This window comes from Vanellus vanellus, assembly GCF_965231255.1.
Source record: "Vanellus vanellus genome assembly, chromosome: 14".
Taxonomy (NCBI): domain Eukaryota; kingdom Metazoa; phylum Chordata; class Aves; order Charadriiformes; family Charadriidae; genus Vanellus; species Vanellus vanellus.
Window position 1 is genome coordinate 12,455,257 of NC_138919.1, and position 205,572 is coordinate 12,660,828.

The window sequence follows — 205,572 nt, forward strand, 5'->3', positions numbered from 1 at the left end:
TGGGTGTGGAGAGTGCTTGGGTCTCCTCCTGAGAAAGGCTGGCTTCCCAGCGAGCGGGCACTGCCCTCTCCGCTCCCTTACCGGGAACGGAGGCTGGCAGCGTGTCGCCAAGCACAGGGATGGACGGACCCTCTGCCATGCCGGAGCAGGCCAGGGCAGCGGGGATGAGCAGCAGGTACCACCGGTAGACGGTACAGCGGTGTGGGACTGGCACCAAGTGGTGGAAGAGCCGGTGCTGGAGCTGGGGCTCCCTCCTGCACACCAGCACGGAGAGGCATTTCCAGCGGGTGAGATATTCATGTGCTTCCCACAGGAATAAAAACTCATTTTCTTGTCCAGGAATGCTTGATGAGGAGACATGGCACCACTGAGGGACCCCTACGAGGGCTCCCTGGAGCCCCCCGGAGTGCCTGGGGGTGCCCAGCTGCTGCCCTTTGGAGGAAGGGGCAGGATAAAGTCCGTGCAGGGAGGTTGGTCGGGTATTTGAATTAACGCAGTTCCTCCTCGTTTCCTCCTCCTCCCCTCACCCAGGCTCAGCCCCGCTTCCAGAGCAGGACAGGAGGTGGGTGGCAGCCCTGGTGCAGGCATGGCAGGGGCAAGGGACACCACGGGGTGCCCGCTCTCGGTCATCAGAGATCCCGGCCCCAGCACCTCACTGCCATGCTCCAGCCACGGAGCAGGTTCAGGATTATTTCTCTTACCCCGCTGAGCCGAGGAGATGATTCCTCCGAAGAGGGGCAGAGCCGGCACTCCCCGGCCTTGGCACCGCCTCGCAGCCGGCTCAGCCCTGGGTCCAGCCCCGCTGTCGCCGGGGCGGCTGGGCTGGGTGGCCGCTGCTCCTTGTCCTCCTACCGATGCGGCTGGCCAGGTCCTTTGGCCTCTCTTGCATTTGTAAGGCAACACTTATAAGCTCCCCCCTGCCAAAAAGCTGGAGAAGGTGGGGCGAAGGGTGGCCTGCACCAGCCCGGGGCTCCTGGCGTGGACAATCGGACAACAAGCGGTCGAACAAGTTCTTCCTCTGAACGCCCCGGCGTCGTGTGGCAAAGCACAGACCGAAACAGCCGCCCTGTCCCTCGGTTTCACAACCGCCGCCGGCTTCACCCCTTTGTCGACATGTTGAACGGCGGCTGGAACCTGCCCGTACCTCACCTGTGGCCTGAAGCCATGCCTGAAGTGCCCCTGGCTGCTCTCCTGCAGCGCTGGCACCGCCGGGCACCTACTGCCCAGGTGTGTGAAAGAGCGGAGAGGGAATGGCGTCACAAGTGCCGTGGTGATGGAGACGCAGCGATTTCTCCTGCGGGGCAGTATTCGGGAGGCCAAGCCCTGCCTCGTGTCCCCGCTACACCCGGTCCTGCAGCTCGGGCTCTGCCTGGAGCGGGGCTGTGGGCTTGTGCGCTTACGAAAAGGTTGGGCCGTAAATAAGCAGTTTCCCGGTGGCAGATAAAGTCCCACAGCTGGCGGGTTATATCCCGAGACATCAGCAGCCTCCAGCAGAAGAGCCAAAGATGATACAGGACCATGTTCTATGGCAGTGGTGGCAGCGCTGGCCCGGGACCAGGGACTTGCAGCACCCTGGCAGAGCCTTTTCTGTGCTTTATAAAGCCCCCAGACCCCACTAAATTCCTTGGGAGCTTCTGCCTTGCAAGGATGCAGGGCACTGACGATCAGAAGATCAGTGCTACCTTACCTCTTTAAGAGGCAACGTGTCTTGGCTCTTGCCAAGTTTTTATTGGCATGCTTAACCTTCAACTAGGAAAAGAAAAATAGAGTTTGGTACGCCAGCCTTGAGAAGTTGCTAACCCCGCTCCAACACCTCTTACTTTCTCTTTCACAGCTCTGATATTGCTGTTTCTTTTCATCCCAAGACACTTCCCACCTCGGGGCCCGCGGCGGGTGGTCAGCACCGGCGGTACAGCCAGGGCTATAAGCTACAGACGCTCAGTCTCACTCGGGGTTCAGCCACACGTGCAGGAGAGCATTGTGTCTTTGCCTCCGAAACGCGTGCGGATATGGGGTAGAACTCTGCAGGCATCTGTCGTGCCCGTCAGTAAGGAAAGGAAAGGAGGGATACGCTCCAGGGGAGATTCCCGGAGCTGGATGCAGATGCCCAGTTAAAGCTCCTCTCGTGGTTCCCAGAGCCGGGGATGAGGCTGGGCATTAAGAAAAATGCAGTGGACGCGGTTGCTCTGATTTCACATCCTAACTCTGCCCCGGCCCAGTGGAAATTTTGCCCGTTTTGTGAATTCAGCTCACAGCCCAGTCTCCCTCGGTTCCTGGCACAGGCGGCAGCGCTTTCCTCGCCAGAGATTGTGAGGAAGGAACATCCGTGGCATTGAAATGAAGGCGCTGAAGCCAGCCCTTTATCAATGGTCCCGGGAGAGACACAGCCCACGTGGGTCTCGAGTAACCCGTTGGGACTGTATCGGTCTAAATGCCGCCTCGACGGGATTTTTTTTAAAGCATTCCCAGGTCCATCCACCTCCTAAAGACACCACCGCTCGCCGGGGCTGAAACGCAGCCCAGCAGCAGCCCCGAACCCACGCACCAACCGCAGCTCCCCGACTCGAGGTAGAAGCTGAAAGGGAACTTACTGCGCTCAGCTGGGTCTCATTCTGTTCCCTGCGCCGGGCACCACCAAGCCTCTGCCAACTGACAGGCAGCTTAAATATTGCCAGAGAATCGGGATTTGCCAGCGGAGCTGTTAACGGTGTCACAAGGAATGAGAAGGAATATTTATAGTCAAAGTTAAACTAATTGCCCAAAGTTACTCTTTCGGTCTCCCGTGGCTCTGGTGAGAAGTGTATTATTTTCACTATCAGGGCTCACGGGTCAAACTCCACAGAGTGCCATTCTCTTAAGCAATCTGCGCAGCTAGAGAAGGGACGAGTAACAATAAAAAAATATCCGCGCTGATGTCCTCTCAAACTGACAGCCCGCGACACAGGGGGGAGCTGACAGCTAGTTCTGTCTCTAAGTGTAAGTCTAAGCCTTAAAAAAGCAGAGTTCATCCATGGGCTGGGGTTCGTAACCTCATTTCTGAGCCTGTAGGTTAATCCCAGAATCAGGTTCCCTTCTGGGACCAGGCTGGAGATTTTGGCTTCAGCATCATCTGTCTGAAAAACCTGATAAACACAGCCAAATAACACACAGAGAATGATGAAGAGGGACCTTCCGGCACAGCGAGAGACCGTGGAAGGAGACAGCTCATACATCTCCGAAATCGGGGTGCAGCTCTACGGAGAAGCACCGTGTCTCTTGCTGGGCAGGTAACCCGCTGACTGGGAGGGCAGATGGAGGATGGGCACTGTCCTCACGCAAGTCTAACTCACGTCCCGACAGTGGGGTTATCGACCCAAATTTTACGGTGTGTGATCCCATAAGGGCATGTTTTACTGGCGAGTCCTCAGCTCTTCTGCGACGCCTGGGTGAAAGTGTCACCCAGAGCAGGGCAGCCCCCGGGGAACGCCGGTCCCCCGTCGCCGGCCGGGCGTGAGCAGCGTCTCTTAGTGCAGGTGCTGCTCCTGTCTCTCTCGCTTATCATTTAACCTTGCAATTAACTGCACTGCTTTCACCAAAGGTTTTGTGAAACTTACCCCTTCTCTGACCATCTCAGCTGGTAGAATCAGAAGTTCAGCTCTCACCTTGACTTTTGAGTTTTCTAGATCGACAATGGAGGCGAGGTTAAAAAAAGAAAAAGGCACCCCAAAGTCTAAGAAACCAGAAAGCAAAGTAGGGAAAAACTAGTATCTGTATTTTATCTCATTGTTTCACACTCAGCTCATAATTCTTATGGGCGTTAACTAAAAGTCTTTGAGTCTTGCAACTGGAGATGCTTTAATTTGGTCTGATAGAATTTGGAAAACCCAGATTTTCCTAAATTGTGTTGGAACAATGCAGATCCTTGAGGGCTTCCAATTCAGCATCCAGGTGCCTTGTGCCACCTCCCATTCTATGTCACTTTTTCCCGACTTCCAGCCCTTCCAGTCTGAAGCTGAGACTTCTGTTAGTCTCTTCAGCATCTTTCACGGCACCTGGAAAATAATTACGGATCGTGCCCCTTCAAACCATTATCAAGATAGTTAGAGGGAGGGTTCATATGTGGTTCCAGTTTGGCTTGGAGATGCCAGCCTGGTACTATTTTATCCCAGCCAGTCCACCAAGAGGAGCTGTGATCTTGTCCTCACCGTGACTTTACTACAGCTGCTCATTTTCTTTTTGATGATTTTTTTCCCCCGTTTCTTGCAGGAAAGAGTCAAAATCCTTAAATAATCGGAAGTTTGGAATGTAACCTGGGATTGTCACGGCCACTGTTTCCCTGTGTCTGTCAGAGGATGGAAGCGGCACCCCGTGGAGCCGGGGCCACGCCACGGCTGCGTTCCCCGCACTGACCCCCGGCTGCTGCCTGAGTTATTATTTCCTTTTCCAAGGACAGGCTTTCCTGCGAAGACGATCCCATGATCGAGGCTGACGCAGGCATTCTGTTAAGCCTGGGCTGTACACGGCTAAGAGGAGAGCATCCAGCCAGTGCGCTGATCCGGGGGAAAAATTACCTAACGTTTGCAGTAATCAAGAAACTGCAAAACAAGAAGTATGTGCGGTGGATGATGCCAACTGTCGTTATGTACCGTGCTGCAAAGGAAGCTCTGGATCATCATTTCTGTGGTGGTTTACGGACTGCAGCCCGGGCTGCCCTGGGCTGCACAGCGGGAGGTCTGACAGCCACGCCGGGCAGCTCGGCATCCCCGGGGCTGCAGAAGAGCCGGGCTCGATCGACCAGGGAGGCTAAAGAAACATCAGGAGGGGTTCGAGCGCTTTAAAAGCATGTGCCCAGCGAGAGACTTCTACCCATAACATTTTCGTTAACTGTGTTGAGAGCTGTTGTACAGTTGCCGGTGCTGTGGCCTCCAGGGAGGAGCCGGCGATCGAGCAGGCTGCTGTAAACAAGCTAAACTGCAACCAGGAAATCTGATACGAAGCCGGTCCCTATCTATCTGCTGTTAGTGTAAAGGGAGATAAATTGCTCCGGGGACGTAAACTCAACCTCAGCCGAGAATTCCTTTTCAGAGGGAAACAATTCACTGGCTCATACGCTCGCTAAATGTTTTCTTCTGAAGGCTGGAGAAAAAATCCATACTATTTTAAGAATTTGCTGCTGATAGCCATCACACTGGCCTGACTGCTGGTACGAAAGCAGGTCTTTTCACAATTATGCAGTTATTTACCCCGTACCAGCCCAAACCCAGCAAGGTCAGATCCTGACTCGCTCTCCTGTAGGTGTAAGGGGCTGATATTACGAAGTGCAGTCGCAGAAGTGCCAGGTGCAGAATTCCTCAAACCTTCACTGGCAGCTGTTGTAAGAAGCAATTTTTGGAGGAACACAGCGGTACATGCAGTCAGGAGGCAGAAGGCAGTAGCTTTATTTTAGGAATAGCACATAGGCATTGGGTAGAGACTGAATTGTGAATATAGATAGTCCCATTATCAAATAATATAACCATATGTCAGAAGTTCTGGTTCTTTGAAAATATTCACATAAAAATACCAAAGGGATTGGAGTTCTAACTATTTTGGAAAGTTACAACATGTAGCAAAATCTATGTACAGCATTTTCACATTTGTAATGACAGTTTCAAAAGAACCTCCAGTGGTTTAAATATTGAATATGTTTTTAGAAAAAAAAAAAATTAATCAAGTGAATGCAGTGTGCAACATCCAAAACGGAACGAGAAGCCGAGTGAGCATTGCCCTGTCACCGCCGTCGGGGCGGAGGAGAGGCAGAGACAGACGGGGCTGGACCTCTGGGGACACAACGCTGGAAACTACCTGGCACTTAAAGCTGTATAAACTGAGAACACTTGTGAAAATATACTTCACTTTCTACAGCAGGGTTTAAAAAAATACTGAAAACCGAAGGTTTGATGGTCATAAGGTCTCCCATAAGTAATGCACCGGTTGGTGATTCTGTACTTGAGCAGAGGCTGCAGTAGGAGCTCTTGCTCTGGCAATAGACGGGAGGAAGGTTACCTACGCTACGGCTTGCTGGAGCGCTTCCATGGGGCGGGATGTTGGAGCGTGTCGGGTTTGAAAGGCAACGGATGCATTTTGCACAGAGTAATGCCTCACAATATTAACGCACTGTAGGTTTGCTGCCGTAAAGCTCTCGGGGCACTGTGTGGCCCAGAGGGGCGTGCACTGACCACGGGATGCTGCTAGCCCTTTTGTCAGGGGATGGCTCAGAGGGAATTAAGTCATCTAAGTAACAATCGGACATTGTTGAAAGATGGACGTGGCTGCTTCTAGAGTTCCCTGGCTATATTCAGAGTGAACGACTGGTCAAATCATAGAGTAAAGGGACTCTCAGGGCTCCATCCCTTGGGAGAGAATAGAGGAGGACATTTCTCTCAGGTCTCTGCCGTACCTCAGAGGCGGTACTCAGGGCCACAGAGGACTCCCACTCATTTCCAGGCTACCAGGGGTTCTCTACTTTCCGAGGAGGCACCAAAATGTCTCCTGGCGAGTTCAAATAAGTCTAGTGCTGATGGTGTTAAACTCTTGGGAAGATTGCAAGACCAGTCACTCTCTGCCACACCTTTAAGCAAAGCTGACGGCCGGGGAGGACTCTGGGCTTTCCTTACTCTCCAGCGCAGCTGGGTGGAACCAGACTGGATCCGTATTTGGGACCACACGGACGAACCAGAAGGGTTCTGCAAGATCGTATTGCTTTCCACTGCCACTGGCCAGCGATGGCAGGGGATTAAAGCCTCCGGGCCATCTCCGGCGATCTCCACTCTGCTGTTACAGTCTGTTCAGGTGGAGCTCCAGCCCCACGGTGCAGCTCAAGGGCAGAAGGACTTGGAGAGGGATTTGAGAGGAGCTCAGCAGCATTGCTTCTCAGGGTCCTGGGGGAGCAGGCGCTGCTGGCAGCCCTCATTCCCCCGCGCTCCCTTCCCCGCCTGACCTGCTCTGGCTCCCCAGGGAGCCCGTGGCTGGGCTCTAACCCCGGCCCCGAGGCTGGCGGGGGCGAGCTGTATCCTGCGAGGGCTGACTGCTTGCACAGCCATGCTCAGGCACTGGCCATGGGGATGTGGGGAAGGTCTCCAGCGACTGCTGGCGCCAGTTACACGTGTTCTGGAAACAAGGGAGAGTGGGGTTTTACCCAGATGTGTCTGAAATCCTTGACTCAGTAGCACACTAGAAATGGAGGATGCTAAGAAAGCTGTTGCCAAGACCAGCACAGTGTTTACCTTCTTGTCCCTGTGCCTCACCCTCGCATCCATCCACCATCACCTGTGATGCCTTTTCAGTGTCCAAACTTCCCCGACCCCTCGGTCCATGGTTCTGCTTGGTGGTAGCAGGTGACAGCAGCGTATTTACAACCAAACTCAACAGGAGCAAATTGCACTTTGTTGGCAAAAAATTGTTGCAGGCCCGTCACCAGGCAAGGGGGGAGGTCATCCTGGGGCTGCGCTGGCTCTCGCCGACCTGCACGTCGCTGAGTGCCCGCTGCAGGGAAAGAGCAAAGAGCAGGAGCTGAGCATCAGGCAAGGGCAGCTGGTGTGGACGGGGAGGATGTTTCAATGGCACTGGCCACTACAGACATATTTCTCCCCCGGCTTCCCGTAGGACAAGCCCAGACAGTCAGTGCATCTGCTTGGTGGTGCTCCCACCCAGACTTTGTTAACCAGGCATGTCAGACCGTGACAACATCTGCTTTACTTTCCATTGGGTTGGTGCTTGGACCATTAACCCTCACCTCAGCCTCCCACACCAGCCAGCCAACTCGCACGTTAGAAAAATTGCACTTTACAGGCACACACGCTCACAAAAAGCTCGTCTCGTTCCCACAGCTTCGTGTAAGTAAAACGCTTCACCGACATCTAACAGGAAACCTCTTGCTGGTCACCTTTGAAAAGTGCAACTCACCTCAAACTTGCTCATGAATTCTGCAAAAATGCCAAAGAAAGCTTCAGAAGTTGTCATTTTCGAGTCTTCCCCGAAGAAGGACAACACCTTGCTGAATTCTTCCATGGCCTTGTGCTGCAGGTCATCCAGGGATCGCATGGCAGGCTGGGCGCTCTCCAGGAAGGACTGAGAGAAATGGCTTAAGGGAAAACAGCCGCACTGTGGGTCTGGTACAGATCACAATCACTTCTGCTTATCAAACGGCTGGGGTTCATCTCAGGTCTAAGAAAGGACCTGCTGCTAATGCAGCCACATGCGAGGGGAGCCCACTGGCACGCTTGGCTGTCCCTAACAGCACTTCTCTGGAAGAAAAGACAGCTCAGAAAGCTTTCTGGCCTTGTGGCACTGGGTTCCTGCCACACAGAGGCATGTGAACCGGTGGTCACCACAAAAGCTGTTCCCCATTCTGGCTAAGAGTGAGTGGAGGGTGGAGGTTTCCACCACTCACCAAGTGCTGAGATGGTTCTTTCTCACCAGCCGGACACAGCCCTGCTGCTTACCAAGGAGGCATAAAGACAGCTGAATGGTTTTACTCGAGGGCAGTAAGTCACATTGATGTTTTTCCCCTTTTACAGAAGGATACAGTCATCACAATTGCAAATCTGTCCTCTGCAGTAGCTGGCATGTTGTGACAGGCCATCTGTATGTCACTGACGGTGGTGTGGAGGTCCTTTAGGTCAGCCGTTAGTGTTCTCTGATTCACTACATGAGAAGAGAGGAGTCAACAGTGTTAGGAGACTTAGGTCTGGCTTGCTTCCTGCAGCAAAGTGAGGGCAACGAACGTGGGCCATCGGTCGGGGTGGTTCAGGCTGTCTGTCTACATGGCTCTGCACAACCTGTCTGCGTTGTCCAAGGCGTGGTGGACAACTAGACCTTCCTGCTGGGCTCCAGTAGGTTGCCGGCAGCCATTGCTGGGTGCTCAGGCCCAGAGATGCCAAGAACCTCAAAAGGAGCCTGGAACACGCCAAGCGCAAGGAGCACGTGGGACTCAGCGGGATGAGGACAGTGATGGATACACAGGTACTCGACTTGGGAGGGGGACGGAAGGAGCATACAGGAGGGTGGGACGAGGGGTAATATCCAGGCTGCCTTCCGTGGCATCTCATGGTAGCACCAGCTTTCGGGAGAGTGATGAGCAGTTCAGACCCTTTGCTGTTTTGGGTGGCCAAGCCTCAGCTTTTCTACAGGCAAGGGAGAAGGTGAACTGCAGCATGTGAGGAGAGCTTGGGCCACGTGCTGCAGCTGTGTCGCTCTGTGGCCCGAATGGGAGCGAAGCTGGGCAGCCCTGGATGGCACATGGTCTGAAATTGGGTATCAAGTGGTAGGAGTTTGGGCAGCAGGGAGTCTTCAGTGACAGAAGCGTTATTTAACAGTTAGGCCAGATATAAAATCCAGGTAGGAAAGCTACAGGTACAGACCTTCATCAAGTGGAAGTTTACAACTCCAGGCCTGAATTTTCTTCTTTATTTATCCACTGCAGCACTAATTCCCAAGGGAATTGCGCACAAACAACAGGGGATGGTGTGCAAGGAGAACGCAGCCCATGCTTTGCATGCCGCAAGCCTGTTGTGACACCACCAACACAAATGGATGGATGATAACCCCAACATCTATGTGACTTTCTTTTATTGCAACCAACGAAGCTGTACGATCCCCAGTCAGCATGACTGTGACTGGACTGTGAACTCATAACACGAAGGGTGCTGTACACTCTGTACCACACGCGATTGGAAGCAGTAATAATGCTGGCAGCCATGCCGGGGAGGCTGCGCACCAGCGATGAAAGGAGGCAGAGGCTGGGTGGAGCAGACCAGCTCCTAACACTTCCCTCTACTTTGCCTCGTTTGCACTTCCAAGATTCCTCTGAACTTGGGAACCACTTTTTCAAGTCAGACGGAAGGTGCGGGTCAGGGATAGATGGGACCCCCTGTGTCACCATGCACATCCCTTCCTAGTCCCATCCTCTCACTCAGGACCATTCCTCACTTGTTTGTGCTGCCATCCTGCTCGTACCAATGCTGCGCAGCTCATGACTGATTCCAGACCCGTACAAAACCAAGAGACAGTGCAAGGAGACAAGGAGCTTGCAGATGCTTTTGTTCGTTTACCTTTGGCAGCGAGCGGCACTGTAGGAAGATCCTTGGCAAAGCCCAGGAGCTCTGGGAAATGTTGGCTAAGTGATTTGGCAAGAATGTGCAGGAAGGTGGATTTCCCATCAACAGTCTTGGTTGTGTTCAGCTACGGCAAAGCAAAACAAGGCGATTCTGATGCAGAGGAAACCAGTTTTCGCCAAGCACCCAAATACACAGGGGCTCCTCTGTTCTCGGCTCACTCTGCATTCACGTGCGTGGCAATTCCCAGCCATGCTATGTGGATTAATGTTTAAATAGGACATTTAATGTTTACACAGCATGTTACGCCCAGATTAGTGGCATTGAGATGCTAAGCAATGCCTCCCTCCCGCAGGGCAGGGCTGTCACCCCGTCCCCCACCCCTCAGGAGTCCCACAGCGACCCACATGGGATAAGAGACCTTCATTTTCTCCCACCCCACAGCCAGAAGGTCTGGGGCTCAGGTCTTCCTTCAAGCACCAGGCCATCGTTAGGGCCTCTCTGAAGTCAACCCTGCACATCGATCCCTGCTCAACCACCGGTCTCCCTCTGGGAGCCACTGCACCCAGCAGCCTTGTATGAGGCCAGGGACGATAAACCAGGCACTTGGGGCTCCTGGCATTGGTGCCTCCTGCACCAAACAAGCATGCTTCGTCTTACCTCAGTGAGAAAGTTGATTTTAAAGCCTGTTGTTTTGCCGGTCTTGGGCTGCCCGTTGTTCAGATAGTTTCCCATCGCCAGCACAAACTGCAGAGGGAAACCTCAGTGAATGCCTGGCCGGTGACCTACAGCGTCCCATCTCCCATCTCCTCTCATACCCATTTTTGGGTCACAGAGACCTACCAAGGATGTGATAGGAGCAGAGGTAAAAAGCCTCCCTCTGTCTAAAGGACAGTGGGAAAGCACCCTTTTTTGTGTCAGGTCACTTCTGCTAAGGGGCCCCATACATGTGTTTATAGAGCATCGTTAATAAAACCTTATCAGTTCATTCAGCGGGATAGATTAAGTGGATGAATACACGTTAAAGGCAGAATTGGTACAGTTGGTTCTGTACACACTGCTCATCCTATCACCCACGCAGGGCTGGCACAGCACACTGGGAGTGGGAGGGCTGCTAATGTGCCCATCGGCATGGCAGCCCCAAGGGACAGGGCCGTGGGTCCAGAGGGGCAGGCTGTTCTCTTCTCCGAGCTGCTCCCATACGAAGCCTGCACTGAACCCTAACAGCAAAGCCCATGTTTCACCTACAGGAACTGGTCCTCATCCACCGCCTCTCCCGTGTCTTCAGCAGGAGCTAGGAAACACACCCCGATTGTCATCTGCAGACCCAAACTTCCAAAGCCCTTATAAAAGCTCACATTTCGATGTTTCCCCATGTGGTTTATGTGGATGCTGCCCAGGAGCCCCCTTTCTTCTGCAGCCGTCAAGAAGGTCTGTGCTGCCAGAGAGCTGCAGGGATCCCACGGCACCACTAGCTCCGGCTTGGCTCCTTTGCCACTTCCAGACTGCCGATGCAGGTGCCCAAGCTTTGGTAACGTTTAAGGGGGGATTTTGTCTTGAGTTATAGCCTCAGGCTTTAGGTGTGCACAATTGTTATTTATCAGTTGTTTTTCCTTGCAGGACCAGGGCTAAGTCTGGAGGTCCACTCTAAGATCTCCTACCTGCAGGGCCAGGACTCTCCTGCTGACTGGCAAGTGCTAAGCTCTCCTCTTCCCAAAGCCTTTTGTGGCTGTTATGTGCAGATCTTTAAGGGGATATTTTAAAGGGAAAGCAGTGATCCAGCCGAGTCAGCTTTCCCCTTCAGAATGCTCCAATTCCTTGTGCCGCAGCTTTGCAGCCCTGGAGGCACAGCAGGACCCCAGACTGGGCTCACCGGAGTCCTGATGTCCCTCCTGGGGCCTGGCGAGGAGCGGGGACCTCAGGACTGCCTGGATTTCAGCCTGGGAGACTCTGAATTTCTGTTCACCGGCTGTTAATGTGCAACCAGCCATTGCCCCCCAAGGACTTAATGAGGTGTTGGGGGGTTACTGGCCAGGAGCCACTAAGGAAGTTCATCTCTCATCTGGAAATGCCTTTTGTCACATCGTGTCCTCATTTATCCCACCTGCTTTTCTTTTAAAAGCAAACCTGAATGAATTATCATTAATTTGGGGCAGCTCATCTCAGCACAGTCAAAGAGCAGCTGCAGTGGGATTCGTTCTCTCCTGCATGTGCAGTGCCCCTCTGCCAGGCACAGCCTGTCCCCGGGACCCCAAAAGCACCTCCCCAGAGGTACAGGCAGCGTGCGGGACCCCTGCCTGCATGTCACCAGGGCTGGCACAAGCCCAAGGCCGTGCACAGGGACCAGCCTCCAGCGCTACCCGCATGCGGGGGGACACACAGTGACCACCTGGACAAACCCCACATACTTCAGCCCCACTGCAGCCAGAGGACAACCTCGGTGGGCTCTGCTCTGTTACTGGCTGGGTTTCTGGCACCTGCAGCCCTGGTGGGTGCACGGCCGCCTGCGTTCTGCGCTCCTGCATCCTCCCGAGGCCACCATCTCCACAAGCCGGTGATACCAGCGGGAGCTGCCAGGGGATGGAGCCGGGACCCGGAGGGACGCGGAGGGACCCGGGGCACGGCCGTGGGGCTGGGGCTGCACTCCGGCTGCCTGCGAGCTGCCTGCGAGCTGCCTGCGAGCCCTCCCGTGGACGCTGGGGGCCCCCGGTGGCTGTTACCAGAAGTAAGGACTGTTCTGACCTCCAAGATCTTAGCCAGCTTCTTGCTGCTTTTCAGCTCTAGAGAGGCCTTGCAGATGCACTCGTAGCTAGCTTTGATCTCCTCTGTCTTCTCCTGCAGAGTGGTCTTAAAATGCAGGCTGCGCAGGCGGATCTTGTATTCCGGTACTGACAACATCTGAGAGCAAAGGAAAGAGAAAATTACTGTCACCGTTAGCTATAATCCCTCCTATATGGTGTTTTTCCTGGCAGATTCCCCTGTACGTGAAAGCAGCGTGCGCTTGCTTCGCACAGGCGACACCGCAGAGCAGCTCGCAGAGCACGGCCACTTTGCTGCCACAGGATGCGGAGTTTTCATCCCAATATCTACACGTGACTTTGCCAACAGAAAGTAAGCCTGAGTCGTGAAAAGTCACTCTTACCGTGGACTAAGCATCGCGATATGCTTCGGCTCTAAACCAGCCGCTTTGGGAGCTACCAGATGCCTCAGGCATCAACCTGAGCGTCACTCCCTGGCAGTCCCTGTGACCAGTGCCACCAGCTCATCCCATCCCACAGCATGCACAAGGAGCAGACCAGCGTCCTGCTGACTGCTTCCTTTCTGCTCTGTGTTCTCCTCCCCTCCGGCTGCCAGTGGAACACTGCACATGCAGACCTCCTCGCTCCCGCAGCGCATCCCTGCCCACAGGTACCTGCAGCACAAACTGGTCGGGCTCGCTCAGCTTGCAGGGGTTCTCCTTGTAGCTCTGGAAGCGCTGGACTTCCTCCCCGTCCGGGGCGTACAGCAAGAGCTGCTTGATGTGGGAAGGTTCCAGGCGGTCCGTCTCCATCGTCATGAGGATCTGGCGCAGCTCGATATGCGAGAGCTTGAGGTGGGCTATCAGGATGGCTGGGGGGGAAGAGAGGTGCGTCATTTGGGAGGGGGAGGAGGACCGGACCCCGGGGGGAAGGCTGTGCCAGGGACAGTCACTGCCTGGCAGGACCAGGAGGCTCAGCTCAATCTCTCCACGGTGTGAGAGTGGCGTGGACTCCTCCCTGTGCCCGCAGTGGCACAGCATCAGCCCTGGGGAGAGGAAGGGCTTTCTGCTCTCCGAGGCCCTGCAGAGGCTGCTCGGGAACCCCAAGGAGTCACTCTCATCCTGCAGCCCCCCCCCAGGGTACTGCATCATTGTGCATGTACATCACCAACACATCAGGCTGGGCTGCACTGGAAACCACCCCCAGCACCTCCTCCTCCTCTCCCATGTCCCCTGTGGCCAGGAGACCAGGGGCTCGCAGGGTCCCATCAAGCCCTCCCACCCTCCTTCTTACCAGAAATATGTCCTGGAAGAATGGCACCGACCCTTCCCCAGCGGGTGGCCCCGCACACCCTCGCTGCCCCGCAGGGCCATGCAAGCTCTTCCCCTCTCCCTCCCCAGGCCAATGAGTCACATCCCATCTCCATCCTTTCCTGTAAAGCCGCTTCTTCCCCCTGCCAGGACTGAGCCCAGCACTGAGGGGCTCTGGGCTGCGGGAACAGCCCAGACCAGCAGAGCTGTGCTGGGATTGAGCTCATGGGATCGTGGTCATGAAGCCTCCTTCCCTTTACCTTTCCAGTTCTCTACATCCCCGGTCCCATCTCTGGGCCCGTTTTGGGGGTACGTTCACTGTGATGTTTACTTACACGTGTTGTAGGCCTTTTTGTGGGACAAAATTTCAACCACGTCTTTCTTTTTAAAGTTTTCAGGCATAAGAGTTGGCTCTGGAAGAGAAACTGAAAGATTTAATCACGGGTAAGGACAGGCTCAGCCGGCTCCAGCAGGAAAAAAACTGTCCTGAAAACAGTGAAACCATGAATGAAAGAGAGCAGAACTGATGCTTTGCACACAGCAATGGCTCCGGGAATCCTTGAATTCTGCGATTCAAAGATCTCCTCAATGGAGGACTCAGTTGGAGCTGAAAAAGGTAAAACGAGAGGTGAAACACACAGAAAATCCCAGACTGCCCAGAAACATCCCTAAAAAAGATCGTCCCTGAGAAGCATCCCTTTTCAGCCCACTTCCACTGCCAGTCCCACCTGTACCTGCCTGCTCTAGCTTAGCTCTGCCCACGCTGCCAGCGTGCATCGTGTCCCCTGCAGGACAGCTCAGACATCCCGCTGGCATTTATACTTTTCCCAGTGTAAATGAGGCAGCCCCGCTGCCCCGCGCCTCCCTTCGGGCAGGCCGCCGGGGCGCAGGAGGGCACTGCTGTCACCCCACCCCCCGAATATCTCCCACTGCGCAGGGCGGCCACACCGGCCACCGCCGCTCAGCGCTCCCAGCCTGGAGCCGCTCTCTGGGTTTGCAGCACCCAGACAGCCCGGTGGGTGGGAGAGCCTGGTCGGTGGCTCTGCAGGAGACCCCGACTCAAGAGCAACGGGAACGCTGCACTGGCAGGTAGCTACGGACCCCGTACATAGGTTTTGGGGAGAACTAATTTATTATATACATTGCTTGTAACGCTCTCCATGGATAAAGAAATGTTTTCACAGCTTTTTCAGGGCTGAGTTCTCAAAGCAACAGAGCTGCAATCCTAATTTGCAGCCGTTACCGCTGCTGCAGCACAACTCGGTGTCCGTGCATGCCGACGGCCCAGCTGACTGTCCGTACTGCACAGACCGTAACAAGCAGAGGCTGTGCACAAACCGTTATACTACGTGGCGCAGGTTTGAGCTTCTGCTGTGTTGCAAACCAGGCCCCTCGTGGCACTGGAGAGCGGTGCTGGCACGCCGGCATTCCCCGCGGCATGGGGACGGCCGGGCAGGCGCTATGAGAGCCGGGAAGCAGCACTGAGCGCTACGGGGAGCAAAACCCTCCGGCGGAGTTTCGCTGCCCCAATCGACTGAAATGCGGAGAGAAAACAGATAACGGCAGCGAAGAAAATTAAGGGAGGCGGTGAAACAATTTCCACCTTAATGATCCGCTGTGCCGCCAGCCACGAAATCCTGAGTATGAATGAAGTCTGTGCCACAGGCGATGCTAGGACCAGGCACTGCCTTGCTGCCCACCAACTCCCTGTTCCTCCCAGTGCCCCAGTCTCCAACCAGTACCAGGACCTGCTCTGCGGCTCAGGTACTTACTCGTAGGCTTCTGCGTCCCAAAGTGCAGCTCCAGGTCGAGGTATTTGACCATATCACTCAACTTGTCGTAATCTGAGTCTTCCCCGAGCTGCAGGAGAAGGAAGAGTCAGGAGCCGTGCTGGCACAGGGGACAGCCCAACACTGCCCGTCTGCCCTGGGCCACCTTCCCTCTGCCCCACGCTAAGCTCTGCATCCCTAGAAGAAACCAGGACAGGTTGATGGCACTGTCCTGTAACTGCAGATTCAGCCACCATAAACCCTGTGCAGAAACCAGAGCCTGGTCAACCGTTCACCTCTGTGGAGGCAGTTTCTACACAAGTCACTAAGTCTATCTCATGGGAGCCCTTCCCATTTCAGAAGAAAGGAAGAAACACAGAGATTCACCCCATCAGCACTTCCTTGCACCCTGCAGCTGGCGGCACTGCCCCACAGACTCATTTAGCTTCTGACACAGCTGGAATCCCACAGAGCACTACTGCTCTTCACCTGCTACTTGGGCACAATTGCTTTACTGAAGGACAAAGTGGCAATTCCAGAAACTTCAGGATTTTTTTTGCATCCAAAAGAATCACTGTGAAGAAGCAGCTTGTTCTCCTGAGTGCCAGGGAGAGGGACCTGCAAGATTTCAGGTGCTTGCTGCGAATGGATGCCTGTGGAGTGGGAAGATGATCCCACAGCTTCCCTCTAGCTACTCAGGGCATGAAGAATATGGCACATCTGCACACATTCGTCACCATGAGAGACACGGAGGCTGGAGGCTTCTCCCTACAGGGACTCGAATCCACCTCCAGAGTTCTACATCACTTCAAGTCCATGATGCCAAAGGATTATCACATCTAGTCTCACTCCTCACCTCTGCTTTCTCCCTCTGGTGTCTTCCTCTACCTCGGTGCTCTCCCCATCACTCTGCTTTCAACCATCCTCACGGTTTCCCACTGATAAAAACTCCTACAGCTGCAGAATGCATGTGAAGGCAGCTCCTGACTACACCAACCCACACAGAGCAGGAAAGCAAGCACTTCCCAGGACACTGTGGTCAAAACCAACATTTCAGATGCTTTCCAGAGCCTCTTCCCATCCCAGCTGTTTTGGTCCAAACAATTAAAAGGATGAAAAGAAATATAAGACTTCCTGTAACATGGCTTCTTCAGAGTTCGTTCCCTTGGCCAAGGTATTGAATGTGTGGCCCGTCAAGGTTAGGACGCGATGCTCCGGGCAGGGGACATCCCTCCCAGCACTCTGGGCAGGGAGGAGGGCAGTGCCCACGGATGCTCCCACCAACCCGCACAGCCTCAGCACAGGCAACTGCTCCCCAGACCGTGGTCGGACCCTCTCCCCCCGCCCTGCTCCCTGCTCCCTGCTCCCTGCTCCTGGCCCATACCTGCCCCCAGATGGTCCCTTCCGAGTTCTCCACCTGCTCCCACCGCAGCCTCTTGACGCTCATGTGGTTGGATTCACTCCTGCGGTGCAGCAGCCCCCGGTGCAGGGGGGGCGCGCAGGGCACCGGGGGGGGTGGCGGCGGGGGCGGGGGGGGCGGGATGGGGTGCAGGTGGCTGACGAGGGATTTGGGGGCAGGCGACGTGCTGGCCTTGGTGGCCTCTGCCTTGGTGGGGATGGTCTGGGGGTCGTGGAACTGCAGGGGAGGCGGGGGCGGTGGGGGGCTGAGCGGTGGGGGTGGGATGTGGTCTGAGAGCGTGGAGTAGGTCAGGGAGCTGCCCTCATCACTGCTGCTGATGTACTCGCTGCTGCTGACGTCGTTGGTGACGTAGCTGCCCTGGTCATCGTGGAAACTCATCTGGGTGAGGGAGAGAGGAGACGCTGAAGGTGGCACCTCATCCTCTGCCCACCCAGCCCTTGGGGGTGTCCTGCCCTGAGCGGGGCAGCACTTGCCCCCCTCCACCTCCCCCAGGACATGTCCCCAGGGGCTCTGTACCCTTCCCAGTGCAGTGCAGGCTGCATGATGGATGCTCCATGGCCAGGACAGACAAAGACAATGCACCGAGCCACCCCAGCACCATGCTCACCTCCTCGTAGTCATTCTCGGGGGTGAGAAAATCATCCACGATGGTGACCCGGTGTCCCAGCTGCTCACTGAGGGCATCCAGGAATCGGTCAGTGTCGCGGCTGCGCGGGGGCCTGGAGAAAGTGAAGAGCTTCTTCCGTCGTGACAGAGGGCTGAGTGGGTAGTCCCGGTGCTTGGGGGATGGGGCTGGGCTGCTGTCGAGGCTGACGTAGGGGTTGGACTCGGTGCTGCTCGGGGAGGCCACGCTGCTGTGCAGGCGGTAGTAGCACGGCTGGGAGGCCAGAGGATCGCTTGGCCACGAGATCGCCATTCCCGGCTTGCGAGCACCTGCAGGACACAGCGCTACTGAGGGGGTCCTGCAGCAGGCGCTCCCTGGAGCCCCCCACCCACGGGCTGTGACAAGTCCCAGCACTGCGCTGAATGTGACGTGAGATAACGGTGCAGCCTGCGGAGAAGAGAGCTCTCCAGGGCAGTGCCCTGCGCTGCACAGCAGTGCGCTGGGATCCCATGGGATTTGCCATCCCGCACACTGCATTGCCCTCCTGCAGACACAGCTTTGCTGGAGCCATCGCTGGGCTCACGCATGGCACTGCCACTGCTTCGTTATGAAATGGCACCAAGAAAAATATGTCTTCTCCTCCGCCTGCCTGGCCATCGCCATCCACCATCGCCTGAGGTCCCCCCCAAAACTGCCTCTCTCACGCCGCGGGAACCCGGACACTACCTGCAGCACGTGCCAGCTCTGGGGCCGGAGGCGATGCTTTGTGCAGGGCAGGGTTACCCATCTTGCCAGCAAAGCTGCCGATCAGGCGGTTTTCTAATTCTGCATAGACAGCCGACATCTGAAAAAAAAGGCAAAGAGCTGTTGTCGATGCCCAAATGGAGACGGGCCTCGTGGAGAACCCAGAGACCTGCGATGTCTGGGGGACAGGACAGCCACTACGGACCCGCCAGTCCCCGGTCTCTTACTCTTTAAAGGAGTGCTTCACCCCAACCCAGGGCTGCTCTGCCTTTTCTGAAGCTCCCCCCAGCCTCTCACTCACAAGGCTGCAGGAAGATGCTGACAGGCACCAGCCTTATTAAAGCTGACTAATTGCGCAGGTAAGTGATCTGAGAGACGAGCTGTGGGGCAGGGATGTTGTCAGCCCCCAGCGAGTATTTACATGCAGACACATCCTTCCCCTGGTCCCTTTTTTCTGCTTTCCTGCGTTAACATGAAAGGACTCAAACTGTCGACCCTCCCTGTGAACGCAACGGTCCCACACAGATCAGCAAAGCGCTTCCCAGAGGTGTCCCCCCCACCAGCCCCATGAGGTCGCACCATTTTGGGGTTGGGTGTCTCCGGGAGGGATGTGCCATCGCCAGCCTGTCTCTCTCCAGGGATCAGGCGAACTGGGACCTCCACGGTGTCGCTCTGGCCTGCCGGGGAAAGAACAGACAAACCAGTCAGGACCCCGTCCCTCTGCCTCTGCCCCCTCCGGGGCTCCCGGTGGTCCTGACCCATCAAGGTCCCTCCCCATCTCCTGCTGGCACCCAGAGCCATCCTCCCTGCCCAGGCATGCAGCGAAGCACCGGGAGGTGCCAGGTCTGGGGGTCCCGGGAGACCGATGCCGGGCAGCGTGGGGCTGCGTGTGAAACAGGGAGCATCCTACTGCGGGCTTCCCCGGGTGGCAGCAGAAGTCACCCAGCAGGGAAGCATGATGTGTGCTGGAAAACAAGCACAGCTGAGACAAAACCCTCCTATGCCTTGCCTTTTACCTCTCCATATTCAATTTCTTTCTCTATAAAATGAGGATATTCTTTGTATCTCAGTCTACCCAGCTGGTAGATTTGAAAGCTGCCTGTAAATCCTCAGCACCAGAGCAGTGCTGCGATAGCAGCGTGGTTAGTGCGTTCCTCCCTAGTGCCGCGCACAGGGGGACAGTGCCAAGCGAGGAGTTTCCATCACCATATTTAAGGGGAAGAGACATTATCCAGGGCACATGCGGGAGTTGGCGCTACGTTGAGACCTCTCCAGATATTGAGACACTGCGGTGCCATGGGTGTTTCTTTTTTCTTGGTTTCTTTTCCTTCAGCCTCCCTGGTAGGTGCTGGACACCAGGACAGTCAGGGTCACTACTGTGACAGTCGAGGTCGTGATTTCCAAAATCTGTTCTTTTCAGTTGCAGACGCCTGGGCAGCGCTGTCTGTCTGCTCCCCAGCAGTGTCCCCTGAGACGGGGCTCCGCAGGGGACACGAGGAGGGAGGGAGGTCTGGATCCTTGCGAAGGCACACGGGAGCTCGCTTGGAGTGAGGTTGATTTGACCAGCTCCAAATGAAACCCCGTTTTTCCAGTTACATCCACGGAGAGCTTCTGCACAAAGGTTAATGGTTGGAGTCTGGCTGAGCTCCAAGATGTATCCAGACTCCTGATTTATCTCCAAGGGTGTGTGAAGGGCTGCCGGGAGGAAACAGTCTGCAGTCCCTGCCTTTCCTGAGCTGCTGGAGGGCAGGTCGAGGGGATTCCCGTTCCTATTCAGCCACACTATTTCTACCCAGGCTGAGTACTAGGGCAGGCAGGCAGAGCTTCAGAGAGCCCAGTGGAGCAGCTCTGCTCACACCAGTCCAAACCTGTGTGCTCAGAGCCAAGAATTTAATGGCAACAAAGAAAGAAGAGCCCAGGATGGACACAGCTGGCTGTAATGAGAAAGGGCTCTGGAGTGGGGCTTTCATTGGGAGCAGGAGGTGCGTGCGTGGCTCCCCGTGCATCACTTCCCACTGCAGGACTGAGGAATGTCGTCTGCTTTTTATAGATAAATGCTTTGTGCGGAGAGGTGAACTAGGAGCACCCAGGGCAGGATGCACCGCTTGGGTAGGGTTAGCAGGACAGGTCACGGGCTGCTCCGCTCTTTCCGCGGGGCAGCTGAGGACAAGGCTGCTCCCCTGCATCTGGCAAGCATCTGCCCGGGCGAGCAGCTTCCCTCCAGCGTACGCAGCTGTCGGCCACTCTCCGTGCTGTAATCACAACCAGAAATGCTCCTCGGAGGCAGGTTAGAGGATCTTCCCCAGGGAAACGTCTCGGAGTCGACTGCTCCAGCAGCAGCCCTCCCTGACAGCTGAGGACCACCGTGATCCCGGTGAGGGGCGGCAGGAGGAAGGCGTGCAGCTGGAGTGCTGGTGGAGCGTGGCTGGTCGTGGTGGGGAGGTCGTGGTCAGAATCCGTAAGCACAGGTCAAGTGCTCTTCGCAATCAGCTAAGGGAGACGGAGCAGTAGGCAGGATGCCTTGTCCTGCCGTCTGGGAGCGGAGGGCAAAGACCCGGAGGACTGAAAACACAACCAGCAACCTGGGGTGCTGCTGGGAGAGAGGGTTGGAGATCTGGGGGCTGTGCAAGGCCCTGCAGCAGTACCAGGGTGGGATTTTCAGAGGAATGGGGACATATGTGGCTTCTCTCTGAAAAGAGGGAGGGTTTGTGCTGGGAGTGTAGTTCATCTAGAGTCTCAAATTGGCACTGAACCGTGATCTCCTTCTTATTATGGATTCCACAAATGCTGTTTTCCCTGCGAATTTGATAGTGTCCAAGAAAGGTCACAGCGAAGCGAGGAACTGTGCACCCCAGAATGGAGGGGTCAGACCAGCAGCATCGGTTCCCATCTGAGCAATGGAAGTATTTGGAAACAACACTCAGCCTCAGCCCAAGTGGCCTCTTACTGGAATTGCTGCTTATTTCAACTGCTGCCGAAAACATGGATTTCCAGTCAAAGCCTCTGTGCTAGCTCTATGCCGACCTGCATCTTTTCCCACCATTCATGCTCAGGAATGTGTCAGGATTTTAGCTTGGGCAGAGCAGAAGTACAGTACGGGCGCCGGGACGCAGCCCCCTCCTCCCCGCAGCGGGAACCCCTGCACAGTCCCCAGTCACCCACCTGCGGCACCCCCTTCCTCGGGGCGGGGGGTTCGCAGGCTTCCCCGGCACAAGGAGGCCCCTCGAACGGAGCTGCGGTAGCGGTCCTCTGCTTCTGGCTCAGCTGCGGCGGAAAACACCCTTCGTAAGGCATGGACGGTGCGTGTCAGACCCCGCAGCTCCCCCGTTCCTCCTCGCCGTGACATGGGGCTCCCCCAAGCCCATCGGACTCGCAGCAGCTCCCCGAGACATGCACTGGACTGTGACCCCGTGCACAGCCTGTCCCCCCAGGTGGCTGCTCACCCCATCTTCACACCGGGCCCGGGGAGCAGAGCAGGTTACGAACGCTCCTGCCAGCACAGGGCAGGGGGATGGATGCCCAAAGACAGGGCATGCGGTGGCTTTTTCCAGCAGGACTGGCATCCACCAGCTTATGGCGCATGCGAAACTCCAGCCCTGAGCTAGGCTGGTCCAGTGGGACCCAGCTAACTCCTTCCTGCTCTCAAGGGACAAGATGGGAGTGGGAGCCAGCACCAAAATGCTGCCTGGAAGAACCACACTGTATAATGGATTGGTCTATGTGCAGTTCAGGGCGACAGTTCAGAGAGGCTCAGACTTACAGCAGGATGAAGATACCGGAGCATCAGTCCCCGTGGTATCCGACAGACCGATGCTCAGATACACACAAACATCAGAGATCGCCACTGAGTTGGGAAGAAGCCCAGATGAAGGACTGACCCAAATTCAGACATCTCTGGCCGTCACGCTTCCACGCATGGACACACACATAATGCAGCAGAACAACCAGAACTTCACATGGTCAGAGGTCGCCCCTTTCATCTGAGAAGCTGAAAGGAGCCGGGGACCAGCCTGTGGAACAACAGTCTGAAACAGCCTGGTCCCGGGAGATTTACTCCTGTGCTTTCCCCCTCTGCCAGTGGCTGGGGATACTGCCTTGTATGCCTGAAATACAGCTGCAAACTGCAAATATATCAGCTTCCCTCTAAGATCTTCTAAAGTTTCTAATTTTAGGGTCTGAGTTCTTGGGAATATACGACACATTAGGTACGTTGGGCCATGGTTGCGCGCACACAAAAGCAGTGGTAATTGAGAGCGCAAATTAGGCGAGCAAATACCCAACAGGTTTCCCTGCACAGCAAGGGAGTATTTGCACCGGGACTTGGAGCTGTTTCTCCCTGCGAGGGGAAAGGCTGTGCCAAAGTAACTATGTTCCTCCAAAAATCTCTCTTCGGGCAACACCTCTTTTTACCTACGTTGAGTCTAAAATAAACACACCAACACAACGTAAATAGCTTAGAAGAATCTGAAAGCAATTATGAAGCCCGAATCCAGAGATCAGACATTTCACTCCAAATTTGCTCTCACTTTTCTGCTGTCCAACTGCAAAGCCCCAGGTGTTACCACAGCCCCAGGTGACGGCGAGGGGAGAGGGGGACCAGGGAGGAGGAGAATCGCCGACTGCCTTCCGAGTCTGTTTGGGGGAGCAGCGCTCCTGGGCAGGCGCTTCACTGCCGGGGCAGCCGCGCTCCCCACCTCCTCTAACCACGGGTACCTGCGCGCTTCTGGCTGCTGGGGACATCCCGAGGGACACTGCCATCGCCGCTTATTTTGCCTCTCTGATGTGACCGCTACCCCTAAACCAGCTATTTCCTTTCGGGACTTCCTAACCTCTAACGACCCAAGCCGCTTCCAAAAGGTTTTGCTCCCAGAGACAACCTCTGCTACCGAGCCAGGCGCCATCCCTCCTCTCAGTGCAGAATTTCCTTCCAAAACTACATTGCTCAATGGTGCAGAAAAGGTGCCTGATGTTTACAGATCAACCTCATCGGTAACAGGAGCTGGAAACTCCTCTGTGCTGCTCTACATCCCGCACAGCCGTCACCTCCGTGCGGGCAGCGTGTGGGCAGGAGCCAGGCAGGGCACAGTCACAGCCGCTGTCCCCGGCGAGAGCTGGCTGCGCCCTCGCTGCCCCAGCCTGCTCCCAGGGCGACGGACCGACGTCCCCGGGGTCCTGGTGGGACACGACCTGTCCGTGCCATAGCACAGGGGCTTTCCTCTCACCTGCCAAGGACTTGTAACCAAGAAACCTGGCAATCTTTTGCTGGCAGTGCTCCTGCTCTTCATACGTCAGCAGCTGGTAGATAAACTGCCAAATGACTTGCTTGGCCGGTGTGTCCAGCACCGGGTACACATCCACAATGAGAGTGTCAATGTTCCTGCAAAATCGGAAAGAGAGGGCTGGGCAGTGAGCGCGTCCCTACGGCACAGCCCCACCGCGCCGTTTCCCGGGGCTCCGGCACTTCCTGGGGCTCCGGCGCTTCCCAGCCTGCCTCCAGCTGGCTCTCAGCTGCCAAGCTGGCCGCTGAGCCTTTGGCACAATGGCACAAACAGATCATTTCAGAGCAGAGGTGCCAGGCTGCGAGCAAGGGACCGAGCCCTTTGGGAAGTAGAGTTGCGCAGCTGATGCTAATGGGGAGAGCAAATTCCCAGGGAGCAGCAGCACCCGACAGCCGGGTGTAAAACCTGGTTTGTGAGTCAGGCAGGGTGGGGGGGTAGCGAGAGGGGCGGAGGAGCACCGGAAAGCAGAGAGGAACCCTGGAAAGACCTGAATTTTAGCCAGCAGCAGGTAAACAGGCTCAGGGAGAAATGCACTGGAGAGGGAAGCTGGGCTGGCAGCCTCGCTGGGCTGAAGGCTCGGTCTCATTTTGGCTCTGTGGTGCGTAGAGGTGGTGAAAGGGCTGTTGAGAATAGCAGGGCTGAGCACCCGATTCCGTGAGGAGGATAAAGCAGTCTGGGGGAGGAGGGCTGTCCTGGCTCAGGGAGCTAAAGACAGGCTGCTGTCCTACAGAGACACTGAGGCAGAGATGATGGGTTAAAGCTCACTGTAACTATTCCACCCTTAATGTAGAAGTAATAGTAAGAACTCCTTATAAAGAGTTGGAAGGAGATTGCATATTAGGAACAAATCTGTTGCCTTGAGGTTAACTGAATGGACCATCACTGCCTTCCAAGGAGGAGGGACCAGGCATGCAGGGGAGAGCTGAAGGGTGAAGAGGCTCAGATCCTGCACGGATTTCATTAATGAAGTGTCTTGGGGGTGGTCCTCAGAGGTCGGCAGAGAAGTGGCAGGAGCCTGCCAGAAGTCACCTGCTAAGCTTCCCCCTAGTTTTGGGCTAACTTGCCTTTTCTGTGGAGCTGGACACAGCTCTCTGCTGTCAGAAGCCTATTTCCCATCCAGGAAAATTAGAGTACTGTGGAGGAGCTGCCGAGGCAGGTGGCTGCTCTGCCCTGTGCGGGCACTGCTCCTCCCAGTTGGTGGCCAGGGCCAGCTGGCTTGTCACGTACAAACTGGCTGGAGGGCCGAAGCCCAGAACAGGAGTGTCCTGACACAGTCTCCCGTGTTTGCTGCTGGGAAACGCTGGTATCCGCATGCTGCGGTGGAAAACAACATAAACTTCATGTTTGGGGATTTCCCTCCTTGTCAGAGCAGTTAGATGTGGCGGCTGCTTGTCTGGGGCAGGCATGCAATTGGGTGATGAGGAATTATTGTTAAACGGAGCAGTGGCCTCTGCATCGAGCCATCTGGGGCAGCTGGAGGCAAAATGAGCTGGTCAGAGGGGAGGACAGGCATGCCGGTGCCCTCGCTGAGCTTTGCTCCCCCAGTGGGCAGCAGCGACAGTCCCCAGTCCAATGCCACTGGAAGACCAAGCAACGTGGGCAGCCCTGCACTGGGAGGGGAACCTGAGGACTCGGATTCACGGCACTTGGATTCCCGTCCTTGTGCCGCTGAGTAAGAGCAAATCGCCCGCTAGGATTGAGTCTGCATTTCCCAGTTGCAGACCCCGAGGACTGGATCTGCTCCCACAGCCGCCGCTCCTCGGGCCGAAACGCCCAACTGGGGAATTCCGTAGAAGCAGTGCAGCCTCAGGAGAGCACCCAGCAATGATTTCTGCTTCGCCGGGGCAGTGTTAGTGATCACAGGGCCTCAAGAGGGTTGACTCAGCTGGTGCCAAGGGGGTTTATGTAGCTGTGCCTCCCCCAGCGCCTGCAGGCAGGGAGGCAGCCCGGCATCCCTGCGGGCAGGGGGATGCTGCGGGGTGCTGCAGCCGTCAGCCCGAGCTGTGGTGCACACAGCTTTGTACTCGGTAGCTTCTTTTCTCTCTTACCATCGGTAACCTAAATACAGGGCTTTCCCGCATTTCCTTCTCAAATCTAGGATTTGGATCCTCTGATCCTTTCAGTCTTTACACCAGCAGGCTGCTGGAGCCTGCCCGGTGCATCCACAGCCCGTGTGGGACCTGGGCTCCCGAGGAGCAGCTGCGGGAAGAGGCAGCGAGCATCTCCCAGCACCCAGAGGGATGGCTTATTCACCATGGTGAGGAAAGGTTAAAGATCAAGGGCAGAAAACAAAGTCGTTATTGAAAGTCTTGAGTCTTCCAGGGGATTGGTTTTGACCCTTGCAGCAGGGTGGGGAGGATGCGCTCCACCGCAGGACGAGGGTTCTGCCAGCCACAGCCGTTCCTCTGCTGCCGCCAAGGGAGTGCTGCAGCCAAGATACTGAGAAGATAAGGATGAAAACGGTGAGGTTTACTGAAAGAGACGCAACAGGATCTGCAGCCGTCAGGGACAGCCAGACAGCAAGAGAACCCACACTGTGGGGCACCAAGGTCGCTTCATGAGGGATTAAGGGGTGACCGAATTAACCTCAAAAGCTAAAGGGTCTGCCCTGTTCTTGGGCAGGACACCCGGTCAGAGATGGGCTTCTGCCCTGCAGACGTGCCCAGGGAATTTATGCGGCTGGGGAAACCAGAGAACACGATCACAGCAGAGCTCAGTGCTGACAGCCTCAGAGCCAAGGTCCACCTCCTGCTTGGAGACTGACTCTGCCATGGGCATTGCTACCAGGCCAGGTACCAGCATTAGAGGAACGGAGCCGCTAACAAGTTACCGATGTTGGAAGAAGCCTTCCAGCGCTTTGCAGATGGTATAGCGCTCAGGTGGAGTCAGCAGGTGCTCCAGCTGCTGGTTGAAGGTCCTTCCTTGAATCTTGATGCTAGAGGGGAGTATCTCTGCGACCCACTGCAGGGAGGTGAGGGCAGAGGAGGTGCTCGGGGAGTCAGCAGAGTCAGAGTCTGCAAGGCGCAGGTAGAAAGAAAAAAAGAAAATTCAACAGACAAAGGGTCTTAACCATGAGTTAAAAGGTTTGTTCCGAAACTAGGGGTCAGTCCTGGGGACAGCCAGGGCAGCTGCACCCACAAAACGGGTGCTCCATAGAAACACAAATCCCGATGTGCTGATACAGACACTGTTACCCCAGCAAAAACAGATTTCGGTCACTGGAAGGCAGCATGGTGACAAGGTGAAATGGCTCATCTGGAGCTGTGGCTGCCCCTGTCTTATTTCCATGCTCTGGACCAGCTGCTCTGGAGCTCGTGGCTGTTCCAGTAGGTCCGTGAACCTGCTGGAGACGAGCAGGGTTGTTTCGACTGGGATCTATCTCTTCAACCACGCTGCTTCCGTGCTTTCTGTGAACACATGCAGGTGGTATTCCTTCTCTGGCTCTATAAAGCCTCTGCTCAAGTTTCAAAGCACTTTATGATAATCATAGACTTCAAAAGCAGCATCAGTCAAGGGTTACCCATGAGTGGACTGAGGCATGGAAGGTCATTCGCGTTGCCACGCTCATCTGCACTGGTCCCTGTGCTGCCTCCACAGTGAGTGCAGGGCAATAAGCACAGCTGGGAGAAGGACCCGATTGAAACTGTGGGATGCCCTTATCCACGTAGGAATATGACCGAGGTAGTGGGAGCAAAAATTTCCATCTTTTCTTGGTTTCTTTTGTGGGGCAGCAAAGCAGTTTGAGTGCCACGGGCTCTGTACTGTGAAGTAGCTAGGTGCTCAGTTTTGTTTCTAGCACACGTGCAAACAAGTTGGTATCGCAGGGCTCCTGTGAAGCTCAGGAGGGGCTGATGCTGCTCTGGAGGGAAGAGCCAGTCCCTAATTCCTGGGCCTATGCACCCCAGAGCAGCACCCCAATAACGCACCGACCCTCCTGCCTTTGCACAGCGCCGGAAAAGCAGCAGCGACCGTGCTCTGCCCTGGGCTGCGGTCCTGCCCTCCGCTGAAACTGCGCTGACACCCACCCGCATTGCCCGATATACCCTCATCTCCCGCTGACTCGCTCACCAGCAGCACGCTAAATTATTCATAACAGCAGCAGTTATCCTGAACAGCACAGTCCGCACACAACCGTGGGATTTGCACAGCGACCATGGATGCACGGAGTTGGATTACTGCGGTCAAGTACATGGCACAGACTGCACGTAAAGGACGTTGGCAAGGGCTGTCAAGGACAATCATGCAGTAGGATGAACCCTTCTGGAGAGCAGCCAAGCCTGAGATTAAGCCCGAGCCCAGAAATCGGGCAGCCACGTGCTGCGGTGGGAGGAGCAGCCCTCCGGGCAGCGCGCTAAACCTGCTGAGCCTACGGGAGGTGTTTGACAATTCCCTCCTGCGCAGGGTATTCAGGAGCCGACACGGGGTTCCCGCCGCTCCGGGCCCTCTCCTCCCCGCGCTCTTACCGTTGCAGAAGTTGACGATCCCCTCTTCCACCACCAAGGTGGGCATCGCCCCGCTGCCCTGCAGCATCGACACCACCTTGTCATGGGAGCAGTTCCTGCAAGGCACAGGAGAGCCCGGGTCAGCGCTGCCGGCTCCCTGCCTATACAGGCAGCGGCTCGCGGGAGAGCAGCGGCAGAATGGAGTTTGCGGCCGCCTTCGTTTCTCTTGCAAATAGCCCCATCTTGCTGCTCAGAGCCAGGCAGTGTTGGGTCCCGCTGCGGTTCCCCTGGACTCTCTGCTTGGTTTGAGCTGCGCTGGGCGGAAAGGGAGAGCTGCTCCCCCAAGGGAGAGCGTGAATCGCACGCTGTGGCTGGGCTCTCCGCTCTACCTGCAGTAAGGAATAACCGCAGGGCATGCCCGCGAGCACCCTGCGGAGCTGTTACGGCAAACGGAGCAGCCAGCGTTACTTTAAGCCACGCTCAGACCCAGAAGATGAACTTTCAATTGAAGGGATACGGCGCTGCGGGTCTCTCCTTGCCTGTCCTAATTCTGCATGAAAAGAAAATGCAAGGTGGATGTGAAATGCAATTTTGTAGGCAAAAAAAAAAAAAAATAAAAATCCTGAAGTGTCCTTGGAGAAGGGTACAGGCCGGCCTGGGACAATGCCCGACAAAATGCGGGCTCAGAGGACAGTCTTCATCTCGGTTTCCTCTATTTTCTGGCAATGCTGTATCAGCCAACAGTTTGCTGGATCAGCTGAAATGTGAGAGCCCGAGCACTGACAGAAGCAGCATCAGATGTTTAACCTTTAAATATTCATCCCTTTCTCTTATCGTGTAGCCTCTTCTAACCCTTTGCTCTTGCTTTTTCGTGTGGAAAGACCAACTCGAGGAAATGCAGGCTGCTGCCACTGCCCGGCGAGGTGCACACTCAGCTCTGGTTTGATTGCTCTCGTTGGGCGCAAATAACGTACAGAAGAATTAACTTCTGGGTAGAAATGCGATTGCCAATGTGGTTTTAAGCTTAGGATCCCACTGTGGGAAGGATTCGTGGGCTGGCTGGTGCTCCAAAGCAGAGCCCCAAGTGTTTAACTTATACAACTTAACTCAAAGTGGCTGGAATCGGGGTCTGCGGGTGGGCTGCAGTCAGGACCCCGGTTACAGCACGTCATGCATTATACATGGCTATTTGCACAGAGAAAGGAGGCGCAGGGATGGAGCTGAAATACCACGCTTGGAGCCAGTTTTTGTAAAAGAATAGTAAAAGAGATGTCTGTATGGGGCAAAACCCCTCGTGCACCTCAGTAGAGAGCTCTCAAGTCCAACCAGCTCTCGATTCTGTTGCACAAGAGTGAACGAGTGAACACACGTGTGCTTGGCCACCTACCACCCCCTAGGACCCTTTTTAAAGAGCTTCTTACCTCATGTCCAGACCATTGAGGAATAGGATCCGGTCTCCAGCTTTGAGAGCGGCCTTCTCAGCTGGGCTCCCTAAATGCACAGGGAAGAGGGGCTTTAGCTGGCGGACCCCTGCTGACAGGGATGGGGTCCCAGCAGTGCCCAGGGACACCCCCCAGGGCAGGGGATCCGCTGTAGCTGGATTATATGGGTGGGCTGGAGCTGTTCACAGGGCACAGTGATGCCGGCACCCAGCTCGCATTGGAAAGGCAGGTGCGATTTTGGGCTGTTCACTGAACACAGGCAATTTCCACCTTTCAAAACAGGGAGTGCACGAAGCCAAGCTAAATTGTGCCAAAGACGCTAGTTATTCAACTCGGGGAAACTGCATCACTGAGCCCTGTAAAAGTGCCTTTTGCTATCTTGTAGCAAACAGCAGGCACTTAAAATTTTGAGTTCAGACCAGAGATAAGTACGTGTCTTTGAATCTTGTGGCTGGAGGTTTTCTTACCTGGCAGAACAGACTCGATCCACACCGGGGCATGGCCACGTAGCGTGAAGCCAAAGCTTCTGTTGCCTTTATAAACTCGCACAGTTCTGCAGGTGAAAAAAAGCAAATGTGAAATCAGAGCTCGATATTTGGGTTCTTGTCTCCTTTCCCAGCCCCTCCAAAGCCCCGTTAGCCCGGGTGTCTCTTGGGTGCCCAAGCCCTCGATGCTCCCTGTTTCTCCGCAAGGTCCCTTTGATACTGAAGCATCTTTCAGATGGGAGCCCCCGGACATGCCCTGCCCACAGGGAGAGGGGATGAAGGGAAGGTGTCGGGGGGGAGTTGGTGGCCCCGGATTGCCACAGTGCAGCTGCCTGTCCTGCCGGCACCGACTCTGCATTAAATGCTGAATTCATAAATCCACTGCCCAGTCCTTCAAATCCATTTTGTTTTTAAAGTGGAACATGGGATATAGTTTATATATTACACAGAATAAGAGAAACAACGTCTTTTAGGGAGCGAAGATCTCATAGGTTGATGAGAGAAATTAAATTCCAGTGGAAGGAGCATTAGGAAATTTCCCTGCTGGGAGGCTGGCTGGAGCTGGGAGTGGTTCCCCGCAGAGAGCTGGGGGAAGGCAACATCACCAAGATCATTTACAACCACAGATGCTGTTGTAGGGACCAAACCTATGCTGGCAGGGAGGGAGACTGTGCTGGAATTGGATTTTGCACAAGCCATACCAAAAATTATCCTGGCGGGAAGGTGTGCTGCAGCTGAATACCCTGGAGATGCCAGCCGGAGGCAGCGGAATAGCTCAGGACATGCCTGTGGCAGCTCAGTCCTTCCCGGGAGGATTCCCCGGCTGGGCTGGCCGACCAAATCCTGCTCTCTTGTTCATGAGACGGGGCTGGGAGCGGAGCAGGAGCCACCGCCAGCATGGTAGGGCTCCTCAGGCCTCCAGGGCTGCTGAGGTCTGGCCATATGGGCAGCGGGAAATGGGTTAATCCCCCGTGCACGAGGGATTGTCCGTCCGCCCTCCCACGGCCTCACGCTCAGACACCCTCCGGGGCAGGGCAGGGTGACACAGACTGCTCTGTCCCCAGGCACCCTGCATGGCGCTGGCACGGCTGGGTACCCTGCATCCTGCTGACACAGCCAAGCACCCTGCAGCCCACCCGGCACAAGTACCGACATCCCCTTGTAGCCTACGAGTGCCATCTCAGCTCCTCACACGGCTCGTCCCAGCCAGCCCTGCAACAGCGAGGGGGCAGAAAAGGTGGCCCAGAGCTGGGACACAGGATGCAAACATGCCCAGCCTTCAAGAGGGAGAGGTCTTTGTTCATAGAATCACTTAGTTTGGAAAAGACCTTTAAGATCATCAAGTCCATCCTCATCCCAGAAGAATTTCCCCCACTCTGCAGGCCAAAGACTTTCCTACTGCCTCTCCCCTTTCCCTGGCATCCCTCCCCCATGCTGCCATCCATGCAAAATCAGACGCTGCCCCGGTGAACTCCAGGGCGCCCCGGAGAGGTGTTACCTGCGGGCGGCCCCCGAGGCCACATTGCTGGTGATGAGCGAAGTGGTTTTCCGCAGGCTCTTGCTGGTCTCCTCGTGGCTGCGGGGCACGGAGCTGGCACGGGTGGAGACGAGGAGCCGCTCCTGGTGGTCCTCGCTCCGGCTGCGCCGCAGCCGGTTGCTGTGCTGCTCGCTCTTGGAGCGGCAGAGTTTGCTGATCAGGCTCTGCGACACCACCTCGTCAAACCGCTGCCGGTGCTTCTTGGGGATGAAAATCCTGGAAAAATGAGACAAGGGAGGGCAGTGAGGAGTGGGGCCGGGGCAGCCATAGCCCAGAGCTCCAGATCCAACCGTACCTGGGAAAGGAAAGGTCAGAGCAGTCCAAGCCCCTCGTGCACTCTTGGCCTCAGTCCTCCCCGGAGCTGCAAATGCTGGGGCTGGGGATGCCATGGACACCGGATGCATCTACTGCCCCGTCCCTTGCATGGGTCCATCGGGGCGAGGAGGTCAGACCCCTGCACAGTGATTCAAACAGCTCGTGCTTCCTCCTTGCGTCTCCCGTCCCGGATCCCTTTAGCTGCCGGTCCCAGTATGCCGATGACGAGGTTCAGCTCAAGTCCCAGATTAATTGCCTCCCCCCATGCCAACAGCCAGGGAACCGGCCGGGCAGGGGAGGACCCCTTCCCCTGCGGTGCCCGTCCCGTTGTGATGCTGCTCCTCACTGTGTGGTACCCACAGCCAGGGGTGCCAACGTGCAAGTGCCCCCTGTGTTGCAGGTGCCAAACCACCTCCTCCAGACTCACTTCTTCCCCAGCACATTCTGGGATGCCCAAAATGTTGCTCCCCATCTCCTGCCCCAGCCTCTCTGCTGGGAGCACTGGACTCCACTCTGCTGGGCTCCAGCCTTGGCTATTGCCATCCTCCAGCTCCTGCCATGGCCTCGCACCTCTTGGGACACAGTGGTGCTGCAGGGACGAGGATGGGCACAGTGACACTGCAGGCAAGGGGACACCACTGGCAACTTGCTCTGTTTCAGGTCACCTCCCCTCTGCTCTGTAGGAGCTGCTCTGCCAGCAGCCAAGTGGCCTTTGTGCCCCCCACAAGGATTCCCCCGGGACCCTCGGGGGATGCACAGCAAGCGCAAAGCAGGACCTGGGAGGAAGCGAGGAGGGTGCCTCTGCAGCGCTCCCACCCCGGCCGGGGTGTTCAGCCCTGTAACATGGGGAAACACTTTTCCTTTTGCCACCGCAACAGTGAGACTGACTCCCCGCTCACCTACTCCTGCCCTCCCATTTGCACATTTAGGGGCTTCTGGAGGAGCTGTTATCTCTGTGTGTTTCTATAGCAACTCCTCCCTGCACCCATACCCGGCTGCCTGCCGCAGCTGCATTTGCTCGTTAGACAATACTGTCTTGTGAGGTTCATTAGTGCTCTTCACCTTGTGGCGCGTGAGAACACGCTCCCTACATTAACACAAACTCCGACACTTGCAGCGGCGGAAGGATGCGGGCACCACTTCCAAACCGCCTGGGAAGAACATCTCCTGGGGGGGCACTAACGGGGCCAAACTCGGAGCTGGTGTCAGAGGACCCAGAGCAACTTGCTGCCAGGGGCTGCACCTTCCTGCCGCCAGCTGCCATGGCTGTGATGATGGTCGGCTGCTAACGAAGCGTGGCTGGAGAGGCTGGGGCTGACAGGGGGCTCCCATGAGTCTCCCCCATCCCTCGGGCAGCTTTGCCAAAGGAACTTGAAAGCCCGGGTGAAGCCAGAGGAGAAGGAAAGGGAGGCTTCAAATCCCAAATCTACCAGGACCAGGATATCTCTATTTCCTCCCAAGAAAAGGCAGAACTCAAAGTAAGAGCTGATGCTCACGCTAAGTAGGAGCAGACAGATCGCAAGCCATCCCCAGGCTGACATGTGCTCACGCAAAGCATTTGGTGATAATTTAAAATAAGTAACACATTGGTATAATTCACAGTCAATTTGTGATTAAGCAGCAACTAGAAAAGAGTGAAATCACGCTAATAAATAGTTCACACAGCTGTAAGCAGGGTCCTGCGGGAATGCAGCCCCGTGGCAGGGGAGGACATGGCACAACAGCGGCGATTCCCGGCAGGACCCCACACCTCTGCCCTGGGACAAGTCCGGGTTCCTTGCAGGCAAAACGAGCACGTTCCCATTTAAGTTGGCCAAATTAAATTGGCCCCGCTTGTTCCAGCAGGGCTGTCCCAGTTTGCGCTGACTGCTACTTTGCCTGCGGGCTGACAAACATCAGGGCTGAAGAACAAAGTACGGGTAGCTCAATACCCGGGCACAAGGACAGCCTTTAAGGGTCTCACCGTGAATTAACCCAGTGCTAGAAGTAAAACGGTGTCTTAGCAAGGAGAGGAGCTAAGGGACCGGTAAAAATAATCCTATTAAAGCATGCAAAATAGTTTCTTCCTGCAAAACCCATCGAGAGAATTTGGAGCGTGGCCTCGGGGAGGCCGGGGTGCCCCGAGCACCCCAACACCCTGCAGTTCAGTGGGTGCTGGCCTCCGAACTGCGTGTGCTCAGGTCTGGTCCTTAACGGGGGACCCGCCAAAGGCAGCGCGTGGGGTGTCATTAGGCAGCGTTGATGCCTCAGCGTGTCCTCTGCTCCGGCGCGATGCTGCCCATGCAGCATTGCACTGACACCGGCACAGGGTGGATGGTGCCCGGTGCTTAGCAGGAACCTGCAGCCATTTCTGCGGCGCCCTGCTGTCCCACGGGGACAAGCCCGGCTTTGCCTGTTGGCGGGGAGCACGGATGCTCCCACCCTGTTTGAAGAAGTCAGCCCGGGACTGGGGACAGACCCCCTGTCCCAGCAGCCCCACAGGCTGCGCCTGTCCGTGGGAGGGCTTGGGAACCACGCAGCGCTGACCTCGTGCCTTCAGCTTCCTCTTCTTCCTCCTCGCATGCTCCAGGTCAGCCCTGACTGTTCCCTGTTAGAGAGGGGACGGGAAAGGTGTCCCCAGCCCTGGGCACTGCAGCCCTGCGCCCGCTCCCCAGCCCCGATGCACCAACCCTCCTCTGCAGCGGTGTCAGCACACGCTCTTTGGGAGGGCTCACAAAAAAATGCAAATTCAGGGCGTTTTCCAGGCCGGGAGAGGCCCCAGAGGCTGCAAGCTGCTTCGCCTTCACTCCTTCTCCGAAGCAGCCTGGCCAGGGCAGCAGCACGCTGCTGGGGGTGGGAAACCGCCCGGCAGGAGCCCGTCTGCCAGCGCACCCGTCCCCAGCCGCTCGGCTCGGCTCGGCTCTGGGGCTCACTTCGGCAGAAGATGTTTAGCACATCTCGGTCTTTGACACGCTCACAATTTTTAAACCTCCCAGGCGGGTCCTTGCAGCTCACCTCCGGACAGACAGGGGCATTTCTGCAGCCTGCGCTCGCTGAGAGCTGCCTCCCTCGCCAGCCCGGCGCCGTGGAGAACCACCTTTCACAAGGGCACATATGAGCTCGCCTGGATGGCCCTACCCCGAGCTGGATGCTGAGACTCACCAGTGCAGGATGTGTCCCCTCGAGCGGGGCAGCGGCGGTGGCTCCAGCCCCAGCGGGAGCAGCTGAAAGCGGCCCCAACTTTGCTCAGAGCTCATGCTCTGCCAGGGCCGGGAACAAGGGGTCCCCAGTCCCCGCTCCATCACAGCCCCTGCGCCACGCAGCACCCCCCAAACCCCTGTCCTCACCGCCCATCCCTTTGGTGGTCTATAGTCATGGAGACAAAGCAAACCCAGATGTGCTCCTCCTGCCTCTCCCCAGCCCCTCACCCCCAATTTTTCATCTGAGCTCTGCTCAACTACCCCCAACAGCTCGTGCCGCTGCTGCGGTGGGCGCAGGTTGGTGGCAGGGCAGCACCGGTGCCGGGAGGCAGGGTCCCCGCGGCTCAGAGAGGCAGGAGAGACGTCGCGGGGATGCTCCCAGCACATCCAACAGCATGCACACCGCGCGAAGGAGCGGAGCAGAGAGACGTACCGAAAATGCCGAGAGAAACTCCGGTCCTTTCCCATTTGTCAGGGTGCGGTGGGAACAAAAGGGAGACGCTTCAGATCCTCATGCAGCTGAGTCTCAGCCTCGGCTCACGCCCACGACGCGGCCGGATCCAACAACCAAACCGCACGCCAGCCGGTGCCCCCCTGCCACTTGGCACCCCCGCAGTGTGCGGGGACCGCGGCCAGATGGGCCGGCTCGCCGGCAACCTCTACCTGGGCTGAGTTCCTGCCTCCCTTCGCCCTTGCCTCCCCGCCACGCTCTCAGTCCCGGGCAGAGGTTTACCATCTACCCAGTGCCTCTTTTTTTATCAATTGGGCTTTAGCGCCTGCTCTGCCCTCCCTGCTCTGGCTCTGCCCCGGCTCGCAGCGACGAAGCCTCTCGCTTTCCCTAAAAACTGCAGTCGCTGTAATTTCCAGCTGGAACAATCTCGTAACAGAAAGGAGGGCACGGCTCCGCGCCGAACTCCAGGGGGATGCCTCCCTGGTGCTAATTAGTTGACTTCTAAAGTGCTTCTGTTTAAATTACATGCCGCTGTAATGGGTGAGAAACCTTAAAGGCAAACGGCATCGGCGACGGGTGCGCGGCTGCTGGGAGCGCAGGTGGAGCCACCCGGGCTGGACCAGGACCAGGACCAGAGACATGGGCCCAAACCTCCCCCCATCCTGCAGAGCATCATTTACCCCCAGGGTAACACAGCAGTGCTTTGCATCAGGGATAGGAGATTAAAAAAAAAAAAAAAATCTTTAATTTAAATAATGCCATCTTTAAGCACAGCACTCGCGTTTGATGAAGAGGATGTGAAGCTTTCCAGAGCTGCCAACATCAGATACAATCTCCAGCTAGCAAAGGAAGGAAAAATGAAAAATGTATGGTTTAGCCCCAAAACAACTAGCAAACACGGGACCTTGAGTCTGTCGGTTGTGAAGAAAGACATGTCCCAGGGTGGATAAAAACACTGAGCAACCCTTGGATTATGTCTGAACTGTGCTGTGCAAACAGCTTACCCATCTGGAAAAGCATTTCTGCCCCGACAGCGTGCCGCAATGCTAAAATTCGCACGCTTTCGGGAGAGAAAACTCTTGTACGACTTTACCAATAAAAGAGGGCTTCTGCTTATGAACCTGTACAGATTTTTCTCAAACTTAATCTACCTGCGTGCACAGGTAGGAGTGTCAGCAGCCCTGCGCTGGCTTCAGCCCGGCAGCACCAGCAGCCAAGGGGGGACACGGCACCTCCAAACCCCAGTGTGTGAGCAGGACTCGCTCCAGCCCGGCAGAGAGCATGGACCTGTGATTTTCACAGGCGCTGTTATCCTGTTATCCCCAGTAATGGGAGGCTCTGTAATCACTCATCTGGCTGCAGATGTTTTGCAGATGTGACCGCTGTTATCATTAAATAGGAATGAAGGCACTTTTCCACCGGAGAGCGCAGATGTGGTGGGATGCAGTGGCCGTGCACCAGGACTGGGAGCCCTTTGCAGCCCTTCCCAGGCCACCCCACTTGACCCTGGGACAGCCCAAAACGCCCCAGCCCCGCACAGCAGCTCCTGGTGCGGGTCACCCTCCCATGACCCACCCCCGCACCAGCTCCAGTAACGACGGATGCGTTATCTGCTGATAAGAGCCTCCCCAGAGCAGTGCCACCCCCTGTGCCCGGCTGGGGGTCACCTTCCCCATCAGCGGCCGAGTGCCAGGGCCTCAGGATGCTCTCACCTCTCCTGAACCCAATGACAGCTGCTGGGGACACGGAGACCTTCAAAGAAACTCCCAGAAAGGCTTTCTCTGCAGCCTCCATCCTGCCCGGCATCGCCCGGTGGGTATCGGGGGTGGCAGCCAGGTCGATGGGTGCAAACGGCTGCTCGTTGCAGCCCCGGCCTCGCAGACAGACCCCTAGACCCCCCAGACCCTCTGTGGCACCCATGGGACCCTGCCTGCCGCTGCGCCAGGGAGACGCGGGGCCACCAGCAGCTCCCGCGCACCCCGTGCCCCACACCAGCACCCCACACCAGCCCTGAGGGCTTGTGTCACCTCCTGCTTTTCAGAGCCACAGAGAGCAGTCACCTCAGCCAAGGTGCCCCCCCCCCCCCCCGCTTTCTGCTGGGAACACCAGGACAAACATAGCATTCTGTGCTTTCTTTAAGATACTGGAAAGCACTCGGACTTGGGGAAGTAACCACTTCCCAAAATAAAAGTTACCAATCAGCGGTAGTGTGCAATCGGGCCAGACCAATATAATCTGCATTATAGCTGTAGTTCGATTTGTCAAAAGAAATTAATCTCCTAACAGGAGATTTTGCAGCGAGGCATTTTGGTCATGACCTATTTGAACTCAGCCGATAATAAAGGAACTCCGCTCCCAATTGTTTTCACCGCTGGCATGTTGGTTTGTTTTTTTTTTCATGCTGCCCTAATTCCCTTTTTTTGGGCAGTTGACCATATGTCCGGCTACCAGATTAGGGATTTTTTAAAACGGAAGCAAACGAGAGCTGCTTTTCCTCCATTATCGTCCTGCCGCCCACGGGGTTTCGCAGCGGGTCCGCCCGGAGCGCGGGCGGGAGGACAGTGTCTGTGTGCCGGTTTGAAGTGCTGCATCAGGCAGCAGCGGCAGCGATGCGGGTTCGGGGGGGTCACCGGTGCCGCAAACTGCATGGGGACCCGAGCGAGCCAGAGAGCTCCCCCCAACCTTGGAGGAGCGGGTACACGGGGGCGGGTGGCCGGGAGGACAAGCAGAGAAGCGGCACAATCTATAATATATAAATCCTGACGGCTAAAATGAAATTTCTTATCCAGGGACAGTCACAGATGGCTGGAGTATTTTAATACGGGAACATGCCAAGCGATTTTATTGCCATGAAAAACAAGCTGAGACAAATAGATTGTGTTTGGAGCATTATTAAAATGAACTCGGTGGAATTTCTCCCGTAATAAGGGAACCCCTGATGGGCAGCGATTTTATCTTTGTCAGGGATCAAAAGCGGCTGCAATCAGAGCGGCGCTCGCCTCGGCCCAGCCACCACGGGCCAGCGGCTTCGCCTGCGTGCCCGGGTATTCCCCCAGGAGCAGAGGCTGGTCGGGAAGCAAACAGACCACAACCAAAGCAGCAAAGTAACAAACTACCCCTGACTATTCTCCCTGCAGCAGGGTGAAGCACAACATGATTTAGAGGAGGTCCACGGCAACATATAGCAGTCTAAACAGCCCAAGAGTTATCATCTAATGAATTAATGCGGCCAGGGTGAGAGGCTGGATGTGCTCCGGAGCGCACACGCATCCTACTATTTAAATCCAGGTTAATGGGACGATGTCCATGTAAGCATCAACGCCAGTGTTTTCTGCACCAGCGTTTGTAACGCTGCAGGTCAGCGGGGAGGAAGGGATCTGCGTTGCCATCGCTCCCCAATTCTACTGCAAACAGATGTTTCAAAGCTAAACGCCACTGCCGGGAGCTGGTGCAACGCTGGCACGGGCACCGCCGGTGCTGCCGGCAGCACTGGGGGAACACACGGTGCAAAGGGAGACAGCAACCAGCACGGCAAGTGCTAAACCCCTGTGCAACGCAGGTGAGGATCCCCCCCTGTGCCGCTCGGCTCGGAGGGCAACTTTGGCCCCCGGAGTCCGGGGAAAAGCCGGCGGCCACTGCGACGGCGCTGCAGAGCACCTGGGTGCAGAGCCGGCAGCGTTCCTCTGCTGGAATCGCAGCTCTGCCCTGGTTTGAAAACAGCTCAGAAATAAGAGCAGTGCCGAGAGGCGCTCGCCCCTGGGACCCCGACCTGCCCAAAATAACCCGTTCCCCTCCCCACACCGGTGCGAGGTGTGCACAGCCCCTGCACACACGCTCGGTACAGCCGCGGCCGTGGGGAGCAGAGGAGTTAAACCCCGCGGCTCCCCCGGGACTAGACCTGGGCTTTGGCGTTAGCAGGTGATGGAGTAACACAAAATAAAGAGATTTCCCTCTCCCCGGCAGCGCTGCGGTGCGCACGGAGTCCCTGACAAAAGCAGCTCCGATGCAATACAGATGCTAAGAGTTAATTAACTTTTAGCACATCTCATTTTTGTGGTGCCGGGGGTTGCTAGATTCACGAATTAAGCTGCTTTAAACCCATTCCCCTCCCAGCCCCCTCAGCTCCCAGGAAAGGTCCGTTCGTTACTCACCCGAGACAGCTCATCTTTCCCCCTCACTGCCGTATTTCATCATTCTTGAGCAGAACTACAATTGTGCACTTTACTACACACACCAGCCATATGGGCAGGGGATGGGAGCGGGGAGGAACTGGTGCAGCACGTGCGTTATCCCTGCTATCCACAACCAAACGGATGAAGAAAATGTCAGCAAATTAAAATCTGCAGGAGCTTAATTCTGGGCAAATGGGATGAAATCCATTTGAGTTAAAAAGAAAAAAAAAAAAAAACAACAACAACAAACCAACACACCAACATTGGAAAAAGCCCAGCCTGAGGACAGACGGGAGGAGAAGAGGTGTCTGCAGCCCCGGGTTGATCTGTGGTGCTGAGTCGGGGGGGGGGGTTCTTGGGTTACGCTGCACCGCGGCACCTTGCAGGGAGCACGTTAAACCCCGGGGGGAGCCCGGGGAGGGGACAGGCAGGGGAGGGAGGACAGCCGGCAGCAGCAACGGCCCGAAAATAAATACAGCTGGTGCAGAGGGAAGATCCAATCAGGCCAGTGTGAGGGTCAGCGGCAGACAGGGACATACTGGCCGCCTGGCTCTGCGTGGCAGGGACCACGCGGTCACCCATGGTGGGACACCACCACGCACCCCGCATCAGGGCTATGGCCAGCCTGCCAGGACCTGGGGCTGCCGGCAAGGTGAGCGTTGGGGACCCTCATCTTCCTCACCCCAGCATCGCCCTCGGCATCCCTCCCCTCAAGGTGTGGGGGTGTGCAGGAGTGCCCCCCGCATCTCAAGTGGAAACAGCCCCCGGGGACAGGGGAGTGGGATACAGCCTCGCAGGGATGCCCAGGCTGACTGATGGGTACCTGTGTGGTCCCGAGCCCATCCTCGCATGGCTCCACATGCCCGCGGGGGTGGTCCTGCAGGATAAGCCCCGGGATGCTCGCTGGGTCAGCTCAGATGGGGTCCACTCACCCAAACTGCACCAACACCCCCCTGCTGCCCGGGGTGGCTGCTCCACACCATGAGGAGGGTGAGACAGCCACACCAGCACCCCATCCCCTCAACCAGCACCGGAGCCGGAACCCCTCCTTTCATGAATCCCCCGCACGGCCCTTCCCCAGCCCCGAGGTGCCAGTCGGGGCGCAGACCCCAGACCCCTCCTCAGCCAGCGACGGACTGAACCAGCTCGAGCCGTGCAGAAATCATCCCTGTGAATTCACAGCACCCCTTAAATCCAGAGCACCCGGGAGCCACTCACCACCTTTCAGTGAGTTATTAAAAGCTCTTGCTCGGTAGCAAACCCATCGGATGGGAGACCCCCAGGATAAGCACCTCGTATCCCACACAGCAGCCGACAGGGAGCTGCCCCCACCTCCCCAGCACCCCCGCAGCTGGGAAACCTGCTCTCCAAAGCACTTTTTTTTATTATTATTATTTTCTTGACTTCATTTCATTAAGATTAGATGGTAAATCTTTTCCCTAAGCTAAATATTTCATTTCCATTAAACCGAGATTAGCTGCCTGATTTACGGCGCCTCTTGCCCCCGCCCCAGTGTTAACCTTTCACGTGGGGGCACAGGGCGGCCGCAGGTTTGGCTCCATTTTTGGGGGGCTGTGACACAGCACTGCCCCGCAGCATCACGGGGCTGTGCACGGGGCAAGCTCTGCACTGCGGGGGGGGGGGGGGGGGGTAGGGACACGGTGGCACCAGGTCCAGCCACAGTGTCCTCCACTGGGATGGGGACACCCTGGGGGGAACATGCTGTGCCCCCTGCAGAGGGCCTTGGGTCCAGAGGAGAATTTAGACACTTTTTCAAGTCCCCTCTGGAGGGAAAAATATCCCCTCTAATTCCCCAGGGATGAAGACAAAGGGAGTCTCTGGAGCATTTCGAGGCCTCTTTTTGGGGAAAAGATTTTTCCTGAATTGTGGGGGTTTTTTGATTGGGACTAGTTTGGGGTGATGGCTCAGGCAGGACTCGGTGCCGTCCATCCCTCGGTGCCCCCAATCCCAGCCGTTTGCCTGTTGGGTTCTCCCAGGACGTTCAGGGGGGACAGGACCACTGCCACGGGGGCAGGACAGCCTGGATGTGGGCACCCAGACAAGGCAGCTGCTGGGAAGGTGACGGTCCCCTCCGCACCGGGGGGTCTGTGGGGGTCTGTGCCCGTCCCCACTCCAGTATGGGGGGCCCTGGGTGGCCCCCGTGCAGCCGTGGCAGAGCTGGGGGATGCTGCGTGGCAAGGACCACCGACCCGCTCTCCCCATCCTCCCCACCGCCGGATTGCAGCAGCGTGGCGGGGACCCTGGCACGGGGACGTTGTTATGGTAACTGTAATATCTTGCAATTCCACTGATTAAAGCAGAAATTGGAAAGCCGGGCCCGGAGCGTGGCCAGATGGAGACCTGATTCCCTAATGGCCATCGTCTCAGCCTGGCCGTAATCCCCACCACGTGTCCATGCACCAACACTGGCACCGTCCCACAGCGCTGCAAGAAGAGCAGCGGACCGGCTGCACCGGCTGCACGCCCATGGCACCGACGCTCTGCTGGGGACACAAGAGGTGTCGGGGACCCCAAGCCCAAGTGGAGCGTTGCCAGAGCATCCCGGGATGAGTGACCACAGCCCCGGCACCCCGGGATGCTGCGGGCAGTGCCGGCCTGGAGGCAGCCCATGGATGTGACAGAGACCCCCCCCACAGCCGCCCCTGCTGCTGGAGCTGCTGGCAGCCCTGGCCAACCCCTCACCCGCCCCCAGCTCTCGCCTTGCAGAGCTCGGTTTGTTTTCTGGCCAGGCTCTTAGAGAATCGCCAGCCGTTCTGCAGCTAATCCCATCTCCCTTCAAAGCGACGGCCAGAAATGGAGCCCATGTCCTGTGCTGCAGGCGGAAGCGGTGGCTCCATGGGGCTGGTGACCACTGCAGGGACAGGGACAGCCAGCAGTTGGTGCAGTGCTGGCCGCCGGGCAGCCGCATGTCCCCCCATCCCGCACCAAGCAGGACAGCCGCACAGGGATGCCGTGCTGAGACACCACCAAGCTCTGCTCGGCTGCCCCATGGAAAGGGGGTCTGGCTGTGCCGGCATCTTCCCTGCGGGAACCTCCTGAGCCGTGCCTGCACCGCTCAGCCCTGCATCACTGCTGGGTTGATGGATGCCCCAGCGCAGCAGCGTGGAGGTTGGTGACACCCTGTACCTGATGTTGTCAATCAGATGCTGGTGGGGCTCCTGGGTGAGGACCATGCAGAGGGCGTAGGCCAAGTATTCCACCTTCCGCTCTGCCGCATACTGCTTCAGGACGGTGAACACCTTCTCCTTGACCTCTGGCTGGTCACCGAGGATGTCATCCACCTGCAGCACAGGAGACAGGAAAGAAGAGGGAAGGGGCATTGAGCAGCAGAGCAGTTAACCATGCGTATGGAGGGACCGACGGCGCACAAAACAAGTCCATCTCATTGCAGCACCTGGTCAGCCAAGGAGGAGGGAACCCACACGGGAAGGAAAGCAAAACTTCAGTCATCAGCCCATCACACAGCACTGCTGAGGCCTCACACATGTCCCTGGTACCGCTGTTGTGCCTGTTATAAACATTACACTGGAAACAGGGGTGTGACAGCAAACCCTGAAACTCTGCTGGGTCACAAGTGTCCCCGCAGGAGAGGCTATGGCATGGCTGGGTGAGGAGCTGGTGCATCAGTCCGGAGTCTACCCAGCAGAGGACACCACGACGGGCTTTTGGAGATATTTAAGCCTCTAATCATGCCCTGATCCTACAGGGCAGCACTGTCCTGCCATTAATTCCAGGAGGCTGCAGGGAAGGAGGGAAAGAGAGCACAAAGGTGAGCACCAGCCCTGGAAATGGCATTGGCAGCTCCCAGCTGCTGTTCTGTCCTTTCCACCTGTGCAGCCATGACAGGCAGAGTAATTAGCTAATTACCATCCTGCCATTGCATGAGACCCTCCTTATTAGCCTCTCCCCAGGCCAGGGGGCTGTCCCTTGCCCTGGGGTTCTGCTGAGCAGTGGGTGCTGCTGCCTTGTCCCCATCCGGGCTGGGTGCAGCAAGTACACGTGGGATGCAGAAAATTCCTTGTGACCACCCTGCAGTCCCTGCGCGCGTTGGGTTTTCCTGCAAGGTGACGGTTTTGTGCTGACAGTAGGTTTAACTGCTTCCTTCCAGCTCTGCGAGCGCAGGGGGAAGCAGCAGCCAGCAGAGCCCCTCGTCCGTCCCTGGGGCGCGTGGGGTGGGTGCAGGGCTGTGTCTGTGCATCCCTGCGGCGGCACTGCGTGGGAGCTGGCAGGCATCGCCCGGCTAAGCCCCTGGAGGAAGGGGAAGAGCTGTTTCCTCTGGGTGCTCGTCTCACTCGGCAGCTTCCCGGGGAGGGCTGTCGCCAGCGCTGTGACCCCCAGCACAGCCCTCCAGGCGCTGCTGGGTTTGCGCAGCCGCCATGCGAGCGCTGCGGGGGCTCCCGGCAGCAGCAGTGCTTCAAGGTTACCGAATCTGGGGCAGCCAAGGCAGCTGCGTCCCCTGGGCAGTCTCGCATGCTTTTCAGTCCCGAGGTCCAGCACGGGAAGGACAAAAGACCGTGGTGTTCCTGGTGGGCTGAATCCCGGGATGCTGCTGTTATTTTCACCTGGCCTGGGAGCCAACAGCCTGGAGGGTGGGAATGCAGGGTGCTGCCACCCCTCGTGTCGGTGAGGTCCCCAGCATGTCCCTGAGCATGCGGGGAACAAGTGGAGATATTGACCTGGAACTGAGACCCTGAGCACCTTCAGTGATGCCCCCAGGCTGCTCAGCTCGCTCAGCCCAGCTCCAGCCCTGGCCCCACTGCCACCGGTCTGTCTGCCAGGCGAGCACCATGGGGCTCTGCCAAAAGAATGAAGGTGGGAAAAGCCTCTGTACCTCAGGCTTGTGAGCCACCTGCGGGCAGCACAGGCACAAAATGTGAGCCACCAGCACCGTTCAATCTTCCAGCCTTGCAGTGGGTGGGCAGGAGTGCCTGGGCGCTTGCAGCACCAGCACCAGCAGCACCTACCAGAGCCGAGCTCCTAGGTAAACAACGGGGTAAAGCAACTCACTGGGTTTTATTTTTTTCTGCATCATATAAAAAAATGAAGCTACTTAAAGCATAGAATCATAGAATGGCTTAGGTTGGGAAGGACCTTGAAGATCAAGTTCCAACCCCCCTGCCATGGGCAGGGACACCTCCCACCAGCCCAGGTTGCCCAAGGCCACATCCAGCCTGGCCTTGAACACCTCCAGGGATGGGGCCTCAACAACCTCTCTGGGCAACCTGTGCCAGTGCCTCACCACCCTCAGAGTGAAAAACTTCTTCCTAATGCCATTAACTCCCTCTAGAGAGGTGTTTGCCAGCCAAGCTGTGCTCCTTTGCCCAGGAGCCAGCGGCATGCTGCCCTGCAAACCTGCTTCTGCCCAGGCTGGCCAGGGCTGCCGTGGGTGGCTTTGTTGGGCGGGGAAGGGAGGTGGCAGAGGTGCTGTTGCGGGGTGCTCACAGCATCATGACCATCTTGCTCACTTCAAAAGTGCTCTCCTGTGATCATCCAGAAAACGTTTGCATCGTTTAATGCGACTTCACGAGATAGAGGCAGCATGGAAAAACCTCTCATCCTCTTGTTAATCTCCTGTAATCAGCAGGTATCTGTTTCACATGCGATGCTCTGCCTTATGAATCCAAACCTCAGTGCATATTTGTGAATCTTTAATGTAGAAGCTGACTGAGGGGATTCGGCTGATAGCCACGAATCTCTTTATGAAGGTCTTGTTCCTTTATTAGCTCAGGATCAAAAAAACCACAAGCCTGGTTATTTTCATAACAGTATTTTAAAAGGCTATTTTGAAATGGAAATTAGAAAGATTAAAAAAACAACCATGATCAAATTTATAATTAGCATGAGGCGATGTGTTTGGTAAACTACCCACTAGGCAGCCTTCAGGAACACAATGAAGATGTAATCACATCAGTATTTTCCCTTTGCAGTGAAATAGGAACTAAAATGTCTATGGGATGACATGCTCAAACCTTGAAGGGATGCCCAGGCATGCAGGAGGGAGGGATCTGCCCCAGTGGGTTTCCACACACTCTTGTAGTGAGAACGAATAAGTACTTGGGGTCATCCCTCAGAGGATCTCCAAGCTCTTTGCAGCATCCATCTATTCTCCCGGTAATTACCAGACCCTTTTCTCGGGCACTGAAGCCCCCAGTCCGCACCCCAGCTCTGTGACCAAGCCAGGAGCATCCCCCCATCCTAGAGCACCGCAAAGGCTGAACGCGGCATTTTCCAAACCGCTCGGTGCAGGAGGTGCCCAGACCCCCGCATACGCGTCCCGTGCCATGGCCTTACCTTTTTGCTGAATTCCTGTGCTTTCTGCTTCCTCTCCTGGCGCACGGCATCAGCGCTGGGGACGGGGTCCCGTGTGCCAGCCCCATGCTGCGGCCGCAGCAGCCCCAGCCGCAGGGACCGCCCGTGGCAGGACCCCACCAGGGCGGCCGCTGCCTCTTGCAGCATCACCGGCATCCCGTTGACTTCCAGCACGTAATCCCCAGGCTCGATCCCGCAGGCAGCAGCAGGCGAGTCCGGGCTGACGCTGGCCACTTGCGGGGGGCTGCCGTTCGCCAGCTCGAAGCCGAAGCATCCCCGGGGACCGGGAGGGATGTTGGCGTGCTGCAGGCGGGAGACCACCCCGATGCTGGGGGGCACGTTGCTGCAGCGCCTGGCCAGCCCAAGCAGTGCCTCGCAGCTCAGGGAGGAGACGGGCTGCCCCTCGATCTCCAGCACTTCATCGCCCGGCCGCAGCCCCGCCACCGCTGCGCTGCTGCCCTCCTGCACCCAGAGGATGTAGCACGGACCGGTCCCGCTTATCTTGAACCCAAAGGATTCAGGCCAGCCCTGGTTGGTCGCTGGCATGGCTGCAACTGGAAAAGAAGGGGGGAAAAATAGGAGTTGTGGTGCATTTTCCATCCTTAACGATAGCTCTGTAGATACTACATGGATCCTATTGGGCGTGGGGGATCTAGTCTCTCCTGCGCTCGACCACCGTGGGAAGAGATGCCCCAAGAGCGACACTTTTCCTCTATATTTCCATGAAAAATAGCTTTTATTCTTCTATCATCAGGCTGCTGGCAGTGCCAGCACCATTAGCAGTGAGGAAGCTGCTTTGGCTGGAAAGGTAAGGGCTACACTTGCCACCTGGACCGTGGCCTCGCATAGCCCTTGTCTCGCCCATCAGTGGCACCTACCTACCCCCTCGCTCCCCCCCCCCCTCAGGGAGGTGCATTTAGGCACCTGCTTGTATTTATTTGTCTAGCAAAATTATTCTTTCATTTCCCTGGCTTGTGACGTTAAGGAACAGATCATCCAATGACTTAAGACAGCCTTATTTTAACTAACTCTTCTCAATACTCAGTATTTTAGCACTGTGCAACTGCAAAATTACTGCAAATTCATTAGAATTTGCCAGATCCTCTCAGCTCTCCTGGGAGTACTTCTTTGTGCCCTCCTTGTCCTGTGTATAGTATTAACCAGATCACAGCATCCTGAAATACAAAGATGAGGATTTTCAAAAGGACTTGTTTGTAGTTCATTCGAAGGGTTAGGACCAGCTCCATGGATGCTCAAGGAGAAATCGGGCACATCAGCCCTAAACATCTGCAGAAGTCATCTTTGCCCAAGGTAAACCAAACCAGCTGATCTCTGCAGCTCACTCGGATGCCCTTTCGACGCCGCTGATGTGTAAGTGCCCGCATTGTCTGCTGTCATCTGCTAAATTAATTCGCACATAGATTTTCTCTTCATTTGATCTTATCTGTCTGTGAAGATGCTCTTTACTCCCATGTTTATTCCACCTGTGCTACTTAACACACATTAACCATTTACAAAAATGAAACGCAGACTATGTTACCCGGACAAATTATCTTACAGAGACTACAAGGACTCAGAATGGCTCAAAAAAAAAAACATCCTCACGAATGCACCGTGAGTTTTGTGATCTTCAGATCAAAAAGTCTCAAGCACAGGCACACAGGCACAGATGGTGCGTGTCTGCAAGCGGCTGCTCCCCCCCCCAACCTGGGCAGCCCAGAGGGTCCCAGTTCACTCCAGTCCATGCTCCTGCCAGCTCAGCAAAGGCATCCCTTCACACCTCCACCTCACCGCTGTCGGAGTGGCTTGGTTCTGATCTGAACGACCAAAAGACGTTTCTCCTGCTCCTTTGAGACCTGGGAAATCTTGGTCAAAATTCAGTAGCACTGCAAACATTCTTTAATACCCTATTATAGGCCAGGGAGATGAAAGGAACTCCTCTCATGTCCATTTTCAGCACAGATAATACGGACCAGCTTGCTCTGAGAGCAGAATCGTGAGGATGGGCAGGGAACATGGCATTACCGCAGAAATCTGTATTAATAACCTGAGCCTGCCCTGCGGCTGCAAACAGCTACTCAAGGCTGTATTACAGAGGACACCACAAGTGCCGCCTTCATAAGGAAATATTAAAAAGGACCGAGCGATATGCTGTCACGAACATTCTAAGTGTAATAATCTTGTCCTCCTTTGTACAGCAGTGCTGATTAAAATAGTACATAAAAATCAGGGATTTTTACTATTGTTATTATATAAAGAGGAAACCAAGCTGTTGCCCATGTTAACGGGTACGGATGTCAAGGACCGGAGGGGAACTGTAGAGGGTGAAGCACGGGGACAAGTCTGGCAAGAGCAGGATGAAATCCATCGCCAAGCAAACACCAGGGCACCCCTGGGGCTGCGGAGCAGAGGCTTTGAAGGCTCCAGCAAGAGCACAGTAAGCACCAGAAAGCCCCAGCACCGCCACTCTGGGCTGAGCTCGATGGCAAAGCTGGGCAGAGCAGCGACCATCACCTTGCTGCAGGGAGCTGCGTCACCCCCTTCCACCTCTACACCCTACAGCTCGAGCACTTACAGAAGTCTGCAGCCATCCAAGCGAGCCCGGCGGGCTCTCACAGGGGGCAGGTTTGTCCCGCTATGGGGTCGAAGCTTTCTCGGTTCTCCTCCATCACCACTGGAAGCGCGTCCCACCTGTCCGCAGGGCTCCTGGGGGCATCTCCCCTGTTCCCACGTCCTTACCGCAGCCCCTGGGGCACTGGGGGCACAGCTCTCGCCTGTAACACCGGTCCAGGGATGGCTGAAACAGCTTCTGTGCCGTGGTGCTGGGGCAGAGCCAGGGCAGCCCCTCTGGCAGGGGGTGGCTGCACCTTCCCGGGCTTCTTACTTGAGCCCTGCACCTTTCCAGCCGCTCTGAGTCAGTGCCAGGCAAGCAGAAAGGTCTCTCTTGCCATTTCCTTCCCTAATTAACTGTATTTCCATCGCACAGAGAAGCACGGACAGACTAATTGCCGTGCTGGTCCTGGCTGAGTCTGGTGCTGACCTGAGCCCACAGATCTGAGGGGAATTAGGAGCTGGAAGGAGGTAAAACAGATTAGCGCCCGTGGAGGGAAATCCCTTATCCCCACAGGCAAAAGCGAAGAGGTGGCTCTTCGCAAAGCAGCAGAGACACAGCGTATTGTCGCTGCTCCCAAACACCAGCTGGGTGCGCTGGCCCCACCACCAGCGATTTGGGTGGGAAACCACAGATTTTGGGAGTACGCATCTGCCAAACAATGCGTGGTTTGCTGCAGAGATTTAGGGACCCGGACCAACTTCTGCAGGGCTCGCCAGGAGAGCTCTCTCCATCCAGGCTGCTCCGTGCCGGGGAGCGGGGGTCCTCGCAGCGGCTGAGAGCGTTTTGTAGCAGAGACCCCCACGCTGGCACCAACTGTTCATTAAGCTGCTATTTCTGATTTTCTCCTCTGCTTTCTCAGCACTTAGAGATCCCAGGGCTTAGCACGCTAAGAGGTTTTAGGGTATTACACGTCCTGCTGCGGCACCAGCAGGAGGGCCTGTCTGCATCCCATCATGGACCACAGAGCAATCCGGTCTTCCCTTGGCACCGGCGCGGGCTGAGCTGTTGGCAGCGTTGGGCTGGGTGGGAAACAACCCCCCCAGAAAACCTGGGAGACTTGACATAGGATTGGGTAAAGCCTTATGGAGAGCCGCAGGAACCAGCTCTGCCCAAGCTTCACTGCACGATGCAGTGAAAGTTCTTCCTCTTGCTCATGCCCTTCATGTTCATACATGTCATCGCTGCAAGGGGTTTGAGACCCCCTCCTCCTCCTCCTGTCCTCTCCAGCTCTGGTGTTGGTGATGCTCTGCTAGAGACGGGACATGGCTCCTTTCTCACAGGTTCTGCGCAAGCACAAATCTCCTCCTCAGCACCTGAGATCCACGGGTGCATGTTGGGGGGAGCGTGCACTGCCCTCCCGTGTTGACACAGAAACACACACGGCTTCCTAGAAAACACCAGGGGATCTTCTTTGCTATTACTCCCCAAACAGGCAGGCAAAAAACCTGCAATGGGTATTTTGTTGTTGTTGTTGTTCCAGCAAGTGAAACAATTGCTTCTTTTCCCTCCATTTTTAAGTGACTTGAGTACTTTAAAACACTGACAGTGAATTTTAATCCCTGCAAGAAATTAGTTACGGGATTCCAAGCCAATGAAAAGATTGTTTCCTTGAAGATCTTCTGCAAGATTTTGATCAGACAACACTTTTCACTCATTTGCACAGCACTTGGATTGAATCAGTTTCATTTCTCTCAGACTCAACCTCCTATTAAAGTATTTGCTGGCTGGTTTGTCCTTGAGCACAGCCTATAAGGTCACCGAGGGTGGATGGAGCTCCATGCCGGTGCTGCTGCCGGGCCCCGCTCCGTGGCACTGGCTGCAGCTCCCGCCGGTAGCCCCGGCAGCTCCACGCTGTGCACAGGGCACAAACCCTGCCTGTCTGCCCGCAGACAAATAAACAACCTTGCACCCATGCTGCCTCCAGCCCTCCATCCCAGGGCCCCTTTGTTACGGTTTGAGAAACCCACAACAATTTATTGTCGTTTAGACAATTATTCTATCACCCAATGACCCCTCTCCACCCGGGAAGGGGAATTGGGGAAAAACAAACCAACCCAAGGGTTGAAATATAAAGAGATTTAATAGAATAAGACTAGATAATTAACATTAATAACACTAAAGAACCAATTTTGAACATGATACCAATCTAAAATATACAAGGATTATACTCAGCCCATTCTATCAGTAGAAGCTGTGCACTCCCAGCTGGAGACAGCAAATGTCAGACACTGGGAGCTCTATGACTTCAGGAGGAAGGGAAGGGCTCAGGGGTCCAGCACTGGGGCAAGAAGTTCTCAGGATCACAGCCACCAAGGGAGAGAGAGAACTTCACAGCAAACTTTCTAAATTATATTGAGCGTGACGTTCATGGTATGAAATAATCCTGTTGGCCAGCTTGGGTCAAGTGCACAGGTCTTGCTTAGTCCTCCTCATCCCTGCACCTGGCTAACTCAAAAACGCTGAGACTTTGAAACCCACATACCATAGCTGGTTATAAAGAAAATACTTTCACAAATTCAGTCACTAGAGTCTTCTAAACGTGCAGTTTTCCTAAGCATTAGAAGATAAATTAGTCCTGTTTCGCCCAAATCAGGACACACTTCTGTGCTGCCAAACTTGCCAGGTTACATCCAATGTCCCAAACAAACCTACAGCTGTATCTGGAGCAGTCCAGAAATTTTGCTGTATCAGTAGGAAGGGAAAAAATGGCTTTTTCACAACATCCTCTATGAGGAGCAAAGTGCCTCAGGCTGCACTCTAGGATAGCTGTGCCCTGGCAATATTTTGGCTGCATTTCTCTCTCTCGGGTTCTGGTTTGGTGCACTGTGGACCAAGAACCTACCAGGGGAAAAAAAAATCCTCTTCCTGAAACCCAACCTCATCTCCTGCCGCCGTGCCTCCTGACCAAGCCAATTAATTTCCTCTCCCTGTCGAAGCAGCCCAAACATCCCTCCACAGGCTTACCTGTCGTGCCTGAGATCCAGCCACCAGCAGACTGGGACCCAGAGCTGGCAAAATCATCACCGCAGCTTTGAAGCTTTTGGATCAGTTACCCGGTGGCAGCAACCGGCTGAGTTTCTATGGCAAATTCTACCCAGGCACCGTAACCCAATCAGCCGCTCATTAGCGGTGCTCTGGAGAGCACGGACTGTGCCGGCTGCGGGGACGGTTTCAGTTGACAGCCACCGCGTAAGGAACCAGCACAGGGCATTTATCTCCTGCAGCTTTAGCCCACCTCAGCCCGGTCCTAGATGAGATTCCCTAGATGAGATTCGGGAACTTGAGCAAACTCACCCCAACTTCTTACGGCACGTGGGACATGATGGTGTGAGAGGTGGCTCCTATTAAAAGGGAATATAACGCTCAGAGCTGTGGTAGATGACAAAATTATTTTTGCTTTAGAGGAGATTTCACTGAAGGCAACAAATCTGAAGAAGTTTTTGCAGATTCCAAAGAAATGACACGGGACATGCCAGGCCAGCTGGCAGTGCCACACACAACCTCTGCAAATAGAAGAAAAAGCACATCAACTGCACTCAACTCAGAGGGTAACAAGCTGCCCAGGACCGTAAGAACTCTACACATATCTCCGGGATTTTATAAAAACGATTTCACTTTTATTTCTACTGCTTTAACCTCCGTGTTCTGCTGCGGAGGGAGGAAGGCGGCCAGAACGAACGGGTCTCCCCAACAGCCTCAGCGCCTTCAGGAGGCACCGGCTGATTTCTGGCTCGGTTCGGAGCCGCCTCCCGGTGTGTGGCCCAGCGGCGGCCCCGTCCCGACACCGCCGACCCGCTCCCCTCGGCCTGGGGAAGGGCCTCCTCCCCGGAGCCGCTGGGCCCGGCCCGGCCCGGGAGGGTGCCGGACACCGGCTGGAGAGGCGCCATCCTTAGAAACGGACCTTCTGAACGGACCTGGGGCAGAGCGAGTCAGCCCGCTGCTCCCCCGGTCTCCGGCAGCGGCCGCCGGGCGAGAGACGCCCCCGCTTCCGGCTGCCACAGGCCCTTCCGCCGCCGCAGATCGCCGAGCGGCGGGGGGGTTCGGCGGTCGATTAGCCGGCCTGCGGGCAGGGGCGGCGGTGAGCCGGTGAGGGCAGCCTTGTCCCCGCTGCTGTCCCCCGGGGCTAGCGCCCTCCCGCCCGGTGTTCCTCGGGGCTGGGAACCGGCGCCCTCGCCGCCCCTGCAGGCCCCGGCTGTGTCCCCAGGGCACCCGGGGGCTCGGAGGCCGCAGGCCCGGCGTCGTCCCGGGCCTCCGCCGGTGCCCGGGGTGGGGCAGGCCGCGGGCGGCGCGGGGCCCCGAGGCCTGGCAGGCACGCAGGTTTTACGTCCCCGGTCGCTAAGCTGCCCTGTCGCCGGGTCCTGGCCTGTACAGAAATACAGAAAACATTGAAATACATGCTCTGTTGCCGTGGAGGGGATCGCGGGTGCCGGCTGGACTGAGCCTGCAGGCTGAGGGGAGACCTTACAGCTCCTCCAACTACCTGGAAGGAGGTTGTAGCGAGGTGGGGGTCAGTCTCTTCTCCCAAGTAACAGGCGATAGGATGAGAGGAAACGGCCTCAAGTTGTGCCAGGGGAGGTTTAGGATGGGTATTTGGAAAAATGTCTTCACTGGAAGGGTTATCAAACATGGGAACAGGCTGCCCAGGGAAGCGGTTGAGTCACCATCCTGGGGGGGGGGGGTGTTTTAAAGATGGGTAGACTGTGCTTAGGGACATGGTTTAGTGTTGGTTTTGCCAGTGTTAGGTTAATGGTCGGACTCGATGATCTTAAAGGTCCTTTCCAACCTAGACAATTCTATGATTCCTATGTTTTAGTGGTGCACTAAGTGGCGTGAAGCATGGCTAGGCCCAGGCACTGCTGCAGAGAGCTGGCACCGAGGGGCACTAATAAGCTGCTTCTGTTGCATTGCAGGGCTCAGGATGGACTTTCTGACACTCTTCTTGATTTATTTGTGTTTTGTTGTCACTACTATTGCTCTACTCTGCATCTGCTCGGGAAGGAAGGAGAGTTTCCTCACAAGAAGTGTGAACGGTGCAAGCCAGGTAAAGAGTTGAGCATTTAGAGCGATGATCAGCCCCTGTTCTGGTGATCTGCCCTAGTTCATTGTGCTAAAATTAGTGCAACTGCTGATTTTCTCCTCCATAAAAAACGCTAGTATACATGGTTAGAGTCATTATATGGTATATTTCATCCTATTTTGACAATTGCTCTTGAGTAAGTGCTAATTGGGATTGAAAATTGAAATATGCTTCATTTCAGCTGATGAAATCCTGCCCAAGCAGGTAATAAAAAAACATTTGCATCTTACAGGTTCTGTTCCTGCACATGCCAGTCTGGCCAGCTGCAGTCACCACAGGGTAGTAGTAAGGATGGAGCTTCTCGCAATGCTAAAAGTACATAGATCAGTGGCACTGCAACATGTCAGCTTTGAGAAATTAAATAATAATGAGGCCCCAAGTATTTGCTATTTTATGGTATTTGCTGCTGTCATTAAGAGGAAAAAGATGGGGGGAGGTTTGAGGATTAAAATAGGGGGAGAATTGTAACTGGTAGCAAATATTTTAGGGGAAGGTCTTTAATGTGAGTCTGTAATAATGGTGCAGGCTGTTGCTTCCTAAGAAAGAGTGAGGAATGAAGAGCTTTAAAAGAGGATTAAGAATTGGTATTTTATTGTAAAAACAGAGAATGAATTGGAAAGGCGCTAGCTTATTTTTCTGTCTATTTGGCTGTGTCTGAATGAAGAAAAAGGTGAAAGGGAAAGGATAAGAGAATTATTTAAATTGTAAATAATATTTAATGCTGTTTACACAAGTCTAAACAGACTGATTTTTATTACTGGTATTATACTTCCTTTTTATTTTGCTTTATAGACACATAAATCACTGTGCAGAGAAATTTAGTATTTTCCCACATTCCTGAACAGCTGCTTCTATGAAACATGTGTAACAATCAGCAATTAAAATACGTCTGTGATGTAAAGTCACTGTCTGGAGAAATGTAATCGATACTTGTATGCATGAAATAAATATAGGTAATACTAAATAGTTTCTCTAGACACTGTATTTTAAATTCATTTCTGACTGTAATTAATGAAGCATATAAGCCTGAAGGTTTGAAATTGTTTGACTGCAGTCCTGTAAGATCTTTTAAAGTATTCGTTGTGAGCAGCATGAGATAATTAACTTGCACAGGGCACAGCTGTTTCTAGCTGTGTGGCAAGTCAGCTTCCACCCCCAGTCTGTTTTCCTTGCTGCCAACGGTTCAGTTGTGTGAGATGGTTGTATTCATTGTACAGGTCTTCTCATTCTCTCCTACTTTCGTCATCAGTTCAAGCACAAATTGTATTTGTAAGAGCTTTTTGCTTTGGTGTAAGGAATGGCTGAAGTACAGGGGATTGCTGTAGTGTATGTAGGGGAATAAAGGATGTTGAATGTAATGTTAGACTGTACTAACACACAGGTGATTTAAATTTGAATTTTGCAGTTGCATGCAGGTTGCTTTTCTGTCTAGTTGTCTAATGTGTTTCCTATTGCAGTACACAGTCTATCTTAAAAAAGACTTGTCACTTGAACTGCTGATATGAGGCATACCAGTTAAAAGAAAAATATTTAACATCTTCTCAACTCTACATATGCTTTTTGCCTTCTGGTCTTTCACATCTGAGACAAGAAGCTCTCGCTGCATATTTTCTTTCCATGTCAGCTAGAAATAGGCTCAGCTGCTCTAATTCCTCCACCGCTGATGGAGCAGCGTGTTGCTATAGAGATCTGTCATCTTCTGAACAGCAGAGTCAAACAATTCTGCAGTCACAGACTATTGCTGAGGACTTATCTGAATGAAGACAGGCGGTTTTCTTCTTCATTGTATCTAGCTGCTTTTGAAATGGCAATTAGATAGACATGGAGTTACCAGACTGGATCATAGCTGTAGTTGAAGAAACTGGGGGGGGGGGGGGGTGTTGGTTTGTTTTTTGGTTGGTTTGTTGTTTTTTTTTTTCTTTTTGTGAAGGATAGCAGGCTTTATCCCTTTGCTTATCTTTGCTTGCATCTGTCAGATGTCCTGATGAAGCATATTGTAGTTCGGAAATTGCTCAGTTCTATCCCCTGCTTAACCAGTTACCCAGTCTATAACCCGATATAAGCTTCTTATAACTTTCACACATTAACCCAGATACATTTGTTTGTGCCTATTGGGATCCCAAGAATATGGAACCTCAGTCCCATTTTGAAAACCCCAGCAACATGCCTGCCTATATTCTTAGGAGCTCAAATGCCCCTGAAAATGAGCTTCCTCCCCAGTGATATAGCTACAATGATATATAACTGAGGGATTAGGCGACTTATGGTTTTGTTTGAACATTCCACAAGGCAGAAGCGATGTGCAATTCAGATAACACAATGTTTTCATTTGCTTCAGGTATTGTCATTTGTAATCCCCACACAGCTCCAGAGAGTGACACAGAGGGCACTTCACAGGCTCTTCCACACAAGGTATTGCACTTTTGGTTTAGCTTTTGAGATTATTTTTTACTAGTATTTATGGCCACTATTGGTGACTTCCTGCCACAATCAGACCTTTCAGTATTATCCTAGATACCCTCTCTTCGTTAGGGGTGCTTGTCGAGGATTATGCATTCCCATTAAGGTTTGCCACACTGCTGTCTTTCTGTTCCTTGCTTATTGTTGAGAGGATGGTACCCTGAAATATTTGAACATATTGACAAATAAAGATAATATGGCTCAGTAGTTTCCAGTGTAACAGATGTTGGTCACAATGGTGGAGGCTGCATCCACAAGAGAATTACAGCAGACTCTCTGGCAGCTGCCGAATGAGTTTAGGCAGAGCTAGCGATGCCCGTCCTCTCCCTCAAATCCCATTAGTCTTAGTCCAGCAGCTTGGATGTCCAGGTGGCTCAAGGGGAAGCTGCACAGCTGCCAATGTGCAGCCTGCTGTATTAAGGTGAATTTTGTAGTTTCCTGTAAACTTTGGTGCTTTAGGATCTGCTTCAAGAATGATTTAAATACCTTTCCTCTGGGGGAAGCAACTCCAATATGACAGACACATCAGGGGCGTAACATCTACAGCTGTTGAATGTGTGCTGCAGTTGTTTTGTTGCCTGCTGTGCAGATTCTCTCCTGTTAAGTTAACACATCCCAAGAGAGAGTGGTTACACTGTCAATTATGCAGTCAGCAACAGAGCAATTATCTGATGAGCTGGGGTAGCTGTCATTGCTAGGTTATGCTGTGCGCTGGAGGCACTTTGATCCTCCACGCACACCATTTGACTGCGTCACCTCATTCAAGCAAGAGATTTTTCAGTTCATGCAAAAGTCCAGCGAGGCACAGCACTGGAGGGTATCTTCCTGCAGCTGAGAGGAGACTCTGCAGGATCCTGCTGGATTGCACACGGAAATGGTGTAGGAGACAGCAGTAGAGGAGAACTTGTCTGCAAAGGACTTCCCGCTATAGTAAAATAAACATTAGTTACTTAAAACTCATAATAAAAGTTAAGCAAACTGATGCCTAATGCAGAGAACTGTAATACGTGAACATTGCTCTCCTAATGCATGGCTTTTCTGAGCATCTGTTTGCCAGGCTGCTGAAAGTTGTTGCTCACTATGATGCATCCCAAAAAAAACCTGCATACCAAACATTTTTGCAGCTTGCTTCAAAGAAGCTGTAGGTCTGCTGACAGGTTGGAACTAGTGTTCGCCATCGCTAACTTCCTGCCACACTTATTTTGTAACAGCTGCTTCTATTATTACAGTCTTTTTAAGATTACCTTTTATAGGTGTTTTCTTTGCTTTCAGAGCAGCACACAGCAAATGTCTTCTGGCAGAATGTTTTGTGGCCTATTGCTGTGGCATATTTTGTCAGCACCAAGGGTGCTGTTGGAAAAAAAATCCCAAGGACATGACAATAACGGAAGTGAATTTAGCTGGCATATTTAAAGGATTGTATGTGAGAAGAAGAGAAGGAGAAGCCACTGGATGGAGAAAACGCTATTAATATGCCATCCATGCTGGCCTGAAAACCTAAAAGAGGTGTCTTCTTGCATTTGGAAAGTCTTTGCTGATCACCTCTGAGTGTACTTGACCTGTTAATCGGGATGCTGAGTATTAAATAGACTGTCCCCTTTCTGTTACAGAAGCTGTTTGTTTGTTGTCCTGCACATAGCCTTGCAGGCTGCAGTGTATGGGGAATACACATGGGAAGTGTTTGTTTACTGCTGGGAGCTGCAGTTCCACCTCCTCCTCCTGCTGCTGCCTTACCTGCTGCTGGCTGGGAACATGGGCTGCTTCATTCTCTGCTCCCGGGCCAATCCTGGTAAGCTCGTGCTGATTGTGAGCTGTAGCTGTTTGAAAACGGAACCTAAAAAATGTTAAAAACACCATTACTTTTAAAATTTTTCTTGTTTCTTTCACAGGTATAATAACAAAATCAAATCATGCATCATTGGTTAAGATTTATGCATACGATGGTGTATTATTTCAGAAAGGCATCGTCTGTCCTACGTGCAACAAGGAGAAGCCAGCCAGATCAAAACATTGCAGTAAGAATCTTAACTTCCTTGATAAGAGAAATGGTAATACTTTCCCAAATTAATTCTCCATCAAAAACTGCCGTTCACACTACCTCTGTTCTGTTATCTGGCTCGATGCACACAGGATTGTGTTTGTCTTACTGGGGTCCCAGATCACAGCTGCTCTTTGCCCATCCATAAAACTGTTTTGCTGCTATTTCTTCTCACAGAAATTACCAGTTCCAAGAGTGTCATTTTGGGTCAGGAACAGGCAAGCTTTTAAGCATCTAGAAGTTAAATGAAAAATTATCACCTTTCGAGACCTGAGTTCAGGATTTTGTGTTTCTCTTGCAGAATTTGCTGTTATCATCTAATATAAAGCAGGAATCTACAATCTCTACCTTTCATATGCTTTGCTAGGCAGTATTGTCAGAGAAACAAAAGTCTTTGAGCTGCAGTCTTGGTGAAAGAGAAAGGAAATGAGATACAAGTCTTTGTTTTTAGTATTTTTTTTTATGATATGCAATTGAAATTAATGTATTTGCTTAAAAAGCTGTCAGCTAAATCATGACCATAATTCTCAGATTTTTTTTTCTGATTAAAATCTATCCTAAACTGTGTAGAAATCAAACTGATTACTTAAAAAACAAATAACTGTCTTGTCACTTGCTTCTCATCAGGTTTCTGCAATATGTGTGTACATCGTTTTGATCACCACTGTGTGTGGGTCAACAACTGCATCGGTGCCTTCAATGCAAAGCATTTCTTCCTTTACCTTTTCACACTGACTGCCATGGCTGCAACCATTGCAATCATCACAGCAGCATTTCTCATCCAAGTGGTGCTGCTGTCAAATATGATGCATGGCAGTTACATTGATGACCAAGGACAAGAACGTGCTGTTGAGATTCTCTTCCTCATTCAGGTAAGTTTATGCTGTCTGGGTTAATAGCCTATAAAAAGCTTTATCTTGGTTTTTGCTTTCAGGAATCTTTTAAGTCCACCTGTTCTCACAGGCAGAATGTGGACAGACTGCAGTTTTTTACCAGCTTACAGGCCTAATTAAGTTTAGAAAACTGCCATTGCAGAATACTTTTAAAATACGGGATTTTTCTCATAGCACTTCATTCACCTCTCCCATTCTTCGTATTTCTGTCTCCAGAGTGCTTTCATTCAGATCTAATTCATAAAGAATGACTTTATGTTCCAATGACCATCTAGCAGTAATGTTTAGGAAACAGTTAACAATCCTTGAGATACTTTCATGGAGATGTTAAAGCAGGACCCTACTACCCTAGAATTTAGATACTTCAATATTTTTTCTCACATACAAGCAAAGGGTGACTTTGAGTCTCTCCAGCACTTGAGTCATTTGCGTTTCAATCCCCTCAACCCTTTCTGTAGTATGGCAGTGAGGTGATGATAATTAGCAAATGCTTTATCTTTTCCTCATCCTAGACAACACGTGTTTCGGCCTTGGACCCTTAGAAAGGGATCTTGTTCAGGGAACATTTGCTCGTGTTTGAGCGGTACCATTACCGCTCCCCAGTATTGGAATTTAACTCAGAAAAATGCTGCTTAAACTGTATCGTGTCAGCAAAACCTGATGTTGGACCAGGTTGTAGCCTCTTCATTTGGCAGTTTGTTTTCAGGTGATCTGCATTAATGATTTTTTTAGTTAAAAAAAACAACAAAAAACAAACAAGCAGAACTCCAATATGATATACAAACATTCAGAGATAGATGGGTGTAGAAAATACACGTGCATATCAGCAAGGCTTGTGAGGAAATACATTTCTGGAAATCTCTATGCTGTACTCAGAGATTCACTCAGGAATGGCCGTCACAGAGCCAGATAGGCGATAGGGCTGTGACGTTATCTCTGGGGCTGCACGGTTGCGTGTGCGTATGGATGTGCATTTCAGCTGGTGTGCTGCAGTGGTCACACGCTTCCACGTGATTTAATGCTCCAACTTTTCAACTCAGTTATTATTTTCTTTCTTTGCAGCACCTTTTCTTGACTTTTCCTAGGATTGTCTTCATGCTTGGTTTTGTTATTCTTCTCACACTCGTACTGGGCGCATACTGCTGCTTCAATCTATACTTGGCCTCAACCAACCAAACTTCTAATGAATGGTATAAATCCAGAAGATACGGATGTTCCCACCATCTAACATCGCAGCCTCATGACAGACGAGTTGTCTACAAAAACATTTATTCTAAAGGAGTCTGGATGAATTTAAAGGAAATCTTTAAGCCTCCTACAGTGTTGGAAAGAAAGAAGAAAACATGAAGATACTGCTTTCTATATGTGCTTTTTTAACTTTTTGTAAGACTTTATTTCGGCACTGTGCTTTGATGCCCCAAACAACTTTTGTAAAAAGATTAGTTATTTCAATTAAATAATTGGAAACTGTGTTTTCATAAAGCCAACAAGTCTTCAAAAAACTAAAGTTCTTCCAAGTTTATTTGTAACACTACTCATACCAGTTGTGACAGTTGCCTGTTAGTCTTTTCAGACACAACCGCAGTATTGAAGCAAGCTGTACTAGAGATGGGTTCAGCTAAGGAACACATACACAAGGAACTCTTTTTTGGATCATTACTGTTTGTGTGCTGCATTATAGCACTGTAAAATAGGTAAACTGAATTCCATTGGTACATCTTAAGTAGGTCTTCCTGCAGGAGACTTTACAAAAGTAGAGCAATGTCACACATGTGGAAGCGGTAAACATCTGAATACACATATTTGTCAACTATTCAATTTTTTTTTTCCTCTGCAGGAAAATAGTAACTTCCAGCTGGCTGTATTCAGTGGTGAGTTACTATTTGCAGCAGTATCCTGATTAACAATGTCTCGGTAGAGCACTACTGAAGATACTTCACTGGGTGAGAGCTCTGAGGTTAAGCTTAGTCCTCTTCTTTCCTTGATAGAGGGACCAGTAGTGAATTTGCTGGTATGGAGACACAAGTTTGGTCCATCTTACTGAAGTGAATTTTGTCTTTGTGTATGCACTTGCAAGGGAAAAGCTAACGAAGAGCTGCTGTGAACTTTGAGGAAGCTTCCATCTTTCTGTGAGTACCTTTGTTTCACAAATGATTAACCTGTTACTGTTAAAAGGATGTAGAATAGGTTGAATGTAATTAGGTGAAAAAAAAAAAACATGATTACTGGCAGAATCTCAGCCTGCAGAAACCATGTTCTGCTGCAAATTTGTACTAGTATGGAGCACTTTAATTTAAGGAAGGAAACTACAAGTGCTACTCCTTCTTACCTGATAAGTTTTTTTTTTGCTACCTAGTTTCAGCTCTTTCAAAATAAGATGCCATTTCAGCCTTAGAGTCATGAAAATGGTGAACTTTGGGACAAAATTTCAGCATCCTGAAACAGATATCAGAAATTTGATATTGAGCTCTGGCCACTCAGGTCCTAGCAGATTACATACTTAATCCTCTGGCATTTCTCATCTTTATTCCATTGTTTGATATATCTGTTCACAGCGAGAGGCTCAACCGTGTCTTAGGCATTTCTTTGTATTTTGGGCATTTTGCAGCAGGGGAAGTTAGAGTTACTGGGGCTGTTTCTAGGGCTGCTCATCTGCAATCACTGAACAAGCCAATTCAAAAGCTCGGCCATGACATGGTCTCCTACTTCTGTACAGGGATTCTATAGGTGAACACTGAAAGGCACTTCATCAGTGTCCCTCAAGAAAACCCTCTACCTTAATGGTGGAAGACAAAAGTAAACTTACAGCTATGTGAGCAACCTGAAATCCCTCTAACTAGGGATCACTTGAAAGTTTCCAAAGCATAGAGGTACTGACTGCTTTTAGAGGCTTCTACTTGTTTCGGGAAAAAGAGTGTGTTTGTGCTTAAGAAACCCTCATTGCTGGGTGAGTCAGTGTTAAGTGGCCCTGTTCTCTTTCCAGAAATTCTTCTGTTTTAGTGATAACAGAGCAGAAATTAGAAAAATATATAAGAACTTTAAATAATTTTATTTTTAAAAATGTATTTATTTACATGCCAAATCTGTACAATATACAATTAAAAATACATATGTGGTTTAAAAAAAAATCATATACAATATGGCTTTACACACCAACAGACTAGCTCTCAGAGTAGCCTGTCTGGCATTGCAAGGGTACAATGATGCATTCTTTCATAAACCAGTACATAAGGCTACTTGTCCAGGATATAAAATAAAGAAAAATACTGCAGTACCATGCCTTAGGAGGACTAAAGTAGTGAGGTTAAAGGCATGAAAGTTTTTGAGTGGTGGTGAATGCACACCAGAACTCCTTAGGTTTGGTTTTCTTGATTGGTTTTAAATGCATATGATTAAGTAGTCTCTTATGAGACCCTACATATTTGCTTCACTTTCTGAATCTTTTTAAACACCAGAACACTACTGTCCTGTGGTCAGAGGTAAATGCTTTGCAAGGGATCGTCCTTTATTTGAGGCATCTGTATAAAATACTGAGACTGTCAAATACGGCACGTCTGTCACTTCCACAGTATAACCATGCAGAGGTTTTTAACTACTGTTATTTCCATTTTAAATAGAAAACATCTCGGGGTAGTACCATCCTGTTAAACCACTTACCTATAGAAGCATTCTCTCCCTTGCTCTCTGAACAATTATAATGGCAAAATTAGGACTGATCAAATTCCCCAAACTGGAGAAAAATAGTGAGCTTTACATTGACATCTGTCACTAGCTGCATGCTATTCATTATACAATCACAGTCTGGACTTCCACCTCCCCCTCCTGGGAGGCAATCACAAACTCTCCTGCATGTTCCATTATTTCAATGTCCTCAGATGCCACCATCGTCACCGTTGCTTCTTCAGTCTCGATGCTACCCTCCGTAGTCAGCACTGCTCCTTCTCCAATTGCGGAAGCCAGCGTCATAGCGACCTGCTCCGTGAGGCTTTCAGGGGTTGCGATGGTGATCGTGTCCGCAGCATCTGTGGTTACTTCAGAGTTTTCTGCCACGGTGACGTTCTGTACAATGATCTGGTGACCAGAGTTTGCTTGATTTACTATTTGTTGCACAACCTTCATAATGTGGCTGTCAACCTACATGAAGAGAAATGAGGCCATGTTATTTCTCAGTGTATTGTATGCTGTTAGAAGTACAGTTAAGTATCATCACCATAAACAGTGCCTGATGACCAGCAGGACAATACAACAAGCAGCATTTAATTCCAATTTTCTCCAGCTTTTCCCTGAAGTTCTCATCACCCCAAGAGCAGACTCCTAGAACATGTCACACTTCTTGTCACTGAAGATGTTTCACTAGCAGAGTACTTCATACAGAAAGTCAAACTACTGTGTATAGAAAAAATCTTAACAATAAATGCCCAGACGTTTAAACTGAGTGAATGCAATTCAAGAGCCTAGCCAGCCTCTGACTTTGCAGCAACCGTTATTTCGAGCATTCAGGAATGCCTCAAGAGGATCATTTCCCCACGGCTGAAGTGTTGTACAATTCTCCACAGCCAGCAGCTATGCTCTCGTGTACAAAGCCATGCAAGTCTCTCGCCGCCATCACTGAGATGATCTGGGGTTAACAGAGCTCGGCCAAACCCAGTATTATGTTTTTATACAGAAAGGTCTGCAAAACTACAGAGGTAGGTAAATTAATTATTTGGAGTTGGGCTTATTTAGCATGACTTTCAGACACTAAAAGTGATTCATTTCATCTACAGCAAGTCCCCAAAGTAACAGTTTATGCGGCTGCTTTACCTCATGTCTTGTTCCCTCTATTATTTCAGTAGCTTCGCTGGTCTCCATGTCTTCAGTAGCAGTCTTGAAAGACAAAATATGATTCCCTTTTTAGATTATTACAAAAAAAATCTTTTATTACCAAGATATAAGACACTAAGATCTTGTACAAAAGTCTTTCTGTTCCCTCCACGATGCAGTAGCTACTCTAAAAACAACAACTCCTTGAAATTCCCTCCAAATCCCATTATCGAGAGCTACTTAAAAGTAATGCAACGTGCTCACAAATAACTGAAAGAGAACATCCTCTCTCAGCAGGACTCGGCCAACTGGCAAATTTTTCTCCTATTGGAGAAGAACTATGGCAGCACTAAAGGGACTCAATAAATGAACTTTGTTATTCTGCACAGATGAGTACTGGCTCTTTGTCACGAAGCGGGAGAAAGCAAAATGCATAATTCATTGCTTTTGGCAGCCACAGCCAGTTAAATACAACAGAGATTATTTCGGACAAAATAAGCTCAATAGAAATAGGAGAAAAGAGTAGGTAAAAGCTGAGGGAAAGCTGAAGCAAGTTTGCGAGGACATAAAATCTGGTATGGTCAGAAGTTCTCAGTCTCAGCTTTCTGATGAACTACTGTCAGTCTTCCATGCATTCTCATTTTCCTGCCTATGTTACATGCAGGACTTCAGAAGGGTAGTGAAGTAGGCTCCCGGTGCTTTCCTTATGAACATGATTCATCCTGCTTATTCCTAGAGTCATGCAGGCAGGGGTAGCACTGGCTAGAACCTGTTTTAACTTCTCCCAAGAGCCTAGATGAGGAACATGCACAACTGCAGTTTTTACTGACAAAATATCATGCTAAGTTCAGAATGAGAGGGCTTTTACCCCAGTTCATACCTCAATGATGTATTCCTGAGTGTCCGCCACCACTGAAGAAAACTCTACCAAAACAGTGTGAGGATCTTCAGAAATGACTGTTGCAGCTAAGTTGTCAGCTGACTGACTTTCCTCAGACACCATCACTTCTTCCACCTCTTTCAAAGCAAGGAGGCAGCCACCTGAATGGTATTCCAAAAATGCCAGGAAAACATTTTTCTTATATAACCATCTCAAATACAGGTACCTGAAATACTATGCAGCACATACGAGACCCCTTTAAAAGGATGCCACTGACAAGCGACCAGCAGTCAGACAACAGGCTCTCATCCCACCAAGACCTGCGTGCCACCAGGCGACAGAACTGAGCCCCACACAGAGCAACCGTCCATTATAGTTTCAAAAAAAAATGTCAATGTAATTTCAAAAAATACACAACTAAATTCATATGCGTAGAACCGTACAGGATTTCAAAAGCTGTATGCGAACAACATACAGTAAGACTTTTGGTATATTTAAGTCGTATATCTTTTCTGCTTATGCATTACACTTCGGTATCTACCTAGAAAACTTTTTTCTCCTCCAGTAAACTTGTATTGTCCTTTATAATCTCAGTATGTTACCATCACTACCTGAAGAAGTCGGAAAATCCATGCTTAGGAGCTAAAGAGCAGCATGTTCCGTGCAACTAATCTGATCAAACAAGACCAGCTGTGAGAACTTACTCCACTTAAGACATTTTCCTCACAGAATATCCACACTTCGGGTTTTTACAGGATTTCCTAAACCCCCAAAATTAGTACAAAGTTAATGCCAGAAAAAAACAACTGGTAAGTTAACCATAACAACGTAAGTTTTACAGTCTTCTCACCTCTTCCCCAACACAGAAATCAAGCTCTCTCTGGCATTACTTTGCAAAAATGTTAATTTTCTCCCTCTTTGTGAATAGCCTTGGAACAGAACCACTTCACAGTTTGGGGTAGACTCTTGTACAGTATAGGGTCTGTCTTCCCCACTTAGTGCAGTGGCGACGTTGCAGAGACCACTTAAGCCAGTGTTTTGAGCAGAGTCAACAGCACTCCTGCAGTTAGATTCTTAATGCAAATTATATTTTGGTTCTCTTGGTCTTTATTTAGAAGATCTAGATTTTATGTTAGAATTGGTTTATGGCTGTTTGTTCAGCATCATTTTTGGTCAGAAAGAGCACAATAGAAATACTTGTTAAAGTAGATTAAAAAAAAAAACGTAATTGTCTCAGTTGCATCTGAAGGAGACACAAGACAAACAAATGGCTTTGGACAAAGGTCGTTAGATCCACTCTGAAAAATCATTACCATTCAGCCAAAAATCAGCTTGTCCAAACCAAATCTTAGAACACCACCCCTCAGAATGCAGACAAGCTTTGCCACCTCACCTTTGGTTTTTAAGTGCCTGTTGAGAGTGCCATGCTCTGCAAACCCTCGGCCACATTTGTAACACTTAAAAGGCTTTTCCCCCGTGTGATGGCGGATGTGGCGGACTAGTGAGCCCTTCTCCCGAAAGCCTCGACTGCAGTACTGACAGACGTAAGGCTTATCCTCTAAATGCGTACGGAAATGAACTTGCTGCGCATTCTGTACAAAGAGAGAAGCAAGAGAAGGGCATGACAAAGGGAATGACAAACTCAAGCAAGCAGTAGTTTAGCTTCCAGGGTAAAAGTCAACATCTTTGAGGACGACTTCTCATGTAAGACACAATAAAGACTTGTTTGTATTATTATTGTGTAACTTTTTCCACACACGAAGGAACAGTTTCTTCACAAATGTGAAGGTTTTATTAAGACTGTGCCTCTTTTCCCCACTGAAACAAAAGCTCCTTTTGGAGCTTCTGCTCTTACAAAAGGCAGGCAAACTGGCATTTGCTCTTTTCAGGAGCAAAGCCTCCTAACTTCTCCCAAACTCTGGCTCTGGAAAAGCAAATCTCAAGGCAAGCGTGTTGTGAGGGAGGCACACCTTTGTCTTGTACCGCTTGCCACACTTAGGACAGGAATACGGCCGCTCATCGGAATGCACTCTTCGATGCCCCTTCACATGTGCAATGGTCTTGTAGAGCTTGCCACACTCTCCACAGCGGAAACGCCGTTCATTTACATGCACTTCTTGATGCTTTTTTAGCAGATAGCCCTTTGTGAACTCTTTGCCGCACTCCTCACACTTAAAAGGCTTGTAATCTAGAGAGACAGAGGGGGAACGCACGGTTGATACAGGACAACCAGCAGGAGCAAGTATCTAGTACATGCTGTAACAAAAGTCTTCCAAAAAAATTAACCCAGAGAAGGAGGGAAATTATATATTCAACTGCATGTATGGGCTTTGTCTCATTTCTAAGTTAATTCTGCTCAAATATTGGTGCCTTTCAAGCAGCAGTTCCAGCCTATCAGCCTGTTCTGATCTTGCTAACCTTTTTATTGGCCTTGTCACAAAATTTTAGTTTCAAGGATGTAGTGCAGGCCCTGAAACATGGAATTTATTTTTTTTTTTATTTATTTTACCCTCTGTTCTAGAGCTCAACCAAAATCAACTTTTTCATATTTCTGTGTTAAGCATGAATTTATTTTGTGTAGCTCATGGCCATATAAAGGCAAGGAATCTGAAAGAAAGCAAGCTGTACTATGCTTAAGATCATAGTAAGACACAGTGCATTTCAGACAGCAGCATAAGCAGAACTTTACCTAAATGACCTTTGATGTGCGTTTCAAGAGAAGTAGCTTCACTGAAGGCTTCATTACAGTGAGGGCAAATGTAACTTTTGTACCCATTTGTTCTTTCTGCATCTGTCTATCAGAAAGAAAATGGTAAAACATAAATATTTGTATACTACTGTGTACAATAAGTATTGCTAGCCAAATTCCCAATTAAATGCTCCAGGTTTGACAAGAAAGAGATTTATGCTATTAACAGGAGAGACAGAGCATGCATGCACACTAACACTATACTTAAAAGCATTCGTGAAAAATCTAACTATAAAAATTGGCGCAAAGACCCAGGCACACGGAGAGATGCGCTGAGAATAACGTGCAGGGTGGTGAGGCTAACAGTGCTGTCCACAACCAAGTACAGGCAAGAAAGATTAAAAAAATTAATGTATTTACGAAGTACAAACATACAGACTCCGCTTGTTCTACTTCAACACACTGTTCCCCACACGGCTCCTCTTCCGCTTCCACCACTTCATTTTCTAGTTCTTCTGTAGCAGCTACAGCAGCCTCATCTGGCTTTTGCATTTCCTCCATAGCGACTCTCTCTATCACAATACCCGAATTCCTCATGGCCTGCCTCAGCAGATTCTCACTGTTCACTTCCCCCTCGCACGGCACCTCCTCAGGATGCGACTGCTGAAGAAATAAAAAGTCTGGTAATTGGTACAGCAAATAACACAGCTAGCTCTTTCTTTTACAGCAACGTTGCTATGACAGTCATTCTTTTTTCTAGGGTGTCTAATGCTGCGATACAGGGTTGAAAGAGCAACAAGGGAATTGTCTTGGACTGTGGAGGAAGATGAAGCGAACTCTGTAGTCTGAAAACATAAAGTCCAAGGGATGATGAGCCTTTGCTCCTACCAAAGTCTTGTAGTAGGTAATGGTCAACAAAAACACCCTCTCACCTTCTGTATCACCCAATACCTATGGTGAACCCTACACATCCCCCTGTATGCTATACTCATGCTGCTAAGCTCAGCAGCAGCAGATGGCCAGAAAAGGTCAGAGCAGAGCTTGCATTCTATGTTCTCAAATGACAAAGCAGCTAATTAACCATTTACTTCCACAACAGATTTATTTTCAGCACCTAAGAAAGTTTTGTTTATGAGGTGAAATACTTCAAAATACTTCTTTGCATAAAACACATGAAGAGTATTTAAGAGAAATGACACTCACATCTTGGTCCAAGGATTTCGCATCTACAACAGGAAGTTCCTGCATTTGTACGTGGACTTCATGAAGAACATTGCCTTTTGCATCTGTCACGAGGTGAATGACAGGCGGGTTCTCGATGGATTCACTCGCTATTGATGAAACAGGGTCTGTGTTTGAACTACAGGATCCTTCAAGAAAAGCAGCACAAAGAATCACTTGGTGTACCGCCACCCCTCATCAATTTGCTGTATGTGTATTAGAATACAAGGTACCTTTTAAAGCCATCTTTGTACCAGATTCTCAAACATTCTTCACAGCCAACACCTGGCTACATGCGTTTCAGGTTAATAGTTTAGCTCTATATATTACTTTTTCATGTATAAAATTTATGAACCGAATACCACAGAATTAACTTTTTTCATAACTGAGAAAGAATTTATAGTTCGAGGGCCAGGAGCACGCTCAGTTTTATCAGACACAAAGCAGGTACTGACAGCATCACTGACCTGTTGGTAAATCATCTTTATTGACTACTATTTCTTTGTTCATATTGAAGCGAATTTTTTCGGTGCAAGGTGTCAGAGATTTCAGGTGCCGAGTCAAAGCTCCCGATTCCCGGAAGCTTTTCCCACATTTCTTGCATTTATAAGGTCTTTCATCTGGAAATTACAAGAATCAAAACAATAGTATTAAACTAACCATGGCCAGTATTAGTTCTGTGCAACAGACTGCTAGAAGAATGCTTTCAAGCTGTCTACAGCGAGCAGTCTGTGCTTATCCCAGGACCTTGCATTGCCTCCCAGCACCTCAAACATTGGGGAGCCCCGCAGTCTCAGCAGATGGAGAGCAGCAACAAATTCCACTGGAAGCTACGCTGGATAACCACACACAGTGCGCTCCAGCAACAAGGAAGTCTTATTTTGGAGAGCTGTCTTACCAGTGTGACGTCGATGATGTCGAATCAGAGACCCTTTTGTCCTGAAGGAAGTTCCACAGAGTTTACATTCATAGTCCTTTCTGCTGCTGTGAGTGATCATGTGAGCTTTGAGGATGCTTGCCTACGGGAAGAACTTTACTTTAAAAAATGTTCCAAATGGTTAAGGATTTTACATTTCAACTGTAAAATACCACAATTAGAACTTTCCTTTTGAAAATGCAGCATGCAGCATAGAAGCACATTGTTACCGAGTCTGGAGATATCGTAGTTAAGAGCTAGCCTAAAAAACTCACTAGTCCAAACAGTGCAGAAGTGATACTCACTGTTTTAAATGTCTTCTGGCATAATTCACATACATATCGCCCTTCTTTGTTAACCAGCAGCTTAACCTTTATCAGTTCTGTGGAAATATCCTGGTCCTGATCGTCAGGGTTGCCTTGCTCTCCAGTGACTTCCCCATCAACGTGACCATTTGGGTTTTCAAAAACGTGGTCTCCTGCAACGATGACTTCTTTGATGTGCCCGCTACCTGGGAAAAGGATACAAACATAGTTATGTTCTTTACAGAAGAGAGCTTAACACAACTAGGGCAATTTACTGTTTCGGCATTTAATGCAGCGGGACGGACAAAGAGTTACTTTAAACCTGGAACGTGGGTCTTTGCAAAGTTCTCATTATTGCAGCATAAATATTAAAATGGACATTTCTGGCATAGAGCTTTAAATCTAGTTTGTATTAATGCAGAGAGAATTGCAAAGCTGGCCTAGGGATCTCCCTCTCACACCTTTGGGGTAACGCTCAGTCCCAAGTCCCAGTGCTCAGTAACCCCAAGGTGTCACGTACCTAACTGCAACGCAAATCAAACAGAAGAGGACACAGGACAAGTAAACTATTCCTAACCCAGCAGGGGTATAAAGGCAAGCGTCTCGAAGCTCACCTACTATAGCGGATGCGTTGCTGATTTCCTCTGCTATTGAAGATGCTTCCACAACTATATGAGCAACAGTTATCGACTCCTCGACAGAAGGAACGACCTGCTGTAACAGATAACATTTTAGCAGAAAGGTTTTATTACCTTTAAAAACAGTGTATTCTGTTCTCTCCCCTCCAACCCAACAGACCGTTGCATCCTAATTATTTTGAGCCACAGCTTGAGGAGAAGCCTGCTGTCACCTTTTGTACTTCTTGGTTGAGGAGACCTGCTGATGCAGCAGCAAGAGCTTCTGGAGCTCGCTGGCAGACCTTTTGTAACTTGTGCTGCACAAATTCTTCCAAGGAGGTGAACTCCGACTGGCAGCGGCCACACTTATGCACGTCATCTTCATCTAGGATTTAAAATTCAGCCATGGGTTTAGGAAAACACGGCACTCATTAACGAGCAGCGTTTATACCGAAAACTTTTGTTCTGCTCGTCCCGGTGAACTACGCCAGGAGAGAAGGGACCCGGGGCGGGGGCTGCCGAAGGGTATTTTGGCTCCTGCCATGAGGGGGGTTCAGGGGCGGAGCGGGGCGATCACCCCTGGGCCGGGCCCCGGAGGGGCACGGAGACCCCCGCTGACAGAACCGGCACAGCCAAGCCCCCCCCCACCCCCACCCTGCGCCGAGCACCGCAGCGGCCGGTTACACCGCGCCCCCAGGCCCCGCTTTCCCCTCGGCTCCGGCCGGGGCCCTGTGGCGGCGGCGGCACCGCCCGCCCCGCGCCTGGTACCTTCCTCGCTGAAGGGCGCCGGGAGGCTGAGGAAGGCGGCGGGGCCGGTGGGCGGCGCGGCGGGGCCGGAGCCCGCGGCCGCCACCCCCTCCCGCTCCTCGGCCGCGGCTGCCGTAAGCCCCGCCGGCCCCGCGCTCGTTGCCATCGCGGCCTCCATGTCGCAACGAGCCGCACCACCAAGATGGCGGCTTTACGGCCGTGTCGTCATAACAACGGGCCGCGTGCCGCGGGACCGGGCACTGCAGGGACTCGGCGGGTAACGCGGCGGCCGCGCGGAGGTTCCGGGGCCCAAGCGCGGCCCGGGCGCCGTTAGACAGAGCTGGTGCCCGGTCCCCGCGCCCCCCAGTGACCTCTGACCTCCGTGCCCAGATAGACCGGAGCCTAACGAGTTACCTAAGAAGCCCCCGGGGCAGCTGGATGGCCCAATGGGTCGCGGAGTGCCTGGGGTGATCGCGTCCTTCTGGCCAATAGCAGCGCGCGGGGGGCGGGCGGTGACGCGGGTCACCAATGAGAGCGGAGCGAGCCGGCCGCCGCCGGTGGCGCCGGGCGGAAGGGCGGGCGAAGGCGCCGGGCGGCGGCTCCGCCCACCCCGCCGGGAGCCACCGCCCAATGGGGGCGCGGGCCGGGCGCAGCGCGGCCAATGGGGGCGGTGGGGGGGCGGGCACGCGGCTGAGGCGCGGCGGAGATGGCGGCCATGACGGGCGGCGGGCCGCGGCGGTGCCGGCGGCTTGAGGCTGAGGCGGCCCGCGCCCTGCTGGGCACCGCCGACACGCTGCTCTTTGACTGCGACGGCGTGCTGTGGCGGGGAGAAGCGGCGGTGGGCGGCGCGGCGGCGGCGCTGGGCCGGCTGGCGGCGGCGGGCAAGCGCCTGTGCTACGTGACCAACAACAGCAGCCGGACGCGCGCGGCCTACACCGAGAAGCTGCGGCGGCTGGGCTTCCCGCCCGCCGAGACCCGCCACGTCTTCGGCTCGGCCTACTGTGCCGCCCGCTACCTCCGCCAAGCCCTACCGCCCGGCGCCGCCGCCTACGTGCTGGGCAGCCCCGCGCTCGCCGCCGAGCTGGAGGCCGTTGGCATCCCGCACCTGGGGCCCGGCCCCGCCGCTCTGCCCGGCCCCGCGCCCGCCGACTGGGCCCAGGCGCCGCTCGACCCCGCCGTCCGCGCCGTCTTGGTCGGTTTCGACGAGCACTTCAGTTACGCCAAGCTGTGCCAGGCCCTGCGCTACCTCCTGCGCGGCGGCCCCGACTGCCTCCTCGTCGGCACCAACCGCGACCACCGCCTCCCGCTCGAGGGCGGCACCGCCATCCCCGGTGCGCGGGGCGGGGGGGATGCAGGGCCGGGGAGCGTGCGGGCACCTCGCCTGCCGCCCGCTGGGAGCGGGGGAGAATCCTTGTTGATCCTTTACTCGGGGAATAGCGGTTTCTTTTAGATCTCAATGTGAGACGGTAGTCCAGTCTCCTGGCAGGTTTTATGCACCGCCTCTCTTGGGACTAACTTGTTCTTCTGCTTGTCCTGTCTGTAAAGCTGAGACATAGTGTTTCCAAAGCACTGTGCAGTTTTGTACCAGCTCGTGTGGATGTCAGGATTCTTCTGCAGCCTCTAATCAATATTTTCTATTATTTCCCTAGGGACTGGCTGCCTGGTAAAAGCAGTGGAGACGGCAGCCCAACGTGAGGCGTTCATCATAGGAAAGCCCAACCGGTACATGTTTGATTGCGTGGCGAGCGAGTTCGACATCGATCCCGCTCGTACCATCATGGTGGGAGACCGGCTGGACACAGACATCCTCATGGGCAATAGCTGCGGCCTCACCACCCTGCTGACGCTTACTGGGGTCACCACACTTGATGAAGTGAAGAGCCACCAGGAGAGCGACTGTCCTTCCAGGCAGAGCCTGGTTCCTGATTACTATGTTGATAGCATAGCCGACCTTCTCCCTGCACTGGGGGATTAATATAGCAAAATGCTTGCAGCCTCTGCAGCGGTATCCTGAGGAGGTCCCCTATTAATCACCTTGTGACAGTAATGTACTCACTAGGGTACCACCTGGAGTTAGCAACCCTTAGCTTTTTAACCTTTCTGTCCTCAATATGATTTGTTTACATCTCGGTCTTTTAATGCACTTTGAAACAAAGAGGGCGTTATGGTGTCACCCACGTCTTGTGGGCTTTGGGCTTTTTTTTAAATTATAAGCAACACCTCTATTCAAGTGTTTGTGATAAACAATGTCACATTGTCCTCTAGACTGAGTTGAGGAAAGCAGAGCTGGTTGATCTGAGGAAAAGAACCCCACATCTTACGGTGTGTCCTCGCCTGCACGGGCCGTGGCTCAGTCTGGTTTATTCAGGGAAAATACTCTTGGAGTGTGAAGTAACTTAGCGGCTGTGTTTGGAAATGCTTGCAGTGGTTGGCGCAATTAGCGTTTGCCCTTAGGTTGATTTTTTTTTTTTTTTTTTTTTTTTTTTTTTTTGCGGATTGGTCCTGTTTAGCAGTGCAGCCCACTGCAAGCGCAACGTCAGGTCTCCTTTATTTGACCGTTGCAAATTGCACTTGTGATGCAGATTAGGATGATTCCACTCACAGAAGACAAACGGTGTCTTCTGTATACTGTATTTGTCCAAGTGTTGGATGTATGTGTAAAGTACATGTACATACAAGAACTACCCCGATCCTAAATATATATCAGAATATATTTAAAATATAAATTTAAGTATAGTATATGATAATATATCTTGTTTCCCAGAAGGGAGGATAAGAGGAATGTACTTCACTGATCACAGTAGATTTAAGTCTCCTGAGCTTTTGCATTTGATGATGCAGAAAGTCTGTAACCACATAGGATGTTCTTCACTACTGCTGCTTCCCAGAAATAACTGGATTAGTACAGAGTTAGTTCTTGTACTTCCCTCAGTGTCAAAACAGCTGCTTGCCTTGGCTTTAGCTGCAGAATCTGAATTAATGCTCAGTCCACGGGGGATGGATGTACACGGTACAGCTTTCCACCAAAATAAGCCTGTGAGTGCACTGGCTGTGTGTGATGATGGCACGTGCTTCCTTTAAATATCTGAGGTTAGTATCTTCCACGTGTGTCTGGCGTGGGGGCCTGGCACCAGTTGCTTGTCTGAAGAGGAGTGCTTGCTTGCTCAGGTGATGATTACATTTTGATCTGTAGGTGGGTTTGGGTGATGCACGGCTCAGGCTCCCGGGTAGATTTTTATGCTGGCTGAATCGAAGGCCACAGTTGAAAGCTTTTGCATTACAGAATTAAGTGAAAAAATTATATATGCAAATAACATGCTTTTATTCCATAGATTCCACTATCAGAAGATAAACTTAAACACTAGCCTTCCTTCATCTCCCACTGTTCAGCTGAACAGCTCTAGAAGTGTGTCAATGCCATTTTCTTCCACTTGGACGCTTGAAACGAGTTTACTTGCCACCTTGTTTGTACAGCAATAACCATGCAGTTCGTATTGTCTTTCAGTGTTACCAGAATATTCGCTGATCTTGTAAAAGGGTGTTTCTTTGTAACTGGGGGTTGTGCAAGGAAGCACGGATCTCTTCCCTGTTCCTGTCTCCAGCTAGAAGGCTTACACAGTCATGGAGAAACACTTACAGATAGAACTTTCACATTATCTGGGTAAGGTGGAAATGGACGTTATGGGTTTACTGCAAGTAGGCTCCAAAAATGGTGTGTTCTTTGATTGAGTTCCTGTATCTGGTGCTTATAATTTCAAAATATGTCAAGGAAAGTAGTAAATGCCAGGAGAGGCCTTCAGCCTCTTCCAAGCAGCGCACTGTCCCTGCCGAGCACTGTTCACTGTACAAGGGAACCATTACCTCGATTCACGTGTGCTGAAATGTACCGGTGATGGTGTCAATCGTGCTTCAAAACTCTGTATCAACTTCCAAACGGTTTTTAAGCCTCTACTTGAATCTACATTAAACTTAGAAACCTGCTTTCCCCTGGCTTTGTCTTATTTTGCAGTCTTTTCCCTGTGAGCTTTGGTGCGGCTGTACTGTGTGGAAATCCTGGGAGTTAGGGATGCAGTTTGTGTGTATCGTCTTTACTCCTTACATGCAGTATCAGGGAAAGGAATCCAAGCTCTGGAGTGTATTTCTTTGATTCCCAAACCTGTGCTGGGCCCTTAGTGTGGGCTGGGATTTGCTCCTTTGAGTAAGAGTGCAGTGCAGAGCAGAATGCTTTCCCCTTCGCAATAATCCTTTCACAAACAATGTTTTATAGAGAGTTTTGCTTTGTTCCTGTGCCGTAGATTAGGCAGGGCATAAATTTGTTAAAGAAGATAAACCATCTGCTGTGTGGCCGTTAAAATCTCTAGGGGGAGAACACCCCATCTGTGTTTTTCAAATTTCTTGTGCTATGCTGGGCTGCAGCAGAAGCCAGCTAGCAGGCTGCGCTGCGGGGAGCGCTGCCTGATCTCTGTAACGCCTCGGTTTGCAGAAGCGGAACTGGGGGTTTGACTGTCCCAACACCGTTCCTGTTCTCGTCAGAGCCACAGCACGGGACGCTGCAATCTTGTGTTCTCAGTTTTTCTGTTTTAGAGGGGTGACCGTGATGGTTGGTTGACTCTCACTGGCCATAGCGTTCAGGTGTGTATTTGTCCAGAGTTTGAGTTCATGTCCCACAGAAGCAGCGTGCTAGAATGAGATGGTGATCTTCTGCTGAAACAGCTCATTTTTAACTTACAGAAAGAAAGAGGGTGAGCGGGGAGAGGGGTTGCTAGTGCTTTGTAGACAAGAAACTCCAGGATGAGCTGCTCTCTTGGTTGAGTTTGATTGGTCTAGGCCATGTTTGATAGAAAAATGTCTAAAAGCTGTATTTTTCCTTGACAGATACCACGTGAAGGAATTCTGTTGAGTTTTTCCTTGCCTCCATTCAGTCAGTTACATCTGGCTGGCAGATCTCAAAACCGCAAAGCTCTCACGGGGGCTCCTGTACTACTCAGGAAAACCATAGTCTGGCGACCTGGGATCTCTGTTTTCCGTGGAGTGTTTCTCATCACAGGACATGGGTGTTTGCACAAGTGCAGCTCAGGTTGTGGCGATGACTTTGTAGCAGAGATCCTTTTCCCTGGGGTCTGGATGAAGCGAGGGCCGTAGGTGGAACACAAGCGCGTCTGTGCAGCCAAGGCTCGCAGGGCAGCAGTCTGCAGGATAAACAGTTGGCTTCAGCCCACGGAGCTCCGGCAGCACAAAGTTCATGTTGAAATGTAGAAATAACTGATGACAAGGGCAGGCTGCCACTTTTCTCTATTCATTGTATTTCTTAATGAGACTTACCCGGTCCCGCTCTTAGGGCCTGCCAGCAGGGAGGGCTGACACAAAGCCCCCGATTGTCCTCTACCTGTCCCCCTCCAGCCGGCTCGCAAGGTGAGCAGGAAGAGCGGTTTTATGCACTGACAGCATCGCTCGGCAGCCCTGGCTTTTACCCCCCCCTTTCCCTTCTCCTCTCCCCAGGTGGCAGCTCTAAGGTTTCACCCTCCCCGTAGGTCTGAGTTGAGGAGCTCCTGGCTGGGCAGCCCTTTGGCTGCAAGGGACACATATTTACGTTTTGGGGAGGCACGCTTAGGTTTCCCAGGTGCGCCTGGAGTCGGGGATCATGCACAGTCTGAGTGCTGTCAGGCGGCAGAGCTGCAGGAGCGAGGTCCTCGTCTGAAGTGGAGGATGGAGGGTAGGAACGGCACCGGCAATGCTGTCCCCGCAGTGAGTATCCCCAGTCCCCCAGCTGTCACAGAGAGAGTCCCTGCTCTGTGCTTGCTTGATTCCTCTTTTGAAGGGGCTGAGCTCCTGCCGTTCCTGTGGATCCTGGTAAGATTTTGTTGATCCCCAGCCTCAGCACCCCGCGGTTCAGCTCCTTATAAGGCAGCTGACTATCAGCTGGATTTTCTTGTAAGTGCCCGGACTTACACGGCATAAACCGATTGTGTAACAAGGCAGGGCAGCACGGTCAGGTCAGAAATGCCAAAGAGCCCTGGCTTCCACGCTGCAGAGCCGCTTGGGATGCGTGAGCACACGTGAACTGCAGCCTGCCGAGGGACAGGAGTCACTGGATTTCTTTATTTGCACCTTTCTCACCCGAGGGAATTTCGTTAGCTATTGAAAAACTTCCTGTTGCTGTAGGGCTTGGGCTTTATTGCATTTGAATTGATAAGATTTCAGCTAAGCACAGTTTTAACTGTGTTAAGACCTGCTGTTTTTCTAGTGGAATATATCTGGAAGTTACGTATTACCAAAAAAGATCAGTAACTGACCCAGAGGCTTGAAGAGCCTGGGCGGCTGTAGCAAATCTAGCCATGGGCATTTATTGAATTTCTCTATGTGCTTCAGAAGATTGAGAAACAGATTATTTTTTTAAGTGTGGTTGAAACTCTGTTATTGAAAGCACATTCTTTCTGCTTTGTAAAAATGATTTTTATGCACCATTAAGTTAAATTGAATTGTTTCAATATGAGAATTAAAGTGAATTTTAACCGAGCCGCTAGAAGTGCCGCATGACTGCCAAGCCCTTTTGCTTCAAGTAACATCTTGGTCTGCGTGGAGAACAACTTACCAAGAAAGTAAAATACAACCAAATACCCGGAGAGGCAAGGAAGCAGGATCACAGTGCACGGGGCCCGTTTCAAATTCTGATGGTTCTCCTGGGGATTTCTTCTATAAACCAAAATTAATTTAATTTGCTGCTAAAGTGCAGCAGCAGCCCCTGTTTGTGGAAAGCTTCCCGCGCCAGCCCTTCCTTGGCGGGCGTGCGGTGTTTGCACACTTCCCTGGCCGCAGTAGGAAAGTGCTCGGCTCTGGGAGTGCTGGTTACTGGGATGTCGGATCTGAAACTCCATCGCTGTGGGATAAAAGCGACATTATTCGGGGGCTGCTGCGATGTTCTGGCAGTTCTGCGTTCAAACCCCAGCAGTTTACAGTGATTTTTCGTGAGCGGGAAGTGCATTTTATGGTGAAGAATAACCAGCAGAAGGGTTAACTTTAACTCCTGTCCCTTCCTTCTTTTGCCTTGGCTCCCAGGACAGGAGGCTCCCAGCACACTTCACAGCTCCATCCAGGACGTTCTGGATCATCTTGTCCGTTGCCTTGTTCTTTGCAGCTGTTGGCATCAGCGTTGTGGGGGTTCTCAGCTTCTCCCCTAGCTCTGCCCAGGTAAGGGATCCCGATCCAGGCATGAAACCTCTTCCTGCCCACAGCCCTGAATCGTGTCGGAAGCACTTGCCAGGAGGGGGGAAATTAAAGGAACTTCAGTGCATCGTTTGTAAATATAGCCACAAGCTGGTATTTTGCTAAGCAGGCGCGTTCCAACGTGTGGCTGTGGCCTCCGAGACGAAGGGGGAGCATGTCTGCTGCACCGGCTGCCAGCGAGCTGCGCTGGCGCGGGAGGCAGATCCCGGCCTCCCCCCGTGCACGGCTGCGGCAGAGGCCGGCGAGTCCCCCGGTCCTGTCCTCCAGCAGCACCCAGGCAGGGTGGGTGCCTTCGGCGTGAGGGGCACCAGCACCTCTCCCTGAGCCCTGCGTGACGGGGAGCAGTCCACTTCCCAGATCTGCTCCCCTCCCTGGGGTCAGAGTTTGCTTCTCTCCATTGCTAAATAAGTCAGAGAAGCAACAGGGACCAGCGAAGGGTCCGGGTGGGGATGTCGGAGGGGAGATGCTGTGGACGAGCACTGAACAACTGATGGTTGGTGCCGCCCTCCTCCTCTTGGTGCCCAGGCTGGCTCGCAGTTCGTCCGCCTAACGCTCCAGGGCCAGCAAGACCCGCTGAGGAACCAGACGGCCTTGGTGGACAAGTCCAGGAGCACTGTGACCTACTACATAACCTCACAGAGTAACCACACCGCCGTGGTGCTGTATGACAGCAGGAACGTAAGTGCGTGGGGATAATCACCCGCCTCGCCGGCGTGGGTGCGAGCAGGCTGCTGGGAGAAGAGCTGCTGGGGTGGGAGCAGGAGGTGCCTTTCTCTGCACCTTTAGTTAGGAAAGATAACACAGGGCAAAAGGAGGAACATTCGTTTTTTTGGCTCTAAAGACAGCTGCGGGTGTGTGCCGCTGCCTGCTGTAACAGGGCATGATCTGTCTTGCAGGGCTACGTGTGCTACAAGCCGGCGGAGCAGCACGCGTGCTACCTGAGGAGGATGGACGCCTGGGACCTCCAGACCCTACAGACATCTCTCAACGCGTCTGAGCAAAGAGTAAGTAGCTGCTGTGACTGTTCCCCGGGGTGGTTGAGTGGACAGAGGTGATGAATTGGGCTTTGAACGGGGTCCCGGCTCGCTGACGGCCCTTTCCTGCATGGGTTTGTGTTCGCAGCGCTGACTTTTGCACATCAGCATCCCAAGTGTGGCTCAGTGAGGGCACGGGCTCTCCCAGCCGGGGGGCAGCAGCGGCAGCCCCCTCTTCTATCAGATTCTGCTCGGGGAAGGGCTGGGTTGGTGTCTCGCGTAGGAGCAGAGCTCTGCCTTGCAGCGCTGGGCTCGGCGCGTGCGAGCTCTGAGCGGCAACTCCCGGTTTTACTGATATCTTACCTTGTGAGAACCAGCAGAGTTGCAGGCTGGGGCAGGGGGATACCTCCCACAGAGGTGAATAGGAGGGCTCTCGCAGGACCCGCTCCCACTGGATTCTGTTACCTGCTCAAAATTCTGGGGAACAAAAAACAAAGGGGGTTTGTTAGCAATTCACAGGGGAAAATGTTGGAGTAAATCATGTATACGGACCCTCTGAAGAAAATGTTAATGGATGCATGGGCAGGGGGCAGATTCTGTTTCAAGAAGACAGAAGGCCCCATTTTTTTTGCCCCCACCATCTGCTCTCCGTTTCCTTGGGGGCTCCTGAGGGCTCCTTGTCCCTCGGCTGCCGCTCCCACCCAGCTGGAAAGCGATGGGCAGCGTTTAACCCAGAGCAGTGTAGGAACACAGCACCCATAAGAGCAGGCTACCGAATGGGATGCAAGGATCTGCCCTGCTCTGAGGCTCATTAATGGAAGTAAATGAGTCGGTGGCGCTGGGGTGGCCAGCAGCCCAGTCGGTCGTCGAACAGGACCCAGCATCGAAGCGCCTCAGCTCAGCCTTGTCCTGTCCCAGCCACCACGGGGCTGAAGGATGCTGGTTTGCATCACACCTGATGCTGGAGGCTCTGCCACTGTGCATGGAGAGGGGACAGGACTGCCATGGGTCACTGCGGCTCTGATGCAGCCAAAGCCCGGGGGTGGCAGCGGTGCTGGGCAGGCAGGATGGGTCAGACTGAAGCTCCTCTGCCAGCAAGCTGTTGGCTGTTGACGCTTGGCACAACGGGGTGTTATAGCTCCAGGCCTGGGGACAAAACAGCCCAGTGAGGGGCTCAGGAGGAACTGCGTCCCCTGGTTCCCAAGCTGCAGGGCCAGCGAGGGGCTGCGGGCCATCCCTGCTCCAGCCTTGCCCCTGGGAAGCTGCTCCGGCCACAGCGAGCATCCAGGCAACCTGGTGGGATGGGACAGCCATCGGGAGAAACCTGTCCTTACTGCTGGGGTAGAGACTGCTCCTTGGGTGCCTTGAGAGCGAGAGGTCTGTGGGGCTGGAGGGCGGCACCAGGAGGGGTAAAGTGCCTCAGGAGGAATTAACAGGGATGTTTCTTTCAGGCTGATCAGCTGCTACATCAGAATAACCAGACCAAGTACTACCGGGAGTTCCTGGGCATTCTGGCAGGGGAACAGGTGGACCCCAAAAGCCTGGGGGAGGCTGTCCAAGCCCTGTGCGAGCAGTCATCCATCTTCTGGGTCAGGAGAGGGGAGGGTAAGTTGTACATGTCCCTCTGCAGAAGAGGGAAGCACGATTGTTTCTAGTACATCTAAGACATCACCTAAGAGGAGCAGGCTCTGCTTCACAAAAGCTGATGCATGGCCCAGGATGGGCTGCCAAGGCCCGGGACAGGTGACCTCTAGTTCAAGATCAAACCATTGTTCCGCAATCACCCAGCGCTGGCTCATACTGGCTCGTACGCACACCCTGCAGGGAACTGCGGTGACGGCTGGGAAAGGCTCCGCACCCCCTTCCCTGGGCAGCACAGCCTGATTGCACGGCACAACCACAACACAGAGCAGTCTCCTGCGATGCTGTTGGCTTAATACTTGTCACCTTCATCTTCACCAAAAGCAGCCTGCCGAGCTCTCATTCTGTTCTGTCTTACTCCAGCTTTAATAAGAAAGGTCATTCCCTGAGGCTTTCCGCTTGTTTGGCTCCCCAGGGACTCGTATCTGCAGGACTGCAAAGCATTCCTCTCACCCTGCTTCTGTCCTTGCTCATTCGGCAGGTCCGGGGAAGCAGCGGCTGATCTACCTTTGTATTGACATCTGTTTTCCAAGCAACATTTGTGTGTCTATCTGCTTTTATTACCTCCCCGAGTAAGTCCGGGAGCCGTGGATGTCCTCTCACTGCCCTACATACTTGAACTGGATTCCTGAAAAGCCTCTGATTTCAACAAGGAAGGTAACATCTACACTATCCCCCCAAAAGCTTCCTGCTGATTTCATGCTGAGGTTCAGGAGAGTTTAGAAAAATAACAGGACTCTGCTCAGCACTGTCAGTACAGACACTTTTATTTGCAGCTGTGCTCCAGGGCTGCATCTTGTACGTAGGTATTAGGAGATCCAGGCCTAGAGGAATCCCGTGGAGTAGCTAGTGTTTTATGGCTACATGCCCTGTTCAGCACAAGGTTATTAAATTTGTTGGGGGTGGTTGGCTTTATAGGAGTGCAGCTCTCCAAGTCTGTGAAACACACTTTGAATAAAGGGATTGCAAAACAAGAAAACAGCTGCCTCTCCTCTCTTTGCTCAGCTTATTCCATCATTTAGAAAGGCTGTTTTGTTTGGGTTTTTTTTTCCACTTTGGGGTACAAGAACATGACAAAGCTGTCAGCAGCCGATGCCACAGAGATTCCTCCAGCTGAACCATACCCAGCTCCCCTCGGTGGGATGGTGCCTCCCTCTCCCATTCCCTTTTGTCCAAGCGGCCTCCTTTAGAAGCCACACACGTTTCGGTAATGATCCACTCGGACCTGAAGCCTGGTCTCACTCCAAGCAGATGCAGCTGCTTCTGCCAGAGAACAAGCCCTCTCCATCAGAGGACAGGGTGGTTACAAGTGCATGTCTCGGGCTCCGGAGAGGGTCCTTGCCCCCATAAGACAAGGGAAAACAAGCAGAAGTCCTTTCCTTCCCACATGTGACCATTATCCCAACACGCTGTCATTGAAAGCAAGGCAGACGACTGCTTTCTGGTGGCCGCTGTATTCCCTCTTGATCTCTCCTGTCTCCACACACCAAAGTCTGGCCAAGTTATCAGAGGAGGCTGGAACAGAAAGTGAAGAAATATATTTCATTACCCTTTAAACTTTTATTTCATTATTATAAGAAAGACTTTCCTCTTGCTTCATTCAACACCATTATTAGGGCTGTTGATGACAGGTAAGGGAGCTGTGCAGAGCAAGAATTTTAGTGCGTTTCTGTATGTTATGTGAGGTTTTAATTATTTCAGAGAGAAGTTACTGTGGAAATTACGTGTGTTTTGAAGGGACTATCATGCTGCGTACTGCAAGCAGCACTGCTACCAGGCGAAATAAACTGCACACAGGAAGATAATCTCTCCAGTTTAAATAGATGCCCTGTTGCAGCACAGGCAAAATGCTTAAGGGAGTTAGTAGACTGCGCTGCAGGCACGAGGCTGGGTGCCTCTCCTCACATACACTGGGTTTGGTAATGGCCCAGTTAGAGAAACCACTAAGTCCTGTTGCTAGTGCAGGGCTTTGCTGCTGGGGTCTGGCATAGCCCAAATCAAGCGGTGGGCCAAGGGCAGGAGTGCAGCAGTGCCTCACCTGTGACGATGTACTGGGAGTCCCCGGAGAACGCACAGTCCCACATCCAGCCCCGAGACGTTTCCCCTGGGTTATTGCTCTTAATGCTCAGCTCTGTCATCAGAGAGAAGTTTGAAGTTCTCCAGATCTTACATGTCTGATCTGCAGAACATGTAGCCAAGAGCCTGCAAGGAAGAGACACGTGGGGGCAACCTTATTAGTCACACTGTATGCCTAAGGGCTTCTCGTTAATGTGGGCCTGGAACAGCAATCAACTGTAGAGCTGCGTTCATTGTAACCAGATTTCTTTACACCTATATCATCTGCCTTACAAGATTCAAGTTGAAGAGACTTGGTGAAGGAGTACACCAAGCTCATCACTTTGCTCCCAGAGATCAGCAATTCAATCCCAGCTGTAAGAAGAGCTCGTGGCTGCAAAGCTTGCTGAAATCACAGAGCATGAGGCTGGGATGCCAGACAGCAACCCAGTCCCAGTGTGTCTGGTGCCTCCTGTCCTGCTCCTCCCTCAGGAACCTGCATGGTCCCATGTAGAACCAGCATCAGCCAACAGCTGGAGGTACAGCTGGTCTCTGCCTCCCCGGAAAGGTAGGTGAGGGGCTGGCACGCACTCACGTGGAGTCAGGGCTGAACTTGCACTGAAGGGCGTAGCGGTTGTGTGCTGGGATCTTGGTCTTGGGGATCAGCTGGGTCACCTCCTCTCCGATGCCACCTGTGAGGTTCCACACGTAGCAATTTCCCTGCAGCAAGACAGGGGGATGTGTGGCCGGGGTGATCACCCACCCAAAAGCAGCCCAGACTTTCCATGTCTGACCACAGCACAGCAAAGCAGGTGCGTGCAAATCATCTGCCTCTGCCCATGGGAGGCACAAGCCAGCAGCTGCCGGAGCACTGTAAATCCCATCCCGCGTTTGAGGCCATCAGAACTCACCGAGCTGTTGACAGCTGCCATGTAACTGGCATCGGGGTCAATGTGAACTGAATTCACAGAAACTTCAGGCTCTGGAATTAGCTGCTCATTGTGGTCTGTCTTCAAGTCCCAGATGTGAATGGCACCACTCTGATCGCCCACAATTAGCTCTGCCTGCAAGAAAACAGCAGCCTTGTCTGAGGAGAGCCCCACAGGCAGCATCCCCAGACCAATGCCAGATTGTGCCCATGTAGCACCACGTGGAGCCTTGCTCTGGTTTTAATCACCAGGGTCCTGTTCTGCCTAATTATTCCCCAGCCCAGGGCTGTTTCAGAGCTCCAGCAGCCTGCTGACTGCCCCTGTACGCTGAGAGCAAACACTGTACTAATCTCACGTTACACTCTGCAAAAAGGCTGTTTACCTTTACAGAAGTGTTTGCTAATTTTATAAACCCCAGAGCAGACAGCGGCTGCCTGATTTCCAGAACCGTTGCACAGCTACAGCTCCAAACAACATCCACAGATGCCAAATGATTTTCAGCACGTCTGAGAAGTGGGCATTAAGATGCAAGTTGGCCAGTGAACAACTGAAGCACTCAAGAGTGTACAGATACCTGAAAACCACAAGCCTAAATGGGTTTTTCTCTCTCTCCCCTTCTCAGGGGAAGGACAAGAGCCAGCTGAAGGGCAGGAGTTCTGGCTCCAATCCTATGCTCAGACCAGAAGATAGTGCTGGCGGCTCTCCACTAAAACCAGGGCTTTTATCGACAGTCTTGCGCTGTCCATAATTTTAGCAGAATCCCTAGAGGAGATCAGGTCATCGGGCAGAGCTAATCCTGTACCTGTGATCAAAGGCTTGTTTCTGAGGAAGACAATCATCGGTCGATATATTTAGCTGACGGCACAGTGCAGAAGCATCTTCTGGATGCCTCAATCCTTAGCCCCCTCTTAGCAGGTGTAAGTGCAATTGCTGAAGCTGTCACGGCTTTACCCAGGCTATGAGAAATCTCTCTCAGATAACTGGATCAGCATTGCTGCAGCAGAGGATTGCAGAGCGATGAAGCTATCTGAATAAATACTGCCACCTTTGGACTAATTTACTGGGTTCTGTTCACAAACCAACACTTCTGCAATTCAGCAGCATCTTGGTTAGTGATTATTTCACAGGTAAGATGTATGTGCAACAGTATTTTTTTTAACGTAATACATTCTCAAAGCACCAGCACTACAGGAGCATCAGGAGCATTTGGGTAAAGTCTGGTCCAAATAATTGATCTAAAATCTGGTCTGAAATGCTGGACTTGCAAAATCAAATGCACAAAGAAACATTTCTATTACTCAGCTTTTTAAAAGGTTTGCACTGCCATGTCTGCAATCGAACCCTGCAGCACTGTGTATACAAAATGGACCAGACGGGTTATTAACACTGCAATGATACGTATTGATTTTCACCGCCATCCCCTCTAATGCACAATGCTCCCTTTCAGCCTCATTTCCCGAGCCCCAGACATCCCTCTGTTTATCAACAGCTTCTGAACCAACTAGTGAATCTCAAGCAAATCTGACAGAAGTCCTGAAGGTAAAAGGGGCCGCAAGTGCCCGGATGCTTCTTCTCGGCAGCGGTGCCACCCTCGAGCTTCCCAGCCCGCCCTGCACCACCAGTTCCACTCACGTCACATCCCCTTGGTTATGTTCTTGGGACAGAGATGGCCCCACAGGAGTGTCCCCTCCTATAGGACAAGAGGCTCAGAGCAGCCACTACACTCTCTCTTTGCAACAGTCCCCAGGCAATTAGCACAAATGAGCTCAGCGGACACAGCCCCAGGGCTGCAGCACGGACGCCTGCCGCAGGCACAACACAAACCTCCAGTACTTGCTCTCTCCCAGTGCTGCTGCTTGAGGTTTGCTCCACTGCGCAAAGCAACATTGGATTTCCCCAGACAGACAGAGGGACTGAGTGTCTATCATGCCAGCTCCCGTGTTGTGTGGGCTGTGTTCCCACACTGACCCAAAGCTCCCAGTAGCAGCAGCTCAGCGAAGGAGCAGGCAAATGGGGAGCCTGGCTGCAGGAAGTCAACTGCTGCCTGTCCAACAATGCTACTGAGAGCTCACAGGTCTGTGCCACCAGGAAAGGCACCCTCCAGATTTTTTGCCATGTCCGCCAGTAAAAAGCTCTGCTCAGGTTTACCCGGAGGAGCCATGGCAAAGCATGAGCTGGGAAATCACGGAGGAGCTGGTGCTCACCTGGTTGGGGTGCAGGCAGACACAGTTAATAGGGGCGTTCACCTGGAAAATCCGTTGACACTGGAGGTTACGAGACCTGCAACAAAATGATGAGAAAGGAGCGTGTTTAAGAGTGTGCAATCAGCTCCACCGCCTCTGGGGCATTGCTAGAGGGGGGAACAACTGCCACCTCTACCCACCTCAGGTCCCAGATCCTGGCCATGCAGTCCTCCCCACCCGTGTACATCCACCGCCCGTCCTCGTGGAAGCCCACGGAGGTGATGTTCTTGCTGACGCCATCGTAGTTAATGACGGGGTTGGGGTTGTTGGAGTTGAGGTCATACATGCGGATGTGCTGGTAGCCTGCAGCAACGACCGGGCAGGGGATGACCACCGTCCCCCTGCCCGGTGCCGGTGCCCGGGGCAGCGGGGCGCCAGGCGGGCTCACCTGCAGCAGCGATCATGCTGCGGTCCGGTGTGATCTCCAGCGCGTTCACCTGCTGCAGGTGCCCGTTAAGGTCGGTAAGAAGCAGCAGCCGGGACCCCACCGGTGAGACCGGGTGCTCCCAACCGCGGGGGGGTGACACCGATCTAACGGTGTCGGTGGGAGCGGCCCAACCCGGCCCCGGCCCGGGGCTGCGGTGAAGGATACGGAGTCCTGGTGCTGGACGGTGCGGGTGCAGATGCCGCTGTGCGCCTGCCAGAACCGCACCGTGTGGTCGTAGCCGGCCGTGGCCAGGATAACGGGGTCGCTGCCCACCGTGCCCTGCGCGGCGTTCATGGTCCCGCCGCCGGGGCCCGCTCAGGACCCCCCCGCCTCCCCGGCCACCCGGTCCCGGCCCACGCAGCGTCGCCGCACCCCGCCCACGCTCGGCCCCGCGCTCACGCGTGGGCCCACGCCTGCGCCCCCGTCCGCTCCTACCACGGCGCGGGGGCGCTCGTAATCCGCCCCCCCCCCCGGTACCGGCAACCGCGGCCGGCGCAGGGGGCACGGCTCGCTCTGCGCATGCGCCACGCTGCCGAGGCTGCTAGCTGCGCATGCGCGTGGCGCCCCGCCTCAGCGCGCAGCCTCTCGGGGGCGTCGTCAGCGGGAGGGCGCATGCGCAGGAACGCGGCGGCGGGCGATACTACGTGCGGGGTGCGGGTGGGGGGTGTGAGGCGAGACCACAGGGCACGGAGGGGGGGGGGCGGGAGCCCGTTCCCAGTGGCGCCGCCAGGGAGCGCAGCGCCGAGCGCGGCTGTGCAGCGCCGAGCACCGCGGGGCGGGGCGGACAACGGACACGCATCGGGCACATGTGGCAGGCACCAGGCACACACCGGGCACACACCGGGCAGCGAGCGCACACTGGGCACGGCCGACCCTGTGAGCAGGTGGCGCCCCGGGGCAAGGAGGCCGGTGGCTCCGCGCTGTGCCAGTGTTCCCCGCCGTGCGTGTGTCGCACCGGGGCGTGTGGCACGGTCCCCGCCCTGCTGGTGCCGCCCCGCTGTGTACGGCGGGTGGCGGGGGCCGGAGCATCCCTCCTCGTTCGGCTTCGGCCTCGGCCCCGCACCACACCGCACCACACCGCCGCAGCGCCCGCGGCACCGGCGCCGCCGGGCCCTTTAAGAGCGGAGCGGCAGCGGCGGCGGCGGTCTGTGCCTGCGCCCGCGCCCGCTCCCGGCGGTGCCCGCGGCGGCTCCGCACCTGCCGGTAAGGGCCGGGAGAGCCGGGGATGCTCGGGGCCGCAGAGGGGATCAGGGATGCAGGGATGCCCGGGGGGATGCAGGGATGCCCGGTGCCGCAGTGGCGACCAGTGCCGCAGGGATGCCCAGCGGAACCTGCAGGGTGCCGTGGGATGCGGGGATGCCGGAAGGGTACCCGTGGCGGGGGGGGACGTGGGGTGCCCCGGGCCTGCGGGTGGTGCCCGGCAGCGCAGTGGGCTGGGTGCGGTGCAGAACGCCACCCCCCCCCCTCCCCCCTCGGTCCCCGAGGGCTGCCCCGTGTGTGCCCCATCGTCCTAGGATGGGGACAGGGGCCACCTCTGCCCGGGGGCCGGGGGAGCAGCCCCCTCCTGCTGCCGTGGGGGCTGTAGCCCCGAGGGGGGGCGGGGGGAGGGTCTGCAGCCTCCCCACGCAGGAGCCCCTGGCTGTGGGGCTGCAGTGCTGTGGGCCCTGGTGAGGGGCAGCTCATCCCGTGGGTGAGACCCAGGGTCGGTGCAAGGGACAGGGACAGTCTCGGCTGGGCTGACTGAGGAAGGGTCTGGAAGTGTGTGAACGTGCGTGTGAGCGTGCATATAAGTGTGCACGGAGCAGCGTCACTCTTACCACGGCCGCACTGTCATGCGCACCAACGGGAGCGAGGGTTTGGCATGGCAACAGCTGGGGAACGCTGGAGTGGGGCGGTGGGCAGCCGGGCGGCATCCAAACCCTGCGGCAGCACCCAAAACCCTCGCTACTGGCCCATGTGCTGCGGTCAGCAGCCACGACCCTGGAGGCAGCCAGTGCACTCTGCTCTGTCCTCCCCACAGCCCTGCTCTCTCCAGGCTCAGCTTTGGATCTGCTTCCATTTTCCTCTCCTCCAGGCTTGGGAAGGTAAGTGGGGAGCTGGGCTGGTTTCGGGGAGCTGGGCTGGTTTCGGGGAGCTGGGAGCAAAATCCACGTGGGCTTCATGGAGGCAGCGGAGGGGCACAAGGGTCCAGCCCGCTCCTCACATGGCGGCTGCCAAGAGGGTTGAGCCAGGCTGGCCGGTTGCAAGGAGCTATGGGCTCTTCCGAGCTTTTGAGGGACTGTGCCAGCCCTGTCCCCAAAAGGTTGACAGCGGAAGATGTCATGTTAATAAATACAGTGGGAGCTAGCGGCGAGGTGCTGGGCTAGAGCGGTGGCATCAATCAGCTGAGCCCTCACTGCGAAGGAATCTGCCGTTGGCACAGGGGCACAGAATCGCTGCTGCCCCTCGTCACCCCTTGGTGCTGTGCCCCACTGCCGGTGTGTGCCCATCCTGCCTGGGCTGTGCCAGGGAGGCTCAAACCCTGGAAACCTATTCTCTATTTAAATTAGATAACATATATTAAAAACGCCAAATCTTGGCGAGCTGACAGCGTCTGTCTAAATATTTATCCCTGTCCCGATCAGGCGCTGTGTTCCCATGACAGCGTGATTAGCACTTTGCATATTTGTGGCCTTTCTGGGTGCTGGGCTCCCCGTGTCTGCCTGCCCCGTGCCTGGGGGCTGTGGAGCTCCCCTCTCTTCCCGTGCACCCGGCAGAGGTGAGCCGCGGGCTGGCAGCTGTCCCCAGCCTGGCACATCCCTACTGGGCTCTGCTGAAGCTGCCAGGAGCATCCAGGTCTGGGAAACACAGCGGGGACAGGCAGGGCAGGGAGCGGGTGTTGCATTTGTCCCCTACAGCACAGGAGGTGCAGTGCCAAGCACGAGGCATGTTTTTCATGCAGGAACATGAGAGCAGGGGACAGCAAGGGCACAACCTGCCCCAAAACCAGGCTCCTGCTCTGCCTCCTGTGCACGAGCACTGGGGGACTGGGTACCCACGGGTACCAGGTGATGGGGATGGAGCAGGGATGCTCCAGCTCCCTCCCGCACGGGGCTGCCCTGCTCCGCAATGTGTCCTTGCTGGGGCCTCGTGCTTCTGGGGACAGCACGTCCCGTGCTGGCTCTGCAGGACATGCCAGGGGTCCTGGCCGTCATGCCCGCCCTGTGCCCCGTGGCAGCATGCGGGAGGAGCGTGTCGGGAGGGATTAGGGCTCTGTCTAGAAAAAGGGCTAATTCAGAGCCGGAGGCGCGGGGCAGCTCAGCGCGGCTCTCCCCTGGTGCCACTGCTCTGGCAACACAAACAAAACCTTCACAATCAGCTGAGCCGCTTGTGCACCAGCAGCAGCCAAAATCTGCTTTTCAGTTCCCAAAACTGGCAACGCTGAATTTAACCCTAAACTTCAGCTTGTTTGGGTGGCACCTCACCAAAAGGGCTGGTGGCAGCTGCCCCAGTGCTCGCAGTAGCTGCCAGGCTGGGGGGCTGCCTGGGGGTGTTGATGGGCTGCCCCATCCCTGCCTTCCCACACACACCAGAATTGGCAAAAAGGGAGAAAAAAGGGCAGAAATTATGCTAGCGCTTCTTGCGTGAGACTTCCAGGAGGATTTGTGCTGCCTCCTGCCTGTTGTGCTGCAGAGACCACAGGAGATGTGCTGCCCACAGCAGGGTGGCTCTGGGCGCCTGGGGTGGGAGCAGGCACCACTGCTGGTCCCTTGTCACCTGGGAGCCGTGCTGTGGGCGAGGAAGAGCCCCGAGGGGGCTGCAGGAGCAGGGGACACAGGGTATGCTTGGCGTTCCCCCTCTGCGGTGCTTTCCCAGGGGGTTGTGTTGGGGCTGCAGAGGTCAGTGACTCCCCGGGGCTCACAGGAGCGGTGCCCCCGGTCACGGCAGCACCCCTGGTGGTGTTGCTCAACGAGGTCTGGCCCGGCTGAGCATGTCCTGCTGCAGCCATGGGTGCGGGTCTCAGTGTCGGGGCTGGTCACGTGCCAATGGGTACAAATCTCTGCACAGTCTCTTGAGCTGTGACCATGGCAGGTACTGGGGAAGGGGCTCCTGCTGCCTCCTGCCCTGCGGAGACTGCCTTAGGTTTGGGCTCACTTTCACCCGGTAGATCCCCATCTCAGAGATTCTCAAAATTGGATTAGGAAAAAAAAAGATTCAAGATTCTGTATTAATTTTATTAATCTTAATGGTGACAGCTCTTTGACACGAGCGCTTCCCTGCACCCCGCGTGGCCTGTCCTGTGTGTCTCCTGAGGGATCAAACATGGGTTTAACCAGACCAGCCTCCCCCTGCGCAGTGCGGTGCTGTGTCTCACAGCACCCAGCAGCGGCAGCACAGGCAATCCTGCCCTCACCCCTCTCCCCCTCTGCGGGGAAAGCGGCAGCTCCTCTCACTGGGCTCATATCCCGGGCAGCCAGACCCCGCTGGGCTCCTGCCCCGCTCCGAGGTTGTTTTCCAGCAGGCAAAGCAGCTCATGCCCCTTCCCCTCTGTGGTGCCGGGTGGGATTTGCCTCCCCAGGTAGATGCTGTGTGTGGTGTGTGCCTGTCCCTGCGGGTGCCGGGGGCTCCAGGCTGCTGCCCTCACGCCAGCAGTGCCCATGCCGATGCCCATCCTTGGAGCAGCCCAGTGTGCCCAGGCGGCCCCTGGTCACCTCTCCTCTGTCCACAGGGGTGTTGCCTCCCGTGCCTGGCCGGGCCCTGGCTGCACTGTGCCCGTCCCGTGATGCCACCGCACCCAGCCGCCCTGTGACACAGCCCTCCTCTCAGAGGTGACACGGCAGCTCGAGGGGATCCCCCTGTGGGGACCTGCCCTGCAGCCACCACCTTGTTTGCTCGTGCGCTGGCAGAGCCCAAGGAGGCTGCGCCCTTGCAGGCAGAGGCAAAGGCAGGTCCGGCCACCGTGCTGGGGCGCATGAGGTACGAGGGACATGGGGTGCATGAGGGGCATGTCCCTGATGGGGGACGAGGGTGGCAGGAGGGGTCTCCTCCATGTCCCCTTATCTCTGAGTCTTGTGCTGCCCTAGTCAGGGGAGCAGGGCACGATACGTGGGGCTGCACGGGGTCACCTGTGCTCAGGGTCCCTTGGGGTGCTGCCACGCGGCCAGACCCCTGTGTGTGCCCCGCAGAGATGGCCTTCCAGCGCAGCCACAGGCTGAACCTGCTGCGCCTCGTCGTTCTGCTTCTTGTGGCCTTGGCCGGCATCAAATTCCTCTTCCGCGACAGGTGAGGCGACAGCAAAACCCCGGGTGTGGGTGGGGGCCCCAGTGGGGTCAGGGTCTGCGGGGACCCCTTGGGTCATGTCCACATGGGGGCCTGATGCTGCGGGGTAGCCTGTGCCCCCGTGTCCCGTGGCACCCCCAGCCCTGCTCCTCTCCCTGCAGCTTTACCCTGGAGCTGCCCAAGCACGTCAGCAAGGACAGCGGGTTCTGGGGGGACGTGGGTGACACCATGCAGGACACCGGTCCCCAGAGCCAGGCTGTGAAGCTCCCCGTGGCAAAGATAACGGCCCTGAGGGAAGAGCATGGGCAGCAGGTCCCCAGGGATGTCAGCACCACCGAGATGAGGCTGGTCCACCTGGACCTCAAGGGAGCTGCGCCCAGGGTCTCCTACCTGGAGCAGGTGAGGATGCCCAGGGACTGGTGGAAGGTACTGGGGAGGGACCTGCCGAGGGGGCAGAAGCAGAGCAAGGCTCGACCTGCCGTCTGTCCCCGCCGTGCCCCAGGAACTGTGCCATCCCCACCGGCTGAGCCCACCCTGCCTGCCCCACAGGTGTTCCCCCTCCTGTCCCGGCTGGGAGCCAACGGCATCCTCATCGAGTACGAGGACATGTTCCCCTTCAAGGGGGAGCTGGAAATCCTCAAGTCCCCATACGCTTACAGGTGAGCCGGGGCTGCATGCTGAGCTGGCCGGGGGCTGCCGACTCGGTGCGGCCCTGGTAAGTCCTGGTGGGCCGGATGCTGGGTGTGATCCGCCTGGACCCGTGGCCATGATAACCATGGTCGGAGCGCCGGGCTGTGCCGCCAGCAGACCAGCTTCCTGCCCTGCTGGGTCAATATTTATGTCCCCGTAGTAAAGTCCACACAGGGATGGGGTGGCCAGGGCTACACGGGCAGGGTGCTGGAGGAGAAGGAGGAGGGAGTGCCCTCACACTCTGCCCCGGCATCCCCTGGTGAGCCTGTCCCTGCCCTCCCAGTGAGGAGGACATCGAGCGGATCCAGCAGCTGGCGGAGCTCAACAAGCTGGAGGTGGTTCCCCTGGTGCAGACCTTTGGGCACGTGGAGGTAGGGGGTCCCAGTCCTGCTCCTCATCCCACATCCCTTTGGCCCGTGACCTGGAAAGCCCCCCTGATGTCTCCTCCCACGCAGTTCATCCTCAAGCACGAGAAGTACCAGCACCTGCGGGAGGTCGAGCGCTTCCCCAACAGCTTCAACCCCCACGTCCCCGAAACCCTGGCCCTGCTCAAGACCATCTTGTCACAGGTGATCGAGAAGCACAGGCGCTCCACCTGGATCCACATCGGCGCAGATGAGGTGGACAATGGCCCATGCAGGGACCCCAGCCCTCACCCCAAGCACCGAGTGTGCTCCCAGGGGTGCTGAGCATGCTCCTTCCCCCCCCCCCCATCCAGGTCTTCCATCTCGGGGAGGGGATGGACTCCAAGAACTGGATGAGCCGCAACAAGGGCGACATGGGGACCATGTACCTGAAGCACATCAAGGAGGTGCTGGGCTTCATTGCCACACAGTACAGGGGGCTGCGGGCGCTCATGTGGGATGACATGCTGAGGAAGATCAGCGTAGGAGCCCTGCGGGGTGAGAGGATGGGGACGGCAGCGGTGGCATCTGAGGCCACCCTGGCAGGGGTCGTGCCCTGTGCCCAGCAGGAGCCCATGCCTGGCCCTGTGAGGACACGCGTCTTGGGGGAGCATGAGGAACCCCAGGCAGCCTATTGCCACTGGCACCAGTGCCCACATCCCCATCCCTGTTCCTCCCACAGAGTCCGGGATAGCGAAGCACGTCTCGCCCATGGTGTGGTTCTACGCACCCGACTTCGAGGCTGAGCAGATCGGTAAGGTGGCGTGCCAGGCTCCTGGGGCTCACGGGGGGGACACCCCCCACCGGGCCCCCCACAGACCCCATGGATGGTGGCACTGGTGGCTCACGCCTGTCCCATTGCAGGGCCGTTCCTCGCCAAGTACGCAGAGAGTGGCTTCGAAGCAGTGTGGTTCGCCAGCGCCTTCAAGGGCACCACAGGACCGGCGCAGACCTGGCCTCCCCTGAGCTACCACCTGAAAAACCACCTGAGCTGGCTGAAGGTGATGCAGGCCCTGCCGCGGCTGGCCCCGCTGCGCTTCCAGGGCATCGTCCTCACCGGCTGGCAGAGGTGAGGGGTGGTGGGAGCCCCCACCCTCCCCGGCGCCCGCACAGCCCCGCTGGCGGTGGCACGGGAGGCGATGGCATGGCTGGCCCCGCTCCACAGGTACGATCACTACTCGGTGCTGTGCGAGCTGCTGCCCGTCGGCATCCCCTCCCTGGCCATCTGCCTGCAGACCCTGGTGAACGGTGAGCCACCCCCGTCCTGCCGGCACCGGACCAGCCGTCATGGCCGGGCTCATCCCCCATCTCCCTAACCCACAGACAGCCACTGCCTGCAGGACCCTGTCCTGCGGGCCGGGAAGGATGCTGGGAGGGGGGTGGGAGGCAGGGGAAGGACAGCTTCAGCTCCCCCAGTCTCGGGGGCGCGGTGAAGCCAGGGGTGAGCACTTGACAATGGGGTGGCCCCGGCCTTTCTGCCCCCTCCTCGCCCTCCGCAGGGGGCTTCACGGATGAGACGAAGAAGAAGGTCCTGGACACACTGGGGTTCCAGAGCATGCAGCTGGAGCAGAGCACTTGGTGCGTAGCATTGCCGCCCCGGTTACGTCAGGAGGGTTGCACTGGAGGGGAGCAGGGGGTTGCTTACCGAAATGCCCCGGTCCCAGACCCATCTGGGGCAAGGACAGGCGCCCTCCAGCCATGCAGGGTGCTGGGATTCCCCCAACCCAGAGCCCTGGCACAACCAGTGCACCCCATGTGTTGGATTCTCACCTCCTCCTCCCTTTCCCCAGCGAGGGCAGGGGAGCATTCCCCGGTGCGGAGATCTACCACATGGTCGAGCAGGTTAATGGCCACCTGAAGGAGAGCATCCTTAAAGCCCTGGAGGAGGAGAGGTAACGGGTGGCGGGAGTCAGTGGGGTTGGCTGGCTCTGACCACGGGGCTGGAGCACAAGTATTTTTGCAGGGGAGGGGACCTGCCCGGCGTGCAACTCCCCATCCCTGGGCGGCCCCCACACTCCCCTCATGCCTCCCCAGCGCCATCAAGGGCTGGTTCAGCCCCTATCACCGGAAGCGCCAGTTTGGGAACCCCCGCAACATGGAGAGCTTCGGCAGCAAGGTGCTGAAGTACGTGGTGCTGGGGGCCGGGAGCCCACCCGGGTGCCTGCATGGGACTGGGAGGGGTCCTGGGCTCAGCTCTGGGGTCCCTCAAAGGAGGGAGCTGGACCCCCCACTCTCCTCCTGCCAGGCTCCATGAGGACTGGGAGAGCTTTGTCCGTGACCTGCGAGCCCACCTGGAGAGGGTCTACTTCCCCGACACGGTGGAGGAGTGGATGGAGGAGAATGTCAACCCCTACCTGGACCAGCTGCGGGACCTGGTGCGGGACTACCGGGCCATCATCCGCCTCAATGCCAGGCCCAAGAACACATAGGGGCCATGGCTCCCCCGGCTCTCACTGCCCCCCCAGGGTGGGTTTCGGGTGCCACTGTTGCGTGTCTGTGTGCTGCTGGCTGCGTCGCTGACGTTGGTTTGTACTGTACAGAGAGCTCCTGCACATCCCACTTCCACAATAAAGTATTTTCGTAGATGCTGCTGAGTGCTGGAGGGGGATGCAGCTCTGCCCCCACCGTGCAGGCGATGGGGAGCTGGGATGGGCACAGGGGGCTGAGGTCTGTGCTGCAGACAGCTTCTGGACCCCTTGCTCCTGCTCTGCTGGCCCTGGAGGCTTTGGCAGCTGCAGGGCAGAGCTGTGACAGAGAGCAGGGGGAGGGCAGCCCACAGGATGCCCGTGTGCCTCATGCTGGCCTCGGGGGTGGCCATGCCCTCCCTGCAGGACGGGATCAAGCCCAGTGTGGGTGCTGGGTGCTGCGGACCACTGGGCAAGGTGGGGCAGTGCATGGGGGGTGTGGGCACAGGGGCCCTGCCAGGCTCCCCCCAGCACCCTCCCCAACCCCGTGGCCGCTTTCAGCAGCGGCCGCCGGCACGAGCCCCTGATCGCTGGGAGGGGGGTGAGCGTAGCACTCGCTTCCTGCGCAGAGCTGAGCCATCCTCCAAACGCTGCTTTCATCTCTTCCTTCCTCTCCTTTAATCCAGCGCCTGGGGCCCCGCGCGCTCCCAGGCTCGTCCAGCCTCCCAGGCAGGGGCCTCCGCCACGCTCCCATCGGAAAGGCAGCTGTGGTGGTGGCAAGCAGGGGGACCCTGGTGCAGGGGGACCCTGGTGCAGGGTGAGCCCCCCTGCTGCAGGTTGTCCCTCCGGCTCCTGCAAGCAAGAGTTTCGGTGTGCCTGCTCCTCCACGGTGCCCATCCCTGCAGCGGGGGGAGGCAAAGCCAAACCTCTCCCCATTCGGGGCGGCAGTTTCGGCTCGGCATGCTCAGGGCAGCGACACGGACATTTCACTGCACATTTTTCTGCTCTGCAAAGAACCAACCCGACTTGGCAAGAGCCCGGAGGGAGCCACAGAAATGCGAGGCGGTCTGGAGCTCCTGCAAAAGCCGGGCTCAGGCAGGGGAGGAGGGACGGGACAGGAGCTGTGCACCACACTCAGCCTCACACAGCCCTGCTGCCCTATGTCCTTGCTTGGTCACAAAGGTCCCGGTGCCCTGTAAGGCCATTGGGGCAGGGGCTGCCCCATCCAGTGTCTGCGCTTGATCCATGGGCGCTGGCGCTGGGTGCAGGAGCCCGTCAGGAGAGAGCTGTGGGGCACAAAGAGACCTTTGTTGAGGAACTTAATTTGTTATCAAGTGGTGGCAGATGTGAGGGAAGCCCCCGACCTGTCTGGGCCCCCCGGCGCATGCAGAGTCCCAGCCCCAGCCCCCAGCCCAGGGAGACCCACACCAGCTCAGGCCCCCCATGCAGCCGCCTGCAGCCAGGCTGCGGGATTAGAGGGCAGATTAGACGGCGTTTCTCACTGGCAACCCAAATGTCCTGGATTGGAAAGTGGGGGTGGGGAGACGAGACAGACCCCGCTGTCCCTGACGGGGGGGTCAGCCTGGAGCTGAGGGTCTGCGGAGGGAGTCGGGGGCTGCAGAGGACATCCTTGGGCTCCAGCTCAGGGGGTATGGGCCAGCACAGGGTGGGCAGGGGGCATCAGGGAGGAGCTTTGTTCATGTTTGTCTAGAGTTTGCTTGTTTCCATCTTTCTCTCTGCCACAGGCACTCAACTGGGTCTGCAGCCCCCTGTCCCCATGCACTGCACCCACCGGTCCCTGTGCAGCTGCCTGCCTCGCTGCTCTGCAGTGACCAGCGCTGTAGGGGCCAGCTGGGTACCAGCCTATTGGACCAATGCGCCCCAACGTCAGTTTGCCGGAGCTGGGACCTCAGCAAGGCTTTTAGACAGTAACTTGTCTGGGAGAGCAGAAATTTGGGAATGATTTTGTGTGGGTGGTGGCCGTGCTCTGCATTGACTGGGCACTGTTAGCACATTAACGCCTTGTCCGTCGCTGGCCCCATTTCCTATCTGGTTCATCAGCATCCTCAGCACAACCAGGCACCCTGTGCACCTTTAACGTCTCAGTCATTTAAGCCATAAAAAAGTGGAAGGGGACGAATGTCACTGGCCATTGTGTCTACAAAAGTGGAAAATTAGGCAGTAATAATGGCTTTATTTAAAGAAATTGAAAAGCCGCTCCAGCCTGGTTCCCATTATCAGCCACCACAGGCTGACGATCGGTGACTGCAACGGCCGTGCAACGCGGCGGGACGGGGACCGGTGAAGGGCACCCCGGAGCTGGGCTGGAGAGGACGGGGTGCCCCGGGGCTGGGTCTGCTCGGCCCGCCAGCCCCCGACCGCGGCTCCTCTCTCCCGGGGGGGCACTGCCGCCCCCGGTGTCCGCCCCCCGAGCAACAAGAGGACCCGAGCAGCCGGGGCCGCTGAGACCCGCCAGCTCATCACACGCCAGGGCTGCGCGACAGCGGCGGCTCCCACCGGGGCGTCCCCCGGGCCCCGGCACCATCCCCCGCGCCGGGGAGGGGGATCCCCCCTGCTCCGCCCGCAGGCACCGGGGCGGCCCCCGCCCCCTCTTCCTCCTCCTCCTTCTCCTCCTGCCCCTGCGCTGCCGCTGCGCCCCCTCCTCCCGGAACTCCCCCCCCCTCTCCCGCCCCCCGCTGCCCCCCCGCGCTCCCGGTGCGGGCCCCCCCGCCCCGCCGCGCCCCGCCCCGCCCCGGGCGCCCGCCGCCGCCGCCGCCCCCGCCTCCGGAGCGGGCTGGGCGGGGGGGCCCGCACCGAGCCGAGCCGTGCCGTGCCGTGCCGTGCCGTGCCTCCCGCCCCTCGCCGCGCCGCGCCGCGCCGCGGAGGATGCTCGGGCCGTGAGCCCGCAGCCGGCAGCCCCGGCGCCGCGGAGCCATGGGCAAGGACCAGGAGCTGGTGCAGGCGGTGAAGGCGGAGGACATCGCGGCCGTGCAGAAGCTGCTGCAGAGGCCCAAGCCCGGCAAAGCCAGTGAGTGCCGCGGCGGCGGCGGCGGGGCCGGGCCGGGCCGGGGGCACCGGGCTGGGGAAGGGGGCGGGGGGGGGGGGGGGCGCGGACACCGGCATCGCAGCAGCGGGCGCGGCGGCTCGGGGCCCGCATCCCGCCCGTTGCTCCTGTGGCCCGGCCGGGATGCCGCCCTGCGCCCTGCACGGCCCCGGAGCATCCCCGGCCCATTCCCGGTGCGGCGCGGCGAGGCGCGGCGCGGGCGGGGGCCGTAGATGTGCCGGGAACCCCCCCCGCCCCCCGTCGGCACCCCGGGCGGGGAGGCAGCCCGGCAGAGGGGGACTGGCGGCAGCGGAGCATCCCCCGGGCGCTTCGTGGGTGCTCGGCGCTGCACAGGATCTCCCCGCCGGTCCCGGTGCAACCAGGGGCACGGCCGGGCACCGGCCCGGCTGCCCTTGCCCGGTGCCCGGGAGCAGCTCCCGAGCCCCCGTGGAGCCGGGCCGGTGCACCCGGGGGGCTTGGGCTGGGCATGGGCAGGGGGCTGCGGCCGGGCAGGCAGGGCAGAGCTGGGGGCATCTGCGTGTGCGTGAGTGTGTGTGTGGAATGTGTGTGCACGGACCGTGCGTGTGTGCACCGCAGCTGCCGGTGCTTGCACACGTTTGCATGTGTCTGTGCGTGTGTACGTGCATGCTTGGGTGTGCATGTGTGTCTGTGTTTGGGTGCGTGGCTGTGTTTGTGTATCGGTGTGTACCCTGGCATATGTGTGTTTGGATGTGGCTGTGTTGGTGTTTTCTCCGTGTGGGGGTGTTTGGATGTGGCTCCATGGGTATCTCCCTGTGTGCATCTCTGCGGCTGGGTTTGCACGTCTCCGTGTGTGCATCCGAGTGTGCGTGCCCAGGCGCGAGGCTGCGGGGGTGTACGTGTGTCTGTACGTATGTATCTGTGTGTGTACGTGTGTGTAGCTCCATGAGTATCTGCTCTCTGTACGATATAACTGCTCTGTTGAGGCGTTCCATCCAGGACTGAATTATTCATGGTGCTGATGCAGCCGCAGGTTTCAGGCCTGGCGCGCAGGGCCGACCCGGGGGGCTGGGGACCATCCCTGGGCACAGGTGGGGACCATGGGGAGCACTCGTGTGGCATCAGGTCACTGGGCACACAGCCCCTTTGCTGATGCACCCCGTCTCCCTCCCCCCGGCGCCCAGCGCTCCCTGAACATGGGCACCTCCATGTCCCTGGAGCCACGCAGGGCTGGTGTGGTGTCCCCCGTCCCTAGCTGTGCAGGGGTGTTCCTGGCCGAGCAGGGCCAGTGTGGCATCCCCTGTGTGCTGGCGCTGAGCGGGGCTGGCATGGCATCCCCCATGTCCCTGCTATAGTGCAGGGGTGGTGCGGCATCCACCATGTCCCCGCTGCCCAGCAGGGCCAGCGTGCGGTCCCTTGTGCTGTGCAGGGCTGGCGTGGTGTCCCCCATGTCCTGGTGCCATGGAGGGCCGGTGTAGTGTCCCCCATGTCCTGGTGCCATCATTGCTGTCACGGCTGAGGGCCTGTACGGGGAGAGAAGAGGGTCCAGCTCAGAGCCCCCTTCATCCCAACCTGCTCCAGGTGCTGCTGCTTCCGTGGCCTCTCAGAGCAGTGTGCAGGGACTGGGATGCCACCTCCTGGCCTGTGCCAAATGCTGTCCCTCTTACACCCCTCGCCAATCCCCGCTGGCCCCAGTGCACAGCTGGTGTTGCTGTGGCAACGGCCAGCGGTGCCGGAGTGCCACCACCTCCTCCCGCATCCCTCTCCTTCCCAGCCCTGCTCTGCTGCATCTCCCGCCCCGGCCGCTTTCCCGCTGCAGAGCCCCTCCAGCTGCCGGGCACCGCCGGGTGGGATGGCCGCGGCAGCCGGCAGTGCTCCCAGTGCCGGGCTTGCGAGCGAGGGACAAGAGACACCCAGCGAGGCCAAGCCTGGCCAGCCTGGGGTTGGGGAGATTCCCGCTGGGGGCCTGGATGCTTGCCCCGTGCCCTCGCTGGGCGGCACATCTCCAGCTCTGCCGAACCCACCAGTGCTGGTGCCGGGATGCTCTGGTGCCACGTCCCCATGGGACCTGACTCTCCTGCCCGGTGGCAGGGCTATGCGTGCGGCGGCGGGTGCCGTGCTCCTGGCCTGGGGTGCATGAGCACCTCTTGCAGCGGGGCTGGAGGAGCAGTGCACAGCACAGGGTGGGAGAGCACTGAACAGTGGCTGTCCCTGTGCCACGGTGTCCCCACGTCCCCAGTCCCCTCCGCGTGCCTGTCCCACGCGTGCCTCCGGTGCTCCCCGCGCCGCACAGCACCAGGAAGATTTGTAACTTAGCTCTGTTATCTGGATAATATCCTATTCATGTGGGGTTTAATAAATGAGATTTCAAAAATCCCTGCGTGAATTAACACGGGTTGCTATGGCGACGTGGGGCCCAATTTAGCGTGTGGAGTACGAGTTTGTGGGGCCCGGGCCGGCCGCAGCGCGCACCGCGCTCGCTTCCCGGGCATCCATAATTGATAAGGTTGTCTGAAAGTTACGCAAATCAGATGCAGGGATTTGGCAGCAAACTGTTTCCCTCCCTGTCCCCTCCTCCCCGGTGCTACCTCGAAGAATTGTAGTGACTTGGCGTTTTCCCCTCGGCTCCCCGGCTTGGGCACCGTGGGACGGGATGGGGCCCCGGGGAGCACCCCCACCAGCATCCATGCCGGCTGCACCGTCCCCGTCCCGCTCACCCGCGGCTTTGGGCAACAGGAGATGGGGCTGTGCTGTGCCACGCAGGGGAGCCACGGTTCCTCGGCTGTCATGTGTTGGAGCGAGCGGTCTCTTTCACTGAGGCCAGTGCCACTGGTGGCTTGTCCGCTTTGGAAATGGCTTCTGTATGGCACCCGCCTGTGCAGCGGGAGGGACCTGGAGCTGAGGGCTGGGCCCCTCTGCTCCGGCTTCTCCTCCTGCTGGGCTGTGCGGCTTTGCAAAGCACTTCCGTGAGTGGCAGCTTTGTGTGGGAAAAATGTCCTGGCACGTGGTCCCACAGTGCCAGGGCAAGCAGCCGGGATGGTCAGGGGCCGGCTGCAGCTCGGCCAAGCGGGTGACAGCCGGGGCTGTGTCCCATGGGGCTGTGTTGCCCACCCTGTGCCTGGCCCTCAGTGCTATCCTGGTGTCCCAAGGCTGCTGTTGCGGCTCATGTCCTTGTGTGCCGCTGGAGCTCTGGGTTCCTCGCTCCGGGACGCCCGGGTCGGGTGAGCCACGCTGCCTGGCTGGGCTCGGGAGCTGGGCATGGAGCCCGGCACCCCCTGCACCCTGCTATGCCGGGGTGACGCAGCCCAGCCTGGCCCCACTGCCCGGGGGTGCGGGTGCCGAGGCACGGGCAGCTCTTGGGGTGCCCCTGCCCTGGGCAGGAAAGCCCTGTTCCCGTGTTGCCACCGGCACTGGGCTCTGCGTCCTGCCCTGTGTGTCGCTGGCAGCAGCCCCGGCGTTTCGGGGCTTAATCCCAGCCATCCCTGGCCCTACTGCCATGTGCAGGGAGCGGGTCCTGCCCTGCCCGGGGAGGAACCCCAGCCCCATTGGCACCATTGGTGCTGCCCTGGCCCCACGGCTGCCTCTGGCCACGCTGCTCCCGGCTCCGGGCCATGCGGGGTGGGCAGAACCCGCTACGGGTGAAAAAGCCAAGACAGGAGCCAGGCAGCTCCGTGGAGGAGCACGCGTGGTGCAGGCAGTGTGGGCAGCAGGGGAAGGACCCCAAAGCTCAGCGAGCACCCCCGGGATCATCACGCTCCGGGGTGCTGCCATCCCGTGGGGACCCATCCCAGGATGCAAGTGGAGCTGCAGCAGCCGTGTGGGATTGCTGCTCTGCCGGTGCTCCAGGATGTGGGGGCAGCGGGAGGCAGGAGCCAGACCCTGTGGGGACACGGGATCCCCAGGCAGGGTCTCACTGGCTGCCTCCTGCCCTCCAGTGCGTCCTCCTGCGCGGTGGCCAGTTAATTCTGGTTTGTTTTTTTTTTTTTTTTGCCTGCATTTGATTGCATTAATAATCTCCTCTGATAACAGTATTTAATAAAACCAGGCTAATATGGCGCAGTTAGGAAATGTCTTTGACATTTTACAATTCAATTTCCATGCAGTAAAAGGCAGGGCAGCTGCAAATCCAATTGTGGTGCAGTGCCCAGGGCGCGCGTGGCTGGCAGCCGCCGGAGCTGCCCGGTTCCCCCCGGCCCTCCAGTAACGCAGGAAACTTCCCCGGGTGGCAGATGCCCCTAATGGCTCCCGCTGCCCCTCCCCGGCCACGGGCTCCGGGGGAGCCCCCTCCTCACTCCAGGGGAAGCCCAGGCAGGGGGGGAGCAGACGGTGCTTGCTGGGATGCCAGAGCCCCCAGGTGCTACCGGTCTCTGGAGCCATCGGTGCCAGGCAAGACATCTGGAGCAGGAAGAAGGGGCCATGGGGTTGGATCCTGTGGCAGCTTGGCCAAGTTGGGGGCCTGCAAAAGATTGCTGGCCCCCTGCGCATCCCCGTCCCGGGGCAGGATGCTGCTCCCGCGTCCCTCCTGATCCCCTCGGCACAGATTAAGCGGCGAAATGCCAAGGGGGTGGGCTGGGGCACGCAAAGCGATGCTGGCACCGGGTGAAGTTGGTGCATCCCTGCCACGTCCCAGGATGGCAGTCGGGGCTGAGCAGCTCCTGCCGCTGCTGCGCTTAACGGTGTGTCAGCAAGTCCCTTAAAAACTTCTTGGGGTTTCTAGCCCGCGTGTGAAACCTCGCTCCCAGCAGGACTTGGCAGGCGGGCGCAGGCTGGCGTGTGCCAAGTTTCCTTCCAGTGGGGGATTATTACTCAGCCCGGGGTGACATCTCGTTATTTTACATTTTCTTGCTTCTCTCTCTCCGGCTGGGCTGGAGTTGCGGGTGCAAACCCCCCCCTGCCGCCCCAGTGCAGCTCCCGCTTTGGGGCTGGCCGCAGGGTCCCTGCCTGCTGGGGGATGCTGCAGAAGACCCGGTGCTGTTGGCCACTGCCACCAAGGAGCAGCGGGGCTGTCCGCCGGTGGCTCCGCTCCCAGCTCAAGGCTCCCTTGCTGTCCTGGATTTTCTCGCGGCAGTCCCAAATTCACCTGGCTTGACACCAATTAGCCCTTTGCCAGTGGCAGGCAGCCCCTCATGCCCGAGGCTCTCCCAGGCCACCAGCTCTGCCTGATTCCCGCATGAGGACCTTGCTGCCGGGTGTCACGGTGCTACTCGATGCCCATGCACCGTGGTGGGGTGATGCTCCCAGGGGGTGGCCGGGGATGCGGCAGGACCAGGCTGCACCCAAGGGTGACAGTGCCATGGATGCTTGGGGTGCTGGTGGTGCGGCAGGGCTGGGTGCTGTGAGCACCCCAATCCCCCCTCCGTAGCTGCCTCCTTCCCTGCCAGCCCAGCACCATTCCCATTAGCCAGGCTGGCTCCTCTCCCCTGAGCTCCCTTTAACCCTTCCCTCCCCTTTCCAGGTGCGGGGAAAGGCTGCGATCAGCTCCCTCGCTGGATTGGTGCGCCTGGGTGTCCCCCAGCCCCTTCCCGCTCCCCTTGTGCCAACAGGGCCCTATTGGTGACTGCTTGGCCCCGTGGTGGTGATGCCTGTGGATGGCGGATGCGTGGTGCTGTGCCAGAACCCTGGTGGGTGCCAAAGTGCTGGTGGGTCCTTGGTGAACATTGGCCCCAGGCACACGGCCGGTGGGAGCTGCGGTGTTGCTGACGGGGTGAGCGGTGGAAGGGACCGCGTGGCTCTGAGGCGATGCTCGGTGCTGTGCTTGAACGTGTTTGCCATGGCGCTCTCCATCCTGGTGCGGGAGCGGTGTGTGCCGGGTGCTGGGTACTGCTGGCCACCCCGAAGAGCCGGCGCTGGTGATCCTCTGGCTGAACGCTGGCCATGAACCCGCTGCGCACTGCCCTTGCCAGCCGGCAGCTAAAGGTGCCTTTCGCAAGTGTCCAGACTCTGTTAGGAGAGCGTCGGAGAACTAATTTGTTGGTATTTAATGGCTGATGCTGTTACTGCCCAGCCAGGCTCCCGCGGGTGAGGGAAAGGCGTTGGGAAGCAAAACCCGCTCGGGAGCGCCCAGGCTCGTGCTGGCCTGTGTGGATGCTGCTGCTCTGTCGCCACGTTGTGCCCTGGCTGCGGCTGAGCGTGCCGTGGGTACAGATCATGCCGGGCTGGTCAGCGAGCTGGCGTGCAGCGCCGATGTCCGCCTCCACCTTGGGTTGCCAATCCGTCCCGCAGTTGGGGCACGTGGGACTCACCCTCCCTGCGCTCGCTCCCTGGAGGGACGGGGACCAGCACAGCCTGTCCGGTGTAGGAGCGATCCTGCCGGCGGGCTGGCTCTTCATGCCGGGCTGAGAGGGATCTTTAAGCTGTAATGAAATGTTAATAGTATTTTCCAACTCAATATGGGAGTAGAAAATGAGGTGTTTAACACTGGGCTCCGCAGCGACAGGAGCAATCAGCCTGAGAAATGGGAAGCCGGGGACGCAGCGCCGACCTCGGCATGGCCTGACAGCCCCGTGCTGCCGGGCCTGATCCGGTGATAGATGGGTGCTGGTGCCTGGTGTGAGCCATCGGGCCAGGGAAGCAGGGTGCCGGGGTGGTGTGGGAGAGCGGCTGATGGGGCAATGCTGAATCTGCCTGGGTCTCCTTGGGTCTCGCCAGCAAGGTCACCACCGGCCACCTGGCTAGAGCTGAGCAGATCGAGGTGTTTGCGGGGCTGGGGTGCCCTGGGGTGCAGGAGGCCGATGGGACCCCGTCTCTGTGTCCTGCCATGGCAGTATCAGCTGGAGACAGAGTAGGTTGGAGCTGGTGCCCAAGCAGCTGCCACGGGCACAGCCTGGGCACTGGTTCTCCGAGCACCGTGCCTGCCGGTGGCCTGGCTGCTCTGCACCAGCACTGCTCTGCCAGCCTGCGTGTGTGCCCCTGTGCACGCGTGTGCATCTGTGTACGTGTGTGTGCGCGCATCTGTGTGCGTGCAACTGCTTCTGTGCATCCGTGTGTGTTGCGTGCCCCTGTGCATCCATGTGCACGCGTGTGTCCATGTGCATCTGCCCTGTGCATCCGTCTGGCCGCTTCGGCAGTGCCTCCTCCCCGGCCTGGCGTGGGGCTCGGCACTGGGGACGGCTCGTCAGCGGCAGTGGCGGCAGCTGCTGCCTGATCCCTTCCAGATGTGGCTGCTGGAAGCCCGGCTCCGCGCCGCCTCCTCGCCGAGGGCCCCGTAGGTTTTTGGTCCGTGGCTGCTGGAGCCGTTGGAGCAGACAAAGCAGCCGCCTGCCCGGCTCCTGCATTGCAGCTGGGCTGTTTACGGCGCGCTCTTCGCGGCTGTGCAGCTCCGCAGCAGCTATTCTCCCGGCTGTCTCCGCTCCGGCGTGTGCGGATCCTGGGGCTGTCTCTGTCTAAGCCCTGGCTCCCGGCAGGGATGGGGCAGGTGGTCCCACACTGCCACCGCCAGCCCCCCTAAACCCCAGTGCCCACGGTGCTGGTGACACTGGGGACACCGGGATGGGTCCTGCGAGCCCTGCCCTTCCCCTGCAGCGCTGCCAAGCCTTCGGGAGCAGTGTGACGCCTCTGGCCGGGCTCCCGTTCAGTCGCACGGCATCGCCTGGTTGCACATCACAGCTCTACCCATCCGCCCCGGCAGTGACCACAGCATCCCTGAGCTGCCAGCCCGGACACCCGCGGAACTGCCCATCGCCGCACCTGACCTGCCCATGGGCACGGCCGGGAAAGCCGCTGCGGTGCGGAGGGTATGTGAGTGGGCACGGCGCACCGGCACGTACAGGAATGCTGGGGGAAGGTGAACCAGGTTGTTGTGTGGACAAGGACAAATGATGGCACTAAAGGCACCGTGTTCAAAATAGATCCCAGGGCCTGGTTTAGCTGCGTACGGTGTGGGAGCTTAGAGCCCAGCGCTGCTGCAGTGCCTATTGCCCTGTTATTTATCTGAGCTGTCTGTGTGCTCACACGTGCACACACGCACACACTCTGTGTATGCCAGGGAGCTCCCTGCCACTTCCCGGCAATGTCTGGACTGTGGTGGGGTTCGTGGGAGGCCAGATGATAGCGACTTTGTTAGTTATAGAATCATAGAATGGTTTGGGTTGGAAGGGACCTTAAAGATCACCGAGTCCCAACCCCCCTGCCATGGGCAGGGACACCTCCCACCAGCCCCGTCCAGCCTGGCCTTTAACACCTCCAGGGATGGGGCAACCACAGCTTCTCTGGGCAACCTGGGCCAGTGCCTCACCACCCTCAAAGTGAAGAATTTCTTCCTGATATCTAATCTAAATCTACCCTCTTTCAGTTTAAAACCATTACCCATTGTCCTACCACTATACGCCCTTGTAAAATGATTAGTTAATGATGCTTTAAGATACGCAAAACTACTGGTTGCTCCCTGCAGGGCAGCGTGGCTGTGATCGGTCCTCCCAGGGCTCCCCAGCTCCATGGAGCAGGCGAAGATGGGGAAGAGATGGGGAGGACAGGGATGGGGCTGGACAGGACAGGATCATCTCTGCTCCGGGGTGGAGGTGAACGGTGCTAGCATCTGCCCCCTCTCTGCTCCCATGTCCTGGGCAGCCTCTGCTCGAGCACTGAGGATGCGCGGTGCTGGCTTTGCTGGGATGCAGACAGACAGGCAGACACAGGCTGATGGTGGCCTCAAGCAGCTGCATCCCGTCCCCCACCGCGGCAGCCTCGCCGTGCCTGCGGTGACTCCTTCCAGCCAGGCTGATTATTGAAAATTACCTGTTTGCTGCCGCCCCGGCACGGGGAGAGCAGGCTGTCAATTAAGGCTCCATGGAAGCAGCACCAACACGCATTTCCGCGGAGACGAGGGTGGGCGTACGGCTGGCACCGGGGCCGGCAGCGACGAGCACAACGGGGCTGGTGTGGTGCTTGGTGCTGGTCCTGCTGAGCGCAGCACTTTGTGTCCCACCTGTGGGGCCGGAGCCGACGTGTCGCTGTGCTGCCTGCTCCCCTGCCCATCCCTGCTGCCGGCTTCCCCGCATCCCTGGTCGCACGGGGCCAAGTCACTGGCAGCCTTCACGCAGCAAAGCAGCACAGGACTGTGTGTTTTTCAGGGGTCAGCGGGTTTGCAGGCAGCCTGGAGCAGGCAGGAGGTTGCCGAGACTTTGCGGGCAGCGACTCTGCACTGGGAGGGAGCATCTGCAGAGCTGGGGCTGAGTCCCAAATTGGGGCTGGGGGAGGCCTTGCAGTGCTGGGGGGACTGGGGCTGCTCAGGGGGAACCCAGCTGATGCAGCGCCAGCGGTGAACGGCTCGGCCGGGCTCCAGGGCACCACGTGGCAAAGGTCAGGTGAGGATACGGCTCGGTGATGCAGGGAGAGTGGGGATGCTCACGGTAGCCGCTGGTGAGCACCGCTGCCCTGGCATGGCGCTGGTGGGCACCGTGGGGTGCTGGGTCACCTGGCTGGCCCCAGCCCCAGGTTTTCAGCGGGTCAGCTCTACCTTAGGTGCACCAGCATCCCCCATCCCTGCCTGCCCAACAGCCTGCAGGGTCAGCCCTTCGTCTTCCTTTGGGATCAGAGAGTTTCCTGTTTTTTTTTTTTTTTTTTTTTTTTTTTTTTTAACAAAAATCACTGAGGAGTCCCCACTGCCTCTTGAAAGCTGCATTTGAGTTGCTTCATCCTGGCCCCAGGGGACAGCCCTGCGCTGCTGCAGCACCGTGACTCAGGCTGTCACGGCCTATTGATTTTGAAGTGCGGATTTCTCCGCTCCCTGGGGAAGGCTCCATGTGCGGGTCCATGCGAGGGCTGGGTGTCCGGAGCACCGGCAGGTGCGCTGGGCACAAGGCCAGCATCTCCCCAAAGTCCCCCGGGATCTGGGGAATGGCTTGTGCTGGGCATTGAGGCACCCAGCTGTGGGTGTCCAGATGTCATGGGGTGTTCAGATGTGATGGGAATGGGTCTCCAGATGTGATAGGCAGTTGTTATTCAGCTGTGATGGGTGATGTGGTGTCCAGCTGTGGAGGGCACTGGGGCATCCAGCTGTGATGGGCAGTTATTATTCAGCTGTGATGGGATGTTATCCAGCTGTGATGTGGTGTCTGGCTGCGGTAGGAACTGGGGTATCCAGTTGTGGTGGGCAGTGGATATCCAGCTGTGGTGGGCACTGGGGTGAGCAGTGTGTGTCCAACCGTGATAGGCAGTTGTTGTCCAGCTGTGATGGGTGTCCAGCTGTGATGGGCACTGGGGTATCCGGCTGTGGTGGGCATTGGGCTGCAATGGCTCTGGCCCATCCCTGCCACCTCATTGCCCCAGGCAATCCCTTCCCACGCAGTCAGAAGCCTGCAAGTGTCCCGGTGCATTATTTATACAGTCAAAATCGATCAGCAGATGATAACGGCTTCATTAGCATCTGAACATCGCACCGGCCTCGGCGCTTGACACGACCTTGGCTGCAGGAGTACAAGCCTTTTACTGTCTGCCAGTGGCGAGGACTGGCTCCCCGGCGTCCCCATCGTCAGTGAACCCAGCCAGGGCTGCTCCAGCCACCTCCGTGGGGTCCCCACAGCGGCACGTGCATGTGGCCACACACTGTGCCCACACACATGCCCCCATGGGGACCCCACAGCAGGGACCCCCATTCTTGCTGCGAGGAATAAGACCATTCATGCCAGGGCTCCTCGTGCAGCAAGCGCTTGCAGCGCTTGTTGTTTGCGTGGCGCTCGTCAGCAAGGATATAATTAAGAGCAGCTATTTTGGATGCTTCCTTTATCCGGCAGCTCATGGCGATGCCGCTGCAGGGTCCTCCCCCTGCTCCGAAATAGGCGCTTGGCTTTGCCTTGAATGTCTTCCCTGTGGGTATTCAGTGTCATCCTGCTTGTGGTGTCCCGGAGGTCCCTGTTGTGCCTGGGGGAGGACACACAGTGGTCCTGCTGCCCGTGTGGGCTGGGGAGGGGGTAAAGTGGTGGGGCTGGTGGGGCTGGAGGGGAGGGGGACCACTGCAGTAGGGTGATGGAAGAGATGGGGAGGAAGATTTGGGGGGGTTGCCCCGGCTTGTTCACCGCTGCTGCTGAGCTTGGGGGGGGCTTGGGGGGGGGGCAGCGACGGCTTTCCCCTCATTAAGTAGATGTTGATTTAGCGGAGGCTGGAGCCATCTGCTCGGAGCAGCCGCCCGCTCCCTGCGAGCTGGCGCGGCGCTGCCGGGGGGAGCTGGGCGAGGATGTGCTTTGTCAGCGGGGGCTTGGCCGGGAGCCCCCGCACCCCAGCCGGGCATCGATCGCTGCTGGCGCTGCGCTGGCTGCAGATGCAGGGGGCTGGCGCACGAGCATGCTAATGGGCACTGTGTGGCCCCGCTGCTGGGAAGGGAGAGGAGTCCCACCACATCGGGCGGTGGCCTTGGACATGGGTGCAGGGGAGGGGAGGGGCTGGAGCAACCAGGCATGGGGTTCACCTCGTGGCATGCACCGGGGTGCCCAGAGCGGTGGTTGGGCATGGGGGTCTCCATGCAGCATGCACTGGGGTCTCCATGCGGCATGCACTGGGGTGCCTGGAGTGGTGGTTGGGCATGGGGGCCTCCATGTGGCATGCACCTGGGTGCCCTGAGCAGCAGCCAGGCATGGCATAGGGATGCAGGGTGATGCGTGGCTGGACCCTGGGGTCATGCAGAGCATCTCCCCCATGCACACCCAGCCCTGCATGTGCACTGAGGAGTCCCACCACATCGGGCCGTGGACACGGGTGCAGGGGAGGGGCTGGAGCAAGCAGGCATCGGGGTCACCTCGTGGCATGCACCGGGGTGCCCGGAGCAGTGGTTGGGCATGGGGGTCTCCATGCAACATGCACTGGGGCGCCCGGAGCAGCACCCAGGCGCATGGTGGCTGCATCACCCTGCACCCCCCCTGCGTGGGGGTGCAGGGTGATGCGTGGCTGGACCCTGGGGTCGTGCAGAGCTGCTCCGCTGTGCGCACCCAGCCCTGCACGTGCAGCCGGCTCGTGCGTCGCCTGCTGTCACTGTGCCTGTCGGGCCATCGCTGCTGTGGGGCGGCCGGCGCAAGCCGGCGCGTGGCGGGGGAAGGACGGGGCCAGCGAGGAGCTCGCCGCCCTCGCTGCACGCAGAGTGCTGGGCTGAATTCAAGCGTGCATTTAGCTACCGTGAGCTCTGCGTTTAAGTAAAGGCATTTCTGGGAGTAGTGGCTGGGCTGAGCTCCCCGCGGCGGTGTTTACTCGCAGCAGACGCTGTTTATAGTCGGTGTCTATGGCAGACGGCTGTGGCTCCCGGTGCGCGCAGGAGCCGCGCGAGCTGGAGCCGGAGCTGGTGGTGCTGGGCCTCGCTGGATCCTGCAGTGCAGCTTGTCCCCCTTCCCTGGGGCCAGCGATGTGGTCCTGTCTGACCCTGCTCTGCATCATCAGGCCCCTCAGGATGCTCATGGGGCCGTGGCGCGTGCCGTGGGGCTGGGATGCAAGGGGAGCAGGGCCCAGAGAGCCGCATGCTGCCACGTGGCACGACCTTCACCTGAGCAGCCCATGGGGAGCAAAGAGGGGACACTGGGGTGTCCCAAGGATATTGGTGGAGCTCGGGTGGTCTGAGTAAGGGCCCCAGCGCCAGGGGTACCACCATCCCTCTGTGCTGCAACATCTGCTGGATGGCCCCGGCATCTGCCTCTGTGCGGGCAGGGCAGGACAGGATGATGCTTGTGGGTGCTTGGTGCTTTCTGTCACCCCTCCGGTGATCCCGGCAGGGAGGACAGCCAGGGACGTGCTCGGTGCATGCTGGCAGCATGGCCGTGTAGGAGCCCTGCTCTCCTCCCCGCCGTGCCCGTCTCCTTTTGTGGCTGGTATTTTTAATTGGCAGTGCTCTCAGCTCCCTTTCCTCTCTCCCTTGTTAATGGAGTTTTCCTTGTGCTTCCCAGCCATTAACGAGCTCTTCCATGTCTCCCTGCCCCCAGACAGGCTGCTGGTCCCACAGTGGGGCTGAGACGACCCCAGGCTGCAGATCGGCAGAGCGCCGGGGTGTCCGTGCTGCTCCCCCTGCCCCGGGAACGGCGAGTACCCAGTCGTGGCAGGGCGCTGCCCAGGGTCCGGTTGGGCTCCAGGCTCTGGCTGCGGCGCTGCGCCCTCAGCACGGCTCCATCGTGCCCCATGCCAGGCTGTCAATGCCGTGCCAGACAAGCACGCCACTTCATTATAGGAGGCGCTTAATTGCTGGGCTGTGGGACCATGGCGTGAGGGTTTTGCTCATGGCCCCTCGGGAGCTTTGGTGATGCTGGCTGGCATGGCAGCCGCTGCCCTCCCTGCCCTGCCCACTGCCAGTGCAAAGCCACTGTCCCTCCAGGGTGCCGGTGCCAACACAGACATGGGGTTGGTTCTTTGCGGTGCCACGCTGGCTCCCACCATCTGTGGCCTTGGCCTGGCCCTGCAGGGGTGCCAGCCGCCGCGCTGCCATCCGTGCCACCATCCACACCTCGCCATGCTGCTGGACACTCCAGAAGGATGTGGGACCACCCAGCTACTGCTCAGGGGACCCCATCAGACCAATGCTGCACCTAAAGACCTTTTCCCAGAAGTGCTTGAAGCCATGCCGGGGCCTGAGCTTGCCGCAGCCCATACCGGGCACCAGCAGGCTTGCGACCAGTGCCAGGGCTTTAACGAAAGTCAAACCGCTGCGCGGCTGGAAGTCACTGACTAAGCACTTGGCACAAGCATTGATGGAAGTGCTAAACAGATTTTGGCAGCCGCAGCCTCTCCTGCAGGTGCAGGGAGGGGAGATTCGCCACTACAGTGTGTTTGGCTGATGCTGGTTTGGCCGGTGCGGGGGGCTGCCGGTGCATACCCAGGGATTGGCATCGCGGGGTGCAACAGTGATGCTGTCAGTGTCACCACTGCACCCCGCAGTGCCGATCCTTGGGCATTGCCCCATCCCAGCCCCTTGCTGGGAGCAACCCGTGGGAAAGGCCAGGCACTGCAGACCCACTGACATCCGTCCGTCCGTCTGCGAGGACCGGTTAGCCGGAGCGGGGCCCGTCTCGGGGCCGGAGGTTGGAGCCAGTGCTGGGCACGGTGCCGCTCCTGCGCCCACTGGCTCCTTTTGTCCGCTGGCCATTTGCATCCCTGGGGGGCGGCTCGGCCCCCTTCTCCTGGGAGCTGCTTCTTGGCGCTGGGCGGCAGCGGAAGCGGTCCTGGGCTCCTCTCCACCGGCACTGAATGGCACCTTTGTTGGGGAGCCTGGCGGCAGCTCGGGGCTGGCGGGGACCTGCTCGGCCCCGTCCGCTGTGCTCAGCCCTGGTGCCGGGGGGCTCTGCCCACCAGCAATGTCCAGTCCTTCCTGGGGGAGCATGAGGATGCTGCTGCAGGGATGGGAGGGGGGGGGCTGTTTCCCAGGTCTGGCCACCCCGATGGGGAGTTGCTACTGGGGCGGTTTGTTAATGTGTTAAACGAATGGCACGGGCTGCCAGGGCAAGGGAGGCTGCCCCGCCACGTGAGCCTTGGGCTGGTGGCGTTTTGTTTGCTGGAAGGAGGGCAAGCAGGGCTGGCTGCAGGGACCCTGCGGTGACCCTGTCCCTCCCCACACTCAGGGGACCTCATGGTGCCCCCATCCCTCCCTGCGCCCAGGGGACTCCATGGTACCCTGTCCCTCTCTGCACCCTGGCGACCCCGCAGTGGCCCCTCTTGTCCCACAGCCACCCCATGGCACTGCGTGCCAGGAGAGGCTGGGGACGTGGTGGACGGGGGACAATCGTCATGGCTGTTCAGAAGGCATCCTCCAGCGCTCTTGCCCATTGGCACTGGGCTGCGTTATCGTTAGCAAATGTCCTGCGGCTTGTGCTGTTGGGTGGCTGATGGAGCGCGGGAGGGAGCCGGTGCTCTGGCAGCCTGGGAGCCTCTGCGTTTGCAGGGAGAAACCTCTGCCACTGCCCCAGCTGCTCCTGGGACCATCCGCCACGTGTGGCCCAGGCAGGGGGTGGCTCAGCCCAGCACGGCTCCCCGGGCTTGTGGGTCAGGGCTGGGCACAGCCGCCCTTCCCGCTGCTGGTGCCCCCTGTGCCCCGTTTGCTGACGCAGCCCTTTGTGCCAAATAATTGGCTATCGCACTGGGGGGCTGACAGAGGAGACATGGCACATGGGGAGCATCCCTCTGACCCCACGTCTCCATTCCCTGCCTGAAGTCACCCCTTCCAGTCGGCTTCTCCCAGCGAGCGCTTATCCCTGGTGTACTTGTCCCCGGCACGGTTCCTGCCGAGCTGCCGGGGTGAGGATGGCCGCCTGTCCTCCCTGCCGGGCTGGGCAGCCTTTATTGAATTATTTCCCGTAGGATCAGGGCCACGCTGGTGCCAGCTTGCTGTGGTGGGCACAGGGGCTGCTGCGTGGGTCCCCTGCTTGGGTCCCCAGCCCAGGGCTCTGCCATGCTGCAGCCACCCTCCTCTTCCTCCTCCTCCTGCTCCAGCTCCCCGCTGTGCGCTGCGAGGAAAGAGCAGGCTCACTGGAAAGCCTGAGTGGCATTTTTCGGTTAAATCTTATGTAAATCTGGCTTCGTCCTTTTTCGTGGTGCTAATTGGATTGCCCCGAGATGTTTTATTTTCCCACGCAGGCAGGTGTGGGGTGGGAGTGAGGCAGTGCTGGGTGGGGGGGCTGCAGGGACAAGGGACATGCTGGGGCCCCGGGGGAGTGTGCCGCGCTCAGCGCTCTGCCGAAGCAGCCAGGTCCGGCAGCTCAGTGTGGTGCTGGGCTCCACGGGGCCATGCCGGAACCCCGGCGAGGCAAAGGAACTGGGGAGGGAACCCCAGGGAAACCCACCGCAGCCCAGGTGGATGGACACCCTGGTGCCAGGAGAGACCCTCGGGCTCTGATGGCATCAGCAGGGTCCCCTCCATCCCAAGCCCTCCTGCCTGCAGCTACCCACAGGCTTGGGCAGCCCCGCGTGGTGCTGTGCTGCACCCAAGCCTGGGCTGCAGAGCTGCAGGGAACCAAAACCTTGGTGGGGAGGGAAACCTGGAGCTGTCACCTCCCCAGTGTGCCCCAGGTCCCTGTCCTGGCCACCTCCCGCGCCACTCTAATGCGCTGTCCCCTTCCCTCCCTCCCAGAGCTCCTCGGATCAGCAAAAAGAGTCAACGTCAACTTCCAAGACACCGACGGGTGAGTGGGAGCCCTGCGCCTGGGCGTGCGCGCGGTGGGGTGCGTGGGCAAGGGTGTGCGTGCCGTGGGGTGCCACGAGCCGGGGTGCACGTGCTGTGGGGAGCAGGGGGAGCACGTGCCCGGGGATCAGTGCAGTGAGCAGGAATGTCATGCATCTCTGTGGGCACGTCGGCTGTGCAGCGATGCAGTCATGCAGCCGGGGTCTGGATGGGCATTAGCCAGCGCGGTTGAGCCCTGCCTGCGCCCCTGAGCCGGTGGGGTTGCCGCTGTGGGCATCAGAGGTGGGAGGTGAGGTCTGAAAGGCAGAGGAAGAGCTGTCCCCCACGTCTCACCGGCCTCCTCCCTGCTGTTGCCACGGGCTTGGGGCTCTGCAGGTGCTGTGCAGGGAGCAGCCCCACAGGGCACCGAGCGGGCGAGCCGTGACCCCACCGGGCTGTGCCACTGGGGCGCCGCTTCGCAGCCGGCATCCAACAGGCGGGGAGGAGCAGGGAAGGGGGCCGCAGGCTCACTACCCGTTAATCACGCTAATGAGGCTGCCGGCACAGGAAGGCAGCCGGAGCCCCGAGGAGGAGGGGGGGCTGCGGTGGGAGCAGGGAGTGATGCTTGCAGGGATGGGCAGCAGCCATCCCCTGTGCCCCCCCGGCTCCCCCTGCCCTGCGGGGCAGCAGGACATGGGGCTCCGCGATGCTGGTTGGTCTCTGGGGACAGCTCTGCTGTGGCTGTGGAAATGGCACGTGAGTGGAAGGGTTGGATGGGGTGAGGAACGAGAGGGCACACCCTGGGGATGCACAGCCGCAGCAGTCTGCGTCCCTCCTCATCCTCACCCCCGAGCAGGGCCCCAGTACCGGGACGGTGGCAGCGGGCATCCCCTGGTACCCGCCGACACATCGGGTCCAGCAGCCTGCGCCTGTGCACGTGTGTGCCTGCACGGGTGCATGCAAGCGTGCGGATGTGCAGCTGAGTGCATGTGCATGCAAGCGTGCCTGTGTGCGCGAGCGTGCGTGCACGGCGGTGGGAGCGTGTGGGTATACTGGCCAGCGGTGGGGCGGGTGCGTGGCACTGCCTGCGCAGGGCAGGGGCTGGAGGATGCGATGTGGGCAGGGTGAGGGGCTGCATCACCCCACGGACCACCTCAGGCAGTGGCTGCCGGAGCCGGCAGGTCACCAGAGGGCTGTGCGTTGCAGCAGGGCTGGGACAGCAGTTGAAAACTGCAGGCTGGGCCCCTGCTCATGCCCTGCCTGGGGCTACTGGCCAGCTTGGCCCGTGCAGGAGCAGCCCTGCAGCAGAGGAGCCACCTCCAGCCTCCAGCGCTGCTCCTGGAAAGGATCATCCCCCAGGAACGCGCAGGTCAGACCCAGGCTGCAGCCAATGTGTGCTCCGTTCTGCTGCTGGCGTGCTGTGACAGCTCAGCCAGCCTCAGTGCCGTGCCTCAGTTTCCCCATCTCTGCTGTGCTTGCTGTTTCCCGGGCTGGTGGGCGCCATGGGCAAGCACCATGCTGGTGTTCCCGCGCTTGCCTGGGGGACGGTGTCCCGTGTGATGTGTGGCCTTTGAAGCTGGCTGGGCCATGCCGGGGGAAGCCCCTGAGGCAGCCCTGGGGGGGGGCTGCGATTTGCACCATCTTGAGCGGATTTGAGCAGGGCGCTGGAGCGGAAAATGTTGACATTTCCCAGGCAGACGTTGGGGATCGGCCTCCTGCGCGAGCTGTCTGCTCGCATCGCCGCTCCCTGCCAGGGGATTGCATGCGGCAGCTCCGTGGGGAGCATGGTGGCCGAAGCGTGGTCCCCAGCGGGCACATGTCCCCCTCCTCAGCTTGGGGTCCTGGTGATGGGGGGCAGACGGGATCGCGATCCCACTGCCCACTTCTCAGGCACCAGGTAGCCGCGGGGTCCAGCAGGTCCCACTGGGGTCCGCAGTCCATTTTTGAGCATCAGTGACTCTGGGGTGGCCCCAGAGATGGGATGGAGACGCTGAGTGTGACTGGGGCCCGGAACGGCAGGGTGACAGGCACAAGCGCAGCTGCGGGGAGGATGCTGCCGCCAGGAGCAGCAAGTAGGTCAGCTCCTGGCCTCCTTCCCAGCAACGAGCCTCCCAGTTTGGCCGGTCACGGGTGCTGCAAAAGCAAAGTGGGGTACGGTGCCAGGGGTTTTCCCCACCCCACGGCAAAGCCAACACCCAACGGGGGCATCACTGCCATCTGGCAGCCTGGACCCCCCGCGCCGGTGCCCGTGGTCGTGCTGCCCGGGGCCAGGCTGGGGGAAATGGGTCAGCAGGGAGGATGGCTGCCTGGCACCCCCCACCCTTGCTGGGACCTTCCCCTCCATGCCTCCCCCCTGCCCATCACCTCCAGCCCCATGGGGTCTCAGTAACCCAAGGGAGTGTTTCACCTGTGTCCATCTTGCTCCAGCATCCCCAGATCAGACCCACCAGCCCCTGCTCCCAGCGTGGTGGCATCCCCAGCCCTACATCCCACCGTATGGGCTGGGGGGGGGGGAGGGGGGAGGGGAGGTCTGTCCTGTGGCTGCAGCACCCCAGGAAAGCTAAATAAAGTGATGGGCTGGAGAGAAACCCCCCATCTGCCCTGGCACATCCCACCCTCTGGCCCTTGGTGCACACCAGGACATGGCCGGCTCCTGGCTTGGCTCATGGCTTGGCCACGGCTGGTCCCGGTGGCAACTTTCTCTGGGTGCCCATGGAGGCAGAGGTGGGTTTGCCCAGGGAGCTGGGGGACATGTGCACATGGGGGGCTGCGGGAGGCAGAGCAGGCGCCCTGGGGTGCTGTGGTTGGTACGGGTTCAAGACCACGCTGCTGGGCAGGGGATGGTGGGGCTGCAGAGGGGACAGGGACATAGGACCCCTGACACCACAGCCGGTCCCCAGGTTCTCAGCTCTGCACCATGCGGCGCTCAACGGCAACACGGAGCTCATCTCGCTGCTGCTGGAGGCACAGGCTGCGGTGGACATCAAGGACAACAAAGGTGAGTCCTGGGGTCCTGGCCACAGCCCCCCACCCTTCTGCAGGCTGCCGGGGGGCTGACGGCATGCCTGTCCTGCCCACCCGCAGGTATGCGGCCCCTGCACTACGCGGCTTGGCAAGGCAAGAAGGAGCCCATGAAAATGGTACTGAAAGCAGGTTCCTCTGTGAACATCCCATCAGACGAGGGGCAGATCCCCCTGCACCTGGCAGCACAGCACGGGCACTACGACGTGGTACGGTGGGGCCAGCGGCGGGGCACAGCGGTGGCGGGGGAGGGGGGCTGTGCCACCCTCCTTGCCCTCATTGAGCTGGGGGTCTCGCTCCTCTGCAGTCGGAGATGCTCCTGCAGCACCAGTCCAACCCCTGCATCATGGACAATTCAGGCAAGACACCCCTGGACCTGGCGTGCGAGTTTGGCCGGGTCGGGGTAAGTCCTTGCAGTGCTGGGACCCCCGAGAGGAAGACTGGGAGGGGACGGGGGCACGGTGAGGTCCCTGGGGTGCTGGAGCAGCCGGGGGGGGGGCACAGGGCAGCCCCTGGGAGGGATGGCAGTGGGGGATCTCGGGCTACTGGAGGAAGGTAGAGCAGGGAGGGGAGGCGGGGGCCGGGGGGGCGCAGCCCCGGCAGGCGGCTGAGCCGCCCTTGCAGCCCTGCTCCGTCTGTGTTTGCTGAGCCAGGTGGTCCAACTGCTCCTGAACAGCAACATGTGCGCGGCGCTGCTGGAGCCCAAGCCGGGGGACGCCACCGACCCCAACGGCACCAGCCCCCTGCACCTCGCTGCCAAGAACGGCCACATCGACATCATCCGGTGGGTGCCGGGGGCAGGGAGGGCAGTGCCGGTTCTCCCCCTGCTTCCCGGTCTCTCTGACCCCGCTGTTTGCCCGCAGGCTCCTGCTGCAGGCTGGCATCGACATCAACCGGCAAACCAAGGCGGGCACGGCGCTGCACGAGGCGGCCCTCTGCGGCAAGACGGATGTGGTGCGGCTGCTGCTGGATGTAAGCCCCCCCCCGACACCCCTGGATACCTCCAGCCCAGGGAAGGGCTGTGGGAAGGGAGAGACCCCACGGCCAGGGGTGCGGAGCAGCATGTGCCCATCTCCAGGGGAATGGGGGTGAGGGTCCCGAGGAGGACCCACCAAGGCAGCGAGCTGTGTCCTCCAGCCGCTGGTCTCGGGGTGGCCTGGGGGGGGCCCTGGGGGGGTGGCGGGGTGAGAGGCAGCCTCCTCCCGAGCCCTCTCCCTGCTGTTGCAGAGCGGGATCAACGCCCACGTCAGGAACACCTACAACCAGACAGCTCTGGACATTGTCAACCAGTTCACCACCAGCCAGGCCAGCAAGGAGATCAAGCAGATGCTGCGGGGTAAGGGGGGGCTGGTGGGGGGCACGGGGCGGCTGCACTGGAGCTGGGGGAGATGCCAGGCTGGGGGTGACAGCCCCCACGGCAGGGCTGGGCAGCCGGCGACGTTCCCGATCTGTCCCCGCAGACGCCTCCGCCGCTCTGCAGGTCCGGGCCGTCAAGGACTATTGCAACAACTACGACCTGACCAGCCTCAACGTGAAAGCCGGTGACGTCATCACTGTGAGTGTGGCTTGGACAGGGGGTCTGGGGGGGCGAGGTGGCGCCCCGATGGCGGCGCTGGCCCCTGACCCGGCCCCTGCCCGCAGGTGCTGGAGCAGCACGCGGACGGGCGCTGGAAGGGCTGCATTCACGACAACCGGACCGGCAACGACCGCGTGGGCTACTTCCCCTCCAGCCTCGTGGAGGCCATAAGCAAACGAACAGGCAAATAATCCCCCCCCCGCCCCAACCTCCGCCCTCAGGGCTGCTCCCAAACTCGCTGCCCCAGGGATCCCCATTTTGGTCTGGCGGTGCCCGGGGTGTCGGGGGTGCAGATGGTGAAGCCAAGCCGGGGCGATGCCCCCTTTGTGCACGTGGGGTCAGTGTCCCTGTTGTGTGCATGGGGATGGTGCCTTTGAGCATGTGACCCCCTGTAGGGTCAGTGTCCCCTTTGTGCATGTAGGGTCAGTGTCCCCATCGAGCGTGCGGGGTCACTGCACCCATCAACTATGCGGGGTCGGTGTCCCCATCGAGTGTGTGGGGTTGGTGTCCCCATCGTGCATGTGGGGTCGGTGCCTCGTGAAGTGCATGGGGATGGTGTCCCCATCGTGCATGTGGGGCTAGTGTCCCCATCAAGTGTGTGGGGTCAGTGTCCCCATTGTGCCGGTGGGGTCGGTCCTGGCAGCCCTGGGGTGCTCATGGGGCAGCCCCGGTGCCAGGCTGGTGTTGGACTGGAGGAGGCATTTGTGGCACTGGGAGGTCGATGCATGGGGCTGTTACTGCAGTTTGGGGGTGATGGCACAGCGATGGGGCCAGGGGACCTCCTGTTCAGGGTCTGAGTAGGAGGGCTGGGGACCGGTGCCAGGGGCCTGGCACTGCCCCACGCGGTCCCTTTCCCTGGCCATGGGCAGGCTCAGGGATCAGACCCTGCTCCCCTGCCTTGCAGCCGCCTGTGCCTATCCCATTCCCATCCCTATAGGCTCCCGGTGGGGTGCACGTTCCCCCGGCATGGCCTGTAACCCTGTGCGCTGCCAGGAGCAGTGTGATGGGGCCTCTGCGGGCAGCGTTGAAAGGCCCCGCACTGACCGGCTTGTTCCCTCCCCGGCAGCCGCATGCTGCCCAAGCTCTGTGTCATCTTGGGGGCAGCCACATCCGTGGGGCGCGGGCAAGGAATGGCAGCACTCGAATGAGATCCCAAGGGAGCAGCGGCATGAGTGCCTGCTGGCTGCCCGGCACTGCCGCACCGGCTGTGGAGGCTGCGGAGGTGCCATGTGCTGGATAGGCAGGGGCAGAGCCGCTGTCCGCGTGTTGGTCGTGTGCCGGTAGCGCAGGGATGAGGTCCGTGGCTCCCGGGATGCAGCTGGCTCCGCGGCGAGGTTTGCCGGGGTGTGGGTTTTCATTGCCATCCCATCAGCTGCAGCCCTGGGCGCCGTGCAGCGGGGCGGCAGCATGGGGCGCAGGCGGTGGTCGCACCGGCTCTTGGCCGGCTAGGCACGGGGGTGCTGGCACTGCAGCCCCCAGCCCAGCCCTGCCGGCAGCCTGCCTCCTCCCAGGATGCTCTCACGGGGAGCAGGACCCCCGGCAGCCTGGCTGTGGGTGCCCCACAGCACCGGGAACCCCACGGTGACGTTCCTGCCTCAAGCATGGGGCTGTGCTGGTGTCTGTGCCCCACCGGGGAGCTGTGGCGGGTCTGCGGGATGTTGCCCGCACACCGTACCCTGCCACCGGGCCGGGCTGTGCGCTGAGCTCCCATTGCTGCTTCTTGGCTCAGCTCCGCTTCGGTTGGGTCTCGGTTTTGGCTTCTCCACGTTCCTTTGGTTGCTTTTTTTGTTTGTTGCTTTTTTTTTTCTTTTTTTTCTTTGCCTTTTTTTTTTCTTTTTTTTTCTTTTTTTTTTTTTTTTTTTGGTGGCGCTGAGCGTGTCTCTATTATTTTGATTCTTTTCATTTTGTCTCTTGTTATGTTTTATTATCAGGTTCATGGGAGACTGTAACAATCCCCCAACAGTACCAAAAGATCCCGCTCCCGGCTTACGGGGCTGCTGTGCTAAACGGTGACGCCTCGTCCCATCCGTTCCATTCCCTGCCTCCACCTCCACCTCCACCACCACATTCCCATCAGACTCTTTTCAGTTCCTTTGGCTATCACAGGCTCTCCCCTAGCAGTGCCGACGAGCCGCGTTACGGACAAGGTAGTTCACCGCTCGCTTCGTGCTCTCGATGGATTTCTTTCTTTTCCTTTAAAGTGTGTATCGAGTCTTTTCTTTCTGCTCGGCCTCTCTCCCCCTTGCCGTGGTGTGTTTGCACGCGGGCGCGTGCAGGCGTGTGCGAGCGCGTGCGTGTGTGTGCATGCAGGCGGGCGCGTGCGGCTGCTGCGTGCATGTGCGCGTGTGTGCATGCAGGCGTGTGCATGCATGTGTGTGTGCATGCATGCAGTGCGTGCAGGTGCGTGCACACATGCATGCCGTCGGCCCCCTGCCCTGCACGCCCTCCCCAACGCTGCTCTAGCGCTGCGTGGCCCGTGGCTCCGCTGCCGGCACATCCCACCCTCACCACCCCGGCGTTCCCGGCTGCGGGGCAGGGCTGGATGCAGCGCCATGCTGCTGGCTCTCCGCGATCTGCCCATGGTCCCTGCTTTCCTGCCCACCCTCTCCGGGTGCGTGGGGACCCCCCAAAACCACTCTCCAAGCTCTGTGCCGGGGGAGGGCTGGGCAGCGCGGTGCCCGGCCAGGAGCTGTGAGAGGTGAATTTTGGGTGTGGGGACCCTCTGCCCGCTGCAGCCTCCCCGCAGGGGGTTCAACACCCAGTGAGTTGCTCTAACTGTGTTGGGACTGTGCTCAGAGCGGGAAGGGGCTGTGGTGCCGGGTGTGCTTTCATGGGGGATGCTCTCGGGACTGACTCAGTGCAGGCGGTGCCCAGCTGCACCATGGGGACCGTCCCTGTGGCATGGCCAGGTGATGGATGCTGCAGGTCCATGTATCGGGAGTGCCTGGAGAGCAGATATTTGGGGGGGGGACGGGTTGCAGGGGTGCAGCCCAGGCTGTGCCTGCAGGGGCTACCACCGGCTGTCTCGGGGCTGGGGGTCTTTGCACGTGCCCTGGTGGCAGTGGCACAGCAGGTTGTGTTGGGAGAGCGCCGGGGCAGCCACACTTGCAGCTTGACATTGCCCATCTGCCAGTGTTGGGGACAAGGGGGCAAAACTTTTCCCAGGGCTTTCTCTCCCCGCTGGGTCGCACAGAGCCTTGCCCCTGCCTGGGCAGCGCAGGCTCCTCTCGGTGTGACCACGGCACGTGCGGTGCGAGGACGTCCCGTCCTGATTGCGGCGTGGCCATTTGTTCCCCCTTGTGCTCCTTCAGTGAATTTATCACCTTGCACCATCCACCCCCTGCTACCGTCCGGCCACTAACGGGGCGAGCAGCTTAATGAACGGAAACGTCCTGGGCAGCGGTGGGGTGGCGATGCCCCGTACCTGGTGGCTGGCAGTGGGGCTGGGCTGAGCCGGGGGGCTCCTCGGTGGCTGGTGGCGGGGCTGCGGTGGTGCCGGGTGTGGGGCCTCGTGGGGCCATTGTCCATCTCCTTCTGATGCTGTTTTAAACCCTGGGCTCGCCACAAGGATCAGGGGAGCTCAGCCCCTCGCTGCGGGTCCTGTCCAGCTCTGGGTGTCCGTGGCCGGCCCCGGTGTGAGCAGGACCTGGTGGGGGCAGCCGGCAGGGTGAGCTGGTGGAGGAGTGGTGTTTTAGGGGTGACCCTGGAGCCGTGCCCTGCCGGGAGGGCCAGATCCTCTTGCCTGCTGCTGTGTCACCAGTGTGTTGCTGGCTGCCATAGGGCACCCTGGGGAGCACAGGGGGTTCAGCCTGGCCCCACATGGCCCCTGTGTCCTCCCCCAGGTGGGTGCAGGCATCCGCAGGGGCATGCCAGCACCGTCTTGGCCAGGGGACAGTGGGGTGGGGACCCTGCTCCCCACTGCCCAAGTTTGCCCAGCTCACTTTGCTCCCCCACACTGGGTCATGTCCGCGTCCTGCCCCCCACAGGGATGACATGGTTCCCGTCCCCTGCCCAGGCTGGGCTGGGGCGCTGGGACATCCTGCCGTGGGTCTATCCCTGGCCGGTGGCAGCGAGGGGGAGCCCTGCAGGACAGGGTCCCAGGGCTGGTCACTGTCACCAGCTGCTCGGACGGGGAAAGGTTCCCGGGACAGCGCTGGCATCCCTGGGCACGGCTGTGGCCAGGAACTCCACACCTTTGCTACGGGGTTTTCCTTGTGTATGGCAGCGACGGGCCGCGTGTCGCTTAACCCCGTGCCACACCGCTGTGAGCCTGAGCGCACAGAGCCACGCATGCCTGATGGCTGCTCTCTCTGCTCTGCCACCAAGGGTCCCGCGGGGCTGACATGAGCCCATCCCACCTCTCGCCGTCGCAGGGTGGATCAGCCACGCCGGCTCCTGCAGAGGAGATCTGGGTGCTGCGGAAACCCTTTGCAGGTACAGTGGGCACGCACTCCTGGGACCCTCCCTGTCCCTGGGAGGGGCACGCACTGGGACGTGGCAGTGGCTTTGGCAGGGCATAGCCACACCACGGTGTCTGCCTGCTCTGCCATGGGGCTCGGTGCCCTGACAGCATCTCCTCTCCCTGCGCAGGTGGTGACCGCAGCAGCCTGGGCAGCACGGGCAGCGTGGCGTCTGCCCGCAGCTCGGGAAGCGGGCAGAGCGCAGGCAGTGGGGCGCATGCCCTGCACGCTGGCTCTGAAGGCGTCAAGGTAAGATGGGACCTGAGGTGGCCATGCTGGCCTGCGGTGTCACTCTGCTCCAGTCCTGGCACTGGCGCTTGCCCCGGGGCAGGCATTTGCTGCCTTGGCAGCTGCCCGTGGTCCCTGCTGGGACTGATGCTCGCCCGGGTGCTGTGAAGTCCTACCGGCACGCAGTGTGCCTCCGGCTGCAGCTGTCACCAATGGTGGCCACCAGCGTGTCCCCTCCCGGCTGGCCCCTGGTTGCTGGCTGGGCATGCCCATGGCACAAATCCCACCAGGCTGCAGGGCTGCTGGCGTGGGCAGGGTCCGGCCGAGGCTGCACGCCGTGTCTCTGCTGCCACTTGGAGGGTGCCTCTGCACTTGCGCACTGCACTGCACCGCTGCGCTGCACATTGCGCACTGCCACCGGCACGATGCCCACTGCAGCTCGGCGCTGCACGGAGCCGTCTGCCTGCTGCTTGCAGCACGCTGCCCGCTGCGCACGCCCGCCTGCACATTGCACACTGCAGATTACACACTGCCTTCTGCTGCCGGCGCCTTGCCCGCTGCGCACTCCACGCTGCTGCCTGCACGTTACGCACTGCACAGCGCCGCCGGCACATTGCCCGCTGCGCCCTGACGCCTGCATGTTGCCAGGCGCTTTGTGTGCTGCCCACGGCAGCCCGGGGTGTCCCGTCCCCGGGCTAAGTCACCCGTCAGCCCACCTCCCCTGGCATCCTGCCTGCGTTACGCCGGAGCAGCCTGGGCACCGGGGTCCGCATGCCCCTGAGCCGAGCACCGTGCTGACGGCCGTGGGGGGCTCTGCTTTGCGGGTGGCGGGGGGGAGCTCCTGCAGTCCATGCTGGCACCTGGGGCCGGCATGCGTCAGGCTGGATTCGGGGTGCCGCGGCGCCGCGGGCTCCCGCCGCCTGCGAAGCACCATCTGTGCTGCTCCTGCTCTCCCCATCGCAGCCCCAATCTGCTGCACCCCTCCCTGCCCACCCTCGCCCAGGCTGGTGGCGGGGCGGCCGCCGCAGCACCCGCAGCACCCGCAAGCACGCGCCCACCGTCCCCCGCCGCCCGCTCGCCTCACTCCTGCCTGCTCTCCCCCCCTTTCTGGGGTGTTTTTCAGCTGCTGGCAACCGTCCTTTCCCAGAAGGCTTCTGCGCAAGAGACTGCCGTGGGCGATGGGCCGGCCAAGGCGCAGGACATCCCCGCAGGTGCGTGCCGCCGGCCGCCCGGCTGCCGGGAGCAGGAGGAGCCCTGGCCCTGCCGCGGGCGTGCCGTGGATCCAGGGATTTGTCTTTTTTTTTATTGCCACGGCACCCGTCGCCAGAAGAAATACGTGTGGGTAAAAAATGACTCTCTCGCCTTTCGGCTGCTGCCAGGCCTTCTCCTGCCTCGGTTAGTGGGGGCCCCATGGGGGGACGGGGTGGGGGTGGGGGGGGGCGTGGGCGAGCGGGGGGCGGCAGCGCTCCTCCCCGGCCCCTTCCCTTCCCTGGCCCCCCGCCAGCCCTGCCGGAGCCCGAGCTGGGGTGTCGTCGTCGTCCCCCCCCGCTCCGTCACCGCTACCGTCGTCCGGGGGGCTGTGGGCGGGCATGGCCATGCCGCGGGGGTGCGCACGCCGCGGGGGAGGCACATGCTTTTTTGGGGGCCGGGGGGGGGGAGACGGGAGATGCACACGCGAGGAGGATGCACACGTGGGGGATGAACGTGCCGGGGGATGCCCAAGCTGCGGAGATGCACACGCAGAGGGGGGGAGATTGAAAACTGGGAAGGGGGGAGATGCGCACACAGAGGGGGGATGCACTCGTTGCCTGAGACGGGAGGGGGGGAAGAGGATGCACATGCTGGAGAGATGCACACGCAAGTGGGATGCAGACATGAGGGAGCTGCACACGGCAGAGGGATGCACATGTGAGGAGGAAACCCACGCAAGTGGGATGCAGATGCCAGAAGGATGCACATGCAAGGAGGATGCACACACACACACGGGGGGGGGGGTAATGCACGCACACAGAGGAAGGGGGTTACACACACACACAGCGGGGGGGAGGGGGATGCACACACATGGAGGATGCAGTTACCAGCCGAGGGGAAGAGGCTGCTCTTGCTGGTCCTGATCAGAAATATGAGGCAGAAATTTCTGGGTAGCCCTTGTCTCCCCCAGGGCTGGCAAAGGCACCAGCAGGAGGGTGGGTGCAGCAGGGCTGCCTGGGTGGCTCTGTGGGGGTCCCGGGGGATGAGGCAGCTTGTGCCAGCCTGCCTTCTCCAGCCTGCCCCTCGCTGCAGGTCACAGCGGGTGGACGAGCCCCGTCCCGGGTTGGTGGCATGGCCGGAGAAGCAGGGACCGAAGTGGCAGTGGGACCCTTCTGGCCACTGCCCGGGGGGAGGTGGGCAGCTAGGGAAATCCACTCTGGAGGGGTCCGGCTGGGTCCCTCTGCTCAGGGCTGCACTGGGTGGAGGGCACTGCAGCACCCCGGCCCCCAGCTGGGCTGGGGTCTCACCTGGCCCTGGGTGGGTGGGCAAAAGCAACAGCACGGGCTGCCCAGGGTGAGCCACCGTGGCACCAGGGAGCCAGCCATGTGTGCCATGGCACAGGGGGCTGGGTTCCCTGCAGAGCCCCGTGCCCATGCAGCTGGCCTCGCCAGGATTCAGCGGTAGGGGCTGCGACCCATCCGGCAGTGCCTGGGCACGGTGCCCTGCACCACCCCTGCGCATCCCAGGGGAGCAGGGTCCCAGGGCAGCCCTGTGCTGCTGTGCTGAGGTGGCTGTCGGTCACCCATGCCTGCCCTGGCCCTGCTAGCCCGTGGCCCCTGGCTGTGCCATCTCACCCAGGGCAGGGGCTCAGCTCCCCGCTTTGCCTGGCTGGAGCCTGGGGGTGTGTGGCCCTGACCCCGCTGACCACTGCCTCTCTGGCAGGTTCGTCACGGTCGCAGAGCGTGGCCAGCTCCCCGTATGCCCCCCAGCCCCCGGCTGAGCCCCAGCTGAAGAAGATGGAGCCGCTGTCGGAGGGGAAGGTGAGTGGGAAGCGCTGGGGTGGCGTGGGGAGCCCCGCAGTGGAACACGGTGAGGGGCACGGGCACAGCCACATGCACCCATAGCCGCAGGCGCTTTGGCAGCCCTGTGATGTGACCACCAAGGCTGGCATGGCTGTGGGTGCTGGCCATGATGGCAGTGCCTGTGGGCTGTTGTGCCACGCCATGAGTCATTCCTGCGGCTGCTGGCCCCTCCCAAATCCCAACTCCCTGGCACCAGCCCCCTGCACGCCCCCAGAGGACAGACATGTGCCTGGGGTACCCCAAGCCATGGGGCCGTGCAGCCCCGCCACGGTGCCAGCTCCCAGCTGGGGGCTCCTGCCAGCGTGTGGATGGGTGTGGGGACAGCCCTGGAGGACACGGGCAGGGTGGCGGGTCCCCATCTGCCAGGCTGCCCCGAGCTGTGCTGTCCCTTGCCCCAGAGCTCGGAGGCCGTGTACCAGTGGCTCTGCAAGTTCCAGCTGCAGCTCTATGCACCCAACTTCATCAACGCCGGCTACGACATCACCACCATTAGCCGGATGACGCCAGAGGTGAGGCTGGTGCCACAGGGAAGGGGGCACAGCTAGTGTGGGGTAGCGCTGACCCTCCCTTCTCTGCTCCAGGACCTCACGGCCATCGGCGTCACCAAGCCGGGGCACAGGAAGAAGATCGCGTCCGAGATCAACAACCTCAATATCCCTGAATGGCTGCCAGAGTACAAGCCGGTAAGGGCTGCGTGGGGCTGGGGATGCTGAAGCCACATCCAGGGTGGCAACTAGTTCCCTCCACCCTGTCCCCTCCAGGGAGGGGGTGGCACAGGGGGACGAGAGTGGGAGCTGGCTAACTGCTCCCAGATGATACCCACATCCTGCAGTCAGGAAGCTGCGTGCGTCCCTCCTGACAGCTCAGGGACCGTCGGGCTGGTGGCAGCTGTCACCACATGGATGGGACACCACGTGTGTCCCCCAAACATGTCTCCTGCCCCATCAGCTGGGCACGGCAAGGGGCTTCCCATGGGAACAGGGCTGGGCATGGCCCTGGGTGCTTGTGGAGCACAGGGAGAGTGTGGGGATGGGGAAGTCTTCTGGGGCCATCCCCCAGCAGGATGGGGACACCCCATGCGTGCTGCAGTGCCGAGGGGTGCCGGGGCCAGACCTCACTGTGAGCCGGCGCTGAGCCATGCCCCGCACCCCAGGCCAACCTGGCGCTGTGGCTCTCCATGATCGGCCTGTCCCAGTACTACAAGGTGCTAGTGGAGAACGGCTACGAGAACATCGACTTCATCACCGACATTACCTGGGAGGACCTGCAGGAGATCGGCATCACCAAGCTGGGTAAGGTCCTGTGCCACAGCGCTGGCTGTGGGGCCCCCAGCCCCTGGCGGTGGCGCTGATGCCCCATGGTGTCCCCAGGCCACCAGAAGAAGCTGATGCTGGCGGTGAAGAAGCTGGCGGAGCTGCAGCGTGCTGAGCTGGGCAAGTACGAGCCGGGCACGCTGAAGAGGAAGGCAGCGGCAGCGGCATGCCCGGAGGTGCTGGCCATCGAGTCCCCCCCGCCGGAGCCACCTGAGTGCCAGTCGCCCAAGATGACCACCTTCCAGGACAGCGAGCTCAGCAGCGAGCTGCAGGTGGCCATGACAGGAGAAGCTCCCGAGGAGCCCCCTGAGAAGGCGGTGAACCCTGCAGCCCCTGGCTACCATTCGCCCCCGGGGCTTGGTGGCCGTGCCAGGCTGATGAGCAGCTCGCAGGAGCTGCTGGGAGACGGCCCCCGGGCCCCCCCAGCCTCTGCCATCTCCAAGAGCCAGGAGTACCTGGCGGAGGGAGCCACCGAGGGCCCCCCTGCACCGCCCAAAGAGGTGCGCGCACCCCGCCATGGCCACCCCGTCAAGCGTGCCAGCGTGCCACCAGTGCCCGGCAAGCCCCGGCAGCCCTTCCCACCCTCCGCCGGGCACCTGACGCCACCACAGACCCCCGGCAAGCCACGGCCACCATCCCCGCAGGGCCCACCGGCGCCCCACGCCACCGCCAAGGTGAAGCCCACCCCACAGCTGCTACCGCCGGGCGAGCGGCCCGCGTCGCCACGCTCCCTGCCCCAGTCGCCCACCCACCGTGGCTTCGCCTACGTCCTGCCGCAGCCCGCTGAGGGTGAGGGGGCGCCCCCGGGGGTGCCCGTCCTGCCCGTCTCAGTGCCAGTGCTGTGCCTGCCGCCGGCGGGCGAGGGCGAGGAGGAGCCGGGGCGGCCGAAGAAGCGGGCGCACAGCCTGAACCGCTACGCCGCCTCCGACAGCGAGCAGGAGCGGGACGAGCTGCTGGTGCCGGATGCGGGCCCCTATGCCACCGTCCAACGGCGCGTGGGGCGCAGCCACTCGGTGCGGGCACCCGCCGGCGGTGACAAGAACGTCAACCGCAGCCAGTCCTTTGCCGTCCGCCCCAAGAAGAAGGGGCCCCCGCCGCCCCCTCCCAAGCGCTCCAGCTCTGCCATCTCCAGCGCCGGCATGGCCGAGGACTTCCCCAAGGAGGGGGAGGGGGAGGCGGCCGCTGGGCCCCCGGCTGCTGAGGGGGACAGCCGCCGGGAGCAGCGGCGGGCCAGCGACCTGGGCGGCAGCGTGGACACGGGCAGCGCTGGCAGCGTGCGCAGCATCGCGGCCATGTTGGAGATGTCCTCCATCGGCGGCGGGGCCCGAGCGCTGGCGCTGCAGAAGCCACATGGGGCCGGTGGACCGGGGCCGGCCAAGGCTCCTGAGGGCTACTACCTGCAGCCGGGACCCCCCCCGGGCAGCCCCGAGCGTGCCCGCGTGGCCACTGTCCTGGCCACCGTCAAGCACAAGGAGGCCATCGGGCTGGATGGGGAAGTGGTGAACCGGCGCCGGACCATCAGCGGCCCCGTCACTGGGCTGGTGGCAGCCGCCCGCCGCGAGCGCGCTGACAGCGTGCGGTCAGAGGCGGGTGCTGATGGCCCCAGCGAGCGGCTGCGGGTCGAGCGTGGCGGCTCACCGGACGGCATCCCCTTTGCCGAGGAGGGCAACCTCACCATCAAGCAGCGGCCGCGGCCCTTGGGGCCAGCGCGGGGGGAGGCGGGTGAGGGGCTGTCCCCAGCCCACCGCCATGGGGACCTGGCCAAGGTGGAGGCCAGCGCCACGCTCAAGCGGCGGATCCGGGCCAGGCAGAGCCAGCAGGACGGCGTCCGCTTTGTCCTCACCGAGTCAGACACCGTCAAGCGCCGGCCCAAGGCCAAGGACAAGGAGCCGACGCTGGAGCCGGCCCCGCTCGCCGTCTACCAGAATGGCACCGGCACCGTCAAGCGGCGGCCGGCCTCCGAGCTGAGCGGGGCTGAGCCGCCCCCCACCCCGCCACCCGCCACCCGCCCTGATGGCCCCGACTACATCCCGCCGCCCACCGAGCCCAAGAAGCCCTTCAAGCCACCGGTGTCCCCTAAGCCTGTGCTGACGCAGCCGCCCCAGAAGGTGCCTGGACCGCCGGCACCGGTCCCCAAAAAGGTGCCCATCCCGAGCCCCGGCAGCCCAGGTAGGTGCCCTGCCAGCCCCCTAGGATGGGAGCTCCCCGGGGCGGCCGCCGGGGGGCCCGGCCGCCCTTCTGCCCCTCTTCCCTTCTCTCCGCAGAGGTGAAGCGGGTCCACGGCACGCCACCCCCAGTGTCCCCCAAGCCTGTGCCGCCCCCCACGGCGCCCAAGCCCCCCAAGCCCCACGCCGCCATCCAGTCGGTGAGCGCCGGCTCCACGCCGGCCCCGTCCCCCGCCCGGCAGCTGGGTGCCACCACCGCCAAGCCGTCCAGCACGCCACCCTCGCTCTGCTCCAGCCCCGCCAAGCCCCTCTCGCCCGGCGCACAGCCCCAGCAGGTGCCAGTGAAGCCACCGCGCTCCACCATCACCGGCCCCTCCATTGACAGCACCGGCCCTGAGCTGGCGCAACAGAAGCTGGAGGAGACGAGCGCGTCCCTGGCCGCGGCGCTGCAGGCCGTGGAGGAGAAGATCAAGCAGGAGGACAGTCAGGCGGCAGAGTAAGGGGGCGCGGGGCGGCCGGTGGTCCCAGGGGTGGGTGAGGGGCTGCACTGTGCCATCGAGCTGCATGGCGATGGGGGGTCAGGAGGCCATGAGCATCGTGAGCTGTGCCATCACGGTGGGAGCAGGGCTGTGCCGGGGGCGATATTGCAGGGACACTGCCAGAGCATCACAGGGCCCACTGCCGGCTGGAGCTGTGTTGGGGAGGTGATTTTGGGGGACGCTGTGCTGGAGCAGCACAGGCAGGGGAAACTGGGCATGTCAGTGCACCGGGGAGCATTGGAAAGGTGACAGCGGAGGACACTGAGCATCATGGGGCTGGGATAGCCCGAGCTGTGCCGTAGCACTGGGGTCTGCGCTGGGGAGGTGACACTGGGGACACAGTGCCAAGCACTGCAGGGCAGAGTGGGGCAGGAGGGCCATGCATAGGGCAGAGGGGACCGTGCGGTGCCACCATCCTGTGCGTGGCACTGACCCGGCTCCGCCGTTTGCCCAGCTCCACCGTGGAGTCGAAGAGCACCGTGAGCATCCTGGATGACATCGGCAGCATGTTCGACGACCTGGCGGACCAGCTGGACGCCATGCTGGAGTGAGGGGCGCCAGGGCCCCGCGAACCTCAGGGCTTACGTGGGCACAAGGGCACAACGATCCACGACCCACCCCATCCCCGCCGCCCTTCCTCCGTCCCCTTTGTACAGCCGTCCCCTCCCGGACATCCCGTCCCTCGGGGTTTGCACAAAGAAGAAGATACCTCAGGATTGTGCTCACGGACTCGGCGCCGGCTCCGGCAGGACTCCCTTTTGCAGAAGCAAAAAACAAAACAAAACAAAACAAAACAACAGAAGAAACAAAGCAACATGCCCTGGACCGAAACATCCCCCCCTCCGCTGCCGGGGCTCTCGGGCGGGGGTGTCTCTCTACCTACCTGTCTGGTGGCCACCGCCGTCACACCTGTGCCCTGCCGGCCCCGGCGCCATGGGTCGCCGCGGCCCGAATGTAGCACAAGCCCTGCCCGGCGCGGTGGCCCCAGCGGCAGCTCCGTCAGCGGTGTGCCGCGTGGCGCCGATGGCGTTTGCTGGTGGCCGTGCTGACGGCGGGTCCGGGTGGGCAAATGCACTTGGGTTTCTTTGCTCCTTTTTTAATTTTCCTTTTTAAAATCTGTTTTCTTTTTCCGTCGTCGTCCGCTGCGGGCGGGCAGGGTGCGGGGTCCCGCCGCGGCATCGCACCTGGCTGGGGGCTGCCCCATGGAGGGACGCTGCCCGAGGGGCGCGGGGGCCCGGCCATGGGGGCTCCCCTTGGTGGGGGCTTCGCCTCGGACGTGGGAAGGGGGTTTTGTTTGCGTTGGTTGCAAATAGGGGAGCGAACGCCCCATTTCGGGGCCCTCGGCGGTGTGGGTGGAGGGCAGCGGGACGTGCCCCTGCCCAGCCCCCTCCCCGCCGGGGGAGAGGACAGTGATAAGCTATAAAGAAGTATTAATTTATTGGAGGGGGAAAAAAAAAAAAAAGAGAAAGATATAAACCAGATTTCCCCCACCCCCAAAATAATAAAAAGAATAAACTTTAACAAATATATATTTAAAAGATTTTAAAATATTAGCAATTATATATAAAGCAGTTTAAAAGAAATCAAGAGAAAACTGGATTTTAGCTTGAGAAAAAACTATTAGATTATACTAAGCTGTGTGTCTTGTGGCAAACTCATTCTAAGAGTAGCACAATATTTACCTTTTCTCTGGGTGGAAGGTACGTGCAAGCAGTTCTGTTCGGGTCTTTCTGTTGGGATTCAGTGTCACGTCTTTATTTTTACACCGTTAAGAACTCAAAGGATGTGCCTTGTTTTATGGAGGTTTTTGTTAATTCTTATACTGGAGGTGTTTCAGTTCTTTTGGAGTGTCTTCAGGTTTTGGTTTTGTTTATTTTATTTTTTTTTGGCATTTGTTTGGTGTGCGTGTGTGTGTGTGCGCGTGTGTGGGGGTGTGTGTGCACGCGGGAGTGCGTGTGCTTGTGTGCGTTCTCCGGGACGCCCCGCTGTATATTCATGTATAAACAGGAGTTGGAGTCTGGTTCAGTCGCTTGAGTCCTGATGAATGCATTTTTGGCTTGTGGTTTCAAAACAAAGTGTTGCTGTTCCTTTCTTTTCTTGAGACGTACAGAGTGGTCTCTCCCTCCGCCTTCCTCTCCCTCTTTTTCCCTCTCCCTCCCCTTCTCTCCCTCTCTCTCTCTCTCTCTCCCCCCCCCCCCCGTCTCTCCCGTTGTGGTCGCTGATCCAGATGTGTTTGGCACAACTTTGAAATTTCTTTAAAAAAAAAAAAACACCACAAAAAAGACTTTAAAAATAACAAAAAAAAAATCACCCGCCTGAAAATATCTGTTGAAAAGAAAAAAAAATATGTATCTAAAAAAAAATCCATAAAGTTCTACATGATGGATATATACATATATATATTTTTTATGATTAAGTTATGGACTCTGTATCGTATCCCATCTGTCAAGCTATGCATCTTGGTGCTTCTCCCTGCTCTTCTGTGCTTAGATTTCACCTCTACTCGTCTTATTCTTCCTATTCTGAATAGTAGATGGCTCGTGGTGCTGTGAAGAAGTTTGCTCCTATACGAAGTCTGGCAACAAATATTTAAAGAAAAATAAAAAAATAAAACCCCTGCCGGGCTGCCACCACTGTTTGTGTCCAAAAATCATCAGCCATCACGTGCAATGGCTCCTGCTGCGCGGCTGGGGCTGGCATTTGGCCATGGGGGTCCTGGGCCATGCTGGCACGCTGGGCACGTGGGTGCCGGATGCTGCGGTGCACGCCGGTCCTCGTGATGTGGTCGTGTCTTGCCGGGTGTACGCACTGCATGGCCCGAGGCCACCTTTGGGTGCCTCTGCCCTGGCCGGGCCGGGTGCCAATGCTGGAGGTGCTGCAGGGTGTGTGGCAGCCCAAATGGTGGGGAACTGCTCTTCCTGCCAAGGTGCCCGGTCCCTGCACCCCATTTTTCTCAGTGGGTGCCGTGGCCGTGCGCACCCCTCCGGGGCAGCAACTGCGGGGTGGACGGGTGCAGGCTGGAGGCAGGAGCTGCCATGGGACCAGTGCTGGCCGCTGGCTCCCGTCGAGAGCCTGCAATAACTCACGCTGGCCAGGAACAACTCTTTCGGCTTTTATTGTCAATGAAGAAATAATCAAATCTATATTACAATCTTAAAAACAGTAGAAAATGTGAGTAAAAATGCAACAGAGGCTTTTTCTCTTTAATGTGGAGACCATTATTACAGGGTGGTGAACAATGGGCTTGTGTTACTTGATTTGAGAACTAGCTGTGGCATAAAAATCGTACCTGGCTACTCAAGAAAACACCTCTTCCCAGATGGATCAGCCTGACATCTTGGCAGTAAAATTAAATACTAGAGACAGAAAGGGGTTGGGGTCCCAACCCAGGGCAAGGCCTAATGCTCAGTTCTACCATTTACAAAGGGACCAGCCTCCCAGCGTCACCGCCTGGCCAGGCCAGCTCCTGCCCATGACCAGCTGAACCATTCAGTCCCATCACTGGCCAAGGGCTGTGCTGCATTTGCACTGGGGCCCTGCGGGGCTGCCCTGGCCTGGAGGCCCATCTCCGCCCCAGCCCTGGCCCCAGAGGATGCTCCCCTGCTGGGGGGATGCAGGCAGAGGAGGGCACTCTGCAGTGCGGAAGGCGCTGGCACCACAATGGCGTCCTCTGCATTTCCAATCGTATATGGCAGATCTGAGGGAACATCTGGAGCATCCATGGGCCAGACCCATCCTGAGAGCTGCCGGCCAGGGTCCTTGTGGGTGGGGGGAACTGGCCGATGGGCAGCCGCAGGCAGTGGTCGGTGCGAAGAGGAGCTGCAGCAGTTACTTCATAGTGGTGTTAGTCACCCAGCAGGCCAACGGAGGGGAGGAGTTTTTGGTCTTTCAGTGTGCAGGACTAGTGTGGCGCTCTTGCTAGCACGTCCAGACCTGTGGAGGAGAGACAACAGGAACCCATGGCAGTGACTGTTCTGAGCAGCTCTGGGGGCTTTTCTTCACCCTCTTGTGGAGCTTCCATTTGGGCTTCCAGCATCCATAACACCCTCTGTCAGGAGTTAAACCTCCCACCCATTTAGAACGATCCCCTTGTTTGTTTGAAGACAGCTCCTAACTCATTTAATGTCCTAGTTCTAGTACTGGAAAAGACCAAACCATGAAGGAGAAGCCTGAGGACACCAACCTTTACAGTGCTGTCCACGGCGCCGGAGAAGAGGCGGCCCCTGGAGACTGCGAGGGCAGTGACACTACCCTGGTGTCGCAGCAGTGTCTGAGTACAGATCATGTTGTCCATGCTCCACACCTAGGGACACACAGGAGGTGTGAGCCAAGCAAGCAGCATGGGGCTCTGGCACAACCCTGAGCACCAGGAGGGATGGGAGATGCTAAGTGCCACAGGGTTTGAGCCAGATGACACAAATTAAACACGAAGGAGGCCACATAGCATGCAGGGATGAGGATTCCCCCATCCTCCCTTTTCCTCAAGGCTGTCCATGTTTTAACAAATGCACAGATGCAGCTGCACAGCCCTGGATACATACCCTGAGAGACCGATCATATGACGCACTGAAGACTTTGGTTTGATCCGGTGTGGAGATGACAGCAAGGGCGTAAACCGTACCCACATGTCCAGTCAGTGTGCGGACTTGTTCCTTTGTCTCTATATCCCAGACCTGCAGGAGGAGAGCAGGGCTTGGAGATTGCACTGGGCTGCAGGCGACTGACTTCTCCTCTGAGAGGTGTTTCCACCTCCACACACACCTCCAGGGTGGGTGCTGTGCACCCATGCTCCGTGTATGCCATAACGGGGACCAGCAGAGCCAGGTCCCCATCTCCTTGCTCCTCTCCCCCAGCCTCACACCAACAAATGCATCAAGCCCCACAGCCCTTACATGGATGAGGTTCTCATAGGTGCCGCACACAATGTGGTGGTTTGTCACAGCGATGGAGTAGACGCTGCCTCCTGATGTCTGCAGCACGTGAACACACTCCAAGTTGCGGATGTCCCAGATCTGAAAAAGACGCCAGAGCAAAGGTAGGATCAGACCCATGCAGGGACCCCTCTCCAGGAGGGAGCTCCCTTGAAGCTCTTCTCCAGCCACACTTGTAGTCAGCCTGGCTCCGCATGTACCCAGATCACGTTTTTAAGGACAAATCTGTTCGGCTGGGAATGTTCAGTACTGAAGAGCAAAGTCCTGCTATCTTATTTAGCTGCCCAGCTTTGACCATCTAGGCTGAAAAATTGTGCAGATTGCACACCCTTTGTATATAACTATGAACACACATGTGCTCACACAACCCAGTTCTTGATAACACTAAAAACTGATGCAGACAAATTAACAGGGATTTATTAACACTGAGGAGGGAAACTTCAAATTCTCTTATGTCACCCAGATGCTGAGAGGTGAACTATTCATCAAAGCCTGAGCCAACACAGATGAGGGCATTTCAGAAACTACACATAGATTTATGGTAACTCTGCAGCCAGACAGTGACCTTCTCCTTTTATCAGCAGGACTGTCAGCACAGATAACGGTGCGGCAGCTGCAGAGGCAGCGTGAGGCACCATGGCTGTGAGGCTGTGTTTTATCTCAGCGAGCATCCCCTAGCAGCTGCGCTCCCAAGGACCAGCCAGAGCCCAGCCTTTGTGCCTGAAAAGATGCAATCAGCGCAGTAAAATCTAGTGTGTCAGCAATGCTACAGCAGTGCTCTGACATCCTAGCAGCTACCTTTTGTCCTGCTCCACCAACCCATGCTGCAGAACACAGATACGCAGAGGCATGAGGAGAGCCAACGGCTTACAGTTGCCACAAGTCTCAGGGTCCCACCTTGATTGTTTGGTAAGATCCGCTGTAGAGATAGTTTTGAGAAGCCACCAGCGCTCGCACCCAGTGATTGAGACCTGTCAGCTCCTTCTTCAGTTTGAGCTCGGTACCTACAATATCCCAGACCTGCAGAAAGCATAAACAGACACACAGACATGAAGGAGAGTCTCAGTGGGATGGGGCGGTGATGGGGCAGACCAGGTCAGCCTCTAGCTCGGAGGCCAGGCGCTGCCCACCCCTGCCCAGGCAGCGCAAGGCCCTACCAGCTCACTAAGGGGAACTTCATGCTGGCTCTCCTGCGTCATGGGAATTGCCTGAACCCACTGACTTCCAGATAAAACACACAATAACTATGCTGAATAAGCAAGTTCCCTGATGGCTTGGGAGAGCTCGCTTGGAGCCTGCATTATCGCTGGCAGAGACCCTTCCCTAGCAGTGCCATGGGCTTGAAAAGCCTAAACCAAATCTACAGTAAAGAACTGCTCTGGACTTCCACTCCCAGCCTGTCCCCACAAGGCTCCATTCCCACAGCTCCTGGGAAACCCTGCCCGAAACCCCCAGCACACAGGGATCGATGGATCTCGACCCACTGCTCCAAACAGTGCTACCAGCCTGCTTGGCTCATCTGGCAGAAAGTGGCTGGGAAAAACAAAACCAAAAGGCCCCAAATTCTCCTTCTACTTAGTGCTGTCTCATTGCTCCTCCAGCCCTGAGCACTCTCTAGATAGCTGAAGCACTCCAGGCCCCAGATAAAGAAAAGAGCATGCGCCCTCTTACAGATGGATGGTCCCATAAGCCGTCTCACCAGGAGCTGGAAACAGAACCAAGGGAATCTAGCCAAGCCTTTAAAGGGCAACTTGCAAAGCTGTTCCCTGATTTCTGCATGCTTTAGGTAAGGAATGCAAATTCAAGATCCTTTGGAAGGGGTTTTAAAACAGGCAGCCTAAATCCCCAGCCAATTCTGAACCCCAGACACAATTCCCAATGGTCTGAGCACGTCCGTGGGGGGCCCAAGGACACACACAGTCAGGAACTGCCAAGATACTCCACCTGCAGTCTCAGGTTTGCAGAGTTGTTAGAAACAAGTGTTTTTCCAGCCAGGTCCCAGAACATCTCTGACTTCAGCACAGAGCACAGGCTAAATCTCTGCAGTGTTGGCTGCTCTGTGTAGCTGTGCTTCTCTGTGTGGCTCAGGAGAGCACAGTAACAAGGTCATCTACACACCAAAGTGCCACTTTCTTCCTCTTTGGACACCACTGCCTGGCAGTTTGTACCATCGGTCCCCTACCAGGCCATAACGAGCCATCCCAGAGCCCTACCTTGATGGCTTTGAGAGAGCCGCTGAACAGCATGTTGTGTGAGGAGACCAAAGTGCAAACAGGATTGTCATGTGCTCGGATCGTGTTCACTTTCTGCAGGTTTTGAATATCCCAGACCTGCAAAGGAGAAGAAGAATGCCCATGAGGGGCAGGGCCCTTCTGCTGAAGCCCTTCCGCTTTGCCTCTGGAGGCAGGCAATCACACACAGGCAAAAACACAGACAGGACAGGGCACTTTTATGAGCCACAGTTCTGGTCTGATCAGGACTGACCACCCTGTCCCAGCTTAGAGCACCAGCCTCCTGCTGCCTACACAGGAGGAGGGAGTGGGAAATCCAGCCTGCAGGAAACACCCAAATCCAACCCACGAGTAACTTGGCTGAAGGCAGTGGATAAAGCACACACGGGTTATCAGTCTTACACCACTGCCAGCAGAAGAGCCTTACAGAAAAAAGGATGTAGGTCCCTGCTCTACAACAGCCTGGGGCTGGCCTGCATCCCAACTGCAAAACGGAGCAGGGGGTCCTGGGTACTCACAATAATGGTGCAGTCAGCAGAGCCACTGTACAGCTTGTTCCTGTAATGTCACCAGAAAACAAACGGAGGTCAGCAAGGGAGAGCAACGAGTGCAGGGTCCCAGCTCGTTCCCAGGCGCCATGCTGGGCAAGGAGCTGCAGTCCCACAGCCTCACTGGGCCAAGACTAAACACACCAACCCCAGGAGCAGAGCCCAGGTCTTGTGGGGAGGCCAGGCTGGACCGGTCCTTCAAGCAGGAGGCCAGGCACCCCACTGGTGACCGGGGAAGGAAGCCAGGACAGTGGGGAGGCCAAAGAGATACATGCCTTGTTGATTTTTAAAAAGCAAAGAGGCAAGACGTGCCTCTCATGCACAGTCTTGGAACATACAGGACTGAGAAGGGGAATTGTAAGTGCATGCTCAGGAGCCCCAGTGCTCTCCCCACTCTCTCCTGCAGGGGCCGGTGTCCCTTTCCACTCACCCCTGGATGCAGAGAGCCAGTACAATTCCATCGTGACCCTCCAAGGTCTTTTGGCACTTGTATGTGGTACAGGTATCCCACACCTAACAGGAAACACAAGTCAGCAGAAGGTCACACACTGGCAGACAGAGCAGCTGGGGACCTGGGCAGGATGTCAGCAAAACCACAAAAGCACCGAAATGAGGAAACAGGTTGTCACCTGGGCACCTGCCTTCCGGGCTCCCAGGCAGAGATAAGCTTGTCTAGGAAAGGAAATTTACTGCAAAGGGTCAGGTTGAAGTTAATGAGGCACTGGACAGCAGCAGGCATCAGCCCTCTCCAGCTCTGCCTTTCACAGCCTAGGCCAACACAACACAGTGAACCAGAGAAGCAGCTCTTGAGCCCCTGCTTTAGCAATTCACACCCCGTCCTAAGGCTCCAATGGCACAGCACAGCCTCCTCTGCCACTGCAAAGGTTTTCCCCACTGAGCAGACACCACTCTCTCAAGGGAGGGATCATGGGAATGCGGTGTCCAGAGCAACCAGGACAGGGCAGAGAGCTGTTTTCTTTCAATAAAGTACAGCAATGTCCATTTTCTTCCATGTGGCTCTTGCTATCAGTCAAAGAAACTAAATCAAAACTCTGCCCCTGCCAGGGCTAGTGGCAGCAGCCCACGTGGCTCCCCAGCCTAGCCATCAGCCACCAGAGCCAACACGGTGACACTGGGAACTGTTGTTTAGGTTGCACTGGAGCACTGCTGTCAGTTTGAGTTACTGAAAACAGGACAAAGAAAAACAAACATGCCATAAAATGGAAAAAGGACACATCTGATCAGGGAAAAATGTTTTTTTTCTAAGATGACTTTTTATAACAAGGGAAAATAAAATCAGAATCCAAAATAGGTTTGAATACCCTGAACACCATATAAAGCAAAACCAGCAGCCACAGGGATAAGATTCTAATCAGGGCCTTGCAAAAAACACTATTTATCTCCTGATTTCACTACCACATAATGTTTCCTTGCAGAGAATTTTGCCCAACTATAATTGCAAAGAACCATTTAAGATTCTTTGGGAGTAACTTTGGGAAGTGACATCCCCCCACCCCAAACACTGCAACTCAGCTTCTGTCCCACCTGAAGCACGTTTACAAATGCAGAAGATACACAGAAGAGGTAAGCTTTTACCTTAATGGTTTTGTCTGAAGAGCCACTGAAGAGCAAGTCTCCTATGGAATAAACGCACAGACACCAGACAGGGCCCTGGTGTCCCACAAAGGTCCCCTTGCACTTGAAGATCTGCTGAGGATCATAGGCTACAGAAACAAGAAGGCAGGTGAGACTTGGGAAAATAGTGCTGCACCATGTCACTGTGAGTTCGGAGGGCACAGAGCTCCCTGCACTGGGCCAGCAGGTCCTCCTTGCACTTCACATTATTGCAGGCCAGAAGGAACTGTGAGACCCTCCCAGTCTGGCTGGAAGGTCTCATGTCCCACCCCTACAGCTCATCAACTTATCACTGTTTTGAGCCCCAGGACTCATCTCCCTAATGCAACTCCTGGGCTGGACCTAGGGAGGACAGAGATGTAAAGTCCACTTGACATCTCTACCTAGCAGCCAATAACCCTGCAGTGCTGTGATTCCCTCTTTGGCCAGTGCTTCTGGGAAACTCTCCCACCAGTATTTTCTTCCTGCAGCAGCAGTGACCCTGTGAACAAACTACTGCTGTACCCAGAGACAGCCATTACTTTGCGTATCTGTGACCTTGCCTAAAAGGGCTCATTGGGCCATCACCCCCAACCCAGACTGAGAGGATGAAAACCGCATGCATACTCACATCCAAGGATGCCCATGTTGAGCCGAGCATTAATGTGGGAGAGCTCATCCTGAAAAACAGAACAAGCGACATGAGCTGCAGAGCCATCAAGACCAGACTGCCTGGGCATGGCTTTAAGACTGTCCCCTTCCACTGCTAAAGCCACTCTTGCCTTTGGACAGATCTTGATTCCCTGTGAAGGCCTTCCCTCAGCAGCTGACTCATTCTCTGATTGGAGGTCTCCTGCTCGAGGACTCTGCGTACATCCCTCTGTCACCTCCCTCCAGAGCCCATGGGGCTCTCTCTGACAGCATCTCAGATCTGCACTAAACTCTTCAGTATTCAGGCAGGCACAGAAATACCTTTCAGAATATACTGTCCTTGCTCTGCCGTTCACCAGACTGCTAAAAATAATCAAATTGGTTATGGGGACTGCTTGCTCAGCTGGACTCTCAAAGCCCACCTTGCTGGAGAAGAACTGGAAGGTCTCTTTGTAGTCTCCTCCATGGCCCAGTCCCTACTACATCCATGGAGACCCTCTTCATTAGTATGCTTAGGTTTACCTAAGCAGGGTGAGCTCCTCCTGATCAGTACATTCAGTGGGATGCAGTTTGCCTGAACTAAGGAGGGATGCCTGTCTCTCATCAGTGCTTGAATAATGTCCAAAATCATGAGACAGCTCTCACTCCCAGTTTGTTAGCAGGGATCTGCTTATCTTCCTGCTTTCTCTGCAGGCAGGGAGAAGGGCATACTGTCCCAGTCTCAGGCTAGTATAAAAGGTCCACGAGCGCCCAGGCTTTGGAGCACAGGGCTCTCTCCTTGCTGCTGGGGTCCTTTCCTCTGGTAACACATTTCAAGAGCAGCAACAGGCGGAGAAAAGACAGCAGAAACATATAAAACAGAAGCTCAGATGCAGTGACCAGAATGTGCTCACTGGGCTGCCTTTAACTCAGCCTAGAGAAAACCTTCAATCAGACCCCAGCTGCAGTAAAAGCAAACCGAACCTGGAGTGTGCAGATCCAACAAGCAGGAGGGAGCCCCAAAGATTCCCCCCACTGCAGGAGAAGCCTAACTAGTAGCAGAGCCAGCAGCTAACTGCATGCAACCCCTGCTCCACCCCAGGGCCCCAGCCCCTCCTCACATTCAGCATGGAGGCGTCCCTGCGGAACTCCATCAGGTCCTCGCTCAGCTTGCTCTGGTTCTCGTCCAGCACATCTACAAGAGATGGACAGGCCCACAGTCACTGCAGAGTCACTGATGGCACCCAGGGGAACAGGCAGAGGACACCCACTGCCACCTAACCTCTGAACAAGGAAGGAGGAGAACACATTGCTGTTATCCGCAGGTAAAAGCAGGAGGGTGTCCGCTACTCAAATGCAAATTGCGCTCGGATGCTGAAAACCTAGCAAATTTCAGGGCTGGGCACAGCAAAGGTGTCCAAGAACCATGCTTGCTCCAGGATGGCTGCATTGTTGGCTATTCAACTCGCTGATTTTTATGGAGGCCTGTGCCTATGGACCACACAGGAAAAAGTCATGGGAGAAAGGTGGTAGCTGCCTGCAGACATTTCTAGAACTTGCCATGCAATTGACTGCAGGAATAGGTCCTATGATGTTCTGGCAGCAGAGAAGTCGATGGAACCCCTATCTATTCCTCTGCAAGGAATATCTGAACCTCCTGAAACCTGCTCAGCACCAGTTTTAAACATGGAATGAATCCTGTAATGCATCATCCTGACAAAGAGCTGCTCTGTCCCCAACAGCTCTGACCACAGAGCTCATTCAGTGCAGACTCACCAAACTTAAGCTCCAAGTTCTTCTCCAGCTGGTCGATTTTCTCTGAGAGCTTCCCCAGCATGGAGCGCAGGAAGGCAATTTCCTGGTCCTTCTGGGCCATTGCCACCTGCATCTCATGGAAGCGATCATCTGTCTGCTGCAGGAACTCCTTCAGACCCTCGAACTTGCATGTCTCCAAGTGGGTCTCATAAGTGTCTTGATTTCCTATGAACGTACACCTACAAGGGGAAGGCAAACACCAGCTGGAGCAGAGCTCACACTGGAGACCTCCTTGCTCAGCTGGCTCCTTGGAGGGAGGTCTGAGGTCTGTGTGGGTCCCCAGCTGTGGTGCTCCTCCTACCAGGAGCAGTGGGTGCAGGAAACTGCAGGGCAACAGAGAGGCCAAGCATCTCCCATTCTTCTGGCCAGGGCATGGGCCCCAAACAGAACTGTCTGTCTTTCTGTCTAGGCAGTTGCAAGGAAAAGCAGATCTTAGGCAAGAGACAGAATGTGGTGTCAGTTTGTGTGCTCACCAGGAGCCAAATCTAAGAGCCATCAAAACCAACAGAAGAATCTGCAGCTGACCTCGGCAGAAGCTGACTTGGGCCTGCAACATGGCAAAGAGTCAGGGCTGCTCTGCCGGGACTTGCCTTGCTCTGCTTCTGCCAAGACATCTCTTTCTGCAATGCTAACCTTAGCTGGGTGTCTTGCAGGGAATCCCCAGCCCGGGCTGCACTCCTGCTCAGGTGAAAACCAAACCTCCAAAGCTGATCAGCACTTCCCTTGCCCTGGGAGAAGAACTGGTTTGAAAGACACTGCCACGGTACTTGCATTACTCTTGTACTCATCCTCCTCCCTGCGTGGCTCCAGCCACATCCACCGCTCTCGACTGTCCTCCAGCTGGTTCTTCTGCCTACGCACCTCAGCCTCCTCCTTGGCTGCCAGCAGGGCTTACAGCTGGGCAGCGTGACCTGCCTGTTCTCAACAAGAGGCTCGGGGGCTGCTTTCTGCAAGCCCTGAATGCCTGATCTCAGTCTCAGGCTAGTGCACAGCTCTGGGTAGAACTGCTCAGAGCCCATGGGGCTATCCCAAAGCTGCAGTAGCCAAAATGCAGCTCAGAAATGAGCTCAGTGCATCCTTCCCACTAAAAAGCACCAGCTCCTTACCCGTATTTGGAGTGGGGACATTTTATGTGCTCGCACTCTTTCAGATGTGCCTCCAGGTTCATTTTCAGGAGAGGTGGGCAGCTGGGATTATTGGGGCAGCGAACCGGCCTGTAATCACAGCTGCTTTCATGATCTCTGCCCATGGAGAGAAGCAAAAGGAGGGAAAATCAGGGATAAGCAAAAATTAGTTGAAACAACACAGACCATTAGGAAAGGAGCAAACCAGCCCTGTGAGACTGTCAGGTGATCGAAAGCCTCCTGCTCTAAGACTGCAATTACAGCTTTAAATTCTCATTTGGCCAGTAAATTGAGAGTAATAATAGGCCACATTTATGCAGGGAACATCAACTTCTGCAGCTGATCGACTGAGCCTTCAGGCAGCTATCAACAACAGGCAATGGCCAGGTGATAGGCAAGACAGTGAATGCGTTTAGGATGGGGCAGGAGATAAGATTTCTGATTCCTAGCATATAACTAGGATAACTCCTCTTATAAAAAGAATCCCCAGGTCTCTGCTTGACCATACCTACAGTGTTTCACCCCAGATGTGAGGTGGCTGTTTTCACAGCACATCCCCTGTCCCGATGCTGAGACACTCAGGTAAGCTGGGAGCAGAGAACAGCATCCTTTCCCTGAGACCAGCCCATCTGCTGCCATCCTAAAACTGAGACATAGTGGAAAGAACTGTCCCTTCAAATCACTCTGCCCATTCCCACACCCCTGCACGCTCTGGCAGAGCACTGCTGGTGGGAGCTGCACTGCCCCCAGGAGTCACAGGGCAGCTCAGATATGACAGCAGATTGCTGGTGCTGGAGCCCTTTCCCTGGAGAGGTTGCACGCTGGTAACAAGCCACTTACTTCCTGGCACTCAGTTTAATTGTAAACGGACATCCATGGGGGTCCACCTCAAAGGCAGTGGGCTTGCTGCTGGCTGCAGGCCGGCAGCCATACTTGCAGTGAATGAAGAGCTCCCCGATCTGCTCAGCCACTGCAATGTTGTTAACCACTACGGTCAGTTTGGCATTGTCCACGGGGCACTTCTCTGCCAGGTGAGGAAGCAAAAGAGAGAGAGTCAGCAAGGGCTGAGACACTGCAGGACATTTTATTCTTTTGTGTTCTCTGGCCAAGACAGCCAACTCCCAGATGGGTGGCAATGGAACAAGCTATGAATATTCACCCAAGGCCTGCAAGCCACTGTCTCTGGTTTGTCTTGGGGCTTGGTGAAAAGTTACAGTTTATGTTAATCCATGATAATTTGAGTTAGCTGCCAATGACAGAAAGCCACACTAATTCAGACTACCTGATGCTTGCTCAAGTGTGAGAGTATTCACAGGCAGTGACCACAAATCAGCAGATGCCCCATACACAATCCGTTCCCCCACCCAGGCTTGGGCTCAGCTCCTCTGCTGCAAGCAGGGCACTGCAGGCCAGGGATGCTGCAGCGAAGCATAGACATGAGCTTTGAGGGCAGGAGCTAAACTGAGCAACTCAGGATTGCAACTGCAAAGCCTTCTGCTACAAGCCTTCTGTTGGTTGGGGTAGATATAGCACAACATGGTGACAGGGGATTAGCATGCAAAGCAGAGGGACCCCTCACATGTGGAAGACAAACATCTTAAGGCAGAAAGAGCTGCTGTTTTGCTGGATTCCCTGGGGAGCCTCCTCAGGGCTCGCTGTTCTGCTAATACAAATGGCTTGGCTTTGTGCTGAACACCGGCTTTCCAAGAGGGGCACAGGCTCATGCCAAATAAAGTCTTTTTTTGTAGCACAGAGTCCAAACCAAGAGGGAGCTGGTTAGGCCAGGCCAGCAGCCAGACACTTGGGCTTCATCAAGTTTCGGGAGAGCTGGGTGAGCTAAAGCATCTCTGTGCGCTGCTGTGCACAGTCTCCGTCAGCAGCCAGAGAGCTGGCACCATGGGATGGGGGAGGTGGGGTTTGATGGGTCTCTGCCAAACACGGCCCCCCTGTTCCTTAGACAGGCAGCCACAGAAAGCTTTCTGTCTGAAAGCAATGGGTCAGCTCTGGGCGAGACATGTATTATCCTGGGATTATCCATTGCATATTCCAGGATTTGAGAACATCCTGTGCCCAAGAGCTGGACCCAGCCCTCTAGTGCCCATGCTACAGCTCCAAGCTGTAGCAGAGCTCTGTATACAGAGCTCCAAGCTGCACAGCCACCCATGCCCCAGCCCCTCACTGCTGCAGTGGCAGCCTGTGATGTGACAGCTTGTTTTAAGCCCTTTGGACATCTTTCTGCAGGTTTCTTTTTTAGTGAAAGCAAACAAACCAGAAAATAACAGTGTTTTGGCTGCATCACAGAAGAACAGTTCTGTACTCACCAGATGTTAAGGCACATCTTCTACAAAACGTGTGCTGTGGAGACAAAGAGGAACAGCAGTGTCAGCGTAAACAATATCGGACAAATTATTCCCTGTGGCTAATGATGGGAAAGGTGGGAGATACCAAAGTCTGTGGCTCAGGGGCCTCAGCAGCTGTTCTGCCTGCTTTATAACTCAGCGTGCTCTTCATTCTGCACTACAGGGCAAAAACCAGCTGCTTGCTCAGGCAGCTCGGATTGCCACACGGGTCCTGTTCCTGAGAAGTACTAAGCACACGGGTTGAAGCTTTGAGGGTTCTGCCCTGTTCAAGATCAGGCCATGATCATGGTGAAAGCCAAAGCCACGGGCCTGTTCTGCCACAATCTGGTATTCCTACCCTCCAAGTCTGCTCGGGGTTTCTCTACTTCACCCTCCACTTTAATCCATGTCATGCCTCTCATTTCCCTGAGAAGTCCTCAAGGAGAAGAGCAAGGGGAAATCTGGCCTCTCCCTGTCTTCGGCCAGTCAGCTCATCACATATATTCCTCTGTAGCTCTTCTAACATAGCTGAAGCTGTCCTGCTGTCAGGTGGATGGGACAGCTGGTTTGTAAGCCTGTTAAGCCTACTGTAAATTTTGCCACTTTAAATAGCTCTCTATTCTTACAGCAGAAATGTATTGTAACAATTTAACTTGGTAAAGCAGCAAACTTGCTAATGAATATAAAGAAAGGAACAAAGGCTGCACCATTTCCCTGGTCCTGAACTTGCCCTGTGGGTTCCCTGGAGTCTCCTCAGCTGCATTCCCCTGCCACGGGGCCAGCACTTGGCAGCAGTGCTGGAGAGGCTGCAAGTCACTCTTCAGAGCTGTTATCTGCTGCCCTGCTCACGCGGCCTTTTCCTGCCCTGCACAGCTGCATGGTGCTCTCTCCAGAGCTGCCAAACCAGGACTGCAAATGAAGCCAGTCTGCTTCCTGCAGCAGAATTTTTTTCCATATTAACCAGTAAATCTCAGTGCCTCCACGAAGAGCTGCTTACTGAAATGGTGCAGTTTCACTGCACCAACTTCCAACACCTTTGGGGATAACACCCTCCCTGCAATAAACAATCCTGCTCTCTGCGTTTGTTGCTGCAGCTCCATCCTACCAATCAGAAGTACATCATAAGCATTAGAGAGCCCGTCACAAAGCCATCTTTCTTCACATGTAGCACAGAAGCAAGAATAATATACAGTTTCTATTAAATCCCAATAAAATGGAATATAGAAGAATATTCATAATACTCTGTGCCTTTCAGTAGAGTATCTCAAATCCCTTTGCAAGCATTAACTAAATGAAGCTTCAAGCCATTCTGATTTTATAAGAAACACTTTCTTCATAACTGAAGAGCAGCCATTCCTGGGGTGCCCAGGAGGCAGCAGCACTCCGCAGAGCCCTTCAGGACAGGGAATGAGGACTTTTAGACCTCACTGAAGCCACATCAAAGAGACTGAACATGGCCAGGATGGGGGGCTGATAGTACAGCTCTCCTGGGAAAAGCCACCCAATTTTAAGCAAGCCCCAGGCTTCTCTGGCTAACTACAGAGTGCCCCACACACCCCACTGCACACTGGTTCAGAGCTGCCTTGTGGGGAAATTTAAGACATGTCCATCAGCATCTCTGCTCCTATGCTGACCTGGCTTTCTTGGACAGGGGCTGCGTTGTCTTTGCTCACTCAGGCTGAGAGTCACTGGGGACAGTCAGGGCTTGGCTATAGCTCACATAGGACATCTGTGGAGCCCCCGCTCACTATTTTGAAGAGTTCTGCCTTACCCCACAGGTTGTGATGACTGGATCCTTAAACACACTACAGCACAGCTGGCAGCACAGCTTCACAGATGGTTGTTCAGCAAACACCAGTGGCTCCTGAAGTCAAGGAGAGACGGGGACAGAGAGAGCACAAGGATTAGTCCAAGCATGAGAGCCTCCAGCTCTGCAGAAGGAACAAAACAACTCTTCAGCAGTGATCCTTGGGGAGCCTGGGGCACAGGGCACACTAAGGGTTTCATTATCTCAAAATAAACTTTTGTCTGGGTCTGCTGACCTCCAGTATGAAGAATGAACTTAGGAATGGCTAGAGACCCTCAGATCATCACAAACTGAAAGCCACCAGCATCTGGCATTATCAGGACCTGACAGCAAACTGCACAGACCAACTTTTTTGCCAGAGTGACTCAAGTCACCAGAACTGCGTGAGCTGCACTGTCTGGTACTTCTTGCTTGGTTGGACTGAACAGTGTGTTGTCAAAATGTCCCCTGTACTAAGACTGAAGTTTAAAAGCAATTTTAAAACAGCTTGCCCTTTTTCATTTTTGAAACATCCTGAAGGAAGGGCTCTTTCATCCCCTTATGAAGCAGAAACAACATTGTTTCTGCCGCAATGGGCAAATCTCTCCAGTTTTGTTTACCAACTGAGACTGCCGGAGCATGGGGTCTGAGCACGTCCTCCCTGAGACACGCAGCTCTCCACTCCACGCTAGGGCAGGGCTTCACATTTCAGAGCATTTCAAATCAATCACTGGATTTCGGTCTGTCTTTTCATCCTGTGCTGCTCTCAGAACTGCAAACACAACCCCCCGGGTTCCTAAATACGAAACACATGCTTTTATCCCAGATCCGTGGCAAAATACCGCCTGACCTTTTATGCATCCAGTCTGGGGTTAGTTACTGGGTCACAAGCTAAACTCAGCTTAAAAGTGTCCTCCCTCAACAAGAGTCACATGTGGATAATTCCTGGCACCCTCCTGGGGCTTACAATCAAGTCAGTGGGGTGCCACGCAGCCCTAAATGCAGGATGGGGCTCTGAATCAGTGGGGAATTGTATTAGTCTTGCTGCCTGGGGCTAGACCACCAGCCTAAAGACTTGCAACCCCCTAATGCTCTGCAGCAAAGCGAGGGAATCACACGTGACTTCGCAAAGACTTACAGTTTTTCTGAGAGCAGAAAAGCCTCACCATTGTCCCCTCTTTCCATATAGGGAAACGGTACACAAGGAAGCAAAGTAACTTGCAGAAGTCAGCAGTGGAAACAAAATTAAAACCAGGAGTCCTGACAGCCAGGCTTTTAGTTGCCAGACATCATGAAAATCTGCCCGTGATAGCTCTACATACTCACAAGAGTCCACTAAGTCACTCTTTTGACATTGAACTTCCTAATACTGCTCCTTCAGACAATCCCAAATACCTACTGGCTCCTCCTCTTCCTCATGGAGTGAGAACGTCGAGCGCAAGGACATGTTGGACTCAGAGTGCAATGAACGGACGGAGATAGCAGAGTCAGAGCGTCGTGGGGTGTTGATCGGAGGCTTCAAAGAGATAAAAAACAGTTCTTGTTATTGCAAATAATTTCCCCCGCTCCAAAACCCTATGCACAGAGACTACAAGCTCAGTCCTCCCTCTTCCACAAAACTCAGCTGCTCCATTTGTTCATCCACTCTGCTAAGCTGCATTGAGCAGCCACCAGAAGCAGCGCGTCTCTCTGCTGCCTGCCCTTCCCAGCAGCCGGCAACACTGCACCGTGCTCACAGACAGGACAGGCATCATTCAGGTTTAACTTACTAAACCAAGCTGACATCTAAATTCCACGCACGTAACTTTCTCAAAGGTGCATTTGTTTGTATACTTACTGTGCGCACCCGCAAAGCAATGGTTTGGAAGAATTAATCCTTCACAGAAAGCTTTGTAAATCTCCCCCAGAGACAGCTACCAGCTTCTGCAATTTCTATAATCTCTGCAGCAGCACTTGTTGTTTCACTCGCTATCTAACTTCTGCCAAATTTCTTTGCGTAAGTGTGGAGACTTCCTTCTATTCAATTCAGTAACAGACTGGCTTTGTCGCTTCCTGCTTGGGAGGGGAGAGCTAAGTGGACATCGCATGCACCAATCAAGAAAAGTCCCACTGGTTACAGCGGCCTTGGGATTGGCTTTGAGTGAATGCTGGCGCTAGAATATTAACCAGCAGAGCATCTCTAAGGGTGGAATATCAACCAACAGCATGTAGCCAAGATGCAATTCAGAGTCAAAGCAAAACTGGAGACTCCTCAGACCACAGGGTGATTGGATTTGGGGGTCTACAACAGCTGGTAGCACAGCCACTGCTGGGTTACTCTGGAAGAGATGCTGCTGGTAGACTGGGAAGAGTGCAGAGAGAAGCAATAAGAGTCTTCAAGGAGCAGAACGTATGGGCTGACAAAGAAATGGGAGAATGAAGCCATAAGCTTCAGACACTAAACATCAAGAGATGACCAATGCCTAGAGTGTCTGCACCTGCACGTATCACACCTATACATGGCTTGACTGTAGCCTACAACAGTCACAAACTCTTAGAAGTGCTGGCTGGAAGCTCTGGAGATCGTTGGCCCTGCTGCCCACTTGAAGAGGGACTCCTCCTGGCCCTGGATCAGGTTAGCCCTGGCAGCACCCAGCTGGAATGGGGAAAACTGCACGGACAAGACTGTGCCGCCCTGGGTTCCTGTCCTACAATACCTTGTGAGCAAAACACCTTCCTTGTGTTCAATCTGAACCTCCCGAGCCACATTATGTGTGCTTGCCCTGGGTGAATGTATGTAACATCAGACCCAAGGACTGACAAAAGCAGTATAGGAGGCCAGTGGGGCAGTCAGAAAAATCAGCAATGAAAGATGTAAAACGAGCTTCAGAGACTGTTATCTTCCCCAGAAACAGATGATATTGCAGCCTGAGTGCAGTCCTTGCTGGGCTGCAGAAGAGGACCAGACCAGGATCTTGCTGGTTCTTCACACTGCTCTGCTTCTTAATTTTTATGATACTGGAATCCTAGGAGCTCAAAAATGCTGCATCTGCTTGGAATAAAGCTCTTTTTATTAAAGAAGGCATATTTATTGGCTAAATATGTAAACCTTGAGGAGGAATGGTTATAACAAGGTAAATCAATTTTATGTGTCTCCATTAATTTTATTATTTTCCTCCACTAGTAAAAGAAGTTATCAAAATAACAAGAATGACTGTGCATCATTCCCATTCTGGAGGTGACAGAGAAATCAGGGCAGCAAAGGCAGGCTCTCCAGGGAGGCAGTTTTATTGAGAGCAACATCCCGTGTGGATCACCAATGGAGAGAAGGGGGACTGCAGGCCAAGAGCACTTCCAGGAGGCATGGGTGTGAGACACAGCCTTCCTAGACTTGTGCAACACTGTGGGCTCAGATCCGTGTGTCCCAGCTGGGCTAATGCTGGTGTAAACTACACAGGAGTGAAAGTGATGTGCTGAGAAAGGTCACTCCACTTGGGCTGTAGTGACAATGATGAATGGCAGAGGTATGCATCGGTGTTTACTGCCCCTCTAGGTATCTGCAGCCCTTGTTTTTGCCAAGGAAACACGGCTAAGACTCAAGAAACCTCAGCTCTACAGAGTCAGTGACTGCACTGTTTCCCACTCCTAGCCTGGCTATTTAGAGTGAACTTTGCCGCACTAGTCGTGTGTAGAGCAGCCAGCACAAGGGGACTGGCTGCAGGGCACTCTTGCACTGCAAACAGAATAATAGGGAGTGAGGACTACAGGACCCCCACCCTATGGGCATCTGCCCAGGTTGTGGGGGACCCATGTGCACCAAAGCCAAGGAGTGCCAGGCCCAGCCACAGGGGCAAGGTGGCACAAGTGGCACTGCTTCGGCCAGGCTTGGATTTGGGAAGATCTGTCAGAAGGGTCCCACCTCCCCATAGCTGTGTCAGGGCTATTTTTGCACTCAACATCAAGTCCACCTTCACACAGCCCAAGGATGGGGTGGTCAAACATCTTTTGATGGAAGATGGATAGCTTGTGGCTGGCTGGTAACTCAGTCCAGCCTCTGCTTCAGAGGTGAAGCTCCCTGTAAACAACTGAGACTTTGGTCAACCAGTCAGCTCCTCATCCATTAGTATACATTCGCACCAATATTCAGCTGTAATCTTTAGGTGCAGTTCCCATCATGTCAGCTACAAAAGCAGCCTCCACTTGAAGGCTCTACTACAGTCCTCGTTCCTGCTCCCTGTAGGCGTAGCAAGGCTGGGAACCTGTGGCACTGTTTTCAGGAAAGATGACAGCAGCCGCTCAATAATCCCAGCCTTGCACACAAAACAGGCTGCTTTGCTTTTGGTTTCATTAACAGAAGCTTTAAAAAGAAAGAAAGAGGGGTGGTGGAGGTCACAGGAGGGCTCTGACTCGTCTCCAGCTGTCTCTCTGATGGCTGACAAGCCCTTGGCAGCTTCTGGAGAAGGGAAAACAGTGACGAGGAAGGGAAATCCCAGATTATTTCTTGACAAAGCAAAAGAAGCTTCCCAAAAGGGTTAGTGAGAGTCTGTCTGGAGCAGGGCTGTGGTAGTTCTGGTTTGTTAGTACCTAGGGCTGCAGGCTGCTTCCTGAACCACTCATTAATCCTCTTGCTTAAGAATATTTAGCAATCCAGGAAGGTGGTCTGAGACTGTCCAAGAGGACTGAGGCTAGGTCCTAGGGGAGATCTCTCCTATTCTTGGCTGCACGCCTCAGTTCACCACACTGTAGTTTTCAAAGGAGTCAGGGAGCTTCTCTACCAGACGTGGCTAAATGTAATGTCCCCAGCACACCCCACTCCTCTGGAAAAATCCTCACCTGCGTCCTGTGTGAACTGCACAGCTCATGAAAAGGGGGCAGTGAGCACAGCCCTCAGCCCACAGAATCAGTGCTGACAGCCAAGAGCTTCCTGGAACAGCGGCCCAGCACCATGGGGTCAGTGATGTGATGGAGAGCTGCATTTGCCAAGGACACGAGGCAAATGTTCAAAGGACTTTTTGAAAAAACAAACACATGCTCACATAAAAAACAGCAAGATCTCTGAGCAACAGAAGGAACTTTATAGGATGCTGACAATAAAGCTCTTTGCAATCTGGTGTCAAATTTATTTTAAGAAGTGTTGTAGCTCCATATTGTTGCTGACCCCAGTCTCTGCCAGTGCCTAACTTGAGCAGCAGCAGTGATCCATTTATCCCTGACTTGGAACCTGGGTCTCGTAACCTGACAAAGTCTACAACAACTTACTTAATTTGAGGATTCTACTACTCACATGCTTAAATCTAAATAGAAGCTTGTGGTTATGAGACATGGCTGGAGCACTAAGGATAGGAGAGGATCAAGACCTCAGACCCACCTGTCCATTCATTGAGGTTTGCTTTGCTGTTGCTGTTCTTGATCTGATTGATTTAGCTGACTTAATTTTTCTTTAAGCAGCTAATCCTGAGGCCTGTTGGATCACTAAATTCCCCTCAGAAAAGTTACTCAGAAGTGAGTGCGACGAATGAGAAAGCTGGGTAGAAAATTGGGAAGTGCTTTTCACGAAGATACTGCAAGACATGGGAATGATTTGTGTGAGAAGACCCTGATGATGTAATCCCCAGGAGCCAAGCATAGTCTGTGGTGTTTGGCATCCCACTCTGCAGGTTTCAAACGTGCTCCCTGTGGTCAGAAGCCCCATCTGGAGGTGGAAAGAGGAACGGATTTTCTGGTCATAACTGCAGGGCCAGCTGTGCTGCTGGATGGTCCATCCAACACGCTCTGATCAAGACTGACTGGCCTCAGCCACAGCCCCAGACATCGCTGAGTAGCTCTGTTTTCTCCTGAGCTCAGGAGCCCTAAAGCACACTGCTCATCTAACGTGAGCACCTAAAGGTGCTAGCCTAATGCCCCAGGTCAGAAGTAGCCTCTGCTTCCTCACTGCACCAACCATGGGAGCAGCCAGGAAATGTTGAGGCTGGTCATGCCTCTGGTGCAGACATCTGCCTCCAATATAATGCAGCACATGGGAATGATGAGGGAGACGGAGAAGTCCAGAGGAGCACCAGACATCTCTCATTTGACATATAATCAGCTAAGCCAGTCAGCTGGGGGGCTCCTGGCAACACCTACCATGCCATCGTCCTCATCTCGTGGGGAGTAGGTGAGTGTGCTGGAGGAGGATGGGGTCCGACGATGCTGTTTAAAAGTATTGGTCCCATCAGCTTTAAAGCAAATGAAAAAAAAAAAAAAAAGTCAAAAAAGCATTTAGGTTCTTCAGTAACGTTTCCGAGCTACAGGTCAGTCTCTGTAGCTGTAAGCGTTCCTTGGAAAAGACTAGGGATTCCCCAACTCCAGTTCTCGACCTGGATATATTGGTGCAGGCAGAACATCCTGATCTCTGATAGCTTGCTGAAATGCATGCAGTCCTTTAAAGGTCGCTTGCCCAGAAAAGAGCACAGATAATATTCTACCACATCCATGGGTTAAAAATACTATTAAAAGGAAACCTTATACTCCCACATATTTCAGTCACCAACAAAAACTGCTTTGACAAAGGGAGGTCTGGAGGGAAGCATGCTAAATTAAACTGGAGATATTTGTTTAAAGATCATACTACTGATGTATATAAAATTTTGAATGTAAATATTCAGGAGTCAAAAAACATATAGAGTCCAGAGTCCTGTACAAATGTAATCCAAACATTTCCCCATGGCAGACATTGATTTCCTTATCTAAATCAGTGTGAAGCGCCACAGTTCATCTTTACTAAAGTAAGGATATTTTTATTCCAAGATGAAAACAGACCTCTTCCTACATTCACACCGCATGTCAGGGCTCAGGCTCCTCACCTGCTGGGCTTTGAGGAACAAAACACAAGAATTTTAAATGAGCATGTACGCTTGCACCCCCTCCTGTCTGAGTTAAAAATGGCCACGGGGGTTTTACCAAAGTGTTCACAGTGACGCACAGTCAGGCAGAGAGTGAAGATGGGAAATCTCAGCACCGGTAATGATTTCGTGAGAAGTCACAGAGACAAATAAGATTTGGGACTGAGTTCTGTATCAAACCCTGTTGTACTATCCTAATTTCAGCAAGGGCTTCCCAGTGGTACTGTTAAGTCTGCCTAACGGGAGAAAATTTCTGTGCATGCTCATTTCCATCATGCCTGGTGATCAGATGCCATGATTAAAGAACACTTGGGCTGCATAATACTAAACACGGCACCTTGGCACCTGCCTGTAAAGAACACAGTGATTCTCCCAACAGCTTTATGATCTGTAAAACAACAACAACAACAACAACAACAACAAAAACCTGGTAGGAATCACACCTAATGCTTTGGGGAGAAGCTCTATGCATGAAATACGCTCACCCTTTGTGATGGTTGTCACAGCAGAGTAGGCTGGACCAAAAGTTGTTTCCATTCTTGTCTGAAATATTGACAAAATGAAGGTCAGTGAGTATCACTGCAGCAGAGCTACCTATCCCAAACTGGTGAAAAAATGTATATGTATATTCCCAACTTTTATCTGTGGAAATTGTGATTTTTAAGAGCCAAGAAAGATCACATTTTCAAAAGTCATTTTCATTTTCTCAAGAGAAAGGATGAGAACATAAGCAGCCACCATACCCCCTATCCTCTGCCAACAACACCGAGCCTTACCCCGTTAGTGTTTTCGGAAGTAGTGATATTTGTTGTGCCACTGGAGAAACGATTGTAGCGAGCGTTCTTGTTTGAGCTCATAATCTAGGCCAGCATTTGTTAGTCATGGGAAGCTTGCTCTGTGGAAGAAGAAAGAGAGTTAAGTTCATTGTACATATATTCCTGGGCTCAGAGAACAATCTCCTGTAGCATTAAGTCCAAGTATTTACCTAAGCTCGCATAAACCTGGATTTTCAGAAGCAAGTGGCAAGGTCAAAATCAGGTTTCTTCAAATCATTCCTGGATGAGCGTTCATTCCTGGATGTAAAGCTATATAGGTAAACCCTTTATCCCATTAACTTTGAGGCTCAAGCTGAACTGGCCTGGACTCCAGAGCCCAGGGAACTTGTTCATTTGCAGCATTGCAGCTCAAGCCACCTTCCGAGCACACGATAGAAACATCCCATTCAGTCACCCAGGGCTTTGCTTTAGCACAAGGGGTTGTGACTCCAGGAACATCCACCCTGAGATGAAGGAAGAGGTGCCCTGGAAGCTGAGCAGCCCCACATCCTCGTCAGCTGGGGTGGCAGAAAGGGATCCCTCCAAGGGACCCCCGTTCCTGGGCAGGCTGTGCTAGGCTTTCTGGCACTTCCAGCCGAGAAAACAAAGCCTAAACTTCCCTGCACCCCCAGAACTTAAGGCTGCCTCATATTCAAAAGTGTGATGAGCCTAGGCCTCGTCCTGTTCTTGTGATGAGTGGGAGTTTTGCTATTTAATTCAGAAGCCCTGGGCTGTTCTGCTGAACATAAAAGCCAGGGCTAGATCTTAGCAGAAAGCAAAAATCCCACGTTTGATTTAGTTATATTTGCATTAAAGGAGTTCTTCCCAGCACAGTCTGAGCTACAAGGTCAAGGAAACCATGAAAGAAACCTTACTTCAAGTAACATGTTTGTGATTCTGGATCTCACTCCCAGTTTCTGCTAAGAAACAACCATCGAAGTCTGGATCATCAGCCAGAAAGAGAAACTCTCTCCCCTAGAAGTCAGCAGAGGGGGTCATTTCTCTTCCTCCATTGTTTACACAGTTTTTTACTAGGTTCAAGTTTGCAAAGTCAAGTGTTACACAATAATAATGTGCATAAACACATGGAGTTTCTTTAACCTCTGTTGAAACCTGATGCCAGCTTCAGGGCACAAAACTGTGTTGTTGTCCCAGTGAATCTGACAAGATGCTCTCCAAGAATCTCCTTTGGAGCCAGGGTACCCATAGGAAGGAGCTGCACCTCCTCTCTGCCATCATACAGAGATGCTTCTGGCTGGGTAGAAGTTCTGTCAGAGCAGACAAGGGTTCAGCAGGGCACTGAGCTCTCCTCCCAAGCTCCCCTTCATCCTTGCAGCTGAAAGGTACTGCTTGCACTCGCAGGCTGTCCCAGGCTGCCCAGGGAGACAGGGACCCCGTGCTCCAGGAATAAGCTGCTCAGGAAGGATCCTGATTAAGACACCCCTTTCTGTCCAAGGTATAGTTAATTCTTGGTGCTCTCACTGCCAGTTGCAGTATCCAAGGGCTAAACAGACAGACCAGACAGACATCGGCAGTGAGGACAGACAGACCAAAAATGGTTTACTAAGACACAATACAAATCCTTTTTTGCAGGACGAGTGCAGGGTGCCTGGGAAGAAACACCCTGCAAATGCTTGCTATCAACAACGCTATCAGCTCCTGGTCCCTTTCAGACATGCCTGCTTCGGGCTGTGGCCGAGACAGCACCGGTCCGGCCAGGCTTTCACACTCAGTTCACTGCTCACATTTCCAACTTTTGGGGAGGTGAAGTGTCTTGGGTGTTTCTAGCAATTGGTTTTCTCTTATCTGAGAATGACAAGTCCTAAATCTCCAAGCATTTTAAAAGGAGACCACTGTGATTTCTCCGCTTTACAGAAAGGGAAAGTAAGGCTCACAGGGAGACACAATCACGCAACGTAGCTGTGACCTGGGACTTGCCCAGGGTCTCCTTAGTCCCATCCTAAGAGCATACCCACCTCCCCTGCGAGCTCCAGCGCGAGGCTGCCTGCACACAGGGCCAGTCACATCCTGCGCTCACATTTTAAACACTGCAAAGGCGATGCTCAGGGTGTCCTCGGCCAACACTGCTAACGGCCGACAGCTCAGCCACGTCTGACGCAGCACTTCATGTTGCTCGCTGCAGTTCTTCATTGGACAGCTGTCAGGCAGCCAGATTACAGCAGCAGCACAGCCCCAAGGAATCACCACTTAAGTCTAAACTCTCAAAAAAAGTTACAGTCTAAAACTAAAAACAAAAACCCCAACCAAAACCCAGAGAAACAAAACACTCAAAACCAAACCCAAGACCATCTTAAAAATAGGGATCTGGATAATGTTTTCCACACGTTTGAAAGCACTGTCCTGGCTGTTTGCAAATGCCAGATCCCTTAGGAGACGCTAAGCAGAGTTGCTGGAGTTGTCTCAAGAACAGCAGGAATGAAGTAGTGTTGTGCTGCTGCATCATGGAGACCTGCCGAGTTTAAAGCTGGGTTCCAGCAAGCGAGAAGTGGCCATCAGGATCCTTTTATTCTTTTCAGTGGTTCCTTAGAGCGCAGACAGCAGAAGGCACAGGGAGGGTGGGTGGTGGGAAAGAGGGCAGACAAAGCTTTTGGGTAACACACTGGCTGTAGCCCCCCGAAAACTGAACCCCACTCTGCCCCTCGCAACCCTGGGCAAGCCACTGGGACTCTCTGCTTCCTCCCTGCAGTCTCTTTAGTCCTCTTTAACCTCTCTAAAGTCTCTTTAGTTTATCTCTTCTGCACAGCATACCTGGACTATACAGCTGAAAGATGAAAGAATCTTCGTCTGGATATTTGTGCAGCATCTAGCACAAAAGGGTCTCCACCTTAGCTGGGACCTCCAGATGATGCAGTGCTTATAAATAACATATAGCAAATACGTCCATAAGTGATGACAAACTGCCACATTTCCTGTGATTTCATGTCTTAAGGTTGCATTATCTCATGTTTAATAACATGCACGTATCCCTACAGTTCCCCTCCTATATAGGTTCCCTATGTCTAACGATACAGCTAAGTTCACCATTCTCCTCTGGAGAAGGGACTCAGCACCCTCCTCCTCCCACGTTAGGGTGGAAATAGAGGGATTTGCTTTTCAGAAGGGCTATGAATTCATGATTCCCTCTTCAGAGAACCTCAGCAGTGTCTACCCAAACACCCTCTATCCTGCACTACGCACAAGACAAGAGCAAGGATATGCTCCCACCTCACCAGTCATGACAGCATTAAGGGAACTTGGCATATCAAGTATTCCTACTTGGTTTTTAAGGCAAACAATCACTCCCAGATGGAAAGAGAGGAAGCCCATCCTTATGGAGGATGTCTGGGGACTCAGACAAAAGCTTCATCCCCTTCTCATTTTCAGGGTATGTATTGCCTTCAAACATAACAGATGGAGACTCAAAAAAGAAATGGGAAAGCACTTGCTTTGAAGCACAAAGAGACAGGAAAAACCAAGAATGAGGACAACTAACAGTTTGAGTAGTTTTGTAATATCATTAAACGTAGGATCAAACGTGCCACAAACAGTGACAAACAGCCACTTGAGGTACTGCAATCAGTGAGTTACGGCCTGCCAGCCAAGGATAAGTACGACCCTTTAAATAACTGCCTTTGAAACTTCTGTTCAGGCGAGGAGGTGTCCACCGTGGTGCAGCTGACGGGGTAACCCAACAGGCCACAGAACTGCTTACTGCTGAGAGGCCTTAAGGAAGCATATCTCCAGTTTCACCCTGTCCCAAAGCCCCACTGAAACGGATGCAAAATGCTTTCCAACTTCAACAAACCTTAGGAAAACCCAAAGCGAGGAAGGGAACACGGGCTGGAATAGAGGGATTTTCCACTCAATGTTTATAAGCATGTCCTGCAGTCTGCAGCGTGGCTGGGCAGCCTACCTGCAAGCAGCAGCAGGGAGCCTGCTTCGTGTCTTCTCTGAACAGAAACCAGAGGAATGCAAGCAATGGAAAAAATGTCGAGTAGAATATCAGCCAGGCTGCAGAACACCAGCCACCACATGAATATCTGATTTCAGCCCAAATCTCTGCAACCACCATATATAGGAAGTATTTCAACAGAGCAGACACCTCTCCAGAGCACTGTCTGACAGCTCCTTCACATCTCAAGCTCTCTTCCAAAAGGTACTGAGAAGGGCCTTTTCCAACTGTTATCAAAGAAGTTAAAAGGAGGTAGAAAAGAGCTGGTGTTGTCAACATTAATACCGGCTTCCTACAGCACTTGCAAAAATCTCCACCAGATCTCTGAACCTTGGCTTGGCACCTGAATGCTGCCAGCTATGCCACTCTGTGCTCCCAGACCTGGAGGACGAGCACCCCTCCAGGGTGGCTGGTGTCCCTCCCTGGGGCACCCTGTACCAGCCACAGGCAGCTCCTGCCCCTGCTCTGACTGCAGGCAGAGCTCCTCAGCCTGCGGGGACCAGGCAGAACCACGTCCCGAGGAGATACAGGCTATGACACAGTGAGAGTATCAAATATTTTGTATTACAAAACACTCATGTTCTGTGACCTAGAAGGAAAACTAAGATTTACTGGAAATTACAGAATCATTTGGGCTGCTAAGTCCTTCTCGGAGGACCAAATACAAAGAAAGGGGCTCCAGAAATCCCCTGAGCATCTTCAGCAGCTCCACAGAGCATCAGGTCAGAAACTCTCATGCTGGAAACTTTCTCCCAATTTTCGAGTGCAGGACTCTACAGGGTCAGGTTATGATTTACAGCAAAACGGACTGCAGAGGCATCCTGACACTTGCAGTAAGAGGACAGGCTCCACTTGCTTTGAAAAGACAAGAACTGTTGAAAGAACCTGTATGTTGCAGTAGCATACCAGCACAGGGCTGCCCTCTAAACCAGAGAGGCATGCGTGGACCTGTGCATCTGGAGCTCAGCTTGGGAGCTCAGCCTGTGATCCAGACTCTCCTTGCCTGGAGTTAATTTTTATTATTTATTTTTTTAACATGCAACTTTAGTGGTTTGGACAGTAAAAAAAGAGGGGAAAAAATCTACCCTGGAAAAAGGAAGCTGTGGGGACCCACTATTTGTTAAATCACATGGTTGATAGTAACCAGATGAGAGGGAGAGAAAGGGCTAGGTTTCAGCATTTGGACACCACAGGAATCAACTCAGGCTTTTGAGACTCGGCAAGAAGAAAAGCCTTAAGCTGCCTACTTTAGTACTCCAGGCAAGGAAAAACTCAACCACCAGTAGTTGTAGAAACAGCTGGGGAAATCAGTGCTCTTTCTCCCCACTGCAAAGGCCAACAGGATCAGCAACAGAGCGGTTTTCTGCCAGCTGTTTCACGCTGCCGCCAACTCCATCACTGCACCTCAAAGCAGGGAAGGGAACCACCTCCAGGACCAGTAGCCTCACTAATCCTCTGGTCTGTGCTGAAGAGTTTGCCACAAGAGGGGTCTGGTGGGACCAGCATGAGTACCTCAAGGATCTCCCCTCCTCTCAGCCCCCAAAGTGCACCCACACACCTGGCTATTTCCAACACTCAGCAAAAGTTCCTTACAACCAACTTCAAGATGAAGGCCAAGGCTTTGAGCGGGGGGCACATCACAAGGAGAAGGGATAGCAAAGTATCTCATTCTTCCCCAAAATCACATAACCTGCCTGGTCCCAATTAGGAGCCAGTTCCTCATGTGGGAACAACACTATTGCAGGCACAATGGCACTGCTGGGGTTTGTGCTCCAGCTGCTCTCCAGGGTGAGACACGGGCACGGCACTGGATCCCGCAGGTGGAACGTGGCACCGCTGGGGAGCGGCTGGCAGACACAATGCCCCACGCTGCGCAGTGTCTCTTTGCCAAGAAACCTGCAAGCGTCTCTGCCTTACGCAATCAACAGCCCATAAAGCTCAGTGACATGTCTTACATCTGCCTTGTTCTTCTTTTCCCCCCCTTCTTCAGTTCATTGAAGATATCTTTAAGGTTATTCACCCCTGCGGAAACTGCTGGGCTGGCAAAATCACACACAGCAGGAGCGTTTGCTGGAGAGTGAGGCCAATGTGTGCAGCTGGCCTCGTGAGAAAGGCAGGCATGAGGTTATCCTGCTCCAGCTGGGAACAGGCTGTGGGTGATGGGAATTTCCTTATTTCACAGCCTGGGTATTTACGGCATAAGATACAAGCTTCTGTTCCTCTTACAACACCGCAGCCAGAACAGGAAGGGTTACACATCCTTGAGAGTACTGGCACATCACTGGGGAAATACTCTTACAAAAGCTAAAATGCACTGTGCTGCTCCAACAGCCCAGCTCAACGGGACAAGGGCAAGGCAAGGCAAGCAGGTGCCGAGAGTAGAGGGTGTGTGTTTGTGGACTACACTCCCTTCCTCAGCTGCCTGGCAAGCTCCCACACAGCCAGGGCTCTTCTAGGGGAGGTATCAGTGCCAGTAAATTGAGTCCGGTTTGGGCAGCCTCTGTCCACCTTGTCCTTCTGCAGTACCAAGATGTTGCCCACACTTTCTACCTGTCAACTGATTCTCAGCAGCGCACAGCAACCTGCAAGGGAACATCTCAGACCAAAGCACAAATGAGACAAGATCCATCAGCTCAAATGCCAACTCTTCTATAGAGACAACCACGGGACAGTCACGCTGGCTTTCTTGGTCAGTGTCTCTGGTGGAAATAGCACTCATTTCGAAAGTGCTTGTGAACTGCATTAACAGGGCTTAAAGAACGTGGTGATGAGCACTATTAGCATCTAGTCTGACTTGTAAAACGTGGGCCATAAGAATGCGCATGAGCTACAACAGATCACCGAGATAGACATCTCTCAGGGCAGTCACAGGACAGGAAGCAGAGGGTGGAGCTCAATGGTCACTCCTCAGGTTAGAGACTACGCATAGGTTCCCTCAAGAATCACTGTTGAGTAAGTTTTTCCAAGGTTATAGATGAAGATGTTGAATAAAGAGTGAGCAGTGAAATCACCAAGTTTGCAGATGACACTAAGCTCTTTTGAGGAGGAGTCAAATACCATGTTGATGGTGAGGAACTCAAGAACAACATCACAAAGCTGAGAACACATAAAGGTTGCAGACGAGCTTTTACGGAGATAAATGACAAGCAATGCATCTAGGGAAAAATAATGTAAAGCAGGCCTACGCAATGCCGAGCTCTGAGCTGGCAGATGCAACTCAGGAAAGAGATGCTGGAGTCTCTGTGGACATTTGGATGCAATTCTCAGCCCAGACGACAGCAGCAGACAAACAAGCCAATGAAATTCTGAGCAGCATCACAAAAGCTGTGGAGAACAACCACGAGGGTGTCATTTAGGTGCTACATAAAACCTTGATGTACTTGTCTCCTGAGTACTGTAACAGTTCTGCTCTTTGCTTCGGAAGAAGGCCACGGTGTAGTCTGAGAAACTTCGTGGACTCACAAATAAAACCATCACTGGGATGTAGTCCCTAATCCAACTGCTCTGAGTGATGGGAAAACATGAGGCAAACGGATGGTAGAAAGTGGTCAGATTCATGTGCTCTTCATCAATAGCATCCATTTTTGTAACTGCAGAAGACAGAACAGGGGCTAGGCAAGCCAATGCTCTGACCTGGCAAGGCATTTCTTACGCTCTTAGGGTGACCTCTCCAAGGCCAGCTGCATATGCTGAAAGGTGCAGTCAGTGCTAGAAGAACATAAAACATAAACATAAGTTCAGCCTTACCAACAGAGCATGGCACTTCCATCTGGTGGGTCTTTGCTTCTGTGGAACAGAAAGAATCTTTTCATTGTTTACAAGTTTTTGCACTGCTCTTAAATGTCATACAAACTTTTCTGAGGTACTTAAACTGAGAGCATAATTGTACTGAGCTCTCATCAATAAAAATAAGTGATATTTTTAATTGTTGCTACTTTTACCAGCACTTCAATTGACCACAACGCTGAAAGAGCACACTCAACAGCTGTTAGAACACTGTGCAAATGCAGTTCAGAACGAGAGATCATTTTGTATTAGGTGTTTTTCCTAAAGGATAATGGTCCTTGGGATAGAAAAACTTTCTGCAATACTTCATGTTAAAACCCAAAGCAGTAACTTTGAAATGAGCCTATAACTGGATCAAAAGTGTTTGTTCTGGTCGAACAAAGTACCTAATTTTTCCCAAAAAACTAAAATCAAGTTAGAACAGAGGCCAATGTTGAATGCTGTTTCCATAACACAAAAGCTACACTTGAAGCTTTACTTCCATTTCAGGAAACCTGGAAGCATTCACCTACTACACCATTTTTCTTATGCATAAGGCCCCAGCCCAGGTTTCAGTAGTGCCCGACCTCTGCAATTGAGATTGGCTTGTTTTGGCTCAGTACCTACGTGCTCGCTGCTGGGTGGCCAGGCTGGCAGAAAGGGGCTCAGAGCTCTTCCACACAAAGCTCTTAATCAAAAGGTGCTTTAAAAGTTGGCTGTAACATTACAGTGCTGCATGCTGCTCCTTTCACAGCTTGTGGTCTTTCCTACATCCTCACTGAAAAAACAGACCCATTCGGGGACCTTTGCATTATTAAATTGTTGATTTGTTTAAGAAGAAAAAGAAAAAAAAAACAGCACAAACAACCAAACCAACAACCTCCTACCCCTCCAAGACAAAAACTTCAGTCCTGCTGCAGTTTCTTGAGAGGGAATAGCCATCTCTTCTGTGCAAGGCACGTCACGATATAAGACATCACACTTCAAAAGCTGCAAATAGTCACCTACACAAATCACACCAGAACTGGTGCTAACTGGTCCTCCTCAGCCTTGCTTGACAGAGAAAGCAAGTGGCTTCTGAGACTCCACGGCGTCCTGCGGGCTAGCTGAGGCTCTGCTGCTGGTTTCCCTGCTGCAATCTGGTCTGCAGGAATCCAGTAGATAGATCGGCTTGCAACTCATTTAAAAAAAAAAACAACTCTAAGACATGTCAGGTCAGCAGCAAAGTCTGGGTTATAGACAGATTCCACCTCTGTCCTGGTAGGACAGTACATGAGGAAGTAAAGCCTCTGGAGGGCTTCAGTCTTTGTTGATCAGTTCAGAAGCAGCAAGAGCTCACACAGAAAACCCCTGTACAAACAGATCCTGAGCTCCCTTGCATACCTCTCACCCCATGCAGTGCCAACAGGAGCACTTCAGCAAGGCTGTGACCAGAAGACTTGCCCATGAAAAACAGAAACTAATCCATCCTCAGCCACCCTAGTCCCACCCTTGGCTGGTAATTTACCAAAGTTCAAAAGCCTGCTCTCAGCTGGCCTGGGAAAGGAGTTAAACACCAATAAATGTACTAGATGCTGCACCCCATGTCCCCCAAGGAAACCAGAGGAACGCTTGTCTCACCTGCTGCATTCTCCTTTCTTGGAGTCACCCTGCTAGACCCAAGGCGATCAAAGTTTTCTGCTCCACTTCATTCCTCAATTGCTGTGCATTCACTGAGGGTATTTCAAACTGCTTTGCCTTACGGGGGGGCTGCACTTCTCTGGGAAGGTTTAACCACTCCTATCACATTATGGGATTCTTCCAGATTAAAGTCATAAGAAACCTGAGACTATAATCATTACTCAAATTACGGAAAGTATCACTTTCACCCCCTGCTCCCCCCTAACAGCCTCCAAAGTTCTGAAACTTCATGATGCACTCTTGCTTGCCCTCTGGGTGCAATGACACCACTTTAAAGATCCATCTGAAATGCATCAGCTCCTTCACACACACACAAACAAATCCAGTAGATTTCAGTCACCTGCTTTTTTTTTTTTTTTTTACAGTTTAATTGGACTTTGCCACTGAGAACAAGCAGGAGAGCACAATGTAAGACACCTAGGCTCACTGATAGGGAGTGTTAACCAGCGACTGAGAAAAGGAGAAAACTGTAGTGCTTTACAGGTATCACATGAACTGGGAAAAATATGATCAAACTAGTGAAGCACTGAATCCTTGATTTCTGAAGAAATCAGTGGATGTGGACACTTCCACCATGGCAAATGTACTGACAACTTTCAGACAGAAGCACTATTCAGTATCCCACGAACACCTAACACCACGCTAGTAAAGCTGTATTTAAATTACTCCCCCAAAGTACCATTAGCAACTGTACTGTAGCCACAATGACTCAGGTTGCAAGGGAGAGGCAGTGAGAGGTACTGTCCCTTCTCACAAACTTGGCTTCTTTGCTCACAACTTCACTTAAAGAATATCAAGGATTTCCCATTTGTGACACCACCAGAAGTAACCTCAGGAAACACTTGCTGGGTGGCTGCACAGTCAAGCATTATATGTCCTTGCAAAGGTCACTCTGAAGGATCACAAAATCAGCATAATACAGCTCCAGCTCGTTGGACAGGCAACAGGTACCCATTTCTAAACTGGTGCTGGAGTTCAGGTACCTCCTGCTTCTTCACTAAGATCTAGACACAGGTATGAAAACAGTTCCTCCCTCACTGCTGTCCGCGACCACTAAAGCACAGCAGCCTCCCGGGGAACACTGCTGACACAGCCCTGACATCCAGCACCCAGGGCAAACACTTTACCTTGGAGGAAACTCACCACTGGCCGTCCAAGCTGGCACGGAGCAGCAAAGCCCGGCAAGACGCCACCATGACCAAGTTCCTAAGCAGTGGGCAGGCTTTTCCTCGGTCTGAATGTCTCTTCCGCTATCTGTGTGCGTGTATGTGTGTATCGCTCTTAAGTGATGTAAACAGAAAGGCATGCAGAGCAGTGGGCGATATGTAAATTCAGCTGGAAAATCCCACAGCTTAGCCAATCTCCGTGCTGCCTTGCAGCTTTTCCCTGGCTGTGCTGAGACTGAAGTGGTTAAGGCTAGTGCAGAAAAAACAACCACTCTCTTAGCACACACAGATTTATTCTTCTGATCAGAGAAGTCTCCAGGGACAGGACAGCCCATTGCTCACTTTAAAGGGAGTTTGAGTTTCTCACTCTCTTTAGATAGTTCCCAAACTATTCATAATACCGAATATCAAGCAGCCTAACAAACAGCAACACAGTCTTTGCTTGTAGACACAATCATGGGAAATCAAATTAACAAGAATTGCCACAAAAAGGGAGACCTTTCCTGGGCCAGTGAGCAGTGCTCGCCTGAAAGACAAGCACTGACAGTAGGGGACTTCTACTGCCAGGACACCCACCCCAGGCAGGAGAACAACATGCTCCCATGGCTGAGGCTCTCCCAGGAGCAGGCACAGCGCAGAGAGCTCTCACCCCACTCCAGCACCCAATACACCTCCTGCAGGTTTTACACCTTATTAAAAGCAGCAAAGTAACTCTAATGAAGGTCTGAACTCAGGCTGCTCTGAAGGTAGAGCGGGAGCAGTCTGTAAACGGATACGTTGGGGTGCCACTGCCCTGGACTCCTGGAGGAGTTGCTGAGCTTGAAAGAAGGGTGACATGCACCCCAATGAGCAGCCACCTGCCTCCTCCCTTGCCCCAGGCAGCTGCTATGTCCCCCAACCCAACCCATGGGCAAGGGGACATGCCAGTATGTGCCTCATCATGCCCATGGCAAAGGAGTGCAGCTGGGGAAGGGAAGACAGGGGGCATAAAACTCAGGATGGAAGAGTTCTGACAGAGTGAACTTGTCCATGTAATCTGAGTATTTAGTGAAATGAGGAAGGATTTTCTCACAAATGCCTTTCTTCTGGCACAGCTAGGCTTGGCCGAGACAACCTGCAAGGCAGGTATGATCATGCTTCAGAAAGTGCGACAGTCACGGCTAGCTGGGGCTAGGAAGGTCCTGCTTAACAGGCAAACACTTGGCCCATGAGGTGACTAGCTGCTGAATACCACCTGAAGTCAACTGAAGCTGCAAAACGCTCAGCACTGCTCAAGACCAACCCTGCATGCTGCAGCAAACCAAACTGCAAAGCTGGAGCTTTCTGTATTGTCATGGCTGGATTTACCCTGGCCTTTCTCAGCCTTACTTGAGACAGCAGTGCCCAGGGTGGGGGACCCCGAGACCCAGAGGGGGACCAGCAGACTGCAACAGTTCCCTGCTCAATGCTTGGGAAATCCCAAAACTCTGTGATCTTTCACTCCCCAGGTGTGCAATGAGGACAGCACAGTGTTCTCTTGCTCCTTGTCAATGGTGATGGCCAGCTCTTTGGACTTTTGGTTAGCAGATGTCTGTACAGTACTTGACACAATGCAGCCCAGTTTTTGGTGGTGCACTGAGTTATCTTCACCACAACACACTTTCTGGGAATCGTCTCCCCTCCTCACATAGCTCCCAGGGAGCCGCATAAAGGCTGTCAGGGAAGTGACTGACTTTCTCATGCCACTTTTCTGCAGCAAGGGCTTTCTGGAACTGTCCTTCATTCACACAGCCCTCTCCCTGCAAACCCAATGAACGTTGCTGTGGCTGTAAACAAGAGTCACTGACATACAAACGCTCGAACCCAAAATGCAACAGCTATTTAACAGGAACACTAACTGCCTAGTATAGACTGAAAAGAATACACCACTGGGGTGAAAACACACAGGGAAGCAAAATTAACGTGCTGGGATTGAAATAAAGTGTTTGGCAACATTGTGAAAGTTGAAAAAGTAACTGCTAGGCCAGAGTTCTTCACAACACGCCTATCCCCCCTCGGTGGGTACAACAGCCTAGACCTGGCTTGTTGCGTGTATATCAAACCCAGCTAACTTATGTACCAGCCTTCTTCCACACTCATCAGCCCCCAGCAGAGCCTGTCTGAGCTGTTGTCTTTGATACAAACACAGCTCAAAAGCAAGCTGAACTGAAAGAAGGTCCTCACTTCTGGCTTTCATGCAACACAACACGATCATCAGGTCACAGTCACACATCAAACTGGAGAAAAGTGTTTGACAGTAAGTCTGTCAGAGGAACAGCATCTGCGAGCTGGCAGTAGAATGAGGCAGAAGTAAATAGCATGTTTGAGATCAGAAAACAATAGCGTGATTTCACTGCCTGCTCTGAGATAGGCGATTGCCTTGGGGCAGTTACAGAGATCTACCACCAAATAGCCTATATTGCATAAGCTGTGAAACCAAAGCATAAGGAAATGAGGTTATTGGGAAATCAAGAGAGAACCATCAGAAACACGTGCCCCAAGTCAGACAAGTAATGGAGCAGAAAAAGACAAAACTAAGCATGCCCTATGACAAGGTACGCCAAACAGCAAAGGGAAGGCAGCAGGGGTGAAGAAAGTAACGCATGGACAGGATTCACCGAGAACAGAACAACACAGGAGGTGACACACGACCTCCTCTGTGCACCTGAAAACTCACGCTGGCACCTGCACAGGATTTAAAAACCGACACACAAACCGCCCAAGGGAAGGGAAGGAGGCGGCAGAAGACACAGCAGTGCTACTAGCCGGGCGGCATCCCCCGGAGATGCCCCGAGCAGCCCCGCAGCGCCCGGGGGAGCTGCCGCAGGCACCTTCCCGGAACGGGGCCGCCCGCCAGGGCCCCTCTGCGGGGAGCCCGCAGCCCAGCGCCCCCGGCTTTCACTCTCCCCATCGCCCAGCCCGGCCCAGCCCTTCCCCTCACAGAGCTCCCTCAGCCCCGGGCCCGGCCGGCTCCCCTCAGCCAGGAGCTCCCCTCAGCCCCGCTCGTACCTGGCAGCAGCGACGGCGGCCGGAGCGCCGGTGCCCAGCCCCGGCACATCGCGACCCCGGGCCTGCTCCCCGCTCGTCTAGCGGCTGAGCTGCCGCCCGGGCCGGAAGCCTTGCGCCCCGCGCTCCTCGGGAGTTGTAGTCCGGCGCGCCGCCTTCCGCCTGCTCCTGGCCGCGCCTCCGTGACGTTAGGACTACAACTCCCAGCAGACCCCGCGGCCCAGCGCTGATTGGCGTTTTCCCAGTCACTCTATGCTACAACCACTGTTGCTACTGGCTTGGCTCGGCCGCCTCCAGGGACCAATCAGGCGGCGGCAGACCACCGCCTCGGGCCACGCTGCGCCGCGCGGCGCCATTGGAGCGAGGAAAGGCGGCGACCAATGAGCGCTGGGAGGGGCGGGAGGGCGATCACGCCAGCCGCTCGCGATTGGCCGTGTGTGCAGGCAGTCTAACCAATAGAGACGCGGGGAGGGTTATAAAGCCCACAGCGGGGGCACGCGGTCGGCCTTTCCAGTGAGGAGGTGAGTGGTAGGGAGTGGCGGCGGCGGGGCCGTTAACGGGGGCGGGCCGGGGATGATTTCCATTTATTTTTCTGACACCTCGTCTGAGGGTAGCGGGCGGCCGCCGCCCCTGCTGACGATGCATGGCTGAGGCCCGAGGGAGCCACGGCGGGGCCGGGCGGGAGCAGCGCGGCCCGCTCTCACCGCGCTGCCTTCTCTCCTCAGGGCTCGGCGGTAACCGGATCGCGCTGGTGAGAACTGGATGGCGGCGGCGTGAGGGGCAGTGAGGCGGGGGAGATGAACGGCGACGTGGGAGCCTGGCGGCGGGCCGCCTTCCTGGGGCCTGGACGGCGTGGCCCGAGCACTGGGCACCCTCCATGCCCGAACCACGGGTGCTCGCCCGCCAGCCTTGCCTGCTGGGAGGCTGCAGGCCACGCAGTGCGGGCAGATCCCGGCGTTTCGGGGAGGTAAAATTTTTGTTTCTAGGATACCATGCGTCCGCACAAGCTACTTCAGGGATCTGCAGCCGCGGGGAAGGCACGAGTGGGTCTCAGGCGGGTGAAGGTGGGGCTGGAGTAACTACTTCGTGCCTTCTACTTGGTGCCTTGGCACAGCTGCTCTTCAAGGGATAGTGTAGGCTGTAAGCTCTGGAGCAGAGCAAGATGCAGCTCCGAGTACAGCTGAAAACTCACTCACCTGAGGTTGCTGTATCACACAAGGAAGGTGTTATTTCTCATGCTGTATGACTTCAAGGTCAGGGCAGCTTTTAAAGCAGAAGGAAGCAGCTGCAGAATTGGCTGAAGCACAAGAAATCAAAAGTCATCGACTTTTACTCTACCACATGGGGTAGCTTAATGTAAACATCATTTCAGGTGGTGGGGGCAGTAGTGTGGGTAACTGAAAGGATTCACAGTATGAATGCCAGTCCTAGACTGTGTAGACAGAGAATTGAAATCTTGGGGGTCCTTGATGGTGACAGGCTTTTTGGAATATAACAGGTTGCTCAGGTAATGTTCTTTCCCCAGCCTGAAATCAAGTTCAGTCTTGTAATTCTTCAACTGTTTGCTGTTGTATCTCTTTGGCTTCTCTATTGGGCCAATTCCATAGCTTACGCATTTAATAAAGTTTTCAAAAGACTCATTTTGCGCTTTTTTTTTTTTCCCCCACAAATCCCGTGGGTGGCATGTAAAACCACAAACCAATTTTAAACTCTGTATTTAGGCACCCAGCAGACCATTTCTGCTATTACTGTCCACTTTAGGGGAAGCAGAGCATCTTAAAACATGTGCTGCGGCTTAGCTGAGCCCAGCTCCCTTTAATTCTTAATGGAGGCATTGGAGTGCCTGAACTCACGTTGGTAATGAGAGAATTTAGGTGGGCTCAAGAATGAGCTGAACTATTTAAGTGATTAACCACTGCAGATGTGTATGTCAGACAACCAAAATACCATGGTAGCCACAAAGATTATTAAAAAATTTTATTAACAGGAATGAAACAAAAGCTAGCAAAAATGAGAAGATGCACATAATGCTGAGTCTTGTCTTGTTTGAATGCACTGAACAATTAATTCCTTGTCGCTTGGTGGCAGTAAAGGCCCATGTAAGAAGTGCCAAATAAAAGTATGAGGAAGAGCTTTAGGACAAGGTCAGTGTGCAGGCACTGGGAGACCAGTCGCATTGAGGGAACTTGTGACTGGGAGATATGCCAGCTGTGTCTGTCTTAAAGTTTAGGTCTGATAGCCCCAGTGCAGTTGTGATGTCTCTGCTGTAGTAGAGTTGGCTCCCAACAGGCATATTTAAAGTACTCCAAAGGGTAGCATTAACATCTTCCTTTTTTAAATTGGTTTTGGTCCCACACTGAAGAAGTAAGCTGAGAGTCATCAGCTTTTTCTTCAAGGCAAGTCGCAAGGCTCTCCTGCCTTGTGAGGAAGAGGGAAAGCAGCAACCTGATGGGAGCATTAAGAATACTGCTGCTTATTTTTGCCTTCTGGGAGATTCCCTGTAGCTTCTGGGGTAGGGTGTCTATGCAGCGACTGGCCCCTTGGGATGGGGGCTACTGCTGCACTGCTAAGGAGAGGCTGAGAAAATACAGTGCCGAAGGCAGACCTGGGCACATGTCAAGGATTGCAGCTGCCAGACTCCTGTTTTGTGCCTCTCTGCTGGGTTTGCCCTTCTCTGCACAGCTGGGATACCAAAATACTGGTACTTTGCAAGCTCAGGACCAGAGAAAACCCAAGTCCCTTTTTTTTTTTCTTAACCTCAGCCAGCAAGTGTGCGCTACGCAGCCCAGAATGAGGTGGCTGTTAAGCAGCTTCATGTAGGAGATGCTGGTTAAGTAGCAGCCATGGGGGCACAGCAAAGCTCACCAAAGCAGCATGAAACAGTGGGTTTTACAGATTCCTGCACACTTCTTGACAGTGCCTGAGTAACTTGCAGAGCCTCCCCTGTGTTCTGTTGCTACTTGCAAACAAATCTTAAAAGAGAGCGCTTGCAGCAGGACACGACCACCTTTTAGAGCAGGTAAAGGTGAAGAAAGTTGTGCTGGTTACTTCAGAGAAAGTGCTGGCTGAGGAATGGATGGCTGCTGCTCCAGCAGGAGCAGCTGTGCCAGTGCTGGCTGTCCCCCTGGATCTGTGGGGAGCGCTGCTGCTGAGGTGGGACACGGGTGGACAACCCTGACTGCCATTCCCCTGCCACCCCTGCTTGCTGCCGCCAGCGCAGCTCACCTGCCTGCTCCTGCGGCGCTGGCGCTGGCACTGGCACTGGCAGCAGGGGTCTGCTCCAGCCCATGTGCTGCAAATATTCCTGCAGGAACAGGTTATCAATAAATAATTTAAATAAAATTTAAATGAGACAGTTGAAAGACTTGCTTCTCCCTAAAAAGCTATTTAGGAAAAAATGCTCTGTTCTCAGTAGGTTTACTTTAGGATCCTTTTTCATGCTGTTATTGTGCTGGAGCCACTTTAGGCAGTAGCGGCCCCTTTTACTGTAGCTGACTGAGGAGTATAGCTCTGAGGAGTCCCTGCCTGCCTGAATCGCACGCAGCAGGGTCTTTGTGCACGTCAGGAATGCAGCACTGGAGCTAACACCCCCTGGAGCTGGAGGTAACATCCTGAGCAAAACAAGGGGCAGAAGCGTCTGAACCAACTGCTGAGAGAGCTGCTGCTTGGCTGGCGGCCGGAGAGGGAAGGATGGGTTATTTTATTTTAAAAGTGGTCCATTTAGGGCAGCACGGGGAGGTTCAGTGCAGTGGGCACCTCCTCGTGCGTGTGGAATTTTCAAAGAAGAAAATTGCCAAAGGCCAAACACTTCATCCAAATTCAAATTTGTACTTAGAAGTGCAGCTTTAAAAAGAAAAGGGAAAAAAAAAGCCAAATGCCTGACACAGACCAAAGGATTGAGGAGTCCATTGAAGAGAGCTGGCAGAAGAGTCTGAAACCCCTGAAATCAATGCCTACAGCATCCCCCCAGCTTTCTTCAGATAACAGAAAGAGCTGTCCCAAGAGAACTCTGAAGATATCAAAGCATTGTTGCAGTCTAAAAACGCTATCACACTTACATGAAGGTATTTAGAATAAGCTGCAATACATCAGATTTCTTCTCAATTAAAGTACTAGAAACGGCAGTAGTAAGAGAACCAAAGCCTTTACCGAACAGATAAACATTCAGGAATCTCTGTACAACAGATAGGTTAGCAGGAGCTTACGCAAACAGACAGCTAAGCTCTTGTCGTCTGCGGGGAAGAGGAGAAACCTTCATCGAGGAGGTGTGTTACACCACATGGAAGATGGACAGACATCAGTAAGCAACTACAAAAATGGTTGCCTCACGAACAAGGCTCTCCTGTGTGCCCTGGGCCAGGGCTCTGAACAGCTGAATTCCAGGTACGCAGGGAAAGAAAAGGCAATTCAGGACTTTTTCCTACCCAGATGTTTGGTGGGGAGAAGGCGTTCATTCCCCTAAAGTCATACCGTAATTCTTAATAACGTTAAAGAAGCCTCATATCGCTCCTGGCTGCTGCTGAATGGGCAGAGACAGCCCTGGAGGGCACGACAGCAAGAGCTCAGCCCACCCCAGTCCCTTCCCGAATGCCCACCTCCCACCCACATGGGGACGAGTGGCTGTGAGCCAGGCGGGAGCGACCGGCCGGAGGGCTCGCAGTGCGGATGGATGCGATGGGAGCTCGGGGAGCGGCGCCTGGCACGCGGCAGCAGCACGGCCAGCGTCCGCCCCGGCCGAGAGAGCTGCTTCTGCTGCTGCTTCCCCCTGTCTCAGCTCACCTGTTAGGCAGACACAGACGCGACAGACAGACATGCACACATTGCCCACGAGGAGAGAGCGCGGCGCACAAACACTTGGCATGAGTCTCTGTACAAATGCACCGAGCGCATTAGGACCTGCAGCAGCCCGAGCCTCTCACTTCCTTCTTCACGTAGTCGTGGAGCTTGAATTTGGGCTCGTTGGGCAGCTTCATGGACCTGTGCTTCAGTTCCCTGCGGGAAGGGGAAAAACGCATTACCTTTGTGCCTCGGCTGCCCGCTTCTGATCTGCCTGGCCCAGCTCAGTTGAACTCGACTCGGTCTAGATGGTTTGCTAAAGCTCCCCCTGATGAGACGCTACACAGCTCACGTGAGATGGCAAGTACTTGCCAGCGCAAGAGCTGGAGGTGGGAGCCCAGGGAATGAAAAGGCGGGTGACAGCGCCAGCCTTTGAGATAAAGACTGCTATCTCCCCCCACCGGAGAGGTGCCCAGGATGGCTGCCTCACCAGTTACTTACTTTGCAATGGCTGTGAACGCTAATTCAACATTGAGGCCACTTTTTGCGCTGGTCTCCATAAAGGGCACGCCGTACTCCTGCGGGACAAGACACAGCAGTGTCAGAGACATCACCCAGGGTGTCCCCGGGGGCTCAGGAGCTCCCAGCTTGCACTGAGCCCCGGCCGACATTGGTGTCTGCTGCAGGAGCTCATGCCCCTCCTGGGAGAGGGGCTCTGCCGCACTGGGCAGGAAAGCTGAGCGTTTCACAGCTCAGGTGTTTCTTATACAACTTCAGAAATAATTTTTGAGGACAAAGAAGTGAAAACCGTTAGTGGAAGCTTAAAGGAAGAAGAGCAGATGAGGAGGAAGAAGAGAGCAAGAGAAGGGAAGAAAAGCAAAGTGCTCCCAGACGCATTTTTGGTCAGACTGGTCTCCAGTTAACCATTTCACTGATGTACATCATCAATTACAAGTTGTACTCGCACATCCCCCATTAGAGCATGGAACAACCAACTCCGCCACAGCAGACGGACATCTCACATACCTTGGCTAATTTTTCTCCATCTTCCCTTTTCACCACTCTGTCCTGGGCGGAATCCACCTGCCAAAAGTAATGACAAAGAGCAATTTGGGATGATTTCAAAGGTCAGCAGTAGGCAATCCTCATGTCCCCTTATGCCCTCCCAGGCTCCCCTGCCCGTGGCTGCAGCATGGCTCCATCGTGGGACCATCAGGGGAGGAAGAGGAGGCTCTGGTGAAGACGTGGGGCTGGGCTCACCTTGTTTCCCAGCAACATGAGGACCACGTCTTGCTGTGCGTATTCATGAATCTCTGTCAGCCAAGCCTGGAGGGAGACAGCCAGAGAGAGGGTTAACAACAGTTCCGGGAGGAGGAGGAGGAAGAAGGATGGGGGGCTGCCCCAGTCACGGGAAATGGTGCCATCCCGGAGCAATGCCGGGGGGGGGGGTTACATAGACACAGGGAGGAGGTGGCTGGGGGCTACATGCAAAAGGAAAAGCCCAACTGAGAAACTCGGCTGTGCGGGGCAGGAGCTGCAGGCGGGGAGCAGCCGGTCCTGCAGACCCCCTGCGATTCAGCAGCGCCCTGGGGAGAGGAGCTGCCTCCTTCCCCACGGTTTGGCAGGAGAAACCAGCCAGCAGCCAGGGACTTGGCCCTGGGGACAAGCGGGTGCCCTGGGGTGCCACCGAGCCCTGGGACACCTGTTTTGCCGAGCAAGCTGGACACCTTGTGTTAAGTGCTGACCAGTCCCCAGTTTTCAAGGATAACAGCAGCCTTCCAACCCTGCTGCCCGCTCCGTCTGACCACAGGCGCTTGTAGGACTTCAACCCCAATTCCCCCTCGGTTTGGACGTTAAGACTAAATCTCCTTCTGGAGGATAAGGCTGAGGGTTTGCTCCAGGACATGCCCCATGCCTGTCTCCTGCATGTGCTGCTCCCATGCCGAGCGCGCTCATCCCGGCGGGCGGCTGAACCTGCCTCCTCAAGCCATGGGGTGGCTTCCCTGCCCTCTAATCCAGCCTAATCTAATCAAACCTGCCCTAATTCCCTGTAATCCCTGACTCCGCAGTGTGAGCAGCTGCTTGCTGCAGCCCATGCCCCAGCTCCGAGTGCCGACGCTGGGCTCACTGCATCCCCGTGTCACCACTGCTCCTCGCCCTGCAGCATCCTGCATCAGCACCCAGCCAGCCAGGGAAGCGAGGGACGATTCAGGACTAGAGTCCGTCACTGTCGATACATGGGAGCCCAACACATGTGGACGCAGCCCCGGGACCTCATCACAGCCGGGCTGGGCTCGGGGCACTCGGCTCCATGGATGGGTTGGTCCAAGGGACACTCAGTCACTCCTGACAACTCCCCTTAGCTCCCTTCTGGCACTGCTCCCCCTCCATCCCTCCTTCCAGTACCTCCCATTTGCCCTGGGTGCTTGTTTCTCCCCGCCAGTGCCGCACATGCCCCATGGCCATCCCTCCCATGTCCCAGAAGGCTGGGAGAGCTGATGCTGCAGACGGGGCTGTGTTACCCGTCAGTGTGAAACCTCCAAGTGATTTTCCGTCTTGTCGAAGGATCACAACCTCAGTGCAGACTCGCAGCCTGGTTAATGACCAGCACTCGCTCTTCATTACACCCGGCAGCAGATACCTCCTTGCTCAAGCCATCCAGCTCCTCAGGCTGGAAAAAGCCACCGCTGGTCAGTCCCAGCTTGCGGGAACCATTCCCGGTGCCGGCAACATGGCAACAGGGTGGCAGGACATGCCCTGTCCCCCACCACGGGACTGTGGGTGCAGGGGGGTGGCAGGTGTGGGGCTGCCGATGGAAGGATGCTCTGGAGCAGGGACAGCTCCAGGCACCCGGGGTGAGAGTGGTGCAGGACTCCCAGGAGCTGATGTGGCAGATCACAGCCCCCCACTCCCCGCCGGGGGGTGTCAATGCCGGCGCGGCACCTCCCGTGCTATTGAACGGGGTGTTTTTGCGGGCGCACAGCCTGCTTGCCGCAGACGCACACAGTGTACTCTGTGTCCGGGACATGAGCAATTACATCCTATTCATTCAGAGCTAATTGCTCCCCGGGCTCGTGGCAGGCTCTGCTGGCGTCGTCGTAGGTGGCCCCCAGCTGCCACACGGGTCTGGTGAGGGGAGGCCGAGGCCAGGTCCTCCTTTCCCCCCCCGCACAGCGACATGCTTGCTGCTCTCCCCCGCCTCTGCCAGATTTAAGGGAGCCCTCTGCTCCAACAGCACTCCCAGCACCCCCGAAGCACCCACACGGTGGCAGAGGGTCGGCTGGGGAGCCGGGTCTGCGGGGAGGGGGCAGACTCGGGCAGCACAAGGGACCCCCACAAAAGCCATCAGGAAGGGCAGGTCTGGGGGGGGTGAGGAGCGTGCAGTGGGGTGCGACCCTCTGCCTGCGTTTGGCACTAGGGCGGGTGGGGGCAATCCAGTGCCCAAGTCGGACCCATCGGGACCCGAAGGTGCAGAGGAGGACAAGGGAGCACCTCGCTCGGTAAAGCTGCCCATGCTCATTTAATGGAGCAAATTCTCCAGCTGGTGCTGTAATTACACACAGCATTAATTTGCCGGTGAAGTGAATCCATCGCCCCTTTTATTTGCTGTGAAAGTGAAAACCACCTCTGCCTGTCCTCTGGTGTCCTCGTAGGCAGACCCGCCATCAGACAGGCGCTCGGCGTTAACCACAGCCCTTCTGGAAACCATCACGGTTCACACCTCCAACACGCATCTCCTGCAGCACGTACCCCCTCCCCGGGGGCGATCCACAACCGCGACCTGCCCCATCGCACAGAAGGCACGGGCAGGAGGGGCCCGGAGGTGCTGCCGTACCTGGATGTTGTCAAACGACGCTTTGTTGGTGACATCGTAGAGCAGGAGCAGGGCTGCGGAGAGAGGGACGGTGCATTAGTGCCGGTGCCGTGGTGCCGGGCAGGAGCACAGCCAAGCAGAGCCCACGGCTCAGAGCTTGCTCTGGCCGTCCCCCGAGGCAGCACAGGCGTTAAAGCGCCACGGAGGTCCCTGCTGTAAAATATAAAGCAACATGCTTAAATCCACCACAGGCAATGCCTTAGACTCCTAAGTTTTGCACCTCGACACGCAGAGGATCCTCCATCCTCGGTGGCTGCTTCCTATGGGGAAATGGCTCCGGTGATTCCCGACTCACCTGCCCTGGAGTCCCGGCTCAGGGCCCCGAAGAGCCGGAGGGAGGGGGCTCTCCCCTGGGGAGCAGAGGTGGCCGTGCTTACCGTGGGCGTCCCGGTAGTAGGCATGGGTGACACTGCGGAAGCGCTCCTGCCCAGCCGTGTCCCAGATCTGGAAGGTAGATGGGAGCAAAGGGGTCAGCCATGACCCGCCACCGCCTGGGCTGGGGGACCCTATCCAGCACCAAACCCACTGCCCAACCAAACGGCATGGTGCAACCCCAGGAAGCTTCTTCAGCCTTTTGCTTCCAGGGGCAGTAATAGGAAAAATGACAAGCGCAATAAATATTGAAGCAGCACCTCCCCACTCCTCAGTGCACGGAGACGATGGTGCTTGGCAAAGGGCTCCTGACATGTCCCTTAATCGGAAAATCCATCCAGCAGATGGATGCGTGGGGACTCGCTAATTTAATTTATCAGTTTTTAATGCAGCAATACGTTTGCAGAGTGCCACGCTGCTGTCGGGGGAAGATCAGCGCTAACGTCGTTATTGAGCTCCTGGCAAAGGGGTCAGAGAAACGGTCGGGTCTCGGGGGGCTGGAGCGGCTCTGGCTGTGGGGGGATGCGAAACCTCCTGTGCGTCCCATGGGCTGGACGCAGGCTGAGCTAGTGGACATGGATCCCTTCGGAGGACCTCCGTCCCTCTCACCATCCCCTGGCTCTCCCAAAGCAGGAGCCACCTGGAAGCGCCCAGCGAACTGCAGATGCTTTCCCGGTCTCACCGGCTCCAGCCACAGCCACCGAGCAGTGAGGAGGCAGGTGGGCTGGGACGGGGGCCACCACGGCCAGAACAGCCCCCAGCCTCAAGCAGGCTCCCGCCCAGGGGACAGAGCAGCCAAAATAGTTCGTAAGGCTGTCCTGGGGCAGGAGACGTGACAGCACAACATGGAGATGGGGGACCCACTTCTGGGGTGCTCCTCTGCCAAGGGGCTTTGCCCAGCCCCAAACACCCGGGGGGAGCGAGGGAGCTGCTACCGGGGACACAGGGACGTACCTGCAGCTTCACCTTCACCCCATCCACCGTCAGCACCTTATTCTGAAAGAGAAGATAAAAGGCAGCGAGGGGTGAGCGCAGCTGTGGGATGCCGAGGACCCCAGGGAGACACGCGCACCCCAGTCCCCCATCCCGGGCGGCGTTTTCCCCCGAACCCTCGGGCTGATTTCCTCTCCCCACTTTTCAAATTTGCAGACATTGGTCCCAGCGCCTGTAGGAGCCATTTGCACTGTGGCCCAGCCAGTAGTCTTGTGTCTGCTGCAAGCTACATCTGTTTGGATACTTAAATCCTCTCGTCTGCAAGGCTGATTTAGTGCAGTGTGTGGCTCGGGCTAGAAGACCTCTGGCAATAAATTAATGAGCACCAGCATCCCATCTTAATGGCCTTCAAAAAACACAGCCAACTACTCCACATTCAGTTAGCAACTTAAAAATAACTCCTCTTCCTGCTGTTTGTACCCGTTTTTCTCCCAGTGAGCACCGGTTTCTCTCAGGTTTGGGGTTGCTTTCCCCAACCCCCCCGTTTTGCTTATTTTTAGCAGGGAAGGTGGGAAGGAGGAGCAGACGGGGCAGTGCCCCTCCATGCTGCCCTGCGGGATTTTCCCCAAAGCCAACAGGATACTTTTTGTGACCACCCGGAGCAGCCCCGGGCAGAGCTGGGAGCAGTGCGGGGCCGCGGGGAGAGCCCACCGGTGCCCCTCCGGGTGGCTGTGCCAGCCAGCGAGGGCAGGGGACGGATCCTGACCGCATCCCAGAGAGACTGCCAGCCCGACCAGCTGCACCAGTCTCTCCGAGCTTTAATCAAACTCAATCCTAACAATCCAACAGTCCCAGGGGAAGGAGCAGAGAAGAGATTAATTTGCCTGCTCGATCCACAGAAATTAGCACGGTAATCAGTGGGACGTGATGAAAACACCGCTAGGGAACGGTGCACCCAGCGGGACAGGGCAGCCATTCACTCTCCAGTGATCACCAATTTAAATCCCAGGCAAATACGCTCCCAGGCAAACGGCGGCACACGCGTGCCGAGAGCCATCCCCGTGCATCCCATGCCGCTCAGCACCAAGTACCGGGCACCTCAGGATGCCGGCACCTGGCATGACCCCCTAGGACGGTGCCGGCTAGGCTCTTCATTGCTGTTTTGATGTTTTTAATTAGGGCAGAGGGAGCATCTCGGCTGCTGCACAGCTACACTCGCTGAACAGCGAGGATACGGGCAAGGAGGAGAGGGCAGGAGTGAGCCAGAGCACTAAATTTACACAGTCTGCTAAAGCAGGCGCAGGGGAGACGATCGTGGTTTATAAATACCTTCAAAGGCAGCAACGGAGACGAGGGAGCGGAGTGATTCACAGCCCCAGAGCGGTAAAAATAGGCAGCCAGGCTGCGGGGTGGAGGAGCCGAAAAGGGCTCAGGGAGCTGCCCGGGGGCTCGGGACCGGCTGCCGTGCCCTGCGCAGGGGGCCGCGGCTTGCCCCAGGATGCAAAGCTGAGGACGCCGCCGACGGCTTGAAGTGCTTAAAACCGAGGGTCCCCGCTGCCGCGAGGTCGAGGTGCTCCCCAGCCCCTGACACCTCCGCACGCCGGCTCCTGGGACGGCGCGGCCACGCCAGGCGAGACGTCCCCGGGATGGAAACACCACGGCAAACGGCGCTGAGCAAATCCAAGCGGAGGAGCTGCGCCTTCACCGGCATCCCAGCAGATGGAGAACCACGCTGCTGGACACCCTTCCGCGGGTGAGACGGGGCAGATTTACTTTCTGCAGAATATCCAATTTCTAAGCTCATCTTGCCCTCCAAAACCCCAGATCCTACCACAGATCCCGGTGCCGCACCGGAGGTGCCGGCACATCCCGCAAGGCGCAGGGGCTGGGAGCCCCGGGCTCCGCACCAGTGCGATGCTCATCCAAACGCCGTCCCCAGCCGGTGACAACCAGCTGCCAATGCCACCTGCCGGGGACCGCACCAGGGACCGCGCCAGGAGCTGCAGAGGAAGGAAAACACTCTGCGTTTCCCTGTTGGCTCCAGAGCATCCAGCCGCTCCGGATCTCAGCACAAGCGCCAACAGGCCTCGCAGGGGACGAGGACGCTTGGTGTGATGGATGATGACAAGGGATGATGGGACCAGGAGCTTTGCATGAAAAACTGTACCAAACAAGTGCCCTTCCGCAACGGCCACAGCAGCACCTCCAGCTCGGAGGAGAGTGTGTGCCGAGGGGCGGTTGTGTCCCAGGGACACAGCCATGTCCCCAGCGCAGCCATGCTCCAGGGGTGACCGGCCACCGCAAGCAGGAGGGAGGGAGGGAGGGAGGGAGGGAAAACATGGCCCTGGACCAGTTGAGCTGAAGCAACCAGAAAGCACCTGGTGAGCAGCCGAAAAAGCTGAAGCTCCGGTGCTGCACCTCATGCATCGACCTCCACTTCAGGAGCTTAATTAAAAGCAAAGCTGGCAGCAGCGGGATTCACACTAATTACGACTGACCTACATTTTAAGGGGGGGGGAAATGCTTAAACCTAATTAAAGTCTGTACATCAACCCAGGTGCTGCTGGACTGGGCAGGGGGAAAAAAATGGATTTCCCGGGGGTTTCGGTGTGGAACAGAGCGGTGTTTTGGGGCAAGTCATTGCAGAGATGCTCCTGCAGACAGGTGATGCAGCCAGAGCCACCCGGAGTGGTGGCTTCTGCCTGCATCCCTGCCTGCATCCCTGCCTGCCCCCGAGCCCAGCGTGGCTGCAAAATGTGGGTGAAGAAGCCAAGCAGAAGGTGGGAGGAGAGGGGTGGGAAAAGGCTGAGGCTGCCACCAGCAACACAACGGCTCTTGTCGGTGTCACGTGAACCAGATGCCCAAGTCTTCCCCCACACCATGGCTAATAGTCTTCCCAGCTTCCAATTATTATTATTTTTTTAAGGAGCCGCAGTTCAATTCCACACTCACAGCCCTTCAAAGGCACAGCTAGGGGGCTTAATGACTAATAAGCATCCAAAGACAAAAGACGATGTGTGTCAATGCACTGAAACATGAAATACACTGCCAGCGCTGCCAGGCCTGATCACAATGAGAGGGGTTGTGTTGTTCAGGGCTTGTTCTTAATCTTGCACAGCTTAATATAATAGAGGTAATACTCACAGCAGGCCACCCGCTATGCAAAAGCAGGCAGGAAAGCCGTCCCCGCAACTCAGCTCTGTTGTCGCCCTTTGCAATTGCAGTTTTTATGTGTCCTTTTTCCTGGGGCTTTGACAATGTTATTAAAATATTTTCTAGCAGGGGCAGCAGTGGAATGCCTGGAGTGCTTTTGTTGGAGGAACATGATGCTCGTAAGTTAAGTAATCCTCAGGACATCAGATAAATAAAGTTGGAACCTTGCAGATGCAGGGAAAAATTAAATTACCAAGTGCAGATGGTCCTCAATTAAGAGCAGCATTATCAACACACCAACGGCTCCACTGGCTGCAGCTCCGGTGCGATCCCGCCCCAGCGACCGCAGCACGAGAACGGCCATTCGGAGGTAGAGAGGAGGGAGGAGAAGGTGCCTGTGAGAGGGTGAAACTGTGCTGCTACCCAAAATGTGCACCCCACGCCAGACAATGCTCCCACCCAAACCAAGGTGCCCCCATGCTGCTCTCGGGTCAGCTCATCAGTTTGGGTAATGCTGCTCTCCCCGGGTCCACAGGGTCCCCATGGTGCTGGTGAACCACACTGGGAGTGACCGGCACATCCCAGCCCGAGATGCTGGAAAAGGCTGCAGTGTAACCCAGGGTCAGCAATCGCACAACAACCCGGCCACTCCCCAGATTTTCCACGCATTAGCTCATTAATTAAAGCCTTAAAAATTAAATCAGATACATGGATTAACTCGGTTCACAATTAATCTGACAAACGGAAAGCTGCTCGCTGACACCACTCAGGCTCCACCAAGGGGAACTCTCTCCCTGGCTCCCCGACACCTCTCATGGGTGCTGGTTCAAGTGATGCTGCCCAAGAGCACCCACCAACACCCACCCACCCGCCGGAGCATCCCCCTGCTGGGGTGGGCACTGCGAGGCACAGCACATCCCGGGCATGGCTGCAGCCCAGCATGCACGGCGCCAAAGCGGGGAAAGGGGACAAGCAGCATTTGGGGACCGGCTAAGGGACCCCGGCATACCTGACCCACAGCCCCGCTCCTCCCCAAACCATCTCCTGAAGAGGGGGAGAGGAGATAAACCTGGGGGCTGCAGGGTCCCGGCAGGGACTGAGGGTACCCGTCCCCATCCCCGCTGCCAGGGGCTGCAGCTGCACCAGCGCCTCTGCTGCGGTGGGCTCGTCCCCAGAGCCAGCGGGGGTCTGGCCCCCGGCCATCCCCCTCTCCACTTTTACAATGGAAAAGGAAAAAAAAAACCCAACAAATGTCATTAGTGTGTTTTGGAGGCAGCCCTCACGGCCGACCGGGGGCGAGTTCCTGCGATAAGGGGAAAAAATTGCATCAGCGAATATACATCAAACCCAACCGAAGGCGGCTGGGCCACTGGCTGAGTTAATTAGCGGCCCTAACGGCTCTGCTTGCTGCTGCAGGACTTGACAGCGCAGCCACCCAGCAAACTTCATTAGGGCTGCGGCGTCACGCGCCGGCCGGGGCCGGGTGGGTTGCCAGGTCCCCATCACCACTTGGGAGCATGCAGGGAGAGGGTGATAGATTGGAGCATCCTTTATTTTAGGAAGCCAGGAGGAAAACAGCAGCACGGCAGGGGTGAGCTGGCTGAAGGGATGCTGGGGGACCCCAAACCTGTGCCAACGCAGGACCCAGATCCAAATTCCCACTTGGCAAAGCCCCTGGGAGCCCCCACCTCCACGGGCACAAACGCTCCCGTGCTGGGAGGAGCTGGGATGCAGTTGTGATGGGGCTGTAGCAGACAGACAAATAAACGCTACCTCCAGAAGCGACTGCAAAAAATAGATTAAGGATCGATATGGAAATCTGCCCAAAACAGCAGGACACTGGATTAAATTTGCTCATTAAAATCCTGAAGTTTTCCCACACAGGCGCGTGCCGCTGCCAGCAAGCTGGTCCTGGCAGCTCAGCATCTTCTCCAGCCACAGCAGCCTGGCTCAGGGACAGCCCAGCCCTTTGCCAAGGTCAGGGCTTGAAGAGCAGCCCCCCCTTTGCTTCCTCAGGACAAGCAGTTCTCTAAAGCCTTGGTCCCTCAAAATTAACTCAGCCAAATTGCATGATTTTTGAGACTGAAAATGAGAAAATTTCATTTTCATTTGAGAAAAAAAAAAAAAAAAACAAAAAACAAACAAGCCCCAAATTGGCCAACACAGGTTCAAAAATAGGGGTGCCCAAACAGGGGGTACCGGCAGGCTGGGACATGGCAACAGGGTCTGGCTTGGGGCTATGGACCATCCGAGCGGGCTCCGGGTGAGGAGCCGGAGCTTTTCGGACTCTCCAGCTCTGCATTATTCACAGCCTGTGCACAACCCCGGCACAGCACAGGGAGCGCAACAGCAGCGCGGTGGAGCCCAGGGCCCCCGGGGTGAGCGAGGACCCAGCAGGTTTCAGCTCTGCCGTCCCCACTCCGCCACCAGGACGGCGGCTGTGCCCAGCACCCCGGCAGGATGCAACGGGGGAGCCCTGGATGTGGCTCTGCCTGAGGCTGGTGCGATGGATCCAACCCCCGAGGAAAACGCTGCCCAGCGCTTTTGTTGGAGAAACTGCCCTGGCAGCAGCTGGTTTTACAACCTGCCATTATTTCTGCTGGGGGTACAAAAAGGAAGAGCGCAGGAGGCTGATATTGCACAAGGATCCGCACTTCCGAAATCAAGATCTGTTCAGCGAGATAAACGGTAACCAGGAACAAATATTTAAGTTTCAGCAACCATGAGCAGACGCCAGAGCAATAAAAGCAGTGCTGAGCTCTTATCTCGACTTCACGCCAGCTTTCAAAGCACGTTACGGCGGGGCTGCTCTGCCCGTCACCGGTTCATGGGGCAGCACAGGCGTTCCTCCCGGCCACGTCGCCAGTGCATCCGGCACAGCCCGGCCACGCGGTGCCTCGACAGAGAACGCAGTCACCCCATCACCCCCAGCTTAGGAAAAAAACATTTCAGAAGCACATTCCCTGCAAGAGAGGGAAGGGAACAGCCCGATGCTGCGCTGGAGCCCACGGGAAGCCGCTGCGAGACCGGGCAGGGACAGTGGGTACCGGGGCTGTGCCACGGCCGGACACAGTCCCTCTCCAGCTGTGCCGAGTCCTGCCAGAGGACTGCCCAGCCACTGGGAAACATCTCGGATGATCCTCCTGCACAATCACAGCTCTGCCGTGCCACCACCAGAGACGTGCCCAAGCAGCCCCGGCACACGTCCCGGGGGAGACCCGGGCAGCCAGCACACCCCATCACGGTTCCCTCCACCTCATCCCATAAATCTTCTGCTTGGAGAGAAACCCCGACCATTCATCTTCCAGGGCGGGCGATTAATTTCCTCGGCAGCACTGTGCATTTGCACTCTGCAGCTAAAAATAGAAACTTCTGCCTTTTTTTTTTTTTTTTTTTTTTCCCAGGACTTGCCCACTCCTGCCTGCAGCAGAGACGCTCCAGAGCCAGCCACCGATCCCCGGTGCCAAGATCCTTTCAGAGATGATAACATGTCAACGTTCGCTGCTCAGTTCAACAGCAGACCCCGCGAAAAGCAGATTAACACGGCACCTTGCAGCAGACGGCGTTTCTCATCCGCTCTGCTCCTGGGAGCCAGCCCCGCATCCCCTCGCCTCTCACTGCCTCCTTCGAGGGGGTCACCCCGATGTGTCCCCTTCTCCCTCTGCACGCTGGATCCTGGCCAGGACACAAAGTGCCCCGCGCGCTGCAGGAGAGACGGGAGAATCCACAAGCCCTGCCCTATATAAATGACCCCAACCCGTGGTCTCCAGGTGGGCACAGACCCCCCGCGTGCCCTACAGAGCCCCTCGCCTCCGCGGGCAGCACAGCCCCTTCCCCGCACACGCCCCAGGGATGTCTGCAGCACTAGTCTTTGTCAAGAGCCATGTACGCTACATTAAAGCACAATTAACATCTCCCTGGCTGCCAGCCCTGCAGGAGATAAGAGTCAAGGCTCTTGTTAGAACAGACACACTGAAGAATTAGTGACTTATCATCTTCTATTCACATCAGTCTGCACATAAAAGGTTTTTCTGGCAAGTAGAGAATCCTGTCTTAGGGACAGATTAGGGGTAAGAGGATCTGGTTAGGATCACATATTTTAAAATAAAGTCATGCTCTGCTTCTCGGCATCGCCGGCGGCAGCCGTGTCCCGCAGCCACCCAGCTCCCGTGGAGCAGTACCGGGTCGGGGACGCTTTCCCTCCCCAGCCTGGCTGCTCCATCTAACCAGCAAGCGAGTGCCCCGGCGATGATCAAGGGGACAGTTCCTTGAAGGAGGCGCAGGCAGACAATACTCAGACTATTGATGCTTTTAAACCCAATGGGGCTGCTCAGGCTCATCCCAACAGGCAGGAGACGCCCCTGCCATGTCAGAGCCCCAGACCCGTGGGCAGCCAGGAAAACTGGGTTTTTCACCTGTAAAAATCCACAGGATAGGATCTCCTACAGCCGCACCAGAGACCAGAGCCACCAAAAAGCCAAAGTCAGCAGGAAGGCTGCAGCCCATCCCTGCAGCTCCCAGCATGTGGTCAGGTCTCGGGAGCGGATGGAGCCCACGGCCGCATCCCTCCTCCCAACCCGGGGACGGTCTGTGGCAGCTCCTACACCACCCTGGACTGCATTACTCACCCCTTCAGTCTCTTTTTTTTTTTTCCTACTTTATAACAGAAGAGACGTTTTTAAAAATACCCGTGCTTACTTCTAAACCAGGCAGCCTTGGAAACAAAGGGGGCAGAGATGGCTCACGCAGATCTGTGCCAATACTGAGAATAAGTAACGTGGCACTCTACATATTTATCTTCATTTTCTTCATCAAGGACATACCGCGCTGCAAAGCAGAACAGGAATCTCTACAGAGCATTTATTGGGATATCATTTCTCATTTACAGCAAACACAGCAGCTGTCAATGCCACGAGAATGAAAAATGGGTCATCAATTACTGTTATACAGGGAATTGTTGACTCTACTCCAGGGGGGAAATAAAGCCTTGCATCAGTTTTTATGTCAAAGAAGCCAGTTCCTCTGTCAGAACTGCTGCTGTACCCAGTGCTCCCATCACAGCCCATGGGGCATTGGAGCAGCAGGAGCTGTGGGACGAGCTGGGAGCCTCACTGCTCACGGGCCTCTCGGGTTTGCACCCTGTGCTTCCCCCTTGTCCAAGCTCCAGTGACCACAGCCAACCCCGGGCTGTACACCCTGACCCCACGCACTCCATCCTTCACCACCTCCAAGGATGATAAATAGGACAATCCCTGGGGAAGAGCCACCCCAGACATGGTGGGGATGTGATTTTGACTCATCCCAGTTGTGTCCAGGCGGAGGGTCCCGGGAATCCCATTTAAATCCTGCAGCAGCCGTCTCATTTCCAGCACAAAACCCATCCCAGCTCAGAAGGAGTTCAACAGGTTTGGCCCCAGAGCAGCCAGGCAGCGGTGGGGTTCATGGAAGAGAAAGCCACTGGGAAACAGCCAGCGAGGGGACCCCCAGCCCTGGGGGGCTGCACGCTTGTCCCTCCTCCGGCTCCCCCCGGCACACTCGAGCAGCCCTTGGGCACGGCAGGCAAATTAGGAAAGATTAATTTTTCTTGGTGTTATGCTTGGTCCAAACGTTTTCCATTCAGCCTATCCCAGTCTGAAGAATACTATAATTTGGTTATTATTATGTTATTATACGCCACAACCCGAGCTATAAAACCAGCCGGCTGGGCAGCCTCATCTGCCCTCAGTATGATCCCGGCTACAAAACGTAGCTTTCCTGAAGGCAGTGGGGTTACTTTCCCTGGAGGAAGATGCTCCTGAGAAAGGCTCCGTGCTCCGGCCACCAAAATTCTCCTGTGCAGCAGAGTGTGCGTGCAATTAGCTGTACCTGCAACTGCAGCCAGAGGCGCAGCCCAGCTTCTTTTGTATCGGTGGGCTGGCATCTAAAGGGATGGAAACTTGCCCAAAGTTGCAGAGAAGACTTTGCAATCCACTTAAAAAAAAGTCAGGTCTGAACATCCAGCGGCACGTATCCTGGCAGCATCTGGCAGTAACACAGCATCTTCTGCAGACGGCATTGCAAACAGCATTATTAAATAGCACCTTAAAGAAAAAATAAATCCCCAGAGACCTGACAAATGAATCTGTAGCTTTTTATCACATACACACACACACAAACACACACATCCTTCACCTGCAGCTAAGGCAGACAGCTCTCAAAAGCCATGTTCCTGCTGAGCAGCAAGCCCGAATCCAGCTGAATCCTTCAAAGGATTCAAGGAAAAGAGAGTGACTGAACAACTCTAATGAGATTTTCTGAAGTCTGTGTAAGTCCATTAAGACCCTGGGAATGGCACGTACCACGGCTCCGTGCTCACTGACGCCCCAGCCGCTTCTGGAAGTCCCAGAGTATTTCCTCTGCCCTAAACTATGGGGATGATCCCCCAGGGAATCGATCACCCCCTGAAGCCGCACCATTCCCGCTGCTCTCCGGCAATGCCAAGCCCTGCGGGACCGCCAGCCCACCGAGCTTTTGGGAGCAATTTGACCTCACGTGTGTATTATTCAAGAGGGAAAAGCACACCTGTCGTGTATTAACGCTTGCTCGGGAACAAAGTTATTTTAGGCATTGTCAAGCACTTCTCACATTAATTCATGCACATTTATAAGTGCAGCACGTTAATGTATTTAAGAAAGTTTGGGCTGAACTGCAATCCCACTCGCCGAGCCCCAGCCCTGCAGGGAGCCACCTCGCCAAGCTGCGATTCACCCCACTGCAAAGGGGCACAGCCATCGCAGCGAGACCCCGCTCTCCACGTTCAGCTCTGACGCTAACTAAATTAGGTGCTCTTGGTGCGGCTCTCGGAGGTCTGTCACCACAGCGCACAGGACCACGGCTGGCACCGCTCTTCGATTTTTTGTGCATGTCCCGCATCCTGGAGCGGGACAATGCCGCAGGAGCTGGTCCCTTCCCAGCAAAGCCCTCGCGAAAGCCACTGAGGCAGAGCGGCAGGAACAACGCTCAGGCCCGGGAGCGCTCATACCCCACGGCAGATCGCGCTCCAGCACTGTTGCACTGGCACATTTCGGCTGTTTCCATCCCTGCAGTTCCCTTGGATCAGCAAAGCCTCAGGAGAGGCAGCAGCAATGAGCATCCCGGTGTGCGCTGCCGCTCAGCCCAGCGCCACGTACCTACTGCAGTGACAACGGGCACGGGGAGGGAGGACAAGTCTCCTCCTTTTATTCCCCCTCCTCACAACACAAACCTCCGGTCTCGGGCAGAGACAGGTGGGGTCACCCCTCTTACAGCTCCGTCTCCCCCAGTTCTGCTACCGCTGTTTGCCGCAGGGCTGCTGTGCTGCATCGCAGCACTGCCCCACAGCGATGCACCGCAGGGATGGGCTGCGGAGATGCCCTATAGCGATGCACCGCAGGGATGGGCTGCGGAGATGCCCTATAGCGATGCACCGCAGGGATGCACCGCAGCCAGTCCTTCTCCAAAACACGGTGCAGCAGCGTTCCCCGGGAAGCAATTCCCAGCCCCACTCTGGTCCCATCACGTTTCCCCAGGCCACATCATCAAACCGTGGCTGGTGTAGGGAAGGAGCCGTCCTTCCCCGCAGCCGGGCTCCCTGAGCGGGATGAGAGTGTGTCCGCGGGGCTCAGGACCCAACACCATTCGAGCTGCTCGGGGTTGGCTTCAGGCTGCGTGTGCCTCGGCACTTAGAGGAAAAAGAAAAGCCCACTCATCTGAAACGTGTGATGCGTGATCTCCTGGGAACGCTTTCCCTTCAGAGAGCACTGACTCACGGGAGCCCGATGAAGCCCACACCCGTGGCGTAATGCCTTGAGATGCTTCACACCTCCGACCCCGCTCCCTCCACGCGCTGACCTGCACCATGACCACACAACACCCCACGGCTCCTCAGCTCCTACAGGAGGGCCCAAGAGCATATGGTTACAGCAGAAAACAAACGCAACCGGTGACAGCTGTCTGGGGCAGTGCGGCACAGCCGTCACAGTGCCGGGGTCTCGTCCCAGCCCTGCCCTGCTGCTCTGCCCAGCCTGGAGGAGCCAGTCCTGCCGTGCTGGTGCTCTGGGGAGGTGCATGGCATGGCATGGCACAGCACGGCAGGCTCACCCCTGGAAAGCCACGTCCTCGGCAGCCCGGCAGAGCTGCCAGTCCTTCCCCGAGGCTGGCGCTGCTGGGGGCTGCGTGGGCTGGCCAGCGCCGCTGCCAAAACCCGCGCCGAGCTCTAAAAATTGATGCCGAGAGTAGTGACAATCCTCCAGCATTTCCGCTGGGGCGTGCAGCAAACAGGGCGATGCCGAAAGCAGTGAGCCCGCGGGGGCTTTGCAGCTGACGGGGTGGGAGGGCGAGCGCCCGGCGCTCGGGAAACGACACCGTCCTCCCGCAGCCGTGACCCTGGAAAAACGGCTGCTTCCCTGCAGCTCCTGAGAGCCGAGTGTGCTTAACACTGGGGGGGGGGGGGGGGAAACCCCAGCAAATTAAAGCCCAGCCATCTGGCTGCACAAGCAGTGGGAAGCGCTCCCTGCGCACCCGGGAAAGGGACCGGACTGACCCTGCACCACCCAGGGCACCGAATCCCAAATTGCAAGATGGATGCTCATCCAGGGACCAGCTCCCTCCGACAAGGAGGTCCCCAGACAGGGTCTTCGCTATGAACTCCCCAGCAACGAGGCTGGGCTGAATTATTCATCCAGCCACACAGTCCTGTTTTTCTTAGTCATCGGCTCAGAGGAAGCAGTGAGGCACGGAGGCACTGGTGGGGACCTGCTGCCGTCGAGCGGCACGGGGAAAGTAAATCCCAGCAATTCGGACCAAATTCAGCATCGTCAACCAAGTGGACAGACAAGTTCTGCGCTCCCTGGGGGGACTGGGGCTCCCTGGACACCTCCATCAAACTCCTGCGTGTGGCTTTGGGGAAAAAAAGTCATTAACAGGGAGTTGTTTCAACGTTGAGAGCAACAGGCACAGGAGTGCCAACACCAACGGCTCTCCCTGGCAGTCACGGTACCGGGAGCCGAGGTCGGTTCAGTCTCATTATCGGTAACGAGGAGCAGCAGCATCGGTGCTGGAGCAAGACCACCCCCCCGCTCCTCCTCTGCTGCCCACCCCGTGCCCGGCACACATCATACCGCGGGTGCACATCGCAAACGGCGGCGGCTTGGCGGCGCTTCGCTAATAACTGCGTTAACGCCATAAAACGGTGCGCGTCGGACGAGGCGTTCGCCAGCGGGGAGGGGGGGGGGGGGGGGGGGGGCGCACCGTTGCCGTGGTGACGTCCGCGCAAGCAGAGCTGGAAAAGCCAAAGCCTCCATTTCTCCGGCGTGTCACTTGGGCCTGGGAACATCGCGGCTTGGCAGGGAGGAGGAAAACATCCTCAGACACGGGCAGACTGAATGAGGGCTGACAAGGTCCCGGCTCGCCGCAGGTGGACGGCTTCACGGCATCCGACCCGGGCAGGTTCGGCTGCATTGATGCAGCTAAGCACGGCTCCCCACCGCTCCCCTCCTTTCAATGAGTTACGTATTAAAAAAACCCACACAAAATGAAACAAAACCCATCCAGATGTTCACAACGGGACCAGCGGCATCCTCAGAGATGTGCCACCGGTCTTACAACCTCTAGAAGACCACCTTTGCTGCCTGTGGGCAGCACTGACCCCACACCCACCACATCTTCAACACAAACATCTCCCCAGGCTGAATCCCCGAAGCATCACCGAGACCCCCATACGCCCATTGGGCTGCTCCTCACTCTGGGACAGCCACAGGACAGGGCAGCAGGCATCACCCTTTACCGCTGAAGGAGCACGAGCTCCCAACACCTATGATTTATGATCAGGGAGAAATATTTTTTCCAATGCAGGCATAAAGATGAAATATTTGCTGTTGCTTCTGAGAGGTTCTGCAATCCTTCAAGGCAATGACTCGGTGCTTGGCCAGGATTAAAAATGCTGCATGCCCCTGTTAGACAAACAAAGCTACATGAGTTACACCGCTCTGCTGGAGATCCCTCGCCAGGGAGCAGGGGCAGCTCCATCGCTCTTGGATGGAGCCAGCAGCGTGTACAGCACCACGGCAGCTTCGCTCCCCTTCTTGCCGGGCTGCGAGCAGGGCTAGGAGCTGCACAGGCACAAGCAAGGTGAGCATCATAGAATGGTTTAGGTTGGAAGGGACCTTGAAGATCATCAAGTTCCAACCCCCCTACCAGAGGCAGGGACACCTCCCACCAGACCAGGCTGCATCGCCCCGGCTCTGCCCAGCCGTCAGCATATGATGGCACGGCACAGCACGATGCTCAGCAGCTCCGTGGCTGAGCCAGTCCCCATGATGCCACCAACATCTCACAGCTCCCCATGCTTCCCCAGTTGCCCTCCTCCTCCTCAGGGCTCCCCACCAGCAGCCGCCCTGCTCGCTGCATCCCTCACCTGTCCACAGGACAATGCCACCAACACAATATTTTGCTTCAAAGGCTCCACAGGTAAACAAGCCCTTGATCCCTAAATTCCTCATTGCCATAGGAACCAGCTTCCCCCCCCATCGCCAGCCAAGGACAAGTGGACAACTGCTCAGACACACACCACGCTGCGCCTCCTTGGCTGTAAACACAGCTCTGATCCACTCAGACAGGATTGTTTTTCCCATTTTTTTTTTTTTCCTAAGGGGGAATATTTTTTGCCGGCATTCACTGTTCCAGGTTTCAGAGCAGCCGATCGCTGCCTTTCCAATTTGTCACGCTGACGCTCAGCGTTACCCTCACAGGGCCCAACAAAAGCCCCATCAACAGGACCGACCTGACCCCTATCTCCACGCCTCAGGTCTCTCCATCCTTTGCAGACGAGAGGAGGAAAGCGGCTCTTTGGGAAGAGGACGAAGGGGCAGGTGGTTTTCGAGGAAGGACAATGCACAGTCAGCACCCAGCGAGCTCAGACGGAGGCGGCTCCCACCGCACCAGCTTTTCGGGAAAAGCAGCAATGTCCCCCTGCAGCCCTCCCCAGCACTGCCAAACCCCGCACCAGCATCTCACCCTTCCCTGGCTGCACACCGGGATCACCGGCATCCACACTGGGAATAAACCGAAACCTGCTGGGGGCAAATAATTAATCAGCGCTAATGAAATGAGTCAGCAGCTCAGCAGAGAGGCAGCGAGGGCTCGTGGGGGCTGAGCAAGGCGAGAGCCATGGGGCAGGGATGCTCACCATCAGAGGGGGGGCAGTGGGGGGCAGAGGCCCCCCAAAGCCCACCCGTCCCTGCCAGCTCAGCCACCTCCCCTCCGCTTTCAAAGAAAAACCCAGTTCTGCACAGCTGAATTCAATATTTTAATCGCCAATAAAAGATGAAAGTGAAATTAAGCCAAATGTATTCCATTAAATATTGAAACCATTTAGACTTACTCTAGACCCATTTAAATGTTTTATTGGCTATAAAACGCTGCCTCGCAGGCCCCGGCACCCCCAGCGGACCCAGAATAACACCTGGCTCTGCACTGGGGCGCTGATGCTCCAGCACCCGAGTGGGCCTCCCCGGGGCAAATTTCTCCCCGGGGCACCATCCAGAGAGGTGCAGACACACCACATCCGTGTGCCCAACAGCCTTCCTCCAGCACCGACCTCCTCCTCACCCAGCACGGAGCGGGGCACGGTCCCACACCCTCGAAGAGGCAGGGAAATGGCCCCGGCTGCCAGCAGAAGGCACGCACATCGCCAGCCCTGCGGAGCCTGGACTGGTGGCCCGGCCACGCTGGATACTGGTGGCTCAGGGAGGGGACACCGCAATGATAACACACGCGGCCAGGGTGTCACTTCCCAACCCGCCTCTGCGCCGCAGCACAACTTGCCTGGAAAAAAAAAATTAAAAGGAAAAAGAAATTAAGCTGTTCTGGTCAGATGCTCTAGGCCTTGGGAAGCCACTCAGCTCGCGCCTTCCACGTAGGCATGCAACAGGCTGCGGATGTGCAGGAATTGCATTTTCCAGCTGAGTTTCTACCATGTTTGTCCTCTAACGGGGTTTTGAGCTCCCATACAGTTCTAAGGGGAGGATACAGAAACAGGTGACAGTGAATGGCTTTACAACCTCCCGCCTTCCACCAGCAGCTCCCGAGTGGATTTTTTCCACGTCTCTGCCCTGGCTCTGCAGCTCCGGAGCAGCCCAAACCTCCTGCCCTCTGCCTGAACTAATTACACCTCTTATTTCAACCATACCGGACTGGGACAGACCCACGTCAGGGCTGCAGGAGCGTGGGAGACACCAGTGTCCTTCCAGGAGCATCTTCCACGGAACCCCCTGTCCCCGGTGCTCTCGCCACCAGCTGAAATGGGTGCAAAATTTCACACCCGGTTTAAACACCCAGTCTATTCCGGGTGGTATTTCCCAGACACTGAGGGGGGTGGGAGAGCCCATGGTGTGCCAAGAGCAGGGCAGGCACCTTCACACCATCCTGGAAACTGGTGAAGAGTTTCCTTAACCAGGTTCTGGGTCTCGAGGCTGCTCCAGCTGCTCCCGTAAAGAGCAACTCAAGCACTTCTCTGCTTTGAAGACATTCACCTTATTTCTTTTTGCCTTCCCCAAGGCAGGAATCAAGTCTGCTGTCCACTGGGGATTACCGCCAGCACATGGGTGTTTGCAGTTTACTGGTGTGCTTCAGAACTGGAGCACGCCGAGGAGGTTTATTATTTTGCAAATGCAAGAGCCAAAGAAACATGAATAAAATACGAGCAGATGTGAGAAAGCGGGCGCAGCCTGCCACGGGCGCTGCTCGCAGCATCTCTTGGCAACTGAGCCCCTGCATGCAAATGACAGGCTTCGCCGACTGCAAAGCTGTGTCCCTCTGCAAGGGAGGAGAGCAGCAGCTGAAAGCAAAGCAGGACTCGATTTCCCAGGAAAAACAGCTATTTACTCCCTGGAGAGCCCGTCCTGGGAGCGGGGAACAAGAACCAGCAGCAGCTGCGGAGAAGCTGTCATCCTAAGAGTCAGACGCGACTTAAATGGATAAAACCAAGGCGTGTTCCAGCTAACAGTGCCTGCGCTCCCCGCGCGAGCTGTCCCAGACCTGCCTCACCTGCTGCCGGATTCGGGCGGCACCTGGTCCTTACGGAATCCAGTCCTTACGGCACTGGTGCCGGCATCTCATCTGCCCCCTGGAATCAGGCAGAAGAGGTGGAAAGCATCGCAGGAAAGCTCCTCTGGGCAAATTTAGCCCAGCTCTCCTTACAGCAAGAAATGCAAAAGTATGAAAGCGGCTGCTGGCTTCTATTAAAATTCATACAGCAATAGGAGATGCATAACGAGCCGATTTCAGACAAAGAGCTGCTGGAAACACAAACCCAATGCAGGCACACGGGCATCCCCCTGCCCGTCCTGCCACACCAGGCTCCTTCCTCGCCTCCCCCAGTCCTGGAGCGGTCGCACCCGTGTTACTGCTGGCACGGCAGCCCCACGGAGGGGCATTTGGCCCGGGCAACCCAGGCAGCACTGAGACGCCTCTCCTAGGGGAAGGCCACCTCCCCTGCAGGGGCACGGAGCTGGGGCTGTCCCCTCCGGTGCTCCAGCTCCCCGCCCCGGGAACCAACCTAAACCCATCGGCCGCAGCCTGCAGCAGCCCCCCTGCCCGACCCCGCACACATCGCCACGCTACATGGCAAAGCGTGTGAGCAGAAGAGACTAAACACCCCGCTCGCTGCCCAGAGTCCCTTCCCTCGAATGTTCAGGACTAATTTTGAATAGAAAAACATGCTGGAATTAATTTATTTCCATTTCTTTCTTCTGGCCTAAGCACTCCCTCCCACTTTTTCCAGATTGATCCATTGGAAAATTAGCCCTGCTAATGCTCAGTGCCAGCCGCTGAGATAAAAGCCAGCCCTTGGCTTTCAGATGGCTCCAGGTTGCACCAACCCTTCAAAGGGAGGCACCACGGCAAACCGCTGTGCTGGAGCATCGCCCCGAGGGCAGGGATGAAGGCGCTGGCTGGGGACCAGCAGATGCTTAGGGCATCCACACATCTGAGTGCATGGAGACCCAGGACCAGACTTGCCAAATCCAGACCGCAGCCAGCGTTAGTTTGCACACCCTGCATGGCTGAAATGAAGCTTTCCATCTCTCCCGCGAAGTTAAGCTCGCTGAGGGAGTCAGCAGGCAGCCAGCAGCTGCTGTTTTGCCGATGGAAGGTGCACACACACACGCGTGCGCACGCTACAAAAAATAAACAGAGATGCAACAAATCTCTTATGCAAAAAAACATATTATATACCACTGATTCCACCCCCAGAGCAGCGCAGGGCTGAATGTAATCAAGAGTCCTTAAAGCTCAGGGTCACAAGTGACAGCTTTTATTTACAGCGCGCAGCAGCCGTCCCAGCGTGCAGATTAACTGCAGCACGGCCAAGGTTGGAGCAGAGAGTGCGGCCGCTGCCGGATCGCCCGTGCCCGAGGACGCCACAGCTGGGGGGAAGCTGCAGCTCTCTTCAGGGTAACAACCAGGAGAAACCCCTCCTAGGCACACGGGTACAAATCGGTGGACGCCAGAGCCCAACCTCCAGAGGAATTATTCCCCGCGCCCAACCGCCTGCTCGGGAAGCGCGAGGCTGCGTCGAAGCACCGAGGCACGCTTTGGGCTAGGAGGGTGTTGGTTTGCTCCCTCTCCTTGGGACAGCAAGAGAGGAGCGATACCGCTACACACCTCGGAGAAAACGAAGACAAGCCACCCTGCTCTGAACTCCGCGAGCGAAGTGCTTCCTTACGGCTCCATCCCACTGATTAACGCAGAAACCATCTCCCCTGCTAATGCAAAGAAACTCATTAGCGCCTCTTCCCAGGGAGAAAAGGCTCATTTTTTTTTTTTTTTTTTCTTTTATGTTCTTCTCCTTTCAGGTCCAATTAGTACAAAAATCCTAACTCGCCCACCCCTGCAAAGCTCCGGACAGAGTGCAGGGCTGCGAGCCCTGGCTGGGCTGTGAGCATCGGGGCCACCACAGAGCCCGGCCGTCATCAGGGAGGGGGCACGCGGTGGGCTCACATGGCCCTTTGGTTTCTCGGCTTTGGCAAGATGTTCCTCCCGTTAGTTAGGTGTTACGACGAGACAGAAGTACCGTTGGCTGCACAGCTTTAATCCCTGTTGAGGTTTCTGCTGCGTTCCCAAAATTAAAGCAAAATGCAGCTTCTTCAGTAACACCGAGAAAAGTGGGATTCACACTCTGAGTGACAAACCTGCACTTTTCTCCCTGGAAACCCTAACATATGAAGTTAGAAAAGCATGCACGACCTGCCCCATACAGCCGCTCTGCCTGCGCAGGCGGGACCCATCCTGCCCTCTCCGGTGGGGATCTGCAGGGAGAGAGCCGGCCCCACCACTGCCCCCGAGCAGAGGGATCTGCTGAGAACCCCCAGCCCCAGGGAAGACGATGAGGAAGACCTCATGCCACAGCTTGGCACAGCCCTGGCCACACCGCAGCTCATGGTAGGGAATAATTAAGCCGCTCGTTATCTAGCAATGGCTGGAAATTCCAACGGTGACGCCTGTGACCGGGATGCTGAAGGCAGAGAGGGGTTTGCTCAACCCAGAGGCTTCCCCCTCGTAACTCAGGCAGAAGTTTCTGTTGCTCCAAGCGAGCCCCCCCTGCTCAGGCGAAGCCCCCGCTGGGCGCAGGACCCCTCACCCCAGGGCTCTGCCTCGCCTTGGTGGCACCCACGGCACGGGGGGCTCACCCCAGCAGCGCACCCCCAGCCAAACCCCCCGTTCAGAACCCCTGGACACCCCGGCACTGCCCCGGCTGAGCAGGGAGGGCTGGTACATTCCTGAGGAGCTAAAGATGCTCTCCCAGTAAAACCAATTCCCAAAGGAAGGAAAGCCGAAGGACTCAGCACCTCCAAAGCCAGAAGCCAACAGGTACCTTTTTGATGCATTTTTTAATACCACGATCATCTTTATTTCCCTACTATCAGTGGTTTATTTTCCAAATATATTTAGACCAACGTCCTTCTTTGTTTAAGAGACGATGATAAACAAACACAATGCGAGCGGTTCTCCCTATCATAAAACAGTAGGAGGGAAAAAACCTAGGGGGCCATTAGGAATTGTAATGCCAGATTAATTTTAAATGGATTTCTATTCATTTACATTTGCTCAGGCCTACATAATCCATTAGCCATAGCTTTGCATGTATCTAATGGCTTGACAGCCTCAAAAATGAGCGGCTGATTCTGGAGTCCACTGGGACCGGTGGACGGACTGGGAGAGGAGGTGGAGAGCGGCTGGTGGGGCGCAGGGGCTGCCCCCCAACGCGGCTCTGTCCCATCCCAGGGTGCTTCGCAGAGACCAGCCGGCATCAAGAGGGGCGGAGACAGTCCCAAAAACAAGGGCAGGAGCTGGGCAGCTCCATCCCCGCGATGTCCCCAGCCCTTACCTGGGCTCCCGACGGCTCTCCCGGAGCCGAACAAGGTCACGCGTGCACAGGAGCGCAGCTGCCGCACAGCCTGGCCTTGGGGAGGTCCCCGCGGTCTCCGCCGCCAGCGAGGCTCAGCGACCGCTGCAAACCCCGCCGAGAAAGCCAGATGCACCGAAACAACGCTCAGCGCCTCTTGCACCACTCCAAGGCGAACACGGCGCAAACCCAGCGACCGCCCTCCCCAGCCACAACCCCCCGCCGTCACGAACAGCCTCGCTCGCTTCAGCCAGAAAACCCGGTGCCAAATTCTGGGATTACAGAGAAAAGGAGCTGCGATGTGACAGTTTTGTTATTAGATAGACACAAATTAAAACCAAAACGCGCTCTCGCAGCAGCAGCCTCCAGCGTTACCACCCCAGAGCTGGAGCCACATCGTGATGCAAACGGCGAGAGGGGCACAATTACACAGCGCCCGCAAACAGGATTATCTTAATGGAAACGGAGTTGTACAATCAAAAAACTATTTCCATGCCCCCCCCCCCAAAAAAAAATTACGAGTGCCTTACAAAGATGATAATAATGAGTTTCAGGGCATACACATGATCTTCCCTGCTGTATAATCTGCCCATTTCAAAACGATGTAGCTCTAGCAGCTCTATTACAGAAGTAAATTAACCCTAATTTGATTGCTTCTCTGTAGCAGTTGTTTCAGTGCTCTAATCAATAAGTCACAGGATTTCATGACTGCCCTTGGTATCAATCACTGCAACCAGTAATAAAACGCTTTTCATTTTAAGAACACCTGAAATACCGTGTAATTACCTTTGTATAAAATTATGGACTCCAATTTACCAACTTCACCAAGCCACTGCTGCAGCCCGCAGCGCCTCTCAGCACCTAAAGCCTATTTGCAGGAAAGAACATCACTTTCTTTCTAAAGGCCTTCTGAGCCGTCCCTCATCTCTTCCACTTGTCACTGTACCAGCAAGTTATTACTCACACCCCGGTGAAATAGCAGGTTACAAGAGAACACCCATCTCCCAGAAATCTCCAAGATCCGAGATCCTGCTGAGACAAGGTGGTTGGGAAGATGCAACGCTGGTACGTGGCATCACGACCAGCTTTTCACCACACCCACCCATCACCACCGCGGCACCGAAATGGAGCCAAAAAGCCATCACACATCCAGACAATGCAGCTGGTGCCCCAACAGCAGGGCAGGGAGAGCACAGCCACTGGGCACATCCCCAGTCCCGAGGACTGAGCCTCCCCCAGGAGCCTGTGGCACCGGCCAGACATCTCAGGGGGCAGCGAGATCATGGTTTGAGGGAAGCAGATGGTTGGGGAACTGCTGAGGGAGAGGGAGCGCCTGATCCTCGGGCCAGAGACCCAAGCCAAGCGTGCTGCCGGCTGCTGCTGCGGTAGCGATAGCTGAGAGGAGCCACCATGGCTTTGGCAGCATCCGCAGGGCTCCCTTGCTGGTCCTTCACAGCCTGCTGGAAGGTTTCTTTGATGCCTCCTCTGTAAAGTGTCCCACCCCAGGGATGCCCACTCCGCAGCCCGGGGTGCCCATGGCAGCACCACAGCCCCCCTTCACCACGGGCTGCCTGGACCACGGCGTCCCCAGGAGCCCCCCCGGCCCAGCTTCCCAGCAAGGTACTGCTGGGGAAATGCGGCCAAAAAAAAGACTGCAAGAGCCCCGGCCGGCACTAAGACATTCCCACCTGGCAAAGGATGGTCTGCCCACACCAGGGCACTGCAGAACACAAACTGTCTCCCCTTCTGCCCCCCATTCCCCACATAATCCCCTCTGTCAAGCAGGTTCCCGCTGTCCTTGCTGGTGCCACACCGCTCCAACGTGCCTTGGGGCTCCCCCGGCAGCGGGATGCTCACATCATGGCCAACAGAACAGTTATCCTCCCAAGAGCTCAGAGACCCCTCAGCACGATGCCTCCCCTCCAGGCCAGAAGGAGCACTGCACCCCCACATCGGCACCCCAATACTGTGCTCAGGAGATGTTTCCAGGGGATTCTGGTTTGTGTCAGTTTTGGTTTTGTTTGGGTTTTTTTTTGAAGAAACACTGAAACTGACTTAGGGAAATATTTTCACAGGGCAGATGCTCAGGACTCAGCAAATGTTCTTAGACGAATCATCCCCAGTACCCAGAGCAGAGGACACGCTTCCCCATCCTCATGCAAAGCCATAATGAAGAGGCCACTGCCATCAGATGGTTGCCCAGCCCCGAGGCAGCCCAGAGGTGCCCCAGCTGGAGCTGACACGGGTCAGGATGATGAGGTTTAAGTCCTTGGAGCAACATTTCGTTACCCCTCTGCAAAAGCCTTCACTCACCTGCCGGACCCCGCGGGCAGGGGCCAAGGAGCACCTTCCAGGGACGGAGGAGCCCCTCAGGCACTTACCCTGAAGTCAATTCCGACTGTGGAAATGAAACTGCCGGCGAGGAAAGCGCCGTCTTTGAACCGCACCAGCAAGCAGGTTTTACCGACCCCCGAGTCGCCCACCAGCATCACCTGCAAGGGAGGGAGGGGAGCGTTAGGCACCGAGTTTCGGGAAGGAAGCCCCACTGCAGCCGTCACCCATCTCCATCGTAAAAGCCCCATCCCAGGAGCAGACAGCGGATCCTGTACTCTTGAGGGAAAAAAAAAGCACGTCCAAGAATGATGTCCTCAGACCCAGGGGAGGGTGGCGGAGAGAAGGAGGAGCTCACAGCAGGATTATTCCCCACCCTGCACCATGCAGGTCCCTCAGCACTGGCCGAACTCGAGACACCTGCCCCTGACCAGTACTTAACAAACAGCCCTTAAAAACCAAGAGGTGCAGTCCAGGTGAGGCAAGCTGTGACCTGACAGCTGCGGGGCCCACACTGTCCCCAGCACACCCACCAGAGACCCCGTACCCCACTGCACACAGGGCTTTCTGGGAGGGTGGCTCTGCCCACGGGGAGACTTCAGGGGGGCCCCCAACCATGAGCGCCAACTCCAGGGGTGCGCTCTGCCCTCCGCGACCAAATTCTTTCAGCGGGACCCCCACAGCCTCACAGCCGCCCTCCTGATCCTAAGCGGATGCCGAGGGAGCAGCTCCTGGTGCCGCCTGCCTCAGTTTCCCCACCCAGCAGCAGCTCCCAGTGTAGATGAGGCAGGCACCCACCCTGCCACAAAGAAACCACAGCAGAGCTGAAACTGCTCCAGAAAGCAGCTCCCCGAAGCCTGTGCTCAAACCACAAGCCCTCCTGCCCCCTCCTGCCCCCCAGGGCCACCAACCCCGCTCCCCTCGGCAGGATGACAGCTTCCCACCATCGACAAATCCCAGACCACACAGGCGAGCTGCGTTAGCAGCTTCTGCACCCGCACTGATTTGCACAGCTTCACACTGGCATGGCAGGGTTCCCTCTCTCACGAAAGCGCTGCCATTAGCCTTCTGCAAGCCATTAGCCCGTGACCGAATTTAAATGGTTTTAAGGCAGGCACTGCCCTGGGTCACACCGAACCCAGGCAGGAGCCATCCACCACCACTCTGCAGCTCAGCCTCCCAAGAGGCGGCAGCAGCCCCCGGCCACAGTTTGGGGCAGGGTGGCCAGGATCCGGCCACAGTGCTTCATCGCCCAGATGGTGGGTGCAGAGCCCCACACTGGGTCTCCCGCAGGAGCACCACGCACAGCCACACACCGAGCTCTGGCACAACAGGGTTAGCGGAGCCAGTGAGCCGGCGGGTGTATTTGTGCAAAGCCAAGGGAAGGAGGAAACAAAAAAGGTCATTTTTAGTACAAAATAGCAGTATTGATTTTTTTTAAAAAACTTCCCAGACCTCTGTTCTAAAGCAGGGCGACCTTTAAAGGCAGCTTCTCCTTGCCCAGCGCCGCTGAAGCCTCACCCGGGGCACACAGCAGCACTCAGGGCCAGGCTTAAGCCAAGGGCTCAGCGATCAGGATCTGGCCCCGTGCCCAGGACTCACGTTTGGCCACTGCCTCTGGCAGAGCTCAGGAACCTCAGGAGAGGGGTAAGGGAAAGAAAAAGTTTAATAAAACAGGTTTTTACTGAATACGAAGCAATTTCACTCTGCCACTGGTTCAAAACCCGCTAGATCATTAGCAGAGGTTTTGGCTACCCAGCGCGTTTGGGCTTATCTGAGACCTCATTCAGCGCATCCCTGTGCCATGGGGGCAATCCCCAGGGAAAGCCCCAGCCTGGGCAGAGAGAGGCAACCTCAAGGAGCTGAGGGCCAGCGTGAACACGGAGATGGCTCCATTTTAGGGAAGCTGTTGAACCGTTGTTGCAGCTGTATCAGGACCAACCACCAACCAAAGCAAGCAAATTCACTTCTTGAACACCCCTCACCTCCTACTGCGTGTCCCAAACCTTAACAACACGATGGCCACACCAATTGCCACAGGCACAGAGCTCTCTGACAGAGCGTGCCAAGGTTGGACTTGCCATAGCAAACACAGTCTTCTCCAAGCTTAATCCCCGGCGCTCGGCTATGAAGATCTGTTAGAAACACAGTCAGATGGGTCATGCTGAATTGCAGCCTCAGCCAAAATCGCTAAGCGAGCTCCAAGCTGGGCTTGCATCAGGTCGCATGATGGTGGGGGGGTGTTGGGTGTGCAAATACGTTTGGTCTCTGACTTGCTTGCCAGAATCTGAAGCGGCGAGAAGAAGCCATCTGAGCCCTTAAAAGAACGCGCAAGCAGCCAGAGCAGATTCGATGCGACTCGAGGAATACTGTCACCCCGCTTTACAACCGCATTTTTGTATGCCGTTTAAAGAGGAAGCAGAAGGTTGTAATAACTCCTCTGAGCAGAAAGCCGCCTGCCATCACTTGCAAAAGTTCCGCAGGAGCAGCCCCGCTGCCGAGGGCTCCGCAGGGTCACCCCCCGACCCCCGCCGAGCCCGGCTCCGGGAGCCCCACCGAGCCGGGGACCCGCCGCCAGAGACCCGAACCCGGCGGCAGCAGCAAGAGGAGGGTCGGGATGCCGGGGCTGGGAGAGGGGGAGGGATGCCCGCCCGCTCCTGGCCCCCGGCAACTTCTCCGGGCGGCCGACGGGGAGGCCCCGCACCCGACGGACCCCGCACCGGTACCGTGTGACCGTGTACCGGGTTACCGCCTCCCTCCCCGCCGCCCCCCTCCCATCCCCCGGCCCCGCACCTTGAAGGCGAGATCGTAGAACTCGCCGCTGCTGCTCAGCGAGGGCCGCCCGGCCACCGCCCCGCCGTTGCGGGGCAGTTCGGGGGCGGGCGCGGAGCCCCGGGGGGCAGCGGCGGCGGTGGCACGGCCGGACCCCTGGGGGACGGCGCCGGCGGCAGCAGCGGCGGCGGCGGCGGCGGGGGGCAGCGCGGCGGAGGGCGCGGCGCCGCCGCTGCCGCCGCCACCGCCCTTGCTACGAGCCGCCTTCTTCCGCGACATACCGGGGCCGCGGCGCCGCGCCGGGCGCTGGGGGGGCGCGGGCTGTGCCGGCCGCCGCCGCCGCCGCTGCCGCCGCCACCTCCCCCGGCCCGGCCCGGCCCGGCCCCACCGCCAATGGCAGCGCCGCGGGGGCGGTGGCGGGGGCCGGACCGCTCCGCTCCGCGCCCGTTCGCTCCGCCCCGGCCCGCACCCGCGGTAACCGGCAGGGGGATGAGGGGGGGGGGGAGGCACACGCGAAGGGAGCGGCTCCCGCACCCACGGGGGTGTTTGCACCCCGGGAAGCAGCGTGGGGTGCCCCCACGCCGTGCCCGCCGCCCACTGAGCCGCTGGCAGGCTCCGGTGAGCGACGGCGGGAGGGAGGGTGGGCAGCGGGTTTTGGGTGCAGCTCCCCAGGCAGGTTTGGGGTCCGTCCCCCAGCAGTTGGGGACCCCCCTGCCCCGGGTTTGCCACACGGTGGGGGTTCACTCGAGGCAGACGCGGTTCATCTGCCGCTGGCGGCGTCCCTGCGAGCAGCGGGGTCTGAGGGCCGGCGCGGAGTGGGGCAGAGCCCGTGGGGTGGATGGAACGGGGGCTGCCGGGGCGACAGGCTCGAGTTTTTCTAAGGTGGGAACCCACGTTATCCCCAGTCTGTCTCAGCAACTGGTTTCAGCGAGCAGAGCTTGGCATCTTTCTTTCTGACTGCAAATGAAGTGTCACCCGAGGCGCTTGCGGGTCTCTCAACTGAAATAAATGTCTTTAGCTGTGTGACATATTTCCAGTGGTGCGGCCTCATCCTGACTGGAAAAGGAGGCTTGAACAATCACATCGAAGCAGGAGTGGGAAATAAATTGCTCTGGTGAGAAGCCAGGCAGGCGCACAATGAAGATGCAAATCAGTAACAATACTTGCACAGGAGGGAGGTGATGGGCAACACGTCGGGGCTCAGGCAGCCCGGCAAACCCAGGGCCAGCACTGGAGCTCAGGTGCCAGCGGTGACACTGAGGTGCCAATGCTGGAGCTCGGGTGCTGGCTGTGGTGACGCCGTGGGGTTGCTCTTGCAGATGAGCTTTTCCCTTTGCTGCCCTGGGAGCATTTAAATCTATAGTTAATCCCTGTTCAAGGGCTCTAAAGCACTCCAGGGGGAGGAAGAGGAGTGGGCAGCAGAGCT

At 55.9% G+C, this 205,572-nt stretch overlaps 10 protein-coding genes across 11 annotated transcripts; 5 read left to right on the forward strand and 5 right to left on the reverse strand.

Annotated features, from left to right (window-relative positions):
• Positions 1-7,431: 7,431 nt before the first annotated feature.
• GRID2IP (Grid2 interacting protein) lies at positions 7,432-46,839 on the reverse strand (the record flags this gene model as incomplete). The annotated part of the gene is made up of 22 exons (XM_082490316.1): positions 46,273-46,839; positions 43,108-43,262; positions 31,805-32,059; positions 30,289-30,374; positions 29,801-29,870; positions 28,401-28,495; positions 26,768-26,951; positions 23,881-24,035; positions 21,821-21,922; positions 19,238-19,335; positions 18,641-18,758; positions 17,918-18,243; positions 17,275-17,688; positions 15,894-15,981; positions 14,457-14,546; positions 13,486-13,682; positions 12,816-12,971; positions 10,734-10,820; positions 10,071-10,200; positions 8,546-8,664; positions 7,924-8,088; positions 7,432-7,503 (listed from the first exon to the last, which is right to left on the reverse strand). The coding sequence occupies exons 1-22, from the start codon at positions 46,834-46,836 to the stop codon at positions 7,432-7,434; spliced, it is 3,726 nt and encodes a 1,241-aa protein (XP_082346442.1). The 5' UTR covers positions 46,837-46,839.
• A 6,983-nt stretch (positions 46,840-53,822) lies between these two features.
• On the forward strand, positions 53,823-60,852 carry ZDHHC4 (zDHHC palmitoyltransferase 4; the record flags this gene model as incomplete). Its single annotated transcript, XM_082490487.1, has 6 exons — positions 53,823-53,945; positions 56,320-56,393; positions 58,052-58,230; positions 58,331-58,456; positions 59,107-59,351; positions 60,435-60,852. 6 exons carry the CDS (start codon positions 53,823-53,825, stop codon positions 60,717-60,719), a joined length of 1,032 nt encoding a protein of 343 aa, XP_082346613.1. The 3' UTR covers positions 60,720-60,852.
• A 1,554-nt stretch (positions 60,853-62,406) lies between these two features.
• On the reverse strand, positions 62,407-71,737 carry E4F1 (E4F transcription factor 1; the record flags this gene model as incomplete). Of its 2 annotated transcripts, none has more annotated exons than XM_082490588.1 (14): positions 62,407-63,506; positions 64,176-64,238; positions 65,056-65,216; positions 66,449-66,647; positions 67,026-67,243; positions 67,745-67,850; positions 68,180-68,407; positions 68,948-69,114; positions 69,433-69,585; positions 69,864-69,984; positions 70,187-70,392; positions 70,801-70,900; positions 71,037-71,188; positions 71,572-71,737. In XM_082490588.1, 14 exons carry the CDS (start codon positions 71,726-71,728, stop codon positions 63,159-63,161), a joined length of 2,379 nt encoding a protein of 792 aa, XP_082346714.1. In that variant the 3' UTR covers positions 62,407-63,158. The 2 variants fall into 2 exon arrangements, with proteins under 2 accessions (XP_082346714.1, XP_082346713.1); XM_082490587.1 differs by having other exon boundaries at positions 68,180-68,404; positions 71,572-71,728.
• Positions 71,738-72,256: 519 nt separating this feature from the next.
• On the forward strand, positions 72,257-74,023 carry PGP (phosphoglycolate phosphatase; the record flags this gene model as incomplete). The annotated part of the gene is made up of 2 exons (XM_082490625.1): positions 72,257-72,881; positions 73,200-74,023. 2 exons carry the CDS (start codon positions 72,257-72,259, stop codon positions 73,523-73,525), a joined length of 951 nt encoding a protein of 316 aa, XP_082346751.1. The 3' UTR covers positions 73,526-74,023.
• Positions 74,024-77,256: 3,233 nt separating this feature from the next.
• On the forward strand, positions 77,257-82,000 carry BRICD5 (BRICHOS domain containing 5; the record flags this gene model as incomplete). The annotated part of the gene is made up of 6 exons (XM_082490410.1): positions 77,257-77,295; positions 78,607-78,738; positions 79,300-79,452; positions 79,671-79,778; positions 81,200-81,353; positions 81,871-82,000. The coding sequence occupies 6 exons, from the start codon at positions 77,257-77,259 to the stop codon at positions 81,963-81,965; spliced, it is 681 nt and encodes a 226-aa protein (XP_082346536.1). The 3' UTR covers positions 81,966-82,000.
• A 14-nt stretch (positions 82,001-82,014) lies between these two features.
• Positions 82,015-87,423, reverse strand: MLST8 (MTOR associated protein, LST8 homolog). Its single transcript, XM_082490409.1, has 8 exons — positions 87,209-87,423; positions 87,005-87,056; positions 86,757-86,919; positions 86,578-86,653; positions 84,356-84,508; positions 84,040-84,164; positions 83,428-83,591; positions 82,015-82,904 (listed from the first exon to the last, which is right to left on the reverse strand). The coding sequence occupies exons 1-8, from the start codon at positions 87,335-87,337 to the stop codon at positions 82,786-82,788; spliced, it is 981 nt and encodes a 326-aa protein (XP_082346535.1). The 5' UTR covers positions 87,338-87,423; the 3' UTR covers positions 82,015-82,785.
• A 4,772-nt stretch (positions 87,424-92,195) lies between these two features.
• On the forward strand, positions 92,196-95,825 carry LOC309677601 (hexosaminidase D-like; the record flags this gene model as incomplete). The annotated part of the gene is made up of 13 exons (XM_082490435.1): positions 92,196-92,305; positions 92,464-92,701; positions 92,852-92,961; positions 93,276-93,363; positions 93,448-93,612; positions 93,711-93,894; positions 94,079-94,150; positions 94,261-94,465; positions 94,562-94,644; positions 94,896-94,974; positions 95,187-95,288; positions 95,431-95,520; positions 95,642-95,825. Exons 1-13 carry the CDS (start codon positions 92,211-92,213, stop codon positions 95,823-95,825), a joined length of 1,695 nt encoding a protein of 564 aa, XP_082346561.1. The 5' UTR covers positions 92,196-92,210.
• A 2,910-nt stretch (positions 95,826-98,735) lies between these two features.
• CASKIN1 (CASK interacting protein 1) lies at positions 98,736-131,786 on the forward strand (the record flags this gene model as incomplete). The annotated part of the gene is made up of 21 exons (XM_082490472.1): positions 98,736-98,829; positions 114,851-114,902; positions 117,781-117,878; positions 117,965-118,110; positions 118,209-118,304; positions 118,555-118,685; positions 118,765-118,873; positions 119,129-119,237; positions 119,362-119,456; positions 119,543-119,660; positions 121,409-121,624; positions 123,804-123,911; positions 124,068-124,186; positions 125,289-125,376; positions 127,079-127,176; positions 127,617-127,727; positions 127,800-127,901; positions 128,372-128,510; positions 128,589-130,700; positions 130,796-131,192; positions 131,690-131,786. The coding sequence occupies 21 exons, from the start codon at positions 98,736-98,738 to the stop codon at positions 131,784-131,786; spliced, it is 4,635 nt and encodes a 1,544-aa protein (XP_082346598.1).
• Positions 131,787-134,340: 2,554 nt separating this feature from the next.
• Positions 134,341-169,611, reverse strand: TRAF7 (TNF receptor associated factor 7). The gene is made up of 21 exons (XM_082490488.1): positions 169,519-169,611; positions 155,890-156,008; positions 155,599-155,656; positions 154,356-154,447; positions 149,653-149,769; positions 148,239-148,331; positions 146,450-146,483; positions 144,969-145,152; positions 144,111-144,245; positions 142,966-143,183; positions 142,311-142,384; positions 141,191-141,239; positions 140,542-140,669; positions 139,376-139,458; positions 138,916-138,955; positions 138,380-138,496; positions 137,064-137,186; positions 136,128-136,247; positions 135,777-135,908; positions 135,419-135,538; positions 134,341-135,168 (listed from the first exon to the last, which is right to left on the reverse strand). Exons 2-21 carry the CDS (start codon positions 155,968-155,970, stop codon positions 135,154-135,156), a joined length of 2,013 nt encoding a protein of 670 aa, XP_082346614.1. The 5' UTR covers positions 155,971-156,008; positions 169,519-169,611; the 3' UTR covers positions 134,341-135,153.
• A 4,782-nt stretch (positions 169,612-174,393) lies between these two features.
• RAB26 (RAB26, member RAS oncogene family) lies at positions 174,394-204,425 on the reverse strand (the record flags this gene model as incomplete). Its single annotated transcript, XM_082490840.1, has 9 exons — positions 174,394-174,507; positions 174,793-174,869; positions 175,318-175,374; positions 175,552-175,617; positions 178,127-178,179; positions 178,543-178,609; positions 179,492-179,533; positions 201,425-201,535; positions 204,168-204,425. The coding sequence occupies 9 exons, from the start codon at positions 204,423-204,425 to the stop codon at positions 174,405-174,407; spliced, it is 834 nt and encodes a 277-aa protein (XP_082346966.1). The 3' UTR covers positions 174,394-174,404.
• Between the last annotated feature and the right edge of the window lie 1,147 nt (positions 204,426-205,572).

What these genes read in the sequence shown, in the direction of transcription:
- MLST8 (XM_082490409.1), bottom strand. Translation starts at nt 87,337, where the DNA reads ATGAACGCCGCGCAGGGCACGGTGGGCAGCGACCCCGTTATCCTGGCC. An exon ending in AAGTTCAGCCCTGACTCCAC is followed by an intron (nt 83,592 to 84,039) that starts GTGAGTGCGTGC and finishes TCTTCCTTGCAG; the next exon opens with GCTCTTGGCTACATGTTCTG. An exon ending in CTCCCAGTACATCGTCACAG is followed by an intron (nt 82,905 to 83,427) that starts GTGAGGCACTGC and finishes TTTCTGTTCCAG; the next exon opens with CCTCCTCTGATAACTTGGCC.
- TRAF7 (XM_082490488.1), bottom strand. Translation starts at nt 155,970, where the DNA reads ATGAGCTCAAACAAGAACGCTCGCTACAATCGTTTCTCCAGTGGCACA. An exon ending in ATTAAACTGAGTGCCAGGAA is followed by an intron (nt 144,246 to 144,968) that starts GTAAGTGGCTTG and finishes CTCCATGGGCAG; the next exon opens with AGATCATGAAAGCAGCTGTG. An exon ending in GCTCTCTCAAAGCCATCAAG is followed by an intron (nt 137,187 to 138,379) that starts GTAGGGCTCTGG and finishes TGCTTTCTGCAG; the next exon opens with GTCTGGGATATTGTAGGTAC.